Consider the following 288,358-nt stretch of genomic DNA (forward strand, 5'->3'; position numbering starts at 1 on the left):
AACAGTTGTGTGGTGGACAGCAGCGCCCCCTGCAGTCAGTGACTCTGAAATGTTGTCCAGTGAACCAATAAAGGTTTTTTTTTAAAAAAAAAGGCAACGGAAACAATGGCAAGAGAAACTCGTGCTGTGAGGAGCGGTCGCTAAGGCAACAGCTCTGATTTGGTCGGAGGAATTTCCGCGTGTGTTTTGAGGCTTACGTGAGAATTTGTTTTTATTTTGATGCTGATTTGTTTTTTGGGGGGACAGTGAAATCCTGAAGACTTCCTTGGCCTTTGATTACAGAGCAACGTGGCTAAAGAGCATCCTGTATCCTGTTCATGACTGCCCACGCTGCAAAGCCACAAACAGTGCTGGAGTGTGTGTGTGTGTGTGTGTGTGTGTGTGTGTGTGTGTGTGTGTGTGGGGGGGACCTCCTGTCGTCAGACCTAAACGTGGTCCAGACACGAGTTCAGGCCTTTGATTGGACGAGCAGAGTCTGAACATGGTCTCCGCCGCCACTGTCGTTTTTTTTCCTTGTTTTCCACGGTTACCATGGAGACAGCGTCCGTCACATGATTGCCGTCGGGACAGAGGGCAGGTACCTGGTGCTGGTGCTGGTGGAGGCCGTGGGTTTGGACTGACTCGGCGTCCTGACGGTGGAGTACGCGGCGACGGTGGGGGCGGGGCTCAGCTTGGTGCACACGCTGCCGTGGCCAAACGCGCTCGCACGCCGCTCACCGTTGCTCGGCCGCTGCTGGGCGTGAGACAGCCATCCGCCCCCCTGTCTGCGTCCCTGCAGGAAGTATGTGAGCATCTGACCTTTGCCCTTCACGCTGACCTGCCCGCGGCAGACAAAGTCATAGTAGTCTGCGATGAGACGATAAACGTCTTCTGTCACCTGGACGGGAAACAAACGATGGATCGTGTTCATGACGGTGGTTTTCTTACTAACTTTAAGAAACTTTAAGACACTTTACTGCTCATACTTCACGTTGAAGGTCGGAGCAAACTAGTAAAGCCTGACATAAAATGGCCGCCTCTGGCCTCAGCAGTAAGAAAACGCTCAAGTCGGCCGTACACGCTGCACCGTGTTTGAGTGTGTGTTTGTTTATAACTCGGAATAAAGCTAGAACTTTCCTTGGTGTCGTGGTCAGCGCTCTCGCCTTCAGTTAGAAAGACTGAACAATCCTAAAAACCTGAGTTATCTGGTCTGCTGTGTTTCAGTCCAGCGACTGTGTCAGACGGAGTCTGTGCTCTGCTCATAGAGGAAGAACTGAACCAAGCTTTAATGAACTGATTCTAATGATTCAGTTACACTGAGAACAACTGCTTTACAAGTCACTCCTTTGTGTGTGTGTGTGTGTAAAACGAAGTCACCGCAGTTTCATGCAGTCGTGCAGTGATGACTCCGCCCACATTGAGTAAAGGTACTATTTTGTCGTGGAGATGCAACCTAAACCGAGGCGAGGCGAGCTAGGACCACAGAGGAAAAGAGCCATAAAGTGAGTGTGTGAGTGGATGGTTGTTTGTCTCTGTGTGGCCCCGCCTGTCGCCCTGTCATATGTCGCCCGTCAGTCTTACCGCTCTTTCACCGCTGTGCCTGCATCAGTCTGACGTAAACAAACACAACAGTGAGTCTGAGTCATGTGGAGGTGACTGCATGAATCAGCAGCATCCAGTGAACTCAGCTGACATCTGTTCATGTTTAAAAGTTACTTTACCAAACTAAACGGGTCATTTTGTGTTAGTTTTGAAATGAAATACAAACAGAAGTATAGAGTACGGTGTAATATTAGTATTGGTTGTCACCTGTATCTTTCCTGGCACTCCTGTGCTGTCCATCCTGCTGGCGACGTTCACCGTGTTTCCCCAGATGTCGTACTGAGGCCTCCTGGCTCCGATCACTCCTGCGACCACGGGGCCCACGTTGATACCTGCGACGTTCAAAAAACCACGCCTGGGTTAAATCAACTCCACAGACACCATTTTTAGCAGGTCACAGTCGAAAAAGCACATTATTTGAACAGTGGTTTATTTAGAGTTCCATTTAGATGCCTTGGTTTCAGGATTCATGGATTGGATTAACCCGTATTTTAATCCATACAAATTCTGCTGTATATTCTCATTATTAAGTCTTTTATTTGATACATGAAATATTACCAGTAAAAAGCAACTATATTATATTAACTATCTTTTAACTACATTAACGCAATTTTAACTATCTTTTAACACCTGCAGTAGATTTCTCAGTTTCTATGACGTCACACTAACCTCTCGACTTCTTTGGTGACGAAATCTGACGATATATGATGATGAAGACGATGAAAATTATGACAATGATGATGAAAATGATGACGATGATGATGAAAATGAGGACGATGATGAAAATTACCATGATAATGAAAATGAGGATAATGATGATGAAAATGAGGACGATGATGATGAAAATGACGATGATGATGAAAATGAGGATGATGAAAATGAGGACGACGATGATGAAAATGAGGACTATGATGAAAATTATGGACGATGAAAAAAATGACGATGATGAAAATGAGGACGATGATGATGAAAATGAGGATAATGATGAAAATTATGACGATGATGATGAAAATGAGGATGATGAAAATGAGGACCACGATGAAAATTATGACAACGATGAAAATTATGACAATGATGAAAATGATGACGATGATGAAAATGAGGACGATGATGAAAATGAGGATGATGAATATGATGATTATGATGATGAAAATTATGACGATGACGATGAAAATGAGGACGATGATGATGGTTAGCAGAAAGAACTTGCTTAAACACATCCTCACACACACACACACACACACACACACACAGGTTTGGACTGTCGCCTCCGTCTCTTTAAACATTAAATGTGTTCCATGACGGTTACAGAGCGAGGTTTTTCATTTTCTTATCTATTTTTGCTGACTCACTCACGAGCATTTCCATAAAACACTGTGACAGAACGGATCTTGGGGAAAAGCTGCTCATTGGGAAAACTTTGCCTCTGCCAAACAAAGCGAGTTTTCTCAGCCAAGATCGTTTGTCATTGTAACGTGGAACAGCTGCATGTTTCACGCTGCTCTGATGCTCTGATTCATCACTGTGAGCTCCTGCACACCTGCAAACATGACACTGGCTTTTACTTCAGCAGAAGATAAACGTCCAAGCTCTAACTTTTCCTTTGTTTATTTTACCTTGAATGTTTCCTGAGAGGTGAAATGTTTGGACACGTTTACTTTATGTTACATGTTTGTTTGTTATATTTATGACAAAAAAGGTCCCAAAGAGATAACAAATACTGAAAACAAACATACATTTTGTAAAAGCAAAAAGTTCATGTAAAGTTTAATGTGAACGCAGAGCTGGGGTTCATTCATAGATTTGCCCTACGTTCATTTTGAGTTCACTCGATTAGCTCTAAAACCTCAGTAAATGTTTTTTTTTTTACTCAAATTCAGGTTCTGAGAAAGATCATCAGTGAGACAGTCGCTACGTTTGCATGTGGAAAAAGTGTCTTCATCTCAAAAAAGATTTCTCCTCATTGGAATCTACAGTTCCATCATCAGCGTTGACCAAACTGCTGTACATCGCACAAATACATGAAACGACGTAAACTAAAAGCAACATCAACAAAAACAATAAAACACAAAAATAATTATTGCTTATTATTATACTAAACACGTCTTATTTCTGCTTTTGTTATGTTGTTATTGAAGTAAGTAAAAGTTATTTCATTGATAAAAAGTTGTATTTTGCAAACACGGGTGCAGCCGATCACACAGAACATGAGAAGATGCATTATTTTTCTTGCACATGGAGGCCCCCACAGTCTGAGACAGGATGGCAGTGTGTACACCAGGCTACGCTGGGATTAAACAAGGGCTCCCGGCACAGGCTCCCCACAGGATACCCAACACAATGGAACCCAGAAGTCCAGGTCTCGCTGTGACGCGCTTCCTGAAGGGGGAACGCTCTTTCTGTGATGCATTTCCTGCCAAACTTACTGGCAGCGAGCATCGACAGCGTCCAGTGCATGTAGGTCATACGCTCTGACACCAGCGTTCATATAAACACTCACCTACTCTGAGGACGAAGTCGTTATAAGACTGGTAGTTGATGGCGTCCAGGATGTCAAACATGTCGATGGCGAAATCGGACACGGTGCATAAATGTGTGGTGATGGACTTCTTTGCCTGTGGGAGTCAGAAAACACAAGGATGCTTGATGACAAGTGAAAAACCCTCTGCAGAAAGGACTCTTTTGTTTGTCAGCTTTGCGGGGATTTAAAGAATCTTTATGAATGTGAAATATGCTGACGCCACAGGGCCCTGCTAATCCCTCACAGAGGATTTGAGACGTGAAACGTGACAGTGCTCCGAGCGTCGACACCTAGAACACAACTATGCAGCAAACACACACACACACACACCCCGTGAGGCATCTAAATATAGTGAGTGCACGGTTACCTTGGAGGCAGTCGTAGGAACCAGCCCTACTGCAGCCATGTACGTGCTGCCGATCGTCTTGATCTTCTCGATGTCCCTGTAACACTCTTTGTCCATCAGCTGCAAGAGAGGAGAGGAAACATTCCTTATTTAATGCACAATATGTGCAATTTGGCACGACTGAGAGCAGTATTGTGCGTCCAGACTGTTCTCTTCTCTGTGAACGACTAAACACGAGTCAACAACGGTGAAAAGGAAGAAGAAATATTTCAGTGATGAAAGTGAAGCAGGGGTTTTCTGGACGTCCAGACTAAAATGTTTTCAAACAAAAACCTCTTTGTTGGGTCGTTGGTGCTTTTTCTCAGATCAGAATGAAAACTCTCATAACTATTAGTTCAACCTCCACAACATTTAGTCATGTGTGCACATCATAGTAGCAATGTCTCCTTCCTCTGAACACATGACCAATGCTTTTGGACATGGAAGAGTTGCTTTCATACAATTCTCTGCTGTTTTTAAACATTATCATTTGCTTATGTCATGTCAGTCAAAATGAACTCTACTTATGGATGTTGAATAGTCGTTCCCAATAAAACTAATATCATTTCATTGCTTGAGTCATTACATACACAATTGTTGAACTAGTTATCAAATTCTGTCAAGCAAATTTTATACCTTTCTTTATCATTTTCTCCTGGAAATGTCTCCTAAATTAAACAATTGCCCTCAGGTGAACTTCAGCTTTCACTCACGAGGAGGTGTAACCAATGACAAGCCACTTGTTCACAGTCACTCAGGGATGAATCCCATGAACCCTCACTGGGCAAGCATATATGAACCCAGCAGGACATAGTGTCTACAGTTCTGTGACACAAAAATGGAAGGTTAGCATCGTGGAAGAGGGGTGAGGATGCGGGGAGGAAGGGGAAGGGGACAAAACAGGGGAAGAGCGAGATGAGGCCACATACATGGGCAGATTCCTAATGAAATTAGGGCTACAGCTGTGGACCATGTTGTCAATCACGGCCTCACAATGGCTGAGGCTGGTCGGAGGGTGCAACCAAATGTTGGAAGAACCACTGTGAATTCAATCATTCAAACACTGCATAGGGAGAACAGGTGTACGTATAGTACTGGACAGTAATCAAAGAGTTTACTGTACATTACTCTGCACCACAACCTCACATCTGTGCACAGCTCTACCAAAAGGGTGTTTCTTATGTTTGTTGTAAATAAGTGACTGTAGTGTATTTTTCTTTTGCACAATGCTGGAGAACTGCAAAAATGCATATACAGTAAAAATGTAAAACGTACGTATTCAGTGTCTTGTACTCACGTACTCCCCTAACTACAGCAATGTGTAACCTTACTGTAGTTTTCAAATGTAAAAGTAGTGTATAGTGCTGTCTTGAGCATTTTCAGGTAGTGTCGCAGAGTTCTGACATTTCTTTGCATCGGAAAACAATAAGAGAATAAAGTGTCATAATGAAAACTTGACAAAGTCATTTGACTATCGTTTCGATGACACTGGCAGTTTCACTGACATGAATACTTGTGCTTTTGCAGGGTAATAGTGATGTGACAAAAACTGTAAATCCAGATGAAACTTTTCCATCATTCCACAACACTTTATCCAGTCAGAACTCCACAAGGTGGCAGTGTTCTGCACTCATGTTTGTCAGGAGGTGAATGACGTCACTGATCATTAATCACTGATTTAACGCCACGGTCTGTTTAACTCACCTCGTCAAAGTCTGCGATGATCTCGTTGAGGAGCCGCAGACACTCCACGCCCATGTTGTTTCCGTCCAGCTCGATGTAGAAGTCGTTGAAGTTTGCGATGGAGGCGAACAGAACTCCCACCTGAGTGTAGGACTGGTAATACAGGTCCTGCAGGGGGAACACGTTCAGATTCAGTCTCACGTTTGATCTGATCCAAGGTTTGTGAAGGACAAATTACCACAAGTTGTTAAAGAGGAACTCCAACGACCTGCAGGCTCAGTCTGGTCAGGAGGATAAAAAGCCTCAATCGCAATCTTCCATCATGTAATCTCAATAATGACGATATTACAGACAATTCACAATAAAAGAACCGAATTCATTTAGAAATAACAAAAAAAAAAAAGGGATAGATAAGTGAGTGACGGGCCACGTGTGGTCCACCGGCCACAAGTTTGACACATCTGCATTAAAGGGTAATTTCACTCAAACTGCAAAACTGAGCGTGATAGTGTGGATCAAAACTGACGTGCATCTAATTCCATGAAATAATAAAAAAGACTAAGAGGAAGTGAGTGAGTAAAGTCTTTTAGTTTGGATTATTTTAACATTCATTTCTTCCTCCAATTCAAAAAGGGACATAAATTGGATTATTTGTACTAAAAAGCATTTGTGTTGACACAAACCTCTGCGTCTATCACACTAACTGAGACTGAAAAGATGTTTTTTAGACATTTATCCTTTTATTATTTTAGGTGCACTATTACTTTGCTCATTTGAGGCCCCACACGTCGGGTCCAGAAGCAGTTTTTCAGCTGTAGTTTCTCTTCGAGACGTTTTATGGCGTCATTTTCACTTGGTTTCAAGTTATGGGAAGTCGTGCTTGTATGTACAGTTTATTGTGATATTTCAAAAGGATGGATAATATTTGTATTTTTCCGTCGCGTAGCATTGTTGTGCATCAGCACCACAGCCGAGTCATTCAGAAATCTGAAATAAAAAACGATGGAACAGCAGTAAAAACAAAAAAATGGAGCCAACAGTTGAGATAAAATCCTTGCAGGACGGAGCGGAGTGGGGCAGAGCACCTGCAGGTGGGCGGTGTGGCTGCAGATTTGTGTTGTGAATTCAGTGTCAATCGGTGAACTCTGGCCCACAGGAAAGAGAGGAAGCTTTTCTATACACCGTCACTCTATGGGGTCACCAGTGTGCCGGGAACACACTTCCTGTTCCCAGTGGTTTTACGAGGTCTGGGCCTCAGCTGATCCCTGCATCGTCTGCTGCACCGACCACTGACTGTTGACTTTTATGAAACCACTTTATCTTATTATAATCATTATCATCATTATTATTATTATTATTATTATTATTATTATTATTATTATTATTATTATTATTATTATTATTATTGTTCTCACTGTGTCAGTTTGAGTCTATGAAATATACAAAACTAACAATGAATTTAGATCTAATGACACACTCCTGTTATATGCATATTTTAACATTTTTGTTCACTGTCGTGGAACATAATCTATTTACTGGTTATTGGTCATCAAGTCAGTGGAGTATATTCGTGTCCACTCACAATAAATGTGAAAAATTTGGACACTAAAACATGGACAATATCCTCACTGTTTACAAATCCACACGTCCTCATGAAGGGCTGTGCATTTCCTCATTCACAGGCCAAAGGATGTAAGTTTTCATCACTTCCTGAGGAGGAGGAGGAGGGTGGAGGGATAGGAGGAAGGCACAAAGAGTGCGAGTGCTCATCAATCAGCTCACACATCCATTTAAACACCACAGCACACACATGTTCATGTGAGCAGCGCCATCGTGCCCAAAAGAAGACGCAACCTTTTACCACGCGGAGAAATTTCAAAACGCCACAAACGTAAACCAAACGTGAAGAAAAGCCTCGACGGTCCCAGAGTAACCAGGAGTGAGGTGAATCCTAACTGTAAAATACCTCATTTAAGAGCGGTCAACTCTGGAACACACACAATCAAATGAATATCAGAAATAAAAGTGTTTAAAGTGCTGGCTAAAAGAAAAACAGAGGTATATTAGGTTTATTTGATGTGCAAGTCGTGCTTTAGGGTACAATCAAGTGAAGTTTTATCATACTTAATTGTACAGATTATGTTTTATATTCATTTTTTGTTGATCAACAGTTAGAGTGAGTAACATAGTTATTACGTATGCATTTACATTTTAATGTGTTGTCCAATTTTAGTGTGTAGTGTAGTTTTAACATGTAAAAGCCAAACTAGGGGCAAGAGCTGCCAACTAGCAATAGCTATAAAATGTACAGCACATCAGCTGCATTATTTGTATTGGACTTAACTTTGTTAACTGTATTGTTTCTATTTAAATAACACTCTATTCTATTCCTGTTTGAACCTGAAACTGTCAAACATCAGCAAAAAGAGAAAGAAATGAGTGGGAAAATGGTGAGAATATACAGTACATGATATTTTGAAATGCATACTTAACTCTGAACATTTAAACTCTTTCCTCCATATTTTACTTTAATCTTCAAATTAAGAACGAATAAAAACTTGTGCCAAGCCTGGGATTATATTAATATGTATGGATTCATAATTTACTCTATATATTTATGCTTTTCGTGGCTTCATATCTGCAGAGCTTTAATTTATTCAACATAAAAAGCTTAGGAAGGAGAAGAAAAAAAAACATGTCTTTGTTCGAATTAATTTCAACAAAATATGTGAAGTATCCAAAAAAAACTGCTGCTTTTCAACACAGTCCAATTATTTCAACCTGAGAGTCTAGACATTCTTTGACCTGTGTGTGTGTGTGTGTGTGTGTGTCTGTGTGTCAGGAAGCTGTGGAAATGTGAGTGGAGTTTGGCGGTGTGACGATCCCTGTCGGGGGGAACGAGCCCGGACACGACTGTGGATTCTCACCATGTTCCTGGGGTTGGACATGAGGAAGTGCTGAGCCACATGAGCCGGCAGCAGGTTGAACAGGATCCTCTTGTTGTCCAACTTCACCTTCTCCATGTCGTCTCTCTCCTCCTCGGCCTGTGCACGAGATGAGAGATCACACGATGCTCAGGTCAGGGGAGGGAGGAAGTGAGGAGACAGTTATTTATAGATGAAAGCACAGAGAGACAACGATGCTCTATTGTCTCGACACAATCAAGCTCAAAGCCACCGTGTAATTGCTCATTCTAAACACTAGAGGGAGGTAATGGTTTGCAAACAACACAGACAACAACTCTTAGCTGCTCTTAAAATAGAAACACATTTCATGATCCTCTGAGAGTGTGCACACAAGCCTGTGCACGTAAACACACACACACACCTCAATAGAACAAAAACAGCATCACATCGAGTTATTTCTGCCTCATAATTAATCCTCGTGTTTAAAGGAAAACAGAATCCTGTGTCAACCTCCTCCTAACATTTACTTTCATTTTTCTTACAGTTACAGAAGCTTTTCTATTTAAATTAACACAATCAAAATGAAAGATTTGACATAAACTAGTAAAATTCTCATAGAAATTCATACTGCACATATTTATTGTGACTGTGTTGATGCTGTAATGGCCAAAATATCTAAATAAATACTCACTTGGACTGATACTGTCTATGTCACCTAGAGCCAAACAAATCTGAACGAGGAGGGGGAAGAAAAAAGAAAAACACCCGAGACGAACAGGAAACCAGACCACAAGCAAACAAGAAAAGAGCAGGAAGAGACTGAACAGGATGTAAACAGTGAGCACGACAGAGACTAATCACACTGGGGAGACGCAGGTGAAACTAATGAGACACCAGGTGAAACACATGAGGGCGGAGCAGACGATCAACAGGGAGGACAGGACAGGAAGTCAAGTATGACGAGGTAGACACAAGGAAAACAAACTACAAAATAAAACAAAAATAACTAAAAACCAAAGGTTATAGGTTATTGCGTTGCCTTTTAGCTAATGCAACATTTTCTTTGATTTTTACCCTTTTTTATTTTCTAACAGGTTAATTCTCCTGCTCACAAATAAAAAATATGTGAACGCATGTTTGAATGAAGATTTCTGGGACAAAAACTAAAGTAGAATTAATTTCTCCTCAGTCAAATCTGAACACTGTCTGATTCTATTTGAAAATGTACAATCTCTGGTCCAGGGTAAGACGTCTCTGGTCACAAAAAACACACACAAACACACACACACACCTGAGTTGCCCAGAGATAATCCAGCCTCAGTTTCAGGTCCAGTTGTCTGGAATGAAGCGCCAAAGCTCCAGAAAATAACAAGACGGCCAACACAGGGTCATAACCTCGCACGTGGAGGAACCCACCACTGAAAGACACACACACACACACACAGTGTTAATCTGTCTCCATGGGATGTGGGAAATTATGGATATATGGATGATACTGTAAAAAAAACAAAACAATAAAAAAAACAATAATACTAATTGAATGAAGCGCCGCATGCAGCTGAGTCTCACCCCACAGCCTGGCGATAGCCGCTGGACTCCATGACAACGGTGTAGGTGACAGAGAGGAGGAGGAGCAGCAGGATCTTGGGAAGCGAGGACACTCTGAGGTAGGGGACGATGGTGAGTGTGCCGGCCACACAGGACAGCAGCGCGTACGCCATGTTGGGACAAGCTCTGTCCACCATCGTGACGTTGTTAGTGTCCACGAAGACGTCGTCGTCGTCCTCTGCTGAGCAGTTAAAGTTTGTCCCCACTTTTCCCCAAGGGACGCATCCCACCTGGAGAGGGAAATAAAAGTATTTGAATCCATTTCACAAGCAGTGCCTCTTAGTGAAGTCTGTCCACACTTAAATAACATTATAACGAAGACGTTTAATTGTTGGTTTTTGTCATGGAAGAGCGCATGAAGTCACAGTGACCTCGTGAAAGTGAAAACAGAATCCAAGGGAACCTTTCTGACAATTGTTTTTAGAAGGGACGCTCACGAGGACGCTCATGCTGAAACAGCACATTTTGCGGGGGTCAAAAAACAAGTTTAGTTTCCTCTCAGCACGACAGTCTAATCAGTCGCATTCTGCAGTCCAAGGAAATCACTGCCAAGTTTGAAAAAAGGCCTCCCTCACAGTTGGTCCCGAGGACGTTGCTTTCATGACGCTGTGAGGGACAGACGGACGGACAGCCTGGCAACAACATAATTACAACAATAATAATATTAATAATATTAATAATGCTGCTGCTGCTGAGGCATAAATATGTGTTTTAAGTGAAGGAGCAAGGGCAAGAGTTGAGTTCTCTCTGAGTCTGTGCACAAATGAGGAGAAGTGATGACTTTTTGGACGCTTTTTTCCGCCTGTGTTCCTCATCTACATGTTCAGCTAAGATACAGTAATTCATTTATGGCACATTTTTAAGACAAATAATCCGTGATGGTGGTGTTGAGATATGAATGGATTTACTCTACTGGACATCGTGATTACAGCCTGAAATCTTAATCCCACTTTTTACTTTGATTTATAAGATTAGGAAAACATTTTCTAACAATCTTTTTGTTGTCTTATGTTATAATATAGTCCATAATGTTACTATGGACTTAATATTTAAATCTGCTATCTTTTATTTGCAGCTTGTTACTGGCAGACATACACTTTAAAATGTGCAATGTTTAAGTAACAAAAGTCAGATTAGGACCAAATCCAGGATGGATTAATGAGACATTTAACTCTTTTAGTGTTAACATAACATTTGAAGACTCGGAAATTGTTTTAAAATGAAGTATTTTAGGGTTAAATTCACACTATTCCAGGGTGGATTTGGTCCTAACTGACACTGATGTTACTTTTACAACATGTCACACACTGACGTGTGTATAATACATATAATATGTCCTATGTTAGTTACAGCACATTTAGTTTTACAGTTGCAGAAGCGTAATATTTGTCACACACTCACCACACAGGCCTGAGTGACAGAGTAGGTGAGCAGGACGAGGAACACACACAGAACTGTTCGGATCTGGATGGTGAGGCAGCCCGGCTGGCACTGAAACCACAGGTCAGAGGTGAAGGCGGGCGGAGGGGGGGGATAAATGAAGCACACACACACACACACACAGTGACACACACAGTGACACACACGACAGGTGATGATGTCACTATCATCACCTGTCTATGTGAACAGTCGCTTAGAGCATTAAAGATTAAATAGTAATAATGAATATAAACAGACAGCAAAAAAAAAAATACTGCGCCTCCTGCGATTTGAAAATTGCATTTGCGAAGATTTAGATTAATATTTCAGCGCTGACCAGAACTGTACATGTGTAAATGTCGTAGTCAGTGATCGTCTTACCTGAACACTGGTGAGATGCAGGTACATGACACAGGACACGTGGAAACACACGCACAGCACCAGCAGCAGCAGCACCAGCATCCCCCTACAGCACAGGAGAAGAGGGGAGAGGAGGGGAGGGGAGCACAGGAGAGGATAGGAAACAAAAGAAAAATAAGTAAGAGAAGAGGAGACAAGAGGTCAGGAGACAAGGGAAGAGGAAACGAGAGAATACACAAGAGGAGAGAAAACAAGAGGACAGGAGACAAGGGAAGGGGAAACAAAATCAGAGTAGCGGAAACAAGAGAGGAGACAAGAAGATAGGAGACAAGGAGAGGTCAGAGTGAGACGGGCTTCCCCCATTTTCCACTGACTGCAGTGAAATCACCTTCCTCTCTAATTGTCTCACACACTGGCAACATCAATCCAATTATATTACACTAGTGTGTGTGTTTGTGTGCGTGTGTGTTTGTGAGTGTGAGTGTGTGTGTGTCCTTGTCAGAACTAGTTGTTCAAAAACCTGGTCCTAATGAGGCAGAAGCTCATTTTTGAAGGAACTGGTTAAGTTTATAGGACAAAGATTTGAATTGTGTTTTTTATGTTAAGGTTGGGGTTATAAAGGCATTAACTAGTAATGGTTAAGTTTAGGTATAACGCAAGGTTTAGGCGCGTGTGCGTGCGTGTGTGTGTGCATGCACACTCACTGCGGGATCATTAGCAGGTAGATGAGACCAAACAGAGCAGCGAGGATCAGAGACAGAATGACAGCACTGATGAAATAGTCGTCGAACACCTGGTGATACTAAAAAAAGAACAAAGCAGAGAAAATGTCATCTCTAACATCCATTGTTCCACATGTTTCACATGTTTTCAGCTCTGGGTCTACACTGTATACATCCAGTTATCCACTCATCAAAAGGTCAGTGGTTCAATGGCCACCTGTCTCCTCCGTCCTCGACCCGTCCTTGGGGCCAAGCCACTGAACTCTGAACTTCAATTAGACCACAGAATCACGATGTGCAGTCATTTAGTGAAGGTTAATGTGTTTGTTCTCCCTCTCACTTTAAGATGGTACATTCTTTTGTAGGTGTTTGAACAAGTCACACACTTTTTTCTTTTTCTCAGAAGTGGGATCAAACTTCCTCGGGCCGGTGTGACGCACGTTTGTCATCACAGACCATAATACCCACCCATACCATCCTTTACTGTGCAGACCTGCCAAGACATGAATCCTGACAGTCAGATTACATTTTGATTTTAAGCAATTTCAACCTTCAAATAACGTCCAAGTTTATTTTCGATGCTTTGATACTTTAGCTGCAGCAGAGGATTACACTGTAAAAAATAACATTTGAGTGTTTGCTCAGAAACACTTCATCCAATCAGAAGCCAGATCTCTACAAGGAGGCAGTCCTCTGTGCTTGTGAGGTCACGCTGCCTTCCATTTACATCAGAACTGGGAAATCAGAACTGGGAAGTCGGAAATGGGAAATCAGAAATAGGAAATCAGAACTGGGAAGTCGGAACTGGGAAATCAGAATAGGGAAGTCCGAAATGGGAAGTCAGAAATAAGAAGTCATCAGAACATCAGAACTGGGATATCGGAACTGGGAAGTTGTAAATGGGAAGTCGGAACTGGGAAATCAGAACTGGGAAGTCCGAAATAAGAAGTCAGAACTTGGACATCGGAACTGGGAAGTCAGAAATGGGAAGTCAGAACTGGGAAATCAGAACAGGGAAGTCTGAAATGGGAAGTCGGACATAAAAGTCAGAACTTGGACATCAGAACTGGGAAATGAGAACTGGGAAATCAGAACCGGGAAGTCAGTAATGGGAAGTCAGAACTGGGAAGTCAGAACTGGGAAGTCAGAAATGGGAAGTCGAAACTGGGAAATCAGAATTGGGAAGTCGGAAATGGGAAATCGAAATTGGGAAGTCGGAAATGGGAAATCAGAACTAGCAAGTCGGAAATTGGAAACTTGGTTGATGGGATGACAGTAGAACAGTATTTCTGATTTTCTGAAGTACCAGAACTGGGAAGTCAGAACTGAGAAATCAGAATTGGACATCAGGGAAAACGGAACTGGGAAGTCGGAAATGGGAAGTCAGAACTTGGAAGTCGGAAATGGGAACTCAGAACTGGGGAGTCAGAACTAGAAAGTCAGAATTGGGAAGTTGGAACTGGGAAATCAGAACTAGCAAGTCGGAAATTGGAAACTTGGTTGATGGGATGACAGTAGAACAGTATTTCTGATTTTCCTCCAAGTACCACCAGAGGAAGCTCGCGTACCACTGGTGGGACACGTGCCACAGTTTCATAACCATAGGCCTAGATGATAATCCAAGTGTTGACCACAGGCTTTAAAAGATGTTCTGTACATGTGGAGGAGTTTAAGAGATTTATTTTACTGCTGAAAGGTTTTTCTCCTCCTGCTTGAATAAAGATGACGTCCTGAACTCGACCACCACTGTGTAAAAGGAATCTTTTCACTGTCGTCGTGTGGGAGGAAATACACTTGTTACACAAATTTATACTTTCATCTCTACGCTGTTTTCTACAAGTGGAATTTTCACAAAGATCAGACCAATCTGAGATGTAAAAAAATTAGACCCAATTATTTTGACAGATTTTTCTATAAGGATTTTAAATCTTCTGCTGCCAGTTTAAACATCTCGACGACACACACACACACACACACACACACACACACACACACACACACACACACACACACACACACATCCCTGTGTCCTTTATGACTCTTCTGCCCACGCACACACAGGAGAAAGATATCACGTGTGCCACTCAGACGTTCCCGAATCATTATCTGCACCCCCTCCTGAGAGAGTGGGTGGAGTACACACACACACACACACACACGCATGCACACGCACACACACACATCAGAGACAACAGGCGTGGGAGAGAGGGAAAAGGGGAGCAGGAGAATCAGAGGCTGTGTGGGGTGTGAGTATGTGTGATAATAAGATGGGGAAGCACGAAGCATGTTACCGTGTGTGTAATGAGGAAAGAAGCAACTGTATCTGTTGTGTTTTTATGTCTTCCTGCAAATAGAAATACAAGTTCTCTCTACAGATGTTTAGTGTGTGTGTGTGTGTGTGTGTGTTCCTGGTATTTCAATCATGTCGTGGGGACCTAAATCTGATAAAACAGCCATATCATGGCGACTTTCCTCCTCAAAAAATCAAGTAATGTAAATTATTGTTGCATGGTTAGGATGAGGTTAGGTCTTAGGGTTATAGTTATGGTTATGGTTAGAGTAAATCCTAATAAGGCAGAACCTCAACTGCTCTGTTATTTGGCATGTGTAATTCTCATGACCGTAACTCCTAGACCGTTTGTGATATATAGAAAATTCAAAAAAACTACGGACTGGAGATCTGGCGGTGTGACTCCGCCTTTCACCCTATTTCAGCTGAGATTGGCACCACACCCCCGCGCGACCCTCATGTGGGGGATAAAGCGGTACAAGATGGATGGATGGAGACTGGAAAGCAGAGAAATAAGAGCTTTGTAGAACCTCAGGACTTAGGCGGAAACGGCCGAGCAATCACAGACAAGACATTAAACCAGTGCATCACAAACGTCAGCTTCTCAGTACCGTAATTCCTAAACAGTTCAATAACTGTCAGATATGGAAAGTGAAAGTTATCTTGGAAAAAGACAATTCTACAGACATAAAATCTGAATAAATCCAGGCAGACTGATTATCATGATGGTTATGGCTCACCTCACCTTTCTCTCCCAAGTGTGCTGTTGAACCCATGTAGCCTTCAGTTATCATCAGAACTCATCAAAACATTTAGTTTGTCCATTGTGGGCTACTGTAGAAACATAATGGTCCAAAATGGCAGTTGAGCTGACCCTGCTCCAAATACTGCATTAATATAAAAAGCCCATTCTGGAGCAATGGAAAACAAACCATTTACAATAACTAGGTTTATCTGCTATTTCTGCCAAAGGCAGAGGGTTAGGAATTAACTGGTTATGGTTAAGGTTAGGGTTTAGTCTGGGAATAAAGGTCAGAGTAAAAATGTAGATGTGAATGCAACTCTCTCCTCTGTGAGTGTGTGTGTGTCCGTCCTCACCCTGCGCTCCTTGTCTCTGCTCCTGTAGAACAGGGTGATGTAGTTGAGGTCCGATGTTCCCGACTCGGTCTGTCGTGCTTCGATGAGCCGCCCGATGAAGCGGTTGACTCGCGTTCCCGGGGAATGCTGCACGGCGGCGGCTGAGAAAGACGTCCGATTCCTCAGCTTCTCCGACGCGGTCCGCAGGGCCCGCCGCTGTCGAGACGCCCGGGAAGGAGACACACAATTAGTTTTCCTGACAGAGGTCATGTGGAAGCCGCGAGTACGAGTGCAGGGGCTTTGTAAACTGAGTGTTCAAGAGTGTAGGAATTTGATATGATTGTTGTACGTGAGAAGTATGTTGCTAAATTTGAACCTGACTGAAGTCTAACTGGGGTCACATGGTGGAATAGTGGCTACCACTGTTTTCTCACAGAAGAGGGTCACCAGTTTGAAACCCACACTCCAAAAACATGCAGAGGTTAATTGAACAATGACTGTAGGTGTGAATGTGAGAGTTAACGGTTGTTCGTTAATTCAATTCAATTCAATTCAATTTTATTTGTATAGTGCAGAATCACAACATACATGATCTCAGGTCTCTAGACAACATCATGGAGAGCGGAGAAACACAACAGTTCACATAATGAGCTAACACTAGGCATCAGTGGAGAGAAAAAACTCTGACAGAGCCAGACTCAAAGATGTGCAGCAATGTGCCAAGACAGGTTGGGGTGAAAGGAAAAATGGAGGAGAGAAAGGACAAGATGGAGATGAGGTAGAGACAGGAGAGAGAGAACAGGAGCAGAAATACAACAATTATATCAAGTTTAGACAAAGACAGTTCTGAGTCAGTGATGCCGTGTTTATAGAACTCCAATGTCGTCTCTGTATGTTTGCGCTGCGATGGACTGATGTACCCTATTTCGCCCTATGTCAGCTGGAATTGGCACCAGCAACCCTCATGTGGAGGGTAAATGCGGTAGACAATGAGGGAGTGAAGGAGTGAAAGCTCTTTTTTTTTTCAACACTCAGTGACTGTTTTAATCTTTAAGATTTGGCAAGGTGCTCGGTAACACATTTTATTTAAAGATATTTTTATCACTTTACTCTTTCCCACTCCTTACAAATGCTAGGTTGAAAGTGAAAATAAAGTGTTGTGATTTCCACCTAATCAAAGAGAAAACAAAAAAAATAAATAAATAAGCACAATACTAAACTAGAGACTAAAAATATATTTGAAATGACTCGAATGTCTCGAGGCAAACTGTTGCACAGTGTGGGTGCTGCCGTCCAAAAAAAAACCTCTGGGTTAGTTAAAATCCTGGCTTGATGAGCCATTAAAATGTTGATGAGCCATAAGAAATAATGAGGTTTTGAGTTTGTTTCGACACTGCGGGCTGACAGCTGGACAGCTGCTGAGCAGCAGCAGCAGCAGCAGCATCCTGCACAGAAACTGCATGATATTCTGAAGAGGTAAACTGCTACAGAGACGCTGGAGCAGCACAAGACACATTTCTGCAGCTCAAAAAAGTGATAAGATGAACTGAGCTGTGGCTAAATTTAGGAGAGAATCTCTGGACAGGACTCTCAGGCTCAGCTCTACATGCGCTCTATTACAGACTCGTGTTTTTCACAAAAGACATTTGAGAGCCGTCTCAATGTGTAATTAATAACCTTAACGGTGGTTCTGTTGTGTTTAAGTGTCCCCGGAAAGCCAATGAGCATTCACATGACCCGACACCCGAGACTGAATGTAATGTAGTCTTGATTAATGTTTTTAATTACACCTGCGCTCATGGTTCTTTAACTGTGCTGTCAAAATGTCTGCGGTGAAAAAGGCCTGTAGCTCAGCCACAGTCAGTCACAGGCTGCTGCTGCTGCTGCTGCTGCCGTCGCCGACACTTCACCTCACTTAAACTTAAACACAAATTATTGCTTTTTCTAAAATCTGCCCGTCACTGTGCAGGGAGTTCGTGGACAGAACAGGTGGCACCAGGAGGAAAGGACGCTTAAAGGTGCGGTTTTATAGTCTTTTAAGCTCTATCAGGACTGGATGCAAAAGAAATCTCTCAAATCAATATCAAGTCATTTTACATTGACGTGGTGACCCCTAGTGGGGGGAGGAGCCAAACAAAATCTCTCCAAACAATTTTCCGGTGTCATAATTCCATTATTAAAATTCCTCTGGTGTCACAATGTGAGGATTTTGGTTGATAATCGTGTAACAATGTGGCTAATGCTATTAGAGGAGATGATACCACGCGGTGGGTGATTACCAGGAGTCGTGATGCAACCTCATCACACTCACACACACGCAGGCACACTCACACACGCAGGCACGCAAACAGAGTCGGGGGGGATTACAGCGACTACACCGTTTGTGACAGCTCAACCCTGTGATGCCAAAACAGCGACCGTGCAGCCGCGCCGTCACTGACTCACGCTCTGCTGCATCAGTGTCGTGGTGTTTCAGTGAACACGCCCCCTCAGAGGCGAGCACAAATCAGTGCTCATGTTTACTTTCAAACGTGTACACAAAAAGAAACACGCACACACACACACACACACAGGGAGATTAGGAGCAGCGAGTTCACATGAAAGAATCGCACATAATATCAATTCCTCTGGCTTAGTTTTCAAAATGTAGTTGTAATGCAGGCATACTGTCGTGCTTATGATGCTGCCAAATCCAGATTACTGTGTGTGTCTGTGTGTGTGTGTGTGTGTGTGCGTGTGGCAGCAGATTAAGAATCCATGCAGGATTTCACTCCCATCACAAATGAAAATACCAGGATTTTTTTCTCTCTCTTTACTACATAACCCAGAATTATTCATGTGGACCGTGTACAGACACACGGAAACATGAGCAGAGCCTGACAGAGAAGAGCCGGGGTTCAAACACAGAACCAAGATCGTTTCAAGTCCTTATAGTGAAACAGAGCAAAATAAAGTGACTTCCAATGGTGTGGGGGGGTTTTATTGCTTAATTGAAAATATGGTATAATTATTATAAGCCTGAAGACGTGACCTATAAACACACTGTCATTTACCATGGGTGATCATGTGACACTGATCTATGCCGTGTGAGCACTAAGGGTTAATAAATAAATCTTTTCTTTCTTTTTTTTTTAAAGTAAATGGAACGATCGAACATTGCATCAGCTCCTCAAAGTGGATGATGTCATTAAAAGGAGACAGGACTGAATCAAACTGTCCGTGACGAATGTAATCCAACAATACACCACATTAATCTTGTTGTTTGAAGATTATTTTAACGCAGAAATGTTTGGTGCTTTTTATTAATCCATGTTAGGGACATTATTTATTTAACCATTTAACCCATCCTCTGTTATGAAGCTTCCTGGGTGCCTTCCTCAGGGGATTTGAACCAGCAACCATCCAGTTACAAGCCCAGCTCCCAATGCACTTGACCGGTATTAAAGATTTTAATCAATGTATTTTAAATGAGCAGTTGAGCAGGTGTATCTAATAAAGTGGCAGGTGAGTGCGCTCACAAGGGAAACACAAGTGTCATTTACACACACACACACACACACACACGCACCTTGTCGTCGTCCTCACAGGTCATGACGTTGGAGAAGGGGATCTCGGCCTTGAACATCTTCCTGCAGTGCATGAGCTGCACCAGCAGGTAACACACCGTCTTAAACTTCATCCTCTTCGCTGGTTTGATGTCTGACAGGATCAGACCGGGGAAAATCTGAGGACAGAAGGAAAACAGAGATGAAACAATGAGAAGGAAAGAGGAAACGAGAGGATGCTGAGACGAGCAGAAAACTCTCAAACACACCATAAATGTGATAAATGATCACTTAAGTCCGTGGATCTTTTTCATTCCACACACAGATTTGATTAATGTTCCTCTCCAGTGTCTGAATCAGCGTTAAAATAAGTGCACTTCCCTCCAAATTAAACATTCAGATGTTTCCCAAATCCCCCTTTAAAAAATCCACACATCTTTCTCCTGATATAAACGTTGACAGAAGGAACCGAGATCCAGCGTCTTAATGGAAATGAAGTTCATTCGCCCCCTAAATCCTCGAGTTCAGGGCTAATGAGATTAAAAAAAATGTCCTCATGCAAATGACGTCCAGAACATCGTCATGTATAAAAAAATCTATTTTAAAATGAAAGAAATCACAATCAAATAATGACAGATTTAATGTTTTTAACAACATTATTTGTTGAGTTACAAATATTCTATAAATCAAGCTGTGTTCAACCTTATCATTTTGACCGTGAAAAGTCCATGTGACAGTTTACAGCACGTGTAATTGTATTTACTGATTGATTATTGATTATTGTATTGATGTCTCTAAACCTCTGGTGCCGCAGAGATTAGAAAAGCCGCACCGCTAAAAAGACCGAGTGTCAATACCTGGCATTTATCAGTTGCTTACTTTAGTTTAAATAAGTTTAATTAAATCACCAATTAAGGTCATTTTTATTTCATGTTCTTTTCTTAGTTTGGGTCCAGAAATCCAGAAATGATTGCTGGGCCTTATTTAAGTTATTTTAGTAATTATTAGTTTAATTGAAAATATTGAATAAACACTTTTGTGATGCAAAACGTGTGAAATATAATGACAACATGCAGAAAGTGTCTGACTTTCCACAGTAGATGTTTGTCCTCGTCCTCAAAATAAACTGTCATGGTTGAATTATGTAAATAAATGTAAATATTTATCAGTTCAATAAGAAGAACTGATGCTCAGAGACTGTATTATCCTCATAAGTGCAGGTGAGAACTCACTTTAACAAACTAAAAATGAAAAATGTGCTTAGTTTTCGTCTTAATCCTGTTGGTTCATATGAAGTGTATTTATTGTTTCTCTAAGGTTTTATTTGAGGCACCAAACTGGTAATTATCATGTTCAATTATCAATGTTGCACCTGGTAAAATGCATTTACAAAAAAAAACACATAATAAATACTAGCAAACCCAGTGTGACGCTGACACAGCGCTTCCTGCAGAGGGACAACAAACGCGGTGACGCCATCGAAGCGGATGTTTTTGTTGCGCTTAAAGACGTGAGCCGATTCCACGACAGACCGCTCGCTCGCAGTTTCGATTCTTTCCCGCAGATGAACTGTGTCTCAGCTTTGAAACGGACAGGATCGGGTCAGGATTGGCACAAAAAACGTCGCATACTGAAAAATATGACCGGAGTCACATTCCAGTCTGAATCTGAATCCAGTCTGACCACGGGACCATCATTTGACCATGGAAAAATGTCCCGTGTGTAAGTTGCTTTTGCATTTGCCAAATTCTTCCAGAATAGCTTTCAATATCTGTCAGTTATTCACAATGAACTGCAACACTGGGTGTACATGAATGCCTGAGTTTGCGTGTTAAACTTGAACTTTCAATGTGGAAACCATGTACAGTCGTGGAAAACGATGTACATCTCTGGTGACAAAGACGCTGATTTGCCGGCTTCCTGCAACAGCACGAGTGAAATTACCTTAATAACCAACTGGGCAACTTTCTCTTTTCAGAAACCATTGGAATTTTTCCAAATAGCACAAACTGCCGTGCAATTACAGCGATGCAAAGTGTCATCTACGATACGCTCGGTGTAAAGGTTTAAGAGGAGAAGTTAGGTGAAACTCAGATGTTATCGCTGGAGAGAAAACCGTGTTTGACAGTACAGTTAGAAAGCCTCCTCCCTCTCTGCGTCAGAGAGACGTACTTTGCGTCTGTGCGACGGCACGATGAAGAAGGTCTCGATGTGATGCTTCTGCAGGAAGGCGTGTCTCTCGTGCCCGAAGCCCGGCTCCACCTCGTAGTCTCCGTTCAAACACTCCAGTGTCGTCCGTGTGATGTGCACCTTACTGAGAGCAAAGGAAACAAAGGGGGTGATTGATAAAAGTCAGGCACCGAGGTCTCAAATCATTAGGCCCCTTCATTATATCGGCCTCACACAACCTTAGAAGATTCGTCTGTAATAGAGCGCATGTAGAGCTGAGCCTGAGAGTCCTGTCCAGAGATTATCTCCTAAATTTAGCCACAGCTCAGTTCATCTTATCACGTTTTTGAGCTGCAGAAATGTGTCTTTGCTGCTCCAGCGTCTATGTACGGAATGAGGACATTTCCATCCCAGCGATTCATTTAATCTCCTAACGAGCCCTAAAATCTTATCACTTCACTTGAAACAAGACCAAACTGAGCCAGCGAGGCGACCTCATTTCACTGCTTTTTAAAATGCACACCAGCTGGAGAAGGAGGGTTGTTTTCTTTTAAATGCATTCGTTTAATATTTAATAGTTTAATAGTCATTTTGTAGTTAAAACTCATCTAGGAGCAACTGAACATGGCTTGACGTGTTAAAGTTGCAGCATCTTGTTTATTTTTACATTATTTACTCACACCTTGATAAATTTGGGACCTGTTCTTGGCATTTTTCTAAATCAATCATTGGGGGCGGAGTTAGTCTGTGAACAGGACATTTAGTGATCCTTTAAAATCTAGATGAACAGCAGAATAAACCGGTGACATTATATGATTCCATTTTCAGCTTACTGCAAATGTTGGGTGATATTAGTAACAAGAAACCAACAGGGTCAAAATTAATGAACTATTATTTAATTAGGCCCCGAGCACGAATGGCAGGGGCTGAAACGGCTCCTGTTCTTAGCCCCAGGGCTCTATAGCGCCCCCAGAAGTAAGTGCAGAAGTAAGTTTTCTTTTGGTGTCTAAGTCGCACATAGTTGTTCCGATTTTACCCAAACTTGGTACACGTGTTGCTCTCATGATTCCAAACTAATTTCTAAAGTACTTCCATTAGCTCCACCCACAAGTCAGCCATTTTGGAAGAAAAAAATGGCTTGTCTATGCATTTGAACAAACTTGGTCCATGTGTTCCAGACGAGTTAATGATTAAAAGTTATCAGAGGATTTTCTCTACGTCAAAAGGCGTGTCCTCAGCGCTCCGACAAAGTTGGCGTTAAAATTCTACTTTTTGAAAGCTTTAATTATTTTAGCCTTATTATTCCATGTCATCGTGGTCATTTTTGATGAGGTTAACACAGGCACAGAGGTCACAGAGGTCAGGTCTGGTGAAAATGCCATACTGGCAAAGGGCTCGGACCTGTGCATTGCTCAAGGGCTCTATAGCATGGATGGAGAAAACCAAGATTAAGTTGCACTGAATTTCACGGAACTTGGTGGGAACTTGTAATCGCCCAAGACGAACAAAAAAGTCCATCGGGACCAGGGCCTCACCTCGACAGGAAGTCAGTCATTTTGAATTTTCAGTGTCCACCTTGGTGATTTGCACGCTTCCGTAAATGAACACACTCGTCTAAGCGCGTTTATACAAGTTCAAATACAGTTTTTAAGTAAAATTACCCATTTTCTGTCATAAAAAATGACTTTGTCAGGACCATGAGTCCCTCATGGAGACCAAAACCATGTCCTAGTAAGAGAGAACCTAATTTCTGAGAAACTGGTTCAGTTTAAAACTTTGAACTGTTGTTAGGTTAATGTTAGGCTTAACTAGTTGTGGTAAAGGTTGGGAGTTCTTTTTTTCTTCTTTTTCAAGGCTGTCCAAATGATTGTGGTGTCCTTAGAAGAATAGATGCATGTCTGTCGTTGGCTGTGGGGACAAATTTTGCAGAATAAACCATATACCATTGAAGCGAACTGCAAGTGTTGGTTAATATTAGTAACAAGAAACCAGCAGGGTGAAATACAGTTTTTTAAGTAGTAGTAGTTCAAACAAGCCTCAGGCACTCATATGAATCCTGGAGCAGTTGTTCATCATGCTGGACATTAACACATACTTTAAGTCGTTTTAATACATCTACAGTCACAAAAAGCAACTTCAGTGTGTGTGCGACACTGACTCTCAGTACTGACCCAGGCAGCCCTCCGGCCTCCATCACATTTGCGAGTGTGACATCGTTTGACCACACGTCATACTGCCACTTCCTGAGGCCCAGCACGCCACACAGCACACGTCCTGTGTGCAGGCCCACGCGCATGTTCAGATCCACCTCTGTCGCCTCCACCACCGACCTGCAGGGACGACACAGTCACACACATGACTGACCAGTGAGGATGTCACGTTTAATCTGTCGCTGAAACAGCTCACTAACTGAGTGTGTGTGTGTGTGTGGGTGTGCTTTTCCGTCATAAACACTGACCTTGTCAGGACCAGTCGTCCTCTTGGAGACCAAAACCTGGTCCTCATAAGGCCAGGTACCTCATTAATGTGGTTAGGTATTAACTAGTGTTGTACTTAAGTGCTGCATTCACGTATCTGTGCTTTAATTTGTTATTATTCATATTTCTGGAAATGATCACTTATTTACTCCACTATATTTCCTCTAACTTGTTAATAACTTGTTGTAACTTGTTACTACCAAAACAAATCAGAGGAGGAAGAGTTGGTATTATGGTCTGTATTCATATAGAGCTTTTCTAGTCTTGATGAACTGCTTTACACTACACTTCAGTGTCTTTGCTCAAGCACACACACACAGACAAGCAGAGTCAGGAACTGAACCCACAATCTTCCAGTCGAAAGACAACTGGCCCTACCACTGAACCACCATGGTGCAATCCTCACTTTTAATTCTAAAACCTAAAAGTAGATTTTATATCAGAAAATGACTTTTGATACTTAAGTATAGTAAATGTCGTATTACTTAATTACTCAATTACTTTTAGAGGCAATAATATTATAATAAAGTGACTTCAACTTCTACCAAAGTCATTTTCTGGTGAGATACTTGTACTTTTACTCAAGTATCAGCTTTGATAAGGTACTTTATACAAAGACTGGTTGTGGTTAAGGTTTTTGTTAAGGCTGTTTAGGACATTTAGCTTCATGAGGACATTTTGTCAACAACTTTAACCCTTAGTGCTCACGCCGCACAGATCACCCTTGGTAAATTACAGCAGGAATAATACAAAACTCCTTATATGGAAATCCTGGGCGTGTGTTTGTATGTCTTTATATCTTCAGGCTTTGCATTTTTCCTTCCTCGTATGTGTTGTTGAGTCAAAGTTAGGATTAATCTAATGCCACTGAAGTTTCTTTTAAAAAGAGAAGTAGGGATAATTGTGCAGAAGTCACAAAATAGAAAATTCAATCCGATAAAAAAAAAAAAAAGTGAGTACTTTTTGCTCAGGTGTGTTTATATAAAAATCGAATTTTGTTTTTCATCAGATTGCCTATAGGTTGCACTAAAAAAGGATATAAGACACTCTATATTGCACATTCTTACAGTATAGCCTATGTATTTAATATAGTCATGTGAAAAAGCAGCCTAAATGCTCTGTGTGTGTTTTTTTTTTAAAGGGGTTAGGAATTGGTTTTTGAGCTGATGTCAGGAGTTAGATATGGAGTTGCCAGAAAAGAAAAGAAAATGTAGTCTGCACGCCAAGCTGAAGGAGGTATGATCCACACACACACACACACACACACACACACACAATGAGTGAATATGGCAGCACCTGTCCTCTGAGATAAAGGACTCCTGCAGCAGCATCCATCCTCTCAGACAGAGCAGCAGGGAAAGAACATGACAGACAAGTGCTCACACATGCAGGGACACAACAAACGACGTGTGTGTGTGTGTGTAATAAGCAGTCTTTGTATAAAGTACCTTAAAGTGATAAGTATGTGACCAGAAAATGACTTGAAGTTGAATTAACTTTTTTATAATGTTACCTAAGTAAAAAGTCTTAAAGTTTATGATGTTTACTGTACTGTGAGTTGTCTTTCAACTGGAAGGCTGTGGGTTAAATTCCTGGCTCCACCACTGATCCACCATGGCTCAATCCTAACTCCTCACTTTGATACTTTTACTTGAGTACATTTTATATCAGAAAATGACTTTTCATACTTACATACAGTAAATGTCATAAACTTTAAGACTTTTTACTTTAGTAATATTATTAAACATGTATATGTTACATAACGTGTATATACAGAACATAGAGGTAGTGGAACGTGTACAGTGCACTCACGCAATGGTGTCAATCATGTCCAGTCCCATCTCCACGCAGCAGTGGGCGTGGTCAGCCTTAGGTTGAGTCAGTCCTGACACACAGTAGTAACAGTCGCCCAAGATCTTGATTCTCCTGCAGTGATTCTCCTGCACACACACACACACACACACACACACACACACACACACACACACACACACAGACCAGCTCCATATTATTGTTTTATTTTTACATTTATGAACGTATGAAGCTGTTCGCAACACATTTATGCCGAGTCATTTCAAAGACATAATTCTCCAAATGTTGCACAAATGTTATTTACTTTTATTTCTTAAACTTAAGTAGATTTTATAACAGAAAATTAATTTTGACACTTAAGTACAGTAAATGACATAGACTTTAAGACTTTTTCTTAAGCTGCATGTCTGTGGTTGTATTTTGTTTAGGATATTTTTTCTCAACTTTAACTCTCAGTTGTAATAAACAGCCCAAACATGACTCAGCTAAAATGCTTTAGCTGATTTTTATCCATTCATAATTACTTTGTAATATGTGTTATTAGGTATAATTCCAAGTGGAACGTTTGTTTCCCTATCGTGTGTTTTTGTCCGACTGCTGTTTCTTTGCACTTCCTGGTAGAAATAAAAGGGAGACTGTCTCTAAAAGAGTGTGTGCTTGTTTTACTCGACACAGAGAGTGTGTGACACCGAGTGATTGATGACACTTGTTTCCAGATGACACGTGAGGGTGAGACTTTCTTTTATTCAAGCAAAATAGTAATAATAAGGTATAAATTGGTTACTGGTGTGACGTTGATTCGGCTGTAACCATTAGAACACAAGCTGTGGCACATGTACGTGCAGTCTCTGGGTCAGTTTGTGTAACGACGTGTTTGGTTCTCTGAGGAACTTCACGACAGACAGTCTGAGCCAATATTCTGTGGGTGCAACAGCTCCAACAGTGCATGTGATGTTATGACACTGTTTTAATGTCCTCATCATTCTTTAATCATTCTGGGTTTTTTTCTCCCCACAGAAGACGAAGTTTCCTCTGCTGATCAAAGCAAAAACTGTTTCTGCGAGGGAAAGATTTCACTGAAAAATCCCAGCGTTCGTCTGTCGACCAACTCTGTGTTTAACCACACGAGCTCTGTGTGTGTGTGTGTGTGTGTGAACAAGTGTGTTAAATCTGTTGTGGTAAAGTGGGGAATTTTTTTCAATTTTAAAGGGCTTTTTCAGGGGTTAAGACCCAGTTTTAGGGTTTTAGGGTTAGGAAAACACTTTATATCAATTACTGTCTTTACTAAGAATACTGTACAAGAATGTGTGTGTGTGTGTGTGGGTATTTCTAGTTCAGGCCAACTCTAATTGCTCTGACATGCTCTTGAAGTAGAATCCCACCCACGCATTCCCAGACAGATTTGTCACATTGCACATTGTGCACAAACTCAACAGTGATGACACACACACACACACACACACACACACACACACACACACACACACACACACACACACACACACGGTTTCCATGACTTCAGAGGACATTGCATTGACTTACTCTTGGTTTAATCCTGACCATAACCCTTGAAACTAACTTTAAAACTATGTCTTTACATTAAATTACAGTGATATAATTGACTGTGTAAACAGATTTAGGTCCCCACAAGATAAAGAATACCAGGTACACACACACACACACACACACACACATATGCACAGCTTCAAAACATGGGGATACACCCTCAAATACTGACACCTGCTGCAGTTACATGCAAACACACTGTACAGTTACCTAGATGGACACACGCACACGCACACACACGCACACGCACGCACACACACGCACACAAACACACAAATGGGTTTCCTAGTGGCATTGTATTACACACAGTCATCAGCAAATCATAAATGTAGTCCCTACAAAGCTTCGCCTGCAGGCAGCCTCTGAGTGACAAACACACACAGACACACACACACACACACACACACACACACACACACACTGGATTCATGACAACTGCAGGGTAAAGAGGAGGCAGAGATGAGAGGAGACGGTGTGCTCTGGTTTTCTGCTCACGGGAGCAGAAAGATTCTGTCGTGGGAGGATATGAGAATTCAGAACGTGGATGATTATCCCGGCACTGGGAAAAGAAATGTGTGTGCGCACGTGTGTGTGTGTGTCAGAGAGACAGGAGAGGGACAAATGAGAGAGGGAAGTTATCAGCTGACAGTGAGCCATGTCTCGAGAGGACGATATCACTGTTTGCTTTTCGGAGACAAATGAAAAAAGAAACCAGAAGCAGCTGACCGAGGACAATTGTCTCGCACAGGGGGTGTGTGTGTGTGTATACGTGTGTGTGGGTGTGGGTGTGTGTGCAGCGTTACATTCGTGTGAGACGGCCGGGGTTAAGTCAGGTGTGTGTCTGTTATGGTTAAGTTCAGGTTGAGCCTCTGGGGAGTGCACGTGTTGTGTAGCATATACAGCAGCAGTCAGACAGGCTCAGCAGCTGTGACAGAGCTATGAAAGTGAATTCTTTTTTCCTTTTCCTCTCCTCCCTCCTTGCTAACACGACAGGGTATAAATCTCAATTAGGCTGCAGCTGCAGCAGCAACACACACACACACACACACACACACACACACTATGTAGATATATATATCCTCATCGCAGGATTTCCATATAATGTCTTACTAAACACCGGAGCATTGACAACAGGTCACATGTCACCTCGTATCTTCCTCTGTCTCTCTCTCCACGTTAAGCCATGACTGATTGCTGAGATGCAGAATGAACGCATGAGGGAGAATCCTGGTGATCACATGAGTCCTGTGTGTGTGTGTGTGTGAAGAGATGACTGAGGCTGGGGGAGGATGAGGTCAGGCAGGTGAGTGTCGTGTAACAGACATTTTGGGCCAGATAGTTTTTATCGAACGTTAAAATGTGAAGTAATTTAAAGTTGAACATGTGGAGAAGTCCTGAGGATCATATTTGCACAACCACTGCTGCTACTTTCATGTTTTTAAACACCTCATCCATCCCTGGAAAAGCCAGAACTCCATCCTCTGTGTGTGCGTGCTGAGGTGAGTTCCTTCTCCTTCTTGACCTTCAACATCATCAACTCCTCTTCCTCCTCTTCCTCCTCTTCCTCCTCCTCGTCAGTCCAGCCTCAGCCTCTCCACATTTACTTTTCACTCTTGGATCAATATGTGACGTGACATAATAGATGAGTTCCAGCCAGGACTGAATAATACATTGAGTTGTCTTGGAGGCATTTTTGGTGTTTGTGCAGGAGTGACAGGCTGAAACAGGAGCTCACCAACTGTTCACCAGACTGCCTCCCTCACTGTTGGCCCGCTGTCACCGCTCAATGACATTATGTCATCGCAGAAGAAGCGAGAATTTGTTTTCTTTGCAAATCTTAATATGCGAGCCACATTTATACGCATTTAAATATATATTTAAATGCACTTTTGTAAGTCGCTTTGGATAAAAGCGTCTGCTAAATGACATGTAATGTAATGTAATGTAATATACGGCCTCTTATAACTTTATGATATATCAGCTCTGTTCAAAATAATATTAAATATCATGTCCCCTCTTGTTTTTGCAGTTAAGCTATACACCAGGTTTAAAATGGAGCTGCAGCAAAAAATAAATGTGATTAAAGTGAAACTAAACGCCTGATTTTGAGAAATGCCACGAAGCGGACTGAGAGCTAGAGGCATTTCTCTGGCATTTATAAAAGGGGGGTGGAGTCTAAGACAAGAAAGCCTTCGGTAATAGACCAGTAGATATGCCGATGTATAAGTTCACCAATTTAGTGTGAACAGTGTGAATATTTGCAGCTGGATCAGGAAATAATATAACTAGACACACATTTACACCTGGAAAAAAGTAGTTTAGTTCCACTTTAAAGTAGAACTATGCAGGATTGTAACGCTCATTTAACAGCTTCAGAGTCATTGTGATTTACAGATATTCTAGGTCTACATTCGGACAATTGTACTGTACGCTGCACGAAGCTGACTTCATGTGACGCCATCTTCACAAGTTTATACCCTATAACCCTGTCCTCACGACCACTGAGGTGAAGTGCTGTTTTGGGCCTTACAAAATAGGAGCTTCTTGTATGATAATAAACACTCCTCACAGTCAGGTACCGGTGATAAGATGGAGGCAGTGATGGCGTTATTTTAGACGTTCTTCCTGGCAGAGCAAAACCGTTGTTGGAGGAAGAGGAAACTGTCACTGTGGCAAACAGGAAAAACATGGTGAACACAAACCTAACAGAGGAGGAGGTGTGACCGGTGTGATTGCTACACTGACACTATGGGAACCCTGCTCCTCCTCTCACCTCACTCACAGTGGGTTTTTTTGTTTTCAGAGAAAAAGCTGTGATAAAACTGTAAACTGCCAACTCAGCACCAAACAGCACACACACACACACACACACACAGAGTGAAAGAGCAGCTGGAACATACACACAAATTGAAAACGGTCGAAAAAATGATCAAAACCCAGTCCACTTTGGAGCCTCACAGCGTTGTTACCCTTTTCTTGCCTCAATCAATCGGTTTTTAAACAATCGCAGTTTAAGTTTTTTACTTTTCTTTGGACAATTACAGATTTTATAATAAGTTTGTATTGTGCCATTAGTGTGGCACAAAGTAATAATCACAAAAATCTCCAAACAAACAATAATTTCCAATTTTGACATCAAATGGTTGTCGTCTAACCCTGTGTGTTGTTTTCATTTTCATATGACTTGAACACATGCACTGCTCAAACCTCCCATTGACTCCCATGTTAAAACTCAGCTTTGGAGATTTTAAAAAAATGTTAAAAGTTAAAAAAGCTACGTTTTAACGCTTTGCCCAAATGTTACTCCACTGATACTCCATTCTCAGCTCAAGTCCTAGCACCCAATGACATTGGCACCAAGACACAGGCAAGATGTATTTATTCTGTACACGGGTGACTTCACTTACTGTTGCCAGTTCGTCAAACTTTCCAAAGAGTTCGTTGAGCAGTTTGACCAGTTCCTGAGCTGTGCACTGAGAGGCCAGGCTGGTGAAGCCCACGATGTCTGCAAACAGGATGCTGTCAGGGAGAGAGAGGAAAGATTATAATTATAATAATAATAAAAATAATAATAACAATAATAATTATAATAATAATAATAATAATAATAATAATAACACATTTTATTTGTTGGCGCCTTTCTGACACTCAAGGTCACCATAAAATTTGACATTGCTGTGTGGTCAGTGAGGGTATGTTTTTCTAAAAAGGTGCGTTTTTAGTTGTGATTTGAAATGTGGGAGGGAGTCTGTGAGATCTGTGAGGTATGGAGGTGCAAGGTTGTGTATGGCTTTGAACGCATCAGTTAATAAAATAAAATGCTGTATTTTATTAACTGATGCGTTGTGTGATGGGGAGCCAGTGGAGCTGCTGTAGGACAGGTGTGATGTGATGGATGGAGGGAGTGTGCGAGATGATACGGTCAGCAGAGTTCTGAACCAGTAGCAGTTGCAGAAGATGAAGCGATTTAAAGCTCAGCTCATCATCTCGACAGGTGAGTTCCGACATTTCTCCAGAAAGGAAAAACAAACTGAGCTGTCTGACTCAGAACAGCCACAGGTAAGTTTGCTAATAAATGAAGATCAAAAGCAAAGCAAAGCCGCTCGTGCCATAATTCAATCTCTGATAAGTAAACAGCATCTTTTACACCCACCACTAAATCCATTACAGAGCTAAATTGCCTGCTGTTGGCTAGCTGCTGTGGTGGAGTTGATGGAGGTGTTGAAAGCTACTTAGCCCCTCATTCCTTTGCTGAGAGGCAGGCAGGCCAGCTGGCAGCAAAACAAGGTGTTATGGATCTTATTGACTCAGTCAAAAGAAGGAAAAAATGACTCTTCCCTGTGAAGTAAAGGCATCTGAGCTTGGGGGGGTGGGGGCACACATACACTAATACGAAACCCCCGATTTCATCTCATTTAACAAAAAACAAATTTTCCACCCCAATGCTCATGCTTTTGTCTGGAAGACGACAAGCATTAAAAATTAAAAACACAACACAGTTGCTCACACGTCAACTTATTCTCAGCAAATTGAATTCACTGGACTGTTTCAGAGAGAGCAACAGAATATAACTTTTTTTAGCAACAGGATCTGGCGTGCGTGCGTCTCATGACTGTAACTCCTTTGTGATATCTAGAAAATCCAAAAACTACAGACTGGAGATCTGCCCAGGGTGTGACTCCGCCTTTCACCCTATGTCAGCTGAGATTGGCACAGCAGATAAAGCGGTAGAAGATGGATAAATGGATACAGGAAAGCAGAGAAATAGAGCTTTGCACTCATATACTTGTCAATACGGTAGAACCTCAGGACTTAGCGCTGAAATTAAAAGAATTTCAGCGCTAAAACAGGCATTCAAATGTACTTTTTCACTGGGTTGTTTGCAATGAATGTGTGAACAACTGATAAAGAACCCAAAGCTCACCAGTACAGAGAGGAGGAAACTGGACTCATGTCACTGAAGCTGAAGATAGATTTAGCAAGTTACACAACAACATATTGACAAAGGGGCACCGGATTTGTCAGTGGACAGAGCTGTCGTCTCATGGCCTAAAGCGCCCTGCAGCTCCCTGCAGGGCTCAATTCCCTCTCCCCTCTCACACTATGCCGTCTTGTCCAACAAAGGCAATAAAATATCTGGTGTCAACAGAGAGCTGCCTCGGCCTCTCACTGGATGTTCTCTCTGTAAATCCTCAGGAAATCCCACCAGATCAACAGTTTCTAAAGTAACTCTCTTAAAATCAGTCTGAAGTCTATCATGGGGTCGTCTTGACTGCGTCTCCGTGCCTACATGCACTGAGCTGCTGCTGCTGCTGCCGCCGTGTGATTGGCTGATTACACATTTGAAGGAAACACCATGTATCTGAGCCTGTGGCAGTTAACAGTTAAGTGTCGAGTGCTGATCGTCGCTGCACGGAGGAGCAGAAGAAGAAGAAGAACCCTTCCTCTGCGTCGTGACTAAGTTGTTGTGTCTCTTTTTTGGCAGCACAGTGGAGCTATTCGGGAGCCTGATGTATGCAAAGCTGGGATCACGACTGCCGTTCGACAGAAGGGCTCTGTTGTGTGAACTGTCTTTGAACGCCGCTGCTGTGCTGCAGGTCGTGCTGATGTGTGGTGGGTGAGGAGGAGGAAGGAGGAGAGGAGAGAGGGAGGCGGGGGGAGAGGGGAAGAGGGTGTGTGATCAAACGTTCAATGTCCAGCATCAAAGTGAGGGGAGCAGACTGGGGAGAAGTCACGCCCCTGCTTGGCAACATGCCTTTTTAATGTCTACACCCCCGTATGTTTAAAGCTATAGCCTGTCATTTGTTTCCTAAAAACTTTTTATCTTATTTGTTGGAGTTCAGAGTCTGAAACGTCACACAACAAAAGACAACGCAGAAAAGAGCAGTGAAACATTCCACATGTGTGGCCGAGTACACAACATACATACATACATATTGCTGAGTTGGTCACTGTTATGTGCGGTTGCGTGCAGCCTCTCTCTTTCCTCTCCCTCTCTACCTCTCTCTCCCCTCTTTTCCTCTCCACTCACCTGTGTTTCATTTCAGTGATTACAATCCCTGCGCTGTGAGTGGAGAGGGAGAAAGCGTCATCGCGGGGAGGAACGTTCAAAAGGAGGAGGAGGAGAGAGGAGAGAGGAGAGAGGAGAGATGAGAGAGAGAGAATGCGCAGCCAGCAGCTGGAGGACCATCCGTTTTCCCGTCCTTCCCCTGTAGATGATTCAGACTAAGTTGCCATTGAAGTTTTATTTCGCTGGAGGTTACTGGCAGTCCTGTTTTCGGGTTTTGATTTCAAGGCATCTGTTTTTCTTTTAGGGACGCGCTGGGTCCTATGGCCCATTGCTAGGTTATTTTAGCTGGGACCTCCTTCGTTCCTATATTGTCTCAAATGACAACAGTCGTATTTGGTGAGATACCGTTGTAGCATCCCTTATGTTCAGTCTCCTGCGAGCCATGCTTCTTCCTTAAAAGGAGTTCCCGTAACAGTCACCAAGGAGAAGGCCTCCACATGCTCTCTTGACCCTATGCCCACAGCTTTGGTCAAAGCCTGCCTTCCCTCCGTCTGCTGCCACATTCAAAACATGGTTAATTAATCACTCCAACTCGGTACTGTACCCATCAGCCTGAAAACTGCCTCTGTCACCCTCATCCTGAAAAGGGCAGGTTTGGACTCAATAACTATCGGCCAATTTCCAACCTCCCGTTTCTCAGTAAGATCCTCGAAATAGTTGCCGCCCAGCTCCATCATCACAAGTCCACCAATGAGCTCTATAAATGATTCCAATCTGCCTACACGACCCACCATAGCACTGAAACGGCCCTGGTCAAGATCACAAATGATCTCATGATGGCTGCCGACTATGGTTGCATCAACATCCTGGTCTTGCTGGATCTCACCACAGAGTTCGATACTGTTTCCCACTCCATTCTGCTGAAGCGCCTTTCTATTCACTTTGGACTCAACGGTACTGCTCTGTCCTGGTTCAACTCCTACCTCTCTGACAGGAAGCAGTTCATCTCCATTCATGGTTCATGCTCCCACCCCACCACAGTCAACCACTGTGTTCCACAAGGTTCTGTCCTCGGCCCTCTCCTCTTCTCCATATACATGCTCACTCTTAACTTCCACTTCTATGCTGATGATACTCAACTCTATCTCAGCACATCTCCATCCACCCAGCTCCCTCCACAATCACTTATCAACTGTTTACAGGAAATACAATCTTGGTTGACCTCTAACCCATTATGGACTCTAGTCTATCATTCAACACACACATCACAAAATCTGCATTTTTCCACCTCAAAAATATCTCCCGACTACGGCCAGAACTCCGCTGCTAGGGTTCTCACTCGGTGACAGTTGGGCTGTGAAGTCTAGACAGATTCGCTTACATGTCAGCGATCTGTCTTCCCACACAGATTATTACAAAAATCTTTCCATAAAAACACAGCATTGTTTCAGAAAATGACTCTAACGCTGAAGAATATATATGATATTATGCCAAGCCTGTATGTGGCGCTGTGACGCTGCCAAAGAAATACACAAAACACAGAGAAGAAGACGTGAGGCATGAGCATGAAGCTTTGTGAACAAACTCCAAACACAAGAAGAAGAGAAGAGCGATGAAGAGCGGAAATTTCACAAAAATATCATTGTCAGGCTCCTAAAACTTCAGTTCCCCGTAGATAAAAAGCCGATATGATTAAAAACTCTTTCAGTTTTCACGTGTCGGACACTTATTTATTTATTTATTCTTTTACTAACTTCGCTCTTTTATCTGGAAGGTTTCAAAAAATAATTTAAGAAAGTGTTTCAGACTCTGCCTCTGATTGGCCTCCGTGATCTTTTCTTTCATCTGAAAACAGCCTCTGTCAAGCAAAACTATCAGATCTGACTGAGGGAGCATCTGTGTGTATACAGCAGCAGCGCAGGGGCGGAAGGTGACGATATGTCGTCATAGCTGTCAATCAAATACAAGAGGTTCCTTGTCCCAGTCTCCACGGCCAAACTGTCAAAAGTGTGGTCGACTCGCACGAGCAGATTTCAACTTCAACAGCAGATTTGTGACGGCAGCGTGAGTAAAACAGAAACGCAGCTTTCTGAACGGCGGCAGCAGCAACAGCAGCAGCAGCAGCAGCAGCAGCAACAACAGCAGCAGCAGCAGCAGCAGCAGCAACAGCAACAGCAGCAGCAGCAGCAGCAACAGCAGCAGCAGCAGCAGCAGCAGCAGCAGCAACAGCAGCAGCAGCAGCAGCAGCAGCAGCAGCAGCAGCAGTGTGGTGATGTTTGGCTGATTGCCAGTGCAGCAGAGAAGCTGAAGAACAGGAGGTGATGTCCCCGAGCCGTGGGTGAGTGTGGGAGCTCATCAGACAGAGAGAGGAGAGGATGGTCTCTTGACAGGAGTGCTGTTGACACGCTTCGTCACCCTCCACTCCCACACTCAGCAGCACTGATACAGCTCTCACTTTCTCTTTACTGCCTCGTTAGAGTGAAATCAGCTCAAAGTCAGGCCAGGTTCTCACGCTCCCGCAAACGTTCCCCTCATTACGAGTGCAGCAGAAGTGGCTCCTGAATGAGCTGTTAAGCAGATCACTTATTATACTTCATCTAATCACTTAATGTCATTATTGTTTTGTTGTTTTTTTTGTTTTGAATGCCAAACTATGCCTAATTGTAGAAGTCACACACTCCAAGAAGGAGAAGATCTCCAGTTTCCATAGTTTGACGCAGTGACTAAGAGAATATCTGCTCCCCATCCATCTCAGAGTCCATCTCAGAGTTTTTATACTGAACACTCAGCAGAGAGGCTGTAGCTACAAGTTTTATGTCTTGGGTAAAATTATTCCGCCACATATTCAATTTTCAACGAGGTAAAACCAAGGAAATGTCTCATTTGACGTAAATCTAAATTTAGATTCTCTTACTTTAATAATGATGTTGTGGTTGCAAGGTCAATTCCTGAGTGTCAACAAGATATATCTTTTATACTGACACACCGGTAAGTATCCAGAAACCTTCCATGGAAACTTAAGTTTATGAACTGCAATGGAGTAACATTGATAATTAACAAATCTGATTTATTTATTTATTGTATTTATGTTCCCGGGCCACACGGTGGTTAGCATGTTTGCATGTTCTCTCACGTGTGCATGGGTTTTCTCCGGGTTCTCCAGCTTCCTCCCACAGTCCAAAAACATGCAATATGGAGATTAGGTAAATTGAACACTGTGAATGTGAGAGAGAATGGTTGTTTGTCTCTGTGTGTGTGTGGCCCTGCGATGGACTGGTGAACTGTCCAGGGTGTACCCCGCCTATCGCCCTATGTCAGCTGAGATTGGCACAGCACCCCCCCGGAGGAGGGTCACTAGTTCAAATCCCAGGAACAGGTCAAAGGCTGGGCTGGGATTTGCAGGGAATTATGTTTATAAATCAAAATTGCACATTTTATGTGTCCACTAGACATGTAACAGTAATATTATAATATTGTGTGAGCTCGTTTAAAAGTTGCACACTACAGCTTTAAATAAAGCCACAGAAGGTAGGGGCCGAAACAGCGAGGAGCCTATTGTTAATCCTTCAATTATTGTTATAATCCTTCAGATTATTGTTATAATCCTTCAGATTATTGTTATTATCCTTCATATTATTGTTATTATCCTTCAGATTAATGTTGTTATCTTTCAGATTATTGTTATTATCCTTCATATTATTGTTTTTATACTTCAGAATATTATTATTATCCTTCAAATTATTGTTGTTATCCTTCAGATTATTGTTCAGATTATTATTATTATTGTTGTTATCCTTCAGATTATTGTTATTATACTTCAGATTAATATTATATCCGTGGCTTTGAGGTCATTTTTAAGGAGATTAACGTGCATAAAAACTCTAGAAACTTGGCACAGAGGTCAGGTCTGGTGAAAATGTGATATTGGCATACAGTAGTTCCCAGACCTGTGTTGCTCAAGGGCTCTATAGCGTCACCTAAGGAAAGACAAGATTGAGTTCCACCCAATTTCCCAAAACTTGGTGGGAAGATGTTATAGACCAAGACGAACAAAAAATTCAACCATAACCTCGGCCTCAACTCAACAGGAAGTCGACCATTTTTAATTTTGGCGTCCATTTTGGCAATTTGCAATCTACGTAAATGAGCGAAGCATCAAGGCGGAAAGTTGTGGAAAGGTTTCGCGGATTCAAAAGTGAGGTCAGGGAACTGCTGCACTTCTAAACTATAGCAGTGGTGATTGAATCACGTGGTGACGATGTCGCCTTCAAACATTACTGACTCGTGATAAAAAAAAAAGGAAAAAAAAGAGCTGCCTTTTTCCAATATTATTTCACAGTTTTGAATGTGAGGAAATGATGATGAAAAGATGGCAAACACATTAGCAGCACATTATTATTGAGCGCGCTGGTTCAGTCCCAGTATGCTTTGGAGACGCACTAAAGTTACTCCAATTTGTGGATTTGCTGCTGAGCCTCTAATAAGTCGGCATTCTCAGTGGCTTAATATTAGGAAATTGAATGAAAACAATTCAGACACAGAAACAAAAACAGCACAAAAGTGTTTGTAGCAACAGTTCTGCATCTCCTCTCCTCCCTCTAACCTTTCCATGGTTTGATTGCATTGGCGTCGTGAATGGCTAATCTTAATTGCTCCCCTTCTATTCTTGACCTTGACGTCACAGCAGGTGACACCTGGATCAAAACACACCGTGGCCCCACCGTGCGGCCACTGCGGCTCCACAGTTGTCATGACACCCCCGTACCTGACATTGTCATGACGCTGGATGTAGATCTTGTGAAAGATCCTCTCAGGAGGCTTCAGAAAGTCCTCCTTCATCTCCATGGCAACATTCCTCGGCAGTAGACTCATTAGCAGACGCTCCTGAGGAGGGGGTTTAAACAGAGGAGACAGCAGTGTTAGAAGTTTATTCTGGGAGGACGTGGACATGAACGTGATTTTATTGCTGCAGCCACGAGGAAACCTAAGGACCTAAGACCACAAACACAGGAACAAGACGCTGTTCAAGCTCTTAGTTTACTGTTAAATAAAAACACAACAGTGTGTGAGATATGGTTTGTATTTAGCCAAAGAAATAAAACAACAAAGGAAAAGCCCGTTTAAATTTTAAATTAAGACTGCGGCTTGCAGCACTCTGACTCCCAGGTTGCCAGATTATTTAACCCAACATAGCTTTGAAGTGTTAGAAATGTTCATGTTCTCTAAAAGCACCCGACCAGAGCAAAATGAGCTGCACTGGAGAAATGTGTTTGCAAAACAAAGTCGTTTTTATTCCTGCAGCCACGAGGAAACAGGAACAAGACAATGTTAATGTTATGCACACCTGAAAGACTTCGCTAACCCTCTAGAATCAGTGTTTAGCAACTAAGTTCTGGTTCACGCAGGGGAAAGATTCTTTCTGTGATCAGGATTAGACAACCACAAGCACTGTGAGCTGATTCAATGAAAACAACCCTTTTTATTTACTTGAACTGAAAAAAAAAAAATGTGTTAAATGAATTCAAATTAGTCAGCACGTGGATTCTGTGCGAGCCTCAAAGTACCGCACCCTCGTCGATCAGCATATCCAGCAGCACAGGAGTGCTCTTGAAACTCCAGCAGGAAGTCAAATGGTCTGTGAATGCACAATGAATCATCGGGCGGCTGCTGAATAACTGCTGAGAGGCAGCCTTCTGAAAGCTGCCGGGGCTTCTCCTGCGTCTCCCTGCAACAATCTCTGTCCACACTGAACAGCCATTCACACAACTGCCAATAACACACACACACACACACACACTGACGCAAGGGATATGTGTGTCCAAGTGTGTGTGCTTGTATTTGCTGCCACTTTTCTGAGGAACTTGTCTGGCATAAATACTGACTGTTTCTGGTCCAAGGCAGAACCTTGTTTCTGAGGAACTGGTTCAGCTTAGGGCTAAAACGTGTGTGTGTGGTTAAGGTAAGGGTTTTTTGTCTACGTCCTTACTGAGGATGCTGTGCAAGAATGTGTGTGTGTTCCAGAAATCCTGACAACCAGAGTGTGAAGGTGTGGTTGTTGTGTTACAGAGATGAACTTTCCTCTTGTTACATAATCTCACATTAATGATTCCCACTGCTCTGTTTGACTGTGGTTCTTCTCACGCTGCTTTATCATCACCCGCTCATTTTCCCCCACATCAACACACTGACACACACACACACACACACACACACACACATTCCACACCCTCCATTTTAACAAGAAAACACTCAAACTCCAACAATAACTTGTTGTTAATCTTTGCAAAACAAAACTATTTTAAGAGAATCGAACTTGTGGAGTCTCAGTCCGAGAGAAGGAAGATGTTTTTAATTAAACACTTTAAACCAAAACTGTTCATTTAACATGTAACACCTTTTCTTTCTTTTTAAATCAATCCAAAAATAGAAAGAGGAGAAGACTGCATCATGACATGTAATGGGACTTCTTTCTATGGATACAATCTTCCATCTATTGTCATGGAATAATATGGTACAGTGGCTAGCATTGTTGCCTCACAGCAAGAAGGTCACCAGATTCCTGTTTGACCAAGGGTCTCCAGGCTCTACGGCTTCTTCCCACAGTCCAAAAACATGCAGATTTTTTCGTCCTCTTTCAGATGGGATTAGCTCCAAGCCTTAGTCCCCAAGCCTTACTTTGACTACAGTTAAATGTTGCCACATCTTCCTCCTGGATCCTGTCTTTAAATGTTGATTTAAATGATGTTCTGTAAGCTAAATACACCAAACACTATAATGACTACAGTTTCAGTTTTTTTAACTGCTGTAAAACTATGATACAATAGATTTTAAGAAAATGCCTAGAATGGAGGAATAAAACAAAGCCATGGCATTTAAATGATGTATTATATATTATCTGACCAATATAGCAGATAATATTTAACAAAACTGAGACATTTTATGTGCACGTTTCAGTGTTTGCGCTCAATGTTCATTTGTTCAATTTAATTTGTTATTTATGTTGATGGACAATACTTTGCCTCAAAATGTCCGTCTGGACTTTTTTTGCTTATTTTAACCATAAAAGGACCAGAAGATTTTTCCAGAATAACTTTCAATATCTGGCAGTTATTTACTGCATGTTAAACTGTATTAACAAATAAAAATTTCGAAAAACATTAGGTTGTAAACAAACACATGTAAACATTGTGTTTATGAAACATATTTAAAATAATATTTTTGTCTCAATGTCCAAAAACAGTTTTTCCCAACTCTCTCCTCTCTGGTGACTAGGACACTGATTCTCCGGCTTCCTGAAACAGCGCGAGTGAAATTACCGTAATAACCACACGGTGGCTTTGACGTGCAAATTCTCAGCTTTTAGAAACTGTTAGCACAAACCGCTGCGTAATTATGGTAAATTGCAAAGTACACTTGCGCAAACATGTCATCTCTGTGTTAAAAGGGTTTGAAGTTTGGGAATGGTTGATCCAGTGCATGAGAGCTAGTGAAAGTAATGCAGGGCTCACAGTTTAGAGGAGCAGCTAATGAGATGCATTCAAAGACCCACATAAATGTGATACATTTTTGAGGAAGACAGCGTGTTGCGCTTGGAGGAGCAGCTTTCTTTTAATGTCCACTGATCTCATGGTAATCAATGCACCAAAAATGAGGTTGTCACTGGAGTAATATTCATCCCAACTCCATATTATATAGAAAAATAATAAACAGACGTGTTATTTACATTTGGGGACTTCCATGTACATGTAGCCATCACCATATTTAGTTTTAGAATTAGGAGCAAAGGCTTTGTCTTTGTATCCACAAGTCGAGAGGAAACCACGCATTGGACACTGCGCGTTCTGAGATTGCTATTTAACTACACAGTCAATTTTCCCACCCAGATGCACAGAGCAGAGCCTGTACATGTTCAGGAATCAATACAACGTATGGATCCAGAGCTGAAAAAAAAGAAAACTAAAGCAAACACCCGAGTGATAACCAGCGAGCTGTTTGATGTGTGAAAGTCAAATCAGAGACTTTTGCAGAAGCAGGTTTGCGTGGTGACAGATCAGAATCAGGGGGTCTGTGTGTGTGTGTGTGCGTGCGTGTGTGTTTCTCTCACCCAGATAAACTGTGACCTTTACTGGAGTGGGGAGGCCATGAAAGCAATCTGCTTGTGTAATTACCTGTCAGAAGGGAGCCTGTTACTGCTGAGGAAAACACAGCATATCACCATCTAATCTACAAAAGCACAGGTCATACAGTCTTACGTGCCCGCATGCGCATGTGCACACAGGCACGTTAGATTGTATGACATACATACAACGCATAATTAATTACACGGCAGGTGCAGGTGGGTTTCTCGATGCGGGAGCGGCGCACGACGGCGACGCGTGTTTCCCGCGTGTTAAAAAACCTCCCTGAGTTAAAAGGCTCCGTGTGCTGTAGGTGCGCGTGAAGGGGGTGGAACGTGTGGCGCTGGTGCATGTGCCACAGTAATTGTTCTTTCCTTAAATAGCTGCTGTCATAGTTACTCTGTGCCTGTGGGCAGGTTGTTGGAACACACTGGCACCTGAAACCTTCAAAAAAAAACACAAAATTCTCCAGAGACTGCAAGATTTTCATGAGCACAGGAAGTGGACATGTGTCGTCATCTCACACACCCCTCTGTGTGTGTGTGTACTCCTGTATTTGTTACCTCTGTAGGACATGTCTGTGAGGGTCAATTTCCTTTCAAACGGGATATTATATTGTACATATATATAGAGGGACATTGGAGGGTTAATAGTCAGTTACGGTTGGGTTAAGGGTTAGGCATTTAGTTGTGATGGTTAAGGTAATGTAAGGGGCAAGGGGTGTGTTTTTGTGTACTTATGTCTGTGTCTGTGAGGTCCAAAAACTTATTATATATATTAGATATTTTAGCTGGTCCTCACAACTTTAAAGGGTTTTTTCAGGGTTAATACTTGATTTTAAAGTTAGAGAATTGGGTTTAGGTTAAGGCTGGAGAATGTATTATGTCTATAATTTGTCCTCACAAAGGCATAACAACAAGTTTGTGTGTGTGTACCTGTCCTTTCTGTGAGGGTACATTTTGTTTCAAACCTACCTTTCTTAGGACATTTTAACGGGTACTTACAGTTTTAAAGGGACTTTTAAGGGTAAACAGTAGGTGCGGGTTGGGTTAAGGGTTAGGGTTAGGCTTTTAGTTGCGATGGGTAAGGTTAGTGTAGGGACTAGTGTGTACGTGGCACAAACATTTACCTTATCAGGACCAGTCTTCCCCCTGGAGCCCAAAACCTGGTCCTAACAAGGCAGAAGCTCATTTGAATGGAAGTCAATGCAGTGTCCTGAAAACAATAGCTGCACAAACCTGTGTGTGTGTGAATGTGTGTGTGTGTGTCCAGGTATTACTAACGTTGTGGGGACCTAAACCTGTTTACACAGTCACATTATGGGGACTTGTCCTCCTTGTGGGGACAAAAAGCAAGTCCCCATAACGTAAATTACTACATTTTAAGGTGAAGATATGTTTTAAGGTTAGGTTAGGGTTAGGTTAGGTTAGGTTAGGTTAGGTTAGGGTTAGGGTTAGGATTAGGCCAGTAGTAATTGTGGTTAAGGTTAGAGTAAGTCTCCAAGAAATGAATGTAAGTCAATGCAATGTCCCCTCAAGTCATGAATGTCGAACGTGTGTGTGTGTGTGTGTGTGTGTGTGTGTGTGTGTGTGTTCCAGGTATTAATCAGGTTGTGGGGACAAAAATCACGTCCCCATTAAATGAATTATTACATCTTAAGGTGAAGACATGTTGTAGGGTTAGGCCAGTCATAGTTAAGGGTAAGGTGAAAGTAAGTCTGCACGAAATGATTGTAAGTCAATGTAATGTCCTCTGAAATGGAAACATGGAAACCAGACTCTGTGTTTGTGCATATGCTTTTATATCTTTGTGGGGACTAAAGGGGGGGATTTTTCAGGGTCATGACCTGGTTTGTCTATGGTGTGTCCTCACTATGATACAAAAACAGGTTTGTGTGTGTGCACATTCACACCTCACCTGTTTCTCATTCTCGTCTTCGAGCCTCAGCCTCTCCTCGATGCAGTTGCGGGCTTGCAGGAAGACTTTCCTCTGGGCGCGCTCAGTAATAATCCTCACAAACACCCCCGACAAGTTGACACTGGTGAACAGCACGGCGTTGGCCACCAGCTGCGCACAAACAAACACACAAACACACAAACACACACACAAACAAGAACAGACATGTCAAACACAAGCCGCCAAACATCCACATATGACCGCTAATGGTATTCTAAAGGCTCATTGAATATTCATGACAATATTAAACCTAATTTAGCAGACTGCAAAAATGACGACATTTTCAAGGTTCCTTGAACTCATCAGCAGCACTGATGGGGCTGCAGGATGCGAACAAAACAAATGTTTCAAATCAGTCACTATAGATAATTATTGTGATCAAATATCAGATAATTAAAGATTACGGTTTTTTCCTCAGGGAAGTTAAGAAAACTTGAGGTTTTAATGGACAGAAACCATCAACACTCGCTCAAGCGAGGAATATTTCAAAGTTCAGTTGCAAAATATTTGCTATTCAGGGGAAAAATCAGGTATACACACAGCAGAAGTGGCTTTTTTAACGAGTAGCTTGAAAAAATGTCTTATCATAAACAATTAATCACTTAAAACAACCTCTACTACAAATAATGTTGTGCATAATGTGAGTCTAAAGAAACCGCTGTAATCGTATACATCCCGGCAACATTTCACTTTCTAAGCCTTGTTTAGAAAGGATGGATTGAATGTTGGATTGATATTGAATAAAATTGTAGTGGACTGTGTATGTGTGTGTTTCCAGGACTAATGACATTTACAAGGTTCACTGAATGCACCTCTCAGCTCAACACACTTCAGGCTCCACATGACTGTCATTATTGGATAAAGCAGCACTTCAGTCATGGAGTTTGAAGATAAATTTACGCGATTCACTGAATGCACCTCTAAACTCAACACACTGTGGCCTCTGTATGATTGTCCCTCACTCACACACTGGATAAAGCAGTGGCCTGCGTTTCTTGGAGACTTGAAAGGCTTGTTTTTGTGATTAATCAGTGGGAGGAAATCAAGTATACATGCAGTTAAAGTTATCAGAGCAAAATCACCTACAACGTTGTCTCTTACAAATACTGAAATGTACATCCTGACAAGATTTTGTAATCCTGAATTAAGTTAGTTAAGTATTAAAATAAATTTAAATGAAAAATTTAAATATTTGTTTTTGTTATTTAGGGGTGAAAAAATGATGTATACACATAGCTGAAGTGGCTTTTTTTAATGTAAAAATGTCTCATGGGAGGCGATGAATTACCTAAAACGACTTCTAATAGCATAACAAAATAATTCTGTCCATATCGTGAGGTAATCATACATGCTCACAAGATTAGACTTTCAAATCCTTGATTAATCCACAGGATGGATTGAGTGTTGAAGAAAATGATACTGTGATTGCACTGCAGGATTAATGACATTTACAAGGTTCATTGAATGCACCTCAAAGCAAAGCTCAACACACGGCAGGAAAAAAAATCACATATACACGCAGCTAATGTATTGTTGTTTTTTTTTACTAATTGCTTGTAAAAAAAAATGCCTCGTTGGAGCAAATGAATCACTTAAAAACGTCCTCTATAACAAATAGTGTAAAGTGCAACCTGAGCCTAAAGCAACACTTGTGTCCGTATATGTGTTTGTGGATGCAGTCGTACACGTTGACGGGATTAGACTCTGCAATCCTCGATTAATCCATAGGATGGATTGAGTGTCAGACATCACTGTGAGCTGATGGATTACAACATGAATGGTGGAAAGGAGGTGGGCGGGACTTGGGGGACAAAGGCCATACAGTGAAATGACCTGCATGACAAAGTGTCTTCTATTGATTAAAGATTACAGAGAGTATCGACGCTGACGAACATTTCATTTAGAGAATGAACTCTGGAGCCACTCTGGGTCGTCAATTTGCAGAAAGGCCAGAGGTGAAAGGTCAGGGAGACACAGACAGATGGACTACACTTTCTCTGTCCTGTGTCTTTACCTCGACTCATTGTGTCACTCATTCCCACTAGAGAATGTGAGAAAAAGATGTGGTTTATCGCTTACATTTGTACTATTGTTGATTTATTGATTCGTTTGATCCACAAAATGTCAGAAAATGTAGAAAAATGTTGATCTGTGGTAGACAAACGTTGAAATAATGTCTAAAACAATCAGTTTTGAATGATTCTTTTGTTATTTGGAGCATTTATGAAGCTGAAAATGTGAATGCTTGTTGCAAACCAATCAAATAGATGATCAAAAAATATGATTCATTTAGTAATAGATTAATAGTCTTTGGTCACATTTGCTGACAAAGCTTGGTTTCTGGGGTTATGATACAAGATAGATCCCACAAGTTGTTTGTTTTGTTTTTTACTTTCATATTTAAGTCCTAAAACATTCCAAGTGAAACAATTAAAAAGTGACATTTGCAGACTCAAATAGAGTAGTAGATTATAGTCAGACTAATTCATCAGTTTGGCCGATTAATTGTGTCAATATTTGCCTCTGTTTTTTGATAATTAACATTTAATAATTAGAACTGCATTTACATGATTTTTTATTCTCGATAAACGTTGCTTTGGTTTAATTTATTCATCCGAAATTTTATTTCGTTTTTAGCTCTTGTATTTATTATGTAGTTTATTAGTGTATGTATATACATATATATTTAACTACTGAAAATAATTGTGCTGGAGAGCAGAAAATGTAGATCAACATCAGAATTTTTTTTTGCCACACTGAGGGAGGAAAAAAAGAAGCATGAATTATTGGCAGTAAAAATCCATATTAGTCTAAACCTACTGAAAATTTGAAAGAAGAACCAAGGTGAAACGTAAGATAACCTCAATGCCCTGAGAGAAGGATTCAAAATGAGTATGTTTTAGAACAAAAAGATCAAAAAAATAATGGCTCAAACTTGCACCTGCAGAGAGACTCTGACTCTGACTCCTCTGCGCTTGTTTCAGCACCTGTGGCTTGGACAGCTCCTTTATTAAAGTGCAACTTTGCGCTCGTTTCCATTTAAACAGCATTAGTGACACTGATTGAACCGCGGCTTCTCAGCCTCTCACCACCACTTTGCATTCACAGCTCAGAGGAGAAGTTGCTCAACGGCTCCTCGGCTATATTTCACGATGTAAACACTGATGGTTTAACTCGAACTGGCGGACACGTGACCTATAACACAGGTGGGTGCTTTGGAGCGGGACTTACCGGTCTCCACAGCCTCTGCTTCCTCCCCGTGACCGACGTCGCGATGACAATAAAGTGGGACGCGGCCAGCATGACACCGAACAGCACGGCCATGAGCGTCCGCACCGGCAGCAGCACGTAAGCCACGAGGGTGACCAGCATGAGCTGCCATACGCCTTGCTCCGGTGCAGCGGCGCTCACCGGCTCCGGCGTGCCGAGCGCCAGCGGGAACGGGCAGCAGAGCAGCGCAAAGGTGAAGCTGAAGAGTAGCGCCAGCTTCGCGATCTGCTGCAGCTGCGTCACCTGCAGGTACTTGACGTTAGTGACGATGAAGAGCGACAGGAAGACCACGCAGTGCACCGGGTACGAGCCCTTGGACAAGGTGAGGCGCGGGCTGGACAGCAGCTCCACCAGGGAGAGCGACGACGCGGCCACGATGAGCACGGCCAGCGCTTTGAGCGTGGCGGTCTGCTCCAGCTTCAGGTTGTAGCTCTGGAACAGAACCTCCAGCTCGTGGCTGTTGAACTCATCCTCGCAAGCGATGGCGCCCAGAGGCGCAGCGGCCGGCCAGTGACCCTTCCGCCGCCGGGTCTTGACTCTTTCGAATGGCACCTCCTCCATGTTCCGGCCATTCATGAAGCGGGGATGGCGCACGAGCCGCTCAACTTTTCGGCTCCTCTCCGCCGCTTGGAAATCGATCCGACACCCTCTCCCCGGCAGTGCATGCGTCCTGGATGTCCGAGTGAGGGAGTGTGGCACGGCACGGCTCGGCTCGGTGTTGGAGAGGGAGAGGGTGGCAGTGGAGGAGACCGCAGAGCAGCCGCGCTCTGCTCTCTGTCCACAGGTTGACGATTGTTGGTGTCGTCAGAAAAGTGGCCCGACCAATGTGCGGCAGCACGCGTCTCTCTCTCTCTCTCTCTCCTTCCCTCTACCTCTCACTCTCCCTCCCTCTCTCTCTCTCGGACCACCCGCAGTGCTATAGGGCTACCAGTGGTCCCGCGCTCCTACAGCAAGGATCACGCTTGCGCATGTTGATCATCAAAACACAACGCGCACGCGCCCGCACACACACACATTCCCCTCTGTTAGTGTTCTTGTATTTGTATCTTTGTGAGGACCAAAGATCTTATAAATGGAGTGAGGACATTTTTTGGACAGTGATATTTTTTGCTGCTCCTCTCAGGGTTAAGACCTGGTCTTAGGGTCAGGGATTTAGTTGTGATAGTGCACACACACACACACACACACACACACACACACACACAAACGGTTTGAAGCTTTTTTCATGATTCAAAACAAGATCATGATTCAAAACAAGATCATTACAAACTGAATCATTTTGGTTTGTGGACAAAATCAAGACATTCAAGAACGTCAAAACCTCCAGGTTTGACAAACACTGATCAAATGATGACTCGATTCATCATGAAAATCATGAAAATAATGGACAGATTATTCATTATGAAAATAATCGTTAGTTGCAGCTCTAATCCCAACCCTTGTCCTAACCCAAACATAACCCTAATCCTAAATCAAAGTCTTAACCCATAAACCATCATTTGATGGTGAAAACCAGCCACAATGTCCTCACTTCCTGTCAATATAAGTGTTTTTGATGCTGACAAAGTCTTTTATCCAAAGCGACTCACAACAGAACTGAGTACAATCAGCCAAGGGTGGAGTCGAACTTGCAACCATTGCAAACATGATGTCTTTCGCACACAGGGTACCGGTCTTAACCACTGAGCCACTCCATCTCCACCATGCAAGCTAAATAAAACATTATCCCTAAAGTTAACCTTAACCACAATTCAAATTTAGTTCCTCAGAAATGAGCTTCTGCCTAATTAGGACCAGGTTTTGGTCTGGTCCTGACAAGGTCAGTGTTCATGACAGAAAAAGGTCCTAAAGAGGTAACAAATACAAGTATGACAGGAAACATAAACATAATGCCTTCCCTAGATCTTTATTTAACCTTAATCAAACTAACTTAATCTCCTTAAATCAAAAAGTCCATTAAAGATGTGAGGACAAGTTTGTGCAGCTTTCCTTTTTCATTTTAACAGACGTTGAAAAAAGCCTTAATCCCAATTTCAACCATAACCATGAATTAGCAACTTAACCTGAACCTCTCACTTCAAATCTTAGCCCTTAAATGTTCATGAAATGAAGTTTTGCCTCATTAGGACCGGGTTTTGGTCTCCATGAGGACTACTGGTCCTGACAGAGTCAGTGTTTATGCCAGAAATGAGCACACACACACACACACAAACAGTGTCTGCAGTCAGAGCTTCACTGTAGTTCCCAGTTAAAAATAGAGCAGCTGCACCAGGTGGACGCTCCAATATAGCAACAATTAGGTTCGGTCTTTCCTGCATCTTTTCCTCTTGTATATTTTTACTGCAGAACCAAGAGCTGATTTCACAGTGATGAATAAAAAAAATAAGACTAAGACGCAGCCTGTTGGTCTCACAGGAAGATAAAAATAGGGCACAAGTTGGAAAATGTTGGACTGTTAAAGGTGCATTTGTAAAAGATGTGACGTAAACATGTGTGTGTGTGTGTGTGAGACTCTGATGCTGCACTTTGTTTACATGTATGTACTTTTATGTTACATATTTTACTGTAAATTATTTCTTATTATTAATTATTAATATTATAAATAATTATTATTAAATAATTATTAATTATTTCTTCTTTTTCGTGGTCTGTTTTTCCGATAATTTCTTTTTCCGGGGTCTGTTTTTCTCTATCTCTCTATATATGACATTTACTTCCAAATCTCTCTGCTGATGAAAGTAATATTATCAATTTCTCTTATTTAGGCAGAATTTGACATTTATGAATCAATATTGATAAAACAAAAAATAAAATTCTTAAACTTTCCCTAATCAAAATGAGCCACTTTATAAAGTCAAACCTCAAAGATTGTTGTCTTTTATGCTTTCCCCTTGTTTTTGTCGTCAATCAGTTTTTTTATTCTGTTCTCGTCTAAAGTGCTTAATTGTTCACTTAATTGTTAATTTCCTGCGCTTGGATCTTAAATAAACTTAAAAATTAATTTTTTGGTTTGTTTTTTTTTTTGTTTTTCTGTCTAATGTTTTTTTCCAGTCATTTTTTTCTGTTTTTCTGAGTCATTTTTTTCTGTTTTTCTGAGTCATTTTTTCCTGAATTATCGAGAACTCTCGCAAGAACCTCCAACTTGCAAGTGACTCCCATATTTTCAGCAGTCACCACGTAGCCATCCATTTCAAATGCATCATCTTGTATCCATGGAGCATGCCATATTTGTTTCTCCAACAATGATCATGACTAACAGATCTGAACGAGCTTTCCTTCTAAACAACGGCAAAGTTCTCTGGTGCCTGCGTAAAGTCAACAAACTAATGGTAATACCATCTATGTGACTAAAGGACAGGACTATCTCCCAGTGTCTTAAAGCCAGATCAAAGTAAACCATGTTGTTAGAAATCGAACGTTTATTGCGTTTATTGTGTCAAATGTGCTCTAAACTAGCACAAAAAACAGGAAAAAATGACTCAGAAAAACAGACCGAAAAATAAATGAACCAGAAAAACAGACCAAAAAATAAATTACTCAGAAAAACAGACGAAAAAAATTACTTGCATTCACTTTTTTCAAGTAAATGCAATGCGCTTCCGTAACCATCAGAGTGGAAATTGACTAAAAATAACAGGCTTTTAAAGTTTTAAAATAGCTTCTCTTCAATGCACACATGCTTACCGTGTGTGTGTGTGTGTGTGTGTGTGAGAGACAGGAACCAGAGCAGACGTCAGTGGAGCGGCTCATCAATGAAGAGTCATTGTGAAGCAGCAGCTCTGTGGTTCCTCTGCAGACAACGTCTCTGCGTGCACACACTCAAACACTTCCACGGTCAATATCCTCCATCATCAGACGTCTGTCCAATCAATGAGCAGCAGAGTCCAGACACAGCGTCACTGAGGAGAAACACAACCTTACCAACATTTACTTTTAGTGTTAGTTAACTAATAATCCAATCCCTCTATGCATTTAACGACGGATTAACCGTTTTTACGGGATTGTTTTTCAGGGTCTGTTTTTTGACGAGATTTTCTTTTTCGGGTTCTGTCTTTACGAGATTTTATATCTGGTTAATTTTTTTCAGGGTCTGTTTTTACAAGATTTTATTTCTGTACGGGTTAAAAAGTCAAGTCTTTAGTGTGAACTCCTTTTACACTCGACTCATATCGACCCTGGCCCTCTTAAAACTTAAAGGGGAACCAAATTTACCTGAAGTGGAACCATATTCATGTGACTGCGTTATCGCAGGTTTAGGCTGAACAAACACCCGTTGTATGAGTTTAACTTTCAGTCACATTGTTCCATATACCAACAATTACAGAATGTTAACTGCGATGACTTCATTTTTCACACACTCTCTCTTGACCTCTTTATTAACTCACCAGTAGTGGGCAGCACTTATCTGTGAACTGGGAAGCAATGGAGATTGGGTGCCCTGCGGGGGGGGGGTTGATCGAATCCCATCACAGGGTTTGAACTGGCGACCCCTCTGATTACAAGCCCAATTCCTTACCACTTGGCCACTGACGAACACATTTCCACAGTACTGTAAACACGGGTAAACACACATCAATGTCTGTCTCTCTTGCAGTAGGTGACAGCTGCAGTTTTTTCTGTTTTTTTGGACCATCCCTCCTTCCAGGATGCCTGACAGTCCTCCGTTGCCATAGCAACAGAGGCAGTAAGGCTAGCAGTTGTGACTGATAGGCTGCTGAGGTGTTTCCCAATCTGACACCCCCCCTCCTCTTCATCTTTTGTCTCTTCTTGTGTTAGTCTCTCTCTCTCTGACTCTCTTGTCTTTCAGGTGCTGTGGGCTGATGAGAGCGGCTGATGTGTTTGTATCCGTCTGCGGTTGCTGGTGACGGTGACACAGCGGCCCGGCTCCGCCAGCTCATTGTGCTCACTGACATTTCTCTAAATTGAGGCTCTGAGATGAAACGCTTCAGAGGTGACCCGATCCACAACAACCTGCCCGACAGACAACACACACACAGAAGCGGTGTGTGTGTGTATTGAGTGTGTAAGTTCATAATATAATAATAAAAATGTCAGAGCAAGTCTCGCGTCACCTTAAACCAGAGGACCCCAGGATGAAGCTTTGATTTGTTGGGTGCCCTGTTCACATAATCACAGCCAGGTGATTTCCTGGTCACGGACCTAGGAGTGTGTGTGTGTGTGTGTGTGTGTGTATGTGTGAGAAAGATAAGAGCCAGCTGGCAGGGAGACACAGAGACAGATAAATGGGAAGTGAGCAGACTGGGCTCTCCAGCACATTCATGAATAGGATCTCTCTCTCTCTCTCTTTCTGGGGCTGAAGAAGCCGCCGCTGCCGCCGCCGCCGCTGCTGCTTCAGTGTTTGCATTCATGAATAAACCTGCTGCTCACTGCCATTCACGCACACACACACAAGTAGCTCCATGCTTTTCCTGTGTAGGACGCAGAATAGGCCAACTCTGAAACCACCTTGTGCATAAATGCTGAGGATTTATTCAAACGCTGAAGGACCTGGTGAAAACACATTGTCCACATAATTGCTCAACTGACACTCCACTCACCCGGTGTTGTGAAAGGAGTGTGAGTCCTTCTGATCAGGGGGATCAGCCCAGTCCTCTTCGGTCCTCTTCGAGCGGAGTTGTTCGTCGTGTTGGCGTTCTGCAAACTGAAGTTCCCACACGGCCATCACGCTGGTGTCCACTTTTATGATCTATTTCCTTCTAAATGGGAACATAATTTACAAAATGTACATCATGGTCTGTTGAAGAAGACACAACAGTAGCAATTGAGATGATTAGTGCCTGCTGCTGCAAGGCATTCTAGTTTACGTTGTAAATCAAATGACTTTTCCTACAGGCTCCCACGAGCCACTAGCAGACGCCCCCTGGTGGCTATTCAGTATATCCCTACTTCCTGATCGATCCCTTGCCTATAGCACATACAAAACTTTTAATTCTAAAGTGATTCTATGCCTACACAGACATCCCTGTGTGTAGTGTATTCAGTTTCCTGCCAATAAAACTATAAACTTAATGTTACAAATTGGACCTTTAAAGCACCAACACGGCGTCTGTGACACTTCTATACAGCTGCTTTAATGTCTTCTTAAAGCTCACAGCATATATACATATATATATATATATTAATAATTATATACAAGATATATATGTATAAGATAAGACAGACAGGAGAAAAAAAAGGAGTGTTCAGCAGTCGGCTGCAGCACATGAAAGGTGTGTGTGTGTGTGTGTGTGTGTGTGTGGGAGTGTTATTGAGAGATATTTTTAATTCTGTGTGTCAGCTCCTCTCACCTCCCTCAGCGAGAGATGTCGGAGAGAAGCTGAAAAACATTTCCAATGCAACTATCATTTAAAGACACACACCTAAACACACACTTGATACGGCACCGGCAGCGTCTTTTTTTTTTTTGTAAAGAAAAGTTAGAACTCAAAATGCATGAAGTGCTTTGAGAGGGACTTTTACATGAGGACGATTAAAAACCTGAATGTGATCCTGAGTGGATACAATTTGAGATTAATTTAAGAGATTGAGAAGGTGATAAAAGAATCAAAAGCTTTAGTTTGAAAGGAAAAAAAAAAGAAGGAAGCATTTAATTCTGCAGCGAGGAAATAATACCTCGGCGTGCGGCAGATGATGACACTGATGATTCCCTGCAGAGCAGCTGCAACAGACTTAATGACCGTCTTCCACACGACTGCTTTCAGGAAGAAGACGTAAAAGTCGCTGTGGACTGCAGAGTAGGATTATGGTCATCCTGGTGGAATACAGGTAAATTGATTTAGCTTACATGACCAAACATCTCAGTCACACACACACACACACACACACACAGCTGGGTCTCCACTCGGTTCAAGTGGCCAATCACGGCACTGAAGAGAGGTGAAGTGAATTCACTCTCAATGTTTCCGGTCCGTGTTTGGCTGCTCAGGTGTGACGGATATGAAGGAGACTGATGTTTTTAAACGCTCTCTCCATGCAGCAGCAGAAACTCAGCGCAGCTTCAAGGCTGTTAAAAAACACTTGGGCCGGATCCCAGAGGTGAGTCACAGGAAAAGATTAAAAACGGCTCCTCAAGTGATTCCAGCGATCTCCGTGATTTAAACGACTATAAATAAATACGTGCTTCAGGGTCGCAGATTATCATATACTGTAAGTCCTGAAATCGATCACGTGAAATGTGAGATTAAAGCACGGACTGTCAGCCTTCATTTGTCTCTGAAACACTTGTTATCTAAGCCCCGTGGCTCTCAAACTGTGGTACGTGTACCACCAGTGGTACGCGAGCTTCCTCTGGTGGTACTGTTTTACCGGTGGCACCTATTTTACAGCACCGTATTTTAATGTTGGTGATAATGGTGTCAGTGAGAGAGTTGAAAAATCCAGAAAAACACCAGTATCTGCAGCCTCCATGACAGTGAAAGGCCGGGGCAACACCAGCGTCACGTGAGTCAAAGGACAGGGTTCAAAGGTTCCTTTCTTAACTGAACCCTAGTTCGCGTAACCAGAACTCTGATCTGCACCAAAGAAGCAAACTCTGGTTCTGCCAAAACGTAGTTGGAAATGCATGACGCAGACTACACCGCAGGGTATTGTGGGTAAACACAACCACATCAAACATGCGTGTAGAACGATAGCCAGGTGAAATTGTGTATATACTCTAGTAGGATGGGCGATATATCGGTAGTAGAGTTATACTGGTATATTTTTGAAAGAGATATGTAGTTGAGACAATATCGCCATACCGGTATATTATATATTATTTCTATGTTGCCTTGCGAACGCTAAAGCCGACCGCTTCGCTCTGAGCCTACAAGCCTAGTTCAGCTGCTCAATCACGCCCCTTACATGTACGTACTACATAGTGTTCTCCCACCAACGTGACGCATCACAACAGACATTTGAATGAAAATGTGGCGGACACGGTGCAGGTGGAGAGTGAGCAGTTGGTGGCTAAGAAAAAGAATAATGGCGCTGTTATTTTCCTAAATAAAACATGTACTTTTACTTCGATAAATTTTTCTTGACCATCTTCGTTACTCGTTAAAACAAAATAAAAGTTGAGCTGGTGACGTAATGCCTGTTTGTTATCGCTAGTTTTACACACCAGCTATTAGCCGCTCAACTGTTAGCCGCACATTTCGGCTCAAAGTGGACTTAAAACACATTAGCGGCTCGTTATTTACCGTGTACGACACCGAGGCTCTGGTCTCTGGGTTTCTGGTCTGTCTCCGGGTTTCTGTTGTACACTCTGGACGCCAGGTTTCAGCTATCAGCTGTTTCAGCTTTCAGCTGAGCGGCCAACCGGTGAGCTAGCAAGGTAACCCACTTTGTTCAAAATATCGTTATAATATCACATATCGCCATTCGAACAAAAAATATTGCGATATCAGTTTAGATCCATATGGCCCAGCCCTAGTATATAGCATGTGTCGTATGTTGACATAAAACCATAGGATTTGATGCAGCTCCATGTTTTGTCTTGATGTGGACGAATCAGAAGTTTCCCTGTGTCAAACAACAGATGAGTGAGTTTTCTCGGTCATTGTTTGTCTCCTTCAGTAATTCTTGATGCAGCGCCGCCTCAGGCGAGGAGGGGAATACGTTATTCAAAAGGTTTGGTTCGTGTCACTAAAGTGTGACAGTGTGAAAGCAAACTGGGAGCAGTCTAGTGGAATCTTAAGTGTGAAACGCTTGGTCTACAAAGAACTGAATGGTCTCATCCTAGACCTATTATTAGTTCCTGATGAAGCATCCAGAGATTATCCTAACATCACGGACAGGTTAGCTGTGTGTTTCCCAGAAGCAGAACCAAACAAAGTGAAGCGGGACATTCAGTTACTCTGCTCCTGAACACCTGAGGTATGCTCTGCATTCTTGCCCTGTGTAGAAATAAACTTGCCTCGTCAGGTGTGTCACTAATCTCACATAAGAAGTGCATCTACAGTATGTACTGTAGATAGTGAGTCTGCAGCAGTTTGCTTTTGTCCATGTGATGTAAACGTTGTGATTTATCCCCGTCTGTAATCGTCCACACACACTCTTGGTTAAACACTGTGTGTTTCCAAAAGCAGCCTTAAATAAAATATATAAAATGACACGTTACGTTGCTGTAAAATGCTATAAAAGCATAGCTTTCAGGCTGTGAGTGGTTCCTGCTGCGTCTGCTACACAACGAATCTGATATGCTGTATTTATTTATATATTTTTGAAGCGGGCAACGACTCCATTACTGTGCCCATCAGCTCCCACCCATTCCTCACATGATCTGTAATTAGCCCAGACTAAATAATCAGACTGTAACGCTGAAGCTGCTGCAGAGCAGTTTTTCATTGCTTGTTTGCTGCTGCTGCTGAAGGTGGAAGTGATTGAGTAAACTCCGATACAGTGAAATTAGCCACAAAAACAAAACTTAAACAGCGGCAGTGAGAAATCGTTTTTTTTAGCAGCCCTGAAATGCAATGTTTGGAAAATGGGTTTGTTAAAATTGTCAACCTGGGCAAACACTAATCCTTCCGTCTAGTGTTTCCGTCATGGTACAATTTGGTTTGGTACAGTAGGGTAGGGTTTGGGGGTCACATGGTTGGTGTAGTGGTTGACAAGAAGCAAGAACACAGGGTCGCCAGGTTCGCGACAAACAACAAGAGCCTTTCTGCATGGAGTTTGCATGTTTTCCCCATGTCTCGTCACAAAGTCCAAAAACATGCAAAAATGGACACTGAGTGGATGGTTGTTTGTCTCTGTGTGGCCCTGTGATGGACTGTCCACCTGTCTCGGGTGTGACCTGCCTTTCGCCCTACGTCAGCTGAGATTGGCACAACGACCCTCATGTGGAGGATAAATTGGTAGAAGCTTGTGTTTGGTTCTTACTAGAAACTATATCATTGGCCAACAAGTTCAAGATAACTTTAAGATTAAGATTTTGAATGACGTTAATGTTTGGAAGCCAAGGTCGGAGTGACCTCCCCTGATCCTACCGTACCATTTTACTCTCGTACCAAAGTGTTTGGAGGGGGTATTATTTTCGTAATTTTCCTAATCGAAGCGCAAAAAATATGTCCAAGACATGTCCCCAAATTTTGGTACAAATTCTGGTTCTGATATTGAAAACCCAAAGGAGGTTTTTACAGAAATGACTAAATCACAGAAGACTGTAGTTGGAATCTCCTCATGTTTCACCCGTGTTCTGAATGAGGTTCAATAGTTCCATTATTTCTCAGATGAGGGAGGAGCCAGTGGCCAGTCTGATCAATGCGGGAGCCGAGACATAGAGAAAAATCCTGAGTGACTGCGGTCACAGTGGTCAGGGATCGACTTCACAATCAACCTGAAACATCAAATATTCAGCAGAGGCTCGGTGACACTCAGAGACCGAGACAGGGAGCAGGGACATGATGTCCTCTCTCCTTGTCTGTGTCTGTTTACTTGACCATAACAGGACCTCATGGAGACCAAAAACCTGGTCCTAATGAAGCAGAACGTCTCTTTCTGAAGAACAGATTATGATTAGGCTGTCCAAATGGATGGAAGTCAATGCAGTGTCCTAAAAAGAATAGGTGTGAGTGTGTGTGTGTGTGTGTACTTAAAACTGGCACTTATCCCCAACAGATTATTGCACCACACATCAAATATTAAAGCAGAGGTGTGAATTATTGATTCCAATCAATGTTTGGAGATCAGAGTGCTCAGCTGGCAGAGGAGGAGCTAATGAGTGGAGGGTAAATTAACCACTGTGCAGAACTGAGAGCCTCATATACACTGCTGCTACTGCTGCACTGACTCTTTGACACACATAACCTTGGTGACTAATGGTCATCGAGTCGACGTACGTGATGAGGAGTGCCAGGTTAATTCTCTCTGCAGTTGTCCCTTCAGATTGCATGAATTAGTCTTTTTTCTGCTTCAGGACCACAAGCCAAAACCAAAACCATAACAATAACCATAACCCTACATCAACAAACTCAGCTGTAACTACACTGGAGATGAGACATTTCTCTCAGGAACAAGTTCTCTTGGAGAACATTGGAGAAAATAAAGATGATTTGGTCTCATGTTGACCCATCTATCTATCTACCTAATATTTTTGAATTGAAGTAGTTAACAGCACTACAGAGCAGTAGGAAATACGATAATGTTACCTTTTAAAACCAATACATGCAAATTTCGATTTGGCAAAAGTTCACTAAACTACACTGTTCCAACACTGTTTATCCAATCTGAACAATACACCGTCAAAAAACCCTGAGAGTCGCCTCATGACCGCTCCTTTATTTTAAAATCAATTGTGCTGGAAGACAGAGCAAGCATCACACACACACAAACTTCTTTTTGTATCCAAGCGAGGACGCATCATGCACATAATTAGCCCCTTAACCATCACAAGTACCTAACCGTACAACCAGGTCTCAACACGGAAAACATGACTTTTTTTTTTTACACTTTTTGGATCACACAAAGATATAAATACACTCACAGACCATTCCATTTCAGTCATTTGGAGGTCAATGACAGTTAACCGGAAGCTCAGGAGGATCAGGTTTTGGTTTCCATTAGGACCACTGGTCAGTATTTATGCCAGAAAAGCTCCTGAAGAGGCAACAACCACACACACACACACATGCAGAGAGAGAGAGACAGAGAGAGAGAGGGTAGAGCAGCTGTGAGCCTCACATCTGATTATGTTATTGACACTGGGCAGGAAGCACAAGTGTAAACGTGCCTCGTCGGAGTGTAAAATACACAGAGGACGACGCAGCTCCATCACATTAAATGACATAACTAGTTTACATCACCGCTGCTTTACTGCATGCAGGGAGGAGAAGTGACAGATTAGCACACAGCGGAACCGCGCGATCCATAAATCAGTTTGTTTTTGGAGCAGAGCTGCTCATGCGGCACTGCCATGGTTCACCAGCCTCGTTGTGTCTGAATGTCTCTCAAACCCCAAGGGCCTGTGCTACAACTGATGATTAGCATTTACATAATGAGCTAAATGTTAGCTGCCACCATAAAATGCTACTCCTCAGCTGCAGGGGGCAAGATGACCTCCACAGCAGCGAACACGGAGACTCTGGGACAAACGGAGACGTGGTGGAACGAATGGTGGGTTAACACTTCATTTAATAATATATTCTTCTGTAAATCCTGCAAAATAATGCATCTATAACTCATCTAGAGTCTAAGTGTTGTGTCTAAAGATTGGTATCTTATTCCTGTGACTGCAGTTATCGTATATCGTATGACCACACACACACAACTCCTCAGGTCTTGTCAACACAGAAAATGGTTTCACGACATGATCTTTTTCTTTTCTGTTCTGAAAGTGTTTTCTGTAAAGAACTCCCCCCCCATGACCACATAAATACACCAAATACACAGTACAAGGTCCACAATAGGGATGCACGGATCCACTTTTTGTCACTTCCGATCCGATACCTGAATTTGGATATCTGCCGATACCGATACTATTCCAATATGGATGCTCTGTTTGCTTTAATATTATCATCATTTTTGTTGATTTTATATAAGGCTGTAATAAACTCCTTTATACAGGCAAGTATGATATGTACAAACATATGCATGTATGTCCCAAGAGGATTTACTTGAGGTAAGTATAAGGTCAGAAAAATAAGTATGAATAAGAAACTGCCAGGGTTTCAAATTGAATTGAATCAATCAACATGTAGTTTTGGTTTAGCAAGGTTTAATTTTCAGTTTAAAACTTAGCCGACATTAATAAATAGGGCATTAATAAAAAAGTATGCCTCGTCTGACCTTGTACGTCCCCAGCACTATTTATGATCAAGAATTTTGTCCCCACCACTTTTTATCAATTTATCATTAATGAAGAAAAAAAGTTGGGGGCAGGAGAAGGCGCTGCAAGTACACGTCCGCTGTAAGAACAAGTAGATGATGACAAAGAAAGAAATGGGGCAATGACATCATAGTTTTCCCCAGAAGATCATTTTAAATTAGTCCCACAGCGAGGATAGTTACAGTGTTGCAGCAGTAAAGAAAGTCGAGGTTAAAGATAATAAAAACGTACAGTTTTTAAAAAATATAAAAATTCTATACTCAAAATCGCAAGGGTGACGTTTTAAGATTTTTTCACTCGGGCTCCCAAAAAAAAAAACGATGGTTCCACGAGGATAAGACGCTGATACGATACTAAACTTCTCCCAAACTCAACCTCAGTCTTCATTAATCTTGTTCCTCACATCACAAACACACATCCTTTGACTCTCGTTCCTTCAAAAAAGAAACACTGCCTCTCCCTCTTCTCTTCCTCCTCCTGCTCTTGGTCACAGTCTCAAACACAGACAGCCTGGAATACACACTCAGATCTGCTTGTCACTTCACATTTCCCTCGTCATTGTCTTCTTTTTCCCCTTCCTCTCTACCTCTACCTCTGTCTGTCGTTCTCTTCTTCATAATCTCTCCATCAGTCCATTTCATCCCCAGCCTCATGCGACTGTGTACCAGTCAATAGAGATTTCCTGCTTTTAACTCCACTGCTCAGGAACCGAGGGACAACAAGAGGACGGGGGGGCTTTAAATCTGAGGAGAGGGGGCTCTAAATGTAAACAGTGGCACACAGAGCAGCTTAAGAGGGCTATAAATAGAGTGATAGAGCAAATAGAGTGAGAGAAAGCTTTGCTTACGGAATAAAAATTGCTCCCGACAGTCAGGGATTAGTGCTTCCCTGGAGGATTTTCACTCCAAAGCCCAATCTGGGGCGATTGGGATGAGCAGCAGCTTCAGTCATCTTGACTCAGTGAAGCTCTTCCCTGCCCGAGCACAGAGAGACACAGACGCCTGCGAGTCAACACGCAAATGCATAAATGTAAGACTGTAAATACAAACACGCACACAGACGCAGGCGGTGAAGAAGAATAGAAGTCATATACGATGGAAATTTAAACGATGATCCTGTACAGACGCTCACACACATTTAAACTACGGAGATAAACATTCATTTCATTCATTCATCCATCTCCACATGAGGGTTGCAATCCCAGCAACCACTGAGTCACACACTGGACAGATCGCCCATGGAAAATGGGGCAAAGAAAAATCTACATTTTGGATATTTTAAAGCTGTATAAGCATATATTTTTTGGTCACTAAGGGATAAAAGGCGCTTAAACCTTTCTGTTGTCATGCATTCTTCTCATTACCGTAACTCCGAAACCGTTTGTGACTGGGCGATTTGTCCAGACCCTCATGTGAAGGATAAAGGGCTAGAAGATGGGATGGATGGATCGATATTGGAAAGCAGAGAATATTCTTGTCATTAGGGTAGAACCTCAGGACTTCCACTGTCTAATCACAGACGAGATTCAACATCACGTTGCACGTTTGTGGCGTCAGCTAAATATAGATATGGAAAGATGAAGTTATCTTGGAAAATGGAGCAGAAGAACTCACTCATTGAACATTTTTTGACAATTCTACATCCATAAAATTTAAAATAAACCCAGGCAGCCTCATTATCTTGGTCATAAGCGGGTTAAACTGAGTTCCAGCATGTCGCTCCAGAACTCACACACACAAACACAGAATAAAACATACACAGGTAACGTGATGTCCATTAAATGACTTATGGGTTCAAGAGGAGAAGGGTGTCATTTCTGCCACTACTGCTCGGCGTATTCAAGTGGAACTCATAACTGTGACATGGGAAGTCGTGTACAGGAAACATTGGTCTCTGAGCTATCAGGAAAATGTAGAACACAAACAACACGAGAGCAGCTAATAAAACAGATGCTTGGGAGAGTGATGTCACTTTCTGCTCAAGACACACAGAGCTCTCCTCGTTCCGTGGTGTCTCAGAGAGCAAAGCAAAAATGTTGCATATTGGAACTTTAAAGTGAGACGTGAGCAGATCTGAGACCCGTGAAGGTCTAAAGGCTAACGACGGAAACAAGCAAGTATCACGATCTGTTCCAACACATGCAACAACATCGGGGTGGACAAAAAAAATCAATCTTCTAACACCAACGACGGCGTATGACTGTGAGAAGATTAGCTTCACGACAGTTTCAATCCATTGGTGACCGATGGACAGATTTGAAATAAGCAGGACCGAGGAGGAGGATATGAAGCTAGCAAACAGGATTACGCTAATCTATTTGAGCTATGGTGGGAGGGGCCAAATCTGAACAAAAGAAGAGAGGCCAGAGTTGAAGGCTTTGATGTTGAGCCGTGAAAGAGGTTGCAGACAGAGCAGATGAATATCCTACTGCAAAAAAAAAATAATTTGTGGGGGTAAACCACATATTTTGGTAACATTGTTGTTATAAAGTGGAGCCTGTCTTTTTTTATCTGAAACAGAAACTGCAAAGACATAAATTGGTAAAACTTGATGTGGACATGCAGAAACAGAATCTACAGACACAGAACAGTCATATTTCTGTCCAACTGATGTCCAGTGTTCACTCTGTTTTGGTCTCCACCATCTGCTGAGGGGGTGAAAAAAAAAGACCCTTTTTTTTTCACACTACAATTAGCATAGAGTAAACCTGAGACTCGTGAACCTGAGCGAACTCGCTGAAAAAGACAATTAACACCATTTCCACTGCAATGTTACAAATGCGTCAGAAGAAAAAAGAAATGAGTAGGAGGAAGGAGAAACTGGGAGAGAGTGTTACGGTGGTTACTCTTCTGGAAACTTAACTCCACTCCCTCTCTTTCAGTTCATCTAACATTGAGTGCTGTCTCAAGGTGTTAAAGCTAAGGTTACTTCCAAACATTCATGACTAATGTGTGGAGGTCGAACGCATTTGCATCGCAGCTAAAAATTAACACACGTCTTTCCTTCCAAACCATGTGGACCGCAGCCAAAAAGTCATTTAATCAGGGAGTGAACGCCAATTAAACACATTCCAAATTGGTTAAAAAACTGAATTTAAATCTGGCTTTTAATCTTGTTGTTTTTGACCTTGTGAGAGCATCTTTGCTAAAATAGTCCGAGAATACTTTTGTCTTAAAGACTGATGGCTAAAAAAAACCATAAAACTGAGAAAATCTGATTTCAAATCTCCGGGGTCACTACAACAAAGTGGTTTTCTTATTAGATAAATGTTCCATTTACATATGAGTGTACGTGCAGAGGCCCATGCACCTCATTACGGCTCAGTGGCGTGTGAGAAATAAGGTGGGAAGAGTCTATACAGTAGCAGAGCTGCAGGCTGAGGCGCTGCTGCACACATCTTAGTTCCCACAGCAACACATTAGCACGCCACTCTAACATGGATGAGCAAGTAAACAAAATCTCTGTGCGTGTCTGTGTGTTTATATCTCTGTGAGGTCTGGTTTTAGGGTGAGGGTCAGAATTTCACTTTTTTTTTCTTTGGTTTTTGAGTTTTCATTATTTTATTACAATTAGAGCATTATTATTATTATAATTATTATTACTATTATTAATTAGAGCATGTTGCTAAATTAACACTACAATGCTGCTTTTCCATTACATGGTCCCGGCACGACTAAACTTGCCTCGGCCTAGCACGGCTCTACACTGTTTGATTGGTTTTCCATTATAATATAGCATGGGTCATCACAGCACGGCTGCATGAAATCGGCGTGACTTTGTGTTGTTATTACGGTAATTTCACTTTTCGCTGTTTCAGGAAGCCGGTGAATCAGCGTCTCTGTCACCAGAGAGGAGACATACAGTAAGTTTTCATTTTGTGGCCTGTTTTTGGACATTGAGACAAAGACTCAAACAAATGTAATTTTAAATACATCTTATACTGTTTAAATTTCTAATTAAACACGCAAAATCTGGGATTCATGTACGACAATGGTGTTTTCTTTGTTAATCAACTATTTTAACATGCAGTAAAATGCAAATCACTGGCAGATATTGGATGAAAAATGGGCAAAAGCAACTTACTCACGGGACATTTTCTGGCCCTTTTATGGTTAAAATAAGCAGAAAAGGTCCAGACAGACATTTTGAGGCTTAGGTATTAAAGGGTTAAGTCTTTTTAATTGATCTACAGTTCGGCATTGTTCGGTTACATTCCTGATTCTTCCAGTGACGACACTTTCTGACCAATCAGTGACCGGCAGTCTGATGACTTCCCGAGCTCGATATTAAGCAATGTTAAAAAATATCACAGCAGCTCCACAAACGTCATCATCAAAATACCTGAGATGAATTTTAGTGACGGAGGCAGCAGCGGATAAAAGGTGGATTCTGTAAAATCGCTGCTTTTCTCAATGGATATTGGAGCAGGGACATTTACAAAATAAAACAGACTTCAGTTGCCGGTCAGAAAAGATAAAATGGCAAGCATATTGTTAAAATATCATTTGTCACAGCCACCACTGATGTATCTGTACCTCAGTAAACCACACTTGTACCACAAACCTGTATCATTGTAACCATAGGCGACAATTGACTATCTTTAATTTTTAAAATCATTTAAAAAGTATTTTAACTTTCTATAAAACGAAAGAGAGTGTAGCGAAGTGCAGTATGAAGGCCTCACACTGCAGATTTTTCCTCACCAGAGAGAATAAAGTACAAGTTCTCCTGAGTGTGAATGAAAAATCAATAGCTCTGAGAGTTGTGGGTGCAGGTGCGTTGGTGGTGGTTGGTGGTTTTGGGCACCAGTGAAATCACAGCTCAAAGTTAATTCACTTTTACAGTTTGCCAAAAAAAAATATGAATGAATAAAATATGAAGATGCTCTAGTTTGCAAAGATGCAAAGATGGAGGGAAAAGAAATATCCTGAGTGAAGTCTTTCATACAAACACTGTATGTTGAATCATGTGGGTCAATTGGGTTAAGTCATTCTTGGATGTCGGATATTGAACATCAAACTAGAAAGAAAGTGCTCAGTGCAGTTTTTTTTGCCTTGAAAAATATAACTTTAAACTAATAGTTTTCATGTTATTTTCCCTACTTTAATGAAGCGGAGAGCGACAGGAACAAATTATTTTAAAGAAACAGACAAACAGGAGCTCCTGTCCGTCAGAGGTCACACGTGGACAACACAGCTCATAAAAGCTGGTAGTGAGCGAGGGAAAAATAACCGTACTGATGTGACATTGATAGACATATTTACCAGAAAAACACTGTGATTCCTCGCTTCACTGCTACACTTCCAGTTGTAGTGCGAGCGACGACCTGCCATCGCTTTATTAAGACAGAGTACAACAGAACACAGGATAGAAAACACAGAGAATTGCTAAGAAACACTGTCGCAAATTAAAAAAAAGAGAATTTTAAAACATTAACATGTTCTCATACTGGCTGCATGACATAACAACTCCACCAAGCTGGCTCAAATTGGAACAGGAGGATTCCCAACCTTAATCGGTGTCATCCTACTGTCACCCTGCACTATTGAAAAATCCCTATATACAGTGGAATAGGTGACCTGTATATTGGTGGCAGATTTCACACAATTACATAGTAAATACAAATGATCAGGTGGCAACTTCTTTAGATATTCACAAATTAGAGACGAAACATGAGAAAACACCGGCTCTCGTCTTGATAAATGTCTCCGTCTAAATCTCACACTCAGGAAAGTCATTATCTTGTTTGTAAATTCAAGGACAGAATGTGCTGACATAGCTTAAAATGGGAGGGTAACGCTTGTCTCCGCCCACGACGGCATCCACATTGATTGATTTGCAGCAAATTTGGAATTTTCATTTCCCAGACATCACGTCGTCATTTTCTCTCTCGTCTTAAGTTTACTTGCTCGTCGTTCTGCACTGAATCTCACGTCAACAGCAGAGAGAGACGGTGGACATTGTCCACAACACGGCTAGTAATTATGTGTAGGCCTAGTCTACGTTCATCAAGCAACGCAGGGCATGAAACAGTAGGTGGCACCATAACAAACAAGGTAATACATTTACCTAAATATCAACTTCATTATTTACTGCACAAAATTCAAGCACTTTCAATGACCCGATGTCTGCTTCGGGTGATTTTAAGAAACTTTTTGATGGCCGTACTTTTTTTTTATTCACAAACTTTCAAGGATTCCAAGGACCCATGGGAACCCTGTTTAAAGTTTATTAAAATCACCTTTCTCAAATCTGTCTCTTTGGTTTTCCAAACATAAATAAATAAAAATCATACGTGGCACTAATCGTCTTCCACAGTTGACCGATGAAGGCTGTGTTTACAAAATAAAGGACTTTTATTTCAGGCAAATTACACTCTGACCCACATTTTTCCTTTCCTTATGTCTCTCTCTGACAGGCGGAGCTGGGCAGGGCAACTCAGATTGGTGTGAAATCGCTGCCTAACAGCCGGGAAATTGGCTCTGTTATTTGTGGAGCAGAGTCATCGGGGACTGTCGGACCATCATCCTCTCTCTAATGAGCAGGTGATGGAGGCGTAGCTTTGGGAGGAGGAGGAGGAGGATGAAGGGGTTGTGTGGCGTCTCAAATGCGGCACATGTTCAGCTGAGAGCAGAGAGGGAGGGGAACACTGAGACAGGTGGAGGACGGAGAGCAGGCGGAGGCTAATATGAATGTTGCCATCAGATTAGGCCAATATTAAAAACGTCTGCTCCAACACCCTGCACTCCTGCCAATGAGCGTTAACAGAGCCTGGCCTGAGCACAGTGTGTGATGGATGTGTGGGGTAAACCGTGTCCTCAGCCAAAGCAAAAAAACATCACCTTTACAGACCAGTAATTCCCAAGCTCACACAGTGTGACACATTCTCACAAACCTTTATCCGTCATAAAAGCAGCACAACAAGCAGCCTGATGGCGGGTCAACATCACAATAAACAACACTTCCATTTCTCCCCTCTTGAAACAGATGCCTACATGGAGTCTGCTCATGTGTCTTCCTCTCTCCACTGTTGCCATGTGTTCGATTACTGTGGCAACTGATGAACTCAAAGCAGCACTTCTTATTCTGACTGAAACCATTCAAAATGGATCTGCTTCATCTGACAAGCAAAACGATCAAACCTGACTGAGGGAGTGTTTGTGTGTATACAGCAGCAGTGCAGAGTTGCAGAGGTTTATCAAGCTTTTTGTGGACTTTTTTTTTTAATGGATCTAGTCTTCCAGTTCTCCGAGGAGCTAAAGGAAGAAGTAAAAAATATACTGAATAGTTACCTGGGGGAAGAACCTGTTTGGATGGAAGTCTATGGTTTATCACTCGGTTTATAACAATCGTCTCAATCAGGTCTTCTTCTATAGCACATGATGTCAACGTTGTAAATTATGTTCCCATTCACAGGTGGACACCAGTGTGATCGTCAGCTGGTCATACCCAATAGGAGCCGTCTGTGAAATTCCATTTGCTAAATTGGCAAATTGGAGGCCAATAAATCGCAATTCATAAGTGGAGTTCAGATTCAGTGCTGCAATAATAAGAGTGTGATGTTACTACCTGCAACTTGAACTGGTGTTCAACTTCTTTCTTTCAGTTTCTCGGATCATCGGCCTCCATCTTGTCCTCTTCTGTAACACCAACTGTCCACATGTCGTCCTTCACAACACCCATGAACCTTCTCTGTGGTCGCAGCTCCATCTCCTCAACCTCTGCACGTGAACCAAACCATCTTAACCTCGACTCTTCTGACATTTACCTCCAAAACCATTGAACCCGTCCGTCCTGGTCACTCCGGCATCTTCAGCTCTGCCACCTCCTGTTGTGTAGACTGCGCCACCTCCTTCAAGCACTTGTTATAAAACTACAAATTACGTAATTCTACTTTTTTTTTGGCTGATTAAAACATATTTGGATGTGAAGAGCCAGCTGACTGAACAGTAATACATAGAAACACTGCACTGGACTTAATCTCTAGTTTATGCTGAGGTGATGGACAGTTTTTTGGACAGTCGGGGCCTTGAGCAGCGAGTGTGTCACACACAATCATGTCTTTGTTAAAACATACACTCACCTTCACACTGCGTACACACACCACCTATGGCTTATTATTATTATTATTACCATTTCTGTTGCATCATATGTAGTTAATGCAGTATTTTACACTCATGTGTTTATAGGAGCATTTATTTATTTATTTCAGTGGATAGAATTTCACATCACCGAGCACCAGTCTTGTCACATGCATCCCTGGTTTGTTTACCTTGTTTACCTGGAGTTGACTCATGGCCTCTGGAGCAACACTGACACAAACACATCACACTCACATCCCAGGCAGAGCTCACATACAAGGAACTATCGTGGGAAATAAACTAGGCTGCAGCGAGACACTGCCCCCTAGTGTCCTGCCTTCAAAGTACATGTAATGCAATAGGAGTGATAGAGTGGAATCTGCCCGTGGTGGAGATGATGTTAGGAGAAGCCAGTGCTTTTCACTTCAACCCAATAAATATTAATTTAGTGAATTTAATTCAACAAATACATATTTTTAATAATTATGCCAAAGTTGGCAGCAGGGGACTCGTGTGATTTGGCACCACAGTGATATTTTTTTAAGGGTCCAGTGTGTAAGAATTAATGTCATCTAATGGTGAGACCACAGATTGCAAAAAGAAAGTGAGAACTCTTCTGCTCATTCTTACCTTTACCGAGTCCTCAGAGAAGTACGGTGGCCTTCACAATCCAGACTCTTCACAACAACTCTCTCTCTCTCTCTCTCTGCTGTCGCTTTGTCTGTAGAAACATGTCAACGCAAGACGGCGGCTACTGTAAAGCAAGGCCTTTGCTTTAAGTACATATTATAAGGCTTATTCTAAAAGCTAGGAAAACCAATTGCTTATTTTAGAGTTATTATAAATCATCATAAATGTTACACACTGGACTTTTAAAACGAAGTTTCTTATAATATCCTTAAAAAAATCCACTTGAAAATGCCAAATTCACTCTAAATGTTAACTACTGATGCTACTAGTCATATTTATGAAGTGGAAAATATCATCTCTGTGGACAAACTCGTGGACCATCTTCTCAGTTTCACATATGTACATTTCCACATAATCCGTGTTGGGTTTTCATGACTGATCGTACTTGTACTAATGAAGTCCTCCAGTGTTTCACACTCCTGTCGGTAGTTTTTTGTTTGTTCAAAGTTGCTCGGACTCGTGGCGAGCGAGTGCGGGTGGTAACGTGGTCCCACAGGGGCCGTGGAAGTGGAACCTGAGACAACAGAGATGAAAAGATGTAGAAACTATAACGTGGAGAAGTTACATGTGTGTGATAATGTGTGTGGGACGCACTTGAAGTTCATGGTGGCCGGTGTGTGTTCCATGTTAAATTCAGCCACGGGGACGCGTCTGGCTGCCACCTGAGGAGCAAACATGGCTGCTGGATACACGACTGACGACGTACCAACCTGCAGAGCCACAACATTTATTAAAAGTATTGAGTACTGAGTTTAAATCATGACTGAAAGGCAAGCGAAAAAAAGAAAGTGACCAGTGACTGATGAGCATCTTTCTGAGCAAGGTACCATCCATTTTCTATGGGTCGCGGGGGAGCTGCGCCAATGTCAGCTGACGTAGGGCAGCGATATGTGGGGTCTGGACAGGTGGCCAGTCCATCGCAGGGACACAAACAACCATCCACTCTCACACCTCTACACTACACCAACCATGTGAGTTAGGGACTATATTAAGGGAATTTCGTCCTGCGCCCATCGTAAAGTTGGTCAAATCAGAATATACACTAAGAGTCAACCAAGAAGATGGTAACCATGGAAACTTGCTTGAGGTTATATGAGGATATCGCCAATACCCATACATGTACAAGTCAGGGCTCAAAGAATACAAGGACACACAAATGAGGGCAATTTCCTGCTTGTGGCCTCGAGAACTATTGTTTTTTATGCTTATTTATTTTGCTCAATTAATAAATTTTATATCTATGGATAATATTATGTTAATTTCACCACAGAACAGACTATATGACCGCTGCAGTGGGGCAAAAGGAAAGACACATATGTCAGTATATGTATCTCTGTTGGCTCAAGCACTCAGCAATTGGCAAATCTCTTTCACGATATTATATGTTTATTTCAACATAAAACACGACTTTTTGGTCCAGCGCAAAAGTTAGAATATCTACTTCCCGGGTGGCGTTGGTATCGCGACGTTATCTCTGTTTTATTGGTTCCACTGTCCTAATCTGTTACAAATATTTTCACTTACAACATTAACAATTTTAACATTTTCAAGACTTTTGAAAGGGAGATTTAAGACTTCTGAATACTAATTAAGGCCTTGTTTTTAGATTTATGAATTCAGTGTCTTTTTAAGGTTCCGCAGGAACCCTGTACAGAGCAATTTTCTAGTCTTGATGACCACTCACAGCTGCTTTACACTACACTTTTCATACAGCACATCTATGTGCACCACATTTTCAAACCACATATCTTTCATAATCATTCACACGCTGCTGGCACAGCTGTCAGGAGACATCTACTTAAAGCGTTGTTCGAATACTCTTTCTCTGTCTTGTGCACCAGAGACGTGCAGAAATAAATCTCTGGATTACACCTTGGACTGATGTTTTTATTGTGTAGATTAAGATGGGTGTGTATTCAAAACCCCACACGTGACGTCTCACCCACTGTCACTCACCACAAGGCAGAGGTCACAGCTGTCCAGCACTTGCTCTGCACTGGTGAGGATGTCGGAGTCCAGAGTCTCTCCAAACCAAACCACAGCTGGTCTGAGAAGACCACGACAACCTGTCTGCTCACACCTGACACACACACACACACACACACACACACACACACACACACACACACACACACACACACACACACACACACACACACACACACACTGTCAAAACAAATCACTTAATTTGAAAAAGAGCACAGCACTAAGACGGAGTGTTTTCTACCTGGGCAGCTGCTCGACAGGAATCTCGGCATCATGTGTGTCTGGGCTTGGAGCTCTGAGGAAGCAGATTGACAGAGAGGTTAGAGGTCACCAGAACACCTTAATAAACACTACCTTCCTAAAACTGTGTTACCAAAGCAGAATTATGACCAATTTATGCTCAATCTAAACTGCAGTGCATGGAATATAACAGTGAGACAACAGTCAGTTATCAAAAACATCAATTGAAAATGTCAGAGTTTTAAATGACATTTCATTTTGAATCAGTTCTCCTTCTCTCTGCGTCATCGCACGTGCTGTAGCTCCGTGACAGCAGCGCGACAGCGACGACCGCCCCGCTCTCTCTGACATTTTGTGCACAAATGAAGGTGATCTGTATCTCGACAAACACGTTTACAATTACTGCGGAGGAAATCACAGCAAAAGAAAAAAAAAGGGCTTACCCTTTACCCGCCAGAGCAGCGCAGATGGGTCTCCTGTGATTGGCTGCTTCATGACCACAGCTCATACAGCGGGTCTTAAACAGACTACCTGGTTTTCCAAAAATAGAAAGAAGAGAGAGCGATTAATGGATTAAAGGAGATGGGCAGACAACACAAATGGAAGGGTTAAAATATTTAGATCCAACTGTCACTTTCATTTTCCTCATTCAAATCACGAAAAAAAAACCTGTAATATAATATGTAATAATATGAAATACAATGTTCTCTAGCAAAAATGCAGGGTTTAGGCATCTTCGCTCTGTTCTACTTGCCGTGAAGTTCCAGGACATTCTTGGATCCAGCGCCTCGATGGAGCTCGTCGATGTTCTGAGTGATGACGGTGACCTTGCGCCCCTGCTTGGCGAGGCGCTCCTCACACCCTGCGATTGCCAGGTGAGCCTGGTTGGGATTTTTGGTGATCATGACCTCGCGGCGGTAGTGATAGAACTCCCACACGCGCGAGGGATTCCGAGAAAAGGCCTCTGGAGTGGCCAGCTCCTAGAATCACAACAGATAATTCACACAGAATGATTCGTCGTGTAAAACACTGTCCATTTATCTTCAGAAATCCTTCTTACTAACTTTAAATGTCTCCCCGAAATTGCAAGAGCTGGGTTGAGGGAGCATTTGTGTGTAAACAGTGGCACACAAGGGTAGGCGGGGACAAGAGGCATTTTCTAACTTATCAAACTACTGAACTGGGTTTTTCTAAGCAGTAGAATTCACGTCTGAAACCTTTTTTCGTGGACACTTTGTTTGTGTTTGCAGTCGACTCACTTTACAAGAGCAATTTTATCGTCGTCTCCAGCTGGATATAAATGACGGAATGTTGCCGGGGCGACACAAGATCTAAACGCAGCTATACTTAGAAACGCAGAGTGAGTCGTGGGTGAAGTCATTTGACAAAATGTTTGAATCAATTTAGCGTTTGTTTAAATTTAAACGTGAAACACTACTGCTGTTGTAAATTTGAAAAATCACGTGTTACATTAAAAGTTTAATTTAAATCATGAGAAACGTGAGATAAATTATAGTAAATTCAAGGTCTATTATGTGATTTTTATATCTTATTTGTCTTATTTATCTCTGATCTACAGCGCTTTGTTTCAGCTTTAAATAAAGTTGGATTGGATAGATTTTTCACCAGATGCTATCCTGCTAATTATGCATTACAAACATAAAGGCAAATTAAAAACAGGCAACAATTCAACATTAATGCATTTGGACAGGTGGTAAAGGGCTCAGGTTTGTGTTTACCTGCGCCTGCCACTTCCTCCAGTAGCCTCCTGCTCCTCTGAAGGTGGGGACTCCGCTCTCAGCACTTACACCTGCGCCAGTGATGATAGCTATGTTCTTGGCTTTGGAGAAAATCTCCCTGAATGCTGCCAGGTCTGGACAGAAAAAACAAAAATCATAGCACAGTGTTTTAATAAACAAAGCTTATATATTTGTGCATAGTTAATAAGGCTACGTTCCAGGCTAAAGTGTCTCATATATAAAATTGTCCACTCATATTTCAGAGCTGTGTAGACACAGAAATCCATTCAGTCCACATTAATTGCAACATTCAAATGCGGCAAATGTGCTGCCTTTAGGAAGGACAGTGGATAACAGATGCAAGACACTTGTAATTAAGAATGCCAACAATATCTATTTATCTCAATGTTTTTTATTTTCAGAATGAGGATGTAAACGGGAGTTTACCTGAGCTGGGTCTGGCCATGACTTGGCAGCCCCAGGGTTTTCTCAGAAGGCCAGAGTTCAGTCTTATGACCATAAAGGTGAACTGCTGCATCACACTTTGGGACCTGGAAACGAAAAAATAGAAATTTATTCAGAATAAAACACACCAGCTGACTTCTGCTGTGGGAAGTCACACCAGTTCTTTGTATAGACCTGATTCCAGAGTGGTGAATCTGGTCTATAACCTATAAAACAAGCACTGAGTCACTAAATTCAACTCTAAAATTTACTGGAAGCCATTGTTAGTGACACGAACATGTCATACTTCCTTTTCTAGTCAAGAGCTGTGACAGCTGTTCTCCACAGTAAGTGCTGTTTGGATAATCCTGCGAAGGAGCAATATATATTTTAGTCTTTGTCAGCTGGGGACCTCAGACCATCTTCTGCAGGTCTCCTTATTCTTCTGGCCTCTGATTAATCTGGGACCAACAGATGCCTCCATACATGTATAAGAATCTAAACATCTCTCAAGAGCCTTCAATGGAGAGTTGGTGTTTAAATGAAGAAAGGGTGTAGAACAATGGATTTATGCAGAGCCAGTGTGTGTGTGTGTGTGTGAAGGTTCTCCGTAATCCAGGTCATAGCCATCATCAGAAATTAGCTGGATTTACTTGAGCTAAGTTAAACAGTTAATAACAACTTCCTGTTGGATGAAAATCTTCAACTTAAGCCTGTCCAGTTGTCCACAGCTAACTACTGAAGGCAGAGTCAGTGTGTTACATACAGGAGACAAGGTTTAATGCTCTACACAGGGCCCAAAAGAAATCACTACTCACATTCCTACTGTTTGCTGTGTGTGTATGTATATGTGTATACGTATATATATATATATATACATACATACACATCTCCTACATGCAACAACTCAAATCTTAGTAGCTGTCTTAAGTGTATGCCTTTCTTCTTTCAGGTAGTCTCCTTTGTTCCTAGTGTTATGATTTGAATGTGTTCTGACTGAAAGTGTTGTTTGTTGTTTGCCTGTGCCAATGTTTAGACTGTTTGAAATAAAGTTTATTATAGATGCAGTCTCCATTCACATTAAAACAGGGGTCTCAATTAAAGATATTCATATTCAGTCATGATCAACATATTTGATATTTAGAGTTCACATTATTGGGTTCAATAAAATATAAGATGTAAATCAATGTATAAATAACAAAAACAGACAGAAATTAATTATTACAACTTGGTATGAAGTAGCGACCACATGTAATCGATTGGGGGAGACAATTTGAGGCCTCAATGCACAAATCGTATTATGAATAAGTCTCTGTACCAAGTACCATGTATACGCCACAAAAATCCCAAACTATTCCTTTAAAACATGCACTATTCGGCTACAGTAAATGTAATATTTCACATCCGGGAGCTACCTTTGATGGGAGGAATACATTAAGTTGTGAAGTCATGGAAATTATGATTAGTTATAGTTATAAATCATTAAATGTAGAAACGCTTGTGTTAATATTTGTACAACACAGCCACTTTTAAAGGAAGTCGCGAAGGTTCCAGAAGGTCACACAGTCTCGGCGAAAGTTTAAAGGTCAACTTAATTAGCACCAAGCTATGTACGACACGTGACAGTAGTGTGTGGAGCTAGTTTAGTGTCAGTTAGTGACAGGTAACTTCCACAGCGGTAAATACGCAGCCAGTGTTATGTCAGGAATGCTAGCAGTGAGCTAACAAGCGAAGTAGCTCAGTTACCCCCAAGAAAGCGGTGAGTGAAGCGGCGCTAGCCGCGGCACAGCTCGGTGTGAACACAGCGCGTCATGCCGGTAGTTACGTGATATTCCCGGGGAAGAGCCGCGTCCTTTCTCTGAAAAAGTTGTCGCTGCTTAACGTCTGTTAACAACCAAGTTAGTTTATTAAAAGCTGAGAAGGGACCAGGAAGTTCAATCTCAGTTTGGGCGTTTCTCATTGGTGAATAAGTTCAGCTGTGGATGACACGAGTCAATCAGAGTGAACAGCGAGGCAAAAAACAACACCCTGAATTAAAGGAATATTACATATGGCCAGCAGAGGGAGCACTTACACCACCTCCTCAAGTGCATACATTTCAAGGTCCCAAAAACGTTTATATTATTATATTATTGAATCAATCAACTTCTCTTGATTGTAAACCTATTGATCTGTTCATGAATTGATTGTGTATAAGATTCAGGATTGCTTTATTTTTATCTAAATTGAAATAAAGATAGAAATAAAAGTAAATAAAATAAAAAAAGTGAAGTATATAAAAAACTACACAATAATACATAATCAAGCTACATATGCACATATGTACACATGTATAATATTAAAAAATATTAATAACTTTGTACATAAAGATGGGAAAAAACAGGAGAATATGTAGACCCTTCATCACTACCACAATAGCGCCCCCTAGTGCTACACACACACACACACACACACACAGACACTGTCTCACACACACACCCTCCCCCCTCTCCTCCACCTCCCACACCGTCTGCACGAGCGGCTCCTGCTGCTGCTGCTGCGGCTGCTCCGAGTGTCTCTGTCTCTCTCTCTCCGTCCCCGCCTGTGGACGCTGCTGCCCGGCTGGCCGAATATGGCGGCGGCGGCAGTGCCGGAGGAGGAGGAGGTCGATGACCGCAGACCGATCCGCAGAGTCCGGTCCAAGAGTGACACGCCTTACATCACCGAGGCGAGGATCTCTCTGCACCTGGAGACAGGTAGGGAGGACAGACATGCACACGCACACAATCGTCCTCAGTGGATGTGTCCACTGACAGTTTCTCCTTCCTCATCATCATCATCACCATCATGACTGTGGATTTTCGTTGTGCGGCTGTGGTGCCCTGAGAGCGCGAGCTCCTCACACATGCAGGCCGGTTTTTATTCCACATGTCCACGTGACATACACCATCATCATCATCTGCATCTTCATCATCATGAGTAGAGTCGGTTGCTGTTGCTTCAACCAGACTCCGCCTCGGTCGTCGGTCGCAGACAAACTTGGTCATTTGAAATGCAGCTGTGATTAAGAAGAAGACTGGATGGATGGATGGATGGATGGATAGATGGATGGATGAATGATGGATGCTCGGGATCGAGACATGCTCTTTTAATGTTGGGGGTTATTGTTTGTTTTTTTATGGTAGCATCATAGCACACACACACACACACACACACACACACACACACACACACACACACACACACACACACACACACACAGTATGGTCTCCATGACTTCAATGACTTCAGAGGACATTACATTGACACTCTCACACACACGCACACACACACACACACACACACACAAAGGGAGGCTCATGTAAGTGCGGAGCTGTCCACTGCCTCTCGGTGCTGAAAATGTCACCGAGCAGAACTGGTGAACACGGCCTGGAGGAATCGCTCAGCATTTCTCCTCTGATGACAACCTGATGACCCCCCCATATCTTCACCAATTAAATGTAGTCATTTACACTATAGGGGGGCTTGATGTTTGTCCCCATAAGGAACACAGGTCCCCATAAAATGACAGTGTAAACAGATTTAGGTCCTCACAACATAAAGAAATACCAGGTTTCACACACACACACACACACACACACACACAAGCCATATATTCTGCATTTCCACTCTCACAGAACAACCTGATGTTTCTGTGTGTGTGTGTGTGTGTGCTTGTATTTGTTTCCTCTTAAGAACTTTTTTTTCTGGCATAAACACTGACCTCGTCCTCATTGGGACCAAAAACCTGGTCCTGACGAGGCAGATGCTCACGTCTGAGGAAGTGCTAAGGTTTAGGGCTGAACTTGGAATTGTGGTGATGGTCAAGATTAGGGTTAATGTTAAGTTGTTGTATTAGTGAATTCCTTTTGCATCATAAATACATTAATATTGTCAACTTCCATATCAACACAAACACTTTTATTTTGAAATATCATCATGAACCTTATTTTGATTTTGATGTCTTTTTCTAAGTTTTCTTTCAAATGAACGACCTCCTACTGACCAAACTAGACCCACAGGGGGCTCCCTGGTTTTGTGTGTGTGTGTGTAGCTTGGTCGTGCAGGCTTCACTATAAAAAGCCTAAATTCCCCCAGTGTTGTAATTGTTCTGCTTTGTGCCGCAGTCCCTGATCACATTAAAACCAAATAATTAAACCTTGAATTTACTGTAGGCCAAACGTATACATGAACATGTATAGATGTGCTTTTATTGTGAAGCCTCAAGCCAAACTAAGAAATTCATACAGAGAGGGGGAGGAAGGGCAAAGAAAAAGCTGGCTTTACACTGATCTTAATGAGATCAGGAGTTACTCACGTTCTTCCTCCTTTGCTTGCTTTGACCTTTAGGACTTCTTCCTCTCCATTTTGTTTCCCATTAAAAAGCTGCACCTCCTCTCTGCTCACAGTCAGATTGGCAGCGTTTAGAGGATGTGCTGAGTCGCAGCAGAAACTGTTTCTTCCAGACCAGGCCATGGCTTGAATCTGGAGGAGGGAAATGAGGCGGATGATTCTTTGCTCCTGGCTATGAGCTGGAAACAGACGAGAGCAGGCAGTGCTGGTGGTGGTGGTGGCATCACAGAGAATCCGGCGGGCCCTGGCAGCGTTATCAGCAGAGGGCGGCTTCATTTTTCACCCTTTCTTCATTTGAAGCGTGAAGAATCCCTGTTTCTCACTGCTGTCATGTTTGTGTGTTTAGCTGCTGCTACGTCAACATTCGTATGTGATAAATAACCAAGGCTATCCCCACTCATTTAGATTGTGTGTGTGTGTGTGTGAGGTCTTGTGTACATGAGTTTATCACCGAGGCGTTTTTGATGTCACTGCACAGATTCTTAACCTCCGTCTGATTCATTTTGATTCAGAAGTGAGTACATTTAAGCCAAATATGTAGAGAATGGAGTAAATCAATGTGGTACAATTTATTAACCTCTTGACCCTCCATTAGATTAGATCTTTTTTATGTTCCATCGGTGTCTGGCATGCACTCAGACACAGCTGTGGTTCCATTTATACTAAAATTGTTGTTGTCTGGCAATTTCAAGTCAAACAGGGGGAATTTAAATGGCTTTCTATTGAAACTACACTGTAAACATTTCATAAATAGATGTACTAAGTAGAAACTCTGTTTAAAGCCACGGGTTTGCTATTCAAGAGAGCACACATTGACTTCACAACTCAAAATAGTCAAATTCACATTTTTAAATCACACTAAAAGTCTCCATTTAATACCAGTTCTGATTAGAACCGGACACAGTCAGGATTTGTGTTAAATGTAACTGATTAAGTTTAAACATAAGCACTAAAAGTAAAATGTTAAGAGTTAAACTGACTCTTTTAGTGTCGTTTAAACGCTGCCAGGCTGCTTCACTGTGTTCATAAACCACATTAAAACAAATGTGACGCAGCAGTGTTTGTATTTCCTAATTTATAACACATTTAACAGATTAAATTTACTCTTGAGGTGTTATTTAAAAAAACGTTAGATATACTGTGTGTTGTGAGACGGGAGGACACGTATGTAAGCATATTTCGCCATTATATTAACTCTTTAAAGTCAGAGGCAGATCAGTACTTACACAGCAGGAAGGTCGGACATGTTTTGTGGAGGTCTTATTTATTTAAAGGTCAGAATGGGCTTTCAGCAGTGCTGTCTCTAAATCCACCAGACTCCTGACATTTCACACATTCGCTTTGCTAAATGTTGGAGATGAACACATGTTTTTTAACTTCGATCTACAGTTGGACATTGTTGGCTTTGATTCTTGTGTTCGACCACTTTACTATTCATAAAAGAATAGTGAAGTGGTAAAAACGACATAGAAGTGTCCCGGTGGACTATTTTTATCCTGAAGTGAAGGCCAAGTAGAAGAGGTGGGTCTTTAAAAGCAGATTTAAAATGTTCAATAGTGGAGGCAGATTTAATTTCCATGGGTCACTCGTTCCAAAGTTTAAGGACAGCTACAGGAAAGCTGAGTTTCTGTGACCTCAGAAATACCGAGTTCCGACTACAAATGGAACGCAGCTTGAGTTTCAACATCAGGTGAAAAACAACAAACTGCACCGTTGTCACCACCGTGGTTATCTTCTGCACTCATCATCGTTTCTACAGTAACACACAAAGACTGCAGACTGTGCCCGGGGATATTTCTGTGACATTGCTCGTCTATTTATATGCACATTCACAGCCAGATTCTTCCCAGACTCGCCTTTGTTTTTTTGGCGTCTCGTCTCCGCTGAATCGTCTCAAGTCCGTCCAGATCCCGGGCAAGCACAGCTCTCTGCTCCAGCAACCGGAAATCCAGGTCAGCTTAGCTGGCGAGAGCTTAGTCTTCCTGCTCCACAAAGAGCAGCGATGCAGGCATCACCACCATGCTCTCTCTGTCAAACAGAGGGAGCACTGATACAGACCTGGAAGGAAGGAAGAGTGAGAAGAGGTGGAGGCTTTTCTTTTATGGAACCATGAAGACGAAAGAATATGGTATCTGTTGTCTGCTCATGTTAGCCAGGCCTTGATCAGCACAGAGTCGCAGTTACTTCCACTTCCACATAATTTAACATGAACAATATGAGGGAAAGACGCTGTCGCACTTTGTCCTCAGGGCAAAGACAAACTACACAACAACGCGCAATCCATAACACAACAGCACCACTGCTGTTGAGCCAAAGTAAAGAGTGAAGGCCAGCGATCAAAGCCAATGAGCTGCAGACACACGGGAGACAGAGAGAGGAGAGAGAGAGAGAGAGAGTGAGTCATGTTCCTGCACTTGGCCAAGTCTCACACCTTTACAGGAACACACACACACACACACACCTACCTTAGTGAGGACACATCACTTAATGATGACACAATACATTTCCTTACTACGGAGCCCCAGACATGACCTGGGGAAAAAACACGGTAAAATGATGCACGGCCTCGAAATAAATAATAATATTAATAACATTTTCATGAATTACCTGGAGAGCAGCTGTTAAAGGCACGTTGAGATGTTTGTGGGTCGTATACGACACAAACAAAGAGAAACAAATGCTAATATTGTGCACCTTTCTGATTGTATGTACTTTGAGATGACAAACGAGTTTATTTAAAATAGTTACAGATAATACTGTGCACTTTTTTTACGCACTCTGAGGTGTACGAAGGACAGGTACGACCAAAATCATTTTATTGCTAGTTCTTCTATTATTATTTTTTAATGCACTTTTTGATTTTTTTTGTCCATGAGGACAAGGTCAGTGTTTACATCGGAAAAGGTAGAAACAAATAATAAAAAAATAAATACCTTATCCTAAACCTCAAACATCCTTTTAAGTTGTGAGAACCAGCCAGAATGTGTCCTCACAACCTTCTGTCAACTTTTCTTATGATTTATCCACTGGAGGAAAACCAGAGGAAGCTACAGGAAGTGGCGGGGTGAAGCAGGAAGCTCCTACTGTGAAGCTAATGAGCTACAAACCAGTGCGATTAAAGGCTAAAATGGCACGAGTCGTCAGTGCAATTACCAACAAAAACTGTTTGCACATTTAAATATTTTTTTAATGACGATCAAGGAGGCTTGAGTGCAGGTTTCAGTCAAACAACAAAGGTTGATGCGTATCCTTAATTATCCGTATATTTAACCCTTTAACACCGAGCGTATCTTTGCATTACCGTGGTTACGTGAAGGTTTGTGCTAAAATTGCAAAGCTTATGTGTGGTTATTACGGTAATTTCAGGAAGCCGGCGAATCAGCATCTTTGTCACCAGAGAGGAGAGAGTTAGAGAAACACATGTACATAAGTATCTGGTGTTCATGTACTACAGTGTTTTTCTAAATAAAACTTTCTGTTTTTCTTTAATTTCTATTAATTAACACTAATTTAACGAGCAGTAAAATGCAGATATTGAAAGTTATTGTGGAAAAAGGCAATTTTCTGCTTTTATGGTTAAAATAGTCCAGACGGACATTTTGAGGCTTAGGTGTTAAAGTGTTAAGTGGTTTATGGTGAAAGACTTTCAAGTGTATCAAACAAATACTTTTGATTCTTAAGTACAGTAAATGTCATAAACCTTAAGACTTTTACTGAAGAACTTCTACCAAAGTCTAGTCACATATCTAAAGTCTGGTCACATACAGACTGATTATAAACAATACATCTCTCAATTAGTTTCTCAATTGATTAGTTGTTGTGTGCACAACCCAAAAATGACTCAGTGTTCATTTTTATATGGAACCAGAAAATATTCATAATTATAAAAAAAATATTGTTATTGGCAATAGCAATATTTTTTTAAGTTCAAATGGAACACGTAAATCCCATCCTGAACTCATGAGCTCCTGCCAAACCCCGATAAGCAGAAAGAGTTTGAAATATACAATTATATCCACATTTCCTGATATCTGGTGATGCAGATGTTGCATCGTGGACGTTTAAAAAGAGCAGGTGTGACTGAGGTTTAATAGCAGGGGCGAGTTATAAACTCTGCACCGCAGGTGTCCACCCTCACTGACACTTTCATTTTCCATATTACGTCTCTGTAAGGACGACAGTGTCAGCTCAAGGACCAAATTAGCAGCAGCAGCAGCATCAAAGGCCTCATGGATGATTAATATTTTTTTTGTCTCATGGAGACAGACGGCCGGACAATCTGTGGGTTAATGGATAGTCAAGAGTTTTTGGCTTTGGAGACAGAAGAGATAAATTATAAAGATGCTAATGATCACGACTGTCTTCATTAATAACTATTACCCAACTGAAAAGGGAGGATATGTTGTCTTTTTATAGTTTTCAAGCGCTTTACTATTTTTTTACTGAGTCTTCAGTCACCAGGAATCGATAAAATAAAATCGATGCATACTTCACTTTACCTCTGTATTTGTCTAAATTGCTGTGTAAAGAAACTTGGCGGGCCGCATGTAAATGATGGGGCTGCATGTGGCCCGTGGGCCGGCAGTTTGCCACCTCTGGTCATCTAAACCCAAGCCTTGACATTACACTTAGCTACAATGTAGCTTTGATAGAAAGAGCATCGTGACATCTGAGGGTCGTCCAGCGTAACAGACTCTCTGATTTCAATTTAATTATATTTCTGAATATATCCCAAACAGATGAAAAGATAATGAACAAACTATCAGAGCAAAGCAAACCCAGCCTGAGTGAACCCTCTTACTAAAAAATATGGTAGTTTAAGTTTTTGCAATGCGTGTGCGCGGAGGTCAACCACAGGCTGTTTTCAAGTTGTACTGATTACAGAGAAATAGACAAACGTCGCCTCCTGCACTCTCAGCGCTGAAAACACAAAACAGTGGTAATGATTCAGCCTCGCGAAACAAGATAATATTTAAATAAATAAATGTTGATGAGAGAAACTTGTATGTGAGTGCTAAGCAGTAGTGATTTGTTTTGTCCTCTCTAACCTTTTCCAGTGGCAGTGGCACGATTAGGTTACTTAATGTGGGCGGAGTCATCACTGCACGGCTGAGTGATACTGCGTGACTTTGTTTTATACGCGACACACACACACACACGAGTGACTAGTGACTTTACACCAGACTTCTGTAGTTGTTGGAGATTAACCCACGTTTTTAGGATTGTTAAGTAGTTTTAACTCATCTACAGTTTGGCGCTGTTTGGCTTGATGTGTGTGTGGGATGTCTCTTCCTAACTCCACTCTGGCCAGTCAGCGGCCGACAGTCTGACCAATCATCGCATAGTTACCTACTCAGCACGCTTTTGGAACCTCACCGGAGCAGGTACTAAAAACAGTACCTGGTACCAGGTACTATGCTAGTGGAAACGACTACTTAAAGCATGGCGTGGCGAGTGGAGCCGGTGGAAATGCACCCATTAGTTAAAGTTAGCAGAATTTAGCTTAAAGGCATGGTTTTAAAAGCAAGTTTGACCTGTTAATGTGGGCCAGAGTCAGTGTGGGGGAGTTAGCAAGAGTGCTCATATTGATCATTTTCATTTGGCTGTTAATGCAGCGACTGACCCTCGTGACCCCGGTTCTCCCTGATCAATAACCTGTTTAAGTCATCGTAATTATTTTCACTTTGAGGCAGGTTTTTGTGGCACTTTTCAATCCCGGAGCGACAAAAGGCTTCACAAGAAGAAAGATGGAGATAAAAGACCGTTTTATTGTGCAGCTCACACAATAACAACGCACAACAATGACGTTGTACTCGTACACAAGATGGGTTTTGAGAGTGCATCGACTGCAAGGTCAGCATAGATTCAGTTTCACTACGAGTTGCAGGTAAAAGCCGAGAAGAGTTGGTGTCAGGTGCCACAGAGAGTCGTTCTCCAATGGCAAACGGTTTCAATGTCACCCTAAACAAATCTGAGCTCACATTTTGAAGCCTCAAATTTGGGATTTGGCTGGCACCATGTGGACGGTTCACGCTTCTCCGTCTCCAAGCGGGCTCTCTGTGTCAACCGCAACCTGGATCGAGCGTTTCTTTATCCCCACAAGCAAGTAACATCCAAGTAATGATATTTATGACGAGGATCGAGAAGAGAAGAAGAAGAAGAAGTGCAGGGGATCTGAGTAGATCGAAGTATAACGTGTTGACAGACTCTTAAGATACAGGTCACTGATGACGTGGGGCTGAAAATTTCATCTGGCAGATCATATCACATCACTCAGTCATTGTGAGGCTTCAGAGTGTGAAGTTAAAAACTTTACTTTCAACTTTATCTTTAATTTCCAATGCTTGAACACTTGTGTGTTCCTGTTCTCACAGTCGAGGCATTCATGTGCATCTCCATCACAGAGATAAGAAGATCTGCCAGATTCTGCTGATGTGGCAGAGTTTATGAGCTGCACATGCTAAGACTGCTACCGTCGTGAACCATCCTGTACGGCAGAGGTCTCAAACTCATGGACGGCTCGCCACATAAATGTCTGTTTTTTGTATTTATAGAATAATATTTGTTTTTTTAATCATTCTATATCAAAACAAAGTCTTTTATTTTGAATATTCCATGAAATATCATTACAAATGCCATTATTGCTGTATCACAATGGAATATTATGATATAACTTTAATCTAAACAGATTGTTTTGGGACTTTTCTTCCACTCGACTGGCCTCGTCCTGACCAGAGTTGAAGCTCTACCAAGGTCGTTTGAGTCTGAGACCTCTGCTCTAGACAGGTGTAAAGATCTCACAAAATAATCGGACAGCTGATGATACGCTGCCACCTTGGCTGTGACGAGGACACCTGTGCTCTCGGTGGGATGGCTGTAGATGTGTGTGTGTGTGTGTGTGTGTGTGTGTGTGAATTCACCCGTGCGGGTCCGTCTGTTTGAGTGCACAGGAGCGGGGGCGGTACCAGAGCGCTCCGGCTGACAGACACGCTGCGGCACAAAGTCAATCGCCATCAGCAGCACATTGAGCTGTGACCTGCTCGGCCTTTGTGCCTCACTGAGCCCGGCACCGGTGTTTCTGTCTGAGTCAAAACCAAATCCACAGTTGTTCTGAGCTGCCAGGTCAGGGCGACATCTTCCTGTCTACAGATTAATCTGATGGGTTGGTGATCACCCAAGAACGTTCCCGTTAAACTTAGGTAAGAACCTACACAAGCGATGATATGAAGCAAGCTTTTTCAGGGCTGCCACATCTTGGTGGCCATCAAATTCAAGGCATTTTCAATGACTTTCCAGGACCAAATCCACGATACGCAAAAGAAAAGAATGCTCAACGGAGCAATACCCTCACAAACGATGGGGGCAGTATGGAGTCAACAGTCCAATCAGTCAGAAAAACTACAAGAATAGTCTATACGTGCCAGGTGCTCGGCTGACTCACTGGCGCGCTGTGGGACGCGGCTTGTTTGTTTCGAGGGTTATCCAGGGAAGCGAGTTGTCAAAAGTCATGGCAGACATACAGAAATATTAAAAATGCTGCTCATTGTCGAGCTCCCTCATCGGCAACGCCAACGAGTAATTGGTGCCATTAACTTTCTTACATTCTACCGTCACAAACTCTGCTTGCGTTTCAGTCCATTTCAGATCAAGCACAATAAATGAACCATGTTTGTTGATGCCTGCAACTTGGTACTCGCCACTGCCCTCTACAGGAAGTATTGCATAAACGTCCATACCAATGCAAAAGACTCTGGTGATAAAGTTTGGGACATAAATTGAGTGTAAATAGACCTTAAGTTTTCATCTGGATCTGATCCACATCCACAGTTTCAGGCCAATTCAAAACAAAAGGTCTATACAGATACAGGAAGTCTTCTGGATCCAGGGAATTAAAATGTACAATTTCCAGGTGCCAGTTTAAAAAACACCAGGAACAAAGTGTTGAAACCTTGGCGGTTTAAAAAAAGGCAAAATTGTAAAAGCCTTATTATCCTGTGCTGGATAAAGAAAGTTTGAGGTCCACCAGAGTTATTGGGATTCATCCTCAATAAGCCAAGAATGTCTGCCCCAAAACTAATGAAGATTCTTGTGGTTCTCCCCAAGACTTTTTCATCTGGAATACAAGAGGATATAAGATATAAGAGGATAAAATATCTGAATACTTGCTGTAGGTGCAGCACTGAATAATAAATCACGCCTGCATCCTTCATCTGTCTCTTAAAGCCAGATTTAAACTCCATGTCGTGACACTATTAGCTGTGTTTCGGCTGAAAATAACACTTTCCTTCTCATGACGTGCACCTGGACGCAGTTTTTTTTGTGTCGATCTGATTTGTAGTCACTGTTTCCATATAAAGATGTTTTATCTTCTCCTCTCAGACCTGAAAATATCTCCCTGTTGCTCCTTTAGCTTGTGCTCCCATTTTCCTCCTCGTTACATCGACAACTCAATCTAATTCAGATCAATACAAAAGAAAGAGAAGCACATTTATGGATGAAAATAAGGACGCTGACAATATCGATTAGGATGATACAGTGAAAAGTGTGATTTTTACACAGAGATGAGTTAAGTGTTTTGCCAGAGCATCGCACGAGTCATTAAGCTTTGTCGAGCAAACATTTTCTAACATTAACTCCTGGTAATGTCCGGAGCTTTCTCCGGGGTTTGACGTTCGCACATGAAGAAAGCGGCAAATTCACAATAGCAGGACAATCTGTGTAGGATCCAGGTGAAGGGCTCGTACCGTCTTTGAACTCCCGATGGTGTGTCCTACAGTGTTCTGACATGACTTAGCTCAGTAGATCACTGGGCGTCACATGACTTGGTTTGTTTGCACCACGTTTCCTCCGCCATGTTGGCAGGAAAAGATTCTGCCAAAATGAACGCGGCCAGTGCAGGTTTGAAGCCGTCAGAGTTAACCTGACCTTGCAATGCCTGCGGGAGATGGAGTGGACATTATTCCAGACCTGCAGTATCACGACATCTTCATCTTTCCGATGAACACTTCCTCGTCCTACGCCGTAGAACAGTCAGGAATCTAGTTAAAATTGACTTCTGTCGCTTCATCTTCTATTTGCTCACGTTGAGCACATTTTATTGCAAGAATCCGCCCGTTCTTTGGTCTCTTCTTTGCTTGTATCCAACTGTTTTGTCACCCCGTGACTCGCCAGCTTTCCACCATCTTCACATTTTTAATGAATGCAGCAGAACAAAGAGAGGAAAACTGTACATGTCTGTTCCTTCCAAAACGTTGTTGTGACATCAGCTACTGGAGTGCTATTGCACATTATCCTGAGATTAAATGAATGGGTCTGTCAAGACTACCTCCAGAGCAACCTTTTTCAGGGGTGGCCACATCTTGGTTGCCATTAAATATGAGGACTTTTCAAGGACTTTTACAGAACCAATTCCCCTCAAATTCAAATTCATGCAAGAGCTGCTTCGTCCATGATGGCGTCCACTTTTATTGATTTGCATCAGCTCTGCATCTGGACAAGTGATTGTCCCCGGGATCTTGGGTCAAAGTCGGTCTGTAATTTGTCTTTGGTGAGATAGAGATCTTGGAATGTTCGTTTCCCAGACATCACATTGTCATTTGCTCTCTCTTTGCTTAACTTTACTCGCTCATTGTTCTGCACGGAATCTCACGTCAACGGTGAAGAGAGAGACAGTGGACACAACAGCACAAGTGATGTGTAGGCCTCGTCTACGTACATCAAGCAACGCAGGGCATGAAACAGTAGGTGGTGTCGTAACAAACAAGGGAAAATCTACCTAAAATATCAACTTCACTTCTTGAGCAAAATTCAAGCACTTTCCATGACCCATCTCTATTCAAGGCGATTTCCTTTCAAGGGCCTTTTATTTTTTTTTAAATTCACAAACTTTTAAAGATTTCAAGGACAAATGGGAACCATTTTTGTACTTTGGTTTTCGCACATACAGCCTCTCATCTGACATGATCTGGAGAATCTGCGGAGTTTAGAGTGTGACGGAATGAAACTTGTGTGATACTTCAGGAGCAAAGACAGACCTTCCTGTTCGGTCCTCATTTTTCGATTAAACTGCGATTAAATCATTCCTCTCCATTGTGGATCAGAAAATCCTCACAGTTTTTAGAGGGCATCTTCATTGGTAACCAAAGGTCTGACTCATTTATTAAAGCACGGAGAGCTGAGTCCAGACAAAAGACTGTCCGCTGAAACTCTTCACCCCTTTTATCTTGCCACACTCAGCCTTTCACTTTGAATTTGAAAAGGCTCCATGAGTCATCATGTGCAGTGATTTAAAAAGCAGCTTGTGCTTTTGAGCCAAACATCAGCACCTGTATTATATATATATATATATTATTATATACGCAAGGAGAATGGAAATGAAGAAGTAGCACAGACGACAGCATGAACACCAATTTACGTAGCTTTGGTGTTGTGATGACAGACGACTCCTCCTCACCAGTCTACAGCTTCAGTCTGTCACTGTATGACGATGATGATGATGAGTTCATTTCACCCACATCACTTGTGAGGGAGCCCCGCCTGCAGGCAGGGACATGCAACTACAGTTTATATGACCCTTCATTTTCCTCCCCAGCAGAACACAACTGAGGTGCTGTTGCCATTTCTTGGTCTATTTTTTTTCTTTAAATCTTCTTTTTCCTGTTTGCGCTGCTGCTTCTTGATCAGATGTCTCAACTTGCAGAGGATTTCCATGAAAGTCGAGCACATTTACATTTAAGCATTTAGCAGACGCTTTTATCCAAAGCGACTTACAAAAGAGGAATAAGCTACAGAAAGAAATCCACTGGATAGGAACAGTGGTGTGACAGAAGGAGATGGTGCAGGGGATGGGGGTTAAGGTAAGTGCTTGGCTTTGCTCCTCTGGCTTCCAGGATTGAAACCCCAAACTGGATAGATGGCGTTCAGGATAGATTTTAAGATTCCAGATTGGCTCTATTATTTATACCCAACAGGAAGAGTAGTACAAATAATTAGAAAAAGAGAGACAAACTCAGATAAATACAGACGTTAATTTAAACCCATAAATGTAATAAAAGCTCCCGGTGCTTCACTCTGAATGGCTCAATCTGTGCCGAAAATAAGGTTTATTAAATTACTGTAGATGTACAAAAGAGTGTGACCGGAAGTTGGAATACCCCTTCAAAATAAGTGCAGTAACAATAATTAAAAAAAAGTTCTAAAATAAGTTTTTTTTGACATTACATGTAATTTAGCAGACGCTTTTATCCAAAGCGACTTACAATGGAATTGAGTACAATCAGCCAGGGGTGAACTTGAGACCATTGCGACCATGATATCCTTCGCACACAGGGTACTGGTCTTCTCCACCCCCCATGCTGTGTTTGTGTGTATTGTATTATTGATGTTTTAAAGACTTTCTTTATCCAGAGGAATAAAATGTATCTATAAAAGAAAATTGTGTTATTTTGAAAAAAAGAAATAGAAAGAAAGAAAGTGAGCTTGTGCAGTGGTTTAGTGACATGTTATAGGTATATCATTACAATATACAGGTTTCAACTACTATTATTACTTTGTTACTATTCTTATTATTGTTATTATGTGTTATCTGTTTATTGTATACTATTTTATACCTTTAAATTGTGGGAACGTTCCCTGAAGGTTTGCCCTAGGTTCTCCTAAATGTATTTTTTGGTTGCACATTCCACTTTCAGTTCCAATAACAACCTTCAGGGAACCTTTGTAGAACATTTTTGGTTGCATGTAGTCCATATTATACTCATTTTATTTTTATTTATTTCAAACTGTTTCAAAAAAGCTAACTTGATAAGATTTAGAAAGTTTTACTTTCAATAAACCAAATCCCAAAAAAATATAGAAAATATGTACAAAAATTAAAATAAAATCAAGCTTTTAATGTTTAGCAAATGTAGTAGACCACCCAATGAAAGGTCTACGCATACAGCTGCCCTCAATTAGTCAATATATTTTTTTATTGGTACCCAATGTATCAATATAAACTCCCGCGTTCAAAGATGCTTTTATTTTGTAAGCGGTGTGACCGGAAGTCCGTCGTCTCGTGAGGACACTGTGAACCGTTTGAAAACCTCCTCCTTGCTCCGGGGCAGAGGGTGAGAGGGTCCAGGCTCAGTCCGCCAGAAACAGCCCCAACATGGCGGGCATTAGAGGAGACGTGATGTGTTCACGGCCCGGGTTTTCCTCCGGGTCCGCCGCCACCGACCGGCCAGCTTTAACGGTGCCCGCGTCCGAGGAGCGTTCGCCGAAGACGGAGAGGAGGGGAAGGAGGAGAGGTTTCTGCCTGACCGGGACTAGGTCTAAGTCCCGCAATAGCTCCGCTGAGCAGCGGGAGGAGCAGCGATGTCCGCCCGCCGTCAACAACAACAACAACACGCCGTTCACGATCCACTGCCAGATCAGCAAAGAGATCAAACACATCTGCAGCAACTGCCGGGGATCGGAGCCGCTGGACGGTGAGGGAGTGACTGAGGGCACGGGGAGGTTAGAGGGATGTTTGAAATGTTGATGGTCATCTGCCGGTATGAGTGACCGCTCCCTGTCTTAAAGGGAACCAGGAGTAGGAGGTCTTCAAATCTATACTCACTGTATTTACTGTGTACAGTGGTGATTCTCAAAGACTGGGTTGGGACCCACAAAAGGTCCAGAAGACATTTTTTTTTGGGTCCCACACCCCTCAAAAAATAGCAGAAATTTTCCCAACGTTTTAGTCCGACCCAAAGACTGGGTCGGACCCAAAGATAGGTCACAACATAAAATGCTTAGAATGGCGTTGTAATTAATTTACGAAACATGCCTCAGATATTATATGTTTTTATTGATTTCTGGCTCGCGGGAGATATATTGGGCTTTTTTACTGAAGTTTTATTAAGTAACACATTAATAAGTCATGCCATTTTTGAGTAATGTATCAAAAAATATCAGTTGTAAAGTGTCTGGTTTAACGATGTTCAAAACGAAATTAGATGTTACAAAAATGGCAGTAAAGATTTTTGTTGGAAATATTACTATTGTCGCAATTTACATTTGGGTCAGGAAAACCTCTGCTCTCTTCAGAGTGCTAAATATACTTAGTATACACTTAATACTTAATGGGTACGTAACTAAGTGTCACCTGGTGTTGTGCTGCTTGAGACCATCTGCTTTATGGTTTAACATGTTTTACGTTCAAAGGTGGTTTTTCTGTGGCTGATTAAAACGATACTGGCCAAGATCAATGATTCATATATCAGTAAAAGAAAAAATGATGTGTTAAATATGTGGTAAATGTTTTATTTGTTGTGATGCTCTATAAAATCTCATCCCAAAGCAGAAGATAGTAACTCTGAAACACCAACTCATTTCCAGTCAATTAACTAATCACAGTATTGACTTGTCGCTGCTGTGATCGTCTCGGTTGTCAAGGACTTTTCTCCTGGTTGATATTCATTCCTCAGCAGATCAATACAGCATCAATAAGTTAAAGCTTGTTCTCAAATAATAACCCCCCACAAAAACAACAACAAATCGAAAACATGAATTGGACTGCAGGCGTGATGAGGCACAGCTTTTGTTTTTAATTTGGATTGAAGTGGTCGTTGCAGGCAAACTACCAGTGATCTCCAGTGGGGAAACTAAACACTAAAGGATCACATAATAAAATCTACACCTGCTTACACCTACGATTTCTAAAGAATATGCTTGCCACTCTACATAACCCTTAAGAGTTCCTTTAAAAAAACATACTTATTTGTTCCTAGTGGCAGAAAATGGCACCTTCCCAAAAACTGCTGTAAAAATATTATATATTAATATTTACACTTAATATTGACACTTTAAATTAGTCAATGTTTTAAAGCTACTCCAGTCTGAAATATACATATGAAATATTAAATATATTTAGGAAATTTTAACCCTGTCTCTGTGAGCTTAAAACATTGATTTTTCTTTGGTGCAGGAGAATGATGAGGTTTACAAACTTTAGTTTCCAGTCATAGGGTGATTTGTGAACATTGTCTGGTTTCTTTGCTCCATAATGACAAAGAAATTATTGAAAGTGATCATTTTTGGATCAAAAAACAAGACAGTTGAGAAATAAATGTTTCCAGGGAAACACAGATCAACAGTTCTCTGTTGTTACATCTAAACAAACACAATGTGAACTGAAGATCATTTTGTTTTTGTTCTCGACAAATGGATTGTTTGTTTCCATGATTTTAGAACCAGGGCATGAAGCATAGCCGCTGGCTTCAGAGGGTGTTTTGCTTAATGAGAAAAAAGAAAAGGAAAAAAAGTGTAATTGTCAAATGCACGGATGTGAGCAGCCTTCAGCGAGATTGCTTCCAAACAGCTCCAGAGGGAATTACACTTCAGAGACAAGACGCTGGATGGACAGAGGGGGAGGAGGGGGAGGAGGAGCAAAAGGTTCCACTTGAAAGAAGGTGATATTGTTGTGAAATGGAAATGAGATTTTCCTTTAATAGACGTCGTCCACTCTTGTCAGACACGTGTCGTGTTCACTTGTGTTCTCTGCTGGTGGCTCCGCCTGACGCTGTGACTGTCGACTAAATAAGCTTCACCTGACTTGATGATGTGCTTCCTCTCTGTTGGATATTCCTTCCTTCGACATTTGGGTCACAGATCAGAGCACTTTCATCTTGAGGTATGCTCTCAGTATCTCAGGGTCTGAGGTCATTCATCCATTCATTGTCCACCTCTTTATCCTTAACATGAAGGTTGAGCTGCTGACATAGGGCAAAAGGTGGGGTACGCCCACCATGGGCCACTACGCCACCGTGTGACCCAGGTCTGAGGTCATTGTTTTCACATATGAAAAGCAGTGACTGCTGAGCTGTTTCCAGATGTGTAGTATAAGTATTTCCCCAAATTATGAAGAGATTATCCAATGATTTGCTGCTGATGGACTAACTCTGTATCCTGGTTGCTTGTTTTTCTTTAACTCTTAAGAGTTTAAAAAACTTACTAATTTGTTCCTAGCAGCAGAAAATGTTACCGTCCCAAAAACCGCTGTAAAAATATTATATATTTATATTCAGTCTTTTAAAAAACAACAAAAACCTAGAATAATTTCCATAAAAACATTTCAAGCGGAGTTTGGTAATAAGAATGTTTTAGGTCCTAGGATGGGTAAATGATTGGCAGAAACATTGATTTTGATACATTGTTGTTTTTTTTGCTGTCAGATTAAAAAAAAAAACTATATTACATATTAATATTTTTTTTCTTCAATCTTTTAAAGCGACCTGAAATATACATACCAAATATTCATATGTTTATAAATTTGAACCTTTACAGATAATCAGATGTTTCTCCGTGCCATAATTGTCGATAAATGAGTGAAAAACAAGCTGAAAAACACAAACGTGTCAGTGTTGTTTGTTTACCTGCAGCTTAACGTTGACTCATTCTGTTTTGCAGCTGAGGAGGTGGGGAGGCTGGCTGCGATGCGCTCTGATTCGCTGGTTCCCGGCACGCACACGCCTCCCATCCGCCGGCGGAGCAAGTTTGCCACACTGGGGCGTTTGTTCAAACCCTGGAAATGGAGGAAGAAGAAGAGTGAGAAGTTCAAGCAGACGTCTGCAGGTGAGGGAAGACAACACTTTGACTTTCACAGCCCCCGGACTCCCCTGAGGCCGCCCATCTCTCATGGCAGATAAACATCTCCCTGCTGCTGCTGCTGCTGCTGCTGCACTGATGAATGAGTGAGCTCTGAGGTGCTGAGGTGACGCAGAGGCCACAGGAACAGCAACCAGCTGATATGTGTGATTATGGCTGCAAAAGGCTGGTGGAGCAGAGTGGTTTTTACAGCAAGAAGTCGCCCAAAAACGCACGCAAATGTGTTAATTTTACACATAAAATGCAAGTGAATGAAGATTCAGCCTTTGACTAACTCTTGTTTGGTCCAGAAAATTTCAGAAAATCTTGAAAAATTATGATCAGCATTTTCCCCAAAACCTGGAAACGATGATGTTCCTCTAATATTCACATTTAAGAGGCTGAAAAATCAGAGAAGCTTGTTTTAATTCCTTCAATATCACTCAAACCAATAAATCGATGATCAAAATAGTTGATGATTAATTCAGCAATGAATAAATAATCGATTCATCAAGTATAATAGTGATTAATCAGTTTGCGTTCAAGTTTGTCTGATTTTTCAGCTTCTTAAATGTGAATATTTCCGGGTTTCTTTGCAACTGAATCACTTTGGACTTTTTTCAACATTTCTGACGTTTTATGGACCAAACTACTCATCTGATGAATTGGTTAAAAAAAAAAAAAAATCAACAGATTAACAGAGAAGTGAAATGATATATGACCGAATACAACATCAAGAAATAAATCAAGTTATTTTTAAATAAATGTACAAATACAAGAGCAGAATTCTGTGAATAGTTAAAAGTTAATAGAATATGTAACAATTTTATTTTTGTGATCTGGAGCAAAGACACCAGAGAATATTCACAATGAAGGAGTGAAAAATGTGAAAACTCACTCAAACTTATTAACCATCAAAACAGTCGGAGATTCATTTAGAAGAATAATAATAATAATTGCTGTAATTGTAATTGTCAGATTAATTATATATATTCATGTATTTATTCTTTTCTGTTGTTTACACTCAGCTCAGCTGTTGTGGCTAAAAGCCGTTAATTACAGAAAGACAAACAGAGTCGATAATTATGTTTTCACCACGGTGAACAAATTAGTGCTAAGTGGTGATCGTCAGCCCGAGAATTAACTCTGTGTCTGTGTCGAGCTCAGAGCGGCAATATTCACTCTGTCAGTGAAGAAACCAGCGCTGCTGCTGCTGCTGCTGTTTCTCAGCTGGTTCAATCATCCTATTTCCTGTTCTCTGTGAGAGACGCACACACACACACATGCTGTTCTCCCGGCTGTCACGGCATTGTGATTTTATTATATTAATTTATTTATCTGCTTCTGTTCCTACAGTAGGTTCATGCATGTTGTTCTGGTTCTTCATGGTCTGACACAGTGAAATAAAGCGTTTACATGACCCTGAGAATTCAAATATATATGTTTTTTTATTTTAAAACGATTTTACACTAAAAAAAAAACAACATAATAATGGGTAGTAAGTTCCAGTGGTTCCCAAACAATGGGTCAGGATGCACAAATGGGTCACAGGAGAGTTCTTTAGCTCCCCAAACAATGGTTGAACCAACCTTTTTAATTCAGATATCTGTGATTTGCTCTTGTATTTTCATATTTCTGCCTATAAATTCCCTCAGAGAAACACCTGCTGGTGAAGTGTGTGCATTACATGGTGACTGAGTGATGACACTGATGGAGGCAGTGACACACACACTCACCACGCTCTCACTGACCAGGTCCTCTGTCTGTCTCTCTGTTGTCTGTCAGTCCTGGAGAGGAAAATGTCCACTCGTCAGAGCAGAGAGGAGCTCATCAAGAAAGGAGTGCTGAAGGAGGTTTATGAGAAAGGTGAGTGATTTGTTAATATCACTGAAGTAACAGGTGGATTTATTTCATGACATAAACAAGGCAAATATTTCGGAATCACAGATCTTGTGTTTTTGGTCAGTGAATCAACAGCTGGCAATAAATCAATATTGTATCTCCAAATATCATCTCAGATGACTTTCCCTGGTTTTAAAGACAGTGAAATACAGCAAAACATTATATTTAGGATAAAAAATACATAGAAATGACAAAATTATGTTTTAAAAACGTCAATAAACACTTATTGTAATATGAAGCCTAATGACCACATTTATAGGCATTTCTAACACACGTACAGTATATATATATCCTTTAAGATTAAAAAAGCAGGTATTATCTGAAATTAATTGTAATAATATGTGTATTTTAAGATCATGTTATACAGATAATAAACAGTAGATGTTGGTACTTATGTGTGCAGATTTATATATCGTATTTATATCACGTATATAGTCTTAAAATATTGGCGATATTATTCATAGCTTTACAGAAATATTGATTTGATTTGTATCGTGATTAATGTCCAACAAACATGGACAGAAGAAACATATATTATTGAAAAACTTAAAAACTGTTCAGATATATCAGAACTCTGCATCAGCAGATTCTCAGTAGTAAAAAGATTGGATGGGGATCAGGGATCAGAGCATTATGATCCACACTCTTCATCATTACCGTGTGCAGATGGCTCATCCCCAGCCTTACGGGAGGAAGTCAAGATGGAGAACGGACGATCGCCGGTGCTAAGCTCCGCCCACTCAGAGTGTGAAGGTACAGAGCTGATGGAGGGAGCAGGTAAAACAGCAGAGATGTTATCTCATCCTCTCACATCTCACACTCGTTTCATTCTTTCATTGATCTGATTCTTTTTTTTACCTCGTCAGGTTCCCTGGAGTTTCACATGTCCACCGACAGTGCATGTCAACTGGAACACGCCCAGAAATCCAGCCAGGCTCCGCCCACCAAGAAACCCACTGTGTATCTGTCCGACGGCGCCGAGTCAACGCTCTCCAGACCTCCGACGCCACACAAACAACCTCCCGCGCTGCCGCCCAAACCCTTCGCCAGGCTACCTAATCACATGACAGGTGTGTGAGGCTCCGTGGTCGCACTTCACGCCGTTTGTTTCGCACACAAGCGTTTAATCTTTTCTCCTTTGGGCGCAGACGGCGCCCCGGTGAGGCTGCCGTGTATGTCTGTGAGGATGTCTCCTCCTCTACCTCCAAAGAAGCTCGTGATCTCCGTACCCACGGGGAGCATGGAGCCTTCTTCCATCACCTTCCAGAAGTGCCACGCCCCCGCCAGCCACGCCGCGATGGGCGGGCACTCGCTACAGTACGGGACGCTGCCGGTTCCTCTCCACCCGTCCAGTCGCATCATCGAGGAGCTCAACAAAACACTGGCGCTCACCATGCAGAGGTTTGAGAGGTGAGGGGCCGCAATAATGTGTCACAGCCCAGAATCACATCATAATAACTGGATATTTTAGACGTTATTGATCGTAACGACCGTTTACGACAGTTTAATGGATATTCTAACCTTGATTATTGACCAGTCATCAGTTAATACCATTTTTGCTTGAAAATAGTTGACACGTATGACACACAGAGACAAACAGACACTGTGAACCTGAACCACATCAGATTTCATACGGAGTGAGATGTCTTGCTTTCTAAAAACTATCTTTAAAAACTGTCCCACATGTCCCCACATGTCCCCCCAGTTCCATGATGCACGTTGTTCCCACGGTGATGATCGAGTGCAACAACGACAAAGAGAACCTCCCCAACGAGGCCGACTACGAGGACCTGCCGGGCATGTACAAGGACGAGGACGAGGGGGAAGATGAGGAAGAAGACGAGGACGACGACGATGATGAGGAGGACGACGAAGATGAGGAGGAAGATGAGGATGAAGCTCTTTTTACAAGTAGGTGTAGGTTTCCTTCTCTTGTGGTTGTTTCATGAGCGGTTTGATAAGTGAAACTCCAGGTGAGTTCTGGACATGGAATGGTGGGGGCTCAGTGGTAGAGTGAGTTATCTTTCAACCAGAAGGTCAAGGGTTTGATTCTCGAGGGCCAAAATGTCCACGGGGTAAGACACTAAATCCCCAAGATGGCGGTGGCAGCAGAAAGATGTGAGACACTGAAGAAGAGGCTGTGTGAGCAGAAACCTGGTGGGTAAGGTTAAGGTTAGAGAGGCGGGGCTATTTGTTCTGTACAGGAGGCATTTTGAGATTTTTTTTTCACTCTGGGACCTATTAGGTTCTCCCAAAACGCTGGTTCTGTGCGGCTAAAAGGAAAGGAAATCATCTTTATTCTCATTATACAACCGGAATATGGAGGTCAGATCTCGGAGGGTCGATCAGAGGGGCTGTCGCCTCCACAAGGGACCAACCTGACATGTTTTCAAGGTGGGAGGAAACCTCGCAGACACAGGAAACAGAAAGGTCCCAGACCAGGAGTCGAACCCAGCACCTTCTCGCTGTGAGGCAACAGTGGGGTTTTTTCTGCCTTTCAGAAACAAAAATGACAAAGTGCTCGTCGTTAATATTAAGAACTGTACATAAAATCCAGAACAACCAATAAAAAAAAAAATAAGAAAAGATAAAACAAGGAAATAGTGAAATAAAAATGTTTCTCGTTGTTTAGTGAAAGACTGGCAGGAAGGAGTCTGAGCATGTGTGTGTGAGTAAGAGCCTCCATATGGTTACACACACACACACACACACACACACACACACGCAGTGTCACACATGGTTGGAAACGCTCGGAGCTGCACTCTGTAATCACACATGTGAATTATTTACATGGAGAAGATTATGCATTTAGTGAATGCAGTTCATATTTTGTACTACACTAAATATGAAAGGAGGGAAATGAAAAGGACTGTTGAGTTAAAACTGAGCTGTGTTGTCATCTGACATCTGACAATTAAACAACTAAAAACATCCCTCAATAACTATAACTGTAAGCTGTAAATAAATGTTTCATGTCTGTTTTCATTGATGACCGGCGAGAATAGCCACAACCGCTCACTATAATCAGCACATCACTAGCGACACGTTTGCACAAGCGCACTTTGTCGCCATAGTTACGCAGCGGTTTGTGCTATCGAAAAAATCCAACAGTTTCTGAAAGAGAAGTTTCCCACGTCAAAGCCGACGTGTGCTTTTTACGGTAATTCCACTCACGCTGTTGCAGAAAGACAGAATCAGTGTCTTGAAGAACAACATGCACATAGAGAGACAATTGTTATTGTACATATGTTTTAAACTGTTCAAATTTAACACACAAAATCAGTTTTTTTCAGTTACAACTGCAGTGTTTTTCTATTACACCCTTTTGTTTTTCTTCATTTTAAACAATTCAAACTTCCAGTGATACTTCCAGTGTAGTAGATACTGGAAGATAGAGTTCCACAGTGATATCACTTCTTCACTGTCTGACCCCTGCAGGCACATTAGCCATGAAGGTCCTTCGAAAGGACTCGCTGGCCATCAAGCTGAGTAACCGTCCGTCAAAGAGGGAACTGGAGGAGAAAAACATTCTGCCGCTGCAGTCGGACCAGGAGAGGCTCGAGTTCCGACAACAAACAGCCACTAAACTGACCAGGTACACACACACATACACACACACACGGAGGTTTCACGTGAGGAAAACAAGACGAGCACATGTCGGCCCAGTCACCTGCTCCCTGACCCTGAATGTTGAAATCAGGGAGGAGGCAGAGAGTACGAAACATTATAGCTTAGTTCATAAGTTACAAGTGGAGGAAAAAGTGTAAATGTTGTTGCCAGATTTCCAAAATAAAAGCACCCAAATACACAGAAGTCACAGGAATGTAGAGCGTAAACGCGCAGGTGTTCCAAAACTACTTCACCAGGAAATCTTTGTCAAACAACTTATTAACAGTTTCATCGCACATTGAGTCGTCGAGACTGAAAATGTAATATTCAAAGTCCTAACTGTCTAGATTATTTCCATGAGTTCAGTCAGTGACTTTTAACACCAAAACAAAACGACCCCAACAGGACGTTGTGATGAAGCATGCAAGAACTGTGGCCCGCACGCGCCTGTGTGTTCCCTCTTAGAGTCTGTCCAAGATCAGTTTTGGAACACCAACTTCCAACAAGACATGAGTTCACGGTGGACCAGCACCTGTTAATGCTAGAAAGTCTCTCACTCGGATCCTCATCATGAAGATCATTACCTGGATGTGATCCAGGCTGCGTTGGAGACGGAGAAGCGGAGAAAGCCCTCCTGCTCTCCTGCTCTGTGTCTGTCTGCTGCAGATGAGGGACATGAACCCTCGCTGTCTGATATGTTGTATGAGATTCTCCTGAATTGAATTATTCTTTGAAGCACGAATATTACTCTATATATCTATAATATAATATAATATACTATAATTGCAATGCTTTGAGGTAAGTACACACAGTCCCATCCATAACGACAAAAAACAATGGTACAGAATTGGCAGAATCATTTCTTTCAGTGGAACTGGAAAATATTCACATTTGAAAACATCATTTACCCTGGCAACTCATTTAGTTATAATTTAATCGTTGCAGAGTCCAGTGTGTACAATTTTGTTTTTTAACATTTGAAAGATTTTTACTGTAATTTATATCAGAATCCATTTTGGACCACTGTGTTTTTACAATGGACAAACTAAACAAGTTTTGATGCTAAGTGAAGGCATTCAAGTTAAATTATACATACTTTACATTAAAGCCATCACTGTAGATTTATCACATACTGTAAGTCATACTGCGCTGCCTTTACACACAGTGCAAATTCAAAAGATACAGAATCCTGAGAATTGACGTTACTGTCACTGAAATATGTATTCTCCCTGGTTTGTTTTATTTGTCAGGCGGTTGAGTCAAAGGCCAACAGCAGAGGAGCTGGAGCAGAGGAACATCCTCAAACGTACGTCACATGCACACACTCATTTATTATTATTATTATTATTATTATCATCATCACTGCGACGTGTGTGTGTGTGTGTGTGTGTGATTACCGTCTCTTTTTCTGTTCCCTCCAGCTCGAAACGATCAGGAGGAGCAGGAGGAAAAGCGGGAGATCAAGAGACATTTGTCCAAAAAGGTAAGACAGACATGGACCTCATTTCTGTGGAACTGGTTAAGTGTGGGATTATGGTTAGCTTAGTGTCAGGGTTAACACTTCACAAACGTGTGTTTTATTTTAAGTAACTCAATCAGGTCCGCGACAACCTGACTGAGCCACATGTTGTGGTTTGACCTGCGCGTGACCTTCACACTCATCCCTCCCTCATGTAAACGTCCCACAACAATCGATCAATAACGCCGTCTGTGAGGAGAAATGTGAGAGATTTATACGCTTCTGTACGTCACACATGTTCTACGGGCGTGTCTAACAATACTTGCTGAAAACAGCACACAGATCCAAATGTAGAGGGTGTTTTTAATTTGAGTAGAATTATAAAAAATATTCTGATGTATATATATCTTTATATATACACACATATATATGTACATATATGTATATATATATATACATATATATATATATACACATATATATATATATATATATATATATATATATATATATATATATATATATATATATATATATATATATATATATATATATATATAGATATATATAGATACATATACATATACATATACACACATATATATATATATACATATACACACATGTGTATTATAAGTACGATTCTGGAATTCTACAGCCAAAAAAACAAAATAAACCCAGACGGCCTGATTAGAGGGTCAACGCTCCTCCAAATAACTTCCGTCTCTCTGGATCTTCTCACTGTTATTAGTTGTCGTTACGAGTCACGCTGCGAGTGACGCAGAAGACACTTTAAAATCCTATCTGAGTGAACCAGATGTTCAGATTCAAACGTTCAAAACTACCTCCGTGTGTGGTTTGAATCAGCTTCTCATGTGTTTTTTCTTTTTGCCACAAAAAAATCAAGAAATCTAGATAGAGTAAATCTAACCCCTGTAGTTGGAGTATAAACCAAATGACCTTTGAATCTCAATTAATTACTTTCCCCAGACTGGACAAATAGAATCATTCTAGCACCGACTGTCCTCTCTGCTCAGCACGCATGTTAACTAACGTCTGTCTGTTCCTCGCAGAACTGTCCAAACGCTCGCATGACTTCAGGTGACTCAGTCAGGGCACCAGTGCAGAATCTGACCTTGTTTGGATAAGAAATACAATAATAGATATTATGGTAGCAAACATCCAATTTTGAATTGGGATTAAATCTGACGAACACTGACTGGACACCACTGCCTTCCTGTCTCCCTGTAGCTCAGCCAGAGGCCGACGGTGGAGGAGCTGAGGGAAGCAAAGATCCTCATCCGCTTCAGTGACTACGTGGAGGTGGCAGAGGCTCAGGACTACGACAGGAGAGCAGACAAACCCTGGACCCGGCTAACAGCTGCTGATAAGGTTCACTGCTAACTCACAGTCATACTTCAGGGGTTTTTTTGTAGTGTGGTTGACGACTGTATGTTTTACTTCCTCATATAACAGTCCGAACACTCACTGAACTGACTGAAATTGAAGTTTGCACCAAACTCTATGGTGCAAACTCTATGGTGACAAAGGCGCTTTGTTAGTTTGTGCCACTGAGGTAAATCTGAACAAAAGGATTTCAAACACTGAACAAAATAACATGTATGGATTTACTGAACCGCTGATTGTCTCTATGGGCTTTGGTGTGGGAGAGTGAGTGAGTTACAGAACAACACAAGCTGCGACTCATGCAGATGTAGATACCATTCACTGAGCCCGTTTTTGTGCAATTATAATCTGTTTTTCCTTGTGTCCTCGCAATGCAACCACACTTCAGAAAAATAATCTGAACTCGACTTAATCTGGATTAACAGTGGTTATGTAGCGTATGTTGATATGTCGGCGTGTTTGTTGTCCAGGCTGCGATAAGGAAGGAGTTAAACGAGTTCAAAAGCACAGAGATGGAGGTGCACGAGTCGAGCCGTCATCTGACCAGGTGAGATGACACAGCAGCAGCATTACTGCCCCCATCAGGCTGTAAAGCACATTACACATCAGCACAACTGACAACTCCTGTACAACTGAAACTTGACTTTCCACTGACTATCCAGAGCGCCGTCACGGGAAGAGACGTCCCACACACACATCAAGCCGAACAGCGCCAAGCTGTTCACTTAAAACTACTTAATAATCCTAACAATGCTAAAAATGTGGATTAATCTCCAACAACTGCCAGGGAAATCTCGATATTTAACAGAGGAGTCTGTTGTATTTAGGGACAGCACCGGCGATCGCGAGCGGCATCACAGACCGCTGCCACTGTAGTCTGTGGAGTAGGAGGCTGTACTCCGGAGACGTGTGGACAGAAATCAAGCCGAGCAGTGCTGAACTGTAGATAAGTTAAAACTACTTAACAATCCTAAAAAAACGTGGGTTAATCAACAACTACAGGAGTCTGGTGTAAAGTCGCTAGTCACTCGTGTGTGTCGCATATAAAACGAAGTGACCACAGTTTCACTCAGCCGTGCAGTGATGACTCCGCCCACACTAAGTAGGTACTCTTATTTCTGACAAAAATAGAGATTAATAGATCAGATCATCACCAATCGAAGCTGAAGCAAAAACAACAACAAAAAACGCAAACCACCACATATGGCGTGTTTCCACCGGATCGGCTCGCCACGGTGAGGCTAAGTTATGTTTCAACTAGCATACTACCTCTGGTGAGGTTCCAGGCGAGCTGAGGCGATACTATGCATGACGTCGTCAGACTGCCGGCCACTGATTGGTCAGAGTGTCGTCACAGGAAGAGACGTCCGACACAAGAATCAAGCTGAACAATGCCGAACTGTAGCTCAGTTAAAAAGACTTAACAATCCTAAAAACGTGGGTTAATCTGCAACAATATAGCTGGAAAAGGGCCACTTGTCACTTGACTTGGGGGTAAATGCAGATTCAACACAGTGAAAAAAGTCATTTAAATCTGTCACGTTTTCTCTCTCTGCAGGTTTCATCGACCGTAAAAATACGACAACAAAGTGCGACCTCTCTGGGCTCGTCTTCTATCGGCCTGCTACTCGCTGCCCTCGCTCCGCTCACTGTTACCATTTACAGGACGCCGTCGACTTCCAAACTGACAAAGTGAAGCCGAGCTGGAGCCATCGCAGGAAACAAAAAAACAAACAAAAACTTCAGATGAATTAAGTTCACAGCTGGCGTCTCCTTTCAGTGGAGATTTTACAGACTTCTCGGAATTTTAAAAGCTTTTTAATCGTCTTTTTTTTCTTTTAAGAAGAAGAAGGCGACGCGTTTACTTTGCAGCACTTTTGATTTTGATGTCAGTCGGTGCCAACGTGGAGGACAGAAACACACAGATTTTCTTCTTAACTTTCACCATGTTCTCAGATGCACTTTATTTTCCCCTCACAGAGGTTGAACTACTCCACATTTATCTCATTTATTATGGAGGCTCTTAACAGTAAGTGGGTCCAAGGGTCATTTTAGGAAGATGGAAAAAAAAAAAACATTAATTTGCCTTCAAATCCTGTTTCCACATGGAAGATTTGCTTTTGTTTACTTCAGAGTGGGACAGTGGTGCGACAGCACCCCCTAATGGCCAAAATCAGTATTACAAAAACAAACACTGCAAAACCTCTGAAAAGGAGATTTCTTAAAAGAAATCATCCAATTAGGGCTGCAACTAACAATTATTTTCATAATCGATTAATTTGTCCTTTACTTTCTCGATTAATCGAGAACTTGTTTAATCAGAAAGTGTTTTCAAACATGGAAACAATGACATTCTCAAATGTTTTTGTCCACAAACCAAAATTGATTCAGTTTTGATTTCTTTGTATTATGGAGCAAAGAAACCAAAGAAAATATTCACATTTAAAGGGCAGTTTCACCCATTTTTTTTCATTTGGTCAAATGAAGGATAAACTTAAAATCATTATAATGCTGCTGTGTTTGTTTATATTATATAAATAATTATATTTACTTTTTTTTCATAAAACTTGACAGAATCTTGACAGTAAAGAGCAGTGTGCTTTTATTTTCTTTAAAGGAACTGACTTTGACCTTGACTTTGTCAATTTTATTCAGGATATTCAATCCCAACTTCCTGTATTGTGGGAATGAGACGCGTGTCTCAGATCCCGTCTCATGATCAAATAACACATTTATCTCTGAGAATTAGTTAAAAAATATATAAAATATAAATATATTTTTTGGGTGAAGTGGCCTCTTAAGAAGCTGAAAAATCAGAGAAACTTTAACTGATTAATCAATTATCAAAACCGTAGTAAACCGTTGCAGCCCTACATCCTGGAAATAATTTTTCGACTTGTCTTCGAGGCCTTCCGTACGTTCACAACACGTTTAAGCCAAAATGTCCCCAAATCTTAATAAACTGCATCTTCAAAGCCGGTAAAGATAAATTCTGATCTACTACCGCAATCACATTTAACCAACTGAGCAATAATTTCAACCCTGTTCCTCATCTGTCGATGCTGGGGCTGCATTCACGGGAAGTGGAGGGGGACCTTGAATGCGTCCCATAGCGTTGTCCACACTGTCCAGTGAACCACCGCGTCGCTGTGTCTACAGTATCATTTACAGGGATTTTAAAAAAAGTTGCCAAATTCACTCGTTTCATCGCACACAGAATATTAACTGTAGACGCACGAGTCAAATGTTGCCGAACTCTGATGAACAGTGAGAAAAATCTGTTTATTTTTTTCAGTTTACATCGAGGAAGAGGGTATGAAGGGTTTTCTCCCTGATTTTCATTGTTTACAATCCATCGTCCATGATTATTGAGTGTCTGCTACGTGTGTGTGTGTGTGAGGGGGAGAGAGATGTCACTGTCTCTTGTTGAGAAACATTTTCTCAGAGTTATACAAACGTGTACATAGTAAAAGAAACTAAGTGAGAATTTTCAGATGTTTTTTTTTGTAAAGCAGAAAAACCTGCATGTGGGAATTAATTTATTGTGAGTCTTCTATGATGTATGCAGTTTCTTAAAGAAAGGAACTTATTAAAAAGATAAGTTTATGCTTCCTTGTCGATGACTTTCCTCCAGCATCAATCCCTGGAAACAGGAGCAGTAGTTTTCAGTGTTGATGTGTCCCCGGAGCTCAATCCCCTGCCCTGTGTGCAGTTTGTCATATTCTCTGGGGAAAACTGAACCAGTCAAAAATGAAAAGTGGCTCCCACTGCTTATCAAAAGCAGCCCGCTTTTCACTTCAGTCGAGTAGAGAGAGAAGAGAAGAGTGAGTGAGTGAACGTCACAGTCAGTCAGTGTCTCTGTGGAGTTGAGAGGAGGTCCTGGTGGATTCTGGGAAAGCGTCTCACCTCTCTGGCACGTCACCGCGTGGCTACACAGCATGCACCAGCGTGCCGCAGTATTTATGCCACAGATCAATGGCTTTAGTCACAATGGCGTCAGTGTTTTCCCGCGGTATCTGGACAGAGGACAAACAAAATCAGTGAGAGGCTTCTTTAAAAACGTTGTGTCGGTGACTCATGCTGTGAGTGTTGTGCTTTCAGTGACTCACATTACACAGAAACTTGACCATGCCTTCAGGCCGGTTGATGCCCAGCAACATGATTTTGCAGCTCAGCAAAATCTCCAGGGCAACAAATACCAGAATCTTACAGGAGCCGCTGATCACCTTGTCCCAAACCCTATAAAAAGAATCCAAATTCATAGTAATATATATTAAATGTGTGGCATTTCTACAGATATCACTTGTGTTTCTTATCCAAACGCTGCACAAACACTGATGCCCTCAGTAAATCACCTTTGATGTTATTGTTCAAGGTCAGTTTTTTTTCCTCATCCACACAGACAAACTAAAACAATGGATGTTGTTTACGGTAAATTCAATTTAATCCAACATCCAGGCTCCAACTACATCTACTGGACTCAGAAATATGTCAAATAAGAGTTTGAGGGCTTCTGATTGAAGGTTCAGTGTGTGGGATTTAGTGGCAACTCGTGATGAAGTTACAGATTAAGACAAACTGTGTAGCACCTTCCCCTCAAAACATGTAGAATCTACAGCGGCGTCAGAGCCAGAGTTTGGAGTGTAGGTCCTTGGCTAACTTCAAAAGTACGGGGTTCTTAGTTTAAAGTGACTAGAAACAAATAATGAATATTAATTGATATTTTAACAGTTTGGAGTCCTCTCTAAATCCTACAAACAGGGACTATAAGTGTTGTGGGAGCCAAAAAAACAAGCTGTTTTGAGTCCAAAGGTGTGATGTGGAGGTAAAGCATTGATAGTAGCCTAAAACAAAAATCTCTGGGTTAAATCATTTAAAGACACTGTATGGATCGGCGGTAATCTGACCTCTGCAGGCTGGATTCTGGGAGGCAGCCAGCAAAGCAGCATTTGAACCAGAGGTTGTACGGCAGCTGAGTTAAGGCTCCGGTGTTCTTCAGATGGCTCAGCAGACGAGGCTCCTCCTGACTCAGATAATGCTCCAGGCTCTTTGGCTGCAACACAACACAACACAACAACATCCTTATTCATGATGAAGCACTGACTAAAGTTTTAGTTTCAGTATAAACTATTTAATTAGGAGATAAATATTGTTTACTGTATTTATGTATTCATCTATTTCATTATATCTAGTTATTTTATCCCTCTTGTATTCAGGTTATTCATTCATATTTTAATCACTGATGTTTCCCTTGTGGTTGATTGTGAGATAGAGATATTATAATATAATATTATATTATAATATTTGTTTCGATCCAAACCAATATGTGCTGGTCGGGAAGGTTGATGGGATGTTTCTTATCCTGCGAAGTAATTATGGTGCGTTTCCACCGACTCGCCTTGCCTCGCCACGGTTAAGTTTCCACTAGCACAGTAACCTGGTACCAGGTACTTTTTTTACTACCTGCTGACGAGGTTCCAAGCGAGCCGAGACGATACTATGCGTGACGTTGTCAGACTGCCGGCCACTAATTGGTCAGAGTCTGGTCACAGGAAAAGACGTCCGACACAAGAATCAAACTGAACAATGCCGAACTGTAGATCAGTTAAAAGGACTTAACAATCCTAAAAATGTGGGTTTATCTCCAACAATTACCTGCGAAATGTCTAAAATCTCAATATTTAACAGGAGTCTGGTGTATTTAGTGACAGCAAAAAACCTGCCGCTGTATTTCAGGTCAGTGACTGTGTCAGACGGAGTCTGTGCTCCGGTCATGGAGGAAGAACTGAACAATAGTTTTAATGAACTGATTCTAATGATTTAGTTCCACTGAAAACAACTGCTTTACAAGTCACTAGTGATGACTCTGCCCACGTTGAGTAGGTACTATTTTGTAGTGGTAAACCAAACCTAAACCGTGCCGTGGGGAGCTGAGGCGACCTGGGACCATAGCTCTGACCAGAGTTGAATTGCTTTGTGTAAAAGATGCTATATAAAAACTGTTTGCGTCACAAATATTAAAAACCACTTAATTTTACAAACATCAACACTGATAATTTGACTTTTCAGGCCACATTTCCAAATCAGGGCCTGAAGCTCAAACATCATCGTCTGTGTGAGAAGCAACAACACGATGTTTTTGCTTTCATGAGTTCTCAGCATAACATTCTCAACATTCTGCAAACAAACAAACTTCAGTAACGGAATCTTATTTTACTGATATCAAATATACTTTGCACTTTACCAGATGAGGAATGGAGTCTCCAAACTTCAGGTGGAACTGACTGATGAAACACTTGATCAGCCAATAGCAGTCGACTGGATTGTCTACGATCTCCTCCATCGCTCTGCTGATGGAGAGGAAGTCCTCATTTTCTTCATCCTGGGAAAAAATTAATAAAACATTATACACTACACTTTGTCCACTTGGCCCTGCGATGGACTGGCGAACTGTCCAGGGTGTACCCCGCCTATCGCCCGATGTAGCTGAGATTGGCACAGCACCCCCCGCGACCCTCTGGTGGAGGATAAAGCGGTTAGATGATGACTGACTGACTTTGTCCACTTCAGCATCAGAGAATGACGGCCTCTGTTAGGGCCAGTGAGAGTGAGTGTACAAATGCTACAAAACAAAACAGCAGTACTGACTCAACTTTATCAATAAAGTCGTGTATATATATTCATATACATTCATATAACACTATTTTACTACACAAGAGTGAGTGTGTGCTCATATCAAGCAAGAGAGGGAGCCACATCTTGGTTGACATTTAAATTCAAGGACTTTCCAGACCCAATTCTTAATTCAAGGACTGAATGTGCTGACACAGTTTAACATGGGAGGACAACTTGTAAGAGCGTCTTCGTCCATGATGGCGTCCACTTTTATTGCATCTGGACAAGTGATTGTCCTTGAGACCTTGGGTCAAATCAGTCTTCGTAAATTATCCATGGTGAGACAGAGATCTTGGAATTTTCACGTTGTCATTTGCTCTCTCTCTGCTTAACTTTACTCACTCATTGTTCTGCACGGAATCTCACATCAACAGCAGAGAGAGAGAGAGACAATGGAAGGTGTCCACAACGCCGCTAGTAATTATGACTCCACAAAGGCCTCGTCTCCGTACATCAAGCAATGCAGGGCATGAAACACTAGCTCAACTTCACTTCTTTCTTGCGTCAAATGCAAACACCTTCAATGACCTGTGTGTATTTATTTACACAAACTTTCAAGGATTTCCAAGCGTAGCAATCACAGAAACATTTCCAAAATACTGCAATTATTGACCCACAGTTAGTCACTGATGTTTCAGTGAGTGACGTTTTTGAGAACACATGATTAATAGCAGTAATATTGGCTAAGTGGTAAACAATCGTTGTCCAACCTCAAAGATCTGAGGGATGAGACTGCTGGGCAGTACGAGTCGCGGTTTTACATGTTTTAATGTAGCTTTTTATGACAATTTGATTGAACCAAAACCATAAACCACCAGCCAAACAAAACACAACTGTGGTCACACTCCCACTGTTATTAAATGAAATAATGTGGATGACTTAAGAGAAAGATTCTGACTGATGAATTTAAAGAACGAGAATCAGAAAGAGATTCAGGTTCAGGTTCTAAAGGTTCAGTGAGGGATCATTGGCAAGAATGTAATATACTTATTTAAGAAGTCTGTTAGCATTAGAGTTGTCACGATACCAAAATGAGTAACCACGATACTATACCAGACAAAGTATCACGGTTCCGGTCATTATCGCGATACTGCAGCCTTTTTTTAATTATTATTTTTATGAACTGCAATGTATTTGTACAAGTTATAAATACTTATTAATTACTTAGAATGTTGTTTGGTGCATGTAGGATAACTGTCTTTTAAAAAAAAATCTATATGACAATAATGCTTCTTCTCCAACATAATAAACCATAGAGGACAAAATACAATAATCAGGAACTGATTCCCTGTGAAAACTATATTTTCATGCATTTTCTATGTGCTTTATACTTTGACATCCTTTAACGCTTCATTCCTCAGCCTGTACACGGAGCATATAGCCTAATATTAGTCAATACTAAGCTGGTATTCGACATAAATCTGGGTGACAACACTGCAGGTGTTTTATGAGGTTGGATGTGTTCGCTCCTTTGGCTCCTATAGCTTGGTGGCAGCGCCTGCACAGTGGACGGCCATCATCTATTGCTTTACCGTCTGTGCCTTGTTTAAAGCCAAAATAGTTCCAAATGTGACTTTAGGAGTTTTTTTTTGAGCAAAGTTAATGGTGCCACTGATGCCGCCGCGGCAGACTCACCACTCGGGCCCGGTGCTTCTGCCATGGCGAGTGTGTTGTCTCGTGTTTGTGACTGTAAGCCGTATGTGCGTCTGGGCGAGACAGAACTTTAGCTTGTTGTTTGTTTTGAAACTAATTTCTATCGAAGCGGAGCGGTCTTCATGAAGTTCGTTCTTGCTGGCAGAAACACACCAACAGCCAATCATTCAGCAGCTGTGTAGTTTGGTTACAGTAGTGGGTTTGTTTACAAGGGAGTAGCATGCAGCGAGAAGCCGGGAGGCCAGGAGGAGAGTAGAGGTGGCCACTATGTAGCGGAAACTTGCCCCGGAAGTATAGTAATCCATGGCAGTACAGTCGTGTAGAATTTATAGTATAGTATTAACCGTTACGATTTGGCACCGCGGGGTATCGTGGGTACCGTGGGTATCAACTCTAGTTAGCATGAGTGAGTAATCACATTTAATAAAAATCCCTTGTGGTTTTTCATACCTTTATGTAGGGCAGTTGCCTAGTTTGATTAATAGATGATGCTGGTACATTATTTTTGCCCTCAGGGGGGTTTAGCAATTGTAGCCATTTGTCCTTCATACTCCACCGTATATGAAGCTACATGGCTGCGTGATGGCCATTTTGTTTTAATGTTTTTCCTGTACACGAAAGGTAAGCAAGAGTATTATGGTTGTAAAGTTATTCTGATGAATGGTCTGAAGAGCTTGGAAATATGTAACTTTATTTTGATTCTATTTTTTATATCGGCTGCGAGTGTGGCTAGTTTGAAGTTGTACAGTTATTTCCGGTTTCAGTCGGAGTTGTTATACATAAAATTCTGATGTTTGAATGTTTTTCCTGTATTCGAAAGGAGTGAAACGGAGATTGAGAAAATAAAGGGCGCAGCAAAGCCACAGGGTTACATTTACAATAAGCTATTTACATGTACATAAGGGTAAGGGTTAGGGTTCTCTATAATATGATAGTGTATTTTTTTTGATGGCGTAATTCCAGAGCAGCACCACTCATTTTCGTTTTACAGGGACATACAATAACATCTGGAACGTCTGGACTGGTCACTCCCACAGTCCCATTAAACTCAACCTAACCTGGACCAAAGTCACCACACAGATCATGTCGTGTTCTTCTTCTTACCGGCGGCGTGATCTCGGAGCACCTTGGGAGCACCTGGCTCTCCAGCTGGAACATGTGCAGGTAGATGTGGGTGGAGGGTGTGGAGGAGTTGACGTATCTCATGACCTCAAGCGCCTCCAGGATGTCCTGGTACTGCTCCTTCCTGTAGCCTCCAACCAGAGCGTGAGAGTCACTGTGGGGCGGCAGGATGCCTGCACGACCAAGTCAAGAAGAGTGTTCACTAAATATTATTATTTTTACTTTTTTTTTTAAAAGGACTCTACTTCTTCTATGGGTTTTAATGGCAGCTTGCATCCATGGTGTTGCTTTACTGTCATCTTCTGGTATTAGAAAACTCATCCTCATCTACTCAGTCTCAGTCCGTCCTACAATACAAAGCCAGTGGGGGGCGCAGAGTCATGATCAGGTGTTGCTTCAGTTGGTCAGGTTTAGGTTCAGCAACTTTGTGTCCAAATGATTTGGGTCACTTGAATTGAACCTGAATAAACTAAATGACCAGGTTTTTCCAGGCATATTCCAACACGACAATATATCGACTCCTCATGCTCTAATTGTGAAGGGAACTGTTGAGGGAACAAGACTTAATGTTGTGGATTTAACAGCCACAGAGTAGTGAACTTAACTCCACTGAAAAGACCTAACACAGTTCAGACCATCACCTCATCATAACAACATCATCTTGGGGAAAAGTTGCTGCATTTTTGCAAATTGCAACATAGAGCGTTTCTCAACTTTTGATTTAAAAGAAGACCAAAATAAAGAAAAACAAAACATATTTAACAGTAAAATTATCATTTACAAAGTTGATCCGGTCTCATTTCAGACCTGATCCGAGGACAACAACTCAAGAGTTACAGTCAAACAGGACAGACTGCAAAAGCCAGACGACACGAGTGTTTGTTAAATCTAGTCCAGTCAAATAATAATTTTCATTCATTTAAGTATTAAAATTGTTCAGTGTGGTTGGAGGTATGTATTCTGTGGTGTTTAAATGTTTCTCACCCAGCAGCACCTTCCACACATGGACTCGATACATGGAGGGGAGAGGGAACCTCTGACTGAAGGTGCTCAGCTTCTCTAAATCTGTAAAAGACAGGAAGAGACTTCTGTTTGTTTATCAGAATCAAATCAACCACAACTTCTTGCAAAAAAAACAACTTATAATGTAAAAATCTAAAGTGTATGGGACATGATAGAACCCCCTCTATTGTTATGTCACTTTAAAAAAATAATCATAGCAGAAGCTCAAATCCCTCCTGCCATCCTACTCTACAAAGTACAAATCTGTTTTTACCCATGAGATTTCAGGATGTGATGAAATAACAGGTATTTTGTTCGTTTTTTCGCTCAGCTTGTGCTGAGGAGGTGGGAACTAGCTGGTTCATAGTTCACACACTATAGCGTTTTGACTTAATTTCCGTTACTGTCGGTCACTTTTGGACATATGGAAGACTGAAGTTGTCAATATTGATAATAAAATATAAGACATTATTTAATTATCATCAAGCTATGTTAAATATCTATGTGAAATAATTCAGAAAATTATTCAAACCCAATTAAGCATTCATTTTCACAGACACAATTTTCATTTTATTAGTCATGTTTGTTCCAGTGCATTTTTATTTCTGTTACAATTGTAACAGTATTGTATTTTTTAATGAATTACTGTATATTATTGTCATACAGTAAAGAGATTTGTTTTATTTTTTTCAAGGAGCATTTTTATTTCAGTGACTGCTGACATTTGGCATGTGGCTTAAACTTATAATGGACTGTTTGTTTATTTTTTAAAGGGTTTGCCTTTTTTCCAGAGGCAGCTATAATGCTTTGGGGGAAACCCCAATTACATCACAGAAAAAATATCGAGATATATATCGAGTATCGCCATTCAGCTAAAAAATTAGTTTAGTCCATATTAGTCCAAGCCCTACTTATGTGATATGATGCAGTTTTACTAATTTGCTACATTTATTTGAAATTTTCCATTCGCACTAACTGGAAAGATTCAAGAGAAGCATATAGTTCGAGCCCTATTATAATGGCTATGAGTGTAAGAATTTATAACTGCACTGTGCAAGGCACAGATGTTTTGTTGTGAATAAGCACAAATACTTTTTCTCGTGTTCTGCTCATACATGATGACACATCATAAATGACATTGCAATGAATAGAGTATTTCAGAATCACTGTCACCTAGAGCTGAAACAATTACTCAATTAAAAGCTTTTATCATGATTAAAACAAGATTGTTTTAGCTTATTAAATATGAATGGTTTCTTCATTTCTTTGCTCCAGATAACAAAGAAATCAGAGTTTCCAGGTTTGAAAATACTGAACAACTATTAACGTTTTCTGACATTTTATGGACCAAAAGATTACTCGATTATTCGAGAAAATAATCTAGAGATGAATCGATAACGAATATAATCGTTAGTTGCAGCTCTACTGTCATCATATCACGGTAGTCATGGACAAACCTGTACTGCAGTGTAGTACTGTGTCCTCCTTTTCGGTGCCATGCAAATGACCACCCTAACCCTATATACCCACCCAGAGGATTATCCTTGAGCAGTATCTCCAGTGATTTCTTCTCCTCCACTCCTCTGAAACCCACCTTCTCATAATAAGCAGAGCGGAAGTTTCTCTGGGGGTCGTCAGCCATGGTGTGATCTAAACACAATCCTTCAATGTCAGACTTTATTTTGACTTTATTTAGATGACGTTTTTGTCGATATTTTCATTAGTAAACATAATTTTAACGTATAATACAAACAAATGAAATAGTCTCACATGTTGATATTGTCGGTCTTACCTAGTTGTTTCCCTCACCTGTGCTGTCAGGTCCAAGCTAACTGCTACATAACTGCAGCTAACGAGCTAATGTTCGTTTAGACAGAGCAAGCAACGACAAAAAAGGCACATTTTCCTTTTCTACCGACTCTAACTTATCTCTGTAAATGCGAGGCTGTGACACAACACTTAAATAAACGCCACTGCCACAGCGCTAGTGACACATTTCCACCCCCCAAAAACAAATTTGTTTGACGTCTGTGACGTGCTAGCTCCGTGGTTGTACCAAGCACTTCCGGGTGAGACCTTCAAAATAAAACCTTCCGCTTATCAGTGATGTTTATCAGTATGTGAGCCAATTTAAGCCAATAAACATGAGATAAAACGTTCAGAATTCGAGATAAAGAGTTATAGTTATGCGATAAAAAAGTTCAGTATTGTGATATAAAGTTATATTTAACGGATCGGTATTGAAAAAATATGGGATAAGTCAATACTAGAGGATAAATTAAACAAAATTATGAAATAAAAAGTCATAATTGTGAGACTAAATAGGTTGAAAGATAGGTTGAGATTAAAATTTGAATTTTATCAAGGTTCAGTATTGAAAAGTCGTACTAATCCTGGCGTGCCACTTTTGTAACAAGGTTGTTACTGTGTGTGTCCATCACCCATGACTGTGATTTTTACATTATTATAAGAATATATTGTTCTTTTTGTTTTGAGCAACTGAAAGAGATTAAACATACTGCGTACTGTAAACTGGGATTGAGATTTTACTGTACACTTCATGTTATACATTTGTTGCAGCACACTTTCTTCCCTCACTTGGCATAGAAATGTTAGAAATGTATCATTGTTATTACTATTATTATTTCATTTACTAAACTCAGGATAAACTTTCTCGCCATTAACCAGAGGGAAATGATGCTGAGTGACCATAAATATCAGATTTGGTGTGAGAAAAGGTTTTGTTGAATTATTATCAAGAACTTTGGTCCAATTCAATTCAATTCCCCCAGTAATTATTCTGTAAAAGACTCTTCAAGCTGTGGGCTCTTAAAGCAACTACCTGAACTGAGGAATAATTACATATGAAACTGTGTATGAAGAAGGACAGGACATGAATTGAAACTCAAGGGTTAGTTTTTATTGCGAAATGCAAAATGTTACAAAACTGGAATTACTAAAATGCAAGAAACCAATGATTGACATTCAAAGTAGAGTAAGTTAAGTATAGTAGCTCATATATGCAACCCAACCATGCAATACCCTCACAAAAAACAGGCTTTTTTTAGCAAATAAATGTAAACATGCCTCCCTAACCGTATGTTACCAATACAAGGCCTTGAAAAAAAAGCAGTTACATTGAATAAAGATTCTAAAAATATACATGACATTTGTGTATGTAAGCATTTGGCCTTTAGTTTAAAGCCCATTTAAATTCAAATAACATACACTCCATTTTCCATTGTCACTAATTTGCAGTAATACTTCGTCCCTTTTCACAAAATACATTGGTAGCATCATTTGAATTAGCACTTTAAAGGCACAGCAATACCAAAACTAAAACCTAAAAATGTTAATTTTGCATTCTTCTCCTTAACACATCACACACTTTTCTTTCATTAACTCAATTATTTTCAAATAAATTGAAATTCATGCATGCATCCTGCAGAACTTTATTTGCTGGTATAGCTGGTGAAGCTAGTATGACTATAGTGAGCAGATAGCGAGGAGGAGGAACCCAGGTCCATGCTGCTTCTGCGGGAGGTTCGCCTTGAACCGCTTCTCGAGCCTGTGGTGGATCCTGGGGCTGAGGAGACATTGTATGGACTGCTAATTCCTCTTGAAGACACAGATGATGCCTGGAGCATCTTCACCCCGCTGCTTTCCTCCACCATGCAATTATCCAGAGCCTCCTTGTAGGAGATCTTGAGTTTGCTCTTGGGGCAAGTAAGGATCTTTGAGTGGTGTCTGATGTCTTGGAGCTTCTGGAGTGATCTCATATCCAGCCAGCCCAGTTTCAAAGCATCTTCAATAGATCTTCTACAGTCAGCTTCTGGGTCATACAGCCCCCCTGTCACAAACTGAAACTCCATGAACCTCTGTCCTGCCTCATATGGCAGCCACATCTCCTTCAAGGCTTCAGCAACAGACATTTTCCTCCTTGTTTTTACATCCTCAAAGCCAAAGTAGGCTTTCTGTGCAGGCTTAAGGTTAGAGGCCATGTCATCACTTATTATGCCAAGACGGGAAGCCTCTTGGATGCCCACCCTTTGACCATTTGCAGGATTGACAATACCTCCAGTGCATGCTTGGGCTTCCAACAGTCTCTGGGCTGTGATGGAATCCACCAGACCACGATTTAGAGCTTCCATGATGGAGATCTTCTCAACATTTTCTGTGTCAAAGATGGCACCCACAGGTTCCTGTTCCCCCACTGCCTCAACAGGAGACGCAAGAGTGATAGACACACTGGATGTTTGCTTAAGGGAGTCAGGAAAGTCTTGGGTAGCACTGCTGACTGTGGCACTCCGCTCTGTGATAGTGGTGGTTCTTGTTGTGGTCATTTTGGCAAGAGTAGGCGACAAAGGTCGTTGCACAACTGATGATGATGATATTCCTGATGACTGACCTGAGGATTCTGATGTTCTAAAGGTTGATGATGACATCACTGAAGATGGACCTGAGGATTCTGATGTTCTAAAGGTTGATGATGACATCACTGAAGATGGACCTGATGATTCTGATTTTCTTGAAGTTAATGATGACATCACTGAAGATGTAACTGAAGCTGCTGATGCCCTTGATGCTAATGAACAGCCATGTCTGGTTTGATCAGTGACGATATCTGCTAATTGAGTGAGGGTGATGTTATTGGAGCGGTACTTATCAATATCTGACTTATTAATTACTCCTTTTTCAAGGAGATCATCAATGTCATACTGTATTCCAGCCTTCTTGTCAATGATAACAAACCGTTTCGAACCATCTGGAGCAGTGATGGTGATCTCCTCCCATTCACACTCCTGCTCGGATAGTTCCAGGAAGGTATCATGGTCAATATACCCCTTGTTATATGCTTCACGTATTGTCATCTCTTTATTTGTTTCTGGGTCCACGATTACCACCCTCCTCTTTCTCCGAGTGTTTTGCTGAGTTGACTCTAACTTTTTCTGGTCTATAATAGGCAAAAGAATCAGGCCAGTGTTCTTATCTGTGATACAGCGTTTCTTCAGCTCCAGATAAGTTAAGTTTTCCTCTGTGTTCGGGTCAAAGAAACCTTTGGAATCATCACTCTCATCGGTAAGGATCTTGTTCATGTTTTCATCAAAGTAACCTCTCTTGTAGGCAACATTCACATCGATGCGATGGCTATGTTCAGGGTCAATGATACCGCCACTGGCAATCTGAGCCTCAAGTAAACGGATGCCATGGCCCTTTTCCACTAGACCTCTCTCTATAGCCCCAAACAGGGAGATAATCTTGTCTGTTCCGGGCAGTTTGTAACCAGTCACAGCCCTCTCTGCAGCTAACAAACTAGTTTTAAACTCTGGCCCAAAGAGTCTTTTATTATAGGCATCACTAACAGTCAAAAACAGGTTGTTGACAGGATCGACTATAAAGCCAGAGGCAGCTTGGGCCTCAAGCAGTTCTAGAGTGGTCCCAGGTCGCAACAGTTTATCTTTCATGGCTTGATAGATAGGCATCACTTTATCGCTGGCCTCATCATAAACTCCTGCTATGCAGGTAGATCCTCTCAGGTAAGAGCGCAGGCGGTTTTCGATTTCCTGGCTTGTCAATCTGCCCTCACTTAGTTGGTCCATTACAGACACTTCCAGCAGATTTGCATCTACCAGATCTTTGACTGACACCTGGCCTCTGAGCCCCTGTACAGTTAAGGGCTTTTTAGGTTCAGGAAGAAACAAGAGACCTGTAGTTGGATCAACTTTGCATTGTTTCTTCAGAGATACATAGGTAGTTGCTTGTTGGGTGGCTGGGTCCAAATAGCATTTAGGACACTGATTTAAGGCATGGTATAGGGCCTCATCTATGAGACCCTGACCCAAAGCAATGTCTTTGGGTATAAATACACTAAGAGCGGGATCCAAAATCCCCCCTACAGACTCCTGAGCCTGAAGTATACGTAGTGTTGTGTCCTTGTCAATTAATCCGATCCTTAGGGCCTGGCCTGCTGACAAAACCTTGGATGTATTTGGGCCTCTGTAACCTATTGCTGCAGCTTCAAATGCAAACAACCTAGATTCATCCTCTTTCGCCACAAGTCCCTTGGCACATGCTTCTTTTACTGTTAGTTTCTGATTTGTTTTGGGGTCAATGATGTGGCCAGTAGCTGCCTGAGCATCAAGTAGCATGTCAGCACAATTAGAATTCATGACTTTTTTCTTCTTTGCCTCTGACAAGGACATTTTGTTTGAAGGTCCACTTGCAACACCAGCAATTGACCCAGTCCCCTTCAAAAAGAGCTTTTTATCAACAGACACCTCTTGGACAGATTTTTCCCCTTTTATTAGTTGGTGGAATGTTGACTTATCTAAGATCCCGCTTTCAAGCAACTGCTCTGCTGTGACTGTCTTACGGACACCATCAAAGACTAACTTGGAGGGGTCAAAATGTTCAGAGATTTGCAGAAATTGTAAGCCAGTGTTAGACTCTTTCATGCATCTTCCCTTCAAAACTCCATAACTGACATCGTGCTCAGGTTCTGGGTCAAGGTAACAAGCAGGATTCAGTTTTAAAGCGTGACAGAGAGTTTCATCTAAAAGATTGCGTTTCATAGCAATTTCTTTTGGAAGGAAGACACTTAGGATGGGATCTAAAATTCCACCCACCGACTCCTGGGCCTGTAGGTAGCGTAGTGCAGTTTTCCTGTCGATTATTCCCTTCTTCATGGCCTCATATACTGAGAGAGGCCTGTCTGAGCTAGGATGATCGTATCCCACAGCTGCAGCCTCTGCTACCAATAACCTCTGTCTGTCTCTGATGTCCACTACTCCCTTAGCACAAGCCTCCTCTACTGTCAGCTTCTGGTTAGTCTTTGGGTCAATGATGTAGCCTGTAGCAGCCTGGGCTTCCAACAACAGATATGCACTATCGTCAGGCATAAGGTTTTGTTTTTTTGCTTCTACCAATGACAATTTACCTTGATTCCCAGCTACCACCCCAGAAATTGCTCCAGTGCCCTTCAAGTAGACCATCTTTTCACGCGAAACCATTTGAACAGTTTTCTCCCCTTTCATTAGCTGGTTAAATGTTGGCTTGTCAAGGACTCCACAATCGAACAACTGCTTTGCTGAGACTGGCTTTCGGACTCCTTCAAACATTAGTTTAGAGGGGTCCTTCCTCTCTATGATTGGCAGAAGAATCAAGCCTGTGTGTGACTCTGTTTTGGATTTTTTCTTTAACGCCCCATAGCTAACATCACACTCAGTGTCTGGGTCAACATAATACTTAGCACTATGGTCTAGTCCATAACATAGGTCTGTATCCAAAAGTTTGCGCTTTATAGCAGTTTCTCTAGGGAGGAATACACTGAGGTTGGGATCTAGAATGCCCCCTGCAGACTCTTGGGCCTGCAGCAGGCGAAGCCCAGTCTTCTTGTCAATTAATCCCTTCTTGATCGCCTCAGACACAGAAAGAGGCTTACCTGTGGTTGGATCACGGTACCCTACAGCAGCAGCCTCAGCTACCAAGAGTCTATCTCGATCCCTATTGTCGACCACTCCTATGGCACATGCTTCCTCTACTGTCAACTTCTGATTGGTTGTGGTGTCTATTATGTGGCCTGTGGCCGCCTGAGCATCCAGGAGCAAATCTGCACTATCTGTGGGCATGAGCATCTGTTTCTTTGCCTCTGATAACAACATCTTCCCTAGAGGACCAGCTGCCACACCAGCAATCGATCCTGTCCCTTTTAGAAAGATCTTCTTATCCACAGACACCTCTGGGACTGTTTTCTCACCCTTTATTAGCTGGTTGAATGTTCGTTTGTCCAGGACTCCACAATCAAGCAACTGTTGTGCTGTTACTGACTTGCGTACACCATCAAATATGAGTTGGGAAGGGTCGAGCTTCTCAGTCACTGGCAAAAGTAGTAAACCTGTGTGTGGTTCTGTTTTGCATATTTTTTTCAATGCTCCATAACTGACCTCTTGCTCAGTTTCTGGGTCAAGAAAACAAGTAGAATTCCTGTTTAGCGCATAGTGGAGGTTTTCATCTAAAAGGTTGCGCTTAATTGCAATGTCTTTTGGTAGGAACACGCTAAGATTGGGATCTAAAATTCCACCAACTGACTCCTGGGCTTGCAGATGGCGGAGTCCAGTTTTCTTATCAATTAGCCCCTTCTTAATCGCCTCAAACACAGACAGAGGCTTGGGTTTGGTAGACTCCTTGTATCCTACAGCAGCAGCCTCTGCTGCCAATAATTTGTCTCGATCTCTAATATCAACCACCCCTCTGGTGCATGCCTCATCAACTGTCAGCTTCTGATTGTTTATGGGGTCTATGATGTGGCCTGTGGCAGCCTGGGCTTCTAGAAGCAAATCTGCACAATCAACAGGAAGAAACATTTGTTTCTTAGCTTCTGATAATGACATTTTGCCATAACTCCCCACTACAATCCCAGCAATGGGTCCAGTCCCCTTTAGAATGACACTTTTGTCTACAGACACCTCTTCTACAGCTTTCTTGCCATTTATGAGATCTTTAAATGTTGGCTTGTCCAAGACACCACAATCATGCAGCTGTTTGGCTGTGACAGTTTTTCGGACACCATCAAAGACAAGTTTGGAGGGGTCTGTTGCGGCAGAAACGGGAAGAAGCAGAAGACCTGTGTTTAGCTCTACCTTACATTTCCTCTTCATTGACATATAAGTTACACCCTCCTCACTCTCTGGGTCCAGGTAGAGCTTAGGTTTTTTATTCAAAGCACGATCTATGTCATCATCAAATAGATCACGCTCCATGGCCATGTCTTTTGGAAGGAACACACTGACTATGGGATCTAGAATGCCCCCCACAGACTCCTGGGCTTGTAGCAGACGCAATGTTGTGTTCTTGTCAATCAGTCCTTTCTTCATGGCCTGAAATACTGAAAGGGGTTTGCCTGTGCCAGGACCTCTATACCCTACAGCTGCAGCTTCTGCTGCTGACAACCTCTCCCTGTCCTCTTCATCAACTACACCCTGATTACACGCCTCTTCAACAGTCAACTTTTGATTAGACCTCGGATCAATGATGTGGCCGGTAGCAGCCTGAGCATCCAGGAGCAGGGCAACACTGTCTGGCGGCAGGAGATTTTGTGCCTTTGCTTCAGTGAAAGTCATTTTGAAGCACGGTCCACTAATGGAACCTGGACCTTTTGGACCTTCAACGACCACACCAGCAATTGGGCCCGTCCCTTTAAGACTGACTTTTTTGTCCTCAGACACCTCAGGGACAGTCTTATGCCCTTTCACAAGCTGGTTAAATATTGGTTTGTCTAATACACCACAGTCAAGCAGCTGCTTTGCTGTGACTGGCTTGCGGACTCCATCAAAAGTCACAGTCGACGCATCCAAAGTTGGTGGCTCTCTAACACTTTTAAGCTCATTCTCCATGGTTTTTCTGACAGTGGTCACTTCTTGCAGTTCTTTCTGAATGGCTGCCACCCTGCTTTTATTTGTCTCCTCAAGTTCCCGGAGTTCCCTCATCAGCCTGTCAATTTCACTTTTTAAAGAGTAATTTTCTCTCTCCATATGCTCCTTGTCTGTGTCGTGTTGTCTCATCAGGCTCTGTTTGCTTTCATACTGGTCCTTCCAGTAAGTTAAATCTCTCTTCACCCTTTCGTTCTCCTCCTGTAGATGTTGTTTATTGCGGAGCTCAGAATCTAGGGACAGTTTAATACGAGCGAGTTCCTCCTCCAGCATTTGGGAGCTATCTTTGTCCTTTTCAGAATACTGAAATTTCAGCAACAGAGCATCTCTCTCCTTAACAATCTCACTGTACTGTGACTGAGTGGACTGCACCATGGCTGTCATCTGAAATGAAAACAGAGAAGCAGATAAAAGTCAACAAAATGACAAAATGTTAGTCAACACAGGTTACATTGTTTCAACTGTAATTTTTGCATTGTACATAAAGGAATCCGTGATTCTGCAGGTAAATCATTTATTTAATTTGCACACACACCAATTAGTGAAATTGAGTTTGACCTTTGCACCCATCCTTTTTACGCACCAGTAGTGAACACAAACAATGGGGAGCGACCCTCCGGTTACAAGTCCAATTCTCTTCCACTGGCCATACGACTGCCCTGGATCCTCAAATAATAAACTTATCATAATCAGAATGATGATTACACAGAATTGTGTAATGTAACTCCCCATTGTGGGACAAAAGTGACATCGCAAGCTTTTGCTGTAACTCTTTTTTTTACTTACAGTACAATGTGGTTCACATTGTAAACTGTAAAATGTAAAACTAATTTATGATCAAATATAAATGGTGTGTGTGCATTTTTATGAAGATTTGTGCAGACTGGTAATAACCCCACCCCAAAAAACACATGAAAACAAGACAACAGCTTACAAGACTGGGAAGTAAAAGTATATAGTTATGTTTTCTTCCCAATCCTGTAGAGTAACGACTTTGATCACAGCAACTACAAAGTAAACAGACCGACTATTACTGTTATATTTAAATGCTTGGGGTAGGGAGGAAATTTGATACAGTAAAATATAGATAGATAGCTAGATAGATAGACAGACAGACAGACAGACAGATAGTAAGTCAATGATTATACTGGGCACAAAAAAACAAAGCACATCTCTACACACTGTGGGTATGGAGGAGGACAAAGGGTTGCGGAGCTCAGTAGGCCAGAAGGTCAGAAGGTCAGAAGGTCAGTAGGCAGGGTGACACTGATGATGTTTGCATGCAACTGATTGACATGCAAAGCACATACATATACATGTATGTGTGTAAATCAGGCATCGACACATCTACAGCATCTATCTAGCATGCAAGCACAAATTTGGCTACAGCGATTACAAGTTGATTGTTCCAAAACAGCGCTTGGGTTTGGAAAGACGGGAACACTCCAGGACTAAGCACTAAACGTCTATGTACCTCAGTGGCCTGCTTTTGAAACCTCTCTGTCTCCAGCTTGAGTTTCTCCCTCTCCGAGGAGAGCTCGGAGATCAAGTTACGGTACTCTTTGTTGCTGCGCTCACTGGCCTGAAGCTGCAGGTCCAAGGCAGTGATCTGGGAGGACAGCTCGTCATCACTCCCCTGTTTAGATCTCATGAGTTTCTCATGTTCATGTCGTGCTGTCCTGAGCTCCTCCTCCAGCCTCAGCCTGTGTTTGGTCTGTAGTTCTGTCTCCTCCTTAAGCCTTCGAAACTCAGCAGAGTTCACATTCAGGGCTTCAATCTTCTCTTCAATAGTTCTGTAAAGTCCTTCATTCCTGAGGTTTGCCTCTGTGACTCTGGTCTGCTCCTGCAGTAGTTGTTGCTGCAGAGCCTTCAGCTCAGCACCCAGCTGTGTCGCGCGCTCTGCGTAGGTATTGCTTTGCTTCAGGCTTCTCTCCAGCTCCTCCTGCAACATGCGTCGCTCTTCTTCACCTCTCTTTCCTGACGTGCTGGCCTGCTCTTGACTCTGGCGGAGTGCACAGATAGTGCTTGTGTACTCTGTCATTGTCATGGTTGTTTTTTCCAGCTCTGCTTCTGCGTGACTTCTTCTAGCCACTTCCTCCTGGATGGTCATCCTCAGATTCTCCACCTGGCTCTCCAGCTCATCTCTCACGGTCTGAAGGTCCTTGATGCGTCCCTGTAACCTGCTCACGTTTTGTTCTACTCTGCTTCTCTCCTTCCGTTCCCTCTCCAGCTCTAAACGTGTCGTCTCAAGCTCCACCTCAAACTCCTTCACCTGCGTTGCAGTTATTGATGAATTCGTTAACTTGACCTGCAACTGAGTCAGACTCTGTTCAAGTACAACTTGCCCTTCCTCTATGTTTTTTCTCCTGCGCGTCTCCTCCTCTAGACTATGTGTGACATAGGCCAGCTGCTCGCTCTTCTCCTGCAGGGCGTTCATGACCTCAGCCAGCTCTTCTTTGTACTGGTTGCTGTCCTGGTCACTCTGCCTCATCAGCTCCTCCACTTGACTTTCCAGCTCTCTCCTCCTACGCCCTTCCTCCGTGATGACAATACGCTGACTGTGAGTTTCCTCCTCTGCCCTAAGTTTCTGCTCCTCAGTTTGGCTGAGAGACATCCTGAGCCTCCTGAGCTCCTCCTCCAAATCCCTCCTCTCTGCCTCCACCCTTTCACACTGCAGCTGGAGCTCAGCTGTATCCTCCTCCCTCTGAGTTGCAAGTTTCTGAACGTCTGTGCGACTCACATGGATCTGGGATTCGTAGCTCAGCTTTAGGTTACTGATCTCATTGCTGCATTGGCTCCTTACCTTTGACATCTCTCTCTGCAGCTCCTTATTTCTCGCTGCCTCGTCAGCCAGCTGCCGCCGCAACTGCTCAATCTCGTTATCCTTACCGACCACACTCTTCTCCATCTCCACCTTGGACCAGCTGACTGTTTCTAACTCCTTCTGCCTCTTCCTCAGCACTGATTCAAACTCCTCCTTCTGCTGGGAGTAGCGCTCCTCTGCCAGCCTCCTCTTCATTTTTTCTTCCTCAAGCAGGTAGTTGAGTCGTGCCACCTGATCGTTGAGGTCTGCCAGCTGGTTGTGAGTGGAATCAAGGCTTTCCTTGGTGGCGCTGGTCTGCAGAGCCGTGTGCCTTTTCACCTCCTCCATGGACAGTAGCTGGTTCTGGGACTGGGACAGCTCCAGCTGGTACCGGGCAACAGCATCTTCCAGTGATTTGTTCTTGCTATTGCGGTCTTGGATGTCTTCCCTCAGAAGACGAAGCTCCTCCTCCAACAAGTCAATCCTGGTGTTACGCATCTGGAAGTAAGACAAATGCAAAAGGTGACTTTAGGAAATGTACTCAAGGATATTTGAACAAAATTATTCAATTAAAACACAATACTTAAGATATGCAAATAGATTTTAACCATTTTAACTTGTTTTCTTCATCTCTGACAACATTATAGTATTTTTTATGTCAACATACAATACATTTCTTACATGCATCTCCTTTAAATAACTGATTAAAATTGAATCAACTTCATGGAATCAACCAACATCTAGAGTATGAGTAGTAGAGTATATAAGAGTATCTTTATAGTATACTTTCTTTATTTTTAGCCCCTTGGGTCAACAAACACAACACTGACTCATTATCACCTCATCAACAAACATCTGGTAACATCTACTAGATCTACTTTAATTCAGGCTACTTTTATCTGTTAACTTCTGAGGAAAAACATCTGGTGACACTGAAACAAAGCAGGAAAGATCCTGGTCTTAAATATGTGAGAAAAGTTAAAATGTGATTGAGAACCGACGGAAACCGTGGCTTTGTCTCCACAAGCAATTAAAAGTCCTTTTTTCATTTGCATAAAATGGTCATTAGTTCACAAATAAAAAACATATTTATGAGTACATGAGTTTGAGACCTCTGCCCTGGACAGATTACTGTTCAAATTTAAAAAGACACCAATAAGAAGCAAATATTTGAAAGCACAACTGTCCACAGCACCTTTAGCTCCTCCATGTTTTTGAGCAAATCTCCCAAGAAGCGATAATAGTCACCAGACTGGGTCAGCAGCTCCATGTAGCGGGTCTGGAGTTGTGTCGCCTGGAAGACAAGCAGTGCAAAACTCAAAGATTCATAATTCATAAATAATCTGCATTGACTCCACCCCCTTTTAATCTCCTCTTTTAACCCCACAAGACTAAAGCAGAAACCAGTATTTCTTTTCTTTTATTCATTTTTACCTCCTGACTGAGATCCATTGTTGGGGATCTCAACATCGTCCTCTTGATGGGGATGTTGAGCAAAGTCTCTAAACCAGATGTGTAAGAGGCCAGGTACATTTCATAATCCTTTAAAAAAAACAAACAAGAATTACCTCCAACCAGTTATACTGCAGTTTTAATCCATGTCTGACCAGATTTATCATTTATTCCTTAATTCCTTTTAAAACACTTCTACAAACCTCCACCAACGGAAGGAATAAAACATCTTAGAAATGGGACAAGATTCTGATCAACTACACACTTTAACATAGACCTATAAGAGGAGTTGTGAGACAGTAGTTTTTTATATAATCCTAGAGCCAGATTTGTATAATAAGTTCTTCCTTGGGCCATAACCTACAGTATGTCTGCAGAAATGTCATTTTTGATTTATGTTGCTCACACAGACAAGCACCAGCAAAATCACAAACTCCTTGGTGGAGATATTAAATAAAAACATTTATAAATAGTGCATGAATTCTCTAAGTTATGGTTAAAATGGATCACTGGAGGTTGACTGATTCAAAAACATCCCAAAATCAATAGCTGGTTACATTTCCAGAGACCTGCACCTTTACAGCGTACGATTACGAGTGTCTTTAACGTGCAAAATCTGTACCAAACGAAAGCCGACGGACGTTCACATGAACAAAACTGTCCATGAAACAACAACTCAAATCAAAGCATCCTCACCTTGACGGAGTTCACACAGGCCTCGTTGTCCTTCAGCACGCTCTCCAACACCTCCCTCCTCGCTTTAATTTCTGAGTTCAGCTCCTTCAAAAAGATAGCAACGATACACAAAAGATGTCAGGTGATTTTTAACAGACGAGGATAAAGAGCAGCAGGAAAACAAGCCAACCTTCTGGTTGGTGATGTGCTGTTTCAGTGTGTGGACGCTGTCTATCTTGGTGGACTGCAGGACGTCCTGCTTTTTGCGCGTGGCATCGATCCATTCACTGAGGGACGAGCTGCTCTTTTTGTAGTGTTGAAGCTGAGGCAGATACAGCTGCAGATCCTGGAGTCTGATGACATTCACAAGAGAACAACAACGCTTTAGTAGAGACAGGGAGGCTGTTTCCCCTTATGTAATAGACTTTCATTTAAGTCCGTCTCACACTGCAGGATAATTGGCCAGATTTCGGTCCCGATCTGACCCTGACTTACTTACTTACTTACTTACTTACTGATCCACTACTCCAAGAATATCTAAACTATGAGTCACTTTATCATGACAAAATTAGTTTTGTCATGATAAAATAAATAACCACATCTTTCCCATTCATGTGTTTGTGGAAATTATTACGTTTTTTGCGATTGTTGTCGCCATGGTTACTCGAAACGCTTAAAAAAGTCACAGCACACCATTCCCGATCAAACTGCACATTTTGATACAGGATGCGTGGAAGCCCGTACAATTCTAATAGATGCTCGAATGAAGCCACAGGAAGTACTTAACTGTGCGACCACAATGAGGGACGTACCTGGTGTCCATCTGTCCCTGGATCCGTCTCCAGCGATCTGAGAGCAGTCCCACCTGCTCTCTGTACTTTGACATCACCATGTCACACCTGTGGAAGGCTCCGCCCACCTGGCCATTCCAGTGGTTGACGTTGGAAAGCTCCGCCTCCATGGAGGTCAGAAGATCCTTCTTCTGATCCAACTCTGCTTTAACGTTCTGTACTCATTAAAGCACACACACACAAAGACATGAGTCAACAGACGCCACAGCGGTGGAATAAAGAGCAAATATCAACAGTGGCTTAAAAAAGAACAATCTATTTTCTGATTCAGATCAATTTTTATTGGGAAAATTTGATGTTGAATGAAGCGGATTTGGCCACCAGAGGGCAGTTTTCACATGTGATTTGTGTTTGTGTTGTTTAAAAATGTCACACAATACCTTCAGGGCCAGAATATAATCCTCCACCTCACTCGGGGACAGAGACGCGGTCTCTTTCTCCGTCAGTCTCGCTTCGTGGACTTTCACGATGTCCTCGGCTCGTGCCACGCTCTCCAGCATGTCCCTGAGAGCCCGCAGCCTGAAAGCGCCAGGAGATAAATGTTAAACGTTAATTTGTGGGCGACACAGCAATGACAACATTTATGTATACTGACGTTTTCTGAGAGAACACAGAGCATTTAGGCGGCTTTTTCCCATTATTGTGTTATAAGAATGTGTCTTATAGCCTTTTTTCCAGCACAACCTATAGGCAATTTCACCGACTAGATAAACACACCTGAGCAAAAAGTTTGTGAAATATGTCACAATTCAAAATTTGCTTGGCTCGTTTTTATTCACAAAAAGTCTATTTTGTGACGTCTACTCAATTATTGCAACTCCCGATATAAAGTTAATCATAACTTTGACTCAACAACGTAAAAGTAAAAAAACACATTTTGTAAAGCCTGAAGATGCGACCTATAAACACCCCCTCCCCCCCAGGATGTCCATATAAGGAGTTGTGTATTATTCCCAGGGCGATATACCAAGGGTGCGCCGGCGGCACAGATCTGTACCGCATGAGCACTAAGGGTTAATTTAAAGCTAGAATAGACAAATGAATGAGATTAGCATTTGCATCTTCTAAAAGGCAACACTGTTTCCTTTTTTATTTAAAAAAAAAAACACTTTCAAATATCAAGTGATCAAAGAACTGTATTATGTGTGTGATGTGAGGTCACGGTGAGGAGATCACAATGTGAGGTTGTCTGCTTGTTGTTACCTCTGCAGGTAAGCAGAAGAGCTGCCCTCCAGGCCGCCCAGTCTTTGGTCGATGATGCTGAGCTCGCTGCGGAGGAACTGGGCTTTATCTGGATCACTCATGCCCTCCAGTTCCCTCAGGATTTGTTCCCTCAGATGTAAGAACTCCTGGCGAATTGCGTCAATGTCGCTCTGCGTCGTCTAAAAAAAACCCCCAAAAAACCCACATAAATAAACATGCAGAGTGATATAAGGGAATGTTTGGTGTGTTTAAATGTGACGTTACGGCTAGTTCTACCTCTAACTTTGTGATTCTGAGGCCGCAGTCGTGCATGCCCTCCTCTCCCAGACAGATGTGGACATGCTGACTCAGCGAACCCTCGGTCTCCTCCAGCCTCAGTCTCAGGGCGTGCAGCTCTGATAAGCTGCGGCTCGACGAGGGACTGGGCGACAGCACTTTCCTCTTCGCCGGCTCCGTCTTGTTCACTTTCACCACCTCCTTCTTGATCACATGCTCTTTCTTTGTGGTCACTTTCTTCTCCGCCAACCTCTTCCGCTCCGCCCTGTATCTTTCTTCCTCCAGCCTCCTGGCCTCCGCGTCGGCGGCATCTTGCTGCTGCTGCTGCTGTATTATGATCAGCTGATTTTGCTGGTCGGCCGCTTGTCTTGCTTCTTCTTGCTGATATTGTACGACTGAGTGGAGACACAAGATCTGTTTTTAGGGTTATTATTACAGGAGGAAACATGAATGACCGAAACAAACCCCTGCTCTTCTCAGAGAGGAACAACCATTCACTCTCACATTCACGGTCAACGTCCGGCTAACCGGAGAACCGAGAGAAAACCCACGCACACACGGAGAGAACAACTCCACACAGAAAGGCCCTTGGTCGGACCGGGTCGCAAACTGGTCCCGGTCTAGAAATGAAGATGAGGCCTTTTGTCTTGACATAACACTATTACACTGAAGTTAAAAGCTGCTGGCGCTTCCTCCTGTTGTCTGTGATACTCACTGTACGTCGGCAGCTGCACCACCAGCTGGTTGTAGTGGGTCTGGGCCTCAGAGAACTGGTTCTCGATGCTCCTCTTGTCGTCGTCGACAAACATCTGCGAGCCGTGGGACGTCCGTTTGAACTCCTCGTAGTGAGACTCCAGGCTCTTGATAATTTGGTGATACTCTTCAGGGCGCATCTTGATCAGCTGAACACACACACACACATCATGTTTAACAACTAACAGCCTTGTTTCACCATCAGAGAAACATTTGGCTTGTGACGACTCAGACACGACAACAATATCACAAATATTATACTGGACTGTATGTTTTTCTTTATTCCGATGTCTAATCCAGTGATTTTTGAACAGCGTCAGACTGTTACTGATACAGAAAAGTACACTTCAGTTGTCTTGTATTTGTGCTAAATATTGCACTGTAGATCAGTGGTTCCCAAAGACTGGGTCAGGACTCACAAATGGGTCGTGGGGGATATGTTTTTGGGTCCCCAAACATGGAGGTTAAATTATACAGGGAAGATCAGGAACCTGCACGTTTGGATACAACTGTTTGATTATGCTTGATTCTAAACTCTCAACTATTATATATAATAAATAAAATCTAATTTATATGATAAACTGTATTATTCGCTAACAGTGCGGAGATAAACTAAGCCACATGTTTGCATATTTTACATATTTGCTCTTGTCATGATTTATATTGTGATTTGGATGGTCATAGTTTGCCTTTGTCTTTAAAAAGTGGGTCATCAGGTAGAAAGTGTGTGAGACGTGACACCTGATAACTTCACACTGACCATGGACATGGTGAGGGACTTGATGCGTTTGATATCCATGAGACAGAACTGCCAGGCGATGAGACTCTTGACATTGATGTACAGCTGATTCCAGATGGACAGGATGGCCTCGTAGTACTGATCGTTCCTTTGGACGACACAGAGATCAAGTTTAAACCTTTACTCGTGACCAAAAATCGCTTCTCTAAAGCGGACGACGTACTTGTTAGCCAGGCTGACACAGAGAGGATTGGGTGGAGGTATGATCAGACACACGGACGGCACCAACATGTCCAGTCCTCCAGGGCCAGTCACGTGCCACTTGCTGCGCTGACTGTTGTCCTTCAGAATGGCCTCGTCGCCCTTATGGATCAATTTCTGTGGAGCAAAAAAAACCCAGATATCTGCATCCGGCTCTACATGACACATCTTCATCTTCATTTCCCTGGTTTCTGTTGGAGGATGTGACATCACCATCATCGCCATGATCAGGAAACTGACCTGGTCTTGTTTGAAGTCACACAGAGCCTTGACGATGAGGTGGCTGCTGCTCTTCTCCTCAGGGTTCCTGGGTTTCAGTCTCACGATGCTCTTTGACTTGTTGACCACGTGTTGAACCTGTCTCTTGTTGTCCATGATCCTCTCCCTCTCCCTCTGGTGATGGACACATGGAAATTAAATAAAGAAACGTTAAGGAAAAGCAAATACACATGGAAGACTGGAACTGACACTAATATCATTTATAATTGATTCCTTTCTGGGAGGGGAGCATCTCTAAAAACCATCCCGTACAAAACAATAGAGTTCAGTCCTGTACCTCCAGTTCCTTGAGGAGGTCCAGGAGGTTCTCCAGAGACGTGTTCTTATCACAAGTGAACTTCTTACGAACATTCTCGTGCTCCTTCTGCAGAGAGCTGTATGTCTCGTTGGCCTCTTTGAAGAACTGTCAAAAAAACATGTGATGTTTCCATTTAAACCTCAAAAAACACAAAACAGTTGACTATTGATCATCGATTACTGGGTTTTTATACCAGAGACAGACACTTTACCTAGAATTAACACTGATTCTGCTGAAATCAGATGTACTTTCAAAGATTTACAGGCTACTGTTAGTTGTGAATAACTTGTTCTTACTTACTGCAGAGACACACACACTATTCTTTATTCTTTTCTTTTTAATGTTATTATTCTGCCTCTTTTTGGTCTTCTGTAAACAGAAATTATGAAAATGATTTGTCCTCCGTCTGAGCTGTGTCAGGCAAAACTATCAGGCCTGACTGAGGGAGTGTTTGTGATTATACAGCAGCAGAGGAGCGGCTCGTTTATCCTGTCAAACTGCTGATGATCAGGGTTTTCTGAGCTTTTTGTGGGCATTTCTTTGCATTTTCAGTCGACCTGTTTGCAACCGCCTCGCTTTACTAGCACAACGTTGCTGTTGCCTCCTCCTGTCTTGATTCCTGTGTGCAGTGTGTAGAACGTAGCACAGGATCTAAACACTGCTAAGCTGAGAAACACAGAGAGCGTCGTTTGAAGCTGTAATTGCACGGCGTGAAGTCATTTGACGGTGGTTTAATGTGTGTCAGAGACATTTGTTTACATTTGAACTTTATGACGAAACAGACCTCGTGAAACTCTTATATTACTGATTGAAGCAGCTTTAAAGATTGCGTTTGAACGTGTTACCTGGCTGTAAGCTGCATTCTCCTTCAGATGAGTGTCGATACATTTGGTGATCTGAAGGAGCCAACTCCACTGAGTCTGTAAGGTGTCTTGGTAAGCCTGGAAAACACAGGAAGCTTTCACGCACAAGACCTCTGCAAGAACTGCATGCACATAAACAGGACACGTCATTGTGATCGGTCCACACCTCGATCTTCTCTGAGGCGGGGTGACTGTTCTTCAGGAGCGTGTCCACTCTGGATTTCAGTTTGTTCAGGTCCTTCTCTTTGGCTTCCAGGGAACTCATCAGTTTCTGTTGAATAATAATAATAAAAAGATGTTTTCAAATCACCGGGGACACTGAGAAGGGGGAAACACACACAGGAATGCAGACGATTTACTGCAGCTGTCAAAATCTAATCCGCCACCAAAAATGACTGCTCCCCTTTGAGATTAGTTTAATGTCATCAATAAAAGCCTTTTAATATTCTCACAGGATTTCACTGAGAAACTGAGACTGCAACATGGATTTCTGTGGCGTCGTTTGAACCTGGCACCATAAACAGAAGCTTTGCATCCATTTGAAAAGTCAAGTATGAATGTGTTTATACCTAAGGTGACTTCCATGATCTACAACATGGTGTAAAACTCCTGCCCTCTGCTATTTTTCAGTGGATTTGTCATTAAGATTGTGTGAAATAATTAAAACAAATACTAAACAGTGTCATTTTACAGTCAAATATAAACTTGTCCAGTCATTTCAACACAGCGTGACTTTTAGTAACCTTTCCAGTCAGTAAATATGTTTTTTATTTCATTCATTTTCCCTTTATTTCACATTTCCTTCTGTTTAAGTGTCATTTTTGTGGACCAGAACACACATTTTCTACTAAACCAGATCACAAAAATCAAAAACTTGAGGGACAAATTGCTTCTGTGGCTTCAAAACTGATTCCTTCACACTGAACACTAGGGAGCAGATTTCCTATACGACATAGAGTTGCAGACGTGCATCAGAACTGTGTGAAAACACGGTGTCACTCATGTGTTGTGACTCACCGAGTAGCTCTCCTGCTTCCTGGGGATGTACTGCTCGATGTTCTTGTCTCCCCAGTCGAACACCAGCTCCTCCTCCTCCCTGTCGTTCACCCACATGATCTCTTTGGAGATGTCCTGCAGGACCTGCAGCAGCTCCTGCAGCTGCTCCGTCCGACCGAACGACATTTGCTGGGGAAGAGATTTTTGATTGAGTTTGATTGAATACAAGAATGAAGCTGAAAATGTAATCTGCAGATACAGAAGAAACAAAAATGATGCGGTGAGTGTTTGCCTGTGTTCACCTGGAGACTGTCCCACTCCTGCTCCAGAGCGTGAAGGTTTCCTTTGTCTCCTTTCTTCACCTACACATCGTACACATTAGATTGTAAGTAAGGAAGGAAGGAAGGAAGTAAGGTAGGTCGGCGTTAGATGAATATTAACACACAGGTGGTGTTGCTTTCACAGTAAATAGGCTTCATGCAGTCACAGCAATAAACTCTGTCACGGAGGCGATGTATTTCTCAGCTTGTTAACTTGTAACAGATTCACACTGACAGTTGTGTTCGGTTGTGTTACAGAGCCAAATAACTTCCAGATGATTTCATACCACTGCAAAACACGCGCGGTGACCTCAAAACCTCCCGCAACTGCTGACACGTGTGTCTCACGACTCTGTGTCTGCGAGCAACTAAAACAAGAACAGCGTACGTACAGTCTGTGTTAAACAGATCTATATTCTGACAGCTAAGGATGTTCGTCTGTAAATAAATGTGTTCATGAGGTGAGAGTTTCGCCAAAACATGGGGGGGGGGAAAAGACTGCATAAGTCTACATTTTACCGGCCACCTGGTGGCGCCGTGTCTCTCTATAAGGTAGTGCATGTGGAATCAGTTTCCTGTTGACCTTTACGTCACAGAGAAACAAAGAGTCTCCTTCTACTTCCGGGTCAAAGGCCAGGGAGGACAAGTCAGACTAATCGTATACATGCAGGTGTAATCAGACTATGAATCACATTATCCAGGTATGTTAGTCCGACTAAGACTAGCTCGATTGTAGTCATAAGAAAAACTGGATTATCGTCTTAGTCCGACTAAAATCAGACTTTTAACACTTTAAAGACACCTAGTGACAGACGGCTTGTTTTCCTAAACGTTCTGTTCTGCATTGTAAGGGTTATTTGGACTTCAGATCCACTTTGAGCCAAGCGAAACCCACCAGGTCGTCCCTGGCTCGGTCCACCTCCATGCTCCTCTGGATGGAACTGTGGTAGTTCTGGTGGCTGTTGAGCTGCTGCTGGATGGCGGCGGGGTCGTCTCCCCACTGAGCCGTCTCGATCAGACGCTGAAACGCCAAAACTCGGCAGTGAATACAGCAGGAACATGATAACATGAAAAACCACACATTCATACCAGAGTGTCAACATTTAGCCCACATTATTTCCTTTTTGGAAGGGGATGATGAGCTCTCAGAACCTCGGAGGTGAGATCACGATATAAATGAAACGTACCACAGCAGACCTCCCTATGGACTCTACACTGGGTTTCCCAAACCACCGGCTTACTGTGGATCAGGGTCATGTATTGTGTGTTTTGTGTGTTTTGTTGATGACAGTAAGAAAAATGACGACTATTAACTGGATGAAACCTAATCCTCTATAATGAAATACCTGACTGCTACAGTTGCAGCTAAATTTGCGTGCTCGGACCACTGTGGCCCCCTTTCAAGATTGTTCCTTTTTGTTGTAAGAGGTTCATTGTCTGGTATTTTGCGAATAAAACCATTAAGTTCAAGTCATGATGATGTTTCTTTTAGTCTGTCAGAGGGTTTTAGGGCAGGTCTATCAAGTTCACTTGTTTTTATTTAGGGCTCTAAACTGTAAAACCGCTGGAGCAAAGAAGTCTCCACGGTTGCAGCCTGAGAAGACTAAAGTATGTCTGACTGTCCTTTCTGGGATTTTGTAACAAACACTGTAAATGTCAGAGTTTCCCCTTTTGAACTTGATGCCTGTAAAAACACATAAAAAGGGGCCTGTTTAAACTTGAAAAGAGGCTGTTTGGAATTCACTGAGCTCCCACGTTCATGTTTTCACTTTCTGTCGCTCAGCAGCAGTTTACAGTCGAAATAAAAGGCAATCAGTTTAAAGATTTTCATTAAAACCCAAAATGTGTCCAAGATTGAGCTTCTGTCACTCTTACTCTGTTTGTAGATTATTCATGTTACAAGAATTTACTCACTGTATTTTCATGCTGCGTTGACACCAGGTACAAAAATCTCATTACTGGTAATAAATGTTGCATTTTTACTTTGTGCGTGACAATAAAGAACCTTTGATTATTATGGTTTATTAAGATAGAAATGCAGAAATACAAATGTGTGCGTTTGAAAATGGGAGGATTATCCCTGATCATATTATTGAATTCATTATAAAAAAAATTAAATATATATTATTATTATTATTGTTAATCCATACTTAATCGATTACTAAATTAAACTACAGTACTATGATCATCAATGCTTTAATTAAAGTGGAGGTTTTTTTAGTAATTAAAACAAACTCATTTGCTCATTTGTGGTTTGTGGACGTTTGAAAGGTTTTGGAGACGCATTTGTCAACATTTTCTGACATTTTTGGACCAAACGATGAAAATAATCCAAAATGAAATGTAAAATGAAAATAGAAAAAGAAGCTCTGGTGAAAAACGAGGATCTTAAATTAGATTTCATTATTGTACGACTTGTTTATACTTTTTACAGTATTTTATTGTATTATTGTATGTTTTATTGTGTGTTCTTAGGTCTATTAGCTCTTATGTGTTTCTACTTTATTTGGTTTATTTATCTCTAATGAAATCATGAGGTCTTGTGGCACTTCATGATCATCAACACAATTTTACCACTTTTCACCAATTATTGCGAGTTCTTTTACCTCGACGTGCACTCAGGCCGTGTTTTCTTTGGCCAAAAATATTCAAATAAATCAAATAAATCCCTGGTTAGGGTTACTGTGAGGGATAACACTTGCACACACCTTTTGCTGCGCAATCCAGCCCAGAGCATCATGGAAGCTCCTTCCAGGCTCCTCCCAGCTGCCGCCGGAGCTTTTTCTGGTGCTCCTCCTCCTCATGGAGCCTGTGATTGCCATGTGGACGCCCTTCAGCTGGTCTTTGCACAGCTCCAGACTACACATCGGGAGGGAGGGAGGGAAGAAGACGACATTTAAGAAAAACTGGGAGATCAGAAGAAGAAGAGGAGGAAGAGGAGAGGCTGGGGGAGTCGTCCTTACGTCCTGACCACGTTGTCGTTGGGCTGTCCCATATGTCTCAGGTCGAGTGCAAAGCTCTTCAGCTGCTCGATGGTTTCTTTGGCCATGGCCATGTACTGCTCTGCCTCACCTGAGGAGCCGCCCTGCACGACATGAACACAGAATCAGCTGAGGAAACATCTGGTTCCCAGTGGAAATGACATCTGTCTATAAAAAAGTCAGCGCTAAAAACTTAAATATACTCATTTCACGATCGGAATTTCACGTTGACAGATGTGTGGAGAGGAGGAGCAAACACCTTCTAACATGCAAGGGTAAATTAGTTGGTGCCAGACCTTCATCAGGCATGCAATACCTAATAATAAAGTAATCATAAAAATGATGATGTGCACAGGTTCGGTCGACATTTTCGCAGATTTTTTAAAATCCCTGTTGATTACAAGACTTTGGAGAGGATGAAATTGAGGCACTATTTCAGAATTTCACACATTTCCCTCAACCACAGTTATGAGGAAGAGTCAAAGCTAACGGGGCAAATAAATCACACGCCCACATATTTCAGAAATGTGATCAAATATATTAAAAACTGAATTGAGGGAAAGTTGCTCAACGTGCATCTGAGGAGGCTGGTGTTGCAACGTGTGCAACATCGGCATAAATCACTGAGTGACATGAAAACAGCACTCAAGGCGGTTTTGGTTCCAAAAATGGATCCAGCAGAGAAACTAAACTAAACTTTTTCTTTCGCAGCCTGGTTTCTGTTACAGGTCTCACTGATCCAGCAACTCCGTTTACAACCCAGCAACATTTCTGTCATTCTTTCTGCGTCTTTTTTGTTCACAGCAGAGGGGCAGCAAGACAATCCTTTCTTTCTTCCTTGTGAAACAAAAAAAAACACAGATAAATCCAGACTCACAGACTGAAGGGCGTATTCAGCTTTTTTCAGGTACTCCTGGCACTGGGCCTGCAGGTTCATGGCCCTCTGGTGGATGACGCTGAGGTTGGAGCCACCACTGCAGGGGGCAGCAGAAGAAAGTCAGTATGTTTATTTTAAATGGTACACAACATACAGAGCAAGGGTCATACAACAAACAAAAATACAATTTTACCAAGATAGTAATGGAGAAAGGGTGATGTTTAAACATATCTCTCTTCCTCTGTTATCCCTTTTATGTGTTGAAATAAAACATAGAAAGACAAAATAGACAAGAAACCCGTATTAGCCTACCACAATTACTAAATTAATCGTCAACCATTAACAATAACAGACTGAGAGTGTTTTCTCATTTTCTGCTCCATTTAACAAATATATCATTAAAACCTTCAAGGAGCTCATCATTTCAAAGTTTGGAGACATTTTATGCAAAAAAATAACTGAAAGATGAATCAATTATGAAAAGAATCCATCGTTGGAGCCCTAAACCCAAATAACCAAAGTGATTCCCAACACGTGGACGTGTGCCCCCTCATGGGCCATCCTGGTACTGCAGGTAAGCCCTCAAAGATCTAATGTCTAACACTCTACACGCACGTGTACTCAATCTCACATTTCATTCCAGTCTCACCAATTTTGCCGCATTTCCATCACGAGACGATTCTGTTTGGTCCAACGCGTTAAAGCTCAGGGTCAGGCTCACGTTTCAACAAAGAAACAAGTACCTTTACCTGGGAGGCGGGGCAATGTGGGCTGTGCCCCGATGGCAACGATGTTGTACCAGCGCGACGACAACGAACATGACACAAGAGACAACAGGAGGACATCCAGCAGCTTTTGTTTGTCTCAAGAAGACGTCAAACTTTGTATGAGAAACCCTGACTCCGCTGGGTCCTACTCCCTGAGTCCAGACTTGTACCGCCACCCGATGGTGAAGTGGGATACTACAGGACCCTGACGCACGAGTATACCAGAGTCCGTGGCATGTGTGCAGAAGTTTACCACGGACTTTAGTCCTTACTACAAAATGTCATGTGTGACTTTCTCACACGTCTTTACTCTCGTCATTATATGATTTTATAATTTCATAATGATGATATCATTTATAAGGTTCGACGGACAGAGGCATCAGAAACGCTAACAGACTGTAGTTTGAGTGAAAACGCAAAGACGCGTCCTCGAAACGTCTCAGGAGTGCAAAAATCGAATTCATTTTCTTGACGGGATAAAAGCTTCCTAACCCCACCCGCCCCTGTGCTGCAAGTGTATACACACAAACAGAGGCAGAATAAATAACATCAACAACAACGACAACAGAAGTTACACACTGCAGCTTTAATGCTCTCCCTGCACAGTGACATTTTCACTCTGTGAGAGCAAAGTTCTCTGGAACAAAGAGAGAGTGTTAAACAGCACAGAGAGAACTTAGCACTTCATTGTGAGACATAAATCAAAGTGAGGGTTTCTCTCCTGGGAGGGAAGCTGAGAAAAAGAAAAAGGCTTACTTACGAAGTTAATAACCAGTTTAGAGTAATCATTTACACATTAAATACGCTGCAGCTTCTTCTCCATCTCTGTGTATAATCACTTGTGCAATGTAAGGTTTAGGTAAAGTGAGAACACCTTCAACAAACAAATTACAAATGCACACTGGAGCAGAGCTCTGTCAACTCTGTCACTGCAGGATTCCTGCAAATTACACTTAAAGTTCTGCAAATCCTTGTTTGGCAAAGTGTCAGCTGCAGGGACAGTGTGGACAATTTAGTTCTCAGAAAGTGGATAAATCCTTCGGTAGGTGCAGTAAAATGTAGTTGTAGTGAGTTAATGCATTATTTTAGAACATGCAGACGGACTGCAGTCAGTGCACACAATAATTCTATAACCATACAACAAATACAGAGATGGTCATGTAGCAAATGTAGTGAATGGACTTACATAATTCACCCTTGCACTTTGAGACACAGCACATTAATAAGGGTGGGGTGAAATATCGCGATTTATTTTGCGTGGCAATATATCGCTTATCGGACACCAGGTGTTAACTTACAAGCAAAACTGATCTTACAAATAAACTTTCAACCTTTTTCGGATTAGCATAATCGTACTCACTCTCACTGGAGCTGTTGTGTGAGTATATCGCAATATTGTGATAATATCGTATTGTGACTTAAATATTGTGATAATATCGTATTGTGACTTAAATATTGTGATAATATCGTGACTTAAATATCGTGATAATATCGTATTGTGACTTAAATATTGTGATAATATCGTGACTTAAATATCGTGATAATATCGTATTGTGACTTAAATATTGTGATAATATCGTATTGTGACTTAAATATCGTGATAATATCGTATTGTGACTTAAATATCGTGATAATATCGTATCGAGTCCCACCCCAGCAGCACACGCTTGTTATTAAATTTTTTTTTTGTGTCAGATTTTTTTGAAACGCGTCTGTTTTTAACGTTAACTTTTTGTTGTTTTTTGTCCATCAAAAAAGATGAAAACAAAAGTTTAACTTGTTTGTTTATTAATAACATTTTGGGTCTAATCGTGCAGAAAAATAGCCAAACATATCGACCGGGGGGGGGTCGATATTTGTATTGGCCTGATATCTGCATGTCAGCATCGGCTGAAATGTATGGGTCGACCTTTCGGCTTTGGTGATGAATATTTAATGTCAAGCAGCTGCTTCGAGACAACAGGCAACAGGCGGCAGGGAGGAAAACACAAAGACAGTGACCAAAAACATGGATTCATACCTCATTCCACCTGACATCCCGCTGACCATTCCACCTGACATTCCGGAGACCATTCCGCCTGACATTCCGCCTGACATCCCGCTGACCATCCCGCCTGACATTCCGGAGACCATCCCTCCTGTCATTCCGGAGACCATTCCACCTGGCATGGTGCTGACCATCCCACCTGGCATCCCGACCATGCCCCCCGACATTCCGGTGACCATTCCGCCCGACATCCCACCTGGCATGGTGCAGACCATTCCTCCTTTACTTGACCTTGAATAGGAGACGGACTTGAATCCGTCCATGTACTGGTCGTATCCATTACCGCCTCCTTGCAAGATCTCGCTCCGGGAGTAAGGGTAGGTCCCCCCGGTGGTCAAGTCGCTTTTAGAGCCGGCCCTGCGGCTCACGTTCAGCCCCTGCTGTGACCCGTAATAACTCATGGTGACTGGAAGAGGCAGCAGCAGGAGCAGCAGGAGCAGGAGCAACAGCCGGGTTCTGCAGAGAGTAGAGGAGCTGCCTCTCTCCCCTCTTCTCTCCCTCTCTCTGTCTGTCTTCCTTTCTCTCCACCTGTTGCGTCCTGGTCCTGGGCCCCCGGCCTCTCTGGTGCAGACTGCAACAAAGTGCAAGGGAGGTTCCTTTTTGGAGGCTGGAGGTGGAGGAAGCCACACCCCTCTGTCTCTCCCTACTCTACTGAGCCAAAAAGAAAAGAAAAAAAGGAAGAAACACTCCCCATGTTTTCATTCAAAGTCTGTGTGTGGGTTTTGTTTTCTTTTAACTTTGTGAACAGACTTTCAGATGAGTCATGAAGTGTGTAATTCCACAAAAAGTATTGTTGTTTTGCCATTTCTAACTGAGACACACACACACACACACACACACGTGACCAAGGAACCTTTGTTTGCAGTTCTTTGTTCCCCGTTGTCTGTTTCTCATGGGTGCACCTGTGCTGTGTTTACATCTAATGTCTGAAATGTGATGTTCTGGTTGCGGGGTGAGAAAAAACCTGGACGAAAACGTTTTGCAGACTAATAAAATGTTAGCAATACCAGCCGCTTGACGCTGGATTTTATTCGCAAAAACTGCGAAGCGACGCATCAATGGATAAAAATGTAACATTTACTGTGTGAACGACTGAGCTACAGTGACACAAACATGACAGACACAGCATTTGTTGTAATTTTAGCTTCACCAGAGACACCACAATGTGATATTATTGTCACAATATTATCAAGGTATCTAAGTCCTGATACAATATTATCACCATATTTCAGTCATAATACAATATTATCACGATATTTAAGTCACAATACGATATTATCATGATGTTTCAGTCATGATACGATATTGTCACAATATTTAAGTCATGATATGACAACAATTCAGTCACGATACGATATTTTCACAAAATTGAAGTTATGGTATCCCGATATTTATTTTGGCATTCCCTCTCTGCTGTGACACACCAGGGAAGAGGTACTTCCTTCAGCTTCCTCATTTATATATTTTTGTTTAATTCATTAGTTCTATTTCTTTTTTTTTTATTTAAAAAACTTTACACACTGCAGCTTTAAAGTGAAGAAACGTGTCTGCTGAGTTTAAAGTGACAGTTCAGGGTTTTACAAGGTAACGACACATATTTTGGGTTTCTGTTTTGATGCACATTTTCAATGTGAGCATGAAAACACAGATAAAAATATCTTTAAATAGATGCAGAAAGCTTGAGGGAGGTGAAAAGATTTACCTCTCAGTGTTGGGCGGATCTGGCGTAGACTTACTTAAGCAGACCTACATGTTATTAGACAAGCTTTGTATTCAGTGCCAAAACCTTTTTTTGTGTGAGTGTCTCCGCTGCCAGCTATACTCTACTTCATGTTTGATGCCAGCATGGCAAGATAAAGATAAATGGGGTCATGAGGGAGGACATGCACAGCACGGTGAGTGGTAATTAACTCATAAAATGACATAAACAAAATGTCTCTTTCAGACAAGTTGGGGAAAAAACATATTGTAATCTATATGGGAATGTTATAAGGTGAGACTTAGATAGACTGTGGTGAGTCAAATAATATTTTTGGAACATGAGACATGGATATTTATTGACAGTGAGACAGTTTAAAAATGTCACTATAGCTTTTGGGAAAAGATAAACACGGACAGTTTAAACAAATGTAGACAGTGAGGACATTTTTGGAGTTCAGGTTTGAGTTTGACATTTTTAGAAATGCACAGGCAAAACTGGAGCACGATGACACTTTTGGAAAGTTGGAACCAAACCATCTGTTAAACGGAGGGCAGTTTGCAAACGGATGAGACAAGCGGGTACATTTTGCAAAGAGGGGACATTTTTAAAGCATGAAATGGTTTGGAAATGGACTCTTTTATGGAAAAGTATGGACGCGATTGATAGTGAGTGATATATCTCTTACATTTCTCATCCAAACACTGCCAAAGTCGGAACTGCACACACTGGTGTCCTGAGTAAGTTGTCTGCCAAGTTTGACAGTTATGTGATTGTTCCTTGTATTCACTGATAGATTTTGTAAAATGAGGACATTTTAAAAAAATGACTTTGGAAGTTCAAGACTTGACGTGGCTTTGGTTTAAAATTAGAATTGGTTTAACAGAATATCAGTGTTGTCGTGTAGTAGTACTTACTTATCCTCTGTTGTTTTTCATGGCTTTTATTGCTGATTCTACTTCTTCTAGGGTGGGTGGGTTTGTATTGATAGGAATATCATCAGGCGGTACAGGATCCCCTGGCTCATCCGGTTCCGGTCTATTCAACAAATGTTGGGCCAATCTTTCTGCTTGTTCTTTTTCATTCGTAAGCAGTTTACCTTGTTTGTCTTTGAAGCAGACACTGTTCTGTCTACTGAGTCTTTTGGTAATCCATATAGGATTACCAAAAGACTAGTTCACTAGTCTTTGTGGCAGCCCTTTCTGCTTCAGATGCTAGCTTCTCAACAAAGGCTCTCTTATAACATGGAGCATTCCGTTTAACCTCTTTGTCTTTGTTTTTGTATGTGTATTTTGCCCGTTGGGACTTTGCTATTTTCCTTTCTTCAACTTTTTTCCAAGTCTCATGTGTTATCCACGCCTTGTCATTCTTATTTCTATAGCCTCAGACTTTCTCCCTGTACACTTTTGTTATGGTATTCCATGTTGTTTCTACAATGTCTTGTTCTCTTTCATCTTCTAGGTTCTCCTGGGCTTTGAAGCGATGTCTTAGCTCAAGGGCAAGTTCATGTCTGGTTTCTAGGGTACACAGTTTGTATATATCACCTTGCTTGGTGGGGGGTGTTGCTCTTAACTTCAGTCTAACCTTGGTCACTATCAGGTGGCGGTCACTACCGACATCTGCTCCCCAGTAGACTCTTACATCTAGTAGAGATCTTTGCCACTTCTTGTTTACCATGACATGGGTCAATCTGATTAATGGTATGTCCCATCTTCCCATCTGGGGAAGTCCAGGTCAGCTTGTGGATGGTTTTGTGTGGGAAGATTGTTCCACCCATCATAAGTCTGTTGCTTAGACAGAAATCAAGTCTCTCACCATTGTCGTTTCCACATCCATGCTGGCCCATGGCATTTTCCCTCCCACTGTTGTCACTGCCAACCTTGGCATTCAGGTCTCCCATTGCCATAATCATGTCATTTTGTGGGATTTGACAAATTTCTCCTTGTAGTTGCTCATCTTTAATGTCATCCTCTGCTTCATTCGTAGGGGCATAACATTGTAATAGTTAGTTTGCAGAATCTTGAATCAAATCTGGCTCTTATTAGTCTGTCATTGATGGGTTCCCATTCAAGGAGTGCTTTTCTTGCTTGTTTGTTTAATATGAGGGCTACACCATTAGCATGTTGGTTGTCTTTACCATAGGGTCCTCTGAAGTTACTTTATGTCCTGAACCAGTCCATCTGCATTCACGTACTCCAAGCACATCTAGGTTGTAGTTCAGCATGTCTCTGCTTACTTGGGCTGTCTTTGACATTTCATACATAGCGTGAACATTCCATGTTCCAATCCTGATGGTACTTTTAGGGCCAAGGAGACTCCGCTTCTGACTTCCTGAGCTAGGCTTTCAACAGGAGCTGTCATGGTGCCTGCTGCTGCTAGGCTGGAGTGTCCTGTCAGGCCCTGGGGTCTCGTGAATAGATAAGTCATAGTTTCAGTTTCACGGAGTGAGGTTGTTGGCCTCACACCCAACCCCCAACCTGGAGGGCCAGGTGCTGCCTTTTGTCTGTCCTCTCACTTGTAACCTGCCCGGCATGATTGCGCCTGCTGGGGGCCTAGGTCTAAAACCTGCAAAGGACCTAGGTCTAGGGCCCCGCCGGTATAGCTCACAGGTTAGCAGCACAGGGGAAGCGTGTAGTAATGCCCGAGGCTAAACCCTGCCCAGTTCCTGATTTTGAAAAATGCCACCTGTTGGGCTGCGACGTAAGTGGAGAGCAGTGCAGGGGGGCGTGGTCCTGTAGTGAAATCCAACAATAAATAAGACGAGAGGCTCAATCTCTTACAGCACAGCTTTGGTGTTTATAAAATGAGGGTTTATATAAAATGGGCCTCGTGCTAATTCGAAAATGAAGGTGAGAAATGCTTCTGAAGTAGAAAGAAAGGCAATTTGAAGTATCAAGAGGCAGCAGAAGATCTGCACCTGGGTCAGTACAAAAACACAAAAAACACAGCACTAGATTCCCATATACACTAGTTTTAACCTGAAAACAGGTATAATTACACTTTGTGATGGAGCTTTAGGGCAAACTGCTGTCTGTGACGCAGGCAGTGGAATCTCAGTCAGAAACAATGACCACGCTGCTTCATCTCACTGCTCTCCTCATGAACTTCTTAATCCATTTTTAGTCTTCACGCCCTTCTCTCATCCACTCACTCTTCTGTCTCACACACACACATGCACACACACACACACACACACACATGCTTGTCAAACACCTGCCTGCAGCCAATGGGTGGAACTCGCAGGAAAAACAAGTTTGACAGCTGATCCTAAATGATAGTAACTTTGGTTGAATAGTATTAGCTCTCTCTACTCGACACTAATAAAGATCACTCCATTTGAGAATAGTTCAGAGAGAATCAATGAGCACACTAAAGCATGCATTTCACCATATTTATGCAGAAAAGCCTCTAAAACACACTGGAATTCTCTTCACAAGATAGAGGTTGTTAGATGTAAATGGACAGGGCCATAAAAACAAATGTGACAAAAAAAGGGTTTGGAGGCAGAGCTTTGACTCTATGTGCTGTTACATTAGTACGATCATTTCTTAAAACATGTCATAAACAGATATCTGAATATTTTTAACCCACCTTGTTTGAACATATTACTTTTCTGTTTCTCCATGTCTATTATCATTGAATGACAGCATCAGCGAGTGCAGTTTCATGTCACCCACTCACCACTTTACCCTCCACATGAGAGTTGCAGTGGGGCCAATTCCAGCTGGCACAGGGCGACAGGCGGGGTTCATACTAACCCTAGTAGAAAGGGAACTTGGCTCATTACTGGAGGGTTTGCTGGTTCAAATCCCAACAGGTCAAGTGCTGGGATACCCCTAAGCAAGGTGTCCAATCCCCATTGCTCGCCATTAGAACATCCAGTGTCGTCCAAGTGCCGCTCCCAAGCTGAAACAAATGGACGGGCTGAATCTAGGGCGACCCCTAGAGAGAGAGAGCCAATTTAGAGTGTCCACTAGGCTCTAGAACAGGATCACTAGTGGGTCCAATCTGGGCCCCAGGATGAATTTGTGAAAATTTCACAGTATGATTAGAGTCTTAGAATCATTTTCAGTTCCAGATCCCTGTGGCCAAATGTTTTGTGCCTTGGTAAATGGTTAACTTAGGCATAATATTGTTGAAATTGCTCTTGTTTTTCTCAAGATTTTTCAGGTTGTTTTTGTAAAAAGATAATGAATTTGATGTAAAACAAAGGGAAACACTTTGAGTGCTTGTTGTTTGTAGGTTATTTTGCTATTATTGGGCTGGTCCGGCCCAGTCAAGATCAAACTGTGCTGCATGTGGCCGCTGAACTACAATGAGTTTGACAGCCGTGCTCTAGAGCTTGGAGAAAACGCATGTGTAGACGGGGAAAACATGCAAACTCCACCAAAGGCCCTCATATATTGACCTCATTTGACATTGAGCAGAATGTTGTCATGGAGATTCTTAGAAAATTTAAAAGAAAACGAAAGTCAAATTCAAGCGACGTACGATCCTGTGCGTGTTTCTGTGACGTTCACATCGACTGTGAAATGATGAACATGCCTTGGAAGGTTTTTTTCCTCATGACTTTGGTCCACAACCATAAATCATGGTAATGCTAATAAAATTGATGACATTATGGTATGCTTGGTGAGCCTCAGAAGCTGCAGCTCATGGAGCCGCTCTGTGCACCGCCCTGCCACACAATAAACTCTGCAGCAATTGAGGAATGTAGCGTGTGTGTGTGTGTGTGTGTGTGTGTGTGTGTGTCTCTAAGTGTTTAGAATTGCGAGTCATTTGTGTGAATTAAACTGCAAGAGGCAACTGAGAATGAGTCCATTATGGAGTGTTTGCCATTTCTGATTTATTGCAAAGTGTTGTTTTCCATTAGCTGGAGAATCTCTAATTACAGACGTGGTGGAGGGTGATGGGGTTGCAGAATAGTTTTGGCTCTTCTTATTTTGGGATGTGGACGATGAAACCCAGCAGTGCTGCACTTTTACACGTCCCAGATCTCGGGTGTTCTTGCATTTCTACAAATGATTCATTCAGGTAATAAACGGCCTCAACATTTTTTCTCAGACACCAAAAGTCCCACCTCAGCATCGTTGTCTTCCCTGTGGCAAATTACGAGAACACGCCCTTACACGCCCATAAACCTGCACAGATACTTGCACCTTTGGCCAAAACAGCATTTTTTTAAGAGCTCTGAATGCTGTAGTGTCACTCACTATGAGAAAGTGTTGAGCTCTGTGTCTGTATGCATGACTGACGTGCATAGAACTGAACAAGCCTCTTGGATAAGAAGTGAAAATGTCTTCAACCAAAGCAAAGCAAGGCCAGTTGTAGTTAACTCCTGAACAAGGCTGTAGGTTTGCGTATGGACTCCAAGATTTGGAGAAAGCCAGATTGTCCCGACCGATATTAGAGACAGGGCAATGTGTACAATGGTGTGAATGCTGGGAGTGAGTGGATTTTATGTCGTAGTCGAGAAGACTGAATGTTCTGTCCTGACCACACAGCGGTGAGTTTTGAGGGCCAAACCTAAAGCGTCCCCACTGGTCCTGAAAGCCCCTTGCTCCTGAAGATATTTCAGATAAAGCACTAAACTGAGTCAAAAGACGACGATTGCCGTAACTGAACAGTAACAGAAACAACTGAACCTGAATCACATTTACCCACGGTTTTTTCCCTCTGGTACAGAGAGTTATATAATTTTAGGGTGTGTATCCAAGGCGTAGTCCCGATGTTCCCACCCTCGCCCCATCTGCCTCATTCCTTATTATTAGAGGCAAGATACAGCTTGCACACTAATGGCTTCTTAAGGTCGACTGATAGTAAGAGTTGTGTCTGTGAGTTTGAGGAGAAGCTTTTAATTTGTCGGGATTAAGGTGTGTGAACAGTGAAAACTGATCTTCCTACAATTCAGTGACGAAAGTATCATCTCCATGATGAGTTAGAGTCCTGTGTGTGTGAACGTTACTATTATCTTAAAACCTCAACTACTTTTTAATGAATTGTTTGGTATCACTCAGTCAGCCTTGTCGTGAGCGCTGATGAAGACTATTATGCACAGATCAATTACAACCTCCGCTAAAATATTAGCCTGCACTTACAATCGTTTACTTCTGGTGTGTTGTCGTTAAGGGGAAACGTTTCTTTTGCAGCTTTTCAAGTCCAGTACTCAACACAAGCACTTGTCAGACCAAGACAGAAGCAATCGTAACAACTAATACCAGAACGCTATTGTGCATAGTTTACCTGCTCGCCAGAGAACACATACATGTAAGATAATGTATGCACTGAGTTACTTAAAAGTCCAGGGGCAAAAGAAAATAGCTCAGAGTCATTTTGTTGCCCTTTCACGGAAATACCAGACCATAATGACCCTTGTGTCATCTTGAAGTCTGTTTTTAGCCTTTCTTTGGGAGGTAAATCCGGAGTGTCACGTTTGTCGACTTTCTGCCACCAACGTGTGCCTGCAGCTATTTAATTTAAACTCACCAACAAAACTCTGTGATCAGAACATCAAGGGCTCGTGTCAAACAGCATATTCACATAAACGCAGGTTGTAGCTTTTCTGTAGAAGTGAAAAAGCAACAGTCCGAACAGTAGATGTCACGAGAGGTGATATTTGCTTACCGATATCTTGTGATGCAGAATGTTGCGTGCTGGTCCTTTGACGGTATGAGTCAGCATACTAGCATATTAGCAACATTAGCAGCTGCAGCACTCAGCTGTTTTTAGCAAGCAAGCTGTGTAGAAGATATCTGTAGCTAGTAGCGGTAATCACAGCTGACGAGTTGAAGCTGCTGAAGAGACCTACATGTTTCCCGTGTGTTGGGGGGAGAACAAACAGAGCAAAAATGATAGTGAATAATGTGTTGTGAAGTTAGTGTAGCTTGAAGGCTCGTTCCTGCCGCTGTTAGCTCACTTCTAAAGGTCAATGTCCAGATAAATAATAGCCGTCCCCCAATCTTTGTGCAAACACAGGAGTGAACTGAATGATTCAGAAAGCATCTCTGGAGTTAGCACGTTGTTGTTGGTTCTTTTTCTGCTCGTGGCAACTCCATGTTGTTTCTCAGACGTTATTCAAAGACTTTTGCTTGAATGAGATTTTTTGTTGACTTTGTTGGAGCATGAAGGGGACGTGTTTACCTCCTTGCCTCTTTGAGTTGAATTCATCCTGTGGCTACAAATACCATTCCAAATGAATGCCAAGGCATTGTGGTTGTGCAAATAAACCATTCAGGCAGCATCAACTTGACAAGGCAAAGTTTTTCTTCACCGTTGTTCGTCTTCTCCCTTTAGGAGTCGCCACAGTGGATCATCTGCCTCCATCTTGTCCTCTTCTTCAGGTCCTCCTTTAAAACATCCATGAAGCTTCTCTGTTTTATTATTACTAAATAATGGTGAGTGTGATATGAAAGAAAATGTGTTTATTTCTGTTCTGTTCTATAGATTTGGCTTTTTTGTAATAAAATAGTAACACTAGATAACAATAATAATGATAATAATAATAATAATAATAATAGTAATAATAATGATAATAATAATAATACCTCTGTGGGGGAAAATCCCTCTGTGGTTTAACTGCTCACAGCTTTAGCAAACATGTGGAGCAGATAAATAGATGTTTCTGTTAGAAGCCAGAGAAGATTTGCAGGGTCTGCTCCAGAATTCTCCAGCTGACATTCCTGAAGCCAGGCTTAGGTCAGCATCACCTGTGAGATCATTGAACGTTACTATGGCAACGCTGTGTCCAGCGATATCCCAGACTGTTGTTTTTCTTGCGTAAGTCGTACACAGTTCCATAAAAACCAAGCAGGCAGCCACGTTTTAACCCGGGGGGAAACATACTCATCTATCTTTTAATGCGCGGAACATCCGTCGGCTTTTAATCTCACAACTGTCCAACAGTTCACTTGACAGGCTTGAAACGTAGAGGGTGATTTAGTGAGGACACCAGCGCGTCCAGTGCTGACGTTAACGTTATTTGGATAAGAAATGCAAGCGATATATATCGCTAAAACAACCAAGGCCCCATCTCACAGAGCGACCAGTGAATCACACACACCTGACAGGGCACCAGAGTGTGCAGCGATGACTGTGGCGTTGTTTAGATAAGAAATGCAAGAGATACCACTTTCACACATTCAAGCAGTATCCTCAAAATGTCACCATTGTCCTGTCTGAGCTGTTAATTAATATCGTTCGCCGCCTTGTGATCACCTCCGGCTTTGGCCTTGTTCCACAGGAGAGCAGAGAGAAACTCCACACCCATGACTGGCTGGACTCAAGGGAGGAGGAATGATCTTAATTAATCCTACTACAGTAAAGAGAGAAAAAGCTGCAGACAATGCAGTATCTCTTCACGCTGGCTCTGCGGCGTGTACAGACAGCTCATCACCTCTCTCTCCGACACGCTCGTTAGTCAGAAAAGCATTTTAATTGTTTTGTCTTCACTTTTCTTTCTCATCTTTTTAAGCACCTGCCATCTTCAGTCTGCAACAATGTCGAATATGTGTCAGTCTATACATACACGTGTGTGTGTGTGTGTGTGTGAGTGAGTGAATGTGTGTTTGGGCGGGTCAAGAGAAAGCTCTCCAGTCATTCAGCGACAGGATTAAAAGCGGTGTTGATGGGGATCGGTTGTGGTGTTTGAGGGCGTTGGCGGCTCGTCTGGCTTTGTTGTCAACGTTCAAAGATGTTACTGGAAATTAAGAACGCGACCACACACACACACACACACACACAAAACAACAAACTGTATGAATGGCTTTCGGTCTTCAGATAGGACCTGCGACACAATGAAATGCTTTGTTTGGTGTCATTTATCGGGAATTGTTTCTTAAAGGTTTATTGATTTATGTGTGTCTTTCATTTGTTCTCGGAATTTGGAATTTCAGGGGGTCAGGGGTCAGGGGTCAATTTACCCATGATGACCTCGGATTTCCAACCCGGAAACTTGGAGCAACCTCACAAACTCCAAGTTAGGGTTCGACGTTGGCCGCCACCTGCACAAACACTTTTTTAACTGATATCTGCCCAGTTTTCATGTTGATATTCATACTTATATCTGCAGAACGCTGCACAGACGTGTGTCAAGTTTGAAACAAAGAGGTTTTTAGATGAGAAAGACTCGATAATTAAAGCTAAATAAACACCACATCATCTATTGTGACACCGTTGATGGAAGAGTTCTCATCAAGAGCAAAGAACAGAACCGGTTCTGCTCTGAGTCATGGGCGTGGCCCTCGGGTGTCTCCTCTGCTCGAGGCTAAAGGCAAGTCAAGGTTAATATTTACGTCGTGCGCACCAGTGGACTCTCATCAAGATCAGCAGTGACCTTGTCTGTCTGCAGAAATGTTTTTATTAAACGTGCAGCACAAGTTAAGACAAAAGTAAACATAAAACAGCTCTTTTCTTCACCTTTACATGAATGATTGAATCTTTAGTGCAGACAATTGTTCATGTTCAGACTTGATCAATGAATCAATGAATAACTCTGGACTGGATCAATCGATGTTGCATCTCTTTGTATCGTTTGTTCATGTTTGAGGTTATTTTTCATTTTATCACCTGTTTAATAGTTGTTTTTTGTCTTCATCCTCAAGCTAAGTTTTGCAACTAAAGGCTGTTTCACAAAACCCGGAGAGTGGATTTATCCTGGATTAAGCAAGCCTCGACCTTTTCTGCAGATTGTCACCTGCTCCAGACCACGTTAACCCAGGTTGAAGTCATTCATGTATTTGACTTGTTCCGTTGGAACTCCAGACCCATGACCTTGGAAATTTCGAGTTCTGACAACAAATGGAACGCACCATTAGTTTGAAGGCACCGACGAGTAAGACAGGCTTTTGAACTACTTTAGTTTTATTGACATTTACATGCACTGCATGCATTTATTCTTGTGAAAAGTGAGTTTGCTCATCATTTGGAAAATGAGACAACATTTGAATGTGCACACACTGAGGTTAAGGGTGGAGCTGGATACGTAACAAACACAGCAATTCAACTATTCTTGTTAGGACACTGCGCCGACACAACCTTAACCTTAACTTCACCACAATTGCAAATCTTAGCCATAAACCTCAACCTTAATTCTTCAGAAGTGAAGTTCTGCCTCATTAGGAGAGCAGGTTTTGGTCTCCTTGAGGACGACTGGTCCTGACAAAGGTCAGAGTTTATACAGTACACACACACACACACACATGAACACAGAGTAAGAACCATACACAGGGACGAGCAAACACTTTGGTAGTTTGACAGCTGTAAATATTTAATAGGGAACACTGAATAAAAGGAGTGAGTGGAACGCAAAGGGCTCGAGTCGTGCCAGGAATTTGCACCTGTGCAGGTGCGTGTGAGTGTGACAGTGAGTAAATGAAAAATAAAAGTAAGTCGTTGCCCGAGGGAGTTTATATCAAAGGTGAAAGACACGGTGAGAACTGATAACTGAGCCGAGCTCAGTTTCTCTGTGTTCCTATTCACATTTCCACGTGAGTGATGAATTTACCATCATAGATTAAACGCTACACAACAGTTGGAGCTCATATAAATATGAATTTGGGTGGATTTTACGGGACACAGTGATCGTCTTTCTGTCGTCTGGGTCACAGTGGTACGGCGGAAGACACGCCAGAGAGTGGACAGGCTGCAAGCTGCTGCTGCTAACTGATCGTGTGACAGTGGTGTACCTGTGCTGCAGCCTGACATGGATATGCCTCCTGGGGGTTTGGAAACAGAGGCAGGGAGGAGGTAAACGCGAGGGAGGGGCCGTCAGTGAGAGAAGTCACATTACACCTCAACCAATCTGGGTCACTGGTCACACTGCGACGAACGCTGCTGCTGCTGCTCATCATATACAGAGTCATTCATTCATTCATTCATTCATTGGGGGTCTCACAGTGGAAACAGTCTGTGAGCTACCCTAAAGACTTGAAAAGGGGTCACAGTGGTGTTTTTGCTTATTTCAGATCATTATCGTGATTAGAAGGGTTTCCTATCATTGATGCCAGATATATTTGGCTCACATGTTTCGCCAAATTTTCTATTTTTCCTTCCATCAATATAACTATTTTATGATCATAGATGACTGCAGTGCAACATACAGTGTTTTCAGAAAAAGGAATGTGTAAACTAAATATTAAATGCATACAACTTAAACCTTTGGATGCAAACATGAAGGTCGTAGTAACTTAACAACAATAATAATTGAGTTTCTGAGAAACTCAATGCTTAAAAATGAACCCATTAACCCATTAATCTGTCCACCTCTACTTATAAACTCTCTGGATATGACCAGCAGGTGGCAGTGTAATATAGTCTGGACTGCATTATTTCTCTATATCTCCCTGCCCACATGCACTCTTTAATTAACATTAAACTTAACCACTTACATAACCAGGATTAACAGTGCACCTGAGTATCAATTACACATCAATAACTAATTCAATGGTTGATGACAGTGACACTGTTTTATATCAAGTTAATGTGAACTAATCAAACATTCACCCTGAAATGTAATCCTTTGGGGATTTTCGTTTCGTGTTCACAAATTTACATCCCCACAACAGGAACAATAACTGGAACACACACGTATGTAATTCTACAGTTATTTAGACATAATGCTTCATTAATAACATCCTACAGGTACATTTTTTTATTCACTGAGCCTTTTGTTACGTAGATTAAATCTGTTTTTACTTGTGTCCCAGTTGACAGCTACGTCTTCAGTGAGAGGGAACCTTCCAAACCCTCACCCTAACCTCCAAGAAACCTGAAATATCCCTTTAATCATATTAAATAAATGCCTTATCCCAACCCTTAGCCAATTCTTAACCTAAAAATGCGTATTTATCCTTGAGGTCCTGTGAGGTTCTCACAGCTGCAGATACACACACAGTTCTTTAGTCTCTGGAGAGGAGGCAGAGGAGGAGGAGGAGGAGGAGGAGGAGGAAGAAGGTGGGGTGAGCACAGAGGTGAGAGATGAGTAAGAGCTGAGCACAAGCTGTCACCTCTTTGCCACAGTGTCAGCCGCACCCTAAATACCAGCTCCATGTCATCAGGGTACATCAGCAGTCAGGTTCTCACACACACACACACACACACACACACACACACACACTATTCTAAAATTAAACCATATCCAGCTAATGGCTAACTGCAATCTGAACTTAACCACAATTCAAATCTTAGACCTAAACTTAAGTGATCTACAGTTCGGCTTGATTTGTGTGTGGGACGTCTCTTCCTGTGACAGCAGTCTGACCAATCATCACATAGTACCTACTCAGCACGCTTTTGGAACCTCACCTGAGCAGGTACCAGGTACTATTTTTAGTACCTGGTACCTGGTGTTATGCTAGTGGAAACGCTGCTAAGGTCAGCTGAGATTGACACAACACCCCACCGTGATGATAAAGCGGTAGATAATAGTGACACTCCTTTTATTCTGCTGTGGCTGTGATGCCCCCTGCTGGTTGAACTAAAACACTAACACTAACACACAGAGAGAAAGCGAGAGAGAGAGAGAGGGGGGGATAGAAAGAACAAAAAGTGGTGACTTAAAGAAATGTGGAGAGAGAAGGGAAACAATAAAGGACAGAAGGGAAGGAAAGAATGAACAGCCAAGGTGACAGAGAGACAGACAGACAGACACTCACAGAGAGACACACAGAGAGTTAGATAGACACAGTATTGTGTAACTCTAGGTTCTGTCTCATTAGGACCAGGTTTTGGTCTCCAGTCCTGACCTTAAACCCCTCCCCAGGTCTTTAATTTGTAAGAGCTCAAAAAGTTATTTCACTCACTCACTCAGTCACTCACTCACTCACTCAGTCACTCACTCACTCAGTCAGTCACTCACTCACTCACTCACTCGGACACTCAGTCAGTCAGTCACTCAGTCAGTCAGTCAGTCAGTCACTCACTCACTCGGACACTCAGTCTCTCATTCACTCGCTCATATGTGTGGGTTTGATATTTCGCTGTAAGATTTCGTGCAGTGGTCGTTTGGCGCCCCCTCGCGGCTGACAGGCAGAACATCGTCCCATCCTTCTATTGTCTGTTGAAATATTTATTTATCTTTGTTTACAAAAGAAAATCACATGACGCCAACACTCAGTGTGCGCGGGACGTTCACGCGCCACGCGCCACATATGAATGTTTACATTAGAGATCATGGATTCATGATTTAAAGGCCGCACAAAGACGATCATTGTCGCTACAGTCGCTTTTTTTTTTTGGAAGAATCCAATCGGAGCTCATCGCGCGACCGGAGGAGGGCGGGGCTTGTACACCCCTCCCTCCCTCTGCTCCAGGAGCCTTCAGCTTCAGCCTCGCGTCCCATTGACGAGGCGACGGCTGCTGTGTCCTTGAACTCATCACAGTGGACCAGCGATGATGATGACGATGACGATGAAGAAGAGCGGGAGCTCGGACAGAGTGGAGCTGAGGTGATGAGGGTGATGTCGCGCGCGTGCAGGAGCTCACAGTTTGGACAGGTGTGAGACCTGTGGAGGGAGCACATGGATGAAGGTCCAGAGCAGATGTTTAGAGGAGGAGGACACTCGTGGATGTAGCTGCACACGCACACACGCACACACACACGCACAGGCACAGACCCGGGCCCGCAGCAGCTCCACATGGATGGATCATGAAGACGCCGGCTGCCGGTGTGAGACCTCGCCTCTCATGGAGCGTCTCGTTCCCCTGACAGTGCCGCTCCTCTCGGACATCCCCGGCCCCCGTCACTCATCATGAGGGCAGCAGCTCCGTGATTCCTCCCCGTGGATCTTTTCTCCAGCTTCTCTTCTCTTGCTGCTCACGCAGGATTTATCATTTATTTATCAGCTGCTGGATTTCTTTGTGTTCATTTTTCCACCCAGTTTCTGTGTCTTGTGTGAGGCCGGGCCGTGATGGCAGGCGGCCGGCCGGAGGCGCAGGACCACCCGCCAGAGAACGGCTTCACTCCGCTGGAGCACCCGGTGCCGCGGCTGCTGCCGCACATCGACGGCTCGGTTCTGCCGTCTCTGGGCGGGTTCGGGAAACACCAGAAGCAGCTCGTGGTCCTGACCTGGATTCCAGCTTTGTTCATCGGATTCAGCCAGTTTTCGGATTATTTCCTTCTGGCTCAGCCCACTGGCACGTGCGTGCAGCCCCTCGCGAACGACACGAACTGGACCGAGGCGCCGGTTACCGTAGGTGCGCCCGCGCTGCTCCATCTTAACGGCACCGACACCGGGGAGGGGTACGGGGAGGGCGGCGGGGGCCCCTCACTGTGCGCCTGTAAGGAGTGGAGACTGGAGCTGCAGACGGGACTCAGTCAGAATGTGGTTACCAAGGTAACGGGAGAAAATATTCACTTCATCATCATTGATCCACGTTAACTCGTTCACAAGTTACCCACTGACCTCAACATGAGAGGATGAGTTTGTTGCACTCGTTTTTATTACCGCTTAAGGACCTTTTCTTGTCAGGGCCAGTAATCCTCATGGAGACTAAAAACCTGGTCCTAATGAGGCAGAACCTCATTCTTGAGGCTATGGTTCAATATTAAAGTTAGAGGTAAGATGTGGATTGTGGTTTGGGCACATTTTCATGTCCCATACCAAAGTATAAAGTATAGAAAGTTGCTCCTGTTGTTTATTTACATTTTTACAGTGTGTTCTCAGTGAAGTTTGTGTTTTTTATTTCGATATCCAGTGATTTTGACCATTACTGAGTGTCTAGTTATGTCTGGATCCATAGCACCAACGAAATCCAATAATTCCCTCCGTTGGCCGTCCATCAAAGAATCCATTACTTGCTCTGTTATTTTTATTTACCGGTTTACAGAAGTATTTCTTTTTTAAGGTTTTTAGACATTTTTACAGCGCTCCTCTTTTTGACTCTCAGGTTTTAAACTCAAATGACCTGAGGGTCACTGAGCATCTGGTCTGGTGGATTTAAGTAGATTCTTTCCACAGGTTTTCAAAATAAAAGTGCCTGTGTTGTTATGGAATGATATATAGCTCACAATTAATGATGCAAGATGAATGTGTTACTAAAAATACATACAGAATTAACTCATAAGTTGATATTGATTGGTTGGTCACACGGAATCGATTGGAGGGCATTTAAAAAAAACAAAAACGTTTCTAATATCAATATACATAATATACTGAACAATTTAAATATCTAACTGTGGTTATTTTTGACTGAATTTGCGATTGTGGTATAATTTGCGATACACTTTTACATAATTGTTCTCATTTAAAAATGACTTCTGTGTGAAACAAAGACGTTCTCTTCTGTCGCTCAGGACAATATTAAGTCTAAAAATTGTTTTTTCCATACACATTTTGTTCATAATCTCAAGGCTCTGCACGTCGACAACACAATGAGCAAGCACCGACAGAATCAGACTCAAACATGTCTGACCCATCTGCCTAGACAGGTTGGGGTGAAATGAAAATAGGGCACAGAGGAGAGGAAGGACATTAATTGTTCGGCCTGTGCCTCAAAGTAATCTGAAAGTGAAATGTGGCTCCAGATTCAGGGACCGCGTTCTATGACGAGATAACAGACACTGAAAAGACACATAATGGTGCTTTTTTATGCTTTTTTTTAAGAAAAAATGTTGTTTATCTTTATTTTATTTCCTTCTTTCATTATTTCTTTCAAAGCAAACACTTCTTTTTTTAGGGATCAAGGCGACAAATGACAGTGGTTTAATATTTCCTCCTCTAAAATATGCGTCACATGATCCCATGTCTACGTCAAACGCCCCAGAACCCATCAAACTTGTGTTTGAATCCCAGCACTTAAATGAAGTCATTTCTTCGTTACACATTTAGAGCCATGTCCATCTTTGGATCCACGTCATTATGGCAGCAGATGTCAACAGTTTTCTTTTGGAGAAGACAAAAATGGCTCTTTTAAATACTAAAGATCACAGATCACGTATAATAACGACGTGGATGTTACATAAAAGTGCAGACACTGAGTCACTCTATGGATTCTTCTGCTTTTATATAAAATGTCAATAAACTCACAAGTCCATCTACACACCCCCCACCCAGCCCATCGGTCAGTATGAACACGTTTATGTGGTAACTATTTGAAAGTGTCATCCATTTTGTCCGTGATGAGGCTGCGGGGAACAGTTCTGCTGGACCAGAGGAGGCTCAGCGAGGAGTAAATCACGTTTTAATACCGCAGAATTGCTGCGTCGCACTCTTTCAGACACACTTTCAGGGTCACAGACGCAGAGAACACAATGTGCTCGCACACACGCGTCCTTGGCTGAGTTTCAGAGCTGCAGCGGCGCGGTGTTCACTGACCCGTGGCCTTCGAGGAAAAGAGTGGAAAACTATTGATTTGTGTCATTGCAGACCGCGTTCACATGCATGCTGTTCACCCTCTCACAAACACACACACTCACAGTCAGAGGACATCATGTGCCTCACAGTCATTTCCTGGAGATTTAAGACTTGGAACAGATGTGCAAATTTGTACTAAATGTGAAATCAACTACAAAACTACAAAATAAAACCAAATAACGTGTGAAAAATTCTACTTATTATATGTATCTAAAGATATCTTCATTTCTTTTACCATCCTGTTGTCGCCAACAGGATTAGCCATGCGTGCGTCTCATGACTGTAACTCCTAGACTGTTTGTGATATCTAGAAAACCCAAAAACTAAGGACTGGCGATCTATCCAGGTGCCCATGACCCTCATGTGGAGGATAAAGCAGTATTAGACGAATGGACGGATGGATACCGGAAAGCAGAGAAATAGTGCTTTGCACTGATATACTTCACAGACGAGATTCCTAAACGGTTGAAAGTTACCTTGGGGAAAGGGGCAGAAGAACTCACTCATTGAACATATTTTGGCAATTCTACAGCCATAAAATCAACATAAATCCAGACAGCCTCCATTATCTTGAAGGTCAAGGTTCAAACTAACCAGTTAATGCCTCACACTAACCTTAACCAAACCACTGTTCAGGTTTTGGTCCTGACATTTAATCCAGAAAAGAGTTTATAAATACAAGTACTCACACACACACACACACGCTGGTGTTTTTTCTCTCTTCTGCCTTTTATTCAACTGACATTTGAATATTTGCACAAACAAAAGCAGTGAGTGGGTTCTGACAGTCCTGACAGTTCATGTGTTCATAACCACTCAGCCTCTCATGTCATGTTCCTTTCATGTTGCCGCTGCTGATTTTTGTCTTCTGACAAAGTTTGTCTTGTGTTTTCAGTGGAATCTGGTGTGTGACTCTGCCTGGAAGGTGCACATCGCCAAGTTCTCTCTGCTGGTGGGCTCCATATTTGGCTACCTGGTGATGGGTGTCATGGCTGACTGGTACGCTCGCCAAACCATCAATGATCGGAAACTGACTTCTCTTTTCCTGTTTTTCTCGAGCCTTTGCGGAATCAAGTGCTTACAGATTGTCCCCAAAAGTATAATTCTGTTTTACAGTCAGTAGTTTTAGTAGACAAATGACAGTGTCCCTTCATACTGTATGTACCATTATTTATCATCTATTTTCCTCCAAATGGCAACACAATTTCCAAAAGAAGTAGACGTTAATTTGCCCAGTGGCTTTTATTCAAACAGAATCGACCCCTGGCAGCGAGTCATTATATCTGTCCTTTCACACTGGTGTCCTCGCAAGAACTTTTTATGGATTCATTCTGCAGGGATCATGAATATTGTCAGTCCCACTGTTGCCAGGGCTAAAATTCAAACAAATTAAAGCACCATATCATCAACAACGTTACAAAATGGTGAGCACCACCAAAAAAAAGAATAGTTTTCTTCATCCAGAGACAAAAGTCATTTTAATTCAAGCAAAGCTCTGTGCGTGGCTCAGTGAGAACAACATGTCCTGTAATTGGGTGAAATGGCCCTTTAAGACACACATTTGTCCGTTGGACGCATTGTAGTCCCGTCTGCGGCCTGCGGGGCTGCCTGTCAACACCGTGGGAAAAAAAGTCCCCACATTGTATTTGGGCTCAGTTGCCATGGAGACAATGTAAAGAAATGTGCTGGGGGGGGTTGGGGGGGGGAGGTGCTCAGCTCTGACCTGACCCACTGGTCAACTGACCCCACCCCCGTAATCCAGGAAATTCACATTCTCTAAACAAGACAATGGTGGAATGATCTCTTTCATCCGACTGCACGTGAAAAGCTTCTTTGCTCGGTTTTTTTGTTTTGACTCACGTCGCTGTTGCACTCTCTCTCTCTCTCTGTGTCTCTCAGGTTCGGTCGACAGCCCGTGTTGATTCTCTCGGTGCTTTTCATGCTGGCGTTTGGTCTGAGCGTTGCCTTCTCTGTAAACGTCACCATGTTCAGCACGCTGCGCTTCTTTGAGGGTTTCTGCTTGGCGGGCCTCGCTCTCTCCCTCTACGTACTCAGTAAGTACATGCTGTCGCATCATCACCGCCGCCGTCGTGCATGTTTGCTTTTCTGCTCTTGTTTCTTCATTCTTTCTCAGTTTCTCAGTTCAAACCACAGGGTGGACCAAAGTGCAGCACATGCAACACAAATCAACAGCAAGTTTGAAGATGATCGCACAAAAACTGTAGTACAAGTTTGCTCAATTACCGTTGGTGCAAAATGGCCAAAATCGCCCAAAAATGGCCGTTTAGTCCAAGATGGCGGGCTTCCTGTAGGATATATGGCAAAGTCGTCATTGACTTTTTGGACCATCCTGACATGATTAACATGGGTACCAACTTTCGTTCATGTACGTGAAATGCGACAAAAAGTCACCTAATGAAAGCTGATTTTAATTTCGGTAAGCCCCTCCCATTTCCATTTTTTTTTCAATATTCAGGCCCTCAGAAAAGCAATTTACTTCGAGGAATTTTTTTTTTTATAAATAATAATAATAAGAGGGCTATTGAGGGCTCAAAGACACACATAAAAGCAAGTAAAAGAAGCATTTAAAAACAATAATACAAAACACACATAAGTTGGGCTGAAAGCCAACGTTACAAATAATAATTGTGTTTTTAAACGAGATTTAAAAACACACACAACAGTGCGTGGGGGCCGGCCTAATGTGAGGTGGGAGCCACAGAGAATCAGAAGCTGCCTTCTGATTGGCTACTTTGTTTACAGAGCAAACAAAATTGCAATCATTGCAAACAAAAAGTGCATTTTCAGGCAATATTTTATTTGCAAGTGTTTCTTGCTTTGTGAAAAGTGTTGTTTGAAAAAATATAGACACAAATCTAATTCCATGCCCAGTGTTGCTGAATGGTCTCGTTGTTTCGTGTGTTAGCATGAATGCAGATTAACTCTGAAATGCTTGTCTGGAAGGACATGATTAGAAGTAGTCGTATGTATGTGTCGACAGGGGCTGTAAATAATAATCATAAAATGTAACAGCGTTTTTAGAAAATACGCTTTCCTTGAAGAATTTTGAAGCTTTAATTCCCCCCAGCCCAGACAGAGGGGGGAGCGGAGTTAGCTGTAAAGCTCTTGTAGAAGTTTAACATTGTATAGTTTTATTGTGAACCCCCACACATTCCCCTCTTACCTCTCTAGGAGAGAGAGCTTAGTCATACATTATGCGTGAGGCGAGGGGAGACGTGTTGTCCCTCTCAGTCAGGGGTCTCAGATAAGTCTGCTGAGAACAAGAAAACAAAAGTGTCGGCCTGCGCCTACGGGCCGTCTGCTGGAGACAGATACTCCTGAGAATTTCATTTATTTAATCATGTAATCATGAGGTAAATGACAACATGCAGTCAATAAACCATCACCCAAACAAAGAGTTTCATTAAAGCTAATGGTGATGTTTATACAAACTGTAAACTGTTTTGTTTTGTGTGCTAGCATGCTAATGCCAGCTCAGATGAGGCTGATTTAAACGTGTTTACTGCTAATTAGCAAGTGTTAGCTAACCATCAATCATCTAAACAACACGGGCACTTTGACGTGATGGTGTAAATAAATATAAGTGTGGCGTATATTTGTGAGTAAGCGAGTGAACTGGCCATGGCCGCAAATATGTGGAGCTACGAAATGAATTGTGCTCTGCTCCACTGCGCTAGGTGGTGATATTATGTCCTCTTTGGTATGTTAGCATTAGCATTTTCGAGCACCATTGTGTGTTTTCTTATCACATTAGAAATATTCAATTCTTTCAACAAGCAGAGCATAAACATGGTCTCTGCAAGTCTTTAAATTCACCTCTCTGTGTTTTTGTTCTTCACTGATGTTTTAATTTCCTGGTCAAAGCCCGGGGTTGGGAATTGTGGAGCATGTGCAGTTTAACCAGTTTGGGTTCGACAAAACTCAATCACGTGTGAAATTCTACTGAACTGAATTGGTCTTATTTACTTGATTTAATTTGTCTAAGTCGGGCTAACATTTTCACACGTCCAGTTTTATTCAGATCAACAGTTACACTCACATCAGTACATGATTTAACGAAAACATTCCTTTCCCTGTATTTGACGTCTCTTTTCATTTAAATCTCAAATTAAATGCGATTAAATGGACGATACGTCTCTCCCACGCACAGACATGGTCACTAACACTCAGTTAACAAGTGCTTGTAATGAAGCAGTGTAAACGTAACAGTGTGTGTCTGATTGTTCGCACATACTTTGAAGTGAAAGGGGAAAAACTAGGTGTGGATGAATACAGTAGGAGGGAAAAGGTGAACATTTGACCCTGACTGTCACGTGAGATCATAAAGACGCCCTCGAAAAGGCTGAATACACGAACGCCACTGAAACTTAATTTGCAGTTTTCCATGACTCCTCTAACCATGACAGATAGACAGTGGTTTTATTTGTTTACCTGGTTTCTTGTCTACTTTGTGGCACAGCGACGTCTCGTTCATGTGCTGCAGGACAGAGACAGAAAAGAACAATCGCTCTGTGCTCTGTGCACTGACACATTGTCTCGCTGACTTGGCTCGGCGCTCGTACTTTTGATTTGGGATAAAATAAACAGTGGGGGTTGAAGTGCTGACCTTGAACTTAAAAGTTCTTCTTTGTAACACAATCTCTGGCAGTAAAACCCGGCTGTTTATATGCACGTTAACTGCCTCAAACATGAGCCGCAAATCCACAGAATAATAAAAATAATAAGAATAATCTGAAGGAAAAACAACAGCTGTTTTAAATGTGAATATTTTCATTAAAACTGAATCTTTTCTTTTTTTTTGTGAACAAAAACAAGACATTTGAGTGTACGCATATATATGTGTATATGTATATACATATATATATGTATACACATACATATGTTCTATTTAAGGCGACTGAAACTGAGTTTCATTATAATTTCTGCAGAATCTCCCAGAGAAATTCACCCTCTGTCACTGTGAAAGCAGCTCTGAATCTCTATTTTTAAATCCAACAGCTCTTTCTTGGTCCTTTTCCATTTCCAATCCTCTCCTCCATTCATCCCATTCTCTCTCTCTCTCTCTCTCTCTCTCTCCCTCTCTGGCAGTCATTCTCACTTGCTCATTTGAAATCTCTCTTCGTTCAGTTCTCTCGCTGCGACACGCAGAGCATAATAAACTGCGCTCACGCTTTAATTTGCTCCTCTAGTGTAAACGCGTTCGCGTGCACATGTGGTCGCAGCACTAATTCTACATGAGTCTATTATTTAGTCATTTGGCTGCGACGTCTGGATTGTTCTCGTTTATTGCTGCTCGTGCTGTTTCCCCTCCTTTGATTTTGTCTTAGAAAAACAGATTGAATCCCATTTTTACAATAATTGTGTCCGCCTGCTGTTTGTTTGCACTCTCCTGGAAAACAGCTTTGCACTAAACCAGGATTTAATTTAAGAGAGAAAATACTGTATATATAGATTTCTTGTAGTGATAAGGATTCACCCGCTGGAGGCTGGAGGTTTTCAGAGGATGTGGCAGCTGTCGTCAGCTTCACTCTGCATAAAAAACTAGAAACATGTCAAACCCGTCCAGTGCAGAATATTCTACTTGTAAAAGAGAATTTTAGTTCTCCACTTTGGTCCCTTCATGATGCTGAAATCCAAGTTAAATCCTGCAGAGCTTAAGTACTCAAAGATAATGTTTGGACGTTTTTAATCATCAGTAACCAAAGTAAGTGACCAAAGTGACAAGTGACAAAGTGGAAATTAAGGTGCTGACTTATGTTTTAGCGAAAGTTATTAAGTGACCCTTAACAGACTTTGCTGTTCATCTCATCTCACAGAACATTTAATATTTTATATTATATATCTTCAATCTTCATAATCAGATTTTCAGGCATCAGTGATGTTTAGCGAAATCAGTTTGTGCCGCAGTGCACGTCGCATAACACGGACCCCGGTATACTCGCGCATCAGGGTCCTGCAGTATCGCACTTCACCATCAGGTGGCGGTACAATTTTGGGGTAGAGAAGGCAAGAAGTGTTGCTTGGTCCCAGCTTGCCTCATGAGTTAGGTTTGATATTCCACTATAAAACAGTTCCTACTCAACGTGGGCGGAGTCATCACTGCACGGCTGCATGAAACAGCCTCCTTTTGTTAATTATTCCCCCAAAAAAACAGCCATGTCAAGAGCTTTGTGTGTTTTAAACGTGTCCTGATGCTACACACACGGAGCTCAGTACGTCTGCGGGGCCGGTCCCCGGGCTCCGGGTTTACCTGCGGGACGAGTCACTCACCCTGTGTGGGTTGGGCTAATCCAAAATAGTGAAAACAAGGGGGGTGTTCTCTGAAGAAACGCTGTTACCTGTGAAACACGGGTGCTCTGAAAACACCCCCATTAGCACTTGGTACTTTCCTCCTGATGAAATTAACCATAGACTGTATGAAATTAACATGGAAAAAAATCCCATATTCTTATGTTGAAAGTTAAAATTGATGTAACCCATTGGTTAATAATAAATGTGTCAGTTTTTCTCATACTATTGTTGTGATCAAGCCTATTCTAACATTCCACACTACAAAATATGTCATTAAAGTATGTGTGATTCGTGCTGGTATCGTATCGGCCAATACTCAAGGCTGCAATATCGGTATCGTATCGGAAGTGAAGTGAAAAAGTTGTATCTGGATATCCTTATTTTTAACTGATCTACAGTTCAGCAGTGTTCGGCTTGATTCTCGTCTCACACGTCGTCTCTTCCTGGAACTTCCTGGCTCACTTGGAACCAGAGCAGGTACCGGGTAAAAATACCCGGTACCATGCTAGTGGAAACACAATTCGAGGCGAGGATTGTGAGGACTGTGATGTAAAAGCGTCACTCGTGTAGTGAAGGTGGACAAACCGCAGTTCTGTCCACAATCACTTCTCCTCTCGTGCTTTTAGCTCGGGCCAAGGACAGTGTTTGAGTTAAACGGTCTCTTCACAGCTCTGTGGGGACACACTGAGCTGTTTCTGCTTCCTCAGAGACTTCCAGGTAACGACAGTAACACTGACACTCTGTGTTTGTGTAACATGAGCCGCGACTACTGCTGACTCAGCGGAGGCAAACTGCCGCGTCGTGCCCTCGCCAAGCATTTTTATCCATGTCCTCCAAGACGTTCACCAGAGACAAGGTTATTAAGACGATGATGATGATGATTAGGTGATGAGGTCCATTGACTCAAAGCCAAGACACACAAACATCAATCATTTCATCTGTAAAGTAAAAGCCTGTGTTTTCCTGAGCATTAATCACAGTCACTCTCACACGTGAACTCTGGCTGTTAGAAAGTCAATCTCCTCTCCTCACTGTTGTCGTGCCCCAGGCAAGGTTAGCAAGGGAACAGTGTGTGTGTGTGTGTGTGTGTGGGGGTCTGTCATCATTTGTCATCACAGATCTGCTTTCTATTGTCTTCTTTGTTTTCACCTCCCTTTTATTCCATGATAGGCTTTTGTTTTGTGAAACTCTGCAACTGTTCACATGCAGATGTGAAGAAGAGGAGGACAGAGGAGACAAGACAGAGGACAGAGAGAGACAAGACAGAGGACAGAGACAAGACAGAGGAGAATGGAGACAGGACAGAGGAGACAAGACAGAGGACAGAGGAGACAAGACAGAGGAGAATGGAGACAGGACAGAGGAGACAAGACAGAGACAGAGGAGACAAGACAGAGGAGAAAGGAGACAAGACAGAGGACAGAGGAGACAAGACAGAGGACAGAGACAAGACAGAGGAGAATGGAGACAGGACAGACAGAGGAGAAAGGAGACAGGACAGAGGAGACAAGACAGAGAAGAGAGCACAGAGGAGACAAGACAGAGAAGATAGGACAGAGGAGACAAGAAAGAGGAGACAGGACAGAGGAGACAGAACAGAGGAGAGAGCGGCCCGGCGAAAGAGTGGACGGGAGGGGTGAGCTGGATGAGGAAGGAGGAGAGAGTTGGGGGATGGTGGCTTTTCAGAGGGTGACAGAACCGCTTTAGCCCAGATAAGCAAAGAGTGAACCAGGGGTGGGTGTGTGTGGTGTGTGTGTGTGTGTGCGTGTGTGTGTGTGTGTGTGTGTGTGTGTGTGTGGGGTTATCAGCCCACAGGGGAGCAGTGAGATAATCAGCACAAGGAGAATCATTCTCCACTCAGCTGGAACAAAAGGTCCTCCAGTGTGTGTGTGCGCGTGTGTGTTCGTTTTGGTGGTTTCAGGTCAGAGTTTGGCTTAAACTGGTTGGTTGTGGTGGTGTTTTGGTAAAGCTGTATGCAAGTCAATGAGAGTCCTGTGTGTGTGTGTGTGTGTGTGTGTGTAATCCATTCTTATTGACTGCTGTGGACAGAAGCCACAGAGCCGCGGTGCTGTGTTGTTTTTCTGGGAGCAAACAGGGACACAGCAGTAAACACAACAAAGCTTCCACCTACACGTTACACTCTGATCGTCTTCATCATGAAGAAAAAGTGACAAAAAGCAACGCATTCGAGGATGAAATCGTGTGACTGAGTTAACGCGAGTGAAAAAACAAATACGTTTGAACTGCTCTTTAAAAACTAAATTTACACTGGATTGGTTTGGAACCACAAGGAAAAGGAAAAGCAAGAAAAAAAGAAAGAGCTCTTAACTTCAGCTCACATCCTTTCAAACACTCAATGAAAATCACCTTTAAAAGTAAAACATGAGCGGCCATTACACATTAAACCACATTTAAACACAACATCAGAAGATATATGAAAGCTAGAATCCAGACAATGTTTGCCCCCAAATTTGCGAACATCAGCAGGAGTTTAACTCTGAAAAATGCTCTGAAAACAGTCTTTTAAATCTTTTAAATCTCCAAACCTTGAAACATGACTCATAATAATAAGAACAAATGCATAATATTATAACTCTCTCTTTTCTTTGATGGCGTCTGTACTGTTGCATTACTGCGTCTCTTACAGTCGTTCAGAAAAACCTTCTCGCAGTAACACATGACACACGAGTGTCACGCAGCGTTACAGCGCCACACGCAGGCCCTGCGTATACACCACAGCATCTACAGTGCTTTTGTTTGTGTGTATGAAATCGTTTCTTGAAACTAACAAGGCAACCAGCGATGGCAGACCTCGCCGCATTCACGCAAAACAAGCCTCTGGCGCCCTCTGCTGGTCACATTGGCAAGTGCAAATGCAGAAACACTAACAAACAGACAGACAGACAGAGCCACTAAAAACAATCCTAAGTAATAAAATAAACATGAGGCCGTGAGAGCCAGTGATGATGAAGATAGAGCTGAAACAATTACTCGATTAATCGATCACTAAATGATTCGCCAACTATTTTCATCATGGATTCATCGGTTTTGAAGCCTTTTTCATGATTAAAAACAAGATTTCTGATTGTTTCAGGTTCTTAAATATTAAATATTTGCTTCATTTCTTTGCTCCACAAAACAAAGAAATCATTCAAACTGAATCATTTCCAGGTTTGAAAACACTGACGGACATATTTTAACGTTTTCTGACCCCACGATGACTCGACTGATGGAGAAAAGAATCGTCCGTCTCAGCTCTAGATGAAGACATCTGTTGTGATATTGTTGTGTGTGTGTGTGTGTTCCCTCCTCCTCTCTCCCTGTGTCTCTCTCTCACTTGACTTTATTATCATTCCCTCTGTGATTCCACTGATTAATGGAGGAAGAGTCATTTGTATTCCACCCTGTGTTCTCCTGACTTTAACATCTCCTACAATAAGAAGTGAGAGTGCACCATGCCAGGAGAGCAACCGGGCCCCTCCCTCCCTCCCTCCTTCTCACCCGCTGACAATGGTCACCTTCAAAAAGACCTTGCCATATGGACCAAGCCATCTGGACTGTACCATAATACAGGCAGTAGGGGGAGGAGTTATGTAAATGAAGGCACGGATGCAGGGAAGCGCTTAGCGAGCAGCTGAGGCCTCTCAGAAGTCTGTCCTGAGTTTCTGAAGAGGTCTGGTGTTAAAGTGGTCTCTCTCAGGGGAAGGATCAGGATCAGGAGCCGTCAGTGGTTCACAGAGGAAACTCAATACTGACAAACGCACTCATCACACTATTCCAGGCCATTAGTGCCGCACTGACCACAGCCGCGTACGTGCAGCATAAACATGTGGGACTAAGTCTTCTCTTCTTATTCCAGGGATTGAGCTCTGTTTGCCAGCCTGGCGCTTCTCCATGACGATGGTGGCCAGTTTCCTCACGGTGGGCGGGCAGCTCCTGATGCCGGGGGTGGCCGCTCTGTGCCGCCATTGGCCGCTGACGGACCGCGACGACTGGCAGGTGCTGCAGATCGTCATAATCAGCCCTTTCGTTCTGATGCTGCCCTATGTCTGGTGAGTCCTGAGTCCTGAGTCCTCAGTCCTGAGTCCTGAGTCCTGTCCTCTGAGGGAATCCACGGGGTGGCGGGGTGGTTGAGCCAGGCGTCGGCTTGTACAGTACACACACTGCACTACACAGCTCTGAGTGCACTCTGTCTCAACTTACAGAACAATCCTTTCTTTCTCCTCTGGTTTGTCTCCGTCCCCTCACTCGTCCGTCCGTCTGTCCTCGCCTGCTCCCGCCACATCTCTCTCTTTCTCTGCAGGATTTTCCCTGAATCGCTGCGCTGGTTGCTGGCCACCCAGCACTACAGGCGCTCCAAAGCCATGATGCTGCACATAGCCAAGAAGAACCAGGTTGACATGGAAACAGAGCCCAGTGGGGTCCTGACAGGTGAGGACCACAGAGCACTTTATTCACATCAGTACGTGAGTGATGCTCCAGTCAGAGTCACACGTGTGCAGCATTTTCCTGCTCATCACAAACACGTCACGAGAAATTCTTCTGTATAAGTGGAACACAGATCGTTTCATGACTTACTTTAGTCTTTATTTGTAGAAGTCGTATATCCTGTCGCAGTGAACCATTCTTGTTTTATTCTGTCTTAGAGCTCAAGGTGGTGTTTTTAAAGAGCAAACCCAGAATTTAAGGAGATATTCCACAGAATATTCCTGCATTTTTGGAGCCAATAGTCATTTGTTGGATCAATAACTTGTTTAGGGAGTTGAGGTTGTTTAAAGCGTGGTTATATGAGGTCCTCACACACACCAGTGTTTTTCTGCTTAAGTCTACGATATCTTAAGTAAATGTTTGCTTCTTTATTTCCATGTGAAACGAAAGTTTCTGTTGCTGTATAGACCGCTCACTCCTCTGCACCAAAGTGACTTGTGACCTCTGTGCTTGAAATCCTTTGTTGGAGCCATTAGTGAAGTGGCTAAAAAGATGTTTTTCCTCCAGCGCACCTGCTGGCAGTGAGCAGCTGGCTCTCAGGTCGCTTCTTGGCAGCTCACTGGTGCCACACTTGGCAAAGTCCGAGTCAACGGTAATCCCATCCAGACTCGGTATTAACATTCATCCCGAATAATCCAGTTACGTGCAGATCGGAACAGTCCTGACTGCATCCTCAGATCCCAGCTGGATGGATTCCTAAGCTGCGAGAGCTCCGTCCGTCCTCTGGACAGATGAGAGACTACAGACTACACGGTAACATGTGGTCTGAGGAGAAGCATCCAGGAACTGGGCCAGTGTGTCAGGAGATCCTGACACACAAAAAACACCACAAAAAACCTGAGTAATTGTGAAGCTCTCTGAGACAGAACATCTCTCCTCTGTGAGCCACAGACACGTCCTCCTCCTGCAGCTCCCTGTGAGCCTGGCACACAGATAAATGATGAGGCTGGGAAAAGGGATCTCCTCTCTATGAACGGTCCCCGCGGCACGTTAGCGCCTCTGTGCTCAAAGGTCACTTTAGCGGCTGGACTCTCGTTAACCTGTGAGAGCTGAGGCCTGAATGTATGCGTTTCATGTTTCCCACCAGAGCTGGAGCAGGAGCTGCACAGGAAACCCCAGAGGACCTGCATTGTCAAGATGATGAGCACCAGGAACCTGTGGAAAAACATCGTGGTGCTGTGCGTCAACTCGTAAGTGTGGCGCTTGTATTTTTATTCCCTTCGCAGATCGAAGCCAACAGAGCATGAATCACACATGAGGACATGTGTGTGTGTGTGTGTGGGAGCCTCATGTCTCTGTGTGTGTGTGTGTGTGTGTGCAGCCTGACAGGTTATGGGATCCACCACTGTTTCGCCCGCAGTATGATGGACCCAGAGGCCCAGCCCACCGCTCTGTGCCACGCAGACTATTACACTATGGCTGGCATCGCCGTGGCAACCTGCCTGGCACTTTGCCCCGCGGTGGGGCTGATGGGACGTCGCGGAGGACTCCTCACCTTCATGATCGTAACAGCGCTCGCGTCGCTGCTGCAGCTGGGTTTGCTCAACCGTGAGTACGGGACATTTTAGAGAAAGCGCTCAGACCTGGTTCAGACCTGGTTATTAACGTCTATTCTGAAAGACCCTGTCACGTTCAGATCTTGTAAAGTTCAGGTCTGAATCCGGCTTTTCCATTATACCGCTTTAGCACTACTTGGCTTGACTCTACTCTGCTCAGGTTGGGTGTCAGGCAACGTCGTTGTCTACGGGACATTGAGCACTTACCTCCATGTTGCCCCTGATGGCTGTGCCTGCAGCGTGTGAATGGGAAGACAGGTCCCAGGTTCTAACACTGATGAAAAATCAAGAAACCGGGTCGTGCTCTAACTGTATGATGGAAAAAGCTCCAATAGAAACCACATTGTGAGGTGGTTTGAGGACGCGTGTGGAAACATTCCTGAGCCGCATTAACGCAATCCACTGACATACTCTGAGCATTATTTCCTGGTTTGTTAGCAAACCACGGCTAATACCCAGATATGATAAAAGTAGCCCATATACATAGAAAAATACAAAAAGGACAAAAATGTGGAAAGATTCAGGCCAGTGTGTTTGTTTGAGCTTAAAGAATTGAATATTTTAAAGTTGGTGGATCTTAGGGAGGTTCGGAATGAGGCTCAACACGCTAACAACTAGCTGCAAGCTATTACTGACAAGCTGAGAGTGGGCATATTGCCACCTAATGGAGAGGAGGTGGACGCACGAGAATTGATTTGCTCCCATATCCTGTAGCGTTAGCACGTCCAGTTCTGTGTTTGTGTCTGGCCCGCCACCAAAACCTAACAATATCTTTTTTTTCTTGGCTTTATCCGAAAGACCCCAGAGAATTTCATTCAAATCTGTCTTTTACTCTTTGATCTACGCTGCTCACACACATGCGGTAACTCCTGATTTTACAGCCTCACAACGCAGCATAAAAATCGCGATGAGGGTAAAAGAAAGTCACGTAAAGGTCGTCGCGTTTACTGATGGAACAACAGAGGAGAGTAAAAACAGTGAAGAGGACAAAGCGTACATGTAAAAATCCACGTTGCATAACAGAGTGATGACATTACACAACAGGCACTTTACATCTGTGTGTCATTATATCAGTGCTGATGAATTCTCCTCATCCCTCTGCTTGTGACCTACATCTGCAGCATCTATCGCTGAGTCAGCACTGCTCTGTCCACTTTTAGTAAAAGAGCTGCGCGGCCTTGACCGGTACAGTGATTACCGTGTTGAAATCACAATCAAGGGACTTTTTCTCAAGACTGTGAACTCTGAATTCCTGCTGAATATACTTTTACTTTATGATGCAGATTCAACTGTGCGGCTCTACTTATACTAATGATGTGTTCTCCTCTCCTCTGTTGTCCAACGCTCACACATGGACTCCAGTCATTGGAAAGTACAGCCTTCGCCACGACACAGGTACGACTACATCTCAACAGTAAATTCTAAACCATATTTGTGGCATTTGCTTGAGCTGCTCTGTGTTGTTGCTTACGCTTATGTTGTGTCGCCCTCTGCTGGACAGTCCTGCGCGACACCCTGAACAGGAAATTCTCGGTGGCGTTCTCCATCATCGGCATGTTCTCCTCGCACGCCGTCAGCGTACTCAGCATTTTCTTTTGTGCTGAAATCACTCCCACGGTCATCAGGTGAGTGTGATGCTGACAGTTTATAATGTTTCATTATTTATCTCTTTACTGTGTAAACAACGCTTGAAGCTGTCATTAAACCCATGCAGTAGCTGTTGCTCTGTGTTCATTTACTCTTATTTACATTCTGTCAAGTGTAAAGTTTGTGTCATACATAACACGGAACCTTTGTCCATTGGTTTTCAATTCAATTTCATTTGTATAGCGCCAAATCATAACATACATTATCTCAAGGCACTGACAACATCAAGGAGAGCAGAGAACCCCAACAGTTCACACAATGAGCAAACACTAGGCATCAGTGGAGAGAAAAAAATCTCTGACAGAACCAGGCTCAGAGATGTGCGGTCATCTGCCTCGACCGGTTGGGGTGAAAGGAAAACGGGGGACAGAAAGGGGGGAGAGAAAGTGGGAGATGAGTTAGAGACAATGAGAGAGAGAGACCAGGAGCAGATACACAACAACTGTATCAAGTTACAAGTTTATACAGTCAATGATATCGACTTTTAATTATAGCACAATAATAATGGTGATGATATGTATGATAGCAATAGCCTCGAAAACTGGATCTGGATCCTGCAACCTGCAAGATAAGGATACAGAGAGAGAGAGGAAAAGAAGGAAAGACACAAACTAGGGAGAGAAAGTAACAAGGTTAATGACATATAAAAAGTCATAATCATACCCTGTGTGAGAGAGTGAATGTGCGTGCACCACAGGAAAATCCCCCAGCAGTCCAGTTCTATAGCAGCATAACTAAGAGATGGTCGAGGTTTCCCTGAACCAGCTCTAACTATAAGCTTTATCAAAAAGGAAAGTTTTAAGTCTAACTTTAAATACAGAGAGAGGCTCCCCCTCCCGAACTGTCATTGGGAGCTGGTTCCACAGGAGAGGAGGAGCCTGGTAACTGAAGGCTCTGCCTCCCATTCTGCTCTTACAGACTCTGGGAACCACAAGTAAACCTGTATTTTGTGACCCAACCTAAGGTTTCTAACAGACTTGTTGGAACATCCTTATAATTTTGTTGGATGCAGAACGTTGACGCCCTGACAAGCTCTTTGTTCGACTGCTGCTCTCTCTCCATTCACAGGGGTGGAGGCCTGGGTCTGGTCCTGGCTAGTGCTGGCTTTGGCATGCTCACCGCTCCCATCATGGAGCTCCACAACCAGAAGGGCTACTTCCTGCATCACGTGATCTTCGCCTGCTGCACCCTGCTGTGCATCATCTGCCTGCTGCTGCTGCCTGAGCCGCGGGGCCAACCCCTGCCCGAGAGCCTGGCGGACGGGGAGACCTTCACCCGGCAGACCCTGCTCCGCCCTGGGGAGCAGCACCTGCTCCTCACCAAGAGCGACAGAGACTACTCGCGGGTCCATGACACACCACTGCACCTTTCGGCCACCGGGGGCACTACAGTGGCAGCAGCCACCGCTCTGGCGGCCGTGCCCGCCTCGTATGCCCTGGCAACCGGCGGGGAGGTGATTGAAAATCATGCCATCGCCAACGGAGTGTGAGCTTCCGAGCTATAGAGCTCCGGACGTCAAGTGACTTAGTGGTGTTTACGCCGCCATGTTGGCAGGAAAAAGCTTCTGCGACGCCACCAGACCAAGATCGAGCAATAAATCGCACAATCTGACTGACTGAATCCATCCGGCCCTCCCGGTGCTTCTTTCACAAGTATGGAGACATCGTTCCAGACATCTTCACATTTATGATTCATTTTCCTCGTCCTACTCAGGAGAAAGGCAATAAAAGCAAGTAAAATAAAGAGGATATTAGATTTAATTAGCACTGGATTCTGTGCCTGATCTGAAGTCATCGTGTAATCCGTTACCTGTGGCTTCTGTCTTCTGTGATCGCCTGGTGCGAGTGACATTTTCCCAGACTGTCCACCATCTTCCCTTTTATATTTTTGACAGCCGGCAAAAAGACCAGTTGGATTTTGACCTGTTTTCGCCTGTTTTCCTGCCAAAATGGCGTTGCTTTGGCGTTGCGTGACCGGAGCTCTGTAGCTCCCTGCTCCTATGAAACTGCTCACGCAGAAAACTGAACTAAACGTTGTTTCCTTGGAAATGAAAAGACTTTTAAGAGGGAAAAACTAAAATCTTCCTATGAACTCCTGCAGTGGTAGATTTTGAGGTGAAAATAGTACTTTTGTGTAGTTTGTAGTGATTATGACTCATTCAGGAGTTGCCAAAAACATTATTGTCCTGACCACGTTTACCTGAAGTAGGTGTGTGTGAAATTACATGAAGGTTTTCAGTGGTGTGTGGGTTTTTTTTCTTGCGGCGACATCTGCAGGAGCTGCCATTAACGTGTGCTCTGTGAGTTTTCGGACTCCTTGAAAGACGATTTCACTACATCTTGTCATTTTTTACTTTGCACTAAACGTCAGAGACACAATCAAGTGTTTGTGATTTTTAGCCAAACGTTGGAGACACAGGGATTGGCTGAACCACTACCACTCTTTTTTGCATGAAAATGGCACAAAATTGTTTTTATTTTCTTTTGTCATGTTCTCTGTCCTTTACTTGTGGTCCCTCAACATGAAGGCCGATGTGGCACTTTATCCTCAGATGCTGAGGTCTGAGTAAACACTGATTTACTGCCATAGCTGTGGGTGCATGATGGTTGACGAGCAGCCGGAAAAACCTCGGCAAACGGTGTAGATGTGTAGCCTGTGGGTCGCGCTAAACAAATCCGAGAGCTGAACAGACGTTAGGGGCGGACCTGTGGGCGGACCAGTGGGCAGACCGTGGTCTTATGATGCATCTCGGCATTTTAAATGGCTTTATCGCGATGGCTCTGTTCCTTTAACAAAACAGAGAATCTAATTTATCAAAAACCAGTATTTATTTTTTGTCACATTGCCAAGGGCAAATTTGTTACTTGAAATACCTCCTTAATCAGTAAATGTTTCCACTCAAACTCTCCACCCCCGTGTTCTCTGTGAAGTGGTGATTTTGTTGTAATCCTGCTCTCGGGATCAGAAAGCACAGTATCTTTAGTTTCTTTGAAATAAGCGTTTGTGACGATTAGCGTGTAGCAGTGTAGACCTGGCCTCGTCGTGATAAGTGTACATTTATACACTTTACTATCTAAGTATCCCTTAAGGAGTGTGTGTGTACATGTGCCATTAATTCATAGCGTAATACTTTTATAGCACACTGCGTAGATAAAACTCTTTGTTTCTAAATAATTGGGAATGCACAGATCGTATTCTGAAATGATATTTAGTACACAGCTCGTAGTTTGAGGACATTGTAAGGTTCGGTTCTTTGTATGTTTTACAATAAAAGAACACACACACACACGCGCACACACAAAAAACCCAAAACAAACACTAATACTGTTTTTTAAGTGTCATTTTTTAATATGATGCATTTGTAAAAAAAAAAAGAAGAAAAAAAGCCACGGGCCTACATGTTTTGATAATGAAACACTTAATTTATTATGTCAATAAAAGAACACTTGATGTGACCATGTCTGCTTGTATTAGGATTTGTATTAAAGCACAAAACTGGGAGGACCTGCTCTGTTTATCAGAAATGCTCAGGGTGAAGCTCCAGCTCCTTCTTTATCCTGTTCTCCACCAACAGACTGAGGTTGGAGTCCGTCACTGGGAGACTGTAACTCACAAACACTTGTTTTTTGGTCTTCTTTGCTGGAAAACACACAAAAACTAATTACTGAAAGAATTGGCAACAAAAGTGCAACGATTCTGTAGTTTAAATGTTTACGAGAAAGGGCTGCATCAATGCAGTCGCCCCATCGTGAAGGTTAATTACGTAACAAAATGTAGTGGATTAAGATTTTTAAACAGCCTTGAAAATAAGGGTTACTATACTACCGCACGGCTAATGCAGCTGGTGGCACTTTGATGCCAGTTTTACAAAAGCCATGGATCATAAATGCCTGACATTAACAAACATATAAAGCTTTGCTCCCGCCTCTCAAAAGTAGACTCAAGAGTGGAGAGGATTTTGAAGATTTTCTCCTGGACGTGTTAGCATGTGAGCTTCAGTGTGCAGCACTTAGTTAGACTCTGCTGTTTTTGTAAAAAGTGCCATTTAAATTAAGGTGGACTGGGTTACATTTAACGTATATAATGTTTTTATAGTCCGTCCTCTCATCATTTGACCCCTGCTATAGCTCTAAGCAGACACAATTTCACTTTCAATTCACGTCTATTAAAAAATGTATCAATAAAAAATAAATGGATGGACGGACATTTATGTTTGTGTTTAAGTAAATGAACACAGTCTCACTGTTTCAGTGTGATGTAAGCTTTTCCAAAGTTTTGAACACTGATCGCTACAGTTTTACACATTTCATCAGTGTTTGGAGAAGTGTTTCTGAGCTCAAACGCTCGTTAAACACGGGTGTGGTCACTTATAGATAAATCCATAAATATGAACATAATATAGGAGCATAATATGAAAGTTTTGAACACTGATCGCTACAGTTTTACACATTTCATCAGTGTTTGTTTTAGTGTTTCTGAGCTCAAACGCTCGTTAAACACGGGTGTGGTCACTTATAGATAAATCCATAAATATGAACATAATATAGGAGCATAATATGAAAGGGTGTTTGACACTTTTACTGACTTACCTAATCTCTGTGACAAAGTATTTGGAGCAGTATTGGACGGATCCCCCATGATTAATGTGGATAAAGGCATTGAATCCTGCAGCAAAAGACAACACGAAATAAATGAAAAAAACATTATTCTTTGCTACATTGCTACAAAAGTACTTACTGCACAAGTAGTGTTTTTGGGTGATATGATCTTAAAACGACATCATGATATTCCATCAAATATAATCTCAACAACAATATTCATGACAATAATCCACAGAATTTTACAATAAAAGTGTTTGGTTTGACTTGGTTCATGGAGTTCACAATGAAAAACATATTTATGCTGTAAAAAAAAATATCAATCCTTGAATAATAAAACAAACAGAAATATCCGCCTGTCAGTGGCCAGCTGGCTGTTTGTTGACGCTCGCTTGGAACTTTGCCAGGGCAGGTGCTAAAAAGGGCCCCAGGTACCGTGCTCAGTTGCATTTTGAATCCTACTGTGCAGTAGTTGGTGCTATGTACCACAAAGAGTTGTAATCCACTTTACTAGGAGAAGAAGAACAATCGCCAAAGAAAAACAATTAACAGCCTTGATGGACAATGAAATATTAGTTCTAAAGAAAGTTTTACGGTGGTTGCATAATGACCGTAACCCCCTAAAATAGCCTTGGCCACCCCAAAAATAAAAGTCTAGCTCCGCCACTGCTAATACCTAAGCGTTGTGCTGGGTAGTGCTAGAACTATACAATGGAAAAGCGACATAAAAGAACTCTGCAGTTGGGCAAAGATTAAGACGTATTTATCAGCATCAGTTATTGGCCCAGGCTCTCCCGATATATCGCCATATCAGCAAAACGTCCAATATTGTCAAACCTCAAACAACCTGTTGAGTGAACCTGAGATGTGGGAGCCCAAAAACTGGTTGTACTGCCTTCCAGTAGTACATCAACAGATTTATTTATGTAGTAATTTAACTATTATTAGTGTTGTTGTTGTTGTTTTTGTTAGCGGAAGTACATGTTCCACTTACATATTTGCTGCTCATTGAAACCGCCAGGTTTGACAGGACTGGAGATGAACCGATCCAGAGGAAAAACCCGCCGCTGAGCTTCATCACGTGAAAGTGAACGGCCTGCTCCAGAATCTTGTCCGAGAAATTGTGAACGGAAATGGCCTCAGATACCGCTCTGTTCTGTGTTTCGCTCATTTTTGTAAAGTCCTTGTCACTGTCTGTGTGTATGTGTGTGGTAGCTATGGTGTTAGCCGCCGTGACTCTCGTTGTCAACAGAAACAAGAGCTTCCGGGTTAAACAAAACAGCCCAAATCAACCGATCATCGACGGATGGAGCGCAGCGCTAGCACAACTGAACTAACCAAAATAAAATACAACCCTTTTCTGAAAAGGCCCAGGTTATTAATTAATCAGCTAGCATAGTCAGCCATTTTTATAATGGCAGCTCTTAGTAGAGCTTGTCAAGTATTGTTCATCATACCTGATGTGTAGTTTTATTGTGAAGGGTAGTTCGGCAAACTGTTTCGGCGGTCTTAAACTCCTGTTATCCACGTTATCCAGGAAAAATCCCACCGCTGGCACCAATGTAACCGAGCGTACAGCGCGTCTATTCTGGGTGAGTAATAAAATAATCGAAGAACAAGAATGGCCGTTTTTAACGCGTCTATTCTAGTTTTGACATGTTAAAAAAGTATTTTTCCCAGCAACAACAACCGCAACACTTCTGGTCTACCCTTCACAATAAAACTACATATCAGGCATGATGAACGATACCTGACCAGCTCTACTAACAGCTGCCATTATAAAAGAATAGGTGACATTAGCCTCGTCATCGTCAATGACTAATTTCACTCTACATCTCAAACTTTTATTTATGTTGTTAATGTTTCATATTGACCACAGAGGCCCGTTTCCACCACTTATAAAAATAAAAATTAGAGATAGTAAGTCATCAATATGATCATTACGAGAAACTAAGTCATAAATATGATAATTATGAGAAACTACTAACATAAATCTATAGAAGCGTATTGCATTCACCGAAAATAATGGCACACCGGCTTCGTTATCAGATATTTGTTTGGGGTGCATTTTTACAAAGGGCTCCCAGGAACAGCCAGATATCATAATGTGGGAATTCAATATTATGCAACAATACAACAATATATCCATGAGGTGCTTTAGAAGTACATTTTATTTAGAGCAAAAAAATACATTTAAAAGTGTAACAAGATGCCGATTTTTGTGGCTCAGCCTGGAAAACTGTGAATTACAATATCTAGAAACCGCTAGCATTGTCAGAGTAAGAGAGCAAGGACATTCATTTTAATTTCACATGAGCCATAGCTCATTTAACAAAGGAAAAATCTGTAAATCTTTGAAGCATGATAACACAGAAATGTTTATTTCACTGTGTGAACGGTCACTCTTCCAGAAAGTCTTCCACCAGTTTGTTGAATTCGTCAGCATACTTCAAGTGGAGATTGTGTTTACCCTCTGGCATCATATATAATCTAGATATTGGACAGAAAAATGGAGTATGTGTATATATGTGTATGTGTATATATATATATATATATATATATATATATATATATATATATATATATATATATATATATATATATATATATATATATATATACATATACATATACATATATATATATATATATATATATATATATATACACATATATACACACACATATACATATATATAGTATTACATATCACGTGTCATTTTCTGAATTGAATGTAGTTGTGTATGAAACGTTGGTTAAAACAGGTTTGAGTGAACATTCTCACCGTGATCCCTTGATGTGTTTATAGAGAAACTGAGCATGGAAGGTGGGCACCATCGGGTCTTTCTCTCCATGAATGATGAAGGTCGGACATGTGATGCGGGGCAGAAACTCCATGCAGACGCTCCCTGTTCAGAGCACATGGAAGTGTTGTTGTGTTAATTGTACGTTTAATCACTGTTGTACAAATACAGCTCCTATGTCTGCACCAAAAGAGCGTTTACTGTTTCATCTACAAAAGTCAACAGCAGCATTGCTGTCAAGAAACCCACATTTTTGGGGGCGACAGAAATTAGGTTGATTGTGATCTTTTTTTGAAAGTTTTTTCAAATCTGTGTCAACATAAAAATACTGAGAGACAGAATTGGAAGACAAAGATGAATGAGGAGTGTTCATAGTTTGACCAGTTGCAATGATTTTCAGTGTTTGATTGTTTAACTTGATTTCTGGCACCAGTCTACACAAACAAATAAAGTCAGTACCTTCTGGCCTTTTGAGAAAGTGTGTGACTCCATCTATCCAGGCCTCCCACAGTTTAGGAAAGACTTCTGCTCCATACACTTCCTCCAGGGGCTTCCTCATCCTCGCACTCCACTTAGACACGTCGCGAATGCCTGATTGGCCCCAAAAAACACAGTTAACTCAGGCACAGTTCGTGGTGCAGTAGCAGGGCATGGAATTAACCCCCAACCTCACACCAAATGTGAGGTCAATTTTACAATCGGCAGGTGAAACTGTCAATCTACCCGTCAACAAATGAGTACAGAGCAAATGTTGTGTTGTTGACATGTCCACTGACGTGTGTGTGAAGACTCAGCGAGCAAGTCAGACATTTTTTAAGCCCAAAATGTGGAGGCACTTTGCTGAAGTGAAGAGGTCGGTTGTAACATCAGGTGGAACAGAAGGATGACGAGGATGATTCAAAGAAAAGTAAGAGAATACGTTTTAACACAAAGGGTGATGTTAAAGTTTGTGACTGGCAGAAATGTACGATCTTATGAGTAAGTCAAACGAGTCCTCGAAAAGCCACTTCACTGACGTTAATGAAAACAGCACAGTTGGAGAGGATGAAACTCCACCGGCCAGGCCTTGTGCAGTAGTCAGATCTTTTAATTGTTTCAGCTTCAGTAGATCAAGTGATCTGAAAGACACACTTCTCTGGGCTCTGTTTACTGCCCACAACTAAATCTGTAGCATCGCAAGAGGCTTTGACCGAAAAAGAGTCCGAAATAGAGTAGGACAATCGGCAGAGAGATTCAGATATGGAGAGGGAAGTGACCACTGACTGTTATCCAGGACAGAGAAAGACGTCGTACCATTGTAAAGGTCAATGTCCTGCTGGGTAATGAAGGCATTGGACCCCCACACAACCATTTTGTGGACGAGGTCGGGGTTTATTGCTGCAGCAATGAGAGCGCTGATCCCTCCGTCGCTCCAGCCCAGCAGAGAGAACCTGCTGAAGCCCAAAGCCTGAAAAACAGACGACATATTCACACCCGAAATCACAAGCTTCCATCAAACATGAATCACATTTCATCACAACCTACAGTAGTTAGACTGTCATTTGTGAAAAGGTCATTGATTCAACCCTAACAGAGCCTTTCCTGAATCATTTCTGTCCCTTTCTTTGGTCCCACGTGTCTTAAAGACAGAAAATCTCTAAACCAAACGGAGAGTGGAGAGTCAACCTTACAGACAGTCACCTTGATTGTAAAGCGGAACTATGCAAGGTCTCTAACATCATTTAGCAGCTATAGTTGAGATGAATGACTGTTCTACCTTCATCAGACCCACTGCATCCTTTGCATCTCGCTCGTAGAAGTCGGGGGGGAAATCTCTTTCTGGTGGACGGGATTTTCCATTACCACGGGGATCCCAGCCAACGATGGTGAATTTTTCCCGGCTGAGAGAATTAAGCTGTGGCTGAAAATCTGTCCTTGTGCTTCCTGTGGTGGAAAAGGCCAGAAATGGTTTGTCTCATGAGGACGCTACCGTGATACACTCTGAATCCAGGACATGTGATGCCTACATGACATGAAAAAGGCGTATGTGTTGACCATGAAAAGCCTCTTCTTGAACATTGTATGCGCTCAGAAGGAGGAGGAGATGCAGCAGCTCTTATTCTCCCGCTCGGGTTGTGACTGTTGGTCTGAACAACACGTCAAAAGCTTTGTATGAGAAACAACAGGCACACATGAGCTGACTTGACGTACCGTACTGACCGGACTGTACCATTTTCTTCTGGTACTTCAAGGGATGGAACAGAGACGCCAAAATAGTGAGTAGCGCACTGTTGCAAACCAAACCTTTCCAGTCGGTGGAAACAATCACCGCAATCAGGTGTGAAACATTGTGAAGGACACGGAAGCCAATGCAGCTGAACACGGAATCTTGGGTTTGGGTCATTGGTACGTTGGTATGTTTTTGGAGGTTATGCTTTCATCTGAGTGGGGTTTATCTGCAGGTTTGTCTGTCAACTTCCTGTCAACAGTTTCTGATGAACCAATTGATGATCACCCAAGAATCTGTGGAATGATCTGTATATTTGATTTGGCAGCGTTTATTTTATGCTGGATTCTCTTCCTGACGCAACCTTCCCATTTATCCGGCACAAGTAGTAAACTGGATGTGGCCCCCAGTTGCTGGGGTGAATTTAGAGTTTCCAATAAATAATGGGCAATGGGGATTGGGCATCTTGCTCAGGGGTACCCTAGCCTTTGACGTGGCAGGGATTCGACCCGGCAACCCTCCGGTTACAAATTACCAATGCCGCTCAGATGCCTAAATCGCTTTTTCTTATAATGAGCAGAACTGTAAAAAAGACCTCAGCGACATCTCACTTGTTTCTCGAAAGGAGACGTTTAATAACTCAAATACAGAATTTCTCTGGTTAAACGAAGGTGGAATGAATGAATTGTTTACCCAGAGCACCGGGAAGCAGCAGCACAGCGTGTTTCCCTGTGCCCGTCGTCTCATAGAACAGATCCACTCCGTGAACGCGTTGCCTGCCCGAGGCCATTGAGGAGCTGCGGCAGAACACACAGGAACATGGTGGCAGTGAGAACATGAGCAGACAGTCACCGTGAAATCAACTCAACTGTCAGTGAGTTTAAAGCAGAACAGAGTCATTGAGATGGTTAAATATCTTGTTTTGTGGGGAGATTCAGGGCTGTCTCCATTCCCCCTACACTGTCTTTAAGTGGAAAACCAGACTTGCAAGATCATGGCTGACAACCCCAAAATCAGGAGGTCTTGCGAAGTCACATTTTACTCACGCGCCCTAATATTCCCCGAATGTCCGTTTTAGCAGTCAAAAACCTTTGTGCGACCTTTGTGCCTTTAAGTTAGATAAACAAGTAAATTCTGTGATAAAGAAAAGGTTTTTTTTTATCAGCTTAGTCTTTTAGCAAAGGTCAAAGGTTACCTCCCCCATGTTTCTGTGGATTACAGCTGTGACTGACATTTTTTTGTTAATATGTTTGAGTTTGAGTAAACATCAGAACTGAAAAACACAGAAGCATGAAAAACAGACGCCGCTTTTGCTGTTTCACTTGTACTAAATATCTCTCTTCTATGTGTCTTTTTGGATTTGCACTTCCTCGATGTTTGCTGTTGTTGTAAAGGTGTTTGCACGGCCTTTTTTTTTTTCTTTTTAATAAACAAGCTTCAGCTGAAACTTTTAAAGAAGACAGAGTTGTTCATGGGTTTCTTTCCCGTGTCCTCGGAGTTGGCAGTTTGAGAAAAATCAAAGCAAAATCCAGGCTGTGTGAGTTTTAAGTGAAGCGGATTAAGTGAAATGAAGAATGAGTCACACTTTGTCTCTGTTGTTCTCATGTGATGAATGAAGACACACCTTTAGTGGATAAAATGTCTTCTCAAAATCCAGCTATGTTGTGTTTAATGTCTATAGGTTTTGCTACCTGTGCACCTACAATGTAGAAAAAAAATACATTTTATTTGTAATTTATATTCTAATCAGGCTTTCTACTCTGTATCCCAAAATAATGGTGTTAATAATTTGGGCATATTTCTCTTTTTTTCTAATTAGAGGGCCTGCTCCAGCATCTACTATAATCCTATGGGTTTATTCTTATTATTATTATTCCTCTTCCACCCAAAGTTTGGGTGGAAGAGGAATATATAATTAAGAGTTTAATTTTGTCTGTCTGTCTAATTTGAAGCACGATATTTACTAGTTATATTAGCAATTTACTAGTGATATTAGCAATTGCAGTTTAATGTAGAATGTAAAAATTAACTTAACAACAACATTCTGTTGTATTTATTATGTAACCCTGGCTCATTAAATCTTCTTTTAATTATATATATATATATATATATAGATATATATATATATCTATATATATACATACACACACAGTATATATATATAATTAAAAGCCCTATAGTGGAATCACAATAAATCAGAATCACAACAACTTGTATTCTACAAAATTGTGACAAATGTAAATGTATTGTGTAATGCACATGGCATTACACAATAATAACAATAATAATATAAATCTCTCAATCTCATACATACATTCTCAATTTTAAATATTATAAAGAGAATGAGAAACTCTGTAATAATAATAATAACAACAATAATAATAATAATAATAATAATAAAATAATGATAATAACAATAACAATAATAATAATAATGATGATAGCAATGGTAATAATTTGCCATGTTTTCTGTATTTCTTACATATTTTAAGAATTTTAATATGTTCTGTACCACTGACTGCAGATATCACGCCCTCTAGTGGATTAAACTAACACACCCATGCAGAGAGAGAGCAACAGTAAATGTCGCTCTGTGGCTAAAGTCCAGAAGACTGAAGAGTGCAAATGTCAGATGAGTCACAGTTCTTACTTATGTGACTGCAGCTGCAGCAGCGTGGACGTGGATCTTCTAACAGCCGCTCTGCACTGAAACACGCGTCCTGCTCCAAGGAGACACAGAGCCATGACTGAGCAGAAAGTGGACACACGCACACAGCAGATAGTTGACACACACACACACACACACACACACAGATGAAGGTGGACACACACACACACACACACACACACACACACACACACACACACACACACACACACACACACACACACACACACACACACACACACACACACACACACACACACACACACACACACACACACACACACACCAGCAGTGGACACACACACACAGTAAAAGAGTGGACACACACAAGAGTGGACACACAAACACACACAGTAGAGAGTGGACACACACACAGATGAAGGTGGACACACACACACACACACACACACACACAGTAAAGAGTGGACACACAAACACAGTAAAGAGTGGACACACAAACACACACAGTAGAGAGTGGACACACACACGCACACAGCAGAGAGTGGACACACAGACTTCCCACTTCCACCTGCAGCAGAGGAGGGAGGACTTGGAGGGCGGCCCAGAAAGACCAGTGTGGGTTACAAGGTTCAAGTTCATGCAGGAGTGTAGCAGGACTGACCCCACATGGTGGAAACAGGAACAGGAAGGAAAAATAAATGTTGTTTTACAAGTTGTCAGAGACACGTCTCATGCTTTTTTGTGATATCTCACCCCAAACCATTAGGGGTCTGTATTTCATTTCTTATTCTGCCTGAGGGTCATGCTGGGTCATTTGAGGTCACGTGTCTTTATACTCAGGTGTTGCTGGTTAAACTTGAACTACTCATAATAACACTTGTTATAATTGACAGAAACTCAGTGAAGAGCAGTGTAGGGCTTTGGGAACACGAGACACGCGTCTCAGACGATCACGTGACACATTTATTGCTGAAAATGAGTAAATATATATATTTATAACATTTTTCTTTGGAATTGTTTATTGGAAATAGAAAGATGACACGGCTGTTAGGACGGGATTTATACCTGAGTGCATGTAAAAACAACAGCTAGCAGCAAACAGTGCCCCACTGAGTGACTACACAAGTTGTACAATGTTTTTCCAATCTAATGTAAGTCCAGCACCGTTGCACAGGAAGCCCAAGTATTTACTTATACATAAATTCTGAAACAAACAACTAGAAGAAGGAAGCACGATAATTAGGAAAAACTGAAATGCTATGATAATGTTTTTATTTACAGTGTATATGTACAAATGAAAATGAACAATGGACCTTTTTAAAAAACAGTTAAAATAACACACACATTTTTATTTTCATTGATTTCAAAATGATCATTTTGAAATCGCGATGTAAGGAAATCTAAGCCATGCAGGAGTGAACTCTTTAAAAAATTTTGCCTTTCCAGCACATCTGGAGTTTGACATCATAATAATATAATAACATAATTATAAGGTGAATGCATGTATGTCTGGGCTGCCAAACTGACCAACCTGACTAACCTGACCAAGGGCTGTGATTGGCCCGTGGGCCGGACTTCAGTCTTTGTCTGGTTCACAACGAGCAGCGAACAGCATCTCACAGAACAAACAAATGTGTGTCAAATGTCTTTATGGCTTTAAATGATAAAATGCAAACATACACATACATATATTCATGCATGGCGTAAACACACAGTGTATATATAATTCATTTCAAACTAAAAGGTCAAGTATTCAGGCCATGCTGAAGAAAAAACACATTTAAGCTTTTGAGAATAAAGTAGTCACATAAAGCTGCAATAATACAAGAATAAAGCCGTAATATGATGAGATTAAAGTCCATTTAGAGTCTGGTTAACCTGATGTGCAGGTTTTTGGACTGTGGGAGGATTCTTTCATATAGACCATGCAGGTACATGAGGAAACGTAACCAATTATTATTCCATTATTCATCAATAGAGCTGCAACTAACGATTATTTTCATAATCGATTAATCGGTCGATTATTTTCTGGATTAATCGATTAATTGTTTGGTCCATAAAATATCAGAAAACCTTAAAAAAATGTTGATTGGTGTTCGTCAAACCTGGAAATGATGATGTACTCAAATGTCTTGTTTTGTCCACAAACCAAAATGATTCACTTTTAATGATTTCTTTGTTATCCAGAGCAAAGAAATGAAGAAAATATGCACATTTAAGAAGCTGAAACAATCCGAAATCTTGTTTTAATCATGAAAAAAGCTTCAAAACAAGTAATGGATTATCAAAATAGTTGTCGATGAATTTAGTAATCGTTTAATCGATTGTTTCATCTCTATTCATCAATTACTAAATTAACCATCAACTGTTTTGACAAACGATTAATTGGTTTGAGTGTTATCTTTCAATATTGGAAACAATATTTTCTGCTTCCTTTGCTCCATACGACAAAAGAAATCATCATTTCCAGGTTTGACAAACAAGATTCTCTCGATTCATCGTGTGATTAATCGACAGAATCGTTAGCCGAGTCATCTGATCAAAACAATCTACAAGCCGAAAAGGGCGTTGCCATGGGCGATTGCGCGACACGCACTGGTTTCCGTGGCGACGCCGGGGAGGAGCGGCGCCGCTACACCCACCGGAAACGGTCTCTGCAGTGCGAGGCAGAAAATTAAACTGAGGCAGAGCGGAATTTAGTCGGTTCTGTGTTTTTTTGTGCCCTGACACATTTGCCATGTGGTTTAATGACACGGGACCCGCGAGGCTCAGTGAGTTATTAGCGCGTTAGACGAAGCAGCGCTCACGGACTGTGTGGGAGCAGGCAGAGCCGCGCGGAACTGCCCCTCTTCAACCAGCGGCTCTGAGACCATGGGAGACGAACAGGAGCGTCTTTAAATAGGATTACGGCTCAAAGTTTTCCCCGCAGCGTTACGTTTGTCAATGTGCCCGGACCGACGGAGCGCCATGAGGCTGCCGTTTACCTGATTTACCAACCTGCTGTTTTTTTTATCCATCTGGAAAGTTCTTGGCAGTGTGTGAGAGTGTGTGTGTGGGGGGGAAAAAGGCACAGCTACCTTTTCCGCTAGTCGCTTGAGCGTTGATGGTGCTTTTCGCACATGACAGACATCAGTGTCAGTGCTGCCTCTCTGTTCCTGGACGTTTCACTTCATAAAGTCTTTTATGGGATTCCTGTCGGCGAAGCAGAAGCGGACCTGAGCCAAAATGGTGAACTGGAGGCGGCTGCTACGAATGTCCAACCGGTCGTTTCTGGCCTTCATATTCTTCTTCTCCATGTCCACCACTTGTCTCTACTTCATATATGTGGCGCCCGGAATAGGTTAGTAAACACTGGGGAGATGATCCCGGGGTGCGGTTAATGTAATTATGTCTGGAACGACGATCCCCCCCGGATCCTCTTACTCGCACACCAGGCTCGCGCTAAACAATCAGCTAACTGGCTAACTAGTCCTAGCTGGAAGTGCAGCCCGGGCCATGATGTGCAGCTAGCTCTCGCTGTTTATTTTTATGTTAAATGATAAAAACCAAACCCTCCTCGTGTCTAACTGGACCGTAGTGTTGTCTAAATTGATTCAACAGAAACCAGTCGGCGCTTTTTATGCGTGTAACGCGGTTTTCCGGTTTACTGACAGCACCCCGCAAATGAATGAACCGCTAACAACTGAACGTTGACACAGCCGCTACCGCCGTCAGTGGCTTTAACGTTATACTGTATATATAGTGTTTTGAGTGACTTGCATCACTGGTCAGTATGTTTACATTATATTTGTTTATTTACTGAATATTAATGTATTTATTTGAGTTTCTTCATTTGCTGCCACTCCATTTATCCACACACCAAAGCAGAACATACCTCAACACAAATTTCAGGGGGTGGAAATCACAGGGTACCTCACGTGATACATGGCCCACGATACCAATATTATCATATATCAATTCTGTGATAATGAATTAATTTGCAAGTAAAACATATAGGAATACAATATTTTGACCCACACCTTTTATTTATATATATGTATATAATGTACAAAGCTTATATGAAGTATAAGTAAACAATTAATCATATCCATATTAGAAGCTGTCTGATTGATCGGGTATTTGCCATTTCTTAATAATCTGCATCAGCTGATTATCGATTATTTATTAATGGGCCAGTTATTGCAAATGAGGTGTTTTTGTTTTCAGGAACTTGATAAATGTTCCCATGTCTTTAAAACCTGTTTTGCATATTTAATATTTAATCTAAAATACTGTATAAACCCTCCAAAAAATCGGCTGAATATGGAGCCAAAACAAAAACTGACAATGCACGCCAAGATCCCCTGATAAGACTAATGACTTCAATAATAGGCTGAAAATCTCCATCTGTTTTTTGTTTTTGTTAATGTTTATTTATTTTGCACATTGAAGAAGATTTGTACTTACATCAGCTGCGACATGAGAATACAAAATATTAATTATGTTAATAAATGTAGCTCTGTGAATACAGGGTTGCCCTCATATTTTTTTTTACTAGAAAAAATCCTGTTTTGGTATAGGTCAGTGGTTCTCAAACTTTTTTTGTTGGCCCGCTTTTGGAGGAAGAAATTTCCCGGGGGCCCCCATTTCTCACGAAATTGTAACAATATGTCAAGTATAACATTTCTTGAATCAATATTAGAACAAACGTTTCACTTTTCTTTCAATAATTTGTTGTGCAAATAACATTTTTGCTTTAGCAATACAAATAACCTCAATATTTCCTTGTGAGAGCAATTTTCACACAAAAATATGAAATGTGCAATTTTAACTATAATAGTGTAATTTTTTAAACAATGAATACACTTGGATAACAAATAATACTTTACCAATATCAATAATTTGCTGTGCAAATAACATTGTTTTTGTATTGGTAATACAAATGCTGTCCCCTGCCAATGGTTTGAGACACAACACACCGATAGGTCTTTGGTGGCATTTTCTCATCTTGGGTTTTGGTCGTTGTGAATCAGGCTGATGTTGGCTTGTTGGTAGTTTCCGAAACATTGCCCCCAGGGCAGCCCGCCCCACAGTTTGAAAAAGGCTGGTATAGGTTATCAACTCAAGCGTGCCCAAAATACTGGCCTATGGGCAAAAAGGAAAGAATCTTTAATGTCATTACATAAATGAAAATCCAAGGTCAGATGGAGGGTTGATCAGAGCCACTGCAACTGTCTAGCAACTGAACGCAACACCTTCTTGCTATAAGGCAACAGTGTTAACCACTAACCCACCGTGCCGTGACATTGTGACACTCCTGTCACGGCACTTTTGCTTTGGATAAAAGCGTCTGCTAAATGACATGTAATGTAATGTAATTGTGCAGCTCTACTTTTCTGGCTGTCAGCTGGCCTGTTTTCTTAGTATCATCTGTAGAAAAGTCCATATTGGTCAACCTCTCATGCGTATATAAATGAATGTGTGTTATTGTATTTCTTCAGTAATCTTTTAAAGGTTGCCTCACATGGTGTCATTCACATTATTCCACATTATGAATACTGTGAATAGTTTTAATATCTTGAGTCTTTGGGTTGTTTAGTGATAATCCTGATTTAATGCTTTGTTGGGTCACTTTCTCAGGGTGATCGTGATGCCAGAGGTAGTCGGTATGAAAGTAAAACACACTTTAATAATTATTAGTCACGAATGTGCAGAGAATAGAATCCACAACGTTTTATGTCTGTGTTGTGCTGGTTGGTACTTCACCTAATTTAATCTCTGTCACCCTCAAGGTTGAGATCAAGTTGTATGATCATCATTCAGGACCTCTATACGTGTCTTACATTTTGGCTTTCACATAACGGCAGTAGGCAAATCACAGAAACCAACATTTTTAGGGCCGCAGTGATAAATCTATTATTAAAGGATTACTAAATTAAACATCAGCGAGCAGTTTCCTTGCTCCCTTTTGACAAAGAAATCATTAAAATGGATTCCTTTTGGTTTGTGGACAAAATAAGTCTGACTTGATTAACTGTAAAGACAATTGAGAGTAAATTAAATGTGAAAATAATGATTTGTTGCATGCAAAAGGTGTCACTTCAAGGCTAAATGATGCAAATGTAAACGTGAGTATGTGAGAAACAAAAACACATTTTCTTTTCTCTGTCAGCCAACACGTACTTATTCATGGTGCAGGCTCAGGGCATCATGTTGAGGGACAATGTGAGGACCATTGGCCAAATGATCCGATTGTACACCAACAAGAACAGCACAGTTAATGGGACAGGTGAGTCACAAACACTTTTTTTACATTTATTAAACTACATTTAAAAGAAATTGTGCGGAATCGCACCACGCGAGAGAAGTTCACACGATGAATGCTTTTCATCAGTGGGAAGAAAAAAAATAAAGGCTCTGTTGATATAATCAATTAAAGTCCCTTGATTTGTTTTTCTGCTGTTTCCTGTTCAAGGTAGAAAGAAGTTACTGCTTTGAACCAGCAGAGGGCAGAATGTATCTAGAATGGATGCTGTGTGAATGTTGTCCTGTGTGTGCATGCGCTTGAAAGCTGGGTCATAGTGCCCGCTGTATTTTTAGTCATTGCTCAGAAAAGAAAAAAAAAGGGGCAATAATGACCCAATTAATTAGCCGAACAATGAAATAGTATTCCTCTACTCATCATCATAGGGGGAATAAATGCAGAAGGACCTGTAAAGTTATGTCAGTTATATGAACACTGGTGTAAATGTGACAATATGGATCCCTCAGCGCGTTATTTCTCATGTGTGTTGTTTTGTTGTTGTAGATTATCCTGATGGAAGTAACTCCAGTGAATACCTGGTCCAGCCGACTCAGTACCTGCCAGAGAACTTCACATACGCTCAGAACCTCCCCTGCCCTGAGCGATTACCTTCTATGAGTGAGTCCACTGGTGCCCACTCCTGTCAATTTTTAATATTTTGACCTCATTGCTTCATAAAAGAAAAGTGTTTTCAATGGAACATCTTGTGTGTGCACAGAGGGCGTGATGGACGTGAACATGACAGAGATCCCCATGGAGGAGATCGAACTGAAGTTCTCCACATTGTTTGACATTGCGTTTGGAGGACATTGGAAACCGAAGGACTGTCAACCTCACTGGAAGGTTCGTATTATACACGTTTTACGATTGCAGTGAGCGTATCGTAGGGCACCGCTGAACCTGACCTTTGTTTTATTGTAATCAGTGTTTATCAAAGTTTGTTATCACATTGAAATTGTGTGTTTCAGGTATCCTGTTGGTGAAAGAGGTACTGTTGAATGAAACCCTAAAAAATGGGTTCTCCTCGAGAGAAGACACAATGTGTATCATGGTTTACTGAGACAAAATCGGATGTGCAGACTCCCAGATTCTCACATAGTGTTTGTTTTCCCTAAAACAAACTCTCCTGAGGAATGTTTCCTCCTCAGAAATTTGTTCCAGCATGTTAACTGCAAGCTCTCTTCATTTTGGTTTGTCATTTGGCTTGAGTGCCTATAACAGTTGCACTTTGTAAGCGTACAATCTCAAGTTCTCGTGTAGGATTGTGTGCATCGTTCGGTCTGGCAGCAGTACGGATGGAATTTGTGGGAGAATGAGCAAAGGATTGTCTTACATGATCAATGTTTTCCTCAGATATTCTTGGTCACCCACTCCTCCCTTTATCCAACACTGTCCCTGTCTCCATAAATTTCTTGTGCCATGCACGAATTGAAGGACGTGATGGTGGATCCCTTCCATTCTTAGTTCTGTTGTTTCGCTGAGTCTGCACATCTGATTTTGTCTCAGTAAACCATGATACACATTGTTTAGGGTTTCATTTACCTCCTTCACCAACAGGATACCTGAAACACACAATTTCAATGTGATTACCAACGTGTCTTATCAATGGCCTTTGTAATATATTTTTTTAAATTGTAAAGAGACTTTATGGACACGCTGTATATTAAAATAAAGTTAGTCTGAAGTTGACACGTGACCTCTGCTGGCACACGTCGTAACGACACTGTATGTGTGGTCCAGAGAAAATGTGAATTCTCCACTGTCCTGAAAAGCTAGCGTTAACGCCCTGAAACATTCACCACTTCAGCAAGCTTGAGTAGATTGTTGTGTTTTGTCCTGCAGGTGGCGATCCTGATCCCGTTTAGAAACCGGCATGAGCATCTCCCCATCCTCTTCCAACACCTCATCCCCATGCTACAGAGGCAACGCCTGCAGTTTGCCTTCTACGTCATTGAACAGTGTGTGTGTGTGTGTGTGTGTGTGTGTGTGTGTGTGTGTGTGTGTGTGTGTGTGTGTGTGTGTGTCTGTGTCTGTGTGTGTGTGTGTGTGTGAATGAAAGGTAGGTTACCGTGTGTGTGTATGCGCTGAATGAAAGGGAGGTTCTCTTTCAAACCTCCCTCGGTATCTCACTATTGGAAATGTCCTCTGCGTTGACCGATCATGGAAGCTCCAACGACACCACGTCTGTCATATGACAGACCAATCAGCTCGAGATGCACGGGCCCACTTGCCCCTCTTATAAGCGCCCTGTGTGCTGCACCCGCCATTCTCGCTTTCTTCCACTGTGAAGATCACTGAGCTCCTCCACTGTCCTGTTTGAGATTATTCATTCAACTGCTCTTCCGATGTGCTGTCAAGGTAGTCACCAAGTGTGAATATTCTACATTCAGGATTTAACACTGTTTATTCTTTTTCACTGCTTTCGTTGCGAAAGCCGTGTGTTATTTACGTCAAGGTTTAGTGTGTGGTGTTTTTCTGTGACTGACTGTCGAGGTTGGTTATGGCTACCGCTTCCTCTAAGGCAGGGGTGTCAAACATGCGGCTCGGGGGCCAGAACCGGCCCGCCAGAGGGTCCAATCGGCCCACAGGATGAATTTGTTAAAATTTCACACTGATCTAAACGTAATGTCAAATGCTCCAGATACCCGTGACTAAATGTTTGTGCCTTATAGATCCAGTGTGCTTTATAAATAGTAAATTTAGGCATGATATTGTTGAAATTGCACTTATATTTCTCAAGAAATTTCATGTTTTGTAAAATTATCCCTCAGTAAATGTAAAACAAAGGAGAAAAAAACAAAGGGATTCTTGTTGTTCATAGGTTATTATGCTATTATTTTACTATTTTTACTGGTCCGGCCCCCTTGAGATCAAATTGTGCTGTATGTGGCCCCTGAACAAAAATGAGTTTGACACCCCTGCTCTAAGGGGACAACGGCCAGCGGTAAGGTGAAGGACGTCGAGGCCCACTCTTGTCCAGCTGCTTGCGGTTTTGCAATTTCGGGAAGAGCCCTACATCCTCTCTGTATTGCTTGTAGGGCAGTCAACCCCTGGGTGTTTACAACCGTTGCCAGGGGTTACAGGCTGCAGTTTGCAATGAAGCCTTCAAAGGGGTGCTATGACAGAAGCTACGGGGGAAGCCGTGGAGGCTTTAGAGAACGAAATATCTTCTCTATTAAGCAGAGGGCGGTTCGCATTGTGCCAGCGGAGGAGAGAGATCAGGGTTTTTATTCCCTTTATATTCTCATCCCGAAAAAAGGAGGGTCAATACGTCCGACCCTGGATCTGCATTACCTCAATTTACACCTCCGAAAATACAAATTCAAAATGCTCACACACAATGTTCTGTTCCGATCCATCCGACCAGGCGACTGGTTCGCTTCTGTGGATCTGCAGGACGCTTATTTTCATATAAGCATATATCCATCACACAGGAAATATCTCAGGTTTGCTTTCAAAGGAGCAGTCTACGAGTACCAAACCTGCCTTTCGGGCTGTCATTAGCTCCGAGAGTCTTCAGCAAATGTGTGGAAGCAGCCCTGAACCCGATGCGAGCATCGGGCCTCAGAGTGTTTTCTTATCTTGCCGATTTTCTCCTTTGTGCTCCCAGCAGGGAGGAGGCGAAGAGGCATACGCAGAGACTGATAGTCAGGCTGCACAGCTTAGGCTTCAGTATAAACCACGCAAAGAGTGTTTTGTCTCCCACTCAGAATATCGAGTATTTGGGTCTCGAAATAGACTCTGTTGAATTTGGGGTTTTTCTGTCTCAGGTTCGGGCGACTCATGTCTGCAGTTCTCCGCAGATTATGGGAAGGTGATACTGCATCCTAACCCGGCTTTTGTGCCTAAGGTTAGTGATTCAGCCTACAGCTCAATGCACTTTGTCATGTGAGAGCTTTACTCATCTATGTGGACAGGACCAAGGCATTCAGAAAGAGCAACCAGCTTTTTGTGTCCTGGGCTCCTTCTCGCAGGGGGAGGGCCCTGACACGCCAGCGCCTGTCACACTGGGTGGTGGAGGCTATAATCTTGGCTTACGAGAGTCGTGGGTTGCAGCCCCCAGAGGGCCCACTCCACCAGGGGCATGGCCACCTCATGGGCCCTGTTCAGGGGTGTATCAGTGAGGGATATCTGTGCCGCTGCCAGACGTGGTGTCATTGGAGCTTCCATGATCGGTCACGCAGAGGGCGTTTCTCATAGTGAGATACCTCACTCGATTATCAGAGAACTGGGGTTACGTGAGTAACCTAACGTTACCGTGTGTGTGTGTGTGTGTGGTGTGCTGAGCTGAATGAGCTTAACTCAGTGCAACGCGTCATCTGTGTTTTTATGTGCATTTATGTTTGTATAGAGTGGCAGTCACCCTTTTAATAGAGCCATGCTCTTTAACGTGGGATTCCTGGAGGCCATGAAGGACTTGGACTGGGACTGCTTTATCTTCCACGATGTTGACCATATCCCAGAGAATGACCGAAACTACTACGGTTGTGGTCAGATGCCACGGCACTTTGCTGCCAAGCTGGACAAATACATGTACATGTGAGTCTGCCATAAACACAATATTTAGGTTTAATTGAAAAAATGCACATTAACTGTAACGTCGACTGTTGTTGCTGTGTAAATTACAATAAAAATAAAAGGGTCCACTTTAATGGAAATCTACAACCATGAGCCTCGAAAAGCCCTTTAAAGTTGTTTAAAGATAACTATGTATCAATAAAAATAGAAACTCACGTCTATTGTTTGTTCTCAGCCTCCCCTACAATGAATTCTTTGGTGGTGTGAGTGGATTCACCGTGGATCAGTTCCACAAGATTAATGGCTTTCCCAATGCATTCTGGGGCTGGGGAGGAGAAGATGATGACTCGTGGAACAGGTTAGTCTTCAGAAAGGGAAATGAGTGAACATAGAATCCAGTTTGTGTGTGTTTCACTCTGGTCATTTTATTTTGACTTATTTTTGGAGGCCAAAAATATTCTCTAAGAAACCATAACTTTATTGCTGCACTTAGAAAGAAAATTGACTTAAACTTAGACTTAAAAGCGTAGAACGATATCTGTGTGATGCAGATGTTTGAAACAGCTGAGCTGCTAATAACACAGCCATGGTAAGGCAGATAAATGTATATAAGTGTATGTAATGTGTATATATAAAAGCAGCTCTCTGCCCCCTCTCACAAGTGTTGATTGAATTATTATTATTTCACTTTCTGTATTTGTGTTCGATGTAGTTAATAAAAAATTATTGAATAATACAAAGCCCACCCACAAAAATATACAAAAATGCACATATTGACATATTACATACATAACATGTGATACAGTATGTAATTACATACGTAAAATATAACACAAAGAAAACACTAGAGCTGCAGCTAACCATTATATTCATAATTGATTCATCTGTCGAGTATTTTCTTGATTAATCGAGTGATCATTTGGTCCAAAAAATGTCACAAAATGTCTTGGTTTTTGTCCACAAACCAAAAATATCCATTTGTAATGATATCTCTGTTTTATGGAGCAAAGAAACCAGGAAATATTCACTTTTAAGAAGCTGAAAAATGACAGAAAGTAGAAAATATTCACATTTAAGAAGCTGAAAAATGACAGAAAGTCGAAAATATTCACATTTAAAAGGCTGAAAGATGACAGAAAGTGGAAAATATTCACATTTAAGAAGCTGAAAAATGACAAAGTAGAAAATATTCACATTTAAGAAGCTGAAAATGACAGAAAGTAGAAAATATTCACATTTAAGAAGCTGAAAAATGACAGAAAGTAGAAAATGTTCACATTTAAGAAGTTGAAAAATGATAGAAAGTAGAAAATATTCACATTTAAGAAGCTGAAAAATGACAGAAAGTAGAAAATATTCACATTTAAGAAGCTGAAAAATGACAGAAAGTCGAAAATATTCACATTTAAAAGGCTGAAAGATGACAGAAAGTCGAAAATATTCACATTTAAGAAGCTCAAAAATGACAGAAATTAGAAAATATTCACATTTAAGAAGCTGAAAAATGACAGAAAGTAGAAAATGTTCACATTTAAGAAGCTGAAAAATGACAGAAAGTAGAAAATATTCACATTTAAGAAGCTGAAAAATGACAGAATGTAGAAAATGTTCACATTTAAGAAGCTGAAATATGACAGAAATGGAGCAAATAGAGAAAGAATAGAAATAGAATAGAATAGAATACGTTAATCAAAAGGCTGTGATCTTAGTCTTGTATTATCTTGAGTTTGGGGTTGGTGCTGTAACAAAAGCAGTGATTAGATATAAACTGCGTCCTGGTTTCCTCCCCCCAGGGTTCATTACGCTGGTCTGAACGTCACGCGACCAGAAGGAGAGCTCGGCAAGTACAAGTCCATTCCTCACCACCACAGAGGAGAGGTGCAGTTCCTCGGCAGGTAAGAACCTGCACCAATGTCTGAACCCACGCTGCTGTTTTTTTGTCACATTTCACTAATAGAACGGTACAATCACAGCTATAGAAGAGTACACAATGTCATAAAGACAAATGTTATCTTAATACAAGGGGACATATTATGCAAAATCAACTTTTTAATCATTTTAATACTTATATTTGGGACTCTGGAGGCCCTACCAGTCGCCAAATGTGGAAAATGAATACTCAGTCATGTCTTCGTGGTCCACCTTAGTGTAAGTATAGGCGATAAAACACACAGCAGCATGCGCATCTCACTGCGAATGTTACCGCCCCACCAGGAAGTTTACTTCGAGAGCTCCACCTTAGCTCCACCTTGTCCCTGCGAGAGTGCAGGCGAGGGAGGAAGAGCGGTATTATGTCAACGCGGAGGGACAAGTGTGCTGTTGGTGGCTGCACAGTGGAGCACAGTGTTTTACAGAGGATTTTATATAGGAAGCTAATGTGCCGGATAAAGTCAGCACACGTGTTCAGACTGCGGCCAGCGGTCGCCGTATTTAGTCAGCGAATGTATTTCACCGACGTACAAACACACACATTGTTAAGAAAAGGTCACATAGAGCTCATAACTGACCATTCTGACACGTCCTAAAATATTTGTTCAGTACGTCCTCTATGACCGGAACACAGACTCAGTCTGATACACTCACATACAGCAGCAGTTTATGCAGCTGTATGTGACTACTATGCAGTTCAATAACTGCAAATACTACAACATGTTTTTCCAGGTAATCACAGCTAACTCTACGTTTATCAGTATAAAAAGTAGAGGCTTATTTTTTTCCTTTATTTGCGACCAGCAGAGTCGCCCCCTGGTGGCTAACTGCTACATCCACCTTACTCCTCCCTTACTGTTATGTCCACTTTTACCTACAGTCTCCAACCTTAAATCTGAGACTGTTCCGGACTTCCGGTGGCGCTCTACACAGCATGGCAGCATAGTAACAGTTATCTTTACTCATTAATCTACTCCATACAAGCAAACAAGTCACATTTTGCTTCAATGATGAATGGGGACAAAGGCAAGAAATGAGGATATGGACTATGTAGTAACTACGAAAGGGAATCCGAGACGGAGGCTGAAGCTAGCGAAACTTCGTAACAAGATGGAGGTTGCAGAGAGATCGAAACTCGGATTCAATCCGCACAGCAGTGAGTGAAGTTATGACTACAGGCTGAATTGAAAAAAGACCTCTTAGACTTCCGCACGTGCTTTAGGGAAGATATTAGAAAACAAATGGACACATTTGTATCAGAAGTAAACCGAAAAATGCAAGATGTTATAGGTCAAATTGACCAGATGGAGGAAAACATGATTGACGTGGAAAGATGGGACATCTGAGTCAAAGATACTCTCACTCAACTGCTCACCAAACAGCGGGAGCTACAGGAAAAGGTGACTGATTTGGAGGGGTGTAATAATATCAGGATCTATGGCATCCCCGAGGACACCGAGGGCACGTCAGTAGTCACGTTTAATGAAAACTTCATCAAAACAGAGCTGGGGAGCGAACTAGACCGTGGACTTGAGATCAAGCGCGCACACCATGCCTTGGCACCGAAACCTCCACCGAGCGCCCCTCCACGCTCCATGGTTGTTCGATTCCTCCAGGTCTCTGTCAAAGAAAAGATTCTTCAAACCGCCTGGAAAAAAGAGCTCCGTGTCCAAAACAAACGGGTGTATTTTGATCATGATTACACGACGGAGGTGCAGAACAAAAGGAAGGAATACATACCCATTAAGAAAATACTACGAGATAATGGCGTACACTCTCAGACCCCATTAACAAGACTGCATGCTTTTTTCAAAACGGGCCCTGTAATGTACAACAGCGCTGCACAGGCAGCAGAAGACCTGCAGAGGAGAGGATACAGTGGGCGAGATCAGGACCAAGTGCAAAGACATCTCGGAGGAGATGCTGGCTAAGCTTCTACCCTGGGAGACAACAGAGCCCCAGTGGAGAAATGCACCGGTTCCAGGAGCAGATTCGGGAGAGGCTGACGAAGTACCGCAGAACGGAACCAGGAGTTAAAAAGTTTTAAAAAATACAGGCTGAAGCTCATGGGCAAAAGACAGAGCCGCCAAACTCTTTTTTTTTTCTTTTTCTCTTCTTTCTTCTTCACTTCCGAGGGCCCCACCTGGTGGCCGGCCCCTCACTGTCTGAAGCGACATGACAGCTTTTCTGATGGAAGTTCAGTTCACTGTTCTACAAAGTTCCCGATGTTCTTCGGTTCTACTACTGTTCTGTTTATTACCATTGGTCCGGGGTGACACGAGAATGTTTCGAATGTAAGACTGATGCATTACCAACACTGTAATATACTGTCTCTGAATGTAAATGGGCTGAATAACCCAGTCAAAAGAAGCTAAATGATAGCTGAAATAAAAAGGGAGAAGATAAATGTGGCATTTTGGCAGGAGACGCATCTCTCAGGTGCTGAACATGAGAAACTTAAACAGATGGGTGTTAGAAATACCTTCTTTTCATCGTATAAGAAAGGAAAAAGAAGGGGAGTAGCTATATTGATTTCAAACGCTGTCAAATTCGAATTAATCTCTCAAATGAATGATAAAGAAGTTAGTTTTGTTTTGGTAAAAGGTAAAATAGACTAGAAAGAAGTAACACTGTTTAATGTCTATGCTCCCCCTGGGAGCAATATAACCTTTTTCAGAAGGATGTTTGAACTAATGACATCACAAACGTATGGGACTCATTTGTGCAGGAGATTTTAATATACTTCTGAACCCTTCTTTAGATACAACCAATAGAATAAGAAGGAGGAATTTGATTGAAAAATGCACAAACAAAGTACTTGTGACCTTGGACTTATTGATGTATGGCGGGCTCTGAATGGATCAACTCCAGGATACACCTTTTATTCTGCAGCCCACTCAAGGATTGACTCTATTTTATTTATAACAAAGATCTACATAGGCTGAAATATTGCAGAATAGGTCGGAGGGATCTTTCAAACCACTCAGGGATTTTTTAACTTTACATTTAGATGGTTAGCCAGTGAAGAATTTTGTGGCGTCTTAATACTGGTTTGCTAAATGATCACACCTTTAGAAATTCAGCTCAGTGGAATATCATAGCGAGGACAGCTGCACTTAAAAAGTGCATCAATTAATTGGTTTACAGGAAAAACAGAGAGATCTGGAGCAAATGCATATAACAAATGAAGAACCCTCGATTATACAACAAATCAGACATACTAAACTGGAAATGGATCAAATATTAGGTGAGGAGGTGGAGAAAAATATAAGATTCATGAAAAAAAAAAAGATGTAACCAGGCTGGCCCGAGGGCTGCAAAAGTATTGGCTTGGAGGCTCAAAAACCAACAGGCAGAAAACACTATCCACAAGATTAGAGACACGACTACAAATAAAATTACTAACAATTTGTACGCCATACAAAAAGCATTTGAAAGATATTATAAATCTTTATATTGTCAATTAGAATAGGTTAATAACCACTCAGCTGCTGAATTTTTAAACTCCTTAGACCTTCCCACACTAAGTAAAGAAGCTAATGATAAACTCGTCTCACCAATAAAATGGAGGAAATAAGTAAAGCTATCTCATGTTTTTTGGTCTTGCCCCTCCATCCAGTTTTTCTGGAGGGAAGTGGCAAAAATTAGTTAAAGGTTCTGTGTTTCAATATAAATGTATTATTCTCAACTCTCTTTCTTGGGATCTTGCAAGTAAAAAGGCCATCACAAAATGTTGGCTCCAGAAAAATGCCTCCACTACAGACACTTTTGTTAATATTGTAAAAACAACTACATGTACTAGAGCAAATGACCTATTCAATCAGACCTAGAAAAGATCTAGGTGAAAAACGATGGTGACCAATGAGTCAGACTGTATGCATGTACTAGGTATGATCTTTTGTCTTTTGGATATACGTATCACCCCCGGACCTTGAATATATGTAATTGGTCAATGTTTTGTATTTGTCTTTTGTTTATGAAAATGATATATAAATAAAGAGTTTAAAAAAAATCTGAGACTGTTCCATGATGGATCCAGATTATGGGGCTCATACTGAGCTTTACTCGTGCTGTACTTTATTGAGAGCGGATATTGATAAAATCCTGACATTAAAGTCAAACTGGACTCTGATTGTCGTGTCAAATAAAAAAGTATTGTTCTGTTGTGTTTCATAACCAAGCAAAACTAGTCTGGAATGTGAAATATATAAATACATATATATAAATGAATCAATACTGAATTGATTTGCCTTCAGGTGCCAGCTGGAGTTAGTGCCTAAATACTGGTGTAGAAAAATCCAATTGTGTAACTGTGTGTTTGTAGGTATAAACTGCTGAGATATTCCAAAGAGCGACAACACTTGGACGGCCTCAACAATCTCCATTACAGCCCCCACATCTCCCTCAGCAGCCTTTACAAGAACATCACGGTGGACCTGAGCCCTGAGCTCGCTCCCATCACAGACTACTGAACTCCCAACTCTCCCTCCCTCCCTCACCCTCCAGACCCTCAACTCACCCCAGCCTCCCCCTCCAGCACTGGCACTGGCAGAGCGGTGGTGGTGGTGGGGCGTCACTATTTAATGCTGCCAAGAAATCCTAATAAAGGAAAAAAAAAAGAAGAAAAAATGAACTGTAAAATCAAGAGGTCGTGGCAAGCCTCTCAGAGAGTGTGTGTGTGTGCGCGTGTGTGTGCGTGTGCATGTCTTTTTGTCCTTGCTGGCTTAACTACTACGAGTTGGTATAGATGTGGAGGGAGTGGCAGCAGCTCAGCTCTGATGTTTACTGCAAAGCCTTAATGTGGCCAAAAAAAGAAGAAAAGAGAAAAGCACGGCTCCCTCCGGTTCACTCCGGTTCGCTCCGCTTCACTTCTTGCGAATCACCGTCACCTTACAAGCCAACAGACAAGAGACTCACTTTCTACAGTATCTACTTTTCTTTTATACATATCATTTTGTTAACCGTGTTATTCCTTTTTTAAAAAGGACGGATCCGAGCAAGGTTTGTTTTGTTGTTTTTGATACATGCTGTATATTTATTTTAACGATCCCTGTCTGTCACTCGAGTATTTGCTGTCTGTTGTTTTTTTGCTGCTGCACTGCTGCTGAACTCCGCATGAACATGTATGTAAATATGAGCTCTGGCCTTCTAGAGCTTGCCAAAACACAGAAGACGACGAAGTATGTAAATATAAGCCTTTATACGCTCGGGCAGATCACCGTGACGACGATATTCCAGTGGGTTTGACTTTAGTTTTTTGGCAGCTACCTTTGTTTTAAGGATTCAATAAGAGTGTGCGGTCTCTTCCGAGCAGGAAGATCTCCTGACAGTGTAGGATGTTTGACTGAAATGTTGAGATTTGACTTTTATCTCTGCATGCTTTAATTTATTTTGTTTACCAAAAAAAGAGTTGTTGTTTTTTTTTTTTGGTTTTCCAAACATAAATTATTTCGTCAGTAAGAGGATGTATATTGTTTGTTTTTTTGGCTTATTTTGGTTGCACTGTGTGGAAGAACGCGGCTGGGTCACGCACCACGTCCACGTTAACCAGGGTCTGTGTCGGCACAATACACGATCACTTGAATATTTACCGGTGCCAGTCCAGTACAGTCATCTTAGGAATTTTTCAACTATAAAGCTGTTAACAGGGTTCCCATAGGTCCTTGAAATCCTTGGAAGTTTGTGAAAGTGCTTAAATTCTGTGCCAGAACCAAGTCAAGACTGTGCTGTACTTCCACACATGCCACGCCACACTGCGTGTCGTATACTCGCGCGCCAGAGTTCTGTAGTATCCCACTTCACCATCGGGTGGCGGTACAAGTATGGACAAGCGAACAATGCTAACCACTCCCTCTGACACGTCTGGTTCGAGTTGCCCTCCCATCTTGAGCAGCCCCTTGAATTTGAGGGGATTGGTCCTGGAAAGTCCTTGAGTGGTCCTTGAATTTGACATCAAGCAAGGTGTGGGAACCCTGACAAAAGGAGCGTGTGCCACCAAACTACACTCCAGCAAAGTGGTACGACCCAGCCCGATTGAGTGGGAGAGGTTTTTTTCTTTTGTATTTTGGAGCGCAGATGTGTTTTTATTTTTACATTTTTTATATAGTTATAGATATATATAAATATATATAGTGCTGGACCATGTGGAAAATGCTCTTCATTGTACTGTACCATGCGTTAAGCATGGCGTTTGGGCCGGACACCGTGCGTGTGTCTGGATTAAATGTTAGCGTTTTCACTTGCGCTTTCAAGCCAGAATGAGAGAACCTCGGCGTCAGCTGAAGCCGCCGCTGTTCTTGAATGGCACAGGTTGTCTGAAACAAAGTGTTATTTCTTCAGTAATCTGAACACGGTGAAGATGTACATTTGTTGGCAGATTATTTTGGACCAGATGTTCATTGTGTAGATAACCTACAGTATCTCTAGCTTTTGGATTCAGAATGCGTTGGATGGTATGTTTTGGACGTTTGCTTTGATTGTACGCCCTGTGATGTTTCATCGCAACTCGGGCCATTTCTGATCGAGATCTTATGATTTGATTTTTGTCTTATGTCAAACTGCCTCATGATGCCTCCCTTATGTCCAGACTGCAGGCAAATCTGATTTCCTTTGTTAAATCGGATCATTTTCAGGCAGCTTTCAGACTGAGGCTCGTCTGTTGAAATCAGATTTTAATTGATTTCAGACTGCACCCAAATGTGGTTTAAATCACATAATGTCATATGTTATTAATGTGTTTTTTTGTTTTTATTTTTGTACTTGCATATCCAAACTTCATCCACATCGAAAATAGTTTTGGTTTTATGGTTTCAGTCCAAACTGTGCTTGTGCATCTCACTGTGAGACGTGTCCATCACAGCTTTGGTTGACCAAAGATTATTTAAGAACCAAATGGTCTCCATGTCGCTGATGCGGACTTTTATTTATCATGTAGTTAAACAAATTCCCTCTCTGAGCCTGCTTCTCATCTTAACCACAGAGTCTTTATAATGATGGCTTATGGATGTTGATGATTTGGTTCTACTTGTGTTCAATTTTTCATTGAGAAGGAAAAAAAATCTTACTTGCAGTTACTTTAAACACTGATGTTTGGTTGAAGTGGTTTGAAGCAGAAGATGAGCCCAAAAAAAACTGAGTCCAGCTCCAATGTGAAAATATGTTTTAATGCTTATCGAGTGAACATCTGTCATTGAACAGGTGCAGTACAATTTTAAGAAATCCCTTTGGAAAATGAAGAGTGGCCAAACGGTGACACAGGAATGATGATGTTGACTGTATTAAGCCTGTTTTACTCTGAATCTGTGTCCATGTGTTGTTTCAAAGTGGTGACACTTTGTTATAAAACATGTGAAACAAGTGTCATCATCAGTGTTTGCTGTTGAGTCAATGATGCACCACAAGAATCTCTTTGAATTGAGTTTGGTTAAAAACTGTGCTAAAGAGTGGATGTGCAATTGATCTGAAGAGTGTTTGAAATGTGTTTTTGGTCCTGAAAGCATCATCTCGTGCTCATCTCCTGTTCAGATGAATTTATGAATGCTCAGAAAATGTCATTAGCTTAGATGAAATCACACAAGGCAGCAGCAGCAGCAGGAGCATTAAGTCTGTGAAACTTCAGAGGTTTCTTGAATGCATCTCATTAGCTGCTCCCGTTAGCTCAACACACACTGAACCCTGCGTTACTTTAACTCGCTCTCATGTGTGAGACTTGAGAATATTCAAATATCCAAACACTGCCCAGCCATCAGGAGCAATCTTAGGGTTGTGTGCCTTGCCTGAGGACAGAAGAGTTTGGCTGGAGGAGGTAGGGATCAAACTCTTTACTGTTAGCTTACAAGACAGCCCATTTAACCCCCTCAATCCACAGCTAACTAACCTTGCAGCTTGCAAGTGGTAGTCGGATCCATGTCGGAAGGTCTGGGTTCATCTGCATCTCAGAAGAACTTTTCTTTGAAGACATTTGGTTAAATCCCCACTGTGAGCTAATGCTAAGCTAACAGCCACCTTTGGTGCAGAACAAGAAAACACTTTTCAGATGCTTTGGTGTTGCAATTGTCCACTCCGTTAAGAACATTTCACACTCTTATTCCTACATAGATCCAAGACTCTGCTTGACGACGTGGTCTGGGCTTTGATGTTTTGAACTGGACAGACTTTTTCAAGTTTGAGTTTTGGTTACACTACAGCGTTTTCGGGGATTTGTGTGTGTGAAGACATTTCTCTAAACAATGACTTGTTCTTGAAAGAAAAAGCTTGTATCTGGAAAGTGTTCCGTTTCCGTGTGGATAAGGCCTGGAGCCACAGACCTCCTTCAAACCCTGGTCAGGTGTCTTCTAGGAATCTACAAGTCCAGTTGGGACTGATTCTGTGACTTTTGGACACTCTCTTCTGAGTTCTCTTGTCTTTAGAGCAGATTCATCTGTCAAGAATCAACATCCCCATCTCCTGAGCCTGAACGTTGCACAAACTTTTCTCCCATGCGTACAATCATTTTGGCTTCTGAGATAAAAGAAAAGAACTCTAGACCTGAGTCTGTCGTCTGCCAAATTTGCTTGTAGCCCTCGATGATTATTGACTGTTTGCCAGGTCATCTGTGGCACAGTCGATTAACATGGAATTAGGTAGAACATCAGGGCATCGGTGGTCAACGTGTCCTGCAGTTCACGATCGTCGCCAAGTGATCCTCCACTAAGTTTCAACGTTTTTTTTTTCTGCAAAGCCAAAATTCTGCTCTCGATGCCATTTGTGTTCAACTGGAAACTTCTGTCTAATGAGTTGTTTTTAAATGTCTGCTTTTTATCTCATGGCCAACACAAATATCTGAGATTTATCTTCACAATCACACAGCTGTATGTCCATTTGACAGTGTTTATTTGTGCCTTTGTTTCATTTTGTCTTTACTTTCTGAAGAAATTAAAGATGGTTTTGAGTCAAACAAATTGTCCTCTTTTTTTTTTCATATCACAACACAAACTCACATTCACCAAATATCTGAACGGCATTTTCAACAAATAAACGATGTGGAAAACAAAGAATGTTGTTGTCGTTTTATTCTTGTCCACTCCCCCAAAGAGTTTTCAGTTAACCATTCACTTTTACCATATGTCACACTTCCTGTTGTTCAGTGTATTTTGTTCTTTGACAGAAAATGTTGGTACATCCCAGAAAACTTGCATTTTCTTGTTCACTGTTGTGCAATTATTGACCACAAGTCCTTTGATTTGCTGGTTATCTTTTTGTTTATTTACATTTCCACACACGTTTGTACCAAAAGGTCACGTCTGCACAACCACAACCTTAAAGTGGGACGAGGACATGTTCTCACAGCTCTTTCCTTGTATTGTGGTAATGTGATTTTTACTGTGGTTTAACTCATTCCCAATCACAGTGAATAAAAACACAAATACACTATTTGAATTTTGAAAAGACACAATAAAGCACACATAATAGCTAATTTATCGGGGACTATTTGCTCATTTTGTGCTACAGGATAGTGAGACTGAGTTTATTGATGGTAATAAAGGAACATTTCACTCTGTGCCCCTTATTCTAACTTTCTAACCACCACAACTAAATTAGTTTCACCACCTCCTTTGTTTTAAGTAACTTTTTATTTTACGTTTTAATCTGTTTAATCGCCTTCATTTCAACTATAGCCCGAAAACCAAGTAATAACAGCCATTTGAAGGTGTGACAGAATGTAAGGAGCAGCCGGATCGTCCTCACAAAATATCCTCGCTTCCTGTGGTTGCTGTTTTTTGGCCTTCACACACACCATTAGTCAGAAGAGCTCCCACCTCACACAGCTTAACCAGGTTGATGTGTACCAGTATCACTGGTGTGTGTCAGTGACCACAGCTGTGGTGGTGAAAGAGAATGGACTGAGGAGCAAGGCCAGTGTATAATGACGGTGACCTTCAGCATGGGCCTCAAACACCACCTACACACACACACACACACAGAAGCACAGGGTCAATGACACTCGCACACTACAACCAACAGTGTAAATGTCGCAACTTCAGCAAATAAAACGTCTGCGACTCAATGAATTGTAAAAATCTCAATGAAATCAAACAACTACGTTAGAAATGTCTAAAACAAACAAACCAACATGTTACAATCAGCTGATCCGTTTTTGTTTAACTCTAAATGTGGGTGATACAAATAAAATTTGATAGTTTTTTGGTAACCCTTTATTTTTACAGTCCTGGTAACAGTCCAGGTTTACAATTACCTGGTATTTACTAAGAAACTAGGTGGTAACAAAATGTAGTTAATAGGAATGTTCCAAAATAACTTTATGTAATTAATAAGTTATTACCTAATAAGAACATGGAAACATGCTAGGAAACTAGATGGTAATACAATCTATGTATTAAGAAAGTACCCATACAGAAAGGATAGTAAGTACTACTTTATTACTTAGTAAGTACATGAAAAACTACCAAGAAACTAGATGTAATACAATCCATTTACTAAGAAAGTACCCATACAGAAAGGCTGTTTTCTCACAAGAACTTTAACAGAACTTTTTTTTGTGATCAAATTTTTATTTTATTTTAAGGAACATAAGAAAAATATAGATAGGTATATGCACTTACAAAAATAGAGCATAAATATACATTCACATACATACATCACTATACATATACACAGATACATATGAATAAACAACAAAAAAAACAAAAAAAACAACAACAACACACAATCCTAAAAAATAACCCACCCACCCCTGGATCCAAAACTTCATTTCCCACAAATTACACCTGCAACCCACGGAGGATAGTGAGGAGTGAATTTCAAGCCTATATTGCTGACTCTTTAGCTCTGTGGACCCGAGCTGTCAACAACTCCAAATAAACAATATCCAAGTATGTGAAAACCCACGCTCCAAAAGAGAGTGAATGTGGAGTTTTTTCCAACATGTAGCAACCAGTTTTTCTGCAGCCGTACGTCCAGCCAACAATGCTCTTCTCTTGTCCAGTGTCAAACCCAGTCTTGACAAATCATTCAAAATGAGTGTGGCAGGCAAACAGGGCAATCTGATCTTAAACAACTTAGAGAGGTTAACGGCAACCATCTTCCAAAAGTCGGCCACTGGGGTACACTCCCAAAACATGTGAAGAGCCTATCACTTTGGAAGAACAGAAAGTACACGTAGGATCATTAAAAACCTTCATCAAATGAAGCTTCCTAGGAGTTAAATAAACCCTATGTATATAATTATAATGTATTCGTTGATGAGGGTTTATGGATGCTAAGCCCACACTAATCCATACTTTATCCCAGTCAAGCATAGGTTCCAAATCTGGAACATCTCTCCTCCACATTGTGTCCACACCAGAGGACTGTAAGAACGCTGCAGTAAGAACCAGTAGAGTCTTGATACAAATCCACTTGTGCTCCCCGCAGAGTGAAAAACAGAATGAAAGCACAGCAGGATAACCGATGACAAACGGGATTTCGTTTACACTGCAGAAAGGAGTGTCGTCGCTCCTGCGTGGCCTTGGAGAAGTCTTGATAGAAGCTTATCTTCTGGTTCTGCCAGTGGACGTCCCCAATTTCTCTAGCAAACTGTCTCACCCGCTGCTTCTGTTGAAACCTCAAGAACTGCACGATGAAGGGCCTTGGGGGCTGGTAGTAGCGACCTTTGACCACGTTCTAAATCCAGGCCCCCCTCAAAGTCAGCCTGAAGGATCTCGGGGAGAGTAGCCCTCAAAAATGATATGGCATCTTTGTCTTCAACACCATAGAAGCTGAAGGCGGGGGCGAGTCACCGCGCTGCCTCTCCACCTCCTCTAGCATGTCTAGACAAGCCTCCACGCTAGTCAACCTGGTTTTGCATGTCGGCTAGCTTACCCTCAATCGCCTTGACAGCTCTTCTCGTTTCTGACACGTCCTTGTTGATGTCTGCAAAGTGTATGGCTTGGTCATTCAGGATTTTTGTTTGGTCGTCTGATAGTTTCTGAAGAAGCGCATGTATTTTGGAAGTGGAGATGGAATCATCCGTGGCCTCCCGAGCTGGTGATACAGGAGAGGCCTGGCTAGCTTTTGAGCTAGCGGTAGCCCTGGTGCTTTGCCGTTGTTGAGACGCATTTTCGTTTTTCCGGGAGTTTGGCATATCGGTAGTGGGAGAAGCTTACAATTGGCAACTTATGCATGAAAAAGCAACGTAATAAATTGCAAATGCCTATATGTTCACACAAAATGTCAACTAGCACTGCCGCAGCCTCCAAACAGGTCAAACAAGTCTTGACGCTACTCAAGAAACACTTTGCAGTCGTTTACATGTTTCTGTAGGGGTCGCTGTCGTTTCTGTGGGGTGCACTGTCTGCCTTGCTTGTTCTGGGTTTTGGCATAGTTTCTGAAATATAAGTGGTACACAATATTGCCAAACAAAGAATTAGATCATTACAGATCATTTGCTAGTTGGGTAATAAGAGATGCTTATTTAGAATGGCACAGTTAGTAAATTGTTGTACAAGGCCAAGACAACTTATATACAAATTATAACAATTGGAACCATTTTTAGAAATATAGCAGTTGTTAGAAGCACATTACTGAACTGTGTACAGTTCGGGGACAGAGTATTGACCAATTCCTATTCTTCTTCTTCTTCTTCTTTTCCTTTCGGCTGCTCCCTTCAGGGGTCGCCACAGTGAATCACCCTCCTCCATCTCACCCTGTTCTCTGTATCCCCCTCTCTCACACCAACTAACTTCATGTCCTCCTCCACTACATCCATAAACCTTCTCTTTGGTCTTCCTCTAGACCTCCTGCCCGGCAGTTCCAATCCCAGCATCCTTCTACCAATATACTCCCTATCCCTCCTCTGTACATGACCAAACCATCTCATTCTGGCCTCTCTGACCTTATCTCCAAAACATCTAACGTGCTGTTCCTCTGATTGACTCATTCCTGATCCTATCCATCTTCGTCACTCCCAAAGAGAACCTCAACATCTTCATCTCTGCTACCTCCAGCTCTGCTTCCTGTCTTTTCCTCAGTGCCACTGTCTCTAGACCATACATCATCGCTGGTCTCACCACTGTCTTGTATATCTTTCCTTTCATTCAGGCTGATATTCTTTTATCACACATTACCTCTGACACTTTTTTCCACCCATTCCAACCAGCTTGAACACATTTCTTCACCTCTTTTCCACAATCTCCACTGCTCTGGACTGTTGACCCTAAATACTTAAAATCCTCCACTTTCTTTATCTCCACTCTCTGTAGCCTCATGGTTCCACTTGGGTTCCTCTCATTCTCACACATATATTCTGTCTTGCTGCGACTAACCTTCATTCCTCTCCTTTCTAGAGCATATCTCCACCTCTCGAGCTTTTCCTCCACCTGATCTCTGCTCTCACCACAGATCACAATGTCATCTGCAAACATCATAGTCCATGGAGATTCCTGTCTAACCTCATCTGTCAGTCTGTCCATCACCACCGCAAACAAGAAGGGACTCAGAGCCGAACCCTGACGTAGTCCCACCTCCACCTTGAACTTCTCTGTCACACCTACAACACACCTCACCATTGTCTCAAGTGGCATACATGTCCTCCACCAGTCTAACATACTTCTCTGCCACTCCAGACTTCCTCGTACAGTACCATAGTTCGTCTCTCTGCACCCTGTCATAGGCTTTTTCCAGATCTACAAAGGCACAATGCAGCTCCCTCTGACCTTCTCTGTATTTCTCTACCAGCATTCTTAAAGCAAATACAGCATCTGTAGTACTCTTTCTAGGCATGAAACCATACTGTTGCTCACAAATGCTGACTTCTGCTCTCAGTCGAGTTTCCAATACTCTTTCTCATAACTTCATTGTATGGCTCATCAACTTTATTCCTGTATAGTTACTGCAATTCTGAACATCTCATTGACCAATTCCTATTATATACACTTAATACCATGTACATATTTTACATTTATACATAGCTATTTAACTAGCAATAAACGTTAGTAACGTGTGTATACCTTGCACTAGCTAACGTTAGCCTGGATGCTAATTAATTAATAATGAAGTGATGCTACTAGCATAACATTCACATGAAACTCTATGAAGTACTAACTGAGATTAAAAATAACTCAAAACACACATAATACCAAAACATACATATACAGAGCTTGTGCCCTGTCAGCCAAGTGCTAAAATAAATCACCATAACTGCTTAATTGGCACCACCTTTCTCTCGTGTTTTACTACTTCCGGTATTTTAGCCTTTCAAAATAAAAGCATAATTTTTGCACAGATGACCTACCACAATAAAAGACTAAATTTATGTAATGTACATACATTAACTTTGAGTTTTAGATAAACTGTTCTCCAACTAAAAAAGTAACACAAACTATTACTATAACCTGTCCCACAATAATAATACAATCACAATATTATTACAATATTTCAACTTACAGTTAGAGTTTTGCAGATTCTTCTGGGTGTTGGCTCAGTTTCACAACGATTAGCATCGAAGTTCAAAGTTGGCGGAGCCAGAGCAGTGTAAATAGAGCGTTGCCTCATCAGTTGATGCAACCATGTACTTAGTATGTTATAACTTAGTACTTAAATCCGTTCTGTATGGGTTCTTTCTCAGTATGTAGATTGTATTACCATCTAGTTTCCTTGAAGGTTTTAATGTGCTTACTAAGTAATAACTAAGTACTTACTATGCTTTCCGATGGGTACTTTCTTAGTACATAAATTGTATTACATCTAGTTTCTTGGTAGTTATTCATGTACTTACCAAGTAATAACATAGTACTTACTATCCTTCTGTATAGGTACTTTCTTAGTACATAGATTGTATTACCATCTAGTTTCCTAGTATGTTTCCATGTACTTACTAGGTACTAACTTAGTTATTTTGGAACATTCCTATTAACTATGTTTTGTTACCATCTAGTTTCTTAGTAAATACCTGGTAATTAGCATACAGTAAAATAAAGGGTTACCGATTTTATTTCTGTAAATTTTATTTCTGCAAATTTTATTTCGTACAAACAGAGAGAGAGAGAGTGTTTTCAAATAATGATGAACAGTTGCTTGAATATAGGTTGCTCCTAAAACAGTTGCTCCTAACAGTAAATACTGTTGGACGACTGCTGTCTGACATCAGGATCAGAAAGATAGATAAGCCTTCACATTGGTCATATAGCATGTTATGGAGTGTCTTAAAGGGCCAGTGTACACTGTCTGAGGCCAACAATATTCATTTTTTTCTGTGTCTTTTATTTTGATATATTTCTATTGGACTGTAGTTATCTGGGAACAGTGTAAGATATATCTGCGTGTCATCTACATAACTATCATAGTCGACATTTCTGCAGAGCTAGGCCTAAAGGCAGCATATATAAGCTAAAGAGAAGGGGTCCAAGAATCAACCCCTGAGGGACTCCACATGTCATTAAGTAGGCCTATTTTACTCATACTTCCTCTTCTGTAGGCCAGTGTTTGCTGGACTGATGTGATGACTGGTTCATACTCACCTCAGCTATTTCATGGAATGGCACGCTCCCTTGATTCTTCCAGTAAGACTTGGTGTCAAACTGGACACGATACACCCCTGCTGGGAATTGCTCCTCTGTGATCAGATTGTGGATCTCTCCTGTGGCGTCTGTCACTCTGCGGAGACAAACAGTCAAATCTGTCTTGTTTGCTTTGCACTCATCAAACAGAAGCAGAAGGCAGAAACATGCGTACCTTGTACTTTATACTGTACATACCCGTGAGCGATCAGTGCCCATCCCCCATCAGCAGCCTTGCGAGACACCCAGAGTGGTACTGACCCGGCTGGAGTTCCTCTCACTGCGTCCAGGATTTTCACCGTCAGAGGACAATTTGTATCCGAGCCCCCATGTTTGTCCTACAAATGAGCTACAATTAATCTGCTGCCCAATTTCACACATGAAATTAGTAGAGGAAGAACCCAAACCTCTGGCAAAGCCACTTTTGTCCCTAAGGCCATAAACTTCATTACAAGAAAACATTCTTATTTTAATGGTCAAAATGCTTGTACCTTTTTTTTTTTAGCACCACCGACTTGGTTCCATACATCTCCTGCATGCTCCTGAAATTTGGACAAACCCTAACAGACCTTCAACAGACCCTAACGGACCTTTAACAGACCCTAGCAGACCTTTAACAGACCCTAACAAACCCTAACAGAACTTTAACAGACCCTAACAGACCTTTAACAGACCCTAACTCCACACTGTCTTCGTGACACCCAGGAACGGGTCCACAATCTTTTTTCTTCTTTTATTTTTTTTGTGTCTGTGCACAAGACTACAAGCATCACCCATGACCCATGAACTTGGGCAGCATCATGAACAATGATCGCTCAGGCTCTTGCTGAACAAGACACGACAAGAATCCACGCCACTGTGATTGATAATCTGACATGGAGACCATCGCGAAAGAAAAAATGTCATTAAGTCTAACCCCCGACATGAGACAGCTGAACACAAAGAGGTTGGGAGGAGCTTTGGGAGAGAGGAGGAGTCCAGAGTGATTTGGAAATTAACCTAATAAAGAGACTGAGGAGACGAGGAAGCAGTTGGGTGGAAAACTTTGAGCAATGTTGAAGAACTTTGAACTGCGATCAAGAAGTTTGTTTAAAAGCTTGGAGCTGTGATGAAGAACTTATTAGAAAAAGGAGATGAGAGGATGAGGAGAACTGTGATGGAGAACTTTGAGCTGAGGAGGACAGGGTTCCACTTCTCATTGAATAACCTCCTGGAAATGACTAGAAGAAGACAATCACGAGTACTGTTAGATATCAGTGAATGCTTATTGGCTCACTGACGCTGTGGAGCTGAACCAATTATCTCCTCGAGTTTGATGTCCGACGACGACACATCTTTGATATTAGGTGACACAGAGGAGTTTTTAGTTGTTTGATGCCAAGCCCTCGTCTCCGGTGGGAAATCTCCACCGTCATCAAACAGAACACAGAGTAACAGACTCACAACCACACAAGATCCAGTTTGACGGCTTGGATCTGATTTGTTCTTGAGTTCTGCTCCCAGAGGGCAGAAGGTTCAGATGACTGAGTGGGTGAGTAACATTTGATCGTGGTTGCACTGTGTGTCATAGCCTCATTGATCCGTTGGGTTTAGGAAGACTTGATTTTCTTGGCAGCAGCAGGATTGGAATACATTTGAGTTTGGGTTCAGTTAAGTGAGGAATAACCCATCCTGACACTCGAGCAACCTGATCTCTGCTGACCTCCCCTGGACTTCAAACATTCTCGTGGTTATGAAGAAGATGCACCAGCCTCTTCACTTCCTGAGAGTGTTCACGAGGACTAACATAAGAGTGAAGCTGCTGGAGACCTTCGAACAGCACGGAACAGACTGCAGTCAGAGTTTCCACAGTAGAACCATCGATCTACATCTCCTGAGATCATCATCGAGGACGCTTCTCGTCCAAGCTTCCACCAGTTCACCCTGTTTGCCAGGTGGCAGGTGCTACGAGTCCATCAGAACCAGAACAAACCTGTTCAGGGTCAGCTTCTCAGGTCAGTTGTAGTGCGCTACACATTTACCTACAAAGTATTTTATATTTCTTTTTTTATATTCTCACGCACTCATTTTATAATCCCATCTGACGCAGGGTGAACCCTGGATTACATTCACACCTATGGTCAATTTAAAATTAATCTGCACGTTTTGGACTGTGGGAGGAAACCGGAGCACGGACACGCAAACTCCACACAGAAACTTGTGAGTCTCTTGCTGTGAGGCAACAGTGCTAGCCCTTATACCACCATGTGGGCCCTCTATTCTATTCTATCAATGCATATTTCTTTGAAAAGTTAAACTAAAATTGTCAGGATTGTAAACATGTTGCACAGACACATGGACACACAGACTGTGACACTGACCGTGGGAGCGGCGCTGCACAGGAGCACAGCAGAAGCGAGAAGCAGACAGCGCAGCGACAGAAGCATGATCGGCTGATGGACAGAGACACATGAACAGAATAACCTCAGAACTCTCAGGTCTCATATACAGTAACTCCTCCCTCCCTGATTCTCTCCTCCCTCCCTCTCCGAGTCAATACCTGGACAATGAATAACTGAGATTAAATCAGTACAGACAGTTATTCCTGTCTTTTACTTAAGATTGATCATTTTCATTCACATATGTAAATCACAGGTTTGTCCATTTCATACAGAATAACATTAGGTTCTACACTGATAACAGTAAAAAAAAAGTGTGTCCCCATATGAGGTACTGTGTTGTTTGGAAAGCCACACCTATTTTAATTAATCACACAAATAGGTGTAGGATGTTTGTATTTTGGCTGTGGATCAGTGGTCGACCAGGTCGTCTTTCAACTGAAAGGTCAAGGCTCTGATCGTCACAGAGACACAAGTGAATGGATATGAAGCACTAGATAAATACAGACCTGCTTCAGTGACACCTGGCATTTAGTCCTGAGTCAATAAAGTGGGCGGGGCTCACTTAAGGTCTAAACACACCCAGTGCATTAAGGTCACATTCTCAGATCCCACTAAAATAATCACATTCAGAGGTGGTTTTGGGGAAACATGCAGGCACAGGTCTGAGCGTCTCAGACATGGATTTATCTGTATGATTAAAGCTCTAGTGTGTAACTTCTGTCACCAAAACTTTGCTCCACACTGCAGGTGATCTTGCAGACACTTCTCAGGCAGAATCGGGGTTATCCCCTTAACTTTAAGTACTGTTTCAACATTTGATTCAACTTGAATGCTGAAAACCCGGGATAACAATAATAATAATAATGTGACATTTTAACTAACCATAAACATCGTAAGCTCCTGAACTTGTCCACAGTGACCGCACCAAGTTTGAAGGTGATCGCACGAAAAAGCTAGGACAAGTGCGTTCAAATACCATCGCCAAAATTGCAAATTAATGAACTTTCAATCCAAGATGGCGGCTTTCCTGTTCATTTTAGGGCTCAAGTCTTCTAGATTTTTTGACCGTCACGACCTAATGAATGCGTGTACTAAGTTTTGTGCATGTACGTTAAACCTGCTCCTCAGGCCAACAAGTTTTAGTTATTTGCCCCTCCCCATTTTTGACGCACATTCCCTGAACCACTAACAGACGTAATTTTTCACCAGGTCTGATGCGGTCGCAAAAATTGGTGAGTTTTGGGGTATGTTCAGGGCCTCAAAAATGCACTTCCTGTTTAAAATATCCGACTTCCTGTTGGGTAAAATGCGTGTCCGTAAACATGTTATAGGAAGGTCCCTCGACTCACATATCAAGTTTCGTGCAGATCAGACAATGTCAGACTTCTTGTTCGGGGGTTCTACTTCCTGTAGGGAGGTCATCTTTTACAGACATGTTTAGGATGGGTCTGTAAGTGAAACTCTGTCTGCCGTCACCGGGCACTGTTTTTGAAATTGTATATTTTCCCATAGGCAGCTTCAGGGCCAGACTATCATCAATCCCAGCAGGTTTAGTTCAGATCGGACCAGGACTGGCAAAGTTGTAACAGTTCTGGGCCCATGTTGGTGGCGATCGGTGCTGAGGTTCTATGGTCTGACAGGATCCAGTTCTGCTGCTGCTCGACGTCAATGTCTTCCTGTGGGGATTCTTTGCCTGATGCACGACAGGAAACCACTGGACAGGAAGTGAAAGCCCGGCTCAATGACTTTTCAGGATCTTAAACCAGAACTTTTTTTTTTACATGATTTGTTTTTCTGACCAATGAGTTCAAACAAAGACTGAAGAAAAACATTTTTATTACAAAATTTGAAGTTTTACAAAATGTGTTTGTCAATAAAGACTTCACACACGAGACAATCCGATTCACTGACCTCACCACGGGAAGTGACAGAGACAGACAGGAAGTAGAGCTTTTGACAGTAAACTGGTTTGTTTTCCTCTGGTTTACGCTTCAGACTGTAGAGTTGAACGTGATTGGCTCGAGTGTGGATGATGTCACAGGTGTGTGTCAGTTGTTGTGTGTCTGTGTCGACTGTTGCATGATGACCGAGCAGAGACTCAGGAGCTGCAGATTCTCGTCAGCTCCGTCCGTCAAACACTTTCCAACAACCTGAGTGTGAACACAGCTGAGTTTAAGCCCCGCCCACACTTAACGATCAATATCTTATGGATCAATTGACGACGGGACTCACCGCCATCTTCTCTGTGATGGCCGACTTCTGTCTGTCGCTCAGCTCCTGCTCGATGATGGCGTCGTGCAGCTGACTCAGGATCTGTGTGGCGGCGTAGCCTTCGTCCACCATGTCCTGACATCAGAAACAGACATGAGAGACAGACACCAGAGACGGACACATCCAGGACCAATCAATCAATCTGTAATCAAACTGAATTTAGTCATAGATGTAGGAACCTGACGTCTAACGTTTACACTGAAGTTTGTTTCTATGGCAACAGTAAATTCTCATCCTAATGGCGTCCACAATCCAGTATTCAGGTAAACTCACAGCGCCACCTACTGGTAACATGAAGGACAGCAATAACATGAAAAGCCAGGGTCTGTTTAATCACATTTTTTTCTTTATATTTTTCGTAAAACTTTTAGAATTAAATATTGAATTTCATATAACAAGAAAATGTATGTTTTTTTAGTCATTTTAAAAAGGGACAGTTCAGTTTTTCAGAAGTGGGGTTAAATGAAAAGGTACTGACTCATTAAATTTAATAAAATCTACACTACGTCAGTTTAAGTCTACAAAATCTTCAGAACACGTTCACGTCATGTTTATGTCGGACAAACTGAAGTTTGTAAACCACTCACTCTCTCACACCAGTCGATAGAGAAAATCAGTCATTTTAGCTGGCGGGGACACAGGAGCTGCTGGTCCTCTGCTGCCTCGTGTGGTCACTTTGTAGCACTGAGCTAAGTCTTCATAAAATATTTTAAAAGCCGAATTGACAAATTAAGACATTTGAACTTGGTGATGGAGGCAGCAGTGGATCAACAACTCTTGTGTGACTTTGGTGTGGGAGAGTGAGTGGTTTACAAACTTCAGTTTCCTGTTGAAAAGTCTGTCTGACAGTGAGATAAAGACGTGAACATGTGAGGTAAAGATCAGAGACTTTAACTGATGGAGATTTAAGTGGTTGAATCTTTTGTCTGTGTCTCAGGCTGGTTCTCAGCAGCAGCACAGTCAGCTCTGACTTTAAAAATCCTGATCTGTCCCTTTAAAGATCTGACCACAGAGTGGACTCACCCTCACGGTCACCTCCAGTTTCTCAAACGTTCCTTTGAAGCAAATCTGCAGCAGGTTGTCGATCATCTTTGGAGGGACGACCTGTAGGGGGCGCAGCAGTCACATGACTGTGAGGTTCATCATCATCATCATCATCATCATCATCATCAGGATGATGTCACTGTTCTCACCCCGGCGATTTCTATGACAGTCTGCTCTGTGATCTGTTTGTCAGCACTGAGTCGAGCAGCGCTCTGTAAGAAGGTGATGGCTTTCCTCAGATCTCCGTCTGATACTTTCACCAACGCCGCCACACTCTGAGGACACACACACACACACACACGATCGTCACACCTGAAGGTCAGAGGACAAGTGTTTGATCAGTTTTAGAACATAGTTGAAGGTCAAAGGTCACAGCTCAGCTTCACCTCTTTGGTGAACTTGAGCTTCTCTTTGTCACAGATGGCGAGCAGACGCTCCTCTTGGATCTGATTGGCTAAAGGTTTGAAGCGAAACTTGGAGCATCTGGAGGTCAAAGGTTCAATGATCCTGGAGAGAGAGAGAGACAGAGACAGAGAGAGTGAGACAGACAGAGTGTGTTTCTGCATGTGAGAGTGAGATGGGTTGCAGGTGTGCATGTTTGAGTGAGTCTCGGTGGATCCTGGGAGCTGGTTGGTCTTGCACAGGAGGAATCTGAATAAGAGGCCTGAACATCCCAGCTGCAGTGGATTTTGTGTTTGTTTTTAATAAACATTTAAAATAGTTAGTTTGACGTGTTGCTGGTGGTTTCTTGGGAGTCTCATTATTAATGTTGCGGTCAGGTTTTCTCCTAGGCCTGGTCGTAACGGTATACAAAAACTGGAGTGTCACGAGTGTTGTCATGGTAACAGTAATGTCCACTGACCTGCTGATGTAGTTACAGATGAGACAGAAGCGTGTGGTGCGTGATTCTTTCTCCATGGTTCTTCTGAGAGCAGCCTGAGCCGGCGCCGTCATGGAGTCCGCCTCGTCCAGGATGATGATCTTAAACGGAGGACAAGGTTTCCCACTACAGGACGAAGACAAAGAAGGAAGATGTCCAAGAAGCAGAAGACAAAGAAGGAGACCAACGTGTCAACAGCAGTCTTCTACAGAGTGAGATGAAGATTAAGTGAACATCAGTGACTCACTCTGATCGACTTCCTGCCACAGTGAGTTGAGCAAAGTTCTTGACCTTCTCTCTGACCACCTGAATCCCTCGTTCATCAGAGGCATTGAGCTCCAGGACTCTGTGTCTGAACAACTCTGGACTGAGGACAAAAAAGAAGATTTAACTGAAGAACAAACAAGAAAAATGCAATTGAAATGTCCTCAACTCTTCACTCACCCGTAAAGTTCTCTGGCAGCAGCTAAGATGGTCGAGGTCTTCCCTGTTCCAGGAGGACCATAGAAGAGCAAGTTGGGAAGCTGCAAATAAAACGATAAAACACTGTTTAATGTACATTTAACTTTTTATTTACAAGTGTTTTGAGAGTTTAATGTTTTTACATCTGCTCCTTCCAGCGATTTCTTCAGCACGGCCACCACCTCCTCCTGAAACGCCACCTCGTCCACACACTTGGGTCTGCTGTGAGTTCACAGACACACACGGTGAGGACATTCAATACATTCTCTAGTCTCTAACCATCACAAATAAGTATATAACCCTTAACATAACCTTTAACCTAAACCCAATTCCAACCCTTAATCTAAAACAAGTTTCTTACCCTGAAAAAGCCCTTTAAAGAAGTGAGGGCGAGACAGAATGTCCTCACTGTGTACGATTTATAGAGGTTTGGTCCACACACACACACACACACACACACTTACTACTTCTCCACCCAGGGAAGAGCCTTGATTTTCTTCTCAGCGCTGCTTCCTGCTGTTGTTTTGTCTTTCTGTGGTCGAACAGACTGAACTGTCGCTCCTTTCAAAAACGCCTGCATGGCTCCTACAACAACAGTCAATAAGATGGTTTCCAAACAGAGTTTACAGTCAAAACAAGCGCAAGAGAATAAAAGAGAAACGTCACAGTATCAAGTATCAACCAGTGCTGACTTTCTGAGTTGAAAGTGACGTCACAGTTGTAGCCGAACTGTTGCGTAAACACGGGGTTAGAATCAAATGCAGATCATTTCCTTTAAACTGTGTTTTTCCCTGGCATTGGACAAGAATAATCATTAAAGCAGTATATTTCTGAACGTGGTTTGGTGCAGCGCAGTCGTACTTTAACATCGGCAGCTGAAATGACATGACGTCGTTTGTTAAACATGAATAAAACAAACGCAACATTTGAAGTTCGCATCAAATGATCGTAACTAACGTGATAATAGTACGTTAGCTAACGTGATTAGCCTGCTGCTAGCTGCTGTCATACTGTTGATAAAACCACTGAATGTACCTTTTAATATGAAGCGCTGCTGATACAGGCTGTGACGTCACTGACCCTCAGTGTGACGTAAGCGTCCCTCGGTGCGTGTTAAAGTGCGTAGCGGTGAGTTTTGTATCAGAAACAGATAAATGTATAAGTTTACGCCGCTTGTTGTCGTGAAGAAAAACCGTCAACTTATTCCCGCGCTGACGCCGAACACTCACTTCCGCTGACGACACACGGCGGCAGCCAATCACAGGCTGCGGGTTCCTTCTTCTTCTCAGTTTCGTTGCCCAGTTTGTAATTGTGCATTAGCGCCACCAACTGGTTAGGAGTGTGACATCGGAAATAAAAAAGAAAAGTGATACATTTTTTGAATTTAAATTGTTTTTAAAAATGTATTTGAAATTTAGTATAATGAATCACGAAAAGTTCACTTTTATTTACTTACTTTTATTTATCAACAATACTGTTAGTCACCACTAGATGGCACCAGCTTCCCTTTAGTTCTGTTAAAATGAAGCTTCATTTTAATCAGGAACCTTTTTTCTTTTTTAACATGTTATTTTTTTAAATCAACATTTTTTCAAGTTTCCCTCAAATTTAACAATAAACTTAATTTAATTTTTTCTTCAAACTTTCAGGAAAAAAGAATCAACAGATTAAAACTTTAACGTTTTTATTTTGTTCACAAAAAGAAGTTTGAATATTAAGAGTTTGAGGTGTGTGTGTGTCGCTGCTGTTGACTGAAGTTGTTCCAGTTTCATAAACACAAACACAAACGTTTAAAGATGAAAACAAAATGAAAACCAGGACATCCAGTGTTTGAAAGAGGTGGGGCTTTGACCAGAGAGACAGCTGAAGGGGTTTATTGGTTGCAAAGTGTAGTTACTGTTGCTAATAAACATGTGGCAATATTAACATTTATCTTGAGATTGGCACAGCACCCCCCCGCAACCCTCTGGAGGATAAAGCGGTAGATGATGTTTGTGAAACATTTGAGTCAAAAACATCAGAGTTTTAAGATCGTTATAAAAGAGCAGTTTCTGGAATGATTAAAAAGATGCAGCTCCCCCTTGTGGTGATTCACTCAAGATTTTCAACAGTTATCACAAAAATTGATAAAATCTTTCCTCAGTGAGGGTCAAGGGTCAGGCTGTGTCTGCTCTTTTCTGATTGGCTGTTGGTCCCAAACCAGCTGTTTTTCAATAAACCAGAAATGCTCGCCATCGCGTTCATTTTTAAAAAAAAACTCATCAACATTAACTTGTAAATATGTAACATAAACAAAAAAAAACCCAGAAATAAATGACAAATTACAAAACCAGATATTTTCTCTGTAAATGTGAAAAACATTTAATCAGAGAAACAAATGCAAACTCTCATCGTCAGGTTTTAACAAACGTCCTCAGCATCGGACACTGCGCTCACAACCTGCAAATTCTTTTCACGTCACGTTTCTCAAGCAAGTTTGTGGTAAAGTGCGACAGTGACACGTGTTTCTGACGTTAACACCATGTTTATATGTTAACGTGATGTTGACACGGTAACGCGGAGTTTAAAGAACGTTAACACAGCATTTACACGACATTATACATTAACAAAACACAATGTTAACGCTGTTAAGCAAATATTTCAACGTGAGCGACTGAAGTGAACAATGTTAGTTTTGCTTGCTTCTTTTCCATTTTTTATCGTGTGATTTGGATGTAAATGTCTTTGTTTAAATCCAGTGTTTAAAGCACAAGCTATTACTGAGAAAACACAGAAATATAAATGATCTTTGGTCAAAGAAACACTTTTACTGCAACATAACAAACAACAATCATCAAATATTGAAAGGTGCTGCTGCTGTTTTACGCTTTAATGAACGACAACCAGCAAAAATATGCTTTAACTTTAACTCGTTATTCAACGACACGGCCAAAAAGGTGCAAATTTATCTTTATATGAACGTTCAGATTTTTTTTGAAGTAAGAAATGTTTGAGGTACTGACAGAGAAAACTGTGCTGAGAACGCCCCCTGCTGTTCTCAGTTTAAATCTATGATATCTTAAGAACATCAGTGATTTTTTGTGACGTAGATATCGTAGACTTAAACTGACGTAGATTCTGAGTCTTTTAAGAGAATAAAATCTTGTTCTTGAGTGGACGATGACTTTGCTGCAGGTTCTTAACGACAGGGGGCGCTCACAGTGCAGTAGGTAAGACTTTTATTCAATAACTTTTCAGCCACTTATAAAACCAGAACTGTTCCTTTAAAGCCTCATCTGTTACATGTGGGGAGAAAAATAAAAACATTGTGTGTTTTTCAGCTGAAACAAAAAAGTAAAAAAGAGAAATGACGATTGTTGCGTTTGTCGCAGAACAACACGATTTTCTTACAGAAGACTGACGCCAATGCTCATTTCAGATGAAAACATGCAGCTCGTCCCCTGCTGGCTGGCTGTGGTACAGACTGTAAAAAGACCTGGAAAATCTGTTTTAATCTGAACCAAAACATGACAACTTCATCAACAACTTCATAAGTGAACTTTAAAGGAACTGTAGCAGCTAACTGAACTAACTCTTCACACACATACACAGAGACACACACGCAGACACACACACACAGAGAGCATCATATCTGGTAGAGATGTTTTGGTTTAAACTCTTGACGTAATAATGAAGATAATAAGATTTAAAGCTTGCATAAAATTTTCTCTGGAATGTTCTGAACAGCTTTAACTTGTATATAAAAAAACCTCCAGCAATAAAATGAACTAAAGTCACTGTTTCTATGGGGAATTAGAAAAGTGTAACACGTCTGTGAACACATGAACAAAAGCTTCATCTGTAAAAACTTTCTTCACAATCAAACTTTACTGAGGTTTAAAAACAGGAAGTGTTTTCTTCTCTTTATAAAGTACCTTTTTCTCTCTTTTATAAAACAATCTGCTTGAAAAATAGAATAAAATTAGATTTTAAAAAAACAACTATGGTGCAAATCTGAGTGTGACGTCACGCGGTGGCGAGTGGCGCCTGCGGCGTGTGCAGCATCACATTCTCGTGGTCCAGTCTTTCCTCCTGGTTCCTGGTGTATTTCACACACCGAGAGCCGCCTGTAGGGGGCAGTGTCAGCTGGACACTGTGTGTGTGTGTGAGCAGCGGCGTGGAGGCGTTCTGGTCAGGACACTCTGCGGTGGGAGGAGCCAGCTGCTGCTCAGACTCTGGAGGAGGGTCTTTGGTGTAGGGCGGAGCCTCTGCTTCAGTGTAGAAACCCACAGTGGTGTCACTGAGAGTGGGGGGCGGCTTTCTCCGGTCCGCTTCCTCGTCTCTCTGTGACGCCAGGCTGTGATTGGTCCCCGCTGTCATGGAGCAGGAGAAGCTGCTACGCTCTTTGGCGAGCGACAGGAAGTGAGTCTTGTGGGCGAGCGGTGACTCCGCCTTCATTTTGCTCAGGCTGAGGATGTTCCTGCGAGTTTCAGTTGGAAGTCTGTCCAACTGTCTCCCAACTTGGACGGGACTGGGGAACAGTGACCCCTGACACGACCTGTAGAAATATCTGCAGAACAAACACACGAGGAACATGAGTAACATGTGGAGAACAGCAAACACACGGAACATGTGGGGAACATCAGCAAACACACAGAACATGTGGAGAACATTAGCAAACACACGGAACATTAGGGATTTGTGGAGAACATCAGCAAACACGGAACATGAGGAACATGTGGAGAACATCAGCAGACACACAGAGCATGAAGAACATGTGGAGAACATCAGCAAACACACGGAACATGAGAGAGAATATCAGCAAACACACGGAACATGAAGAACATGAGGACCATGTGGAGAACATCAGCAAAAACACGGAACATGACGAGAACATCAGCAAACACACGGAACATGAAGAGAACATCAGCAAACACATGGAACATGAAGAGAACATCAGCAAACACACGGAACATGAGGAACATGAAGAGAACATCAGCAAACACATGGAACATGTGGAGAACATCAGCAAACACACAGAACATGAGGAACATGTGGAGAACATCAGCAAATGCACGGAACATGAAGAACATGAGGAACATGTGGAGAACATCAGCAAACACACGGCTCAGAAATGACATCGTACCGAGGTAACAGCGCCGCCACAGGCGTGATGATGCACAGCAGGTAGAAGACGGGCTCCTGCAGCAGCCGCTGCATGGTCCAGTAGGGGTTAGAGGGCGAATAGCAGGTGGGACAGGAGGCGTTGTAGCACAGAGCGACGGTGAAGAACAACATCACGCTGAACAAGATGGACAACCAGTTCATCCATGTCTGAAGATCAAGCACCGGAAAAACATAGCATTATCATTATTACTACTACTGCTACTGCTACTACTACTAAAATAACTACTACTACTAATAATAATAATAATAATGATAATAATAAAACTGCTCCACAATTTATTATTTAACATTTTTAATTATTTCTCTGCAAAATCAAAGCATAAAATGTTTTTTAATGTTGCAAAAACATTAACAAATGAATGGACAAAAACGTTATGAAATGTTGGGAAAAACTCAACAAATACGATGTTAAAACAAAAACTTATACTAATATCATGTAAATTAACACCACTTCCACTGTTTTGACCAGAGGGCAGACAGGAAGGGGCGGGACATATCAGATTGCTAATATACATGAGACAATAAATTTTATACCACGATCAAACATCTTTTAATCTCAACCAGAATAATTGTGATTTTATTGCTTTATCAAATCTGTGTTTACATCATTTCAAATGATCGTCGTCATCAGTGAAATACTACAGCCACTGTGTGTGTGTGTATATTATGGTCTGTCTGTGTGTGTATTATGATGTGTGTGTGTGTGTATATTATGGTCTGTCTGTGTGTGTATTATGATGTGTGTGTGTGTGTATATTATGGTCTGTCTGTGTGTGTATTATGGTGAGTGTGTGTGTGTATATTATGGTCTGTCTGTGTGTGTATTATGATGAGTGTGTGTGTGTATATTATGGTCTGTCTGTGTGTGTATTATGGTGAGTGTGTGTGTGTATATTATGGTCTGTCTGTGTGTGTATTATGATGTGTGTGTGTGTGTGTGTGTGTATATTATGGTCTGTCTGTGTGTGTATTATGGTGAGTGTGTGTGTGTGTATATTATGGTCTGTCTGTGTGTGTATTATGGTGAGTGTGTGTGTATATTATGGTCTGTCTGTGTGTGTATTATGGTGAGTGTGTGTGTGTATATTATGGTCTGTCTGTGTATTATGATGTGTGTGTGTGTGTGTGTGTATATTATGGTCTGCCTGTGTGTGTATTATGGTGGGTATGTGTGTGTGTGTATATATTATGGTCTGTCTGTATATTATGGTGAGTGTGTGTGTGTATATTATGGTCTGTGTGTTAGGGCTGTCAATTTTCCTCTATAATGCCATTTGAATTCCATTCCTTATTATTTTTAATATTTGAATTTTAAATTTCGGCCACGTGGCTCGCCTGAGCCTTGGACTGTTTTAAGAATTCTATCTATGTCTATGAAATGTGCGGTGACTGTCACTCATTGTCGAGTGACATTTCATTTCCACGCTGAAAACTTTCCACACATGGCTTTTAAGAGGGTCAGGAGTGGTGGCCTGAACGTGAGATTGTTGTGATTCAGAAAACTTTATTGTTCTACGAAGGTCGTACGTGAGCAAAGCATTTTGTTTTTCACATGTGGTTAGGCAGAAGAAAGAGGGAGGAGCTTCTGTCGACCACGAGTATTTAAAAAAATACACATTTGCGTATGTATATTATGGTCAGTGTGTATTGTGGTTGTGACAGAGTGGTGTTAATGTTAGCTTACCCAGGTTTTGGTCTCGACGCCCAGGTGCAGCAGAATGGTGAGTAAAGCGATGGTGGTGATGGGAGTTCCCCACGTAAACAGATCCACATTAGAGTCAGCGTAAGCCTGAGGACAAGAAGAAGACGAGGAGGAGACACGGCAGAACCAGAGGACAAGAGGACAGGTCAGTAACACCAACAATAAAAACAGGAACAAATGCAGCTGAAGAGATCACAGAGCACACAGAGATCACACTCACAAAGTACGGGATGAAGAAGCAAACCAGACTTTGGTAGAAAGCATCGATCATGTTCATCCAGAACATGTATGGCTTATATTCCTGCAAACACACAACACACATTCACTGAGACATGCATGTTTAAGTTTAAGTCTCTGATCTCTACGTCACATGTTTACGTCTTTATCTCACTGTAAGACAGACTTTTCCAACAGGAAACTGAAGTTTGTAAACCACTCACTCTTCCACATCAAAGTCCATAGAGAAAATCAGTGATTTTAGCTTGTGGCGACACAGGAGCTGCTGGTCTACTGCTGCCTCATGTGGTCACTCTGTGTCACTGAGGTCAATCGGAACGAAGGTTTTTTAAATGCCAAAGTCATAAAATAAGACATTTGAACTTAGTGATGGAGGCAGCAGTGCATCATGTGTGCTGTGATGTTAAAACCACTGATTTTCTCAATGGACTTTGGTGTGGGAGAGTGAGTGCTTTACAAAGTTCAGTTTTAGGTGAATAAGTCCAGTTAACTTTTGTGAAGAGGCTAAAACGAGTTTTCACTGACTGACCTCTGAGTTCTGGCCCGTCATGTAGAGCTGAGGTAGTTGCTGGAGAGTCTCTGCTGACACGTCCTTGTCCAGAGTGGCAGTGATGAGTTGAGGGAAGGCGGAGAACATCAGGTTGAAGAAGATGAGATACCACTGATCAATCATGGCTGAGCCTGAGAACCCACAGTAGAACTGATACCAGAAGATGAGAGCAACAAACATCTGAGGAACCAAAGACACAAAGACAAACATCAGGAGGAGGAACATCACTGTCGACAATACTCTTATTGATCCTCCTCTGACTATAAACTGTGAGCAGCATCTGCTGTTAGTGTTGGTTCTCCATAACCATCACTAGTTTACACTCACAGCGTTTTTGTAGAAGAAGTAGAGGATCATGTTGGCCAGGCGAGAGTAGCACCAGTGTCCATGGACCAGAAGAAGCTTCTGAAGATTACGGAAACGTGGGAGAGCAAAGTCGCTCGCCATCACCGCCTGCAGGACCACAGAGATATTACAACAAACAGCCACTGCACTGTCTCTGGTAATCTCTGCTAGTCGTTTTCTGACACAAAAAAGTAATTTCCACAAACATCCACAGATTCAAATATTTTAATTGTCATGTAAAAACTTTCTGACCTGCATGCCCTCTTGTCCGGAGATGCCGACGCCCACATCTGCCACCTGGATCATGCTGACGTCGTTGGCTCCGTCACCTGAGATCAAACAGGAACTGTCATCATTGCTCTTTTATATGCAGGTGACGCCACCATGTGGTTTTACTGACAACTACACCACAACATTGAATGACACTATAGCATTTAAGAAAAAGCTGAAGACAGAAAAAAGCAGTAGGAGCTGTTCATGCTCACTAAATAAACATGTAAAATGACAGGCTGAGGTCTGCGCTGTGACTGAGTGAATGTTTATCATCATCATCAGGGTTGTCACAGCACAGGGGAAGACTTAATGCGAGCGACACACACGCAAGTATTGTACTTTTGAGTATTTTTTTAATTTATTTAAATAAGGTTCTGCTGCAACTCCTCAATTTAACCAAAGAAATGATGGAGTGGTCAATGGACTGATGTTGTGTGATTTCAGATTTCTTGCACTTTTCCATGGGAAATAGCTGCTGGGAAAAGTTGGAATTCTAGGGTGTTACATATTGTAAATGTACATGTTGATTAATATGTCATTTATTTACATTGTCACAGTTCTACTGTGTTTCTCAGGGACTGGACAGCTGTTCACATGTGTTCAGTTAAACACAGGTAATGGCATTTATGATGCGTTCTACCTCGCTACTAAATGTATGTCACGTGATCAGCGTGCTGGTCATGTAACTGTAACTGGATTCTGTTGCTAATGTCAACACAAACATTCTCCATTTGCCATCTATGAGGAATATTTGTATAATTAACAGTATTCATTTTGTAAAAACGTTTTCATTGTATTGTTACTGAAATATTCATAATTAAATCGGAATTTAATCGATTCAAGGAATTGGTGGCAATACCCAGCCCATATATTATAGTGAAAGTGATTGTTTGCAACGCATGTAAATATGAACTCATATAAAGAAATAAAGCCGGTTTTATCTGAAATGAAAGCTAATTTTCTTCAGTGGCGAAAATCTGTTTTTCTCTTTTCTCTCGTCTAAACTGTTTTAACTCATCTATGTAAAGAAAACAAGTGTGTGTGTGTGTGTGTGACAGTCACCTATGGCCAGGGTCATGACCTTCAGCTTGTTCCGCACCAGTTTGACGACCATGCTTTTCTGCAGCGGTGTGGAGCGGCAGCAGAGGACGGAGCGGCAGCTTCTCGCCACAGCCAGAAACTTATCCTCCAAACTCTTGTCCAGAGCGAAGGCTAAGGTCCGCCCATCGATGACCAGACCCAGCCGGTGCACCACGAAAGGCGTGGAGTGGGAGGAGGAGGAGGAGGAGGAGGACAAGGACGAAGGCTGATAGATGTCGAAAGGTGCCAGGTTTGCAGGGTGGAAGTTCTTGGCAGCCTGTTCCGTGGAGCTGCAGAAGAATTTGGCCTGGATATAATGTAAACTCTCCTCCAGTAACAAGGCACAGCTCTCCTGCAGCACCAAGACACGGAGACACGGAGACAAGGAGACACGGGCACACAGAGACAAGGAGACATGGACACACAGAGACAGGGACAGAGACACGAAGACGGAGACTCGGAAACAGACACGAAGACAGAGACAAAGACATGGAAAAAGACACACAGACAGAGACAAGTTCAGCGTCAGGACGGACTGTCTGAGCTGCTCAACATCTGTCTGACAGATGTTTCTACAGCAGCAACGTGACCTCAGTGTTACATAAACTACAACACGTTACTGAGTAATAATCAAAGAAAAACACACATGTGATGATTCCTCTGATCTAAACTATGAAATAATGTCCAACTTATTGTAAAAATCTGTTTAAAAAACAAACTGAAAACACTTCCCGTTACATTTTTGTCACAAGTTTTCTCTTTTAAAATGTATGAACAGAAATGGGCGGAGAATTTGGTCCGGACCTTTGCTTGGTTCTGATCCAAGAAACTGACAAAATGACATCATAAGTGACGTAAGTGTAAATGCGCATGAAAATGACACCAAACGTTACTGTGACCTAAAAACAGGACTCACTGTGAAACTGTAAGGTTATAAAAACTGGACTTCCAATGTTTTAGGGGGCGGGGCTTAGAGCAGAGACGTGACAGGACAAGTCGGGGTGAATCAGTGAACTGTTGTTGTCTCTATGTTAAGCTAAATAACAACAGGCCTTTTATAACACACAAACACAATTGGTGTTTGAACTCTCTTTATAAATGTAAACATTTATAAACCTTTGATGTTTTTAGGTTTTTTATGTGCTGACTCACCTGTGAGTCAGCGTTCAGGGTCAGAATCTCCTCCTCAGGATCCAGCAGTTTACAGGCGTACGCGATGTTTACGGCCGTTTCCTGTTTGTCCCCCGTCAGCACCCATATCTGCAGCCCGGCCTGGCGCAGGGACGCAATGGTCTCAGGGACGCCGTCCTGCAGACGGTCCTCGATGCCCGTCGCCCCTGCAGGACCAGACGATTAACGCCCACAGTTCATTTTACAGTCGGGATAAAAACATCTCAGACTGAGGTGAAGAAGAAGATTTTAAAGTTTAACAGAAAACAAAGACTAGAGACGACACTGTGCACATGTGACATTTAATAACGCTACAGACCAGCAGGTGGCAGCAGTCTGTATTCATTATCCCATTCTCATGCTCTCCCAAACCAGAAAATCAGTGATTTTAACATCACAGCACTTATTTTGTCACAGCATTAAAAAATTCTTTGTTCAGATTTAAATCAGTGACACAAAGTGACCACATGAGGCAGCAGTGGACCAGCACTGGTTTTGCACTGATAAAATCACTGATTTTCTCTATGGACTTTAGTGTGGGAGAGTGAGTGGTTTACAAACTTCAGTTTCCTGCAGGTTCCTGTTGCAGCAGGTTAAAAATAGGGCTGGGCGATAATACAATAACGATTATATCACGATAGACACTTCCGCGAATAAAAAAATAGTTTGTCACCAAGTTGCTACCATGCTAGCAGCCTGTAACATGGTCAGAGTCAAACAGCCAATCACTGAACAGTCATGTTTGCTTCCCCGTCTCACTCACAACAGCAGCATGTGAAAGTCGAGTGAGCAGAGAGAGAACGAGCGCTGAGAGCTAAGAGATTGTTAGTAAAAAAAAAAAAACAAACTAAAGAACATAACCTCGCCAGTTTGGCAGTTTTGTGGTTACTTGAAGTCCAACCAACATCATCTGCTGCTACATGTGGCGATACACAGACTCTGCAACAGTGCTGTATGATAAAACATCTAAACGTTACAAAGACAGAGCCATGGACATGCTTCTGTCAGCACAGTTGAGAAGTTTGGTTTTAAAAATCTCATGAACATGCTTGATATGACTATTTTCCTCTGTGTGGTCCGACTGATAACTGTAGTGATTCAAATAAGAGAAACGTTTAGAATAAAAGTGTTACAGTTAAAAAAACTTTTATTATTATTATTATTATTATCATTATTATTATTATTATTGTTATTATTAATAATAATAATTTTTAATAGGTCATGAAAAATGATCAATAATTATCTATATCAATCGATCGATATGCCATATCACCCCAGCCCTAGTTAATAACATATAATTCTGTTTCCACTGTAGCTGCATTTGTTTGTCTTGGTGCATCTCTGCTGTGATTGGTTGAGCAGACGGCCAATCACAGTGATTTAACACGACGTCACCTGAGGAGAAAAACGGTGAAATAGAAGAAGATAAATGACCTAAAAGCTGCAGGTTGTTTTCCAGACGCAGAGCCGACTCAAACAGCAGCTCCTCTCTGCCCTGAATGGCCGTCTCAGCCTCCAGGTGGCGCTGCAGCCAGCAGGCATACTCTTCTTTGGTGAGGATCTGAGGTCGTCATGGTGACAGAAGGTGTTAAACATGAGATGGTGTTTGTGGGGATTTTAACGTCATGTTTTTGTGATAATATTAGCATCATTAGCAACTGTTTCCCTCACATATGCATAACAGTAACAGACAGAAGTTAATCAAGTTAAAATACGTCAAAATCTTGATTTTATTTGACGTCTTTTTCTCTGACAGACGGTGTTTGTACAGTACCTTCTTTGCGATGCACAGAGTGCGAAGTCCGTCTGCAGCGTACTGGTTCAGGTAGTTCTGTGTCCTGTACACAAGCTTCTTCTGCCGTTTTCCTTTAGAGTTTCCTGAGAAACGCAAAGAAAAACAAAGATTATTTCATTTTTATGGTTGAACATTTTCTTCAAAGACAAGTGAAAACAGGACTGTGACGTCCAGGTTTGTTTTTCATCGTCTTTTTCCTCCTCCTCCCCATCATGAAATATGTCCCTCTGTCTCCACAGACACAGTAACAGCTGAAAGACTACAGCTGTAAAGTTTCTGATATCTACGTCACATGTTCACGTCTTCCTCTCACTGTGAGACAGACTTCACTGAATAAAGTCAAAAATACATTCAAGAAAGGAAATGATTAAAGTTGACACATTTCAAAATAAAGGTGGAAATGTTGAAAGTCACGTTTCAAATGTAACATAAATGTCAACAATCGAGTCAAAACGTCAAAATGTGCAGAATATTCATCATCATGAGTATATATATATATATATATATACATACACATATGAATATTTAGGTTGAGTGTTAAAGAAGGAGCAGCATCTCACTCTGAATGGAGCCATTATACAGGTCACTGCTCATACTCTGATTGGCTGATTCTACCCAACGGAAAAACAAAGAATTGAGTTGTCTGAGTGAGGACACGCCCTCTGCTGGTCATTAAAGCAACAGAAGTGAGACACATAGGAGGAGGAGGAGGAGGAGTTAGCTGAGCAGAAACAAAGAGAGCAGTGTTTCCTTCATTATAAGAAAAATCAATAAAGCTAAAGGTAAACAAGAGTAAAAAATAAGATCAAAGGGAAAACCAGCCTGAAACAGACTCACACATGAAAAACACTCCCCCTCCCACATCATAGTCCACAGACAAAATCAGTGATTTTAGCTGGCGGGGACACAGGAGCTGCTGCTCTACTGCTGCCTCGTGTGGTAACTTTGTGTCACTGAAATTAAAGGGAATGTAGGAAAAACACACACACACACAGATTTTGTGTTTTTTTTAGCAGCAGTGAACGATGACATCACACGTCACACGTTTACATCAGTGGAAAACATGAAGGTCTGAGGATGATGACGGTGAAACTCCAGCCTGAGCATACACACACACACACACACACACACACACACACACTGTAACTAACACACACACACAGTGAAATCACTGTGTCCTGTTAAAGACACAGTTCAGCTGGTTTCTTCTATCTGGTTTTAACAACAAATACACTCCATCCTGGATGCGATCCCATCACAAAAACCACATTCAGACGTGGACTGAAGCAACATGAGTCCACTTTCCTGTGCATGAATGGAAATCTGTCCTCAGGACTCCGCCTCTTCAGCTGATGTCACATAAACCCGCAACAGTGCTTACGTCTCATTACCATAACTCTGAGACCGTTTGTCATATCTAGAAAATTCTACTATGGACTGGTGATCTGCCCAGGTTGTGACTCCGCCTCTCGTCCTATGTCAGCTGAAATTGACTCATAGTTGAGTATGCCGTCAAAAATCGGTCAAAAAAGTCATAGTTTACTATGCCTTCCAAAATTGGTCAAAAAAGTCATAGTATAGTATGTTGTTCAAAAGCGGTCAAAAAAGTGATAGTTTATTATGTCGTCAAAAAAGTCATAGTATAGTATGTCGTCCTGTGGCCCTCATGTGGGGGATAAAGCCGTAGAAGGTGGATGGATAAGCAGAGAAAAAGCTCTGAGCTCATATACTTGTCATTACAGTAGAACCTCAGGACTTTAGAAGAACGAGTGTCCAATCACAGACAAGATTCACAGTCACACGTCTGTGACATCAGCTTCTCAGGACTGTGATTCTTAAACGGTTGAATAATTGACAGATATGGAAAGTGAAACTTCTCTTAGAAACAGGAGCAGAACATTTTCTGACAATTCTACAGCCGTGAAATCTAAATAAATCCTCATGAAGGTCATGAGAGGGTCACACGTGTGTTTCCTCACCTGTGTTGGGAGGTTTGATGAGGTCCATGATGACAGAATCGGCTCCTTTCGTGTACACAGTGATCTGATCCGTCAGAGGATGTCGAACCACCACCGACATGCGTTTCCTGGTGGAGTCGAAGCCCAGCGTGTGCAGCAGTTCAAAGTTCAGCTTCCCCAGGTGTGGCAGCTCCACGGTCACCTGGTCAGGAAGACGTCCCACCAGCGAGCATTTGTAGGCCTTGGCCGCGTAGACGAGCGCGGCCTCGTCTGGAGACTCCGCCTCGTAGCGCAGCTCGCCCTCCTCCTGGTCCCACGACTTGCCGTCGTAGCATAGGGGGGCGGGGCTGAAGGCGTGGTCCAAGCCGCTGTGAGACATCATGGCCTCTTCCTCCAGCTTGGTGAGCGTGCTGTCTGCAGACGGTGAGGACAGAACACTGGAGCAGCCTCTGTTAGAGGAGCGGTTGGTGACGAGGCTGGAGGAGCTGCTGCTGTTGGAACCAGACGTCAAACGACTCGGCGTGAAGCGTTTGATGAAGTCCTCGATGGTTTTGACCGGAGACTTTAACTCAAACCTCACACGAACCTGGACGACAGAGAAACGAGTGATCATCTCCTTCATGTCAAAGTTAGTGACTGTGCAGAAGTCATGTTCACGTCTTCATCGGACATTCAGTTTTCATGATTTCTTTGTTTTATGGAGCAAAGAAACCAGAAAATATTCACATTTAAGAAGCTGAAAAATCACAGAAAACTGTAACAATAAAACAGATTTATCAATTATCAAAATAGTTAAGTATTTTCTCTATGGACTTCTCTATGGTGTGGGAGAGTGAGTGCTTTACACACTTCAGGTTCCTGTTGGAAAAGTCTGTCTGACAGTGAGACAAATACGTCAACATGTAGCATAGATATCGAAGACTTTCAGTGTAGAATGTCTATCGCCCCCTGTGGAGCTCTGAGTAATTACAACAACACTGGAGAGTGTGACACTCTCCAGAGGTTTCACAGTAGATTGTGTTGTGTGTTTTAGTGCAGCGTTACTGAGACTCACACAGAGCTTAGGTCTTAAGTTAAGAGGCTAAAATCTATTTTATTTCACATGAAGCTGGCAGGTACCACAGTTTGGACTATACCATCTGAAAAGTGAGTGACTCTGCAGAAAAGCACCTCTCTGCTGTTACCATGAGATTCAGCTTCAGTGGAACAGATGACAAAAAGTTAGTTGATCAGCAGATTCAAGTGAGTCACTGTGAGTCTCTCACACACACACACACACACACACACACACAGGGAGCAGGAGGTAGTTTATGAGCTGCTGAGGAGAGGATGTTACTGCTGAAACAGGACGACCACACCCACCCACACCCACACCCACACACACACACACACTCACTCACAGCCTCTCTCTCTCTCTCACACACACAAACACACGAAGCAGCAGGAGGAAGTTTTACTTCATTACTCTCTTGATTTTCAGACTCTTTTTATGGTCAAAATGATCCCAAACTAAACTTTTGTCCAAACACAGAAGGAACTAATAAGAAGGAGACGTGATTCCATGAAGCAAGGTTGGTGTTGGTTGAACTGTTCAGAGAGTGAGGCTAAAGTGAAAGCTGGGTTTGTCCTCTGACCTCAACCTCAAACAGACACATTCTCCTGGAGCATCTGCATTCACTCATTCATTCTGTTTACTCCAGAAGGGCCAACATGCATGAGATACAGAAGCATTAAAAGTAAAACATCTCGCTTCAGTGATAGCACCTACCTCCAAGCCATCAGACATTTGAATCTGCACTAACCGTCAGGTACTTTCGCACTTGCACACTTTTTTTCTCTTGTTTGGTTGTTTGTGTTACTTAATTTTTTTTGTGGTGTTTGTGGTCATTATGTATGTACTGTATTGTGTCAGTCTGAGAGCAAAACCAAGACACATTCCTATCACTTATGTGACATGGAAATAAACTTCTTGAATCTTGAATGAATCTTGAATCTACTCTCTTACTGAAGCCTCATTCACACTCAAATTAGCAGCTTCATCCAGGATTTATGAAACCAATGAAAGAGTGATGAACATCACGTCATAAACACAATGGAAATGAAAATACACAGCCAGTGTAAGCTTATTATAAACAATATGGATATAAAGCTTCACACAGGTTGTTTCTCTGACAATACACTGTCAAATAAAATATAATGTACTGTTTATAATCTGTATCACATAGAGAAAACCAGTGATTTGAACATCACAGCACACAGGAGTTGTTGATCCACTGCTGCATCCATCACTAAGTTCTAATGTCTTATTTTGTCACTTCGGCTTTTGAAATATTTCATTAAGACTCAACTTAGTGACAAAAAGTGACCACACGAGGCAGCAGTAGACCAGCAGCTCCTGTGTCCTCGTGAGCAAAAATCACTGATTTGCTCTATGGGCTTTGTCGTGGGAGAGTGAGTGGTTTACAAACTTCAGTTTCCATAAGGAAACGTCTGTCTAACAGTGAGATAAAGACGTGAACATGTTCTGAAAGATATCGTAGACTAAAACTGACGTACACCCACTGAACTAATCCTTTACCTTTTTAGTAAAAGTTTTTGTAGAAGTTAAATTAAACTTTTTCAGGAGGCAGGAGACGCGTGTCGTACCTTGTGTCGCGGCTGGTTTGGGGATGAAACCACCACCGTGTTGCAGACTGTGAGAGCGATGAAGAAATCGATGATGTCAGCGAGGTCAGAAGGCAGCTGTGACATGGGCTGACTGTGGAAACGCAACAAGTCCATCTGACTGCTGCACTCGTTCACTTTGTTCAGAAGCTGAGGGTCAGGGGTGATGTCCTTCTCCTGCAGGACACACACACACACACACACACACACACACACACACACACACACACACACACACACACACACACACACACACACACACACACACACACACACACACACGGGGTTAATGGTGGGGAGGGGGTCATCAGTGCAGAGCAGATGGAACACAATGGCTGTTTCTCAATATCCATACATACTCTCGCTCCGCCCATTTTACCAAGTCTGCATCAGGTGGTGACTTGAGCATACTTGGGAAGGCCATGTATCCCAGAATGCATTTCGGCAGAACATAGCAGCAGATAAGACAAATATAAATCTGAAATAAATATTTTTCTCTGTCCCGGAACGCAGTTTTAAGATTATTTGAGGCGAGAAATTAGTCAGTTAGAATTCAAACATGTAGTTTGTGTATTAAGATATGACGTATTTATAGTTTGGCAGCGACATTGTGGATGCTGGTGCTCACTGTGCCCGGTGCAGAGCAGCGTTACCTCGGCCTGTCCTGATGAAATGATCCGCTGGCTCAGACGTCGCTGTCATTAGATGCTTGGTGTGAGCCATAGATTTGTTGTTGACGCGTTATTTTGTTTTTAATGTGAATGTTTTGACCTGACAGTTTGAAAGTTTGTTTATTATTAATGTTTTATTAATTTTAAATTAGAATTTTAGATTTATATTAAAGTCGCACGGTCAATGCATCTGTATTTAAACATAATATATATATATATATATATATATATATATATATATATATATATATATATATATATATATATATATATATATATGCACACACACACACACACACACACTCAAACAGTAGCTGCTGTTCAAATTGAAGAGTTATACTTGCGTACTCCCATACTTGGCGAGTATGTACTCCAGTCGTACTTCTCAACTACGTACTTCCCAAGTACGTACTTGCATACTTTATATTAGTATTGATATATAGTATTGAGAAAGGGCCTATGACTGACCATTGGGCTGCTGAAGGCTGTGTGTTTGGACAGGATGCTAGCACGTTTAGCCTCCGCCCTGCTGCCCGTCCTGCGGTGGGACTTGGTGCTGTGTGAGCGCAGAACCACAGGGGGCGCTGTGGCGCTGTGGTGGCTGCTAACACTGTCCCGCCTGGGCAGAGTGCCTCCATGTGACGTACACTCCTCTTCCTCCGAGTCCATCTCCTGGTACATCGCAAGTCTTTTAGCTGAAAAAACATGCACACACGTCGTTAACAGAGCTATCACAACACACGAGAAAACATACAAAGTTTGTAAAAACACTTGCACATGTTGTTAACAGAGCGATCACAACACACGAGAAAACGTACAAAGTCTGTAAAAACATGCACACATGTCACTAACAATCACAAACATGCTAAACAAGAAGTGTTTAGTGAAGTTTAAAGTGTTAGAAGTATTACACTTTGGTGTAAATGTAGCTTCTCAGCATTAGCCTCAGGACAACAGCTAGCTTAAAATTATTTCCATTAAGTAGTTAGCTTAGCATTAGCGCCAGGAGAATAGTTAGCTAAGCATTAGCTCCCCAGGAGCAGTAAGTTTAGTATTAGCCAACTCCAGGATAACTGTTAGCTTAACATTTGCCAACTCCAGGAGATTATTTTGCTTATCTCCAGAAAAATAGTTAGTGTAACATTAGATAACTCCAGGATAGCATTTAGCTTAGCATTAGCTCCAGGAGAATAGTTAGCTAAGCATTAGCTAACTCCAGGGGAGTATTTAGCTTAGAATTAGCTTCAGGATAGTATTTAGCTTGACATTAGCTAACTCCAGGAGAGTATGTGGCTTAGCATTAGCTCCAGGAGAATAGTTCGCTCAACATTAGCCAACTCTAGGAGAGTATTTAGCTTAGCATTAGCTCCAGCAGATTAATTGAAGGTAAGTTTATTCTCTTGTACTCAGGAAGTAAACATTTAAGTGAGAAAAACAAAACCTCATAGTTTCAGTTTTCTTTTCTGGTAGTCATGACGACGCAAATATCATCATCCTCTCCCTCTCTCTGTCAGTCATATAACCACACACAGTAGTCCTAACTCACATTAGTAACACATTAGTAACAGAAATTATATGAAAGGATTAAACCATTGTAAACGTGCATGCGTGTGTGTGTGTGTGTGTGTGAGAATTTCCTGGCTCCGCCCACCATTAGCATCATGGGAGTACTCCACCCCCGCCACAGTGCAGCGGCGAAACACCATCTTGTTGTCGGTCAGTGTTCCAGTCTTATCAGAGAAGATGTACTGCATCTGACCGAGGTCTTCGGTGATGTTCAGAGCTCGACACTGAAGGTGAGAGTCTGTGTCCTCGTCATAAAGATCCAGGTCCTGATGGATGAAGAAAACCTGACAGATCTTCACAATCTCGATCGACACAAACAGTGAGATGGGAATTAGCACCTGGAAGACACCAGAGACAAGAGGCAATATCAGTATAAGACACTCCTGAAAACGTTCCCATGACCTTCAGCTAAAACACATTCATATTTGTCATTCAAATGAATGAATGAATGAAGCTCAACACCAGATAATAAATGAAAGTGATGAGAAGTGAAGTCAAACTTCTCGTGTTGGGAGTTTTCAGGGAAACGATGGCAGAAAGTATTTTCCACAGACACGAGTCATGAGGAGAACCTGGCAGAGTCACACGATTAACGCTGGTCACATGATCTGTGAGTTCAGCGTGACCAGACTGGTGACCTGCTCTTTATTTCATCACATGACACACATGACACAGGGCACGGCCACTTTTACACAAACATCAATGTTTGTCCAATGTTTGTTTAAAAAGACAGAAAACACACACACACACACACACACACACCCCTGATCTTTGCGTCTCATACCTGGAAGACGATGATCATGGTGAGGAAGAGATATATGGCCGACATGATGGGAGACATGTCCGTCCCCTGTGGACTCAGGACGTCAAACACTGGTCTCTTATCTCCATACTGAAACATCCACAGACCATGACCTGAAGACAAACAGCAGCATTTACAGACCATAATATTCATCATTATAAACACTGAGACTCTCCTGTCATCATCAACAAAAACACCTGATGAAGACTGAGGACAGAAATGATGAAGACTGTGAGGACAGTGATGATGAAGACTATTAGGACAGACGTGATGAAGACTATGAGGACAGTGATGATGAAGACTATGAGGAAAGAGATGATGAAGACTATGAGGACAGTGATGATGAAGATGAGTTACACACCCACAGCAGTGAAGAGACACATGACCAGGAGGATGAGGACACACCAGAAGACGTCCACGTTCATCTGTCTCTCCAGTTTACTGCGTTTGTATCTTGGTCCATTGTTGTTCAACATGGCTTTGGTCTCATGACCTGCAGAGAACACAGGTCACGCAGAGGTCAGACAGGTCAGACTGATGTCACTTAGAGGTCAGAGGTCAGCATGTGACTGACCTGCGTAGATGACGATGCCCACGGCCTCCTCAGTGTTTCTGACGGTGCAGCCACGCAGCAACAGGTTCTCTTTGTAAAGTGCGTCTCTTCTGCCGTTGCCATGGATACTGTCACAACATTTAAAAGGGACAGACTGTGACTTTTCAACATGGTTGTTTGTGTGTGACACAGAAGAGGCATAAGCGCAGTGAAAACATGGCCCCCACAACTAATTTCAGTAAAAATAAAACTATTAAAACACTGAACACATTATATAGGATTTCTGTGTCTGACGAGCCAAAACATTTAGTTGGTAACAATATGGAACTTTTGTAAACCACTCACTCTCCCACACCAAAGTCCATAGAGAAAATCAGTGATTTTAGGTGGCGGGAACACAGGAGCTGCTGGTTCTCTGCTGCCTCGTGTGGTCACTTTGTGTCACTGAGGTCAATCTGAAGAAAGGATTTCAAACACTGAAGTGACAAAATAAGACATTTGAACTTAGAGATGGAGGCAGCAGTGGATCAACAACTCCTGTGTGCTGTGATGTTAAAATCACTGATTTTCTCTATGGACTTTGGTGTGGGAGAGTGAGTGGTTTACAAACTTCAGTTTCTGTCTAACAGTGAGATAAAGACGTCAACGTGTGACAATAATATCAGTTTTTCAGCCATGTTTTCACTGAGTGTCTCACTGAGTGCAGCAGGGGGCGCTCACAGTTAGCCAGCACAGAAGTAGAGTAAATACTCACATGTAGCCTCTGAATCTGTTCAGGTCGTTGTTGGGTTTCTCACATTCAATGACACTGTTGTATTTTAAAGGGTTAAAGTCACAGTCCTGCAAACAGGAAACACAAGAGTTGAGGGTTCACACTTCCTGTTCAGGTAAATTCAACTGTTGCTGGTTTCCTGTTTAGTTTCACTGTGTGTGTGTTTCTTTCACCTCCTGTTAAATCTGAGTGAGTTTCCTCATTATTGTTATTACTGTTTTAATAAACACTACAGTATAATGAGAGAGTTGCCGGTTTGATTTCCTTGATGTTTTTAATCCTGTAAAGTCAAAGTTCTTTAAGCTGCAGTGACTTGGATGAAAAGTGTTTGTGTGTAAATAAAGTATGATTGACCGATCAGCAGACGCAGCAGGAAGTGACATCACGAGTGGTGTGCTCACCAGGTCGAAGAAGCTGCGGACGACTTGTCTCTGTTTGAGGTTTGTCTCTCCGTCCAGCGTGGCCGTCTCGATGTGACACAGACGGTCCGGGTCGCTGGAGCTCAGCAGGAGGACGTCGGCGGGAACGATCTCGTTACATCGCAGTCGCACAAAGTCGCCCACTCGCACCTCTTTCCAGAACTTCTCCACGTAACCACGCTCGACTCTGCACAACAACGACAACAACAACATCATCAACAACAACAACAACAACAAAGACACGGCCTTGCTTTCACTTGATGCGGAGAAGGCCTACAACCACGTAATTCTCTGTTCCTAAAAAAATTAAATAGTTCCATCCCAGCACCTGATCTTATTGAAACCTTTGGAAAAATATCTGGATACAAACCTAATTACTCAAAATCTTCTATAATGTTACTTAATGAATCAGATAGGATAAATGGCAATGTTTCTGTCTCTCCTTTTAACTCTACAGATAATTTCACATATTTGGGTATAAAAATTTTCCCTGAGGTGAACAAGATTTCTCAAACAAATTATGACCCATTGCAGGAAATAACGACTTCATCTCTAGAACGCTGGACATCTTTACCAATATCAATGATTGGCAGGATAAATACTGTATCCTAAAAATGAACATCCTACCTAAATACCATTATTTATTCTAAAATATCCCACTTCCCCTCCCTCTTCCTTGTTTACTAGAACTAGAAAATTGTTTACCAACTTTATTTGACAAAATAAACGTCCAAGATTACATTTATCCTTAATTTATCTTCCATACAACTGAGGAGGCCTTCCGTGCCCAAACATCCAGCGGTATTACTGGGCAGTTCAACTGCGGTCCATCATGTTTTACTTTTCTTCTGAAAACACCCCTGCCTGGATAGACTTGGAATCCTGCTCAATGAGGCCTAGCTTACCACTTCATTTGTTTTTGTATTCAGCGGATCGGAAAAGTCTGAGGAAAAATACAGAAAACCCTATTGTATTATAATGTGATTGATGTTTGGTTTGATACTTGCAAATATCTGAATATGAATCCATCTTGGTCTCGTTTTACTCCTATTTGGGGTAATGCCAATTTCAAACCGGGGAGTAGTGATCCAGGATTTCGAAAATGGGCTAAAAAGGGTATATGGAAAGTGCAAGATATGTACAGAAAATATGACGTTTTTATGTCCTTTTCAGAATTATCAACCAAATATAACATCCCAAAATCGCATTTTTTTTAAATACCTCCAAATTAGGAGTTTAATATTGTCTTCTCAACACTATTTACTGGACATACCTATTACTTCCTCATTAGAGACAGCTATTACAGGAAATTGTTATGGTAGAGGTTTAATCTCATCCCTGTATGATTTGCTTATATTCGGGTCTGATGAATCTTCAAATCGTAAGTTGAGACTGTGGATGGAAGATATAGGTGAGGAAATATCACTACAATATTAGAATGGGGCATATATGAAAGCTCAGAAACAAAACATTAATAGCAAACCTGAAACTTATTCAATATAAATGGCTGATGCGTACATACATAACCCCAGTCAAATTGCACAAGTTTAATGATAACATCCCTGATACATGTATTAAGTGCAGTGAAGCAAGAGGAACGTTGCACCACTGCATATGGGAATGTGTGAAAATCAATTCCTTCTGGCAAGATATTATTAATATGATTGATCAGATATTGGCTAAGCAGTTACCACTGGCAACACGTTTTTCATGACATCTGGAAACCTTGACGACATGACGCCAATGTTGGTAACATGCTACAGCAGGAGAAGGCTCTGAGAGAGTAGATTGTCCATGGGGTGTGATATAATGTCCTGTGAAACACTCTTGGAACGCATCAATGTAATAACTGTTTTCACTATTTGTTTATTTGATGTGATTGTGTGTATATGTATTATACTTTTTTTTATCATTATTATTATTATTTTTGTATTATTATTTAATTATTTTCCAATTTCTATGTTAATTTCATTGTTTTAACACCTTAGGAGGGGATGGGAGGGAAAACGGAGAGAAAAGTTTACCTTGTTGTATGTAATAGTGTTTGCTGTTTCATATGCTGTAATTTGCAAACAAATAAATAAAAATAATAAATACATTTATAAAAAAAAAGGTAGCCTACATGTGCACTTTAACACTTTAACATGTGACTGTGTGCACATTAACACTCTGTCAGATTGTTTTACTGTGTTACTGCAGGCTAATCATCACCGTAGACACTCTCTGGTACTGTAGACACCATGTGTCAGGTTGTGAAATGTTTCTATCATAGATCACATCATCATGGAGATTATAGCTGATGTGAATATTTCTGATGCAGCTGGAAACACTTTAACTTCACTGTAGTTTAGAAGTGACATTTGGAATCCAGCTGCATACGAAATCTTAATGTTTGACAGCATTTCAGTGACTGTGTTTATATTTACATGTCGAAATACAGTCGTGAAATAGCGTGGAGCAACATTTTTTAATGTAAAATAGAGTAAAAAAAAGTGAGTCAGCTTGAACATTGACTCTTGAGTTGGACTTTTTAATTATAGGTCCATAAGTAAACTATGTTTTATCAGTTTGATCCATATTCTCATCTTCAATTTGTGTCTTGTCAGCTGAATAAATATCAAATCAAATGTAACATATGGTAGTACTGCAGCATTTATCATCATTAATGAAGTCTGTTAAATGATGAATGAGTGGATTGCACTGTACAAAATGTAATAGTGTTCATTTATTGACTCCTCTCTCCACTCCTGTTTTTGAACATAAATGTCATGGTCATGTGTTAATATTTCTGCTCACCTGGAATAAAATGGAGGCTGTGCTCTTGTTTACCCGTTGCCAAGGTGAATCGTAGTATCAGAGCTCCATTGATGATGTTTTTTTTCATTCCCAATGCACACGCTTAACTCAGAGTGAACATACTGAGAGTTGATTGAACTAATGCTGATCAGCTGTTCTGAAACCAAAAACTCAGAGTTTGACAGCTCAGAGTTGGTCAACCTAGAGTTAAGGTTTTAACTCAGAGTTTGTTGAACCTGCTTTCTGAAACAGGCCCCTCCTCTCCTCTCCTTACCCTCACCTCCTCCTCTCCTCACCCTCACCTGCTCTCCTCCTCCTCACCTTCACCCCCTTCTCACCTTCACCTTCACAAAGTGACTTTAAAAAGAAGCAGATGTTTGAACATTAAATCTTCACTAAAGGATTTTTAAAAATGTCTTTCCAATGAAACAGAGACTCAGTGTTCTGTAAGAAGAATGTGTTTCTTCTTAAATCAGCGGAACGTCTAAATCTGTCTGTTTATCTTCACAGGTGTTAAATTATCTGATGTTTTCTGGTCACATTTGTGTCTGGAGACTGAAGCTTTTGTATATAGATAATAAGAGATTATACACGCCTGCATTATTTAACGTATGCACACTAATGGCGCATTTCCACCTGCCACTGACTGGCCAGAGTGCCGTCACAAGAAGTGGCGTCTCACACGCAAATCAAGCCGAACAGCGCCGAACTGTGGATCACTTAAAACAACTTAACAATCCTAAAAACGTGGGTTAATCTCCAACAACTACCAGGAAAACAGTGCCGGTGATCGCAAGCGGCATCACAGACCGCTGCCACTGCAGTCTGTGGAGTAGGAGGCGGTACTGTGCTGAACTTCACCAACAACTACAACACTAACTACATCACTAAAACAACTACAACACTAACAACAACAACAACGACATTAGAATAATTACAACTACATCACGAAAACAGCAGCTACACGAAAACAACTACAACACTAACTACAACTTCAACAACAACTACAACACGAAAACAGCAGCAACACTAAAACCACTACACTTTTACCAACAGTACCACTAACTACAACTTCATCAACAACAGCAACACTAACTACAACTTCACCAACAACTACAACACTAACTACAACTACAACACGAAAACAGCAGCAACACTAAAACAACTACACCTTCATCAACAACTACAACACTAACTATAACTTCAACAACAACTACAACACTAACTACAACACCAACAACTACAACACGAAAACAGCAGCAACACTAAAACACACCTTACCAACAGCACCACTAACTACAACTTCACCAACAACAGAACACTAACTACAAACCAACAACTACAACACTAACTACAACTACAACACGAAAACAGCAGCAACACTAAAACAACTACACCTTCACCTACAACACTAACTATAACTTCAACAACAACTACAACACTAACTCCAACAACTACAACCGAAAACAGCAGCTAACTACAACTTCACCAACAACTACAACACTAACTACAACTACAACATGAAAACAGCAGCAACACTAAAACAACTACACCTTTACCAACAACAGCAACACTAACTAGAACTTCACCAACAACTACAACACGAAGAACAACAGCAACAACTACAACACTAACAATAACATGAGTGAAAACTTAAAATTAAAGTGTGGAGTGAGTGAACACTGAGTCTTTTGACGACTGTGAATTCTGCTCTGTGTGTGGACGACACTGCTGCTTTTCATTAACACACACACACACACACAATGAGCACTAACAGGTTGAGTTGTTTTTAACAACAAGCAGGTTTTAAACATTTAAATGTTTTCAGTGAAATAAAGTGTTTCCATTCACTGCTGTCAAATAAACTGAGAAAAGCAGCAGGTGGCGCTAGACTGGACGTGCAGGACACTACAGAAAAAGAACAACTTCATATTGTAATAAAATGTAAGAATGTGATTCAGGGAAAAATTAAAATGAAAAGACATTTGAACATATGAGTGGACAGCTGCTGCCAATAGGAGATATGGTGCTAAATGTTTGTATCCACTGGAAAATATTTATATTTTATCTTATTACACTGATGTAAACACTATCCATGTCATTATTTTAGTTTTACATTGACTTTTATTTATTGACTTGTTGTGTTTGCGGTGTCCTTCCTCTCAAAGACAAATAAAGCTTGTTGACATTGTTTGAGTGAAAACCTGAAGATTTGTTTTCATCTACATTTTTTCCTTATCTTTAACACGCATTTATTATTATTGTTGTTGTTGCGACTTACCAGCCTTTTAACGTCGCTTGAGAGGAGATACGTCCTGGTTGTTTGTATGACGTGCTGCCAGTACAGAGGAGCACGCTGAGTCTGGGTAAGCAAGTTTCAGGATGTTTAATGAACACAACAGCTACTACAGCGGCTATTTCGGAATACGTGCACTGTTTGCGTATGTGTATCATAGCTGAACGTAAAGCCGCTACCTGACTCTCCTCTCTCCTCCCAGTGCAGGTGATCCAGCCCCTAATTATAACCTGCTACGGTGCCCACATGACCCAAACCCCAAATATCACCATGGCAACCATACCAAGCAAATCAAAGCCCAATTAATCCCCTGCAAGCAATCTGTGGCTCCTCCAATTATTATTATTTATATTCTGTCATTTAGTTTCTTGAACTCTATCTGACGATATGCTGATATACTGAGATCTGATTGACATCATTTACACTGTACAAAATTAAACATTTAAGATTTTTACAGACATCCAATATGAGTTTTTAAAGCCAGTATCGTGCTGATAATCCTGATATTACATTTGGTGATACATTTATCACCATAATAACGGACACTGACGTGTCCACAAACACAATACAGGGTGGTGTCAGGGGCCCCCTCAGGTCCCGGGCCCTCAGAGCCCCTGACAGCGGCCCTGCTGCAGCTCAGGTACCTGCTGAAGACCAGACAGTCCAGGTGGTTGATCTCGGTGTCGGAGCGGTGTCTCCTGAAGTCTTCCCATAGGTCTTTGATGGCGGTCACGGACAGGATGAAGACCACCGGGGCCAGAGCCAGTTCCGGCTGGAAGGCGTTCACCACCGGGACGAAGTTGAGCAGAGCGATGAAGACGAAGTAGACGTTGGCGAACCTGTGGAATTGTTCGAACAGGTTCTTGGGGAGGAACGATAGAACCGTGTACTTGGTGGTTTTGATCTTGTTGTCGGCGCAGCCTCGGTTCGGTTCTGCGTCGTCGTCGTCGTGTTTGGACCGAGTGTTCGGGAGGACGCTCCGGGTCTTTTTGTTCTCTCTGCTCTTCTTCTTCTTTTTCTTCTTCTTCTTCGTCGGTTCTTCACTTTCCCGCGCCATGTCCTCAAACTTTCCCCGCACACACTCAAGCAGACGGAGCCGCGTTCATGTGATCATGTCGCGGCCGCAGTTTCACGCTCTCACCGCTGATGTTCATCCATGTTTCTCTCACTCTAACAACTTTTCTTCTTTCTCTCTCTTTCTGTCGCTCTCTCTCTCCGGCGATGAAACGATGCTCTAACAAGTCGCCGCCTCCTCACGTGATCTACAAACTCTGTGGATAGGGCTCCCGCCACTGTCCGTGCGATGCTCTTGCGTCTACAGATCAGTGGGTCTCGCGCACACAGGAAGTTAGTCAGCGGGTCAGCCCCTCCCATTTTTCCCGAAATCTGAACGCCAGGCCCCACCCCTTCCAAAGAGATGTGTGTTTTTTTCCCCCGTCTCCAAGTGCCACGCGGTATGAGTGGAGTTTACACTGAAGACAGGAAGAACACACACACACACGCACACACATGCACGCACACTAACTAAACAACTCCTGTGTGCTGTGATGTTAAAACACTGATTTTCTCTCTCTGGACATTGGTGTGGGAGAGTGAGTGGTTCACATTAACAGTTTTACACCAGGAAAAACACATTTTAGCCACTTAACAAAATGCTTGTGTACTAACATCTATGTCAGTTTAAGTCTACGATATCTGTCACATGTTGACGTCTTTATCTCACTGTTAGACAGACTTTTCCAACAGGAAACTGGTTTGTAAAGCACTCACTCTCCCACACCAAAGTCCATAGAGAAAATGAGTGATTTTAGTTTTTAGGTTTAGTTGTTAGGAGTTGTTGATCCACTGCTGCCTCCATCACTAAGTTCTAATGTCTTATTTTATCAATTCAGCTTTTGAAATATTTCATTAAGACTTAGCTCTGTGACACAAAGTGACCACATGAGGCAGCAGTAGACCAGCAGCTCCTGTGTCCCTGTGAGCTAAAATCACTGATTTTCTCTATGGACTTTGGTGTGTGAGAGTGAGTGTTGAAATATCCCTTTAGAACAGCTCACGCAGACATGTACAACATGTGTTACAGTGAGCGCCCCCTTCAGGTAGAAATTACAGGAACATATGAATCCAGGTGAACTGTAGATACAGCAACCAGCCACAAGAGGGCGTCATACTGCAGACAGTGCACAGCCTAACCTCTGTGTGTGTGTGTGTTTTCTGTCATAATCACTGACCTTGTCAGGACTAGTAGTCCTCATGGAGACCAAATCTCCCCCTAAAAATGTGTGTGTGTGTGGGCGTGTTCATGTGTGTGTGTGTGTACATGAGATTACAAACACAGTCTTTACATTGACTAACATTGATTTCCAGGAGACTTATTTTAACCATAACCATAACTACTACTAACCTAACCTTAACATCACTAACCAGACACAAACACGTCTTCAAATGCAAGAACATGATTTTTATCCGTGTATAGAAGACAAATCCCCATAATGTGACTGTATAAACACACAACAGTCCCCACAACATGAGAAATACCTGAACATACACACACACACACATACACACACACACTTGATTGTTTTTAAATTAAAGGTCAGATTGAGATTTTTCTTCAGGATTTAATCACAAAAACCATAATAATCAGAGTGAAATGATGTGTAATGAATGTAAATATCAGTGGTTTGTGTGAAACCAAAGGTCAATAACAACAGAGAAGGTCAGCTGATGAAGACGATGATGAAGATGAAAGTGGGTCAGTCAGGCGGAGGTTTGAGGACAAGGAGGAGCTATCGTCTCTTTTCTTGGTCTTCATTGATTAAACGTCAGTAGACTGAGCAGAAAACTCAGCTCTGTGTTTCCTTGCAGCCTCAGTAGACGTACGGTGGCCCTGAAGGACAAAAGTTTGTCTCCAACTCCAACTGCACAGAAGAGAGTTGACCTTTGTTTGGTCACGTGAGGAGAAACAACATGTTCACGTCTTTATCTCACTGTTAGACAGACTTTTCCAACAGGAAATTGAAGTTTGTAAACCACTCACTCTCCCACACCAAAGTCCATAGAGAAAATCATTGATTTTAGCTCGCAGGGACACAGGAGCTGCGGTTGATGCTTCCTCGTGTGGCCACTTTGTGTTACTATTGCTCCTGCCTCTTGTCGTCTGCTCCGACGTGGGGTCACCAGGACTCTTCGGTTCAGGGACCATGAAGTCCCTGTGAACAGCCCTGGTTAGTTCTTGAGTCTCTGAGCTGAACAGATTTGTGACAGTTGGTGTCGCCTCCTACGCTCAGAGACGCTCAAGCAGGCGGCGCAGATGGTGCGGTGAGAAAAAGCCAACACCAGTTACTAAGGAGACGGCACTGCTACGACGACACACTATCACTGTGCGACCACCAGCACCAGAACCAGCAGAACCAGAACAAGCAGCACCAGCTCCTTCTTGACTCGTGTCCCATGATTAAGCTGTTTTTGCTTCTTTAAATAAAACAACAGAAATGTTGGCTGCTGTGATGATGATGATTTATGTTTACAACACAAACGACAGTAAGTTATTATGTTCATGTAAAGACCAACAAAACAAAAGGCCAGAATTCACGCAGTCATGTGTGAACTGTGTTTAAAAAAAACATCTGGAAAAACAACACAACGACAAAAAGAAAACAAATTAAATAAAAAAAAACTTGTTTAAATAATTTCAATGTTTTTTTTTTACAAAAGTCATTAAATCTCACATTTAGATGTTTGACTTTAGTGGCTAATATATAGATGCTAAACAAGCTACTATAGATGCTTGACTTTGTTAGTGGCTAATATAGCTGATACTTTAGCTATGGTAGCTGCTAACATTTAGAAGCTGCAGCAGCTATATTAGCTGCTAAGGTGGCAAATGTAGATTGACTTCAGCAAATGTAGCAGATGTTACTTTAGCAGCTATGATAGCTGTTAACATTTAGTAGTCACTGCTAAATTAGCTGTTACTTTAGCAGCTAATGCAGCTGTGGCAATATTCATTTTTTTTAAACGTTACTCTGTGGAGACACTTGATTTTAACAGATAGTATAGCTGTTTGCTTTTAGAAGCTAATGTAGAAGCTGGTAATTTAGCAGCATTGTAGCTATTAACATTTAGTAGCTGCTAACATGCATTGCTTCTTACAGCTAATATAGCAGTTGCTACTTAAAAAGCTACAGTAGCTGTTTGACTTGGTAGGCTTTGCTATATTAGCTGTTACCTTAGCAGCCGATATAGCAGTGGCTAATTTTGTAGCTTGTGTTTCCGTGGCAGTTGCTAAAGTCAAGCACTAACGCTACAGTAGTTAGCAGCTTTTTTATCAGCTGTAAAAATAACATCCAGGATGTGACGTCACCTGTTACAGATGGATGCTCTGCCCCCACACAGCTGAAAACCTTTTTTAAGATGGACCCTGATTGTTGAGTTAAATCTTTAACAAAATGAGTGGTTATTTACAAATGTTTGGAGTTAACATATCTGAACTAAACTGTTAGCTTGTCGTTTACTGTACTGGATTAAAGGTGGATTTCCAAAGTTTTTACTGACTCATTCAAGTCTGGTTTGAGTCCAGATCATAAAGCCTGTTTGTGTTTATGTGGATTGATGTCATGTGATTATGATTGATGTTGTAGTTTACACGTTTAAATAAGTGACATAAATGTGTGTTTTCAGTCTAAAACATAACATTCTGTACAAGCGTTTAAATCAATGTCTGACTGATGTCCTCAGTCCGACTGTTGTCCTATTTCCGACTGTTGTCTTATGGCTTACTGTTGTCCTCAGTCAGACTGTTGTCTTCTGTCTGACTGTTGTACTCAGTCTGACTGTTGTCCTGTGTCCGACAGTAGTTGTCTGCCTGACTGTTGTCTTCTGTCTGACTGTTGTCTTCTGTCTGACTGTTGTCATATGTGCAACTGTTGTTGTCTTCTGTCTGACTGTTGTCCTCTGTCTCACTGTTGTCTGACTGGTGTCCTCAGTTGACGTAGTACAGCCAGTAAATGAGGTTAAAGAGGGAGAAGGTGCAGGGGAAGAAGATACGTGACCATCGGTCAATGGCGTTCACGTCTGTCAGGTCGGGGATTTTAATCTTCAGCTGTGAGGATCTTCTCCTCAGAGGGGGCTTCTTTGGATGATTGTTGTGGTCTAAGCTGAGTCGACCCGGGTCCTGGATCATACTGGACTTCCTGTTCTGAAGCCCACTGTTGTCAAACATCATGGAGGAGGAGGAGGAGGAGTTATGAGTCTCACTCACGGTGGTTGTGACCTCATTCCCGCCCACCTCGTTGTGGATCTCCAAGGTCGTCAGTAAAATGTTCCCGTGGGAGTCGACCTGGACACGAGATCACAGATAGGAGGGGGCGTGGTATTAGTGTGTGTGTGTGTGATCAGCTGAAAGACTGATAACTCTCATGTCATGACGACGATTCCACAAAAACATATAAATCACTCAGAGCAGAAATATAAATATAAGATGATTTATCTTCTTCACTGTTTGGTCTTAAGATGAATTCATTCTCCTCTGGAGACCATAATGAATCATCTGCTGTTTGCAGAAGAAAAGCGGGTCAACACTTTTCTCTTTATTCTCACTATACTATATATATATATATATATATATATATATATATATATATATATATATATATATATACATATATGTATATATATATACATATATATATAAACATATATATATATATACATATATATATGTGTATGTAGATATCAGAGATTTAAATTTTAGTTACGTGACTCACAGGAAAAGTCAGTGCCTCAAACAACTGAACAAAAAGCCTGAACTATCCCTTTGTGACAGTAAGAAGAGAACGTCACAGAACACATGAAGATGAACACATGATGAAGATGATGATGATGACATGAGTCGCATACTGTGAAGTCACATTGTTATAGATTAGTTTCACACAGACACTCACCCGTTGTGAGAAGCTCCGCCCTCTCATCTGATTGGACTGTTTAACGGACAAAGACCTGCAGTTTCCTCCTCCCACAAAAGACTGAAACAAACAAACAAACTCAAGTCTGAACTTTGACCTTCAGGAGGAGAAACACTGTGTGAACATAAAGTTTCTCCCTAATACAGTCACAGACATGTATCTTTATGTTGATGTAACCTTTTTCAACATAACAACATTTTATAACACTGTCGTAATGTTAGAAATCTCTTTTTTGTAACTTATTTGATATCATTAGTAACATTTTATTGTAAAGTTCTGTTCAGTGTTTTCTCTCTCAGGTCATCTTCAGTGACACGTGTAAAATAAAACAAATGTGTTGTCACCTTTGTGGACCTGTGGTCACATGTGTTGTCACCTTTGTGGACCTGTGGTCACACGTGTTGTCACCTTTGTGGACCTGTGGTCACATGTGTTATAAAGGTGTAACATGTTGTCACCTTTGTGGACCTGTGGTCACACGTGTTGTCACCTTTGTGGATACCTTTGTGGACCTGTGGTCACACGTGTTGTAAAGGTGTAACGTGTTGTCACCACTGTGGACCTGTGGTCACACGTGTTGTCACCTCTGTGGACCTGTGGTCACACATGTTGTCACCTTTGTGGACCTGTGGTCACACGTGTTGTAAAGTTGTATGGCATTGTGACCATTGTGGACCTGTGGTCACCGCGTTTTCAACTTTGTGTTATAAAGGTGTAACATTGTCACCTTTGTGGACCTGTGGTCACTCGCAGTTGTCACCTTTGTGGACCTGTGGTCACGTGTTGTCACCTTTGTGGACCTGTGGTCACACGTGTTGTCACCTTTGTGGACCTGTGGTCACACATGTTGTCACCTTTGTGGACCTGTGGTCACACGTGTTGTCACCTTTGTGGACCTGTGGTCACACATGTTGTCACCTTTGTGGACCGGTGGTCACATGCGTTGCGGTCAGCGGTGACCTTCTGCGCACGCTCCGCCAGCCTCTTCTGCATCCGAGGACCTCGACCAAAGAAGATGTAGTTGACGAAGGCGTACTCGAGCAGAGCGAGGAAGACAAAGACAAAGCAGCCCATCAGGTACATGTCGATGGCTTTGACGTAGGGAATCTTGGGCAGCGTCTCTCTCAGGTGAGTGTTGATGGTCGTCATGGTGAGGACAGTGGTGATTCCTGACAGACAAAAAGATCAGGAAGTGATTTTTAATATGTAGTGGTTAGCACTCTCGCCTTGCAGCGAGAAGACCCGGGTTCGAGCCCTGGTTGGAACAAGGGCCTTTCTGCATGGAGTTTGCATGTTCTCCCCGTGTGTGCGTGGGTTCTCTCCGGGTACTCCGGCTTCCTCCCACAGTCCAAAAACATGCAATGTGGGGATTAGGTGAATTGGACACTCTAAATTGACCATAGGAGTGAGTGTGAGAGTGAATGGTTGTTTGTCTCTAGCTGTATGTGGCCCTGCGATGGACTGGCGAACTGTCCAGGGTGTACCCTGCCTATCACCCGATGTAGCTGAGATTGGCACAGCACCCCCCGCGACCCTCTGGTGGAGGATAAAGCGGTTAGATGATGACTGACTGACTGACATTTCTTTTTAAAAGAGGAAATTCATCATATTAAAAGTGGTAAAAACTAAACTGAGGGTAAAAATGTGACAAATGTACTAATTTAATTAATGTTAATTTAATCATCGCAGCTCATTAGTTTGTTTAATCAAGAATTACTCATTCATTTGATTAAAACTCATTAAACAGAGAAAGTCATTAAAGCAGTGGGCAGCAGGGGGAGGGGCCTCACGCTGCAGCAGGAGGCGGTATTTCTTTCATTCTTGTGAAGCCACTTTGAGTTAAAGTGATATATATATATAAATACATATATAAAATGTATTATTATTGTTATTAAAAGCATGTTTGTGACTCATTTACAGCCATATCTGTAACTACTAATATCATTTTAAATAATTTCAGAGAGAATTTATTTTAATAAACTAATTAAACTAATTTCAACTTAAATTTATGAGATGTAATTTAAAAAGATACACATAAAAAGTATGGTGACCCAAAAAAACCTCTCCCACGACCCACCTCTGGGTCACTAACCAGTATCTGGAAACTTTACATTTATTACATTAGTAGAAGAGATGAGCTGGAATAACAGTATTGATTGTGTATTTTTTGTAGTATGTGTGTGTGTGTGTGTGTGTGAGACTGTGTGAGTGTGTGTGTGAGTGAGTGTTTGACGATGTGTGTGTGTGTTCAGGAGAACATGATGATCTGCTTCTTCTCTGCTGTAAAATCACCTTCACAGGAGTTCACATCACAGTTTAGATTCAGTGAGCTTAGATCAGCACTACTTTAAAGCTCATCGTCGTCGTTTTTACAAAGTCAACAAACTCAGCATCTAAAAGTGAAAACAGCACAGTCACCACTTTATACACTGTGTGTGTGTGTGTGTGTGTGTGTGAGAGCCAAAGCTGCAGCTTCATATCACATTGATTTCTGTAGAACTAGAATCTGAATACTGTGTTTTTAGGTTTAATCATCAAAACAACTAAATAAATCCACAGCCGTAAAATCCAGACAGATTAGAGTTTATCCACTTTAACAAAAGACTACAAGCTCACGATCGGCTTTCAGACTTTCAGATTCCTCTGTAAAATATTGACATTTTAGACGTTTCCTTTGCTAAATGTTGGAGATGAACGCATGTTTCAGGATTTTTAAGACTTTTGAATCGATCTTTTAATCGAGTTGGACATTGTTGGCTTTGATTCTTGTGTCAGCTAAACTCTCAGGTCAGTCCCTCAGCTGGACCTCAGTCCCCCGGGGGTGGACATCAGTCCCCCGGGTGGACCTCAGTCCCTCGGGTGGACGTCAGTCCCTCAGGTGGACGTCAGTAACATAAGTAAGTTGCTGTTAAGTTAACTTTGAAATCTAAGTCGATTGTTGCTTGATGATAGATGAGATAAATAATAATTGTTGGATAATTTTGATGTTAAATTTAAAAGGTAGCAGTAGGAGGGGAGAGAAGCCATTTTGTTTCTTTTGTCCTGTTTTAAGTTTTTCTTCTAGAGGTAAGACACACACACAAACACAGGGACATAACAATGATGTAAAAACAGAGCAGGTGGTGAAAGGTCAGAGGTCATGGTACCTAAAGCCACTCTGGCGGCCGAGGCGTCATAGTTAATCCAGAAGGAGACCCAGGACAGGATGGTGATGAGGATGGAGGGCATGTACGTCTGCAGGATGAAGTATCCGATGTTTCTCTTCAGTTTGAAGCTCAGTGACAGTCGAGGATAAGCGCCTGCAGCACAACAACACTTTCAGCAGCTTTCTTCTCAAACTCGTGGCCCATGGACCACATGTGGCACACCAGCTAACATCAGGTCATATCAATGAAAACAATAACTTTTATTATTAATAATAACACACAAGATAACATAAGATATGAAAGTATATACGCATATATAAGGTTGTTTAGTGTTTTATTCACAGTCGTCTACATATACATCGTTCTATATGAAAACAAATTATTTTACTTCTATTCTTCTATTAATTCTGTGAAATATCATATTTGTAGTTATTGTGATATCATGATGTTATAATTTTATGCTCATATTACTGAATCTAGCCCCGCCCCCTCTTGACCCAACTAAACACTGATTGGTCGTCAGGTGTGGATCACATGATCCCACACAGAGATACAGTAAATGTGTGGACTGTGTCTTTAATTGTCTCTCACCTGTGGAGAAGACCACGTTCCTGGACACCAGCTTGTAATCCACGATGGAGAACTGAGGAAGCTCGATGCGCGTTACCCCGGTAACCGCCGTGTCTCCTCCTTTCCAGTAGAACTCGATATCGTCTGTAGTGTAACCGTCTTTAACAACAAACAAACACATGTTTACTCCTGTAATAGCTGTAACAATTCATCGATTAGTAATTGATTAATATATGAATCGTGAACTATTTTCATCATTGATTCATATGTTTTAGTTAGATAATTAAAGCAGTTTGTTTGATTTTTCAGCTTCTTAAATGTGAATATTTTCTGTTTTTTTTGCTCCATTAAACAAAGAAATCATTCAAACTCAATCATTTTGAATATGTGGACAAAAACGTGACATTTGTTTTTTATCAGTTTTCTTCTCTTTCTTCTTCTTCATCTTTTACTTTGACACAGAAACTCTTCTGTAGTAAATCAGCGTCTATTTAAAGTCTATCTGTCCCTGTCTTATAAACAACAACAACAACAACAACAACAACAACAGTCACAATGTCTCCAGGAGACGAGTCCTGAGACAAATGTGGTGAAAAGATGAAACTTTCTATCATGTCAACGTACAACTCTCAATTTCCAGGGTGCAGTTCTGCTCGTCCAGAGGGTATCTCCTCAGATCCATCATACAGGCGGCCGTCGTCGTGATTCTGTGTCCAACACAAAACAAAACACACGTAAACCTGAGGTAACCTGAATTTAAAGAAGCAGTTCTGGGGTTTTTTCTTAAAGTGATGACACAGGAAAAAAAATGATTTTAGACACTTTCAAAAAGACTAGTGTCATAAAATCAGTTTAAGTCTACGATATGTACGTCACATGATCACGTCTTTATTTCAGTGTTAAATTGAAGTTTGTAAACCGCTCACTCTCCCACACCAAAGTCCATGGAGAAGATCAGTGATTTTAACATCACAGCACACAGGAGTTGCTGATCCACTGCTGCCTCCATCACTAAGTTTAAATGTCTTATTTTTATGAATTAAATGGCTTTTGAAATATTTAATTTAGACTTAACAAAGTGACACAAAGTGACCACACGAGGCAGCAGTAGACCAGCAGCTCCTGTGTCCCCGCCAGCTAAAATCACAGATTTTTTCTATGGACTTTGGTGTGGGAGAGTGACCGGTTTACTAACTTCAGTTTACATAAGGAAAAATCTGTCTGTGAGATGTTGTCACAGAGAGAACCTCTGTGTGTCAGCCTGATTCTCAGCAGCAGGTGGCGCTCACAGTCAGGTCTAAATAAGTATCATTGCCTGATACAAACACACTTACTTGAATGTAAAATAAAGGGTGAATGTTAACGTGAATGTGTCTCACCTGAGTCCGTAGAGGACGGTTCCGTCTGGGTGCAGTCGGATCATTCGGTTCTTAACGGTGACTCCGTGGACAAAGGACTTCTTGTCGTTGAGGAAGTAAGTGTCAGGAACCCAGAGCTGGTCAGCAACTCTGTTGTCCAGAGTCAGGTTGAGAGGAATCCCTGTGTAACTGAGACGTTTATCTCTCCAGTACTGCTGGAAGTACATGGTCAGTGTGTAGTCCTGTGTAACACACACACACACACACACACGCACACACATGTTTTAACAGGTTAATAATTCATATGTGGATCCATCAAACCAACAAACACAGCAGCTGATGTTAATGGATCTCTGTCAGTCCGTCTGTTTTGCTGACTCGTGTCCTCTTATAAATAAGCAGTTGTCAGGAAATAAACAAAAACTTGGCGGCACAGCTGAAAAAAAACACAGCTGACATTTTAAATCACAATGAAGTGAAAAAACAACAACTGGACATAAAAATCAATATTGATGGAGAAGAGAAGAGGAAGAAGAGAGGGAGGAGGGAAAAGAAGAGTATTTGAGTGTAAACAGTGTTTGTTTACTCCTGTAGTTCTGATAAAACCTGACAAAGATTCAGTCACTTCAACGTGTGAAGAAGAAAAGAGTTTCTCTCTCCCTCATCCTTTCATCTTTCAGCGTGACTTTATTTTCTGACCATGTTCAAGCTGCTTTCCAACAGTGTGAGATGGTCGTCATGGAGACGCACGGCACCTTCATGTTTGTCTAATTCAGTGGTTTCACATTTTCACAAACAACTCTGACGCCAGATTATTTCCAACATACAGTCCTAGTGATTGATGTGTTATGATAACTAACAGTGCCACCAGGGAGAGCTGCATCTTCACCAGTCCTTACACAACATCAGAATCTATAATAATAATCAGCTCACCATGTTGACCTCTGACACCATGTCTATACTCGCCACATCTATACTCATCCCAACAGCTACAGGACGACCTGAGGACAAAAGACAAAACTTTAATAAACAACAAACAAACAAACAAACCACATGTCGACTGAAGAGAATTTGATCTGGAGCATTTTATTCAACACAACAGTTTAATTAGAACAAATGTGGGATGGGCAATGAATATGTCCCTCCTACCGACTCAACGTCCGCCTCCCACAAGCCTATAAACCCTCTCCTACGGTGTTTGTAAGTGACTCCATCTTGGAGTCCTGTGTCAGGTTTAGATCTTTATTTAATTACTTTAATTTGAAAATATATAAACATAAACAAAATATAATATATGTATATATTTCTTACTTTTTGTTAAAATTACACTACTACTATTGTCTCTTTCTACCTCTTTGGTTCTGGGTCTGTGGACCAGGACCTGGTTCTGTGGACGTGGTCCTGGTTCTTATCCCCCTGTGAAGACATAAACATACAAACCTCCAAAGTCTGGACGCAGACGGATGTCATAACCTTTCAACAGTTTGTCCACCGTCTCCTTGACGACAGACATGTTCCCCGGCTCGTTCACACTAAGAAATGAGAGAGAGAGGAGAGAGAGAGAGAGAGAGAGAGAGAGAGAGAGAGAGAGAGAAGAGAGAGAGAGAGAAAGAGAGAGGACAGAGAGAGAGCAAAGAGAGAGAGAGAGGAGAGAGAAGAGAGAGAAAAGAGAGAGAAGAGAGAGAAAAGAGAGCAAAGAGAAGAGAGAGGAGAGAGAGAGGAGAGAGAAGAGAAGAGAGAGAGAGAAGAGAGATGAAGAGAATGAAGGGTTGTGATGAAGTTAACAGTTGTAAATAAAGTTGACAAACACCTGAATCTGAAGCAAAAACACTTGATCTAATGTGTTATAATAACGTGTTAATGATCAGATTACGAACAGTTACCTTGTATCATAGATGGTGAACAGCTTCTTATTTCCATCAACAGCGTTCCTGTCAACACACACACAAGTGTTATTACTCTTTGTGTCCACACGAGGCAGCACATCACAGCAAATCCTGCATCAATCAACTCATAATCCTGACAAACATTTCATGAAGATATTACAGCAGTAATTGAGCGAGAGAGTGAATTGTCTTTTCATCTTGTGGTAAGAGAGAGGGGGCGGAGCCTGCTTTTCAGAAGACGATCATAAACACGGACGAATGTCACGATTTTTAAACATCTGATAAATTAATGTTCAGAATATTTTATAATCTTACAAAAACATGACTTCCTGTGTTTAGTGGGCGGAGCTTTGAGAACAGGGCAGATGGGAGGGGGTGGAGTGTGATGATGTCATGTTGTGATCCACAATAATAATAACAATGTTATTGTAACAATTAAAACAAAAGAACTAGCTTTAATCTTTTAAAACGTCTCTAAAACAAACCAAAAAAACCTGACAAACTGTAAACAAATCAAGGTGAGGCTCCGCCACAAAGTGACCACACGAGGCAGCAGAGGACCGGCAGCTCCTGTGTCTCTGTGAGCTAAAATCACTGATTTTCTCTATGGACTTTGGTGTGGGAGACAAAAAAGTTGGAAATTGATTTATTAATTGGTGAATACTCGATGGATCAATTAGGTTTATATGAATGTTTATGTTTTATTTATATTTGCTACTTTGCCTTTGCATTATTATTATCATTAATATTTTTGTCAGTGAGCTCATGTTTAGTGGTCTTGTGTTGATTTCACTGCTCTGGGGCTGGAAGTGAAATTAGCACAGCTCCTCTTTTCTCTCCTCCCTCTCTCTCTCTATCTGTGCCCCCCCTGCATGCTCTCTCTCCCTCCCTCTCTCTCTCGCTCTCCCTCTCTCTCTCTCTCGCTATCCCTCTCTCTCTCAGCAGACTCATGGATGTTACTGTCGTTCTCTTCATTTAAAGACGAACACTGAGGAGCCTGAACAAAGGAGGAGAGATTCAGAGACAAGTTTGACACTGCGTAGTCTTGTGCTGGTAAGATGATGATGATGATGATGATGATGATGATAACAATGATACAGGGGCTGCAGCAGTGCCGACAGGACGGTGCAGAGAGAAACAGTGGGACGAGAGGAAGCAGGACGAGAGGAGACACATCTGAGTTTGTTACTGCTGCTGCTGCTGATGATGATGATGATGATGAAGGAGCAGAGGTTTACAGTACTGTACTGTTGTTGGACGAAGACAATGTGGTGCAGAGACAGAGAGAGACTAGGGATTTACTGCTCAGACGTTTAAAAAGACACTGAGAGTCAGAGGGACAAACAGAGCCGTGGTGTCTCTGTCTCATTGAGTCTGTTCTGTCTCTGGCCTTTAATAGTTATATAGTTTACAGAGTGCTGACTATGCTATGAGCGCCCCCTGCAGCCTGAGATATGCAGGTTCAATCTCAGTGAAAACATGGCTGAAAAAAAGTGATTTCATCCACTGAACAAAAGACTTATGTGATAAAATGTACGTAAGTTGAAGTCTCTGATCTCTACGTCACATGTTCACATCTTTATCTCACGGTTGGACAGACTCTTCTGTCAGGAAACTGAGGTTTGTAAACCACTCACTCTCCCACACCAAAGTCCATGGAGAAAATCAGTGATTTTAGATGGCGGAGACACAGGAGCTGCTGGTCTGCTGCTGCCTCGTGTGGTCACTTTGTGTCACTGAGGTCAATCTGAATGTTGGATTTCAAACACTGAAGTGACAAAATAAGACATTTGAACTTAGTGATGGAGGCAACAGTGGATCAACATCTCCTGTGTGCTGTGATGTTAAAATCACTGATTTTCTCTATGGACGTTGGTGTGAGAGAGTGAGCTTTTTATTCATGTTCTGTGTGTGTGTGTGTGTGTGTGTGTGTGTGTGTGTGTGTGTGTGTGTGTTTGTGTGTGTGTGTGCGTGTGTGTATGTGTATGTGTGAGTGTGCATGTTTGTGAGTGTGTGTGTGTGTGTGCGCGTGTGTGCATCTGTGTGTTGTTTCAGGAATGGATGATGGAATGTGCTCCAGCTCAGTGAGGAGGCGTCTGTGGCTCTGTGTGTGGCTCGTGAGCACCACCTGCTGTCTGAGGTGAGGAAGTGACTCCAGATAAATTCTCATTTTCACTGAGGACACACTTGAGACTTTTAATCTGAGATTATCTTCTTATTATTATTGTATTGTATGTTTATCACAAACACAGCTTGTGTCAGGATGTGAGTGAAAGTCTGAAAGAGGCCAAAGAGTTAAATGACAACATCACAGTCTTCACCAGGATCCTGGACCGACTGTTGGACGGGTATGACAACAGACTCCGCCCAGGACTGGGAGGTGAGAACAAACACAGACACAGTCTCTGACACAGTCACTGACGCAGTCTCATTCCTCAAAGGAAATACCCAGGTCTTTTTCCCATGCTGTTTTTAGGGCTGTGATGGCCATGTGACCATGGTTGTTTATATGCATCCAATAATAGTGGGAGGCTGCAGGTCTAACCTGGGGGGAGAAGCCTGTGGGAAGACAAAAATACTGGACCAAAGGTGTCTTAGTTGAAGTCATCCCCAAAACTTATTCTTAGGCAAATCAAACCGTTCCACTATGTTGTCAAAAGACTTAAGAATGCCTCCATCATCGTTAGATGACTAAGACAGTGAATCCCTTTATTTATCCATTCCTTCCATATAACTGGTGGGGTCTTGCCAATTTAGAGTTTAGGGATGTCCCATATTCCAGAGGAAAGACTTAAATATGGGTTTATTTTAAAAAGTACAGGCAACTGTCCTCCATATTTCCTGTAAGTGTGGCATAATTGGATGGGGTCGAGCATCTGGTGGCATTCTGGCAGATAGAAATAACAGTGGAGGGAAAGTCATGCAAACTGCCCGTTCCATTGTGTACCATGGGGGGTGCCTCTTTCTAGGGGAAGTGCCCAATGTGTCAAATGTTTCAAGACAAATACATGATAGTAAAATAACATATTTGGAAGGTCCAAACCACCTACTGCTTTTTGTCAGAAGAACTTCTTAGAGAGTAAATCAAATTCCTTAAAGTACTTAGTAGGGATATTTAGAGGTAGGGTTTAGGGTGGATATGACTTTATTAAGGTGGTTTGCTAAAATCTTACAGTATTTTGTTATCGAGTGGTTTCAAGGAAATTGGCCGATAGCTTTTGTAGTCAGTAGGTTCCTTGCCTTTTTTCAGAATAAGAGTTATGAGGGTCTGACAAGGGGGGAGTGGGGGTGCAGTGTTCCCCTGATAAAAGCCTTGTTACGAATTTGTAGCATTAATGGAGTGATCTCTTCTTGGAAACATTTTAAGAATTCAGCTGTAATAACTTCAAATATTACTTTGGCTGTGATTGGGGCATCCAATGTATCCCATCCATCCATTTTCTACCGCCTTATCCTCCACAGGAGGAGACAAACAACCATTCAACCATTCACTCTCACTCTCACATCCAATGTATCCAGTTGATCAGAATTTAGCTTGGCATTTCTGGAGGGTCCAGCCCCTCCAGAAATGCCATAAGGTGGTGTGAGGAGAAGTTTTGTTTCAAGTGTCTCTCAGCCCCTTCCACCTTTTTCTCCACATCTACCATCCTTCTTATATTGTATTTCTTTTTATATGATAAGTACTGAATTACATGACCCCTTCCCTACCCATCCTTTACACAATTAGTTTGCATCTGTCATAGACAGGTGGCCTTCTTGTAGAAAAATAATATCATATCTGATGGATTTAAGACTTATCAGCAGTAGACTGTAGACAGTAGTAGACCAATTGGAGTGGACATACACATCAGTGATACCAGACCCATAACAGCCTTGGAGAAGATACATAGAAAACAAAACCCTATGAATATATATCCTCAATTACAAAACAATTAACTCTGAGCCTTCCGCTCAACATTAGCATCCTCCAGGAAGCAAAGTCTCCCCTCTGCGTCACCGATTCTCACCATGAGCGTTGATAGTTTCCACCTCCATTGATGAGGTTGCTTTGTGAAGTTCACCTAGGTTCTGTGGTTCACCTGAAATTAGTTTCAGGATCGGAAAATTGCTTGCAACGTCCTCCGCTACATTTCCTGACGGCCTATCACTACTGCCACTTTAGCTCGTGGTGAACTAGCATTAGCACTTTTGGTAGCATTGGTCCGTCCACCAGCTACATGTTTTGTTAGGCCGACTCATATTCTTTTGTGTTCGGATCATTTACAATGGTATCGGTCGTGCCTGACTAGTTTATGAATGGGCTGTATCGCCTTCGAATAGACTCTGCAGCGCAAGACTCGGCTAAGCAGCCATCTTCTTGACAGCTTCTTAAATGTGAATATTTTCTGGTTTCTTTGCTCCAAAATTAAAGAAATCAGTCAAACTCAATCATTTTAGTTTGAGAACATTGTCATTTCCAGGTTTGACAGACACTGATTTTATTGCGTGAACTCTTGGTAAAAACTCACTTGTGGTTGTTTTGGCAGAAAAAGTGACGGAAATCAAAACCAACATCTTCGTCACCAGCTTCGGTCCAGTTTCTGACACAGAGATGGTAACCAAACGACTCTCACATCTATGACCACTCAAGACTTAAAGGTAGAGTTCAGGTTTTTACACATGTTCCTGCGCAGGAATACACCATCGACGTGTTCTTCCGTCAAACGTGGAAAGACGAGCGACTTCGCTTCGAAGGTCCGATGGAGATGCTTCATCTCAACAACCTGCTGGCCTCCAACATATGGACACCCGACACCTTCTTCCTCAATGGCAAAAAGTCCATCGCCCACAACATGACCACGCCCAACAAGCTGCTGCGACTCAAAGACGATGGCACGTTGCTCTACACCATGAGGTGAGAGTCACTGATGCAGGGGCCTCAAACTTAAACACCCAGGGGCCAATGAGCATCTAGTCAGTGTGGGGCCGGTCACATGACAAAAACATCTCAATTATTGATTGTGGGTGGACGACGTGAGCTCGGAAATTCCCAGTTCCGACTACAAACGGAACGCAGCATTAATTATCCCTGTTTCTTCGAGAGACATTTCAGGTTACTGTGAGCGCCCCCTGCTGCTGAGAACCAGAGGCTTCACTCTCAGTGAAAGAATGGCTGCAAAAAACTGATTTGAGCCACTTAAACAAAAGACTTGTGGAATAAAATCTACGTCAGTTTAAGTCTACGATATTTTCATGTCTTTATCTCACTGTTAGACAGAGTTTTTCAACAGGAAACTGAAGTTTGTAAATCACTCACTCTCCCACAGCAAAGCTACTGGTCTACTGCTGCCTCGTGTGGTCACTTTGTGTCACTGAGGTCAATCTGAACAAAGGATTTCAAACACTGAAGTTACAAAATAAAACATTTAAACTTAGTGATTGAGGAGCATGAACATCTACACCAGGGATCAGCGGCTACATGATCTTGTCACTGATTGGATATTTAGGTTAAAGCATCGTGTGTCTTCAAACGTCTTCAGTCACAAAGAATCAGCAGCTTGTTATGAAGACAAACGTGTGTGAGACACGTCCTTGTACTTTACTCTTCTTTGAGTCGTTGTCCGTTACCATGACAACAAACCAAACATTTAGTTTAAGTTAATGGTCAATTCTAGCAACACAATCTATTTGTATAAATTCATATTATTTCACAAACAAATAATTGAAGTTCATAGATTAGCTAAATCATCTGCCGGCCCACATACTGATGCTGGCGGGCCAGTTTTGGCCCACGGGCCACCAGTTGCCGTTCCCTGTGAAGTTTGAGCAGCTCAGACAGTTGTGTGTGTGTATCTTGTTTCAGATTGACGATATCAGCTGAGTGTCCCATGCAGCTGGAGGACTTTCCTATGGACGCACACGCGTGTCCACTCAAGTTTGGAAGCTGTGAGTAAAACGCACAAACACACACACACACATTTCTCACACGCGCACACACACACACACACTCTCTCTCTCTCTCACACAGACACACACACATTAAAATAGTGTAGATTATTTTACAGGGTGTCCTGTTAATAATTTATTATATGAATTTCATTCATCAACAACATGTATAATATTTAATTTTTATTATAAATAATTTAACATACAGTTGAATTTAAAGGCAAAAAACATTTGAAACTAGTAACTAGTTACATTTCTAATGCTGTAACTCAGTTACTAACTCAGCTAGTAACTATAACTAATAACTTTTAAAGTAACATGTCTGTGTGTGTGTGTGTGTGTGTGTGTGTGTGTCATAACAGGTTTATGTTGATAACAAAGCGACAATAATCCACAGACTGAGGTCAAACTAAATGACTGTGACGTTTTTTAACACCACAGCTGTGGATTAAAACACCACTCTTAGATTACACACACACACACACACACACACACACACACAGACGTCTAAACGTCTAAACACTGCAGTACATATGTCAGGCCTGTATGTGGCACTGTAACACTGACAAACAAATAGATCAAAAACAGAGACAAAGACATGAAGCATGAAGTTTATATCATTCCACAATCGCAACAAACACTTTTATTTTGAAATTTGTGACATGATTGTAAGCTCTTATTTTGTTTCACCTCTAATAGAACAGTCTCTGCCAGACTCAACCACATTCAGCCACTCACACTTTGCTTTCACACATTCACACTTTAGTGAAACGAAGCAAACCTTTTGAATAACATGTGGTGTACCCACAATGCCCTGCTTTGTAACCACAATGCCCTGATATCAGCGCGATATCAACTGTCGAGGAATATTTCGGTGATCTGTCTCACATGTGCATGTCCTCACACAGAGCGACACTGAACATAGGAGACACAAATAGATTGCTGCTATTGTCTGCAGTTAAATAACAAATCAATGATTATTAGACTAAAACATTGAAATATGCCAATTCTGATATGATCATGAACTCAAAACGGACGGAGCAACGTAACAAAGACAAGTTAGCTTACTGTTTTTATATGATATGTTTGTAGTCGAGCTGTGATATGAAAACTGTTGCTGGCAAACTTTGACTTTTTTTTATCTATTTTTGTAAAATGCTGCCACACTGCTTATGTCTTTGACATGGATGTTAGAGGACGACTGACTGTAGCTCAACATTAAATAAAACCACCAGACGTTCCGTAGTCTTTCTGTCTCCTGTGGGTTGGGCTAATCCAAAATACTGGAGACAAGGGGGGTGTTCTCTGCAGACACGCTGTGATCTGTGGAACAGGGATGCTCTGAAAACATTCCTCCAGATTAAATCAAATTAACCATAGACTGTATGAAATTAACACGGCAAAAAGTCAACTTAGCAGAGTTTGAGTTGAACCAGAATGTATCGACTGATTAATCGACCAGTCGACCGGGACTTTACAGCCCTACCGACCACACTAGATACTCAGTGACCCCAACACGACTACACAACAACACAGCACAACACAATAATAATAACACAACACAAGAACTACTCAACACAACAACAACACCACAACACACCACTACACAACAACAACTACACAACTACACAGCAACACAACTACACAACACACCAACAATTACAAGACTACACAACACCACTACAGAACAACACAACACAACATCACAACAACTACACAAGTGATGGGTTTTTTAGATTTTTAAGGCTCCAAATGAATGAACAGAGAGTTTAGTATGAGCAGGAGGCTCCGCCCACTGCTGTTGACAAATGGAGACAAAAATGAACCTTTTGTTTTGTCTCAAACTGTGAAATGTATGTCGTCTTTTTACTACTTTACACACATGTTAACAACAACAGTAACATCAGAGACCTGTGTGTGTGTGTGTGTGTGTGTGAAAACACTGATTACATCAGGCCCAAACAGCTGATCTTCACTGTGACACCAACTTAATCTGTGTGTAATGACACACAGTAGGTTTAAGGTCAAGTGTTGTCTCACACACGCACACACACACACGCACGCACGCACACAGTGTGATTGTTGACGTTGTTATGTTTTTGTTGTTTTATATCAGATGCCCAGTGTCAGAGGTGGTTCACTCGTGTTGTTGTTGTTGTTTATGTTGTTGGTCAGATGCATACCCAGTGTCAGAGGTGGTTTACTCATGGACACAGGAAGCAGCTAAGTCAGTGGTGGTGGCTGAGGACGGATCACGTCTGAACCAGTACCATCTGATCGGTCAGACAGCAGGGACAGAGGACATCTACACCAGCAGAGGTACACACACACACACACACACACACTTTCTCTCCACAGTGTCCTGCAGTAGCAGTGGAGCAGCTGTAGGGGGCGGCGGCAGCAGCAGCGATTATTTATTATTATCATTATTGTTATTATTATTATTATTATTATTATTGTTGTTATTATTATTTCTGTTATTATTTGTCCAAATATGATGTGAGAAGAAATTGTTTTCAGATCAAAGTGGACAGAGACGATGAATGAATGAGGAGGATTTAAGCCGCCGCCCACTCATGACCAGCTGTCTCTGTGATCCTGGTCTGAGCCTGAGGGTCTGCAGGGTTAATCCCTCACTGCAACAGCAGTTGTGCTTTTACCCCGTGATGTCACAGAGGAGGGTGTGGCTACTGAGGGGCAGAGACACTGAGAGAGAGAGAGACAGAGCGAGAGAGAAGAGAGAGAGAAAGAGCGCAACATCTGCTGAACTGTGTTACATAAAGACTGTTACTGACTTTATTATACTTCAGTCAGAGACAAAACGTCTTCAAACGTCTTCAGTCAGCGACAAAAAGTCTTCAAACGTCTTCAGTCAGAGACAAAACGTCTTCAGTCAGAGGCAAAAAGTCTTCAAACGTCTTCAGTCAGAGACAAAAACATCTTCAGTTTTCAGTCAGAGACAGAGGCAAAAAGTCTTCAAACGTCTTCATTGACAGACAAATTGTCTTCAAACGTCTTCAGTCAGAGACAAAATGTTTTCAGTCAGAGGCAAAAAGTCTTCAAACGTCTTCAGTGAGAGACAAATTGTCTTCAAATGTCTTCAGTCAGAGACAAAAACCCTTCAAACGTTTTCAGTGAGAGACAAAATATCTTCAGTCAGATTCAAAAAGTCTTCAAACATCTTCAGTCCGAGACAAAGTGTCTTCAGTCCGAGACAAAGTGTCTTCAGTCCGAGACAAAGTGTCTTCAGTCAGAGACAAAACATCTTCAGTCAGACAAAACGTCTTCGGTCAGAGACAAAGTGTCCTCAGTCAGAGACAAATTGTCTTCAAACGTCTTCATTTAGAGACAAATTGTGTTCAAACGTCTTCAGTCAGAGACAAAATGTCTTCAGTCAGAGACAAAATGTCTTCAGTCAGAGACAAAACATCTTCAGTCAGAGACAAATTGTCTTCAAACGTCTTCATTTAGAGACAAATTGTGTTCAAACGTCAGACAGTCAGACAGACAGACAAAGGGACAGAGAGACAGGCAGAGGGACCGACAGAGGGACCGACAGACAGAGGGACATAGAGACAGACAGAGGGACGGACAGATTCTGGACTGATAGATCATCAAATCTGGAGATGGTTTCATGGAAAATGTGAACTTTTCTGGTTTGACTGAAGACTTTCACCAGGTACAGATTAGTTCACAGGTTACTCATTATAGTCCGCACACGCACACTCACACACACACACACACACACACACATAGTGTGGTCTGAATTAGCACAGCTGATCTCAGGTTCAAACCCTCTTTAACAAGCCAAGAATAGAAAGACAAAGTGACCTTTGACCCGGCAGGTTAATCCAGGGGAGGACAGTGATGGGGACAGTGATGATGTCATGAACTCACCAGTTCACCAACATGGCTGCGTTGTTCTCTGCGATGAAGGGCAGTTCTCCTGCGACGCTCCACAGACCTGACAACACGATCATCCACCACCTCCTCATCCTCATCCTCATCTTCATCCTCACATCACATCACAGAGGAGGAGCAGGAGCTCGCTTCTCCACACACACCATCACACACACACACTATCACACACACAGTCCAAACTTTTCCTCTGAACCTCTTCATTCATCTGCTCGTCATCAGTGCTGAACCAGGTCTGAGAAGAGAGGACGAGGATCTGTCCCACAATCAAGAGACACCCGACCTGTCTGTCCACACACACACACACACACACACACACAGAGCAGTGAGAGAGAGAGAGGGGCAGGATGCAGATTGTGACAGGGGATTAGTGAGAGAGAAAAATCGGATTTTGCTCGCCAGCAGAAAGTCATCTGTGGATTTTCTGTGGTTCATCAGCGTCTGTGGATTCACAGATGAAATGGCCACACACACACAAACACACACACGTATAAAGATAAAAATACAGGTATATAAAAGTCAGTGGAGACACGTTTATAAACTCTGTGACGACAAAAAGTATAAAGTCTATATTATATGATTATTATCACACTATCTACACAGATAATAAAATAATAATAACAATGAAAGCTGTAAGCAGCATCGAGCATCAAGTTTGACTTTGTCTTACCAGGTTTCACCTTTGTGGGGCGCTACTGAGCCATTTTACATCACTTTACATATTTCCCTGATTTTGTCAAATTTCTGTCAGTTCTGATCTATCACCAACGTTTAGATCAAAAATTGCAGAAGAAAAAAATAATAATAATAATTCCAGGAGTTACAACAGCGCCCTCTGCTGCTTAAAAAGATTAATTTGCACTGATTTTTAACTTTCTCACGATGCATCGTTAATGTCCCTTATTAAATACTCTTTTATATTTTTTATTGTTTTTACTTTTCTGCATTTTTCCAGTTTCTCACTTTGATGTTTTCCTGGAAGTCTTCCTGGTCAAACAGATAAAGAGTGAATGTGAGTGACAGTTCATCCTGTCACTACAGTGAAATTCATAGAACTCAAACATTGTAACATGACGTGTTTGATGTGACTGAGCTGACGATACATCACATGTTCATTCAAAGCTCCTCCCTCCTGTGTTGTGCTGCCCCCTGCAGGTCAATACACCGTGATGATGGCTCACTTTTACCTGAAGAGGAAGATCGGCTACTTTGTCATCCAGACCTACATGCCATGTTTCATGACCGTCATCTTATCCCAGGTTTCATTTTGGCTCAACAGAGAGTCTGTACCAGCACGAACTGTCTTTGGTCAGTAAAATTACTTATACTTACTTGAAATATTTCATTTAGCCTTAACTCAGTGACACAAAGTGACCACACGAGGCAGCAGTAGACCAGCAGCTCCTGTGTCCCCACCAGTTAAAATCACTGATTTGCTCTATGGACCTTGGTGTGGGAGAGTGAGTGGTTTATAAACTTTAGTTTCCTGTTGGAAAAGTCTGTTTAACAGTGAGATAAAGACATGAACATGTGGCGTAGATATCAGAGACTTCAATTTACGTACATTTTATTCCAGTCTTTTGTTACGTGGATACCTAATGTTGAGATTAATCACGTTGTGTTCTGTTGGATTAACAACACAATCACATGACACTCTGACTGTGTTCTCTTAAGGTGTGACCACAGTTCTCACCATGACGACGCTCAGCATCAGTGCACGCAACTCGCTACCTAAAGTAGCGTACGCGACTGCAATGGACTGGTTTATCGCAGTCTGCTACGCTTTCGTCTTCTCTGCTCTCATTGAATTTGCGACAGTCAACTACTTCACCAAGAGGAGCTGGGCCTGGGACGGGAAGAAGGCTATGGAGGCTCAACAACCCAAGGTAGTTTCTGTTTCCTCTGTAGGTCATTTTCTGTCATATTAGGACATTTTCTGTCATATTAGGACATTTTCTGTTATATTAGGACATGTTCTGACATATTAGGACCTTTTCTGTCATACTAGGACATTTGCTGTCATATTAGGACCTTTTCTGTCATATTTGGTTGTCATGGTAACGACACAGACACTGAACTGTGTGAAAACCAGGGGTAAATCATCCTGTTTGACTTTAAATGCACCATAACTTAGAAATTGGACGTCACTGTATGTATGAAACTGGCCATTCAGGTTTTATTTTGCTACTCTATTTTGCTCCTCTGCAGAAAAAAGACCCACTGGCTTTGTCTAAAAAACCCAACAACACGTGTTCGGCAGGTGTGAACTACACCACCAACCTCACCAAAGACACGTCGATCTCCACCATCTCTAACAGCACAGCAGCGCAGCTCAAACCCCCAGATTCCAAGACTCCAGACCCTAAAAAGACTTACAACAGCGTGAGCAAGATCGACAAGATGTCCCGGATCGTGTTCCCGGTGCTGTTTGGAACCTTCAACCTGGTTTACTGGGCCACGTATCTCAACCGAGAACCCGTGATCAAAGGAGCCGTGTGAGCTCGCTGTATCATCCATGTTTTCTTAGGCTGTCAGGTCACTGTGCATGTCTGTTGCTTTAGGAACAATGTTGCCATGTTTGCCTTGAGTTTGTACATGAAGAACAACTTCTCCTTAAAAAGATTATCTCATTTTAAAAGTCAGTCACAGATTAGTTTAGTTTTTTAATGCCGGGATCAGGTGACACCACATCAGATTATCCATCACAGTGGATTCTTACAATCTCCTGTTCGAGGAACTGGAAACACAACAAGTTTGACCCCGACCGGTCGTCCTTCATGACACTGCATGTGTTCATCTGGGAGGCGGAGCAAGGAGTTTTCAATCATGGCTACCAAAGTGTTGCTGGCAGTCTTTCTGCTCAGACACAAAAAAAGACAAAGACAAAAGAAAAAGAGATTATGGAGCGGTTCCTGGGTGTCCTGAAGAGGACAGTTTGGACTGTCTGTCCTTCAAGTTACGCCGTGTCACATGGCTGTGTTCTTCTATTGGTCCACGTCTAGGTAGGATGACAGAGTCAGATTAGGCAGAACAGAAAAATCTCGAACATTCTACACTTCTCGTCCCAGACGCCAAATCTGTGTTGCGTCGTCTCGACTAAATCGTTGTGAACGCGTGGTCTGATCCCGGCAGACGCTGTTAGCATTTGGCATTCATCTTTTCTCCTGGAGTCTGTGGTTGACGGTGGTAAAACGAGGCCAAATGCTATGCAAAAACAACATTTTTATTCTTATTGCTCAGCAGCTGCTTTTATCTTTGTTAACAAAAACAAACAAACAAACAATAAAAATGGTCTGGAGGTCCAGGTTCACGTTCTGGACCCTGGAACATGGACGTTTTGCTTCATTGTTAAAAGCAGACTAATAGCCATGCTAAATGTGTTGCCTTCAGAGTGTGACGACTCATCACGAATGCACTGAAAACTCCTGCAGTTAATGTTTATTGTCTTATATGATGCTTTTCTGGATCTAGAATGGCCACATTACATTTTCAGTGATATTTCAGGTTTTACAGTGAGGTTGTATGAGGTACTGTCCTGTGAGCGCCCCCTGTGTGTAATGAAATCACCGTCAGTTTAAATCTACAATATCTACGTCACATGTTCAGTCTTTATCTCACTGTTAGACAGACTTTTCCAACAGGAAAGTGAAGTTTGTAAACCACTCCCACACCAAAGTCTATAGAGAAAATCAGTGATTTTAACATCACAGCACACAGGAGTTGTTGATCCATCAGCTCTGTGTCAGTACCTAATACAAAACCCTGAACTGTCTCATTAATGTAAAGATTAAAAGTGGCAGCTTCTTGTATGTTTGTCTTGTTGCAGTTAAACAAAAATGTAAATATGCGCTGCTTTTAGAAAAAAGCTCCTGACGCTCATAAACTTAGCTTCTACATCTGCTGCTAGCTTCTACAGCAGCAGCAGTAGTTTATGCTTCAGCAATTTTGACGAAACATATTAAGCTTTTTTAAGAAATGTTGTTTTTTTTAGATACGTTTGTTGTTTCTATAAGCTTTGATGAAAACTTGCTTGATGAAAGTATTATCGATAAATATTTATATGCTTTTAACATTCGTTTTGTTGTAAAGAGACAGATTTGATCTTATCAGGTAACCATGCTCAAAAAGTCACATGACATCACTGTCTAATTTTAACAATGTTTGAGGTTTCAGGTAAAATATGTTTAATGTTTGGAGAAATTTGATAATTGTATGTTGTTGCCAACAGTTAGACGAGTAGATTGATACCAAACATTTAATATGTATCATAAATCTGAAGCCATGGACAGAAACTGCTTAGCTTAGCTTAGGTTAAAGATCAGAAACAGGTTAATCATATATTCTTTCCTGAGAGATAAGCTTGAAGACTGATGGTGTCATTTTGATAGACAGTCATTATAGCCAGATAGCTCACAGTAAGCTTAGCATAGGGAGATGCGGAAACAGTCAGCATGGCTTTGATGTTTTATCTGATTGAAGAGGGCACTACAACTGAATTTTATCTCCTTTATTTGAGGAGAGCTCCCATTGGCTAACAGCTACTGTGGCTGCTTAAGCTACTGCTAACATCATACACTGATGACAGGAACTGAAGCTTCTGGCTACAGTAGCTGCTAACGTCATCTAATGTCTGATGCTACAGTAGCTGCTAACATCTGATGCTATAGTTGCTCTTAACATCAGCTAACATCTGATGCTAACATTTTGCTGCAGTAGCATTTAAGTAGGTAGCATTTAGCATACAGGAAGTATAAAAAGATTGCAATTTTGAAAACAGGAAGTGTCACATGGAGTCGACTGACCTGCGACTTGTTGTTCGGCCATAGATTTTCGCAACCTTTAAAGAAATGATCGTAGTTTTTGTTTCTTCTTAGATGAAAATTCTTCAAATCAAAATAAAATAAAAACTATATAAGCTATTTATTTATTTTATTGTTATTAATGTAACATTTAAGTGAATTTTAGCAAATATCTGATGCAATAAATGACGCACATGTGAAGTTTTTTGTGGTTCATGTTTTTATTTGACATGAAACTTCACTCTCCATTTAAATGAGCTGATCATATTTATTCTCTTTAATGAATGATTGTTTTATCTGATATATAATTAGTCTCTTTTATGTAAAGAAATAATTTGTCTTAGTTTATTTTACCACAGGAGAGACTAAATGACACTGATACAGTATGTATATATCTATGTGTATACATGTGTGTACATATATGTATATGTATATAAACATACAGTATGTATGTATATATACATATTTATATATACACATACATATATATAATAATGTGTGTGTGTGTGTATATATATATATACATACATACTGTATCAGTGTCAGTTATCAGTCCTGATATAGCAGTCCAACATGGTGCATCTTTAATTGTCCTGTTGTTAATTTTTCATTTTTATTATTAAATGATTTGATTATTATTTGATCAATAAATTATTGGTCAACTAGTTTGATAGTGGATTTTTCAGCTTCTTAAATAGCAAATAATTTCTGTAGTTTTTTAAAAATCATTTTGACCACCATCATCATCATCATTTCCAGGTTTGACAAACACTCATCAATATTTCATATGTTAAACAAGAAGAAAATCAATTGTTAAATATATTATAATAAATTAATGTGATTTCTTTCCTCTGGTTGTTTTTGCTCCTCAGTGATGATGATGATGATGATGTATATTCTGGATTATGCTTCATATTGAGATACATTTGTGCTTAATCTGTGTTGATGGAACAAAGATGGAGCTGGAGCTGCTCCTCCTCTCATTATCCACATCTACAGTTAAATCCATCTTGGTTTTTCTGTGGCAGCAACATCTGGATCACATCTGTTTGTCCAGGATTTACTTCATTTAAGTTGTTTTTTACATTCACATGCATCAAGTTAAGCTGCTGCTGCTGCCGCTGCCGCTGCTGCTGCCGACAGTGACTAAATGAATCCCACTATTTTGATCATCTATTAATACGTTTCTGTGTTGTTTTCAATAATTCAAACCAATCTCTGTGATTTTTCAGCTTCTTAAATGTGATTATTTTCTGCTTTCTTTGCTCCATAAAAACCAAGAAATCATTCAAACTCAATCATTTTGTATTTGTAGACAAAAACAAGACATTTGAGAACGTCATCATTTCCACATTTGACAAACACTGATCAATATTTTTACACATTTTCTGACCGTTTATAGATCAAATGTAAATAAATTAAATGAGAAAATAATAAACAGATTATAATATAAAACTAGTACCGCAAGCGGTAATCAACGGGTTCGAGCTTGACGGCTCGCGGGTCTCCCTGCGCCCACCTCGCCGTGCGAGACGTCTAGCTCATCTTCCGTTCATTCACCGCTTGCGGCAGTAGTAATTTTCAGCTTAGACTATTTTCAGCGTCCATGTGCTAAGTTAGATGGCACTTCCTGTTTAAAATGGCCGACTTCCTGTTTGGTGAAAGGTGTGTCCGTAAACGTGTTCAGGGACGTTCCTCACATATCAAGTTTTGTGAAGATTGGAAAATGTTAGACTTGACTTCCTGTTTCGGGAGTTCTACTTCCTGTAGGGAGGTTATCCTTTACAGCACATATGTCAGAATCAAGGCCCGTGAATGAGTTATGTCTGGCCCACGGGATGATTTTTAATTACTATTAAAACCGGCTTGCACTATTATGTGCCCTCAGCACCATAATACTACACATCCCAAGATGCACTGTGAGTGCGATCCCGTGTCATCCTTCATGAACAGCATCACAGTCACAGTGGAAAACTAAACATTGCTGTCATTTTTCATCTCCCTCTCCCCCAAATAGACAAATAGAAAAGTAGACGGTGAAAACAGGGTTTTCAAGACAGGTGGGAGGCAGAATAATGTTCACCGAAGTAAAAGGAAAGCCTGTGTGTCTTGTGTGTGGAGACAGTGTGTCGTTATGAAAGAATATAACTTAAGAAGGCACTATGAAACATGCAACTGTTTTGCACTTTTCAAGTTTGCACTAACTTCTAATTTTATTATAAAAGACAGACATTGGTGAGGATCAGAGCAGCACACTGATTTGTTTTGTAACATGCTGTTTCATTTTTGCATTTATCTTGCCATTGAGCTTTGAAGGAAAATAACATTTTGCTGTTTACCTGTTAAAAAGAAGACGGAAAAACGTTTTCAATTTGTTACTGAAAGAGCCTTGAGAAAATATTGCAACTGATTTTATTTATATTTAATTTAATTTAATTTAATTTAATTTAATTTAATTTAATTTAATTTAATTTAATGATTGAGTGCAATATAGGCTGTGGTATTGGTATTGGTTCAATATGTGCAGTAATTGCAAGTTTTAATAAATATTTAATCCTCCACCTGTACCATTTTTTTTATTTTGGCCCCCCGTGTATTTGACTTTGGCATTACTGCTTTACAGACATGTTCCGGACGGGTCTGAGGTCTCACGTATGAAGTTTCAAGTGGATACAACAATCCCAATTAGAGCAGCATGAGAAACTGTAAATGTTAGATTTGATAGATTTGTAGGCAAATGCCTCCATCATGTGGCGAACAATGGTTACTGCATGAACAAACCACTCAGTTGAGGGAATCCTTTGCATTTTTGCCAGGCAACACCATTTAACGATTTGTTATCATATTCAGCAAGCATCATCTACCATGTGTTTTACATGTTTTCATTCATTTTGAGTATGATACAATGAAATTTGTTAAAGTTATAAGGGAAATTGTGAAATTGTATTTTCTGTTACCACCAGAAGGCGCTGTTTTCAAAATGTACAGTTTTTGCATAAGCATCTTCAGCAAGATCCCATCATCGATCGTCACAAGTTTGGTTAAGATCTGACCTTCCATCGCAAAGTTATAAGAGTTTGTTGTTGTAGCTAAATACCAGACGTCATATTGTCTGCCGTCAACAGGGGGCACTGTTTTTGAAAGTGAATATTTTCATATAGGCATCTTCAGGAATTAAATATCATCAATCCTAGCAAGTTTGATTCAGATTGGAATAGTATTCGCAAAGTGGTAGCTGTTTGTTTTTTGTCGCAAATATCTGACTTTGCAGTTTTGTCATGGCAACACTGTTGAACAATTTGTTATCATATTAGGCACGCATCATCTACCATGTGTTTTGAATGTTTTCCCAAATTTTGAGTTTGATACAAGGAAATTTGTTAAAGTTATAAGGGAAATTGTGAACTTGTACTTTCTGTTACCACCAGGTGGCGCTGTTTCCAAAATTTACAGTTTTTGCATAGGCATCTTCAGCAAAAGCCCATCATTGATCATCACAAGTTTGGTTAAGATCTGACCTTCAATCGCAAAGTTATAAGAGTTTGTTGTGTGTTGCGAAATACCAGACTTCCTAGTGTTTGCCACCACCAGGAGGCGATGTTTTCAAAATTTACAGTTTTTGCATAGACATCTTTAGCAAGGGCCCATCATCGATTGTCACTTGTTTGGTTAATATCTGACCTTCCATGGCAAAGTTATGAGAGATTGTTGTGTGTTGCGAGGAATCGTGATTTTCGCCAACTTTGCCGCCCTTCTTCTTGTTCGCCGTGATACTTGATGAAAAGATTTTGATACCTTTGGATCCTCAACTTGTTCACAGTGACCTCAGCAAGTTTGAAGGTGATCCCATGAAAGCTCTATGACAAGTGCGTTCACATACCATTGGTGTGAAATGGCCAAAATCTGCAAAAAATGTACTTTCAATCCAAGATGGCGGCTTTCCTGTTCGTTTTAGAGCTTCGGCTACGCTGACTTTTTTGACCGTCTGGACCTAAGGAACGCGTGAGTACCAAGTTCCGTGCATGTACATTCAACGTGCTCCTCAGGAGGACAAGTTTTACGGGTTGTAAGAGTTTCACCTTTTGTTGTGAAAAATATGAATGAACACCAACTTTGGCGCCCCCTATCTCGTACACCGAGCGATATTTTAAAAAGCTTTCAGGAACTTATGCTCGGCAACTTGTTCACAGTGACCTCACCAACTTTCAAGGTGATAGCATAAAAACTCTAGGATTAGTTCATTCAAATATCAGGTGTCATAGTGTCTGCTGTCACCAGGGGGCGCTGTTTTTGAAAGAGAATATTTTCATATAGGCGTCTTCAGGGCCAGATTATCATCAATCAGAGCAAGTTTGGTTCAGATCGGACTCGGATTCGTAAAGTTGTAGCAGTTTGTTTTTGTCACAAATATCTGACTTTGCAGTGTTGCTGTGGCAACACCGTTGAACGATTTGTTATCATATAAAGCACGCATAATCGACCATGTGTTTTGAATGTTTTCCCAATTTTTGAGTTTGATACGATTAACTCTGTAAAAGTTATTACCGAAATGTTTATTTTTTGGATTTTCTGTTACCACAAGGAGGCGCTGTGCTAAAAATGTACAGTTTTTCCACAGACTTATTCAGCAAAGGTCCATCATCAACCCTAGGTAATTTGGTTGGGATGTGACCTTCTATCGCAAAGTTATAAGAGTTTTGTTGCCTGTGGCGAAACATTAAAATTTTCACCAACTTTGCCGGCCCCTTACTCTTACGCCATAATACCTATTGAAAAGATTTTGATACCTTTGGATCCTCAACTTGTCCAAAGTGACCTCACCAAGTTTGAAGGTGATCCCATGAAAGTTGTAGGACAAATCTGTTCAAATATCATTGGTGCAAAATGGCCAAAATCAGCAAAGCATTTACTTTCAATCCAAGATGGCGGCTTTCCTGTTCGTTTTAGAGCATAGGCTACGCTGACTTTTTTGACCGGCGTGACCTAAGGAACGCGTGTACCAAGTTTTGTGCATGTACATTAAACGTGCTCCTCAGGACCACAGGTTTTAGGGGGTGGAGCAGTTTTTTGGCCCGTCCACTTTCACCAGGGGGCGCTGATTTTGACTTGAAATATTTTCACATAGGTTTGTTCAGGGCCAGACTATCAACAATCCTAGCAAGTTTGGTTCAGATTGGACCAGGATTGGCAAAGTTGTAACAGTTTTTTTTTTGTAGTATTTTCTACCACCACCAGGAGGCGCTGTTTTCAAAATGTATTGTTTTCGGCAATATAGTCGCCTTCAGCAACTACCCATTATCAATCATAGGAAGTTTGGTTGGGATTGGATCTTCCATCGCAAAGTTATAAGAGTTTTGCTTTTTGTTGTGAAAAATAGGAATTTACACCCACTTTGGCGCCCCCTATCTCGTACACCATGAGACATTTTAAAAAACTTTTGATAACTTAAGCTCCTCAACTGGTTCACAGTGACCTCACCGAGTTTAAAGGTGATCGCACAAGAACTCTAGGATTAATTCCTTCAAATACCAGAGGTCATATTGTCTCCGTCACCAGGGGGTGCTGTTTTTGAAAGTGAATATTTTCATATAGACGTCTTCAGGGCTGGACTATCATCAATCCTAGCAAGTTTGGTTCAGATTGGACTAGGATTCGCAAAGTTGTAGCAGTTTGTTTTTTTGTCGCAAAAATCCGACTTTGCATCATTACCATGGCAACATCATGTAACTCTACGCCATCATATTGAGCATGCATCATCTACCTTGTGTTTTGGGTGATTTTTACCAATTTTGAGTTTGATACGATAATCTCTGTAAAAGTTATTCCCGAAATTGTAAAAGTAACTTTTTTTTTTTATTTTCTGCCACCACCAGGAGGCGATGTTTACAAACTTGACAGTTTTTGCATAGGCCTCTTCAGCAAGGGCCCATCATCAATCGCCACAAGTTTGGTTAAGATCGGACCTTCTATCGCAAAGTTATAAGAGTTTTGTTGCGTGTGGCGAAAATCGTGAATTTTCACCAACTTTGACGCCCCCTTTCTCGTACGCCATGATACTTATTAAAAAGTTTTCAGGAACTTTAGATCCTCAACTTGTCCACAGTGACCTCACCAAGTTTGAACGTGATTCCATGTAAGCTCTGGGACAAGTTCGTTCAAATACCGATGGTGCGAAATGGCCAAAATCGCCTCTGTTTTGGCGTGCAATCCAAGATGGCGTCCTTCCTGTAGGATTCACAGGGAAGTTGTCATCGACTTTTTTGACCGTCCCCACCTCATGAACATGTGTGCCAAGTTTCGTTCATGTACGTTAAACCAGAGAGCAGATGACCTAATAGAAGTTTTTTGCGTCAGTTTTTAGCCCCGCCCTCTTCCATTTTTTGACGCACATTCCTTGAAACATTGATATACGTAATTTTACACCAGGTCTGATGGGGTTGCAAAATTTGGTGAGTTTTGGGGCATGGGAAAGGCCTCAAAAACGCGATTCATTTGGAGGAATAATAATAAGAACTAGTACCGCAAGCGGTAATCAACGGGTTCGAGCTTGACGGCTCGCGAGTCCCCGTGCGTCCACGTTGCAGCGCGAGTCCTCTTCCTCATCTTCCGTTCATTCACTGCTTGTGGTACTGGTTATTTTCAGCTGCATCCCCGCGCAATGTCAGGCGTGTCCGTTTAAAATGGCCGTCTTCCTGTTGGGTGAAAGGCGTGTCCGTAAACATGTTTAGGGAAGGTACCTTGACTTACATAATAAGTTTCGTGTGGATCGGAGAATGTCAGACATTACTTCCTGTTTCGGGAGTTGTACTTCCTGTAAGGAGGTCATCCTTTACAGACATGTTCAGGGCCGGTCTGAGGTCTGAGGTCTAACAGTGTGATTTTGTCTATAAGTTGTTATTTTTGTGAAAAACAACTGATGGTATCAGAATTGAAGCTGAATTTTAGAAATAACTAGTTATTTTTGTGATAGAACATCTGATGGTATAAGAATTTAGGGTGCATTTTCTCTTTTTTCCCTCTGTTACTTTTTCTCTCTTCCCATTTTCCCTGTTTTTTTTTTCCTTGGCCCCTCTTGCAGTACCTTTTGCCCCATCTTTCCCTTTCAGAGCAGCATGAGAAACTGTAAATGTTAGATTTGATAGATTTGTAGGCAAATGCCTCCATCATGTGGCGAACAAAGGTTACTGCACTGACAAACCACTCAGTAGAGTGGGTCCTGTGCAGTGTTCTTATGTCAACACCGTTGAACGATTTGTTATCATATTCAGCAAGCATCATCTACCATGTGTTTTACATGTTTTCATTCATTTTGAGTATGATACAATGAAATTTGTTAAAGTTATAAGGGAAATTGTGAAATTGTATTTTCTGTTACCACCAGAAGGCGCTGTTTTTAAAATGTACAGTTTTTGCATAAGCATCTTCAGCAAGATCCCATCATCGATCGTCACTAGTTTGGTTAAGATCTAACCTTTCATCGCAAAGTTATAAGAGTTTGTTGTTGTAGCGAAATACCAGACGTCATATTGTCTGCCGTCAACAGGGGGCGATGTTTTCAAAATGTACAGTTTTTGCATAGACATCTTTAGCAAGGGCCCATCATCGATTGTCACTTGTTTAGTTAATATCTGACCTTCCATGGCAAAGTTATAAGAGATTGTTGTGTGTTGCGAGGAATCGTGATTTTCGCCAACTTTCCTGACCTTCTTCTTGTTCGCCGTGATACTTAATGAAAAGATTTTGATACCTTTTGATCCTCAACTTGTCCACAGTGACCTCACAAAGTTTGAAGGTGATCCCATTAAAGCTCTTTGACAAGTGCGTTCACATACCATTGGTGCGAAATGGCCAAAATCTGCTAAAAATGTACTTTCAATCCAAGATGGCGGCTTTCCTGTTCGTTTCAGAGCTTAGGTTGCTTTGAATTTTTTGACCGTCCCAATCTAAGGAACGCGTGAGTACCAAGTTTAGTGCATGTACATTAAACGTGCTCCTCAGGAGGACAAGTTTTACGGGTTGTAAGAGTTTTGCCTTTTGTTGTGAGAAATATGAATGAACGCCAACTTTGGCGCCCCCTATCTCGAAAACCATGGGACATTTTGAAAAACTTTTAATAACTTTAGATCCTCAACTTGTCCACAGTGACCTCACAAAGTTTAAAGGTGATCGCACAAAAGCTCTATGACAAGTTAGTTCATATACCATTGGTGCGAAATGGCCAAAATCTCCCAAAAATTTACTTTCAATCCAAGATGGCGGCTTTCCTGTTCGCTTTAGAGCTTCGGCTACGCTGACTTTTTTGACCGTCTGGACCTAAGGAACGCGTGAGTACCAAGTTTCATGCATGTACATTCAACGTGATCCTCAGGAGGACAAGTTTTACGGGTTGTAAGAGTTTTGCCTTTTGTTGTGAGAAATATGAATGAACGCCAACTTTGGCGCCCCCTATCTCGAAAACCATGCGACATTTTGAAAAACTTTTAATAACTTTAGATCCTCAACTTGTCCACAGTGACCTCACAAAGTTTAAAGGTGATCGCACAAAAGCTGTAGGACTAGTTCATTCAAATACCAGGCGTCATAGTGTCTGCTGTCACCAGGGGGCGCTGTTTTTGAAAGTGAATATTTTCATATAGGCGTCTTCAGGTCTGGACTATCATCAATCCAAGCAAGTTTGGTTCAGATCGGACTCGGATTCGTAAAGTTGTAGCAGTTTGTTTTTTGTCACAAATATCTGACTTTGCAGTGTTGCTGTGGCAACACCGTTGAACGATTTGTTATCATATTAAGCACGCATCATCGAACATGTGTTTTAAATGTTTTCCCAATTTTTGAGTTTGATACCATTAACTCTGTAAAAGTTATAACCGAAATTGTTTTTTTTTGTATATTTTGTTACCACAAGGAGGCACTGTGCTCAAAATTTACGTTTTTTTCACAGACTTCTTCAGCAATGGTCCATCATCAATCCTAGGTAATTTGGTTGGGATGTGACCTTCTATCGCAAAGTTATAAGAGTTTTGTTGCCTGTGGCGAAACATTAAAATGTTCACCAACTTTGCCCGCCCCTTACTCTTACGCCATAATACCTATTGAAAAGATTTTGATACCTTTGGATCCTCAACTTGTCCAAAGTGACCTCACCAAGTTTGAAGGTGATCCCATGAAAGTTCTAGGACAAATCTGTTCAAATATCATTGGTGCGAAATGGCCAAAATCAGCAAAGCATTTACTTTCAATCCAAGATGGCGGCTTTCCTGTTCGTTTTAGAGCATAGGCTACGCTGACTTTTTTGACCGGCCCGACCTAAGGAAGGCGTGTACCAAGTTTCGTGCATGAACATTAAACGTGCTCCTCAGGACCACAAGTTTTAGGGGTTGGAGCAGTTTTTTGGCCCGTCCACTTTCACCAGGGGGCGCTGATTTTGACATGAAATATTTTCACATAGGTTTGTTCAGGGCCAGACTATCAACAATCCTAGCAAGTTTGGCTCAGATTGGACCAGGATTGGCAAAGTTGTGACAGTTTGTTTTTTTTTGTATTTTCTACCACCACCAGGAGGCGCTGTTTTCAAAATTTATTGTTTTTGGCAATATAGTCGCCTTCAGCAACTACCCATTATCAATCATAGGAAGTTTGGTTGGGATTGGATCTTCCATCACAAAGTTATAAGAGTTTCGCTTTTTGTTGTGAAAAATAGGAATTTACACCCACTTTGGCGCCCCCTATCTCGTACACCATGAGACATTTTAAAAAACTTTTGATAACTTAAGTTCCTCAACTGGTTCACAGTGACCTGACCAAGTTTTAAGGTGATCGCACAAGAACTCTAGGATTAATTCATTCAAATACCAGAGGTCATATTGTCTCCGTCACCAGGGGGTGCTGTTTTTGAAAGTGAATATTTTCATATAGGTGTCTTCAGGGCCGGACTATCATCAATCATGGCAAGTTTGGTTCAGATTGGACAAGGATTCGCAAAGTGGTAGCAGTTTGTGTTTTTGTCGCAAAAATTCGACTTTGCATCATTACCATGGCAACATCATGTAACGATACGCCATCATATTGAGCACGCATAGTCTACCATGTGTTTAGAATCTTTTAACCAATTTTGAGTTTGATACAATCATTTCTGTAAAAGTTATTCCCGAAATTGTAAAAGTAACTTTTTTTTTTAGATTTTCTGCCACCACCAGGAGGCGATGTTTACAAACTTACAGTTTTTGCATAGGCATCTTCAGCAAGGGCCCATCATCGATCGCCACAAGTTTGGTTACGATCGGACCTTCCATCACAAAGTTATAAGAGTTTCGTTGCGTGTAGCGAGAAATTACAAATTTTCGCCAACTTTGCCGGCCCTTTTCTCGTACGCCATGCGACATTTCAACTAACCATAAGCATCGTTAGATCCCCAACTTGTCCACAGTGACCTCACCAAGTTTGAACGCGATCCCATGTAAGCTCTAGGACAAGTTCGTTCAAATACCGATGGTGCGAAATGGCCAAAATCGCCTCTGTTTTGGCGTGCAATCCAAGATGGCGGCCTTCCTGTAGGATTCACAGGGAAGTTGTCATCGACTTTTTTGACCGTCCCCACCTCATGAACATGTGTGCCAAGTTTCGTTCATGTACGTTAAACCCGAGAGCAGATGACCTAATAGAAGTTTTTTGCGTCAGTTTTTAGCCCCGCCCTCTTCCATTTTTTGACGCACATTCCTTGAAACACTGATATACGTAATTTTACACCAGGTCTGATGGGGTTGCAAAATTTGGTGAGTTTTGGGGCATGGGAAAGGCCTCAAAAACGCGATTCATTTGGAGGAATAATAATAATAAGAATAAGAATAAGAAGAATAATCTTAGCGATTATAATAGGGTTCTTGCGCAACCAAGTTGCTCGAACCCTAATAATAAGAATAATCCTAGCGATTACAATAGGGTTCTTGCAACCAAGTTGCTCGAACCCTAATAATAATAATAAGAACTAGTACCGCAAGCGGTAATCAACGGGTTCGAGCTTGACGGCTCGCGGGTCTCCCTGCGCCCACCTCGCCGTGCGAGACGTCTAGCTCATCTTCCGTTCATTCACCGCTTGCGGCAGTAGTAATTTTCAGCTTAGACTATTTTCAGCGTCCATGTGCTAAGTTAGATGGCACTTCCTGTTTAAAATGGCCGACTTCCTGTTTGGTGAAAGGTGTGTCCGTAAACGTGTTCAGGGACGTTCCTTTGACTCACATATCAAGTTTTGTGAAGATTGGAAAATGTTAGACTTGACTTCCTGTTTCGGGAGTTCTACTTCCTGTAGGGAGGTTATCCTTTACAGCACATATGTCAGAATCAAGGCCCGTGAATGAGTTATGTCTGCCCGCGGGATGATTTTGAATTACTATTAAAACCGGCTTGCACTATTATGTGCCCTCAGCACCATAATACTACAAATCCCAAGATGCACTGCGAGTGCGATCCCGTGTCATCATTCATGAACAGCATCACAGTCACAGTGGAGGACTAAACATTGCTGTCATTTTTCATCTCCCTCTCCCCCAAATAGACAAATAGAAAAGTAGACGGTGAAAACAGGGTTTTCAAGACAGGTGGGAGGCAGAATAATGTTCACCGAAGTAAAAGGAAAGCCTGTGTGTCTTGTGTGTGGAGACAGTGTGTCGTTATGAAAGAATATAACTTAAGAAGGCACTATGAAACTTGCAACTGTTTTGCACTTTTCAAGTTTGCATTAACTTCTAATTTTATTATAAAAGACAAACATTGGTGAGGATCAGAGCAGCACACTGATTTGTTTTGTAACATGCTGTTTCATTTTTGCATTTATCTTGCCATTGAGCTTTGAAGGAAAATAACATTTTGCTGTTTACCTGTTAAAAAGAAGAAGGAAAAATGTTTTCAATTTGTTACTGAAAGAGCCTTAAGAAAATATTGCAACTGATTTTATTTATATTTTGCTTCATTTAATTTAATTTAATTTAATTTAAATTAATTTAATGATTGAGAGCAATATAGGCTTTTGTATTGGTATTGGTTCAATATGTGCAGTAATTGCAAGTTTTAATAAATATTTAACCCTCCACCTGTACCATTTTTTTTATTTTGGCCCCCCGTGTATTTGACTTTGGCATTACTGCTTTACAGACATGTTCCGGACGGGTCTGAGGTCTCATGTATCAAGTTTCAAGTGGATACAACAATCCCAATTAGAGCAGCATGAGAAACTGTAAATGTTAGATTTGATAGATTTGTAGGCAAATGCCTCCATCATGTGGCGAACAATGGTTACTGCATGAACAAAACACTCAGTTGAGGGAATCCTTTGCATTTTTGCCAGGCAAAACCGTTGAACGATTTGTTATCATATTCAGCAAGCATCATCTACCATGTGTTTTACATGTTTTCATTCATTTGGAGTATGATACAATGACATTTGTTAAAGTTATAAGGGAAATTGTGAAATTGTATTTTCTGTTACCACCAGAAGGCGCTGTTTTCAAAATGTACAGTTTTTGCATAAGCATCTTCAGCAATATCCCATCATCGATCGTCACGAGTTTGGTTAAGATCTGACCTTCCATCGCAAAGTTATAAGAGTTTGTTGTTGTAGCGAAATACCAGACGTCATATTGTCTGCCGTCAACAGGGGGCACTGTTTTTGAAAGTGAATATTTTCACATAGGCATCTTCAGGGATTGAATATCATCAATCCTAGCAAGTTTGGTTCAGATTGGAATAGTATTCGCAAAGTGGTAGCAGTTTGTTTTTTGTCGCAAATATCTGACTTTGCAGTGTTGTCATGGCAACACTGTTGATTAATTTGTTATCATATTAGGCACGCATCATCTACCATGTGTTTTGAATGTTTTCCCAAATTTTGAGTTTGATACAAGGAAATTTGTTAAAGTTATAAGGGAAATTGTGAACTTGTACTTTCTGTTACCACCAGGTGGCGCTGTTTCCAAAATTTACAGTTTTTGCATAGGCATCTTCAGCAAAAGCCCATCATCGATCATCACAAGTTTGGTTAAGATCTGACCTTCAATTGCAAAGTTATAAGAGTTTGTTGTGTGTTGCGAAATACCAGACTTCCTAGTGTTTGCCACCACCAGGAGGCGATGTTTTCAAAATTTACAGTTTTTGCATAGACATCTTTAGCAAGGGCCCATCATCGATTGTCACTTGTTTGGTTAATATCTGACCTTCCATGGCAAAGTTATAAGAGATTGTTGTGTGTTGCGAGGAATCGTGATTTTCGCCAACTTTCCTGACCTTCTTCTTGTTCGCCGTGATACTTAATGAAAAGATTTTGATACCTTTGGATCCTCAACTTGTTCACAGTGACCTCACAAAGTTTCAAGGTGATCCCATGAAAGCTCTATGACAAGTGCGTTCACATACCATTGGTGCGAAATGGCCAAAATCTGCAAAAATGTACTTTCAATCCAAGATGGCGGCTTTCCCGTTCGTTTTAGAGCATAGGCTGCTTTGAATTTTTTGACCGTCCTGACCTAAGGAACGCGTGAGTACCAAGTTTAGTGCATGTACATTCAACGTGCTCCTCAGGAGGACAAGTTTTAGGGGTTATAAGAGTTTTACCTTTTGTTGTGAAAAATATGAATGAACGCCAACTTTGGCGCCCCCTATCTCAAAAACCATGTAACATTTTAAAAAACTTTTAATAACTTTAGATCCTCAACTTATTCACAGTGACCTCACCCAGTTTGAAGGTGATCCCTTTAAAGCTCTATGACAAGTGCGTTCACATACCATTGGTGCGAAATGGCCAAAATCTGCAAAAAATGTACTTTCAATCCAAAATGGCGGCTTTCCTGTTCGTTTTAGAGGTTCGGCTACGCTGACTTTTTTGACCGTCTGGACCTAACGAACGCGTGAGTACCAAGTTTCGTGCATGTACATTCAACGTGCTCCTCAGGAGGACAAGTTTTACGGTTGTAAGAGTTTTGCCTTTTGTTGTGAAAAATATGAATGAACACCAACTTTGGCGCCCCCTATCTCGTACACCGAGCGACATTTTAAAAAGCTTTCAGGAACTTATGCTCGGCAACTTGTTCACAGTGACCTCACCAATTTTCAAGGTGATCGCACAAAAACTCTAGGACAAGTTCATTCAAATGTCAGGTGTCATAGTGTCTGCTGTCACAAGGGGGCGCTGTTTTTGAAAGTGAATATTTTCATATAGGTGTCTTCAGGGCCGGACTATC

The 288,358-nt window shown here is 41.8% G+C and overlaps 14 protein-coding genes and 1 long non-coding RNA gene across 31 annotated transcripts; 4 read left to right on the plus strand and 11 right to left on the minus strand.

Moving 5' to 3' along the window:
- Positions 1-235: 235 nt before the first annotated feature.
- On the minus strand, positions 236-68,422 carry adcy1a (adenylate cyclase 1a). 5 transcript variants are annotated; one of them, XM_044043745.1, is made up of 23 exons: positions 67,873-68,422; positions 54,108-54,246; positions 53,033-53,191; positions 51,159-51,373; positions 44,166-44,315; positions 38,897-39,015; positions 31,529-31,640; positions 26,556-26,683; positions 24,438-24,596; positions 22,270-22,411; positions 20,121-20,276; positions 16,574-16,768; positions 13,168-13,265; positions 12,485-12,572; positions 12,086-12,175; positions 10,646-10,914; positions 10,368-10,494; positions 9,098-9,214; positions 6,192-6,338; positions 4,470-4,568; positions 4,082-4,196; positions 1,789-1,913; positions 236-877 (listed from the first exon to the last, which is right to left on the minus strand). In XM_044043745.1, exons 4-23 carry the CDS (start codon positions 51,222-51,224, stop codon positions 548-550), a joined length of 2,832 nt encoding a protein of 943 aa, XP_043899680.1. In that variant the 5' UTR covers positions 51,225-51,373; positions 53,033-53,191; positions 54,108-54,246; positions 67,873-68,422; the 3' UTR covers positions 236-547. The 5 variants fall into 5 exon arrangements, with proteins under 5 accessions (XP_043899680.1, XP_043899681.1, XP_043899679.1 ...); XM_044043746.1 differs by lacking the exons at positions 53,033-53,191; positions 54,108-54,246; positions 67,873-68,422 and having other exon boundaries at positions 51,159-51,514; XM_044043744.1 differs by lacking the exons at positions 51,159-51,373; positions 53,033-53,191; positions 54,108-54,246; positions 67,873-68,422 and adding an exon at positions 47,436-48,485 and having other exon boundaries at positions 12,485-12,569.
- A 61-nt stretch (positions 68,423-68,483) lies between these two features.
- sirt5 (sirtuin 5) lies at positions 68,484-75,454 on the minus strand. 2 transcript variants are annotated; one of them, XM_044043749.1, is made up of 9 exons: positions 75,309-75,454; positions 73,487-73,590; positions 73,040-73,173; positions 72,055-72,280; positions 71,744-71,831; positions 71,302-71,355; positions 71,031-71,154; positions 69,669-69,784; positions 68,484-69,588 (listed from the first exon to the last, which is right to left on the minus strand). In XM_044043749.1, the coding sequence occupies exons 2-9, from the start codon at positions 73,575-73,577 to the stop codon at positions 69,516-69,518; spliced, it is 906 nt and encodes a 301-aa protein (XP_043899684.1). In that variant the 5' UTR covers positions 73,578-73,590; positions 75,309-75,454; the 3' UTR covers positions 68,484-69,515. The 2 variants fall into 2 exon arrangements, with proteins under 2 accessions (XP_043899684.1, XP_043899683.1); XM_044043748.1 differs by having other exon boundaries at positions 75,230-75,454.
- Positions 75,455-76,009: 555 nt separating this feature from the next.
- phactr1 (phosphatase and actin regulator 1) lies at positions 76,010-105,443 on the plus strand. Of its 2 annotated transcripts, none has more exons than XM_044043682.1 (13): positions 76,010-76,218; positions 93,284-93,448; positions 95,246-95,326; positions 96,029-96,139; positions 96,229-96,432; positions 96,511-96,772; positions 97,068-97,273; positions 98,801-98,957; positions 100,222-100,277; positions 100,393-100,454; positions 101,682-101,822; positions 102,308-102,384; positions 103,396-105,443. In XM_044043682.1, the coding sequence occupies exons 1-13, from the start codon at positions 76,095-76,097 to the stop codon at positions 103,409-103,411; spliced, it is 1,662 nt and encodes a 553-aa protein (XP_043899617.1). In that variant the 5' UTR covers positions 76,010-76,094; the 3' UTR covers positions 103,412-105,443. The 2 variants fall into 2 exon arrangements, with proteins under 2 accessions (XP_043899617.1, XP_043899616.1); XM_044043681.1 differs by lacking the exon at positions 76,010-76,218 and adding an exon at positions 89,921-90,321.
- LOC122780609 lies at positions 79,229-96,286 on the minus strand. Of its 2 annotated transcripts, none has more exons than XR_006361715.1 (5): positions 96,221-96,286; positions 96,020-96,123; positions 95,212-95,304; positions 93,250-93,398; positions 79,229-79,912 (listed from the first exon to the last, which is right to left on the minus strand). It is a non-coding gene; the product is annotated as an uncharacterized LOC122780609 (long non-coding RNA). The 2 variants fall into 2 exon arrangements; XR_006361716.1 differs by having other exon boundaries at positions 95,197-95,304.
- tbc1d7 (TBC1 domain family, member 7) lies at positions 97,277-114,353 on the minus strand. 4 transcript variants are annotated; one of them, XM_044043686.1, is made up of 9 exons: positions 114,082-114,353; positions 113,820-113,939; positions 112,272-112,352; positions 111,270-111,460; positions 108,082-108,219; positions 106,745-106,890; positions 105,947-106,076; positions 105,744-105,853; positions 97,277-97,856 (listed from the first exon to the last, which is right to left on the minus strand). In XM_044043686.1, the coding sequence occupies exons 2-8, from the start codon at positions 113,929-113,931 to the stop codon at positions 105,767-105,769; spliced, it is 885 nt and encodes a 294-aa protein (XP_043899621.1). In that variant the 5' UTR covers positions 113,932-113,939; positions 114,082-114,353; the 3' UTR covers positions 97,277-97,856; positions 105,744-105,766. The 4 variants fall into 4 exon arrangements, with proteins under 4 accessions (XP_043899621.1, XP_043899620.1, XP_043899622.1 ...); XM_044043685.1 differs by lacking the exon at positions 97,277-97,856 and having other exon boundaries at positions 105,101-105,853; positions 114,099-114,353; XM_044043687.1 differs by lacking the exon at positions 97,277-97,856 and having other exon boundaries at positions 105,101-105,853; positions 113,884-113,939.
- Positions 114,354-115,187: 834 nt separating this feature from the next.
- On the minus strand, positions 115,188-140,720 carry LOC122780747 (desmoplakin). Of its 3 annotated transcripts, XM_044043972.1 has the most exons (25): positions 140,132-140,720; positions 137,345-137,441; positions 136,450-136,571; positions 136,195-136,345; positions 134,382-134,507; positions 133,469-133,528; positions 133,188-133,355; positions 132,337-132,441; positions 132,153-132,248; positions 131,287-131,412; positions 130,971-131,123; positions 130,693-130,847; positions 130,491-130,617; positions 129,693-129,879; positions 128,978-129,372; positions 128,702-128,880; positions 127,879-128,017; positions 127,460-127,653; positions 126,838-127,000; positions 126,669-126,752; positions 125,955-126,062; positions 125,716-125,814; positions 123,192-125,018; positions 116,800-122,101; positions 115,188-116,748 (listed from the first exon to the last, which is right to left on the minus strand). In XM_044043972.1, exons 1-25 carry the CDS (start codon positions 140,557-140,559, stop codon positions 115,742-115,744), a joined length of 11,598 nt encoding a protein of 3,865 aa, XP_043899907.1. In that variant the 5' UTR covers positions 140,560-140,720; the 3' UTR covers positions 115,188-115,741. The 3 variants fall into 3 exon arrangements, with proteins under 3 accessions (XP_043899907.1, XP_043899908.1, XP_043899906.1); XM_044043973.1 differs by having other exon boundaries at positions 115,188-122,101; positions 124,521-125,018; XM_044043971.1 differs by having other exon boundaries at positions 115,188-122,101.
- Positions 140,721-154,911: 14,191 nt separating this feature from the next.
- Positions 154,912-175,664, plus strand: LOC122780888 (solute carrier family 22 member 23). Its single transcript, XM_044044266.1, has 10 exons — positions 154,912-156,187; positions 159,102-159,205; positions 160,106-160,260; positions 168,378-168,570; positions 168,822-168,949; positions 170,094-170,196; positions 170,328-170,554; positions 171,925-171,957; positions 172,064-172,187; positions 173,278-175,664. Exons 1-10 carry the CDS (start codon positions 155,762-155,764, stop codon positions 173,696-173,698), a joined length of 1,914 nt encoding a protein of 637 aa, XP_043900201.1. The 5' UTR covers positions 154,912-155,761; the 3' UTR covers positions 173,699-175,664.
- Positions 175,611-178,078, minus strand: psmg4 (proteasome (prosome, macropain) assembly chaperone 4). Its single transcript, XM_044044267.1, has 3 exons — positions 177,802-178,078; positions 176,799-176,874; positions 175,611-175,848 (listed from the first exon to the last, which is right to left on the minus strand). Exons 1-3 carry the CDS (start codon positions 177,976-177,978, stop codon positions 175,727-175,729), a joined length of 375 nt encoding a protein of 124 aa, XP_043900202.1. The 5' UTR covers positions 177,979-178,078; the 3' UTR covers positions 175,611-175,726.
- Positions 178,079-178,958: 880 nt separating this feature from the next.
- bphl (biphenyl hydrolase like) lies at positions 178,959-184,646 on the minus strand. The gene is made up of 7 exons (XM_044044477.1): positions 184,468-184,646; positions 182,511-182,614; positions 181,368-181,534; positions 180,905-181,058; positions 180,071-180,202; positions 179,593-179,716; positions 178,959-179,297 (listed from the first exon to the last, which is right to left on the minus strand). The coding sequence occupies exons 1-7, from the start codon at positions 184,560-184,562 to the stop codon at positions 179,207-179,209; spliced, it is 867 nt and encodes a 288-aa protein (XP_043900412.1). The 5' UTR covers positions 184,563-184,646; the 3' UTR covers positions 178,959-179,206.
- A 2,413-nt stretch (positions 184,647-187,059) lies between these two features.
- Positions 187,060-202,636, plus strand: b4galt6 (UDP-Gal:betaGlcNAc beta 1,4- galactosyltransferase, polypeptide 6). Its single transcript, XM_044044476.1, has 9 exons — positions 187,060-187,786; positions 190,598-190,714; positions 191,234-191,347; positions 191,448-191,572; positions 192,572-192,688; positions 195,081-195,268; positions 195,483-195,605; positions 197,041-197,142; positions 201,501-202,636. The coding sequence occupies exons 1-9, from the start codon at positions 187,672-187,674 to the stop codon at positions 201,646-201,648; spliced, it is 1,149 nt and encodes a 382-aa protein (XP_043900411.1). The 5' UTR covers positions 187,060-187,671; the 3' UTR covers positions 201,649-202,636.
- Positions 202,637-206,211: 3,575 nt separating this feature from the next.
- ttr (transthyretin (prealbumin, amyloidosis type I)) lies at positions 206,212-215,245 on the minus strand. The gene is made up of 4 exons (XM_044043593.1): positions 215,070-215,245; positions 212,908-213,047; positions 212,671-212,806; positions 206,212-207,116 (listed from the first exon to the last, which is right to left on the minus strand). Exons 1-4 carry the CDS (start codon positions 215,133-215,135, stop codon positions 207,009-207,011), a joined length of 450 nt encoding a protein of 149 aa, XP_043899528.1. The 5' UTR covers positions 215,136-215,245; the 3' UTR covers positions 206,212-207,008.
- A 1,670-nt stretch (positions 215,246-216,915) lies between these two features.
- rfc4 (replication factor C (activator 1) 4) lies at positions 216,916-220,984 on the minus strand. The gene is made up of 11 exons (XM_044043592.1): positions 220,783-220,984; positions 220,212-220,332; positions 219,891-219,969; positions 219,730-219,809; positions 219,533-219,652; positions 219,268-219,411; positions 218,792-218,912; positions 218,555-218,680; positions 218,385-218,465; positions 217,323-217,436; positions 216,916-217,240 (listed from the first exon to the last, which is right to left on the minus strand). The coding sequence occupies exons 2-11, from the start codon at positions 220,325-220,327 to the stop codon at positions 217,139-217,141; spliced, it is 1,083 nt and encodes a 360-aa protein (XP_043899527.1). The 5' UTR covers positions 220,328-220,332; positions 220,783-220,984; the 3' UTR covers positions 216,916-217,138.
- Positions 220,985-223,678: 2,694 nt separating this feature from the next.
- atp10a (ATPase phospholipid transporting 10A) lies at positions 223,679-248,013 on the minus strand. 2 transcript variants are annotated; one of them, XM_044043590.1, is made up of 21 exons: positions 247,207-248,010; positions 241,453-241,657; positions 241,034-241,119; positions 240,301-240,407; positions 240,088-240,219; positions 239,709-239,839; positions 239,010-239,262; positions 237,827-238,053; positions 236,670-236,864; positions 234,045-234,609; positions 232,045-232,148; positions 231,705-231,831; positions 230,253-230,437; positions 229,083-229,452; positions 228,000-228,076; positions 227,730-227,855; positions 227,382-227,582; positions 226,836-226,916; positions 226,598-226,702; positions 224,873-225,060; positions 223,679-224,296 (listed from the first exon to the last, which is right to left on the minus strand). In XM_044043590.1, exons 1-21 carry the CDS (start codon positions 247,617-247,619, stop codon positions 223,753-223,755), a joined length of 4,422 nt encoding a protein of 1,473 aa, XP_043899525.1. In that variant the 5' UTR covers positions 247,620-248,010; the 3' UTR covers positions 223,679-223,752. The 2 variants fall into 2 exon arrangements, with proteins under 2 accessions (XP_043899525.1, XP_043899526.1); XM_044043591.1 differs by lacking the exon at positions 223,679-224,296 and having other exon boundaries at positions 224,887-225,028; positions 247,207-248,013.
- Positions 248,014-250,227: 2,214 nt separating this feature from the next.
- Positions 250,228-269,435, minus strand: gabrb3 (gamma-aminobutyric acid type A receptor subunit beta3). Of its 4 annotated transcripts, XM_044044331.1 has the most exons (11): positions 269,311-269,435; positions 259,486-259,533; positions 259,043-259,134; positions 258,536-258,603; positions 257,624-257,844; positions 256,869-256,951; positions 256,266-256,403; positions 255,675-255,827; positions 253,447-253,697; positions 252,508-252,588; positions 250,228-251,903 (listed from the first exon to the last, which is right to left on the minus strand). In XM_044044331.1, the coding sequence occupies exons 1-11, from the start codon at positions 269,424-269,426 to the stop codon at positions 251,547-251,549; spliced, it is 1,608 nt and encodes a 535-aa protein (XP_043900266.1). In that variant the 5' UTR covers positions 269,427-269,435; the 3' UTR covers positions 250,228-251,546. The 4 variants fall into 4 exon arrangements, 3 of the variants coding, with proteins under 3 accessions (XP_043900266.1, XP_043900268.1, XP_043900269.1); XR_006361748.1 differs by lacking the exon at positions 250,228-251,903 and having other exon boundaries at positions 252,547-253,018; positions 253,351-253,697; XM_044044333.1 differs by lacking the exon at positions 250,228-251,903 and having other exon boundaries at positions 252,547-253,018; positions 253,415-253,697.
- gabra5 (gamma-aminobutyric acid type A receptor subunit alpha5) lies at positions 261,531-272,963 on the plus strand. Its single transcript, XM_044044335.1, has 9 exons — positions 261,531-261,628; positions 261,741-261,868; positions 264,015-264,082; positions 264,162-264,382; positions 265,331-265,413; positions 267,589-267,732; positions 270,487-270,639; positions 271,006-271,217; positions 271,540-272,963. Exons 1-9 carry the CDS (start codon positions 261,546-261,548, stop codon positions 271,828-271,830), a joined length of 1,383 nt encoding a protein of 460 aa, XP_043900270.1. The 5' UTR covers positions 261,531-261,545; the 3' UTR covers positions 271,831-272,963.
- The last annotated feature ends 15,395 nt before the right edge of the window (positions 272,964-288,358 follow it).

Source organism: Solea senegalensis, linkage group LG14 (genome assembly GCF_019176455.1).
Source record: "Solea senegalensis isolate Sse05_10M linkage group LG14, IFAPA_SoseM_1, whole genome shotgun sequence".
NCBI lineage: Eukaryota > Metazoa > Chordata > Actinopteri > Pleuronectiformes > Soleidae > Solea > Solea senegalensis.

Excerpts from the sequence above, each read along its gene's own strand:
- LOC122780747 (XM_044043971.1), bottom strand. The coding sequence starts at position 140,559 with ATGAGTTATTACGGGTCACAGCAGGGGCTGAACGTGAGCCGCAGGGCC. Across the intron at positions 127,001-127,459 it reads CAGGGACAGATGGACACCAG|ACTCCAGGATCTGCAGCTGT; the intron begins GTACGTCCCTCA and ends GAATGTCATCAG. Across the intron at positions 125,019-125,715 it reads AAAACATGGAGGAGCTAAAG|ATGCGTAACACCAGGATTGA; the intron begins GTGCTGTGGACA and ends TCTTACTTCCAG.
- gabra5 (XM_044044335.1), top strand. The coding sequence starts at position 261,546 with ATGGATGATGGAATGTGCTCCAGCTCAGTGAGGAGGCGTCTGTGGCTC. Across the intron at positions 261,629-261,740 it reads AGCACCACCTGCTGTCTGAG|CTTGTGTCAGGATGTGAGTG; the intron begins GTGAGGAAGTGA and ends TCACAAACACAG. Across the intron at positions 264,083-264,161 it reads CAGTTTCTGACACAGAGATG|GAATACACCATCGACGTGTT; the intron begins GTAACCAAACGA and ends GTTCCTGCGCAG.
- gabrb3 (XM_044044331.1), bottom strand. The coding sequence starts at position 269,426 with ATGAAGATGAGGATGAGGATGAGGAGGTGGTGGATGATCGTGTTGTCA. Across the intron at positions 252,589-253,446 it reads GTGACCACCGGTCCACAAAG|TCTTTTGTGGGAGGAGGAAA; the intron begins GTGACAACATGT and ends TGTTTGTTTCAG. Across the intron at positions 251,904-252,507 it reads GGCGGAGCTTCTCACAACGG|GTCGACTCCCACGGGAACAT; the intron begins GTGAGTGTCTGT and ends TCTCGTGTCCAG.
- rfc4 (XM_044043592.1), bottom strand. The coding sequence starts at position 220,327 with ATGCAGGCGTTTTTGAAAGGAGCGACAGTTCAGTCTGTTCGACCACAG. Across the intron at positions 218,681-218,791 it reads AGCTCAAGTTCACCAAAGAG|AGTGTGGCGGCGTTGGTGAA; the intron begins GTGAAGCTGAGC and ends GTGTGTCCTCAG. Across the intron at positions 217,241-217,322 it reads CCATCACAGAGAAGATGGCG|GTTGTTGGAAAGTGTTTGAC; the intron begins GTGAGTCCCGTC and ends GTTCACACTCAG.
- psmg4 (XM_044044267.1), bottom strand. The coding sequence starts at position 177,978 with ATGAGCGAAACACAGAACAGAGCGGTATCTGAGGCCATTTCCGTTCAC. Across the intron at positions 176,875-177,801 it reads TTTCAATGAGCAGCAAATAT|GATTCAATGCCTTTATCCAC; the intron begins GTAAGTGGAACA and ends CTTTTGCTGCAG. Across the intron at positions 175,849-176,798 it reads TACTTTGTCACAGAGATTAG|CAAAGAAGACCAAAAAACAA; the intron begins GTAAGTCAGTAA and ends TGTGTTTTCCAG.
- tbc1d7 (XM_044043686.1), bottom strand. The coding sequence starts at position 113,931 with ATGGCTGACGACCCCCAGAGAAACTTCCGCTCTGCTTATTATGAGAAG. Across the intron at positions 111,461-112,271 it reads TGTGTGGAAGGTGCTGCTGG|GCATCCTGCCGCCCCACAGT; the intron begins GTGAGAAACATT and ends TTGGTCGTGCAG. Across the intron at positions 105,854-105,946 it reads TGGTCAAGTTTCTGTGTAAT|ATACCGCGGGAAAACACTGA; the intron begins GTGAGTCACTGA and ends TCCTCTGTCCAG.
- atp10a (XM_044043590.1), bottom strand. The coding sequence starts at position 247,619 with ATGGCGCGGGAAAGTGAAGAACCGACGAAGAAGAAGAAGAAAAAGAAG. Across the intron at positions 236,865-237,826 it reads CAGCCTTCAGCAGCCCAATG|GAGAAGGACATCACCCCTGA; the intron begins GTCAGTCATAGG and ends TGTGTCCTGCAG. Across the intron at positions 227,583-227,729 it reads ACTTCTTCTACAAAAACGCT|ATGTTTGTTGCTCTCATCTT; the intron begins GTGAGTGTAAAC and ends TTGGTTCCTCAG.
- phactr1 (XM_044043681.1), top strand. The coding sequence starts at position 90,003 with ATGGCGGGCATTAGAGGAGACGTGATGTGTTCACGGCCCGGGTTTTCC. Across the intron at positions 93,449-95,245 it reads GTTCAAGCAGACGTCTGCAG|TCCTGGAGAGGAAAATGTCC; the intron begins GTGAGGGAAGAC and ends GTTGTCTGTCAG. Across the intron at positions 96,140-96,228 it reads AGAGCTGATGGAGGGAGCAG|GTTCCCTGGAGTTTCACATG; the intron begins GTAAAACAGCAG and ends TTACCTCGTCAG.
- LOC122780888 (XM_044044266.1), top strand. The coding sequence starts at position 155,762 with ATGGCAGGCGGCCGGCCGGAGGCGCAGGACCACCCGCCAGAGAACGGC. Across the intron at positions 159,206-160,105 it reads ATGGGTGTCATGGCTGACTG|GTTCGGTCGACAGCCCGTGT; the intron begins GTACGCTCGCCA and ends TGTGTCTCTCAG. Across the intron at positions 160,261-168,377 it reads TCTCTCCCTCTACGTACTCA|GGATTGAGCTCTGTTTGCCA; the intron begins GTAAGTACATGC and ends TTCTTATTCCAG.
- bphl (XM_044044477.1), bottom strand. The coding sequence starts at position 184,562 with ATGGCTCTGTGTCTCCTTGGAGCAGGACGCGTGTTTCAGTGCAGAGCG. Across the intron at positions 182,615-184,467 it reads CTGCAGCTGCAGTCACATAA|CTCCTCAATGGCCTCGGGCA; the intron begins GTAAGAACTGTG and ends GTTCTGCCGCAG. Across the intron at positions 180,203-180,904 it reads GGACATTGACCTTTACAATG|GCATTCGCGACGTGTCTAAG; the intron begins GTACGACGTCTT and ends GGGGCCAATCAG.
- sirt5 (XM_044043749.1), bottom strand. The coding sequence starts at position 73,577 with ATGCAGCAGTTCACCTTTATGGTCATAAGACTGAACTCTGGCCTTCTG. Across the intron at positions 72,281-73,039 it reads GGAGGAAGTGGCAGGCGCAG|GAGCTGGCCACTCCAGAGGC; the intron begins GTAAACACAAAC and ends TTGTGATTCTAG. Across the intron at positions 71,155-71,301 it reads CCTGTCGAGCAGCTGCCCAG|GTGTGAGCAGACAGGTTGTC; the intron begins GTAGAAAACACT and ends TGTGTGTGTCAG.
- ttr (XM_044043593.1), bottom strand. The coding sequence starts at position 215,135 with ATGCTTCTGTCGCTGCGCTGTCTGCTTCTCGCTTCTGCTGTGCTCCTG. Across the intron at positions 213,048-215,069 it reads TGTGCAGCGCCGCTCCCACG|GACAAACATGGGGGCTCGGA; the intron begins GTCAGTGTCACA and ends GCTCATTTGTAG. Across the intron at positions 212,807-212,907 it reads TGGGCACTGATCGCTCACGG|AGTGACAGACGCCACAGGAG; the intron begins GTATGTACAGTA and ends TTGTCTCCGCAG.
- adcy1a (XM_044043743.1), bottom strand. The coding sequence starts at position 48,050 with ATGAATGGCCGGAACATGGAGGAGGTGCCATTCGAAAGAGTCAAGACC. Across the intron at positions 16,769-20,120 it reads CCTGTGAGGACGACGACAAG|CGGCGGGCCCTGCGGACCGC; the intron begins GTGCGTGTGTGT and ends GCGTCTCGACAG. Across the intron at positions 878-1,788 it reads GAGTGCCAGGAAAGATACAG|GTGACAGAAGACGTTTATCG; the intron begins GTGACAACCAAT and ends TTTCCCGTCCAG.
- b4galt6 (XM_044044476.1), top strand. The coding sequence starts at position 187,672 with ATGGTGAACTGGAGGCGGCTGCTACGAATGTCCAACCGGTCGTTTCTG. Across the intron at positions 190,715-191,233 it reads CAGCACAGTTAATGGGACAG|ATTATCCTGATGGAAGTAAC; the intron begins GTGAGTCACAAA and ends TTGTTGTTGTAG. Across the intron at positions 192,689-195,080 it reads CCTTCTACGTCATTGAACAG|AGTGGCAGTCACCCTTTTAA; the intron begins TGTGTGTGTGTG and ends ATGTTTGTATAG.